The sequence below is a fragment of the Megachile rotundata genome, chromosome 5 (assembly GCF_050947335.1).
Source record: "Megachile rotundata isolate GNS110a chromosome 5, iyMegRotu1, whole genome shotgun sequence".
Lineage (NCBI taxonomy): Eukaryota > Metazoa > Arthropoda > Insecta > Hymenoptera > Megachilidae > Megachile > Megachile rotundata.
In genome coordinates, this window is record NC_134987.1 from 7,877,645 (window position 1) to 8,121,437 (window position 243,793).

General features: G+C 39.5%; 9 protein-coding genes and 4 long non-coding RNA genes across 21 annotated transcripts; 8 read left to right on the forward strand and 5 right to left on the reverse strand.

Moving 5' to 3' along the window:
- Positions 1 to 14,643: 14,643 nt before the first annotated feature.
- LOC143264488 (uncharacterized) lies at positions 14,644 to 17,971 on the reverse strand. 2 transcript variants are annotated; one of them, XR_013038233.1, is made up of 3 exons: positions 17,779 to 17,971; positions 15,628 to 15,946; positions 14,644 to 15,556 (listed from the first exon to the last, which is right to left on the reverse strand). It is a non-coding gene; the product is annotated as an uncharacterized LOC143264488 (long non-coding RNA). The 2 variants fall into 2 exon arrangements; XR_013038234.1 differs by lacking the exon at positions 17,779 to 17,971 and adding an exon at positions 17,290 to 17,410.
- Positions 17,972 to 18,238: 267 nt separating this feature from the next.
- LOC100883407 (UDP-glucosyltransferase 2-like) lies at positions 18,239 to 22,575 on the forward strand. The gene is made up of 5 exons (XM_003705398.2): positions 18,239 to 18,750; positions 19,332 to 19,702; positions 20,006 to 20,225; positions 20,302 to 20,521; positions 21,655 to 22,575. The coding sequence occupies exons 1-5, from the start codon at positions 18,252 to 18,254 to the stop codon at positions 21,947 to 21,949; spliced, it is 1,605 nt and encodes a 534-aa protein (XP_003705446.2). The 5' UTR covers positions 18,239 to 18,251; the 3' UTR covers positions 21,950 to 22,575.
- Positions 22,576 to 24,200: 1,625 nt separating this feature from the next.
- On the forward strand, positions 24,201 to 26,954 carry LOC100875239 (UDP-glycosyltransferase UGT5-like). Its single transcript, XM_003705410.3, has 5 exons — positions 24,201 to 24,933; positions 24,994 to 25,364; positions 25,638 to 25,857; positions 25,932 to 26,151; positions 26,336 to 26,954. Exons 1-5 carry the CDS (start codon positions 24,453 to 24,455, stop codon positions 26,628 to 26,630), a joined length of 1,587 nt encoding a protein of 528 aa, XP_003705458.2. The 5' UTR covers positions 24,201 to 24,452; the 3' UTR covers positions 26,631 to 26,954.
- Positions 26,955 to 28,401: 1,447 nt separating this feature from the next.
- Positions 28,402 to 32,779, forward strand: LOC100875123 (UDP-glycosyltransferase UGT5-like). The gene is made up of 5 exons (XM_003705409.3): positions 28,402 to 29,302; positions 29,712 to 30,082; positions 30,316 to 30,535; positions 30,616 to 30,835; positions 31,931 to 32,779. The coding sequence occupies exons 1-5, from the start codon at positions 28,822 to 28,824 to the stop codon at positions 32,217 to 32,219; spliced, it is 1,581 nt and encodes a 526-aa protein (XP_003705457.2). The 5' UTR covers positions 28,402 to 28,821; the 3' UTR covers positions 32,220 to 32,779.
- Positions 32,780 to 34,094: 1,315 nt separating this feature from the next.
- On the forward strand, positions 34,095 to 34,936 carry LOC143264518 (uncharacterized). The gene is made up of 2 exons (XM_076531993.1): positions 34,095 to 34,488; positions 34,866 to 34,936. Exons 1-2 carry the CDS (start codon positions 34,095 to 34,097, stop codon positions 34,934 to 34,936), a joined length of 465 nt encoding a protein of 154 aa, XP_076388108.1.
- On the forward strand, positions 34,552 to 42,090 carry LOC100874899 (uncharacterized). The gene is made up of 10 exons (XM_076531994.1): positions 34,552 to 35,496; positions 35,899 to 36,266; positions 36,581 to 36,800; positions 36,884 to 37,103; positions 37,764 to 38,055; positions 39,539 to 40,106; positions 40,167 to 40,537; positions 40,814 to 41,033; positions 41,108 to 41,327; positions 41,512 to 42,090. Exons 1-10 carry the CDS (start codon positions 35,025 to 35,027, stop codon positions 41,804 to 41,806), a joined length of 3,246 nt encoding a protein of 1,081 aa, XP_076388109.1. The 5' UTR covers positions 34,552 to 35,024; the 3' UTR covers positions 41,807 to 42,090.
- Positions 42,091 to 49,150: 7,060 nt separating this feature from the next.
- On the reverse strand, positions 49,151 to 60,486 carry LOC100874786 (myrosinase 1). Of its 3 annotated transcripts, none has more exons than XM_012290325.2 (8): positions 60,355 to 60,486; positions 53,924 to 53,977; positions 52,919 to 53,034; positions 52,708 to 52,841; positions 51,280 to 51,956; positions 50,345 to 50,495; positions 49,740 to 49,981; positions 49,151 to 49,364 (listed from the first exon to the last, which is right to left on the reverse strand). In XM_012290325.2, the coding sequence occupies exons 2-8, from the start codon at positions 53,971 to 53,973 to the stop codon at positions 49,244 to 49,246; spliced, it is 1,491 nt and encodes a 496-aa protein (XP_012145715.2). In that variant the 5' UTR covers positions 53,974 to 53,977; positions 60,355 to 60,486; the 3' UTR covers positions 49,151 to 49,243. The 3 variants fall into 3 exon arrangements, with proteins under 3 accessions (XP_012145715.2, XP_076388337.1, XP_012145714.2); XM_076532222.1 differs by having other exon boundaries at positions 53,924 to 54,051; positions 60,355 to 60,457; XM_012290324.2 differs by lacking the exon at positions 60,355 to 60,486 and adding an exon at positions 54,171 to 54,298.
- Positions 60,487 to 69,403: 8,917 nt separating this feature from the next.
- Positions 69,404 to 73,171, forward strand: LOC143264489 (uncharacterized). Its single transcript, XR_013038235.1, has 2 exons — positions 69,404 to 72,511; positions 72,603 to 73,171. It is a non-coding gene; the product is annotated as an uncharacterized LOC143264489 (long non-coding RNA).
- Positions 73,172 to 107,120: 33,949 nt separating this feature from the next.
- Positions 107,121 to 111,037, reverse strand: LOC143264536 (uncharacterized). Its single transcript, XR_013038279.1, has 2 exons — positions 110,603 to 111,037; positions 107,121 to 108,386 (listed from the first exon to the last, which is right to left on the reverse strand). It is a non-coding gene; the product is annotated as an uncharacterized LOC143264536 (long non-coding RNA).
- Positions 111,038 to 111,219: 182 nt separating this feature from the next.
- toy (paired box 6 protein twin of eyeless) lies at positions 111,220 to 166,740 on the forward strand. 2 transcript variants are annotated; one of them, XM_012290318.2, is made up of 10 exons: positions 111,220 to 111,839; positions 123,457 to 123,775; positions 138,003 to 138,255; positions 138,776 to 138,956; positions 144,216 to 144,492; positions 148,593 to 148,757; positions 149,436 to 149,518; positions 154,714 to 154,940; positions 155,691 to 155,947; positions 159,158 to 166,740. In XM_012290318.2, the coding sequence occupies exons 2-10, from the start codon at positions 123,763 to 123,765 to the stop codon at positions 159,244 to 159,246; spliced, it is 1,545 nt and encodes a 514-aa protein (XP_012145708.1). In that variant the 5' UTR covers positions 111,220 to 111,839; positions 123,457 to 123,762; the 3' UTR covers positions 159,247 to 166,740. The 2 variants fall into 2 exon arrangements, with proteins under 2 accessions (XP_012145708.1, XP_076388217.1); XM_076532102.1 differs by having other exon boundaries at positions 149,436 to 149,506.
- LOC100884075 (transmembrane 7 superfamily member 3) lies at positions 166,607 to 171,925 on the reverse strand. 2 transcript variants are annotated; one of them, XM_003705404.3, is made up of 8 exons: positions 171,498 to 171,922; positions 170,468 to 170,791; positions 169,402 to 169,670; positions 169,046 to 169,217; positions 168,823 to 168,966; positions 168,341 to 168,481; positions 167,020 to 167,283; positions 166,607 to 166,822 (listed from the first exon to the last, which is right to left on the reverse strand). In XM_003705404.3, exons 1-8 carry the CDS (start codon positions 171,586 to 171,588, stop codon positions 166,704 to 166,706), a joined length of 1,524 nt encoding a protein of 507 aa, XP_003705452.2. In that variant the 5' UTR covers positions 171,589 to 171,922; the 3' UTR covers positions 166,607 to 166,703. The 2 variants fall into 2 exon arrangements, with proteins under 2 accessions (XP_003705452.2, XP_012145709.2); XM_012290319.2 differs by lacking the exon at positions 168,341 to 168,481 and having other exon boundaries at positions 171,498 to 171,925.
- Positions 171,926 to 172,108: 183 nt separating this feature from the next.
- Positions 172,109 to 241,481, forward strand: LOC100883294 (ankyrin repeat and SAM domain-containing protein 1A). 4 transcript variants are annotated; one of them, XM_012290314.2, is made up of 18 exons: positions 172,109 to 172,803; positions 183,019 to 183,099; positions 183,316 to 183,472; positions 183,996 to 184,141; positions 184,396 to 184,518; positions 191,518 to 191,744; positions 192,606 to 192,822; positions 194,910 to 195,128; positions 195,898 to 196,174; positions 197,786 to 198,469; positions 201,633 to 201,807; positions 228,383 to 228,700; positions 229,214 to 229,341; positions 229,408 to 229,782; positions 233,605 to 233,916; positions 234,847 to 235,005; positions 235,353 to 235,490; positions 236,167 to 241,481. In XM_012290314.2, the coding sequence occupies exons 1-18, from the start codon at positions 172,688 to 172,690 to the stop codon at positions 236,770 to 236,772; spliced, it is 4,458 nt and encodes a 1,485-aa protein (XP_012145704.1). In that variant the 5' UTR covers positions 172,109 to 172,687; the 3' UTR covers positions 236,773 to 241,481. The 4 variants fall into 4 exon arrangements, with proteins under 4 accessions (XP_012145704.1, XP_012145706.1, XP_012145707.1 ...); XM_012290316.2 differs by having other exon boundaries at positions 172,111 to 172,791; XM_012290317.2 differs by lacking the exon at positions 194,910 to 195,128 and having other exon boundaries at positions 172,113 to 172,803.
- Positions 183,738 to 186,404, reverse strand: LOC143264537 (uncharacterized). Its single transcript, XR_013038280.1, has 3 exons — positions 186,052 to 186,404; positions 183,977 to 184,558; positions 183,738 to 183,881 (listed from the first exon to the last, which is right to left on the reverse strand). It is a non-coding gene; the product is annotated as an uncharacterized LOC143264537 (long non-coding RNA).
- Positions 241,482 to 243,793: the final 2,312 nt, after the last annotated feature.

Here is a 243,793-nt window from a genome sequence, read left to right on the forward strand (position 1 = left end):
AGCATCGAACGTTGACGCCGCCATCACGGACGCACCGAAGACCATCTATTATCTGGCATAGGGTGCAATGGCCGCGTTACAATGAATGAGGAGCGATGCGGAGATAATTTGTCAGCTTGAAGATCTAATTTGTAGCCGGAGTGTGTTTATAAGCTGATGCGATGCGCAGATATAGGGTATCTTGTTCAACGCGTTCGCCGCCCCGCTGCACTACCTGATAATCTTGTAACTGTTTCTTTCCTACCATTTGTAATCACCTTGTAATTCCTTTGATGCATAGATAAACGGCTGAATTTATAGTTCGTGATTGTGTACATTAATTATTGTAATTTAACGAGGCTGTCAAGAGTTAATGGGACTGTCAGGAGTAAATGTAGGTTTCCTACGTAAGACGTGGCAACAGGGGAAACAGGACGCTCGACGAGGACGCTTGTCCTTTTTTAGGGTTTCTTAGAATTTGGTGACATAATATAACAGCACAATCGTATAATCATTTCTGTTATAATATATCATTTTTAATTATCTGCACTTTTTCTTCTTAACCGCTTCATTAAATTTAAAACTTTGTTGATTATCACAACGTGCAAATGAATTTAGATTATCAGGCACCTACAACTATATGCAGTTTTATAGAATCATTTATAACCGGATAAGGTCTCCGCGACAGGCTTTTACAAGGATTCATACATCACGTAGATGGTCAAATCATTTCAACAAAGTTCCATTACCTAAAACGCGCGAATTTTCAAAAAGACGATTCCTCAAAATGTGGGACATACACAATTCGTTACTAAAGAATCGCGATATTAGCGGCAATCTCGTCGACGAATTTCCCCGAAATTAATCGACGTGTTTTCTCACGGTGGAACAGACCCCCTCGAGCTGCAATTTTTTTAATTAAATTCGTTACAAGCCCTGCTTTGCCGTGCATGGTAAATTTTTCACCGCGTCACGACAACCATAAATCATTGTCCGGACGCGACGACGTGCGATTGTGAGAGCTTAAAATATGTATCGGGCGGTACGTACACAGGCATCTTAAATTGTTCCATACGCAATGACGTCCCGGCTGAATTCTCTGTCGTGGCGGGCCACCGCGGCTATGATTTATTATCGGAGCGAACGGCGCTTCTCGTAATTTATGCACGCAGACCACCGTTGCCTGCCATTCGCCCGTTCCACAATGCCGGCTGCAATTTCGCCGAACGTCCGATAGATCGCCGGTAAGTCGCAAAACAACCCCCTCGGCCATACCTCTCGGCAAAAGGAGTTATTCGCTTTCGATTCGTGGTTTCGTGCGTCCACACGGAAACGCCATTGTTCCGTTAATTGATTTGCCAATCTGCAAGCTCGCGTTTCAACCATGATTACCTCCTTGTGCAACGATGCTTCGTGGCCCAATCGCAGATCGTACGTTTTTGTTTTTTGTTCCTTGCATTATATGGTACTTTTATGGAGACAATGTGCTGATGAAAATTTGGAAAGGAGATATTTATAAGGTTCTAACATTTGTTTTTGTTGCATTAATGTATTGGCTTAGTCCCCGTCTTTTTCTAATATTATTAAGAAATTTCAGAATTAGAAAAAATGTGAGGATTTAAAGATTTGGGTATTAGAGATCTTGAAAATGTAGCTCGGAGATTTACAAATTAAGGATTTAAGAGAACAAAAATTTAAAACTCTGCAAATATAAAAATGAAAAAAATTGAGAATGTGAGTTGAGATTTTAAGAGTAAAGCCCTCATCAGTCTCTCCCAAACCTCCCCTAACCCCTCGGTAACGTTTCCCTAAAAAACTCCACCGGTCTTCGTTAAGAATTTCAAGCTTCTTGTCCACAACGAAATCCTCTTTCCCAAATTAACTTTTTCACCCCCCTCGGACAACCCTTCGTGGAAGAAGCCATTATCGTCGGGGCTACATCTTCCTTTGCGTCTGAAACTTCCCCTTCTTTACGCCGTTGGTTTTGGCAACAAGCTAGCCGTAAATTTACTGGATAATTCTTCGAGCTCTGCGTTAACCTACATAACACACGATTTATTATGGCTTATAACGACGGCTCGGTTTTCGGCGTCTGCTCCCCGGACCGGCTTCTATGAATTCGCTGCTTGAACGTCCTTTAAGAATCTGTTTGCTTGCCAAATGCGAATTCACGCTGTCTCGCTGGGATTCTTGAAACAGTTGCCCGGAGGGTTTTAAGCGGGATGAGAATATGGGATGGGAAAGCAACGACTTCCGGTGTAATGGAAGGCATTATCCCCGGCGACCAACCATTTCTTATTAACTGCAGTTACGCGTTATGCTTCTTGGACATTTCGTAATTGATATACAGCCTCTGTCATTCTTTACTTTCATAGTGCGCACGGGATTACACTGCGCTTTGTATCCTTATTGCGGAGTCTTGGAAGTAATAACAATTCTGGATATTATTTTGTAATCTGACAAAGCTCTGATGATTTAACAATTTGAAAACTTGTCTCGTGACCATTGTAGTTGTAAGCTGCAAAGTAAAAGCTAGTATTTCGCTACTTTATTTTCGTCGACTGCCTCGGTTAAAAAAATAGTACTTTCGTGCCCGATAATTTCGCATGTCCGTGCGAGAGGGTATATAAAATTCAGTGAACTATCGAGTCCATAAAATTCGACTGGTGGCGAAAATTGTCTCTCTAGCAGTTGACGCTTTAAAGCCGACAACAACTAGCACAACGGAACGTTACACCGGGCAAATATAAATCCGGCAAAATTATCGCGAGCTCGTTGGCGCGTATAAATTCCGCCCGGGCAAATAACAGGAAGCATTAACGGAGGAAATTTATCCACTCATTTACACTCAACGTAACTCATCGACAATTTAAGGGGTCGTTACGGTTGACCTCCCAGAGCCGGTCGACGGTACAAACTAAATGTAGCTTAAACAAACGCGAACATTCGCGATAAAACTTACAAAAGCAGCAAAACTTGTATCCAGCCCCGCGATGGTGGTCGAAAGGTTCGCCATTTTTTTTTTCCTCTCCCTTGGTTCTGTCACCGTTGGGGTATTTATCTCGTTCGCATGGCTCACCGTCAGATGCACACGGGCATAGACAACGCGAGAACGAAGAGAAACGACCGACGACGATATATTTTTGACACCGTCACCGACCCGACGGCCATTTACCTCAGTTGTACCGCGTATCTCGTTTACACCGCGCGAAAAAACCACCGTGTTCCTTTTCGTGAGCCTGTCGTGAAATTTACCGGACAGGATTAATTTGCTCCGTTTTTCGAGGAGTATGACTCGGAATTTTCATAGTGTCAGACTTTATGGAAGGATCGATTGGACAACAGGTTCTTTCGTGGAAAGGTCACTTCAAGGACATTTTAAAGTCAACGCAAGATCATTACAAGGGTTCTTCCAAAATCATTACATCATCAATGTTATCAGAAGGTGACTACCAGAAAAATGAGGTCTTTTGTGAATTTCGAAAATTATGGTTAGGTTAAGTTAGGTTGATCATTTTAATGTCATCAGAAGATGATTTCATGATGACTACAAGAAAAATGAGGTCTTTTGAGAATATCTAAAATTATGGTTTGATTAGGTTAGGTTGATCATTTCAGTTCACATGATCATTTCAATGTCATCAGAAGATTTCATGATCTTTCATGGTCTTTTGAGAATATAAAAAAATTATGAAATTTGTTAATTTGAAAATGTCGAAAATTTATCATATTTATAATTTAATCTTGCAATTAAAAATTTGACGAAAACTTTAATTAAACTCTGTTCACGAGGTACGCAATATAGCTGTTTAATAATTCCCTATATTCGGGCCTGAGAAAGTGGATCAAACCCGCTATAATTACTAGTTTCAACCGTATTTGTATTGCAGTCAATAGAATCGTTAAAGCAACGTTCAATACCAACTTCCGATCAAAAGTTCTTTCAACCAAATGAATAAATAATAGAGGCAAGGTGAAACTTATATTTGATTTTGTTTCGTGCGGTAAGTTGTAAAAGTGTATCGTACTGCGTTCATCGACAGTCGGTGCTAGCCAAGATTCTGCTCAGGTTCGCTTTCCTGATTTGATTTGAAATGCAAACGATGGTAAAACGTTGGGTCTCTCATTAGACTCCGCTGTTTTTTCGCTTCCTGCAACGCTTTGTCTACCACGCACTGGCTACATTTTCAAACAAAAGAGCTTGGAATTTCACTGAACTAATGAAAAGTATCTCGTTAAGTTCGATCGACGAAAATGTGCTCTGTATAACCGGCTAAAATAAATATACGTAAACTAGAAAATTCATGAAAGACGTAACGAGAAGCTCGGCGGGAAATGAAAAGCGAAACAACAGAAGTTTCTGTGTCGAATTTGTTCCATTGCTCCGTTTGATATTTGCATGCATTATAATCCACGTAGAATAAACATAGATATATATGCTGAAATAAATTTGCGGTACGCTGTATAATATCCTGGAATAAATACCGTATCGCGTATGGTTGCATCTACCATTGCCGTCTAATTTTAATGAATTGTTCATCAATTTTAACCGAACGTTAAGTTCGTCGTAAATTTCCCGTATACCACAGTTTATTACCACAATTTGTTTTAACGCGATGAAATGTATTTTAATGTAATTGATTTTTCCGTGAATCCACTGATATTTCTGCCCCGTCGAAAGGGAAAAAAGAGAAACGTTCCATTAACTAATTAATTTCACCTCACAGATATGAAAAAGCTTTTTATTAAACAGTTTCGCGATATGATACGCATTACGAACGTTCCCAAAGATATAGAAAGGAAATTGTTTAAATTTTAATTTTACTTCCGCGTAACGAAAACGTACATTTCATTTACCGCTATCTTTCAAACGTAAAATTTAATCAAATTACAAAGTCAAATATCATTACTTTGATATGTGTATAAATAAGACTAAAAATGTTTAAAAATGTTTAAATATTCCTGCAGGTAGCTCGATTCCTTTGAGATGAATTTACAAGAGTCCATATACTGAGATTAAAAAAATAGCACTTGAAAATTTCAACTACTTATTTGTTTTAACATTATAACAATTATAAGTGCCGTAGAAATCATAGGTTAAGAGGTTAAGTTCAATTTCTACGTTAGAGCCGTTAAACGAAAGATAGTCGTGATCTCACAAATGCCCTTTGATTCCACGGAGATGAGACGACAGCGAAAGATTCCATCAGGCTGACATTATCAAGTATTAAAACAGCCGTTGTCAAAGTACACGGGGTTTAGCCTTAATAGGTGGGTTAATTAACGTCCTCGCGTCACGGACAGTCCGGAATCTTCCCCTCCGGGTGCGGTTCCGCGTAATTCGATTTTACAATGAGTTGAGAACGAAGATTCGTGAACACGTTCCTCATTAGACGATCTCGGCGAACTCCTTTGTGAGATTCTTCTATCCCGACCGTCGGAGAATTCGCGACGGCTACGTCACGGAATTAATTCCTTTTTATATGCACCCACAGGCGTCTCATTTTGTCACGAGCCCCCGGGAATATGACAAATGGATCCCTTGATCGTGCTTTCCGCGTGAATTTCGATGGAGATCCATCCTTCCTCGAGGACGCTCGAACCCGGAAGAGGATGGAGAGCGGAAGACCGTTTTCGTTCTGGTCCGAAATCCTATTTGGATACGATCCCTTTAATCCGGACTCGAAAGGGATTGCGGGGATAATTTTGCCGAATCGATCTTAATCAGCTTTCCCGTCTGCTACAATTCCGACCAGGAATTCGTCGATTCGTCTGGGCCGCGTCAAGTGCTAGACACGCTTCTAATAAAGCGGCTTCCAATTTCATCGCCGGTTTCACGCTCGATCGTTTCATCCACCGCGCGGAACCCTCGTGATTTCGACGCCGATATAAATGAATCCTGTTCAGGAATGGGGTTACCCGGTAAAAAAAGGTTACCCGCTCGATTCTTGATCTCGAAACTTTCTTGATTCCACCGAGGGGAGAAGCCATAACTTAAAAAGGTCGGAGCGCCTGGGGTGCAATAGCGTGGCCGCAATGGGATGGTAATACTACCTGTTACCATCGATCTCCTTCCATACTCTTTCGGACCGTATCAATTCGCTCCGATATTACATTCCTTAACAGTCTACTTACATTTTAACATTTAAATCCTGTACTATAAATTGAGAAAATATCAAGTACTATAGTACTGAAGTACAGTTTTGTACTGTATGTCTGAAAAGTTCCAGAGTTGAAGTGTCTTATGGAGTACGTACAGCAACTATCGTCATCTTGTAACATACTGAATTTGGAAGGTTAATTTTCATGTTCAGTAATCATTCTTGATTTTCAAGTTCACTAGTCTTTAGAAACTTCAGGTATAGATCACAACTGAGAGTAACACAGGATTACATTGTCCCTAATCGCAACGACTCGAAAATTTGAAAATGGAAGTATGGTAGGTCACGTGTGCCACATGACAAAATGATCGTAAGAGTTATCGGTGAAATTTCTCGCTCGTTTTCTCGAAATACGCACGAGTTTCCCGTAATAACCTGTCTGTTTTCCAATAACCTCGGTCAGAATTTACGCCGTTGCGAACGGTCAGAGGAGACTTCTAATACGAACTCAATCCTGCGTTTCCCCGAACCGTCCATTCCGTTCGTTCACGGTGGACGAACTGATCGAGATTAATCGCATTCCGTCGATCGGTCGATGGTCCTGGCCTCCTCTGATCGACGACACCGATTAATGCAGGTCGTCAGATTGTGCTCAGGGTTAAATCGTGATGTCCTCGACGTGAAGCTCGCGAGAAACTCTACGCCAGCTGGTGTGTTTGCGTGCGAGACTCGTGTTCGCTTGTATTCTCATTAACGGCCAGGTGGCTGTTGACGCATCGTTCGCGCGTCATCATCCCTGTCCGCGTTCTAGCTCGTTTCTGGTTTGTCAAATTCCCGCCGAGACAAACCATCTCTTCGTTCATGGAAATGGAAACACCACCACGATTCGGTCAAGGAGGTGAATAATTCATCGAGTTTCCCCACAGAATTTTTACGAAAAACTGCCAGCTTCGCGTTCCTTGTTTTCTTCCTCCTTTTTTTTCGTGCGCCACGAATTCATAGTTCGTTAGCGACTGGTCAAATAGAACGCTGACACGCGGACCGCATGCGCTTCGAGTCGCGTAAATTTTGTAAAACTGCTAGAAGGTGCTGCTATTGTTCTTTTCTGGTTATTTACGGGTCACTGATTAATTTAGACAGTGAGGTGAATGATCTTGGGGTTTGCAAGCAAGTGATTCTTTCACTCGTGATCTTATTTGGATGATGTGTGATCTCGTGTGATATGTGATCTCTATTTGACACGTTAGTTACAAAGTTTGAGTTAATCGTTTTATGAGAAACATTCTGATTTTGCAGAAATTGGCTGAATATCGTTGAAGTAATCAATGAAGTATTTCAGCATTGCAATTGTTCTTCAATTACACACATCAAGTTTTCATGATTCAAATTTTTGTCCCCTCGTCCCAGTATCAACACAATCCACCAACCACAATAAACTCATAAAGCCACATAAAAGATTAAAAAGGACCAACACGATTCAAAGCGGTGTAAAATCTCGAGCTATGCTTTTAAACCGAAATAAATCATCCTATTCGCATTAACCTTCCATTTCATTCGCACGACCGTATCCTGAATTTCCGTGGCGCACGCGAGCACCTACGTGTACCCTCTCCAAAAAAAATGTCGGAAAAACGTTCTCTAATACGTATCGGAAGGATCGTGGATATCCTTATCGGTCGAATGGTGTCGGCGATAAAGCGATTCGCAGTATGGACGGGGCGCTTTAGGTGAAATCAATAGGCTGGTCGCGTGTGTATAAAGGTCGCGAGATAAAAAAAGGAATTTCGAGCACGCTCGTCGAAAAACAGAGGATAATACGAAATAAAAGAAAAATACAATTCCGGCTGTAGCCGGCCGTTATCGAGTTTTCGCGCGTTACCTCTGTGTCGGCCTCCATTTCTGGATGGCCGCTTTTAATCCGTTAAATGTCATTTCCTTGTACGCGTCAGCTACGGACCAATGAGCTTCGCAAGCTACGAATGTCCGCCACTTCTCCTGCCATTCAACGCCGGGAGCGAGGCATCCTCGAGTGCTCTCTTAGCCTATTCCCCTGGGATTTCATGGGGATTCACCTCCCTCTCGTATTCGCGTACACAGCCACGTGTGTTACGTCCAATCGTACCAGGCTCGTTCGTCGATACGACAACGTACACTCATTGGACTAGAATTGCAAGGCTTGTAAAACAAAAAATTTCTCCTACACTTACTACACTGGTTTCTGCTTTTAGCAGCCTTCAAACCAGGACATTCATATTCAAATTTAAAACAGACATTTAAAAACACTAAAATTTGGGACTGGAATATTTACTTCGAATTATTCCAATCCCTAGTTTGTATTAGTATTAACCCTTTGTACTTCTTAATTTCTTTTACCAACTTTTTATTTATTATGAGCAGTAAACAAATGAAAACGCATATATTCAACCAATCTATTTACCTAAATTATTTATAAGACCTAACAGAAATGTCGAATTCGACAAAGTAGTGATGGGTTTGAAAGTTTTGAAATGTTCAAATTTGAAAACTTGAAATATCTAAAGTTATGTGCCTATAAAACTGTGAAGCTTCAATTCGTGCTAAACTTGATTTGCGTAGGAAACTGATATTATGAGCAGTAAGCAAATGAAAATGCATATATTCAACCAATCTATTTACCTAAATTATTTACAAGACCTAACAGAAATGTCGAACTCGACACGGTAGTGATGGGTTTGAAAGTTTTGAAATGTTCAAATTTGAAAATTTGAAATATCTAAATATTTAAAATTTGTATGTACCTATAAAACTGTGAAGCTTCTTGCTAAACTTGATTTGTGTAGGAAACTGATGAAAAGCGTCTGGCGATATTTTCCCTGTGGCACGGGGTGAAACGAGTCACGCACGAAAATTCCAAAGACTATCGCGTTCCTGCAGACAAAGTAGTACGCTCTTCTGGTTCAGGATTCGATAATACACACCTCCTTGCGTATCTCATTAAAGTTCGTGGCGGGGAACAGGCGGAAAGGAATCAGGGCGGGCAACCGTGAAACGCGTCGCTGCTGCTTCGACGACACCGTCTAATCGAATTCTTCCTTTTTCTTTGTACGCTCCTTTCTTCCACTTCCTTCTCTGTTCGTTGTTTCGAAAATTGAACGGGCTAAAGGGAATTCACGATCAAACCGGAGACGTGCCTTCGGAGAAACGGTGACGATTGTGCATGCTTCGTGCTGATACTTTTCCTCCTTGGAGCTTCCAAGAATCCGCTCGAACGGAATGTAGATTCGTTGTGTAGATTTCGCGGAAAGCTTGAGGAAAACTCGAATGATTCCGGACAAAGAGAATAATAGAATTTCCCTGGAAACGCACGGTCTATTAACAGCGGCCATTGTTCTTTTTTGACAGCAACTTGACCTGTTACGGTTCACAGTTTTAACTGTCATTCTACGGAACGTTCGCCTTGCTCCATCGATTCATCAAACAAACAGCTTTAATCAATCTTTCGAATCGATTTCTCCGCCCATGATAATCACTTTAGATTCAATTAACGGACACGGGAATGCGGGCTTCCTGGTGTTATCGACAGCTAAGCGACAACGGAGTAAATAGAAACGAACGTTTAGAAGTTATATTGATATGGACAGGCTGACAACATTGGCAGACATTTTTATCGCGAAACTCGATTAGTCGGTCATTCGCAATAAACATTAACAATTATATAGTCTGTTTGAGAACCTTGAGTTTGGGATTATTTGGGATTATTTAAGGTAAAAAGTGGAATATTTAGAAATGGCTTTTGAAAGCTGTGGAAATGCAAAAATGTAGAAGTATAAAAATGTAGTGATTTAGAAATATAAAAATGTAGAAATATAAAAATGTAAAAATGTAGAAATATAAAAATGTAAAAACCTAGAATTATAAAACTGTAAAAATGTAGAAATGTAAAAATGTAAAAATGTAAAAATGTAAAAATGTAAAAATGTAAAAATGTAAAAATGTAAAAATGTAAAAATGTAAAAATGTAAAAATCTAAAAATTGACAAACCCACAAATCTAAAAGTCCGGAAATCAATCTTTGAAAATTCAAAAAATTTCCAATATCAATTACACGATAAAAATGCAAAATCTTCAGACTTAACATGAACAGTACAATAATTAATGAGCGACTAGAATCAACATTGCAAACGATTTTTATGTAAATATAGAGCTTAGTTATTAATTATATTTCAAATACAATTAGGATATCTTATCTGCTACAATTTAATCCATGCTAATAATTTAAATTAATGATGTTGCATGCACGTGATAAGGTGGCGAATTTGATTACCATTTTCAGCTGTAATTCTGCTAAGTATTAGTTATCGAGGGCAATTAACGTAGCTGACGTTTATGATAATTGACGTACACAGAGTGAAGTACGGCATAAAGAACAAATTGCGTGTCTTCTACAGGGAACGTTTCACGCACACGCTATTCTTATTTTTTAGTTTTATTGTCAGCTTAGGTTGAATATGTAAATATTTAAGTAATTGCAAATAATTTCTTCTGAAACTACTGCTAGTAATCTTCGAATAGAAGTTGCTTGTCATTCGTATCATATATGGATCAATTTTTTATTAAATCATGTCAGCCTATCGTTAACCTTAAGTGACAACTTAATCTACACTTAATTTCCTCGGCAAATAAAATGCTGCACTAACATAGCATAAAGTAACATACTTCTTAAAGTATGTAAATACCTTACTTTATCTTATGAAAAACACGTACAAGTAATGAGAGCAATGACTTTCGTTTTCCTCCTATGAGATACGTTTCTACGAGTCACGTTATTTACATTGAAGGAATCACGTGCGTTGCGTAAGTCTTACGAACGAAACAGTAACAATCTTGGTGTACTTTAGATAATGTGTACAAAGACGTAACATACTGTAACATGATGTAACATATCAGTTACAAATTTGCATGTATATTTCAAAGAAATATATAACTAAAATGTATAACTAAAAGTAATAAATAACAAATGCAAAGGTAACGGCATCACTGAAATATTAGCGAAATTGTGAACAGAATTAATTCTTCTAAAAAAATAAAATGTTATCTCGTTAATGCATTATTCAACCCGTTCAAGGCGATGTTGATTGCATATGTATTAACCGTTATCGCCGCTCATTAATATTTGAATCATAATTCAAGAATAAAAGCAACAATTCTGGATCATCGACGTACGCTATCGAAACGATAACGAACGATACGCGGCGTGAACGACCGGAAATAGATCGGGCGTGCATATTGTGCAAGAAGAAGGATTTCTGTTCGGAAGCGCGGTTTGCATGTTCTCGAAAATGTGAGTGCCAGGCAGTGCCGAGGTCGAAGTACGCTTGAGTCGACAAGGACGAGGCTCTTCTTAATTATACTGGCAAACTCAACGCGAGACACAACATGCGAATCGCGATTACTGTCTCGAATCTGACCGCACGATGAACTTGCAGAAGAGTCTAGTTCGTGACCAGCCTCGAACTGTTCGCGTGTTTCGCTCAAAGGCGAACAATATTTTCTTTAACGACTAAACTGCGTCTACAGCACGTTTGAAGACTATTGGGGTATTTTATGATAAAATTCAATAATATTCTCTTTCATAATCATGGAAGTTTTTTGTTGATAGAGAAATATTGTTGTCGTGGATATTTGGTAGTCTTTCCATTGTGGTGAACACTGGTGACTTTGTCAGATGGGATAAGTAGGGGAGGAGCAACACCACGTGACTTGTAGTTTTGGGATCTGAGGAAATTGGAATATTGTCAGATTTCCAAGTCTTCTAGATTTTCATTTTTTTAATTCTGAGAGTTTTCACATTTGCAACTATTCACATTTCTAAGTTCATATCTCTATAAGTTAATTTTTAATTTCTATGATCCTAAAATTTTTAGGAGTTCAAGTTTTTATGTTCTCAAAAGCTCAAACCTCCAAATATGAATTACACAAGTTCCATTTTCAAGACATCAAGTTTTCAAACTCTCAAATGTTTAAACTATCAAATATCACATTCACAAGTTTCATTTTCAATAGTCCAAGTCTTCAAATTCTCAAATACTCAAACTTCCAAATACCACTTTCACAAATTCCACTCTCAAACGAAAGGTTTTCACATTCTCAAATTCCTGAGTTTTCAAGTTCTCATCTCTTCAAGTCCCACGTCGAAAGGCATCTTGTCGAACGAAGGAGGCGATATAACCAAATTACTTACAATTAAGGATTAAAGTGTGAGCGTCGAAATCGGGTAATACAATGGGCCGACGCACTCAAGTCGAACGAATTCTATAGGTGGATCTCATGGGGTAGCAAACGTCGTCAAAACAATCCTCCGTGAAATCGAAGGAAAGTGTTCTCGCGGTTGGGTAGCTTCTGAACGCGATTTTCCACGGGGTAACATTGCGATCGTGAAAGTCAAGCGTTCCAGGGAGAGGGTTTTAGAGGCAACGGAGCTGCCGAGAAGGCATCCGACGGCATCGTTTCCGGTTGCAGCTGACTGAACGACACCATGGCGTTCGAAGAACGTGTATACGCGTCGCGTGTACGGACACGCTTCACGTAGCCGTGCAATTTCTTCGACGAGATGGAAAAGATCGATGGCACTTTGGCAACCCACCAGACCCTCACGCGACCGTGCAGGAAGAACTCGTTCATCTGTCCTGTATCTCGAATTTTATAGCATGTTTCAAGTATCATAGGACTAACATTCGTTTGTAACATGTACATTTTGAAATTTTTAATTTTTTAAGTTTGGACAATTTCGGGAATTTTCAAATTCTTTGGTCTGCAAGTCTGAAAATATTCAAGTTTATAAGTCTTCAAATTTTTGTATTCTTAAATTCCTATATTATCAAATTTTTAGACGTCGAAATTTCTAAATCACCATGTGCTTAGATCTCCATATTTTCAATCAGTATGTTGCTAGGTCCACATATCCCTTATTCTCCACATACTGTATCCTCATATTTCTAACCTTTTATATTATTAAGCCACGTATCGCTAGATACACATGTCTGTGTATCCACGTATGGTTAGATCCACATATCTGTGTATCCACATATGGCTAGATCCACATAATTCTGCAGACCCCTATACTTCCATAGCCTTAGATCAGCACATGCTCAATCCACATATTCCTAATTGTCCATACCCGTATACCTCCGTAGCCGTAGGTCTACATACATATTCTCAGTCCAGATATGTTTAGTTTTCCACATCTCCAGTTCTCCATGTATTTAGACCCCTACAGTACTAGATCTCCACCTCCCGCTCGTTCTCCCCATCCCCACATGCCCTTATCCACATCCTCTTATCCTTAGTTCATCACATCTAGACTCCTATTCCTAGATCATATTTCTATATCCATAGATATATTTTATCTGTAAACCACACTATCTAAGCAACGATATTGCACAATGTTACGCAGTGATAGATCAGTGCCCCTTTTAAATTCTTGGATATTCGTAGCTCTTGATAAGATACGTCAAGGTTAAGATCATTGATCTCTTAAACAAGAATATTTACTCGTTGTGCTTCCAAAGCACGGCGAATGAAATTGGACTAGCTGTTTCTGCATCAGCCCGTAGATTCGCATCAGCTCACAAAATCCAGCCAGCTGTTTAGCGACGTCGTCGAGCGAAAAGAGACCGCGATCGTATCAGCTCGAATGCATCAGCAAATGTTTGTCTGCAGAGAAATTCGCTGAGTTCGCTCGTTCGTACATAAACACGCTTTCCGCGAGTCACGCTGATTGATGGGTAGTTTCGTATTTAATTTGACCTATTCAAATAGAAACAGGCTGCTTTTTTCTACGATATCGTCCGGTTAACTATGATACCATTTATCGAGCGGTCAATGTATAACACATATGCACACGTACGCAAGAGAATCGAAACGAAGAGATAGCACCGGTGACCCAGAGAAACGAAAACGTCATGCGACTCGTCTTTCGGAAAACAGCACCGCACGGGATTCCATTCTAGAATAATTGAACGGAAAGTTTCGGTGGAATGCGATCGATTCGCTAGACGGTGTAACGCGAACGAAAGCGGAAAATCGACCCGTGAGAGAGATCGATCCCGGTAGAATCCAATTTTGGTGTTCTCGCGTGAAAAGTTGTCGCTCGACGGTCTTTTTTACCAAGTTCCAGGAAATTGAATTCCGCTACCGATGGCTCGTGAAGCGGACAATTATCGGTGATTTAACGGAGGTGGTTAAGGAACGTGACGAAGCTGCTCGCGGAAAATCGTTCCGCTCCGCGTTGCGTTGCGACAACACCGTCCAACTTGATTTCACTTTGCCGATCGAGAAAAGAAACCGAGTTTGCGGCTTCCATGACGGCGAGAGAGGAAAATAGGAAAAAAAATAACCGAAGACGGTTCGACGTCGCTACGCTAACCAACGAGCTCTTACTTTCGAACGAGTTTCATTCGACCCGTTTCGTTCGACCCGTACGTGTATTGCTATTGCTATGCAAATTGACCATGACCCACTCGAGGTGATGCTGGCTCTATCAGAGGCCATTATCACGGTTACCGCATCTGATGGTTTAACGACCATTTGTCCGATGTCTCTACAACTCCGATCTCTTGATAAACTATTCAGTTCAATAAAAAGTTTCTTCGTTTCTTTATTGATTACATATCTACAGTCTTACTGGACAATGTCTTTATTGCCTCTCAATGTACGAGTGGAATCTTCGTTTAATCACTGGTTAGGTTCGCTCTGGAACATAAATTCATAGAAATACTTTCAATGTTTCGTGAATTGACATCATCATCATTTTGTGCAACCTCACATTTTTGAGTTCGTGTCGAAATCATTTATTCTTAACCATTTGTAATAGATAAAAAGTCCATTATACTTGACACTATTTTTGATAAGATCCAGAGATATCTTACGTATATGATATATTTTATCTGCAGATCTTATCTATAGGTGAGACATCTGAAGATCTGAAATGAGGTTACGAAATCATGAATGCACTTAAAAAATAGAAGAAAATTGAGACGTGAATTGAATAAATGTTATGTACGAATAGAAATGATATCTCAATAGGTTATAAAGGGAACTATACGGAAATAGTTCCATTGACATAATTAGGGATTATGTAACCGCGTTGCAAGGTAGTGTGGCTATCGAAAAGTGGCACCCCTTGTACGAAGACGCTAGTAACGCCAATTGTGGCAGCTGTTACAATTTGGAGTACTTGTTGCGTCAAACTAACAAGGAAGTATAAAGCTATTCGGAGTGAAAAATTTTAGGGGAGAGTTAAAATAGTTTATTAGAAGCTATACATCATCATAGAGATGACATTATCAAGGTTACCTATTTATTTTATCGTCTTGTTATAATTTAAATTTAGCCATATTCTTCCTATGAAGTCCATATTTCTTGACTGTACATCCATTTTAACTTCACAATTGAAGTCAATGCTGTGCTTCATGCTATTAACCTTATCACGTAACAATCTACATATGTAGATCGGTTTAGAAAGATGGAATTTTTTAATTACTTGAATCACGTTTCTATCCTGACTTACCTATAACCTCGAAAGGATACATCGAAGATACATTAGAAGAAAAAAGTGTATAATAACCTATAATTCCACGAAGTGAAATATGCCTAGTCATCGATCAGTACATTGTCTCGTGCTTCTTCTCGTTCGACGTGTGTCGACTGAATAAATCCATCATGTAAGTTATGAAACAATTTTTGTCAAGAGCCATTAAGCGTTTCCTGATGTTGCAACGTCACCACACAGAAGTTGCCGGTGTATACAGAGCCGATTTGTGTCATTTCATAATAGATTAGCAAAGGATGCGCCAAGTAGGAAACATTGCATAATGACACGAGCAAACCTAAGAAATCGTGAGTTAGCATTTTCAGTTTGGTTATCGAAATTTTTTATTTAATAGATTAACAAATCTACTTTTTTTGTTGGTTTCATTTTTAAACCTTAATCATAAAGCGTTACGTGATGCAATACGTGTTCTCACTTGATCCTGTCTATTAAAAGCTTTTTTATAACAATGTAGATAACACTTATCGTTAAAGTCGTGAAATGATAATCGGAATTACATTTATATACGCAATCGTTGCAGGTCAAAAATGGGAGATATAGATTCTTCGTTCGTGAGAAAGTTAATCCTGAAACACCTTATTGATATGTGTACTTTGATCATAAATCGACTGGATGAATATAGTTGCAGTTATTTTAATTTATAGTTAGTGTCATGGGTTAAATCACTGGCGCGTTAGGTTACCAGTGCGTTGGAGTACCACGCATTATATCACCAGGCGTTAGATTACCACCCGTTACATTACTACACATTAGATTACCATCTGTTAGATTACCACCCATTAGGCGTTGGATTACCACACGTTAGATCACCACGCGTTGGATTACCACGCGTTAGATTACCACGCGTTGGATTACCACGCGTTGGATTACTACACATTAGATCACCACGCGTTAGATTACCACGCGTTGGATTACCACGCGTTGGATTACCACGCGTTGGATCGCCACGCGTTGGATCACCACGCGTTAGATTACCACGCGTTGGATTACCACACGTTAGATCACCACGCGTTGGATTACCACGCGTTGGATCACCACGCGTTGGATCACCACGCGTTAGATTACCACGCGTTGGATTACCACACGTTGCATTACCACGCGTTGCATTACCATGCGTCAGATTACCACGCGTTGCATTACCACGCGTTGGATTACCACGCGTTGGATCACCACGCGTTGGATCACCACGCGTTAGATCACCACGCGTTAGATTACCACGCGTTGGATTACCACACGTTGCATTACCACGCGTTGCATTACCATGCGTCAGATTACCACGCGTTGCATTACCACGCGTTGGATCACCACGCGTTGGATCACCACGCGTTAGATTACCACGCGTTAGATCACCACGCGTTGGATTACCACGTGTTGGATTACCACCCGTTAGATTACCACCCGTCAGATTACCACCCCTCAGATTACCACCCGTTAGATTACCACGCGTCAGATCACCACGCGTTGTATAGCTACGCATTAGATCACCTATGCATTGTGTTACCACCTGTTAAATTCTCAACGCGTCAAACTACCACTCGTTAAACCTCCAACGCGTTCAATTGTCACGCGTTAGGTCACTATCCACTAAATTACCACGTGTCTACGCGTTAACTTACCTACTCGTTAAGTCGCCTACTCGTTAGATCACCACGCTACAGCTAGTTACATCTTAACGCGCAGTACAATGCCCACTAAATCAACGCATGTTAGATCGCTATTCAACCGATCCTAGCATCTATAGGTACGGCAATGGTCCCCCTAGATGTTTGAACTTGACAGTGTCATTGAAACTATTGCGATGATTCCTCATGTGACATGTGCCACCAGTGGTCTGCTCTGACCTTGATCTATAAAATGTGACTTCCTAATCAGCGCCATCCTAATAATAACTAATAAGAAGATTAGAGCAAACGAATGTATACTAAAGAATTATTCACTGAAGCATCTTGTTCACATAGATATCTGGACATACCATGACAAGTCTGAAAATGTCACAGATACATAAAAAATGATTTCATGTCAATATAATGGCGATGCAAAATGTCACAATGAGATTATTTCCACAACGAGCAAGGTCGAAACTAACGCGCTTCAAATTGTACAACTCACCCCTATTTTTGAATCAAACGAACTGACCACTACCTTTATTTGTCTTATCTCTTTCACCTTATTAAATCATTAATGTTCTACAGGAAGCTTGTGTCTAAAACTATCATCGTCCATTCTCAAACTGAACTAATCCAAATACGTAAACATCCAGTAGCCATAAACATCCGAGCTGAGATAAAACAATTAAGTTACAATACCCCCATTGTTTCATCCAACAAGAAATTTTCAAGATCAGAGGTTACACAAAATCTCATAACCCCCCCCCCCCCCCCCCCGGACAGCCTTATCAAACAAAAATGAAATCACAAAAGATATCAGTTACTGCAGCACACATTGCCAGCCTGAACATAGTTATTCAACAAAGGCAATGATAATTCAAAAACTATACCGTGGCTGATAGCGTGACGTTTCGAAATTCACTTCGCGACATGACATGCAGCTTTCCCATATAATAGATTCCTGACCACGTGTCGATGCAGTTCGTCTCGGTATCAGCAACAATGAAGTTGAACATCGCGTTACTTGTTTTGTGCGCGTTGTGCCTCGAGGAAACTCGTAGCGCGAGAATTCTGGCGATGATCGCGACACCGTCGTACAGTCATCAGATCCCGTACAGAAAATTATGGACGAGTCTGCACGAACGTGGCCACGAAGTCGTCCTCGCTACCACGAATCCTATTCCTAATATCAACTCGACGAGATTTAGGCAGATCGACATAAGTGAAAGTTATGGCAGTTTCCGAGCTACCAGCTTCCTCAAGCTTCGATTCGAAGGGGTATCTTGGTTAAGGTTCGCGCAGGAGAATTTGTTTCCATTGGTCGATGTTTTCACCGAGCATTTACTGAACAACACGGAAATGCGACGACTGTACGCGCCCGATAGCGATGCAAAGTTTGATGTGGTTTTGACAGAGTTTCTCTACATGCCGGCCACATATGCTATAGCGTACAGATTCAAAGCTCCTCTCATAGGTATTCTATTGTCCTCAACCTAGCCTCTAAAATTTAGAGGTTTATGTGATTTTTGGGTGGTCAAGGTTTATGTGACTTTTGGTTGGTCTCAGAATTTGATGACCACATGTGGAGGTTAGGGTGAATAGTTGGGTCAATTGGATTGATTTGTATAATTGGATCATCTGGGCTGGGGGATTTGAATATTTGAGAATTTGAAAATTTTAGCAGCTATTATTATTCTTAGGAGTATGAGAATTTGGGTATTTGTGTATTTGAGAGTTTGAAAATTTTTAGATATTGGGGATCTGAGACATTAAACATTTCGAAATTCAGAAATTTGAGTATTTGGGCAATTTAAGTACTTAGAAACTTAAGTACATGTCAATTTGGGCATTTTTTTATCTGAAACCTTGAGAATTTTTTCATTTGAAACCATGAGAATTTCGAGAATGTCTAAGACATTAGACATCCACAATTTGAAATTTGAGAATTTAGGCAAGTAACTTGCAAGTAAAACAAACGATCTACACGAATCAAATCTACATAAATCTAATCATAATTTACTAATACCTCCAGTAACCGTGTTTCGTATTTCGTAGGATTAAGTTCATTAGGGCTAGTTTCCCTAAATGAGTTCGCACTGGGTGGATTCGTGCTACCTTCACACGAGTACACGTGGGAAATGGAGGCGAATACAGGCACGAACTTATCATTCTGGCAGAGGTTGCGGAATTTCGTGAACTTGTGGAAAATAACATATTTATTGTACCACGATCTATTTCCCCGTCAGCAAAAGATGGCTGAACATTACCTCGGGATGGAATTACCTCCGTTAATCGATATTATGAAGAACGTTAGCCTTCTGTTTGTGAATCAAGCGGAGGCTCTGACGCCGGCTCGTCCGCTGCTGCCGAATATGATCACCTTCACTTCTTTCCATATCGAGAAAAATCCTCCTCCTGTACCGAAGGTATGTTTCTAGATTAGAACTCTTGATATAGAACTCATTAGATATATTCTTAGAATATAATATTCCCGGAATGTAAATTTCTAAGAACTAGTATTTAAAATGGGACAATCTATGAGATCCATGAAATTAGAAATGACAGGGCAATTAGTGATTCAGGGTATTCTTAATGATCGACCCTCCTTATTAAATAAAGCTAGATGCTGACAACGAAGTAAGTAGCTCTAACAATTATACAGATTATCAAAGAGGAAATAAAGTCTCCACTCTGTCGTTCATCAGTTTCAACCCACAATTTTATCACAGGACCTGAAGCGTTTTATGGACGAGTCCAAAGAAGGATTCATCTACATGAGCCTCGGTAGCAACGCCAGAAGCGCGGACATACCAATGCACGTTAAACAAATATTCTTCGACGTATTCTCAAAATTACCCTACAGAATCGTTTGGAAGTACGAAGAAGACTTTCCGGTAAAACTGGACAACGTGTTCACTGCAAAGTGGTTACCTCAGCAGAGTATTCTTGGTACTGCCATTTATGTTTCATTGGACATATCGGAAATAGTAGTGCAATATTGTACGAGATTTCGTTGTATCTGTAGCTCATCCCAACATCAAGCTGTTCATATACCAGGGCGGATTGCAAAGTACGGAAGAGACTGTTAGCTTTACGGTGCCAGTCTTAGGCTTTCCGGTGTTGGCTGATCAAGATTATCAGACGAGTAGAATGGACGTACTCGGTGTTGGAAAGCGCTTGGAAATCACGACTGTCACGAGGGAAGAGTTAGATCATGCTATTAAGGAGATTATTACCAATAAAGAGTGAGTATATATGTAGTTTGAAGATATAGTTCAATTGATAGTATGCTTCATAGTCCAGTATGATCGCTTTATTCTCATGCTTCTTCTTTGCAACCACTTTGCTGATGAGTCTGATGTATGGCAAGTCCTACAAATAGGAACTAATGATTGCTTAAATTAATAATTAATTTTTTAGTACACTACAAACTTTGCATGCATGTTCATTCAAATATCCTCTGCTAGTAAAACTCAGTCTTATGAACTAGTCTATCAATATCTAATTCATCACAATTTAAGTCACCTTATTGATCAGCCACCATCCGTAAATTACCTTAACCACTTACATTTTTGTCACCATACCATTAATATTTTTATCTTTATTTTCGTATTACCTAGTCGAACAACATCGACAAATTTGAACAGTCCAATGAACAACAAAAACAGTTTACCGAAGTTAAATAAATTACAATTTACATCAAGAGCTACTCCCAAATCCTCAAAGGTCCAAGCTGCAAACTCAGCCAATTTTACTGAAAACAGCTCTTACTTCTAATTCTCCTTTCTACAAGAAAACATCTTTAACTCATCTTCTCTTTTTCTACACGAAAGTCTTTTACTTCATCTTCCCTTTCTCTACAAGAAAACATCTTTTACTTTGCCTCCTCCTTTTCTACAAGAAAATAGCTTTCACTTCTAGATCTTCTGTTCGGGAAATGAATTAATCAACTCGCGCGAAGGAAACATATATATTTAACACTGCACAAAATCTATTCTGCTTTCTGCGTTCATCAAGTTGCATTGATAATATTATAATGCGAAATAATTAGAATAAAACGAATTGTTATGCGTCGAATGCAAAGAATGTTAATTCTCTACCTCACAAATTAACCCAAGTCTCTTTTCTTCTTTTTGTGTGTTTTATTGATCTAACTTCTGCTTCTTAAAAATAATTAGGTCTCTCTACTGTCATGTAGATCTGCACGAAATTACATTTACAAAAATTTACATCTCAAGCACAAAATTATTATTATTCATCCAATATTGTGCAATGTGGCCATTGATTTAGATATAGAATGTTATCCATCGTTGCATAATATGGACACTGATTTAGATATAAAATTGTTATCAATCGTTGCTCAATATCACTGTTTCAGGTACAAGGAAAGGATGATCAAACTCAGAGAGCTCATTAGAGATGTTCCATACGATGCAGTAGACAATCTCGTGTGGTGGACCGAATATGTGATTCGTCACAAGGGTGCACCTCATCTTCGTTCAACTCTAACCTCGCAACCTTGGTACCAACGTTACGACCTAGACGTAGTGGTGTTCTTATCAATCGTAGCATTCGTGATCGTATCGACGTTGGTGAACATAATCGCCAGGATAATCGTGCGCATTCACAAGCAACTGTTAAGCTCTACGACACAAAAGAAAAAGATAAGTTAACGATTAGATAATGCATCAAGTATCATACGATTGCGTTTAGTCAGACTAATCGAAACTATTGCGTAAGCTCAATTAATAGAAGTGACAAGTGGACGTAAATATTACATAACTAAAGTAGAAGAATATTTTCACTAAGAATATACTGAAATATTTTTCTGTTGAATTTGTAAAGAGAACCGTAATTGATACATCTATTAGATATAATATTAGATCTAGTTTAAGACTATCAATAGACCAGTATCAATTTTTAATTGATTGCGTTCTGTGATAATGGGAAAATGTACGAGAATGACATATAAATGGAGTGTGTAACTTCACTTCTTTAGCAATAGCGTTAATTAACATCGACTTCCTAGAAACGTTCGTGAGCTTCAACGAGCGTGTATTCTTGCGTGGAGAACGAATACTTATCAATTCCCAGCGATATTGTACGTATTTGTTCCACATACGCCATATCATTGAACTTTCCTCGATTTTATACTTATGGACACTGTAATAAAATCATGTACGCTGTATATGGTATCAGTAACACTAAAGTAATAATAATAAAAATCAAATGTGCCGACGATTCGTTGAACTCGTTCAGTTGTATGAACCATGGAAATAAAGATTTAAGTAAAATTTAATGTTTCTATTTTTATTTATAATAATGTTTATTGATTACTGTTAAATATTTGCTGTTTGTATATTGTTTATTATATGTTTATATATTTGCGATAATAACATAAATATTTGTAACATTTTATAAAAACTTGTATTTCATTTTTAACCGACTTCGAAAAAGGAGGAGGTTACTCAATTCGATCAGTATATTTTTTTCTTTTTTTTTTTTTTTTCTATGTGTGCCCGCCGATTACGCCTAGCTGGATGGACCGATCGGAACGAAACCTTTTGCATCTGGTAGGTTCTGACTCCCCATTGGTACCATTATCAAAAAATTTTTCATTTTTTAATTGCAAAGTATTGTTATTGCAAAAAAACCGGCAACTTTTGAAATAAACTTTTCTCGATTTTAGTGTGCTTTTAATATCTTATCACGGACATGATTCTGAACAATTTTGTTCATATACGCGGAAAGCTTTAGTTTTCGAGATATTAGCGAAAAATTGTTGAAAATTGTTGAAATCAACTTTGGACGATTTTAATGTCCTTTTAATATGTTATCAGGGGCACGATTCTGAACAACTTTTTCCTTATCCGCAATTAAGGGGAAGCTTTAGTTTTCGAGTTATTAGCGAAAACCTATTGTTACTAATATATTGAATTCTGCGTATGCCTTCGTGTCTCTGGTGGTGTATGAGTCAACATGCAGTCGCCGATTTTCTACTGTTTCTACAAACACGTCTTGTCGGCCGAAAATCAGTATACATGTATAATAACTATTGTTATTGCAAAATCCTATTCTTTGGTATTGTTATGTAAGAAATGTTTCACAGTATCCTATACAATTCTCCCCATTCCACTAAAAAGCGTGAAATAAAATAATTTTAAGAAAAAAAATACGCCGACTTCGAAATGCACTAAAAAGTATAAAATAATTTCTATTTCCTAATAAAGTAATTTCTATTTCATTCAATCATACAATTACGTAACAGATATGAATGAAACCTATTTACTCGTTAGGTAGCATGTTAAATGCATTTCAACCTTTTCGGAGGAGGCGCAAAATTAAAAATACCTCAGTATTTTCGCCTCCGAAAAGGTTGAAATGCATTTAATATGCTACCTAACGAGTAAATAGGTTTCATTCATATCTGTTACGTAATTGTATGATTGAATGAAATAGAAATTACTTCATTAGGAAATAGAAATTATTTTATACTTTTTAGAGCATTTCGAAGTCGGCGTATTTTTTTTCTTAAAATTATTTTATCTCTCAACTTTTATTAACCAGTCCACAACTTTCTCTTTAAATTGTTCGACACACCGAGAGTAGAATTTCTCCTTCAGAAGTTTCAACTTCATTTATCGCTGAAATCGAGCGATGGACTGAAAGGTTCATCCAATTACAAACGATTTAACGTTACTCAGAGAAATCCATCAATAAACTGCCACTGAAACATCTTATTATCATGACACCGAAGAAACTGGAACCAATTTGAATTCACAACACTGATGTCATGATGTATACTTAAAGTCACGTGACTGTTAACGACGCGTTTGTATTATGTAAACGAATACTAATTATTGTGTCTGCATAGCACCAACACTAACTTATCATCCGTTTGTTGAAATACCAAGCACAATCACGAAACAGTGCGTCTTCTGGCTTATCGAAGTAAAGTTATAACCGCTTAAGATAACGAGTCCGTGAGTGAAATGTTTCAATAGAATGTGGATGACTAGTCAAGTTTTCACCATTAGTCAGCATTAATAATAAGAGTCTGGGGAACCATAACGTGACTGATAATAATACTTCTTGAAGTTCATATATCAGTAGTCCACTCTAGCAATAGCTTCAAAAGCTTCCACACCAAAGATCGAAACAGTCCGAGTCGAAACCATGAAGCTGAACGCCGCGAGCTTGCTGTTCGCCCTATGCGCCTTGTGCGCCATCGAAAAAACTCGTAGTGCGAAAATTTTAGCGTTGGACCCGTTTCCATCCTTCAGTCATCAGGTCCCGTTTAGAAAGTTAATATTAGGACTGCAAAAACGCGGTCACGAAGTCGTGTACGCTACGACCCATCCCATTCCCAACGTCAACTTAAAGAACTTCACTCAAATCGACTTAAGCCGTACCCCTGCTAAATTTAACACCCTCAACTTCATGCAGTTCCGATTCGACGGAGTGACTTGGATAGAAGTATTGGAAAAACAAGTATTTAGTGCATGTGAAAGCTCCATGGAAAATTTGTTCAACAACCCGAAAATGAAACGACTATACGCAGCTGATAGCGACGCTAAGTTCGACGTGGTTCTAGCGGAGTTTTCTTATATACCGTCCATATATTCGATGGCTCACAGATTCGACGCTCCGCTAATAGGTATTTTTTTGTTATTTTTTCAATAATGATCTTTTCAGACAATTTGTCATTTGATCGTAGGTTTAAGTTCGTTGGGGCTTTTGAACATGTACGAGTACGCCCTTGGCGGATTCGTACTGCCTTCGAACGAGTACTCTGCGGAAATGGGAGCGAGGCCAGGTTCGAATTTACCATTTTGGCAGAGGGTGCGGAATTACATTGTGATGTGGCGAACACTGTACAAAATATTTAATGAGTGGGTTCCACGTCATCAAAAAATGGCCGAGCATTACCTTGGGACGAAATTGCCTCCGCTCATTGACATTGTGAAGAATACTAGCCTCGTGTTTGTCAACGAGCCGGAGCCTTTCACGCCGGCACGCCCTAAACTACCGAATATGATCTCCTTCACGTCTCTCCACGTTGATGAAAATCCTCCACCTGCACCAAAAGTATGTTCCATATTGAACAGGATAAAGCATTCGTGAAATTATAAATAGTATATTTAGTTATGGTGTTGTTATCTCAGTACTGCATTCTACGTGGCTTCAGTGAAAAGAGCTAAACTAGCTAATAATGTTAATACCGATAACGTATCAACAAGATACAACAAGATTTATCCACAAGATTTAGTTTATCTAATCATATACTTACCAGGATGAGGAAAGAGACAAAATATCCTCCATTTTATTGTTTATCATTTTCAATGAAAAATGTTTTCACAGGACCTGCAACGTTTCATGGATGAGGCCAAACAAGGATTCATCTACATGAGCCTCGGCGGCAACGCCAGAAGCGCGGACATACCAATGGATGTTCAACAGATCTTTTTTGACGTATTCTCAAAATTACCCTACAGAGTCGTTTGGAAATACGAAGAAGACTTTCCGGTAAAACTAGACAACGTGTACGCCTCAAAGTGGTTACCTCAGCAGAGTATTCTTGGTACTGCCATTTACGTTTCATTGGACATATCGGAAATAGTAATGCAATATTGTACGAGGTTTCTGTATCTGTAGCTCATTCCAACATCAAGCTGTTCATGTACCAGGGCGGATTGCAAAGTACGGAAGAGGCTATTAGTAATACTGTTCCGGTCATGGGCTTTCCGGTGTTATCTGATCAAGATTATATAACATCCAGAGTGAATGCTTTAGGAATTGGGAAGTGGCTGACAATCACCACTCTCACGAGGGAACAGTTAGATAATACTATTAGAGAAGTTATAACCAACAAGGAGTGAGTATATGCAATATTTTGGAATAGGCCTAATTCGAACTAGTTTTATTATTCATAACTTGAGACGACGAGATTTTGGACTAGGGTTAAGAATATGATGTGAGAGGTAGAGATCTGCAGATCATTTGCATGATTTATACTTATCGTAAACCAAAATTTATAATCCTCTTTGTAATTTGTTAAGGTACAAGCAGAGAATAACGCATCTTAAAGACCTGATTAGAGACACTGCGTACAACGAAGTGGACCGTCTCGTTTGGTGGACAGAGTACGTGATCCGTCACAAGGGTGCACCTCATCTTCGTTCAACTTTAGTTAATCAACCATGGTACCAACGTTACGACATAGATGTCGTTATGTTCTTAGCAATCGTCGCGTTCGTGATCGTATCGACGTTGGTGTATATAATCGCCAGGATAATCGTGCGCGTTCACAGACAACTGTTGAGCCCTACGACACAAAAGAAAAAGATAAATTAACGGTTAGATAATGCGTCAAGTATCATACGATTGCGTTTAATGCGACTATCAAGTTCGGGAGCGTCAACGAGCGTGTAATCTTGCGTGGAGAACGAATATTTATCAATTTGCAGCGATATTGTACGTATTTGTTCCACATACGCCATGTCATTGAACTGTTCCTCGATTTTATATGTACTTATCGACACTGTAATAAAATGATGTACACTGTACACGGTATCAGTAACACTAATGTAATAATAATAAAAAACAAAATGTGTCGACAATTCGTTGAAATCGTTCATTATGTATAAACCATAGAAATAAAAATTTTAGTATAATTTATTTTCTATTTTTATTTATAATGTTTATTAATGTAACAGGACATTAATATTTACTAACATACAAAGCTTATCAATCCCCAGTAAATATATTAATATTAATGTATTGAATTTATTAATATTAAACGAAATTTAGAATGATAATCTTAAACTTCCAGTTCTTGATAACAAAAATATTTGGAATTTTATAAAGTTGCATTAAGAATTAGTTTGGAAAATCATAATATGACGAATCACGTATCGAAGTTTGTGTCTGCATGAGGGTGCACGAGGATGCACCTCATGTTCGTTAAACTATAGCCAATCAACCTTGGTACCGTTACGACATAGATGAAGTAATATTCTTAACAATCGGTGTGTTCGTGACCTTATTGATAATAGTGTACATAATCTCGAAGCTTATCATGTATCATTACAAATTCTCGAGTTCTGCGGAACAAAAGCAAAGCTAATGAATAGACAATGGTAGTTGCGTCATATTTGACGATTGACAAATTAAGTGCGTTGCGTAAGTTCAATTAAAATTGGGCTTCGCTTTAAAGGGTAAAGACTAGTTAGGATGAAATGTTAATTTCGGTCGAGTAGTTGTAAGTGAAATTTATTTTAAAGTTTTATACTTTCACGTCTTACACGCTTCTTACGACACAACTTTTTGACCAGTTTAATATATTTATTAAACGTTATATATCATAACTATAAACTATAGTTATGCTCGTATGATGAAACTTTGTTAGTTTTGGTACTTATCTATATTGCTGTCTGTAAGACTGACAGATCGGCAAGCCTGATTGCGTTCAACTAAGCATTTCAGCATATCTTCACATTTTGTATTGAATGTTTTAAGTTTATACACAACCGTATATGTTTTAATTTAATTTTACAAATAGTTGGACTGATGTGACTCAAAATTGCAATTGCTTCTTTCAATGACAAAATAAAAATTTATTTCAGTAAAACATACGAACGCGTTTCATTTTCTAGTGGCTTTTCAATACTTCAGCTTTAAAGTACTCGGAGGAAATTTGCCGAGAACGATGTCTGTCGATTTGGCTTCTTCACAAACTTCGACTTCAGTTATTCATAGAACGATTGATGGATAGCTTCTGCTAGTTACGAACGATTTAACATTTCTCAGAGAATCTTGACGATTAGCTTTCACTGAATCTTATCATGACATGTACAGAGATTCTACATCAAGACAATAAAGTCGATATAAAATCCCAAAGTCACGACCACACGTTTTCCACGACGCGTTTACATAATACTAACGAATGCTAATTCATTTTCTACTTCAACAAAGTAAACGGCAGAAATATTGAACTTTGTCGCGTATCTTAATCCAACATTCTAATACTCAAGATGATAGAAGGAACAACGCTCCACACAAACATCCTAATTACACCACTGGTAACAAATGAACGACTCGACCATAACCCTGCTTGTAAATCAGCACGAACTATGCACCGTCATAGTGACAAATGCAGAAAGTCTAACCTGAAGGAAAAATTGTCCGTAAATTAAACAACCATCCGAGAAAGTCTAGCGCGCGCGATAAACTTACACAGTTCAGTGCAATGGTTGCAGATTTACTACAAGTTATCATTCGTTCAGAATGTCAAAGGGAATCGCGATACAATAAATATTCCCGTTTATCGAAATAAAATTATAACCGTTCAAGATAACTAATGTAAATGTTGCATGTGAATGACAAGCCAAATTTTCATCGCTAATTTGCATCAGCAAAAACTATAACGTAACTGATAATGTTACGTCTCAATATTCACATTGCGACAACGGTTGATGACGTATAGGATACGGCTTTAATAGTCCACTAACCGAGGAACGCAGCAGTTCATTTCCGAGCCGTAACCATGAAGCTAAGCATCGCGAGCGTGCTCTTCGTTCTCTGTGCGCTGTGCGCCATCGAGAAAACTCGCAGCGCGAAAATTTTGGCGCTGGTCCCGACACCGTCTTACAGTCATCAGATCCCGTTTAGAAAGTTACTATTAGCACTGCACAAACGTGGCCACGAAATCGTGTACGCGACAGCCAATCCCATGTCTGAAGTGAACTTGAAGAACTTTACTCAAATCGACGTAAGTGGCAGCTACGTAAGCATGAAAGCCCTCAACTTCATTAAATACCGCTTTGATGGATCTACTTGGTTGGAGTTCTTGGACAATTATTTGTTTGACCTGAGTGTTACTTTCTCGGAGAACGTGCTGAAAAGCGCGGAGATGCGACGACTCTATGCACCTGACAGTGACGCTAAGTTCGATTTGGTTATGGCTGAGTTTGTGTACGTGCCGGCGATATACTCTATAGCATACAGGTTCAACGCTCCGCTAATAGGTATTACTCTGATTATGTTATTTTCATCATTTGTTATTTTTTGAGGGTTGTGCATTTGGGGGTTGATAGTCATTGATAATGTCCGTAGGCGTCTGGTAGGTTAGATGTTTGTAGAAATTTTCTGTGTTACAATTACTGCTACTTGGTGGTTCAAACATTTAAAGTTCCAAGTCTTTTTAGATAAGATTTAAACTCGGCAATGTAATTTAGGCCAAACGTACTTTAAATTAATTTGGATCACATCATGTAGTAAAGCTAATGTACCTCGTCCTACAAAATCAAAAGGAATGTACTCATAAGTGTTCCTCTACATTAATAACTACCCTTATCCGTATTTTATGAACAACTATAAAGTACAATTCCAACTAGTCAACTAAACGTTTGGTAACAATTTTTCGTATGATTGCAGGTATGTCTTCTTTAGGACTCCTCAACCTACACGAGTACGCCCTCGGTGGATTCGTGCTACCTTCACACGAGTACACGTGGGAAATGGAGGCGAATACAGGAGCGAATTTACCATTTTGGCAAAGGTTGCGAAATTATGTCTTGATGTGGCAAATAATGTATAAAACATTCAATGAATTCGTGCCACGAAACCAAAAACTGGCGGAACGTTACCTTGGGATGCAATTACCTCCGCTGACTGATATTTTGAAGAACGCTAGCCTCGTATTTGTGAACGAGGCCGACGCTTTCACGCCGGGTCGCCCGAAACTGCCGAACATGATCACCTTCACGTCTTTCCACGTTAATGATAATCCGCCGCCTACCCCGAAGGTACAGACTAAGCTACTAGATGTTAAAGGACAATTATATATTATATAAAAGGACATTTAATTATAACGTCCCTATTGCAATGTTATGCAATAGGTAGATGAAATCAAAACAGTTAGGCAGTGGCAGCTGGTAGTTGTGATACGGATTACGAACAAGAGTTTTATCTAATCACACTTATTAGGAAAAATGTCCATTTTATCGTTCATCAGTTTCATCCAAGAATTTTATCGCAGGACCTGCAGCGTTTCATGGACGAGGCCAAACAAGGATTCATCTACATGAGCCTCGGTAGTAACGCCAGAAGCGCGGACATACCAATGCACGTTAAACAAATATTCTTCGACGTATTCTCAAAATTACCCTACAGAATCATCTGGAAGTACGAGGAGGACTTCCCGGTACAACTCGACAACGTGTACGTTGACAAGTGGTTCCCTCAGCAAAGCATACTCGGTAAGGCTCCATTCATGTTTCATCGAATACTTGTAACAGAATTAGTGGCGTTGTATTACACGGGGTTTCGTTGTTTGCAGCTCATCCCAACATCAAGCTGTTCATATACCAGGCAGGATTACAAAGTACCGAAGAGGCTATTAACTTTGCAGTTCCACTCCTAGCCTTCCCGGTGTTGGCTGATCAAGATTATCTATCGGCCAGAGTGGTTGCTACTGGGATTGGAAAGAGCTTGGAAATTACCACTGTTACGAGGGAGCAGCTAGATGGTGCTATTAGGGAAATGATGAACAATAATGAGTGAGTATATGCGAGGTTTAGAAATATTCTTAACACCTTGCACTATGGCTTATTTGTTAGATGCGTCAGTCAAAACTGACTAATTACAGCTATAATACGAGGGTCATTCAATAAGTAAAGAGACAAATGGCTATAACTCAAAAACGGTTTATTTCAATCTTTCAAAATTAAGGCTATTTTTCAACATAATCTCCCCGCACAGTTATGCACTTGTCCCATCTTCCTTGAAGCTTCCCAATTCCCTTGGCGAAGAATTCTTTCGATTTACCCCGAAGCCACTTTTGCACCGCTTCCTTAACTTCATTGTTAGCAAATCTTTTTTCACGTAGGGCGTCTTTGAGTGGTTCAAACAGGTAAAAATCAGATGGGGCGAGGTTGGGACTGTAGGCAGGATGAGGTAAGACCTCCCAACCCAATTCTTGAAGCTTATCACGGGTCAGCTGGACTAAAAATCTAATGACTGAGCGCTGCTCTTCTAAGGTGCAATCTTTTAGTGGACTTGCCATGGTGAATTGAAAATTTTGAGGTTATGTTGACATAAAATGATGAAACAGCTGATCAGAGCATATCCCAAGGTTGCCAACTAACACTCCTGAAAAGATTGTACACATTCATTGAATAGTTTTAAAATTATAGAATTTGTCTCTTTACTTATTGAATGACCCTCGTATTAACACGAACAAAAAAATTTGAAATTTTATGTCAATATGTTATCATGCAATCTTTAACTATGCAAATTATAATTGGACTTGAACTTCAAATTGAAGCGTATTAAAAATTCGAGTAAAATTGATCACGGCCGAAGTACGAGTGCGTCACGAGTCAGACTCGTCAAAGTAGTGCAATGGGTTAATTCGTACTAGCTTTATTATAAATATGACTTGATATGACATTAGGTTTTTGACTGTATTTTGGAATATCATTTGATAGATAGAGATCTGAAAATCTGGCGATATAGGAATTTGTGACTTTGAAACCCAGAAACATCCATGTTTCTCCATATATTTCCATCACTAACCAAAATGTCCACATTATATCTCTTGCATCTCTCTTTGTAATGATTATATATAAATATCTCTTTGTAATTATTCACAGATACAAGAAGAACATAATTCGCCTTCGAGATCTGATTAGAGACACTCCATACAATCATGTGGACCATCTCGTTTGGTGGACGGAGTACGTAATTCGGCACAAGGGTGCACCCCATCTTCGTTCAACTATAGCCAGTCAACCTTGGTACCAACGTTACGACATAGACGTAGTAATGTTCTTAACGATCGTCGCGTTCGTGGTCGTATCAACGTCGCTGATCGTAATGGCGAAGCTTGTCGTATGCTTATACAAATTGACGAACTCTGGACAAAAGCAAAAGATGAGCTAGTACGTCATATCAACTAGTTATACTGTTGCGTATGTGTGCGTTTTGTGAATTGACAAATTAAATGTATAAGTTCAATGAGCGTGTTCAGCGTTAACTGCAATGTTAACGTTAGTCGAAGTTTATTTTAAGGTTTTATACTTTCACGTATAACAAAAGACAGGTTCAACGTATTTGTTGAGGATGCTTCTTTCTTAAAGCGATTACGTATATTCATATAACATTGCGACGTAATACTCTTAAGTTATTATCTACTGATTTTAATGGTCTTGTAGATGAACATCACATAGAACGGATATGATGTATTTTTGTAATACTGATATTTGTGTGGGTAAATAATGAGACTACTCGTGGGGCACGATGGTGTTCGCTAAGCGTTTCAACATATTTTTACGGTTTATGTTCTTCAAAGTTTTATACACGGACTTAAGTCGAATACTTTTTAATTCGATTTTATAAATAATTGATGTTATTAAAAGTTATTTCGTTATTACTTAAAGACGATAGTACAAATGTGCGACAAAAATTATTAGAAAAATAAATATTAATTGCAGTACAAAAGATATGAATGTCTTTTAATTCCCTTTCATTTACATTCGTGTTCAAGAACATTATTTCTATACGTATTTATTTGTACAAGTTATCTAAGATTTAAATTGAGAAGACTTTAAGACTTCTTTTTTTATAAGACTTTATAATCTTAGGTTAATAGGAATAGAAAGAGTTGTGGCATTTTATAAAATGTTGCTCCGTTTCGTTCTATTTACCCGTGGGTTTTTAATACCCAATCCACTACTTCAGCTTTAAACTATTGGAAGGACATTTCCCGAGAGTAATGTCTCTCGATTGGGCTACTTCAGGAGTTTCAACTTCATTTATCCCTGGAATCGAACGATTGATGGAATGGTTCTGCTAGTTATGAACGATTTAACGTTTCTCAGGAAAATTCTTCGATAAATTTCCGGCGGAGGGTCCTGTTATTATGCCTTACTCACAGGCATCTAATCTGAATAAAAACATCGAAGTCACGATGTCGAGTTCAATGACACAGCAACGCATTTTTTGAGAACGTGTTTACACTAAGGGACACCGGATGTTTAGTAGGATACATGCAAGTTTAAAAATTTGGCGAAAATTTTAGAATTTGATTATTTTGCAGATCAGTAGTTTAAAAGTTTGGGAATTTACAAATTTATGGATTTCAAAATTTTGAGAAACTTAAGTTTCAGAATTTGTGAAAGGGAAATTTAAAGATTTGGGCAAACTTGAAAGTCTAAAAGTTTAGAATTCTCAAGGTTCCTCTAATGTCCACTTTACAGAAGTCTCCTGTTCACATATTCTTACATCCACGGTACGAACCTAACCTCATTCGCAATAAACCCTAAAAATCACTCAAAGAAATATGAGACCTAAATCAACACACATTACTTGTTTACATCCTTACAAATAAATACAGACTTCATTGAACGAACTAGAATAAATTTTTTAACTTAAAAAAAATATTTCGTATCTCTAACGACCAACTAATAGCAGCCTTAACGACATCTTCACGCTGCAGATCCTCGAAAGATTAAAGATAATTGCGATACAAGATTTCCCGCCTATCAAAATAAAACAATTACTTAAGATAGCTGCTACTAATCGAGATACTTGCAAGAGCATGAGTCAGCAATAACAGCGACAACACGGGAAAATTGCATACTGATAGCGTCACACATGAAGACCTATTTTACGTAAATAGCCCGTGGTTGTAGATTTTCCTGTTAGTTGTTCTGCAACCGAGTGCCAAAGCGGTTCATCATGAAGTTGAACATCGCGTTGCTCGTTTTGTGCGCGTTGTGCGTCATCGAGGAAACTCGTTGCGCGAAGATCTTAGTGATGGTCCCCATACCGTCTTACAGTCATCAAATCCCGCACAGAAAATTAGTTCTAGAACTGCACAAACGCGGCCACGAAATCGTGTATGTGACGTCTGACCCCGTTCCGGTGAACTCGACGAGGCTCACTCAGATCGACATAAGTGACACTTACGATACCATACAATTCCACAACTTCATGAAACTACGATTCGAGGGGATGTACGGCTTAAAGTTCATGCAGGAATTTATGCCCGGTGTATCCGATTCTTTGTCGGAACAGCTGCTGAACAACACGGAGGTGCGACGATTATACGCGCCAGACAGTGGTGTGAAGTTTGACGTGATTCTGAACGAATTTCTCTTTATGCCGGCTACGTACGCCATGGCTTACAGATTCGACACACCGTATATAGGTACGCCATCAATTTTTAGATTTTCAGCGGTATATCTATGTGATAGATATAGATAGGTATGTCTGTGTATTGGAATTAATTTAGAAATAGTCTTTGAGTTGGGCAACCCAGATGTGTTTACGGTCATGAATCAGTTTTTCCCTTTTATGAGAAGAATGAGTGACTCAGAAAGACGGAGTTTATCAGTTTACCTTAAGCTTGTAAATATATTTAGCTTTCGAGTGTTAACGCATCATTTGCAAATTTTTAATTTTCCATAATTTGAAAAAGACTCCTTACGCCTCAAATGACCCGATAGCACGATTCAGTATAAAATACATTAAATCAATACATTTCATTCTAAGATTAAAGATACCACACATATTAAAACTGTTAAGATTCCAATACTCGAAATAGTTGCGTGGTCACTGTGAATCACAATCAGCTGGAACCACAGCTGATAGCGTGACATCTCGAGAACCATCCCGCGCAAATAACCGGAGTCCCTCACGAGCTCTTAGTTGATCTGAGACCGAGTGACGAAGCGGTTCGAAGCCATGAAGCTGAACGTCGCGATTTTAATTTTGTGCGCGTTGTGCCTCATCGAGGAAACTCGTTCCTCGAAAATCTTGGTGATGGTTCCAATACCGTCCTACAGTCATCAGGTCACGTTTAGAAAATTAGTGACACAGCTACACAAACATGGACACGAAGTTGTTTTCGCTACGGCAAATCCTCTGCCCATAAACTCAACGAGACTCACTCAGATAGACATAAGCAGCGGTTATGGCATCATGCAAGCTAACGAGTTCATGAAGTATCGATTCGAGGGAAATTACGGGTTGAAGTTCATGATGGATTCTTTGCCCGACATGACAGATTCTTTGACGGAACAGTTCTTGAATAATACGGAGTTGAGAAAATTATACGCGCCCGATAGTGGTACTAAGTTTGATGTGGTTCTGACTGAATTTTTGTTTATGCCGGCTACCTATGTCATGGCGTATAGGTTCGACGCTCCACTTATAGGTACTCCAATTTTTATGTCGTTACTTTGTTAAGGTTTGGTTGTGTGATTGATTTGTTATTTCGTGGTTGAACTTCTTAAGAATTTCTAATTTCGAAAGTTTTGAAAGGTAGATCTTTGCATATGTGAAGAGATACCCAGAATAACGGTACTTAATGACATTCAGAATAAGGTGAATGACTTTTAGAAATTTTCGGAATAGTAAAGTGTCGAATTGTGGTCTTTAGAAATTTGAAAACTTAATTTGGAAATTTGAGAATTGTAAAAGGTGGGAATTTAGTAATAAATTTAGTATAATTTACTTTCAAATTATCCCCTATGAGATAATCCCCTGTGTGATTATAGACAATAGACTATGTGTCTAAAAGGTGCCTTTGTAACCTATTTTTATGTAACTTGCTCAGGTATAAGTTCATTAGGAATCCCTTCCCACCTCGAACACGTTCTGGGTGGATTCATGCTGCCTTCTCACGAGTACATGTGGGAGATGACCGAAACTGGTCCAAACTTACCGTTCTGGAAAAGGCTATGGAATTACGTGTCCCTGTGGCGGTACACTCACAAAATACTCAACGAATGTTATACCCGTCAGCATGCAATTGCAGAACGTTACTTCGGGATGCGTCTGCCACCGCTAATTGACATCGTCAAGAACGTTAGCCTTATCTTTGTTAATCAAGCAGACGCTCTGACGCCGGCTCGACCGAAATTGCCAAACATGATCACCTTTACATCGTTCCACGTGAAAGAAAAACCTGATCCCCTGCCGAAGGTAGTTAACAAAAAGTGTTGACCCAAATTTAAGTCGTTATTTGTAAATATTTATGGTTGGTAGACGAATGTGTATTTATGATATATGAAAGTAAATGTAAACAGTTTAATCTGTGCATAGAGTTCATAGATAACATAATTTATTTACATTTTGTCGCCCTCCATGTATCATAAATGTACAAATATCCACAGTCTGATTAACGATATTGATATGGAATCAACAAGTAGCGTATCGTACAATTATCTGAACTAGCGAAAAGTGGATAAAATCTCGCACATTTTATCGCTCGATTTCATTCAAGAATTTTATCACAGGACTTGCAGCGTTTCCTGGATGGAGCAAAGGAGGGATTCATCTACTTCAGTCTTGGTAGCAACGCGAGAAGCTCGGACATGCCGATGGAGATTCAACAGATGTTCTTCGACGTGTTTGTGAAATTACCATACAGAATCGTTTGGAAGTACGAGAAAGAGATTCCGGTGAAACTTGACAATGTGTACGTTGGAAAATGGCTACCTCAGCAGAGTATACTCGGTAAGATTTATACTTGGAAACATTTATGTTTCGTTGGATATTTGCAACAGAATTGTTGTATTGTACGAGGTTTGTATTCACAGCTCACCCCAACATCAAGCTGTTCATATACCAGGCAGGACTGCAGAGTACCGAAGAGGCCATTCACTTTGGGGTTCCACTCGTAGCCATTCCTATTCTTGGTGATCAGGACTATCAGGCTAAAAGAATGGATGCCCTTGGAGTTGGCAAATACTTGGAAATTCTGACGATCACGAAGGATCAGATAGACAGTACTATTAGGGAGGTTATAACCAATAAGCAGTGAGTATATACAAGTTTTATGAAGTACTTTATGTTGAATTTGGGATGGACTTGGTATTTAGAAGTGGGGTGAGGTTAGGGTAAGAGTCTGGAGATCTTATATTTTATAGGAATATTCTATATCCTACATATTCTGCATCCCACATGTAATATGTTCTACACATTCTGTATCCCACTTGTCATATATTCTACACATTCTTTATCCTACATATCCTATATGCTACATATCACATATCCTACGCACCCTATATTCAATTAGAGATCTATATGACACTGTGTATATGTAAATCTAGAGATAGAGAGATCTGAGAATACATAGTCCTGGGAATATAACAATCTGGAAGTATGATCATTTGTGGATATGGATATCTATATGTAAATATGCTGATCCAAGGATCAAGACCATGTATGTGGTGATTTCGAGATATGTGGGAGATTCAAGTATCTAAGCATATGTGACTCTGGTATTATAGAAATATAAGAATATAAGAATTTGATAGTATATACTTATATGTATGAAGTCTACTGATCCAGAAACATATGACAAAACATCCCAACGCAACACCTAATCTTTCTCTGCTATAAACAATAACGTTACCACAATAACCATTACTCCCTTAACTAATTTCTATTAATGATTGCAAACAACTATTATTCCAGATACAAAGAAAAGATGCTTCACCTTCGAGAACTGGTTAACGACAACCCATACGATTTGGTGGACAATCTCGTTTGGTGGACCGAGTTCGTGATTCGACACAAGGGTGCACCTCACCTTCGTTCAACTTTAATTAATCAACCCTGGTACCAACGTTATGACATAGACATAGTAGCATTCTTAGCAATCATCGCGTTCGTGGTAGTATCCATATTAGTGAACATACTCGCCAGGATACTCGTGCACGTTTTCAAATATCTTTCAAGCTCTGTGGGGCAAAAGCAAAAGATAAGTTAACGATTAGATAGCGCTATAAATATCGCACGAGTGCCTTTAACCAACGGACTAATCAAAACTATTGCGTAAGCCTAATCAAGTAAACCTAAGGCAAGTGACAAGCATAAACGTAAATATGACAAGAACAACTAAAATAGAAGAATATTTTAACATTCCCTAACGATATTGTGAAATATTTTGATCTTGAATTCCCAAAGGAGAACTGTGATTGATGTAATTGAAATATTAATTTTATAGTATTAGATATGGTTTAAGGCTATTAACCCTTTGCACTCGAGAGGCGCCTCTTAGGCGCCATTCGCTTTAATACAATAATTTAAAAGAAGCATTATTTAATTAATTTTATAATAGTGCTTATGTGATGTATAAACATAGTGAAATAGACAACAGTGGAAATTATTAGTAGAGAAATAATAACTTCAAAAGAAGTCATTTAACATTTTAATTAATATTTTAAAGTTGCTGTTTGCAAACAGTAAAATTATCTTCGAGTGCAAAGGGTTAATAGATCAGCAATAGCAAATTTTAATCGATTCTGTGTTCCGTGAGAATGGCAGAATGTTACTGTACGAGAAAGACCCGCTAAACTGATCATACAAATGGAGGACGTGTAACTCCACGTTCCTTAGCAATAGCGTTAATTAACACCGATTTCTTAGAAACGTTTCAAGTTCATGAACGTCAGCGTTTATTATTGCGTAGAGAGTACTTATCAATTTGCAGCGATATTGTAAATATTTGATTGAATATGCGCCATGTCGTTGAACTGTCCATTTTTATAATTATCGACTCTAGAATAAAATGATATAGTACTGCCTAAGGTATTAGTAAAACCAAAGTAATAATAATAGAAAGCAGAACTTATCGAAGAAAGGATTTTCGTTTAAATCGTTCAGTTGTATGTAGAAATAAAGTATTGAAATAAAATTTAATGTTTCCATTTTTAATTATTCCTGTTAAATTCAATGTATTTATAATTTATTAATATATTTACGATAATAACACAAATCTTTGAATCTCTGAAGTTTCAACTTCATTTATCGCTGAAATCGAGCGATGGACTAAAAGGTTCATCCAATTACAAACGATTTAACGTTTCTCAGATAAATCCATCGATCAACTGCCACTAAAACATCTTACTATCACGACACCGGCAGAAAATTGAACTAATTCAAATTCACAACATTGAGGTCATGATCTAGTCAGAGTCACGTGACTATTAACGACGCGTTTATGTTACGTAAGCGAATTCTAATTTTGTGTCTACATAGCACCAACACTAAAGTTATCCGGTTGTTGAAGTACCAATCACAATCACCATACAGTGCGTATTCTCGCTTATCGAAGTAAAATTATGGCCGCTTCAGATAACGAGTCCATGAGTGAAATGTTTCAATAGAATGTGGATAACTAGTCAAGTAATCACCATTAGTCAGCATTAATAATAAGAGTCTGGGGAACCATAACGTGACTGATAATATTACGTCTCGAAGTTCATATATCAGCAGTCCGTTCTGTAGTTTTAAAAGCTTACGCACCGCAAATCCCAGCAGTCCGAGTCGAAGCCATGAAGCTGAACGCCGCGAGCGTGCTGTTCGTCCTATGCGCCTTGTGCGCCATCGAAAAAACTCGTAGTGCAAAAATTTTAGCGTTGGTCCCGGTTCCATCCTTCAGTCATCAGGTCCCGTTTAGAAAGTTAATGTTAGAACTGCAGAAACGAGGCCACGAAGTCGTGTATGCTACGACCCATCCCATTCCCAACGTCAACTTAAAGAACTTTACTCAAATCGACTTAAGCAGTATCAATGCTGATTTTAAAACCGTCAACTTCATGCAGTTCCGATTCGACGGATTGACTTGGATAGAAGTATTGGAAAAACGAATACTTAGTGCATGTGAAAGCTTCATGGAGAACGTGTTCAACAACTCGGAAATGAAACGACTGTATGCAGCCGATAGCGACGCTAAGTTCGACGTGGTTCTAGCGGAATTTTCTTATGTACCGTCCATATATTCGATGGCTCACAGATTCGACGCTCCGCTAATAGGTATTTTTTTGTTGTTTTTTCAATAATAATCTTTTCTAACAATTTGCCATTTGATCGTAGGTTTAAGTTCGTTGGGGCTTTTGAACATGTACGAGTACGCCCTTGGCGGATTCGTACTGCCCTCGAACGAGTACACTTGGGAAATGGGAGCGAGGCCGGGTTCGAATTTACCGTTTTGGCAGAGGGTGCAGAATTACATTGTGATGTGGCGAACACTGTACAAAATATTTAATGAGTGGGTTCCACGTCATCAAAAAATGGCCGAGCATTACCTTGGGACGAAATTGCCTCCGCTGATTGACATTGTGAAGAATACTAGCCTCGTGTTTGTCAACGAGCCGGAGCCCTTCATACCGGCTCGCCCAAAACTACCGAACATAATCTCCTTCACGTCTCTCCACGTTGATGAAAATCCTCCACCTGCACCTAAAGTATGTTCCATGTTGAACATAATAAACTATGAGATTCGTAAAGTTATAAATAGTATACTTAGTTATGGTGTTGTTATCTCAGTAATGCATTCAACATGCTTTCAATGAAAAGAGCTAAATAGCACTAGCTATTAATGTTAATACCGGTAACGTATCAACAAGGTACAACAAGATTTATCCACAAGACTTAGTTTATCTAATCATATACTTATCAAGATAAGGGAAAATATCCTCCATTTTATTGTTCATCATTTTCAATCAAAAATTTGTTCACAGGATCTGCAACGTTTCATGGACGAGGCCAAACAAGGATTCGTCTATATGAGCTTCGGCGGTAACGCCAGAAGCGCGGACATGCCAATGAATATTCAACAGATGTTCTTTGACGTGTTCTCAAAATTACCCTACAGAATCATTTGGAAATACGAAGAAGACTTTCCGGTAAAACTAGACAACGTGTACGCCGCAAAGTGGTTACCTCAGCAGAGCATTCTTGGTACTGCCATTTATGTTTCATTGGACATATCGGAAATAGTAGTGCAATATTGTACGAGGTTTCTGTATCTGTAGCTCATCCCAACATCAAGCTGTTCATATACCAGGGCGGATTGCAAAGTACGGAAGAGGCTATTAGTAAGACTGTTCCGGTCATGGGCTTTCCGGTGTTATCTGACCAAGATTATATGACATTCAGAGTGAATGCTTTAGGAATTGGGAAGTGGCTGACAATCACCACTCTCACGAGGGAACAGTTAGATAATACTATTAAAGAAGTTATAACCAACAAGGAGTGAGTATATGCAAGATTTTGGAATAGGCCTAATTCGTACTAGTTTTATTATTCATAACTTGAGACGTCGAGATTTTGGACTAGGGTTAAGAATATGATGTGAGAGGTAGAGATCTGCAGATCTTTTGCATGATTTATACTTATCGTAAACCAAAATTTATAATCCTCTTTGTAATTTGTTAAGGTACAAGCAGAGAATAACGCATCTTCGAGACCTGATTAGAGACACTGCGTACAATGAACTCGATCGCCTCGTTTGGTGGACAGAGTACGTGATTCGACACAAGGGGGCACCTCATCTTCGTTCAACTTTAGCTAATCAACCATGGTGCCAACGTTACGACATAGATGTCGTTATGTTCTTAGCAATCGTCGCGTTCTCGGTGGCATTGCTATCGTTGATCATAATCGTCAAACTTGTTATCTACTTGCGAAGACGAGTGTCGAGTACTGCTAGTCAGAAGAAAAAGAGAAATTGATGATGTAGCTTTAGACGTGTCATGATCATGTTTTGTAATCCGACATGTCAGAAGTATTATGGTAAGGTGTTAAAAAACTTGCAGTTATAGACGGTGTTAATTACTGGTCCTCGTTATGTGGATGATTTATGCGAGTTGCAAAGTATGCGCTAAACTGGTGACACAAGGAACAATGCGATTACACGTGAATGGTCGAGAAAGTTAATTATGAAGCTCGTTAGGAAAAGAGCAAATCATAGTAGAAATTGTTATGAGATTATTAAAAATATTATTAACGTTCTTAACACGTCACAGTAATTTTTAGAAAATTTATATCTGTCAGTTTAGAGTGAATTTTGAACCGAAGGTCGTAATATTTGAACATTTAAGTATACTGATATTTAAATAATATTTAGATCAACGTTTTATTTCAATTTGCAAAACACAACAGGAATTGTCCTTTTTGCGGAAAGCTGTTCTGTTTTTCAGGGAGCTTTCATTAACCAACTGCACCTTCCGCTTTAAACTGTTTGAAAGACATTTCCCGAGAGTAATATCTCTCGATTGTGCTCCTTCAGGAGTTTCAACATCATTTATCGTTGGAATCGAACGATTGACAGAAAGGTTCTGGTACTTATATACGATTTAACGTTCCTCAGGGTAATTCTACCTTAAATAATACATTTCCGCTAAAGCGCCTTATTATGTCCCTTCTACTTTTGATATCCTGAACTTGGCAATCTCAGAGTCTTTCATTCGATTAGAACTTGCGAAACATTCATTTAATACAATTAAGAAAATGAGTCTTTTAAAAGAACAAAATCCAGCTGATTTGATTTAATTTAAATTTATCTGAGTGAAATATGAGACGCTCCAAAATTAAATGATTAACCAAATCTTCTTAATAATCATGTGCGTATCTGACGTACCGTAGAACATTAAGTTCAAACTGTTCCACGTTCAAACATTCACGTTATTGCCTCCAGCCATAGAATCTCCCATCCAGGAACTGATCAAACGTGATCACGAAGCAGTCAAAAATTACCCTCATACATTATCCATCTTATTTTCCGAACTTCGCACAAATTTAAACTCTGAATTCGTCTCTGGAAACGTCGACATGCAATTAATAATCCCCTTACGTGGTAATCCTTGAACATCGCGTGTAGTTTAAGAACTGACAGCGACTCTAACGTTATACGTGACCGCAGGACTAAGCTCGTTAGCATTACCCTCCGTCAAGGATCACGCGCTGGAGAGTTCGTGTTACCCTCTCACGAATCCACGTGGGAAATGGAGGAGAACGTGGGGACCATTCTGGAAGAGACTGCAGAATTTCTTGACGTTGTGATACTCTGTATAACTCAAGTATTGCGGTGTCTTTCCTTGTCAGCAAAAAGTTGCTGAAAAATATCATCTGCTTTCATAAATAAAATTGAGACACACTGAAAAATGCCATGAGCCTTGCTTATATCATATTTTCGATTCGCGTTAAATTTATGGCACGTGGAAATTGGGACGCATTCAATTAGCGGCGGGTAGAATTCTGTGCATGCAGAGTATTTGGCGCGTAGAGTACTCGGTACGTAGAGTACTCGGCGCGTAGAATATTCGACACGTAGAATATTCGACGCGTAGAGTATACGGTGCGCAGAGTAATCGGCGCGTGGAATACTCGGTGCGCAGCGTACTCGGCGCGTAGAATACACGACGCGTAGTGTATATGGTGCGCAGAGTATTTGGCGCGTAGAGACCTCGATGCGCAGAGTAATCGGCGCGTAGAGTAACCATCACGTGGAGTACTCAGTGCGCAGAGTAATCGGCGCGTGGAGTAACCGCCGCGTGGAGTACTCGGTGCGCAAGGTAATCGGCGCGTGGAGTAATCGCCGCGTGGAGTACTCGGTACGTAGAGTAATCGGCGCGTCGAGTAATCAGCGCGTGGAGTATTCGGTGCACAGGGTAATCGGCGCGTGGAGTAATCAGCGCGTGGAGTACTCGGTGTGCAGAATACTCGACGCGTAGAATATTCGGCGCGTAGAATACTCGGTGCGCAGAATATTCAGCGCGTAGAGACCTCGGTGCGCAGAGTAATTGGCGCGTGGAGTAACCACCGCGTGGAGTACTCGGTGCGCAAAGTAATCGGCGCGTGGAGTAACCGCCGCGTGGAGTACTCAGTGGGCAGAGTAATCGGCGCGTGGAGTACTCGGTGCGCAGAATACTCGACGCGTAGAGTATACGGTGCGCAGAATATTCAGCGCGTAGAGACCTCGGTGCGCAGAGTAATCGGCGCGTGGAGTACTCGGTGCGCAGAGTACTCAACGCATAGAATATTCGACGCGTAGAGTATACGATACGCAGAGTATTCGGCGCGTAGAGACCTCGGTGTAGAGTACACGGTGCGTAGAACAAAATGTCTTTGTATCACCTTTAAATTGTATTAATACCTTCATTCTTGTCGTCTCTAAATTGTACCGCTCATAACATCATATTTTGTATCATCTCTAACACTGCCTTTTATCATAATTTGTCATTTCAAATTTATATCATTTTTCAATATCTCCGTTTGTATCTGCCTAGTATAGCTTTTTAATGTCTTAATTAAATAGTTACATTTTATATCACATACATTTTTTTACATCAAGTATCACTTATGAAATAAGCAATTTGAACAGCCCTGCATTATTCTCCTCCACTCGTAATTCATCGAACAGTGTCAACAGAGGTAATTACACGTGCCGAAATTGTGTATAATAAAAGCACGAGCCTAAGGAAGATTCGCAAATCCTGAAGAATCCTCGTCCCAGAGCAAATATTACACGCGTGTAATATATGCAGAGGACCCTGAAATCCGTGCTTCGGAATCCCATGCGAGGGATTAGCCATCCCCGTTCGGAGAACTAAATAAATTCAGAGGACAACGGTCCAGAGAGATGGTGATATGTCCGGTTAATTTTATTACAGAAAGGGGTGAGGAAACAAGTAAACGTTTCAAATGACAAGGCATAGAGAGAAGAATAGTTGAGGCAAATGAACGAACGGGAAGAGAGAATACATTAGGATGGAAGACAGACAGGTGGTATGAATAAAGATTGCTTCGTTGAATATTTTATCTTCGTTACGTCATTTTGAAACGTTTCGTTGCACTTTACAGAGTCTGATACTATAAATTATTGTTGGTTGGATAATAAAATTGTACGTTGTTTATGAATGAGTATGTGATAAAAGATTTGTGTGGGAGAAGGGAGCTTTGAATTCTGATTCGTAAGTTTGACATTTTTTAATCATGCTACTACATCTCATTCATACTTGCATTCTATCGTAATTATGTAACTAAACGCGTGAATGAGTTGTCGACATTCTTATCAACGGAACTCCGTGAATCTTCGTGCAAATACACAAATCTGAGTCAGCGGATTTGCGAATAGCTGCACAGCGGTTTGTTTTCATGTTTTCATTCAAATTACTTCGCAGCTACGCATGAAACTTTATACCCATCGGCGTCAAACGCTGAAACTCTTCAATTGATTAGATTAACTGGAGATAATTCCAAGAATTACAAATCATGCTCTTCCATCGATGCATTATTCATCCGAAGACTGAATCCTCGACTTTAACCAGAAATTCGCAAGAGACTTCGTGTACGAGATATTCTACATATATCGATCAGAAATAATGGTCCTTCATTTTGCAAAACGAAATAGTTGGTATAACTGCGCGCAGGGAAGCGAAAATTCTTGAGATGTCACTGATTTAATTGCAGAAGTTCACAGGGACGAAAACAATAATTGGTGGAAGACTCAATGGAACAATGGCGTCGCAGCTTGCACTTTCTCGTCCTTCGTGCCATTTTCTTTCATCTGCTTTTCTTTTGTTGCCGTTACTCGAGTCGCGTTTCTGACAAACGGCTTTGTGCCCGCTATATCGTGATTCTCGAAGGCGTTTGCCTTTGCCAGATCGGGCCGAAAGAGCTCGAAAAGTGTCCTGGATGAACAAGGGACGTGTTATCAAGCGCAGAAACAAAGAGGCTCCCTCTAGCGTCGGTTCACTCGACAGAAAGCGTTCAACGAAAAAAGAAAGTATCGCTGCTTATCGTTTTCTGATAATACTCTAGCTACTGTCAACAGACTGTCGAACTGCAGCACTATTTTCGATGAGAACGGATGGTTAGAGCAATGAATGCAAGGGTTATTATAAATAATATGTAGTGGATTTCGAATGAGAATTGTATGAGACAAGTTTAATGCGTGACAATATAATACGAGTGGAAGGTGTCGTAAAAGTCATTGAAATTACAAATTCGATGCGCTGCAAACTCTACACTTCGGATATTCTCTGCTACTTCACGCGTTGAATATTCTACGCGCCGAATATTCCACGCATCAAATGTACTACGCACTGAATACTCCACGCATCGAATATTCTACGCGCCGAATACTCCACTGATTGAATATTCTACGCACCGAGGTCTCTACGCGCCGAGTACTCTACGCGCCGAATACTCTACGCGCCGAGTATTCTACGCGCCGAATACTCTACGCGTCGAATATTCTACGCGCCGAATAGTCTACGCGCCGGATACTCCAAGCGCCGAGTACTCCACGCACCGAGGTCTCTACGCGCTGAATACTCTACGCGTCAAATATTCTACGCGCCGAATAGTCCACGCGCTGGATACTCCACGCGCCGAGTACTCCACGCACCGAGTACTCTACGCACCGAGGTCTCTACGCGACGAATACTCTACGCGTCGAATACTCTACGCGTCGAATATTCTACGCACCGAATAGTCCACGCGCCGGATACTCCACGCGCTGAGTACTCCACGCACCGAGGTCTCTACGCGCCGAATACTCTACGCGTCAAATATTCTACGCGCCGAATAGTCCACGCGGCGGATACTCCATGCGCCGAATACTCCACGCGCCGAGTACTCCACGCACCGAGGTCTCTACGCGCTGAATACTCTACGCGTCGAATACTCTACGCGTCGAATATTCTACGCGCCGAATAGTCCACGCGCCGGATACTCCACGCGCCGAGTACTCCACGCACCGAGGTCTCTACGCGCTGAATACTCTACGCGTCGAATATTCTACGCGCCGAATAGTCCACGCGACGGATACTCCATGCGCCGAATACTCCACGCACCGAGTACTCCACGCACCGAGGTCTCTACGCGTCGAATATTCTACGCGCCGAATAGTCCACGCGACGGATACTCCATGCGCCGAATATCTCACGCACCCAGGTCTCTATGCGCCAAATACTCTACGCACCGAGATTTCTACGCGCCTAGTACTCTATGCGCCGAATACTCTGCGCACCAAGGACCCTATGCGCCGACTACTCTGCGCACCGTGTACTCTACATGCGTAGTACGCTATGCGCCACTAATTGGATGCATCGCAATCTCAACGCGCCGCAAACTCAACGCACTAAAAATTCTATGCACTGTACTCTCTGTGCGACCCAAATTCGATGCATTGTAAACTCGACGCACTGTAAATTCAACGCGCCAAGAATTCAACGCGGACGATACAAACCAAGACAAATAAAAATGCAATTCAAGATACAAATCAAAACATTGAAAAAATAAATTCTGAAAAATGAAAGACGAAAAAAAAAATAGTCAGATGATGATATAAATAACAAAAATGTATTCACGGAAACAAGAACAGTTTCACAACACTTAATACATAGGCAGGAAATTCAGCAAGTATGAAATGTTTCGAGCAACATGATCGTTTGAAGCACGCTCGAGCCGCTTTCAAGTCAATTGCCAGCGAACCAGGTACCTTCTGAATTGTTCCCAATTTGCATCGAATTGAACGTTTCTCGGTTATATGGGCAACACGCGTTCACCACCGGTACAGGATAACGCATCAAACGTATCTTCCCTATAAATCATCGTGTCGTCCATTAGGAGAGGCAATTGATCCAACGCGTGTCCGTATTCGATTGTTTCGTCGACGTTTTCGGACCGCCTTCCCTGCCAAGTAACGCGCGTTCGCAGATAATTGCTGGATATTCTGCTTGGTGATTCGAGATCCTCTATTTTCCTTTCCCTTCCGTTTTTTGCTGCCAACCGAGATGAATAGGAAGCTGCACAAACGAGATAAGAACTCGAGCATTTACAACTCGAACCCTTATCTCTATCCCTTCGTACCTGACGCCTTATCTCAACCGCCGACCATTCGATCTTCCAATACGGATGGGGTTAAAACGCGGACAGATATTACTAGGGGTCCGATACTGTGCATGATAGTATACTTAATTTGGTGAATATTTAGAAATTTTTGAATTTGTATGGAGACTATGATTTGTTCTTATGTTTATGAAGAGCAAAATTTGTTATTATGTTTATGAAGACTACTATTTAAAAATTCTTTAGTATTTGTGGATGTAGAATGGTGAGTTTTCAAGCTTTTGAAGTAGCTGACTTCTCAAATATCTAATGCAAGTCTCAAGCTTCTCAATGTTTTAATTTCTCAAATTACTAACTTCACAAGTTATTATCTTCCCAAATTCACACATCCTCAAATCCATTTCTCCCCGAATCCATATCTCCACAAATCCACACCTCCCCAAATCCATATCTCCCAAATTTCCAATCTCCCAAGTTCCATATCTCCCAAGTTCCAAATCTCACAAGTTCCAAATCAACCAAGTTTCCAATCTCCCAAGTTCCATATCTCCCGAGTTCCGAATCTCCCAAGTTCCATATCTCCCAAGTTCCATATCTCCCAAGTTCCAAATCCCCCAAGTTCCGAATCTCACAAATTCCAAATCTCTCAAATTCCAAATCTCCCAAATTCCAAATCTCCCAAGTTTCCATACCTCCCAAGTTCCATATCTCCCAAGTTCCATATCTCCCAAGTTCCGAATCTCCCAAGTTCCAAATCTCCCAAGTTCCATATCTCCCAAGTTTCGAATCTCACAAGTTCCAAATCTCTCAAATTCCAAATCTCCCAAATTCCAAATCTCCCAAGTTTCCATATCTCCCAAGTTCCATATCTCCCAAGTTCCAAATCTCCCAAGTTCCAAATCTCCCAAATCCCTATCTCCCCAAATCCCTATCTCCCCAAATCCCTATCTCCCCAAATCCCTATCTCCCCAAATCCCTATCTCCCCAAATCCATTTCTCCCCAAATTCATATCTCCCCAAATCCATATCTGCCCAAATCCACACCTCCCCAAATCCCCAATCCCTAACACTCCCCATTCCTAAACTCCCAAATCTCTACCTCTCCAAATCCCTAAATCCTCAAAACCCGAATCTTTCCAATCTCCAACCCCTCAAATCCCCAAATACCCAACTATCACCCAACAGTGATTCAAATTGAAATTTATTAGAACCAAAATAAATAACGGACGAAAATACTATTTTATTGAGTGATCAGTACATGCGTATGAAATTTGAAATAAATGATTATTTACAAATTACTGTAGTTCATGTTATTACAACGTGACGTCGAGTTTTCCTTCGCTGATAACTTTCTGCCACCACAGCGCCGACTTCTTCAAAGTTCGCGGCCTGTTCGGATCGTCGAAGTTAACCGACACGATGCCGAAGCGTTCGCTGCAAATTAAAACATGTGTATTTACTATTTACCACGCGCGTTATTTATTTAAAACGATATGCACATACAGATAATTTCTTTGAAAGATAACAAGACGCTTTGAACTTCATTCGTGTTTGTAAAAGCGTACAAACACGCGATTCGAGGTTGTAAAACCGAAGTGAAATATGTTGGAAGCAACTATTTTAGCAACTATTTTTGCGTACAAATTCGAAATTCATGTTCGGTAAATTTTTAGAATATCAAACAACGTAGGCTGCTTTACGATGCATGAAATATTCGATATTCGGTATTCGATCAGTAATAAAATTAACCGTGTAAACTTGAAATATGATTTCGCAATATATTGATCGATAAATTGATTAAATACGTACTGGTATCCTCTGTTCCATTCAAAGTTGTCCATGAAAGACCACGTTATGTATCCTTGCACATTAACTCCGTCGACATACATGGCGAGGAGCATCTGTTTTAAGTACTGGCGATAGTATTCGATCCTGTCATAGTCATCGATCGTTCCATGGTCAGAGAAACCATTCTCGGTGATGTATATAGGTATACTTCCGTAATGTTCCTGCAACTTGCGCAGACTCAGTCCAAATCCTTCAGGCATAACCTGTATTCAAAATAACAATCAAAATTAATGAATTTCATGAATCACTAAACCGTAGTTAAATTGGAAAGGCCGTTTAAATATTGAACTCGATGATTAATGCTTCGTGTAACAAAAGGTAACAGATTTATTGCGTTAAATATTTAATAACAGGAAAGAGAACACAAATTCCGTACATTATTGATATTGTATGAGATAATTTATCCTTTACACATCGAGTTAAATTGGAACTAGATAAAAATTCAATATTTGGCATTGCTTTAATAATACATTATACGTGGAATGTTTGCTGCGAATATAAGTGTTGATCCAGTTTTTTTATTGCGAAAATATGATACGTAATTGGAACCAGAGAAAAGTACTCACTTTCAACCAGGCTGAGGCTGAAGAATTCCAGGATTCATCTACGGAGAAAACAACCATTTGATCGTTGTCTTGTGAGGGGATTTCTCCGAAGGTGCCATTTTCTACCAGTTTTGAGGAGTAGTGGTTCAGAGCCAAGAAATCAGCTGTTCCTCTACAATTCAGAAATTTTGTCATTTAAAAATTGAAAGATTCACGAAGTTACGAATTTAGATATTCAGAGAAAAATGTCATCTGCTTTCATAAATAAAATTAAGAAACACTGAAAACTGCCATGAGTCTTGCTTATTTAGTATTTTCGATTCGCATTAAATTTATGGCACGTTAAGGTTGGGACGCATTTAATAAGCGGCGTATAGAATTCTGTGCTTGCAGAGTATTTGGCGCGTAGAGTACTCGGCGCGTAGCATATACGACGCGTAGAGTATTCGGCGCGTAGAATATTCGACGCGTAGGGTATACAGTGCATAAAGTATTTGGCGCGTAGAGACCTCGGTGCGCAGAGTAATCGATGCGTAGAGTAGTCGGTGCGTAGAGTACTCTGCCCGTAGAATATTCGACGCGTAGAGTACTCGGTGCGTGGAGTACTCTGCGCGTAGAATATTCGACGCGTAGAGTATACGGTGCGCAAAGTATTCGGCGCGTAAGGACCTCGGTGCGCCGAGTAATCGACGCGTAGAGTACTCGCTGCGTGGAGTACTCTGCGCTTAGAATATTCGACGCGTAGAGTACTCGGTGCGTAGAGTACTCGGCGCGTAGAGACCACGGTGCGCAGAGTAATCGGCGCGTAGAGTAGTCGGCGCGTAGAGTACTCGGCGCGTAGAATTACACCTGGATGAGTTACTGGATAGAATTATCACAAACCTAGCTACATTAAGAACACAACATCTCTCAACTATCAAAGATAACAAGAGTTCACTGAAACATAAAATGATTACCGTATATATTCGATCCAATCGGCATCAAACTCAGGCAAACGTGACTTGCTGTATCCCTGTGCGAGACTCTTTTGTTTAATGAACTCCTTCATGACAGCTGGATAGTCCCCCTTTTTCGAAAGCACCGGGTTCAATATCCACCCGCCATTGAACTGGAATGCGATCTCCGCAGCTACTTCGTCGTTAGGCGTTTTCGGTATATAACCCAAAACATTATTCAGTACACCAACTTCACCCCTGTATTGTTTCTTAAATTCTTTTTCGTAGATTCTATAAGTTCTGGCATGTGCCTTCAGCACGTTGTGAACGCAGAGATATTCGCCGATACCATGCAACCTTTTACCGGGAGCATGATACCCATAAGAGTAGCCATTTCTGCAGATCTCCTGCGGCTCGTTTACGGGGATAAACTTCTTCACCTTCGGTGCAAATTCGTTGAAGACCACCCTCGCGTAATCGGCGAACCATTCGACCATCTCGGAGTTTAACCAACCACCTGCGTCTTCTAAAACTTGGGGATGGTCCCAGTGATAGAGCGTGACCATGGGCTCGATACCGTTCGCCAACAGGGCGTCGATCACCTTGTGGTAGTATTCGATGCCATCCTTGCTGATCTTGTTCGAGAAGCCTGTTGGGAGGATTCGGGGCCAGCTCAGGGACATACGGTAGGCCTTGAACTGTTGGATATTTTTAATAGACACATTTTTAATAATTGTGTTGTACAGAGGATTTGTTCAGTTTATTAGCAAAGTGGGGATTGTTATTTCAGAATTTTTAATTGACTGTCAGGATTATTTGGTTCAGACCTATTCAAGTCATCAAGTTTTGTTATAATATTACATATTACAAGTTTGATATTAATCATCCCAAATTATCCACAGCAAGTCCTACTTACATTGACTAACTTTTGCAAGTATATTTTTATCGAATTTTGCACATATTTGGATGCATACTCTCCACAACCTTCAGTCTGGTACGTAAGAGGCTGACCTAAGGGTCTACCTTGATCTTCGGCCACACTACTACCTGACCTATGGACCTCACTTGGTCAGATTAGAAAAATGGATACATAGACAGGCACAACAACTGAGCCAAAGAATAAGAACAATAAATAAACGTTTCGAGTGATCAGTTTGAACATCAGAACGTCATATTGATACTGTTCTATGTGGAGGAGTTGCACAGAATACTCAAGTGTCAGCTCAAGCTCACCTTTAACATTAGCTACGTATTAGCACATACGTTCTAACAAATATCAGTACATATACATTCACTAACCACAACAGTAATCAGAAATTCTTGATAACTTCGACAAAAACTCTCCATGTAAATGATTTCGCTGTACTATCAGAGTTACATAAAAGAGATCATCAGTCATCGAAGCAAATGGAAAAGTTTCTCTAACAGTACGTATCAAAGGATATTTACCCCAAGTTGCTTGAGAATGGCGATGTCTTCGTGGTACTTGTAATAAGAGTTGGCCGCAACATCCCCGGTTTCGTTGTGGTAAACATGGTTACCCTTTGTATGACTGAATCGATCCCAAGTACTTTCGCCTTTGTCTGCGTTTTCAAGGTACAGACTGTTAGAAAGAGGTTTGTCGATCTCGGGGCTGGAAATTTGAATTTGAGAAACCTACCGCTCACGTTCCAGGCTCCTTCTATTTGATATGCCGCTGTCGCAGCTCCCAAGAGAAAGTTTGGGGGGAAATGTAGGTATTTCTCATTCTCCTTCACCAATTCGCCCCTCGCGGAACTAGAAAAGACAATCTTATTGGAACTTGATGTTGAAGCGAGTAACTCTGCTCTTAAATGTCATCGTTCTAGGATGGAACTTGTACATTGTAACGGAATTTGTTTCTATTCGAAATGTAATTTCGTTGTGTAGGAGATAATGTGAAATGGATATTAGATGGAGCTGTTAGTTAGTGGGAGAGGAGTTTGGGAAGCAAAACAATCGGAGTGTGCCAGAGGAATACTGATTAATAATTAATTTTACTAGTGAGGAGTTATTGTTTGAAATGGACAATTTGGAATTTGAGGAATTTGGGGTTCTGGATTTGAGGGTGGAGGGTTTAGACATTTGGGGATTTAGGGTTATAGGAGACTAGAGGTATGGAGGTTTAGGGGTTTGGGGGAATTAGGGGTTTAGAAAGTTGGGGATTTGGGAGTTTGGGAAGTTGGAAATTTGGGAATGTAGAAATTGGGAAACTTGGGAATTGGGAAATGTGAGAATTGAGAATGTGGCAATTGGGGAATGTGGGAATTGGGGAATGTGGGAATTGGGGAATGTGGGAATTGGGGAATGTGGGAATTGGGGAATGTGGGAATTGGGGAATGTGGGAATTGGGGAATGTGGAAATTGTGGAATGTGAGAATTGGAAATGTGGGAATTGGAGAATGTGGAAATTGGGGAATATGGGAATTAAGGAACGTGTAAATTGGGAAATGTGGGAATTGGGAAATGTTGGAATTGGGGAATGTTGGAATTCCAAAATATCAAAACTTAACAATAATGAATTCTCATCAATGAATACACTGATAATTTCACTATTACTAACATTAATTCCATCCATTCATAACAATCAGAATCTCTCAAATCACTTAATCTAAATTAAACAAAAATATCATAAATTACAACTTACATCAAAGCGCAAAGAAGCACACCAGACCCCAACCACAGTGTGTTGAACATGTTTCTGTTTGAGGAACATAAATGGACCAGGCTATCATTCGAGTCATTTATATACTTCACGCTTGCATGTTATCGAATCTGTTTGATAATACAGAGTACAAATTGTTTACATTGTCTTTTTTACGGCACGATATTATCTACAACTGTAAGTAATTAACATTAAAGCAATATTATCAACAACTCTCGATATTATTTACCGATATTATTTTTTTATCGCTCGATCGAATACTTCAGTGGTTCACACCTCCGGACACAATTTTTCCAATCACGTGCAGAGATTTGTACAGTTAAGAGGGATTACCCGCGTGATTTTCTTGATGAGTTTATTAGAAACTGAATCGATTCGTAACGGTATACATCGATTAAACCCGTATGCAACTACTGCAGATTCGAGGAGTTGAAATGAGGAAAATAAACGGGATTAACAGGTTTCTCCCATTTGGAGACCTTGAAATTGTTAAGGAGGATATTTGTGATGGTCAGAAGAATGCTTGGATGCTTGTGTTAGCTGGAATTGGAAATAGAAATTCTATTTTGAGAATGATAGATTTATTTATAGAATAATGTCGAATAGGGGAATTAAATTAAATTGAATACTGGGAATTATGGGGAATTGGAATTGTAAGAATTAGGAAATTTGAGAATTTGGAACAATGAGAATTTGGAAACTTGAGAATTTGGAACTTTGACAATTTGGAAATTTGAGAATTTGAAAATTCGAGAATTTAGAACTTTGAGAATTTGGAAATTTAAGAATTTGGAAATTCGAGAATTTAGAACTTTGAGAATTTGGAACTTTGAGAATTCGGAAATTTGAGAATTTGGCACTATAAGAATTTAAAACTTTGAGAATTCGGAAATTTGAAAATTTGGAACTATGAGAATTTGGAAACTTAAAAATTTGGAAATTTGAAAATTAGAAACTATGACAATTTTATTCTTTGAGAATTAAATCCTTGAAAATTTAAGAAAAATTTTTTACTATTAAAAATTGTTCCCCGAAATATTAAAAAACCGCTAAATTTCTATGAAACACGAAATATCCTAACCTCTACGTCCCCTATTCTACAAAATAAAGGTTCGTGTATATCATGAAGGTAAGAAACGTCCCAATTTCTACCTCGTTACGTGGATGTGAGCAATGTAGAAAATCAGTGACACTAACAGGAAAAGTTTTTGTCTGACGCAGACCATTTTCTCCATTTTGTTTCTCGATATCCTGAGACGAAACATGTTGCACGACCGCCGTATCGCTCGAGGAGACACAGTTTTACGACTGTTTGCGAAGAAACTGGATCAAGGGATATTTTCCGTGATAGATAGGCTACATTATACGAGCGACAGTCGCATCCATGCAAATCAGGACAAATATAATTCCATTATGCAGAACGACGGGGATTTAAAGACTACTTGAAAATGTAAAAATCTTATATAACGCTGTCGACGTTGATTACAGCAATTTTCTCTTTTGGGAATTTGGGGATTTAAGGGTTTACGGTTAGAGTACAGTAATTTTCTCTTTTGGGAATTTGGGGATTTAGGAGTTTACGGTTAGAGGGGTGTAGAGGTATGGGGGTTTAGAGGTTTAGGGACATAGGAGTTTAGGGGTTTTGGGGATTTAGGGTTTAGGAATATGGGAATTTGGGGATTTGGAAATTTAGAACCTTGAGAATTTGGGAACTTGAGAATTTGGGACCTTGAGAATTTTGGGAACTTTAGAATTTGGGAACTTGAGAATTTGGCGATTTAGGAATTTGAGAACTTGAGAATTCTTGAGCTCTAGAATTCGGAAGTTTGGGAATTGGGGAATGTGGGAATTGGGGAATGTGGGAATTGGGGAATGTGGAAATTGGGGAATGTGGGATTTGGGGAATGTGGGAATTGGAGAATGTGGAAATTGGGGAAAGTTGGAATTGAGGATTGTGGGAATTGGGGAATGTGGAAAATGGGGAATGTGGGAATTGGGGAATGTGGGAATTGGGGAATGTGGGAATTGTGGAATGTGAGAATTGGAAATGTGGGAATTGGAGAATGTGGAAATTGGGGAATGTGAGAATTGAGGAATGTGGGAATTGGGGAATGTGGAAATTGGGGAATGTGGGAATTGGGGAATGTGGAAATTGGGGAATGTGGGAAGTGGGGAATGTGGGAATTGGGAAATGTGGGAATTGGGAAATGTGGGAATTGGGGAATGCTGGAATTAGGAAATGTGGGAATTGGGGAAAGTTGAAATTGGGGATTGTGGGAATTAGAAAAATTTAGAATTGGGGAATGTGGAATTTAAGGAATTGAAATATTGGAAGTTTGAGTATTTAGAAATTTAAGAAAAAGATGAATTCTCATCAATGAATAAATTGATAGTTTCACTATGAGTAACTCTCGAATTATCGAAATAGCGTTCGAAATTAAAGTCAAAACATTTCCCCGTCAATTTTTAAATTTACAGTTCAAACAATTTTAATGTTAAAATTATTTCCAAATAAGGAAACGTTAAAAGTTGAAATTCAGTAGAAATCGTACAAAGCCCGAACTACACAAAATGTGAATAAATTAATATTTAAATTTCCACAGTTTCCCGCCAGCTCCTTTCAAAATTAGAAAACTTAAAATCAAATGAAATTTTTTGCCGTCCAACGTGAAATTATAAAAGAATGTAAAGAATACCGAAAATAAAGTGGTGCGTAAAATGAAATTGAAATTCTACTGTTGATTTAAAATTACTAGAGAAAATAAATGGTACCTGAATTTGAAAGTTACATTTTCCACTGTTTCCATCTAGGAAGTAATTTAAAATTGAAACTATAAAAATGAAGCAGTATAATTTATATCGACGTTCGAGGGTTAATTCGATATCTTAATGGGTGCAATTAACAAATTGGTCGCCGGTTTTGCTGTCTCTCTTTCTGTTTTGCTCGAGAGTTTCATCTTTAAAGCTCGCGTTGCCGGATTCTGTACACCAACGTCGTACCTTAGGTCTCCTTAATTGAAATATGATTAAGAAATGTTGCCGCGGCAACCGAGCTTCTCACTTCGCTCATTGTCAGAGGTAATTCGGCTCTTTCTTGCGAGATAATGCGATAAAAAAGTTTCCACTTCTTCGCCGTCGTGTTTCCAGTCAACATCAAGGAAGTTCGGTAAATAGGGTCTCGTTGATTGGCTACCGTCGACATACTGAACTTTTGCGGAGAAAATAAGGACGAAAGTTCTCCATGAATATTTGCTGCGATTCTCGTAACAACAATTTGATAATTGTGAAAAACAGAATCCTTATTTGCTTCAAATTCCTTTGCAAGAAAATTTCCATACGATCTAACATTCGAACGTAAAATTCGAATGTAGCTATTACGAATAACATTTCCTGTTTATTAATTATAGTTCGCCATCATGGCGAACTGGATAATAATAACTAATAATAACTGGAACTTTCCGCTGCGATATCGCCAGGTAATTAACACAATCATTGACGTGTTTGCTCAATTTTGACGAGAGAATGTGTTGACTGTTACATATTGACTGATACGAATAAACTTCCCAATAATCGTAGCAATAATCGTGATCGGACGATTCTCAGTAGAATTTCGGTTGTACTCCAAATGATGCTATATCGACATTCGTGATATCGAGCTTGAATATTCTTAATCAGAGGTCAATTTTTGAGAGCGTACATGGCAATACAATTCGTATCACTTGTTACATTTTTAAAAAACGAATTGAAACAGATACATAATACATTCTTTACTTTCTTTCTTCTTTTTTTCAATCTACATATAATATGATACACATGAACTTTGATAAACGACTGTTTACAAATTTTTAGTATGGAATCAAGGTTTAGTATATCGTATATGTAGACTCTCGGTATATTGCCATATCGCGGTGCCACTTGAAGGAGATACACTTTGTGTGAACTTTCATACGCACTGATTGACGAATGCGATTGAAAATTCATCATTGAGTGCTGACTAAAAATTCTTTCGTAAATTGTCATGTGTTGAGTTGGTGATGGGTTATATGTATGAAGAGTTGTAGTATCAAGAATGAAATATCGACGCGCGGTAATTTCGACGCGTTGTAATTCTGATATGTTGTGATTTCGACGCGCTGTAATTTCGACGCGTTATGATTTCGGCGCGCTGAGATTTCAACGCACTGAATTTTGACGCAGTGTAATTCTGACGCGTTGTGATTTCGGCGCGCTGAGATTTCGACGCGCTGTAATTCTGACACGTTGCAATTTCGACGCGTTGTAGTTCTGATGCGTTGTGATTTCGACGCGCCACAATTCTGACGCGTTGTGATATTGGAGCGCTGTAATTTCGACGCGCTGTAATTCTGACGCGGTGTGATTTCGACGCGCTGAGATTTCAACGCAGTGAGATTTTGACGTGGTGTAATTCTGACGCGATGTGATTTCGGCGCGCTGAAATTTCGACGCACTGTAATTCTGACGCATTGTAATTTCGACGCGTTATAGTTCTCACGCGTTGTGATTTCCACGCGCCATAATTCTGACGCGTTGTGATATTGGAGCGCTGTAATTTCGATGCGCTGTAATTCTTACGCGGTGTGATTTCGACGCGCTGAGATTTCAACGCACTGAGATTTTGACGTGGTGTAATTCTGACGCGTTGTGATTTCGGTGCGCTGAGATTTTGACGCGCTGTAATTCTGACGCGTTGTGATTTCGATGCGCTGTAATTCTGACGCGTTATGATATTGGCGCACTGTAATTTCGACGCGTTGTGATCTCAGCGCGCTATGATTTCAACATATTGTAATTTTGGCGCGCTGTGATTTCGACGCGTTGTGATATTATCTCGCTGTGATTTCATCGCATTGTGATTTCAGGGCACTGTAATTTTAACGCGTTATGATGCTGATACGTTGTGATATTGTTGCGCTGTGATTTTGAGGTGTGGCGATATCGACGAACTGTGACTTCTGCACTCTATAATTCCGACGCGTTGTAATTCCAACGCATCGTATCTTCGATACTTCTACAATCTCCACATCAACGCTATGTATCACCCCACTCAATATCACCTCTTATACACGTAGTCAAACACGTACACAATCAGCAATCCTCCATATCAACTTGTAGATCAATATCCACATATCGGAAGAGGTATATTTCCTTCGAAATTCCACACCATCGCGTTTCCAATTACAATTACAGCCAATTTGCTCGAAGAAAATGGACAATTACATGCACATCGATAACAAGCATTAAAATCACGAGATTTGGATGCATTAACAAGCTACTTGGACTAACGATCGAAGTTGAAGATAGCTTTAAGCTGGGCTTTATTCCCCGATTAGCGCGCACGTGGTTCGCTGTGAAAATTGCCCTTATCGCGGTAAATACGTTTATGCGATCGTCCAATCAAGTGTAACACGAGACCGTTTAATTTATACGTAACACGGTACGTGTTACCGTGATTGTTTGATAAAAAGTCATTGAACGTGGGCGAAATCAGATGGGAGTTCAGAAAAGTCGGTGATTAGTTCTGCATCGTATTTTGTCACTGTAGAGTAAATATGCGTCTCTTAATTTGGGTATTGTATTAAAAATTTGTCGCACAATTTTATATTTTTGTGAAATTTTTCAGTCTTTCGTTGGAAGTCTTTTTAACTGTTTTTTAGAGTAAAAGTTTTAATTAAGAGGAAATGATTTGTGACTTGCTTTTGATTGATAGAATTTATACGATCGTAAATTACAGTCGTTGAATTTCTAACCTATCCGTTAATCCCCACGTATTTTTACAACGATTTGAGCTGGAAATAAATTGATTAATGTTATTTTTTCTCATGAATTTTCTCGTATAGTTCAGTCCGGTCGGTCCTTTTTTTATTTTTAGTCATAGATCTTTGCAATGGATATCTTTGGCCCATATATTCTCTCTTCCTTTTCCGATTATTTATTTCCAGTTTTATCCAGAATTTATCACGAGTTATATTCTACATCGAACGTGTCAGATAATAGCGCACCATTAGAAACGTTCTTACTAGAATTACGATAAAAACTATATTAAATGTTCGTGGACACGAGAGACTGTAAACTAATGATGAATCATGGAGCGATCGTTTGTAAATAATGTACTATTGCACCGATCAAAGTCGATCTTGCTATAATTGCTTTCGGCGGCAACATAACAGGTGTCGTCTTTATATGAAATTTAGTCACTGACCTCTGATAACTCCACGACATCAAAACGTTAATTTAATGAAATAATAATTGTCTAAAGAAAGAAAATTGTGGATATCATAAAATTATACTAGTAGAAAATTGTATATTTTACAAGTGCCTCTATTTTTGTAAGAAGTGAAAAAATTGGTTTAAGAAATATGTTTTTAATCATGCATTTTAAAAATGATTAATACCTGTCTCACTCGAGTAATTGCTGCACCGCTGCAGAACAGAAACTGACCGACCTCTTCTTGACGTGTCACTTATATAACCGAACTTGATTGATAAATATTTCGCTGAATGTTGCCTTCTTTTGTAACAAAGCCATTGTTGGATCAGTGGTCATGAATTATTGAAGAGATTAAATATTCATCGCATTGTTCGCAGCGCGCTGAGTAACTATATCTGTGCTCAATTTCCGCATTTCCCAATTCTAGCATTTCCCAATTCCCACATTCTCCAATTCCCACATTCCCCAATTCCTACATTCCCCAATTCCTACGTTCCCCAGTTCCAGTATTTCCCAATCCCCACCTTCCCCAATCCTACACGTCCCAAGTCTCACATATCCCGAGTCCCACATGTCCCAAATCCCACATATCCCAAATCCCACATATCCCAAATCCCAAATGTCCCAAATCCCAAATGTCCCAAATCCCACATTCTCCAATTCTCACATTCTCCAATTCCCACATCCCCCAATTCCCACATTCCCCAATTCCTACATTCCCCAATTCCCACCTTCCCCAATCTTACACGTCACAAGTCTCACATATCCCGAGTCCCACATGTCCCAAATCCCACATGTCCCAAATCCCAAATGTCCCAAATCCCACATTCTCCAATTCTCACATTCTCCAATTCCCACATCCCCCATTCCCACATTCCCCAATTCCTACATTCCCCAATTCCAGCATTTCCCAATTCCCACCTTCCCCAATCCTACACGTCCCAAGTCTCACATATCCCGAGTCCCACATGTCCCAAATCCCACATATCCCAAATCCCAAATGTCCCAAATCCCACATTCCCTAATTCCAGCATTCCCCAATTTCCACATTCCCCAATTCCCACATTCCCCAATTCCCACATTCCCAAATTAAAAATATTCACCATTCCAAATTCTCAAATTACAAAATTTCTAAATCTACCATAACTAAACCTACATGTGCTGAATCTTGATGTCCAACATATCAGCAGCGATAGATCTCGCCTCCTACTACCTTGCATGAAGAAGTCAATTGGTTAAACGACATTCTCTCCTTCCCTAAGAGTACTTCCATTTGCATTCGTTCTCCAGACACATATTTTTCAATTACGGACATACGATGTACAAAGCGGTTCTCTTTAAGCCGTGCACTATCGTTGATCCTGTTATCCTTATCAAACGTACACAAATAATTATCGTATTCATAAGAAAATTCATGATGAGCGTACACAAGTAACATTTCTTCTCATATGTGTATATCGTGCGGCGATAAATTTATCAGACATTCCATACATCAATAATATGACCTCAAATAAATATACGGATGTTCTACACCATTAGTCATGTTTATTTACATTTATGAACAATGATAATACTGTTTGTTCTTGATTTTTGTTTCTGTAACAAAGATACATTCCGTTCTATTTCCTTTATCTTGAAGTGATATTGGAACCTTCGGTTGTTTATTATATTACAGAGTCCACTTATTGTTTACAAGGTTTAATGGAGTGCAAATATTGAAATCTTGGTATTCGTCGTTTCGAAACTTCGGGATTATTAAATTTTAAGGGTAGGTTATAACATTGATTCCTTGTCTAATTTCCAAATTTACAATTTCTATGCTAACTCTCTACAAACTCTTAAGATTCTAAATTTGAACATTTACAAACTCCAAAATATTTAAATTCACAGGCTCCTGCACCTCTAAATTTGAATATTCTCCATCTCATTAATATCTAAACTGAAGTACAACGACCCCCAAAATTTCCAATTTAGAATATTAACCCACCCCTAAATTTCCAAAATATAGTAGTAGAAAGCAGTAAGCTTTTCGCGTTAATAAATTTCTACTATTCAGGTAAATTTTCCTTATTGAACTCGCCAGTGTACGTATTGAACTTGATTCCATCGTTGAATAAGGTCTATTAACGGCTACACGTGCTTCCTTTGTTCAGCGTGGCTGTCGAGCACAAGGCAACGAATGTCGATGCGATTGTCGCGGATGAGGAGTTGGTTCGTGGAGAAGCTGGGAGGAGAAGGGTGGTCTCGCGACACAATAAACCATTCTACGGAAGGCAAAACACAAACCCCGGCGCCGCTATAACCGAAGCCCAACGTGCTGCTTCATTATGCGGTGCGAGGTGGCAAAGTGCCAAGGCCTTTGATAAAGGGGGTGGCTACGTCCTACCAGATTCTCGATCCGTTCCAACCCCACTGCCTTTTCCGCCCTTTCGTAGTAACAGCACCAGCTCCTGTCCACCCTCTGACGCACATCCTACACTCACACCGTCCCCTTCTAATTTCGACCCCGAGAGAAAAACACTTCCTGATCTACAATCACCTCCCTTCTTTCTCTCGCTCGAATTAACTCCAGCTGCGAATTTACGGAAGTCTTATGATGATTTATTAATCCTCCAAGTTCGAAGTTAACCTCCAAGAAAGTTGTCGAGTAGCGTCATTGAAATTTAATTCGATTCAACTTTATAAAGTCTAATTTAATTCAGTTTCATTTAATTTGATTTCATTCAATTTCATTCAACTTTGCTGTGATGCTGCAAATTGGTACTAAGTAGGAAAATAGACTATTTCTATTTTTTAAGGACTATTTTAGAGGTTTAAAAGATTGAACTAAGATTGAACTAAGAGCTAGTAGATCCGTTTAAAGAAATCCGATATGAAGATTGAGATTCAAGGACCAACCCCTTTTTTGCTGTTCAAATTTTCTCTTTTAAAAACCTGTACTTCTAATAAATATTAAATTCTTACATTTTATATTTAAATTTGATCTACAAACATGCAAGAAGAATTCCTGTTAGAGATACCTGTAATGAAAAGTTACATCACCCCATTTTAGACAGAGACCAAAATAAATTTTGAGTAAATAAAATCCATACAGAAATAGAGCAAAGAATAATTGTTAAGATATCAAATACTGATTAGTATTGAAAGAGTGCTTTCAATGTGCCTTAATGGCAAGAAACAAAATTTTTGAGGTTATGATTTATGATTTTGATATTTCGCTTCTAATTTACCAGTGTCGTTAACGATCTAACAAATTATGCAAGGGAAACGTCTACGATGTTTGGCATCTCTAATTACAGGCTATGGAGCTACCAGAAGCGAACGACAAAGTGGGTGTCTCCTCGAAGATGTCTGAGACACTGCAGAATGCGAGTTCTTCCACCATGAAGTTTGCAGTAACCACGGAGTAGCATATCATCGAAAGTTCAGTGCATGCTGACGCGACAAAAAGTGTTTTATTGCCATGTCGAGGATGTAAATTACTTAGTCCGCGAGCATACAATTAAGTTCAACCGGCTTATGGTCGAAACGAGCTTACACTAATCATTTACGTCGTGTAATTTCCTTTCTTCCCATTCTAATTTCATTCGATAGTTAACATTTTTGAGACAGATCCGAAATTAGGATAACGTAATGTATAAATGCCTGATGGATATGGGAAATAAAACATAATAACTGTAAATCGTGATAACCATGATTTACCGTGGACAGATCTCCCTCGTCGATTTTATTTGAACCGATAGTAAATTCCCAGCAGCACGTAAGCTGCAAATTTCCATGCAATCCACGTTAAATTAAACAACTCTACGTTGCTGGATCGATCGATTCATAAATACTGAAAAGAAATCAGCGCCATTTGTATCGAGCATGTTCGCGTTCAAATTTATACGCTCGTAATTTTGTTTATTGATTTTCACTTTGTCGGGGAATTCGGGATGAAGGACGCCGGAAACCGTGTTTCTTCTAATGTTCGGGCTAAACATGCAAATCTTCTGCATCTGTGGATATGTGATCAATTTCTTACTTTCAAAATTCGAAAGGAAATTTTTGTAAATATCGAAGTTGAAAAATTTCTAAATTTCTAATTATCAAATATCCAAACAAAAAAGTTATTAATTTTGCAAACTTGAAAATTAAAAAATTAGAAAATACGTAATGTCTATATTTCCCAATAAATTTCTAAAATTACAAATTAGAGGAAACGTTCAACAAATTCTCGTAAGCAGAACGAAGATAATTGGCACGTTTCATTTTTGATCATTTCGTCGGACATTAAATAAAATTAGAACGCGGAGAACGCCGTAATTTCACGTAATCACGTAACGGTCTCTAGCAACTATTTTATTTTACAACTCCCGTGAACTTAATTTCAAAACATTACGTACAAAGGTTGTATTAACGTTGCAGAAATTCTTGCCGTACAATTATCAATCAACGTGCTTGCAGCGTAACGAACGCGTCCGATTAAATAGTTTCAGGTTACCCTTCACCTTTCACGGATGAAAGGAGAGTTCAATTGAATGTCGATGAAATTCCTTGGAAGTCCGTGGCCCTCGTTATCGGAGGAAAAGTTTAAAGTCACGAAGTAACGTTGCTCACCCCATCCTGTCGACTCGAATAATCTCGGATCGCCTTGGTTTCCCGTGTTCGTCTATAAACGTTCCCGCTGAAAGCATCGTTTCCGGTATCATATTTTCAGAAAAGGCTTTGCGAACGATCGAATAAACGACTTCTTCGAGCGAAATGCCAAGTGACAAACGCATTCGCGTTATTATTTTATCGACTTTTGTTTGCCTCCCCAGTGGAGACTAGTCGTTCGATTGAGAGGTTTGTTTATCTGATCAGTGGACATTTCGCTCGTAACATTGGATTACGATCGATTATGGAAGAATACAACAGAATTCGATCGATATAAACGATATTAGCCTTCGTATCTGTGACTTACATGTTTTGTAGTGCTTTTTAGTACGTGTTTTGTTGAGAACATTTGTTCCACTCTTGAAAGGTAAAGAGGGGATACAATTATTGAATAAACACTTCACTTCAACTTTTACATTTATTAATGACGATAACAGCTTTCTTAACGTGTGATGATATAGGGTGTGGTGATATAACATGTGGGGAAAACTGACGCGCGACGAAACAGTATGTGATGATATAACATGTAGAAATGTTGACATGTAGATATATTGGTGCGTGGCGATATAACACGTGGAGATATTGACGCATGGCAATATAACGCGTGGCGATATAACACGTGCAAATATAAAGCGTGGCGATATAACACGTGGAAATATTGACACTTAGAGATACTGACACGCGATGATACAACGCGTGAGAAATATTGGTTCGTGGCGGAATAACGAGTGGCGATATAACGCGTGGCAATATAAAGCGTGGCGATATAACACGTGGGAATATTGACGCGTAGAGATATTGACACGCGATGGTACAACGCGTGAGAAATATTGGTTCGAAGCGAAATAACGAGTGGCGATATAACGCGTGGCAATATAAAGCGTGGCGATATAACACGTGGAAATATTGGTATCTAGAAATGTTGACACGTGACAGTAAATGCGTGAGAAATATTGGTTCACGGCGAAATAGCACATGACGATATAACGCGTGGCAATATAGCACGTAGCTATATAACGCATGATAAAGAACATTCAGATGTAGACATTCGGCTATTTAACGCGCACTGATATGAAACATTATCGACGTAATATTTAATGCGTGGCAATATAGCGCGTATAACGCGCAGCAATATAGGCGCACAGCAGGCGAAATTATTTTGTGTACTAAATTACGATCATAATTTCGTATGCAAACGTACAGAAGGATTAACGAAAGGATTAAGGTATACCGTACCATACACAGCCGCTTTTATTGCGACAGTTAACGTATTAATGGCGGCATGCAACATGCGAATATCAAATAAGAGGCGTACATCATAAATCCGTACACATTATTCTGCTAAATTTAACAATACAATGTACCCACATACATAACGATATAAGTATATGACTTAATTAAACGGTTGATAGGTGTAATCTTCATAACCGAAATCGCTTTTCGAAATATTGATCGAGGTTATAAGATCTTGTTGAAATATAACTCTCGTTATAGGAATTGGTAAAGGAAAAATAAGACCACAGATTCAAATATTCTATATCTTTTGAGACTAAATTTCAGAGATAGAATAAAAATTTAGTTCGTTCGAAATAAGCCGTTTTCAAAGGGCATACATCATTCTGATGAATCGGTGATATGCGAACCATGATAAATGTTCGCCAAATTAAACATATATATTGCACATAAGATACAGAATCAAAGGAATGCAGCAACCGAAAGCACATCATTTTTGCGAGGAATTTTTTTCCATCTTTCCGAGTCTACCAAACGGTTTAAATTTACGAACCGCGAAAAATTTTATTTCCGAAAAAGTTGCCCCTTGCCCACATGTTGAAATTGTTCACCTGTTCATCAAATACCGGTATTAGTAATAAAATTTTACGGATGTTAAACACTCGGGAAGTGGTAAAAAATAAACTGCAAAATTCATGATACAAGGTTCCGTTCGTCTACGTAACAAACACGTCCAGGTACTTAATATTATTTCCGGAGGTGTGACCTCTTTTACACGTCAAACAGATCTTTGGATGGAAAAAAATGTTCTTCGTGACCGTTGCTGAAAATTGCTGGCCAGCAGTGTGAAAGTCGTCCCTCGTGATGAAGCGGAAAGCTCTCGGCCGAGCGTTGAAAGCACACGAGGTGGCATGTCGTGTTTCACAGTCTCCCTCGTCGATTCGTCGATCCCTTTCGTACAAAGGGCAACCGGAAGTCCGGGTATCCGCTCACGGAATTACGCTACCTCCGACGAATAAATTCGCGCCAACGCTTCTCTTTTAGACACTTTATTCTCTCTTTTTCAACTCGGATTGCAAATTTTTAATCAGCTTTTATTAAATAAATAGTATGATACGATACGTGATATGTGATATATTAACAATATGGTTATATGTTACGTCATGACATATTATATCATATGTTATATCATGTATTATATCATATGTTATATGTTATAATATTATGTGTAACAATGTATTATAATATGACTGCATATGATATGACATAATATCATAGGATGATCATCACATGTGTGACAATGTATTATAATATGACTGCATATGATATGACATAATACCATAGGATGATCATCACATGTGTGACAATGTATTATAATATGACTATATATGGTATGACATAATAACATAGGATGATCATCACATGTGTGACAATGTATTATAATATTACTGCATATGATATGACATAATACCATAGGATGATCATCACATGTGTGACAATGTATTATAATATGATTATATATGGTATGACATAATAACATAGAGTGATCATCGCATATTATAATATGACTGTATATAACATAATAACATAGAGTGATGTGACGTAATACAGGTATGATATAATATGATAAAGCATGATACAAATAGATATACAATTCAATATGTGACGTAATGTGATAGAATCTGATTACAATTATAGTGTCCCTGCAACAACATAGTTGCTTAATGAATAAGTAGACACTTAATGAATAAGTGTCTACAAAATTATCAAAGATCTGAAACGTATTCATACTTAATAAGCATATCTCAAGATGATTTTAAATACCATAGAGATGAAGTGAAAAAAACATAGAACCCGATGTAAATCACTTTAAAAGAGATAACGAACAATATTTCCATACATTCTGTAACATTTTTTTTTTTGTTCAAAAATGAAAACTCACAGCAGGAAATCGAATCGAATCCTTTATCAGTTTCGATGGTACACCGTAGCCGAGCTAAAGTGACTTTCGGCCGGTGGCTCTCGATGCGAGCCCGAAAGCACTAAAATTTAATATTCCTCGCGTTCCGAGTATCCCCAGATGATAGCGATAACGCATCTAATGCCAACTCTGCCGAATCAGCTATTGAAATTTCAGTTATCACGATATCGCGCGACGATCAGTCCGTGATTATTATCGCTCTAGTTTTATTAGTAATTAAACCGTGCGAAATTGCGTTGGCACAATTTATCTATACGGTTGTCGCGCGGAACACCTAATTGCATGCATTTGACTAAAACTGAAGCAAATTGTGCATCGCTTTAACGCATATCTCTCGGAATAATTTCGAACACTTCGAGATTCGTTTAACTCTGAAAAAATACATGCTACTAGGGTAAGTTTTGGTTCAGGAGGTAAGTTTAGGTTAGGATTAAGTTCGATTAAGTTAGACTATGTTAACTTCTAGGTTAGATTATCTTATAGTTGGATAGAAATCTGTCAGGTTATCTTAGTTTAGGTTATGTCAGAATTACCTCATAATTAGGTAAAACCAGATTAGGTTAGTTTAGCCTTTATTAGGTTAGACTAGGTTACACATAGTAAAGGCTATGTTAAATTAGATTTGCTCAGATTCTGTTACATACTAGCTTAAAATATATTTAAAGTATAAATGATTTAACCCGATTTAAATAATCAAATCACGCCAGAAATTCCCAACTGATTATCAAAAATATTTCGATGTAATCAATACTTATCAATTAATTTTTAAAAAAGTACCGTGAACGTTTACATCGCAAGTATCGCGTTACCTGCCTGAAATATAATATTTAACGATTTTCATTTTCAATCAAGGAGTAATTACTCGACAGACGTTTTCAAGACAATCGAGCGTGAGGCGTTTACGATAATGCACAATGTAATTCTCATTGCATCGTTTGTGAACCATTCACCGAGCATCCGTGGTACGTGCTCGAACAGGAGATGGTATTATTGCCTCCCGCAGGACCTTCCCGGAAATGGGTCAGGAACGCCTGGCTGCTTGTGCTCAAACGCGATAACAGCCACTTAAGCATTGTTCCCTAGCTCGATCGAACATACCTTTCGAATCGTTCTGACAATCTGCACGGTGACATCGATCTTATATCTGACAACTTCTACTTACGCTCTTTATATCTGATCGACGTCAAACATTTATTTTATTTTCGTCTCAATTGCACTTAACCATTCACTCCCTCCTATATAGTCTACTAATTTTACTAATAATAAATTTTAATAACAATAAGAAATGATGCCGCCATTTTCGACACAAATTTAGTATGTACACATACCATTTAAATTTTATAGACTTCCATTTTTTGAAGTATAATTAGTGTAGGTATTTTTAATATGCAGAGGACAAAATTGTATTAATAATTCTTTCAGCTCTCACAAATCCCAAAAAGATAGAACTACCCTCGGTTCTCCGCGGTCGATGCGAATTCGGATAAGGAGGATGTTGCTTGGAAACGAGACCCGTATTCGGACCAAGATTTTTCTGATTTTGGAACGTGATTCGAGTGAAAAAATATCAACGCTTCTGAGCACGTTCTTGTATTACTTCGGGAGAAAAAATTGAAACATTGTTCCCCCATAAACCCAAGATTTGATACAATCTTCGGAGGAATCACGAAATTCAAGTCCTTATGAAGACTTGCTCTGACAATATTGAAGTTATAAAATTGCATCAAATCAAGTCCCATATTTCGTAGCAAAACTTAAAAAAATTTTTACTCTAACATCTTCCAAAGCAAAATTTGAACAATGCAATCTCTTATCATATGTTTAATGTTCACCCGAAATCATTAATATCAATATATCGTTCGAAACCATTAATATCGTATTTCATTGAAAGCCGCTAAGTTTAATGGACTTGTATTGACCGTTAAATTTACCATATTCTCCAATTCCCACATTCCCCAATTTCAACATTCTCCAATTCCTATATTTCCCAATTCCCACGTTCCCCAATTCCCACATTCCCCAATTCCCACATTCCCCAATTCCCACATTCCTCAATTCCCACATTCCCCAATTCCCACATTTCCCAATTCCCACATTTCCCAATTCCCACATTTCCCAATTCCCACATTCCCCAATTCCTATATTTCCCAATTCCCACGTTCCCCAATTCCCACATTCCCCAATTCCTATATTTTCCAATTCCTACATTCCCCAATTCCCACATATCCCAAATCTCACATGTCCCAAATCCCACATATCCCAAATTCTACATGTCCCAAATCCCACATTTCCCAAATCCCACATGTCCCAAATCCCACATGTCCCAAATCCCACATGTCCCACATCCCACATATCCCAAATCCCACATATCCCAAATCCCACATATCCCAAATCCCACATATCCCAAATCTCACATATCCCAAATCCCACATATCCCAAATCCCACATATCCCAAATCCCACATATCCCAAATCCCACATATCCCAAATCCCACATATCCCAAATCCCACATATCTCAAATCCCACATGTCCCAAATCCCACATATCCCAAATCCCACATATCCCAAATCCCACATATCCCAAATCCCACATATCTCAAATCCCACATGTCCCAATTCCCACATTCCCCAAAATGTTTGATTAATATTTGTAGAAAAATTCTAGAATAAATTTCACTGACTTGGAGTGTAATCAATATATTGTTTCCGTAATATGTGCCCTTTATCCGAAATACGTTCGACAATTTTACGTGAGCTATGTAATTTTTCTAGATCCTTTAAAATTCCCATATCCTACCGAAGCATCCTTCGTCGAACGAAGTTATACCGGAAGAGACGCATTGCTATGCATTGTTTGAATTCGATCTACGTTCCTTTGTACCGGCTGCATCGGGATTTATTAAAATGCAGAAAGGAAAGGATTTCGGTGTAAGTACAACGGCGAGCCGAATGGATACGCGAACGCGTTCAAACGTGTTTCCTTCGGGCGCCCATCCGCCCCTTTTTCAAACATTGAACTCGCTCGAAGTTTTCCCGAAGTAAGTGCGCGCTGATGGGAATAAAAGTGGAAAACTCGTCTTCTTTCAAAAGCACGAGAGATTATATAAAGAAAGATGTCGATACTTTATTTTTCTAGCGATATTGCGAACCACCGGGGGCAACAAAGAAGGCGGGCTACCTCTGAACCGAGAATCCTCCGGGATCTTTCTATAGAAACAAAGCGACGATCGATCCTCGAGTCTCGTCGTGAGTTTGCCAATGTGTAACGGGACCAATAAGACGGCAGTTACTGTTGCTTCTGGCCACAGATTAAAACGATACCGCTCTGTTTCTCTGCTTTTCTATCGTTTGCCGCTCCAAACTATCCGCTAACACATGCTTGTAACCGAGCGTCCCTTTATAGCGCCCAACTTTAGTGACACTTGCCCACACCTTGTCGAACGATAAACTCGAGATATTGGAACGATTTTGATGGAAAATGACAACTTTCTAACGTTAATCGTCTACTAAAATTTTATTTGGCACGTTGACCAAAGGTGACGTTTGTGGTCAGATGTGCTACATACGGATTATTGACCCTTTAACCTGTTGGTCCTTTTTTTTAATAATTCAGAAATGGTACAAACCTAATTTTTGTGAAGGAAAAGGTTGTTCAGAACCATGTCAACAACAAGCCTTTAATGGAGGAACACTAGTTGTGAGACGCCCTATATAATTTTTGAGACAGCTACATTCACGGATAGCTGATCATGCAATGTTGAGACACATAAAGAAAATTCAACTATTAAGCACATTTGACGTTTAGTAATCTTTTATTCTGCGGACTGTAATTAAAATTGTACTTGAAATTCAGTACTACGACGGTGAACATATTAATACTGGAAATTTATTTTTGAAGGACACATGTTATTGAGGTGATATCAGGTTAAATCGGGACGTAATGATACGATCGTGTGACGCTAAGGAAAATTATCGAGTTAGATTCTGTCTCTCGATAATGAAGTGTCCTACTTTGTAATGCGATATAATCAGTACCACTCGAAAGGAACATTCTATAAACATGAGTTTTAAATATCTTAAATTCAAGTACCCAAAATGGTAGATAACGAGTTGGAGATTGGGGAATATCGGGCTTGGAAATTCAAGAGTTTGGAATTTAAAAATTTAGAGATTTGGGAATTTTGAAGTCAGTGTATTTGTAAGCTTCTATGTATCTGTAAATCAGTAAATTTATAAATCTGCAAAAATTCTAAATGTGTACATCTGCGATCTGTAACTCTGACCCTGTGAACATATAAATTTCTAAATTTGTAAATTTAGAAATTCCAAAACTTTGACTATATTCTAAAATCTGACAAGTTATAATAAAATGCAGCACTCATGCGTGGCAATAAGCGGTAGCAGCCTGGCGCCGAAACTCGGCCATAAATTTTCGCTTCAAACGGCTGAGAATCGTGTTACATGATTTACGTGACAAACCTTGCTCGGAGGTAACAATTTTTCTGCGTGTACGGTGATACGTATATTTAATCACGTATGGTTGTTACAGTGGTAATTGAAACAATCCCGCTTCCGTTATAGCGTATCCTGTCGTTGGTGGAAGAGGGTTCATTAGCAGAGGACGTATCCACGAATCGATCATGCTCGCTGGGATTCGATTGCGTCGCCTTTGTGCGCGTGGAAACGAAAGCGCGTCCGCGCCACACCGTGCATTCTCGTTCGACCAACGACGGCACCGTGAAATTTGCATTTTGGATTTCAAGAGCGACGATGCAACCAGTCTGCGGGATAGATAATAAGATAAACCAGCGAATAGTTTGCTGATGCATCGCCATTCGAACTGGACCCAATGCTTTCAGCGATCATTTCAACGAAATTCGTACGCGCTCTTTTATTGGCGCGCGCGTTGATTGATTTTTCGAATTTGCCGCGTGCACACACACCGGAAGAGCCACGCGTCCTGCCCGCCGGCAATAAATCTTAATGCAGCATTTGTCGGTATATCGATGAAAAAAAATGGTCATTCGATTCTCTTCGGTGAAAACCTTTTTATCTTGTCGTTTTTTAGGTATTGCAGTTTTGGCGGGAAATTTAAACGGTGCGAAGGGAGACTGATGTTGAAATATTAAATAAATTATTTTTTTGTCTAATTTGTTTGACCGTTATTTTGTAACCTTATATTATGAATTTAGTTTGAGTAAATAATAAGGTGAATATTTTAGACATGATATGTATTACTACAGCAACAACAAGGAGTTAATTTTGTAATGTTTGGAGGATGTTACACGCGGCAGCACAATTTTAGTTATACGAAACCCTGTTCATTTCGCTTAATTGTTTGTCTAAATTTATGACGCACCGTAGGTGAGAGTGTTAACAATGTAGAGCAACAAATGGAGTGGTAAAATTGAAATACGGATTAAGGACGTTTTTAATAATAATTATAATGAGCTGTACTGTAGAGCAACTGCAGTTGCTTAATTATTAATCGCCCATTTACCACGCCACACGTGGAAAGTAACTCTTAACATACGAATGGCCGAATAAATAATTTTTGTGTGAAAAATATATGAACCTAGTCGTTATCCGTTAAGTGCACTTCCTTGTTCTCTTCTTTCTTATCTACATATAAACTCCGAGTATCCTTTCTACCTAACCATGAAAACTGAAAAGATATACGGATAATTTATAACCGTGTAAATTTTCTTGCCGTAAGAACAGTTTAAATTATGAGGCAGAAGAAAAATAATACACCGGCATCCCGTTTACGAAAATGTTTCTCTTGCAGATCTTCATCGTCGAATCACACGATAACGCGATTACACGCGTGTACATAATAAATAAGAAGAAAAGTTCGCAAAGAAACGAAAGCCAAATTGCAGCCGAAAGAATGAGAGGAAAAGGAAGGAACCGAAAGGAGAACACGGGAAGAGAAATGGGTAGTCGATGTTTATTTCATATAACACTCGTACGTGGTCAGACTAGAGCATTACGTGTCACCCCAACTTTTACCTCGGCCCCGAAAAATTGGACGTTTTGCATAAAAAGCACCGCCGGCATTTCCAGCTGAATATTAGCGAGCTGAATTCTTCACGATATACGTGCAAGAAATCCTGACGGATGGAAGGGCGATGCTGGCAATTCGAATACTAAATCATAGCACGTAAGAGGGTGCAAGAAATGGGAACAGTCTTTGCAAGAAACGTGACCTTCAAAATTTCGATATTCAAAGGGATTAGGTGCATTCGAGGATGAATCACTGACCTTGGTTAGGTCGAATTGACTCTCTATGACTTGAAATCATAAATTTAGTTATTTTTATGTTGTGAAGTTGTTGTTGTTATTGTTATTGTTGTGGGCGTCGACTGCTTCGGTCATTGGCCCGTGTTATGAAGTCCTGGATTTTTAAAATTGCTTTCTGTATCTTTATATCGCGAAATCTTAAATTTTCTAAATTCCTGAAGCTCCTTTTCCAAACACCCGAATCCCCAAATTGCTAAATTCCAAATTTCTAAATATTCAACCCTCAAATTCCCAAACACCCAAATCCCCAAATTGCTAAATTCCAAATCTCTAAGTATTCAACCCTCAAATTCCCAAACACCCAAATCCCCAAATTGCTAAATTCCAAATCTCAAAATATTCAGTCCTCACATTCCCAAACACCCAAATTCTCAAATTGATAATTCCAAATCTCAAAATATTCAACCCTCAAATTCCCAAACACCCAAATTCCCAAATTGCTAAATTCCAAATCTCTAAATATTCAGCTCTCACATTCCCAAACACCCAAATCCCCAAATTGCTAAATTCCAAATCTCAAAATATTCAACCCTCAAATTCCCAAACACCCAAATCCCCAAATTGCTAAATTCCAAAACTCCAAATATTCAACCCTCAAATTCCCAAACACCCAAATCCCCAAATTGCTAAATTCCAAATCTCCAAATATTCAACCCTCCAAATCCCCAAACACTCAAATCCCCAAATAGCTAAATTCCAAATCTCCAAATATTCAACCCTCCAAATCCCCAAACACTCAAATACCCAAATAGCTAAATTCAAAATCTCCAAATAATCTTGAAATCTCCAAATAATCTTGAAATCTCCAAAAAATTTCTAATCACCTTACTTCGCAGAAGTCGACTAAAAGATACCCTTCTTTCCACAATAAAAAAACATGAATATGATTCTATCATTTTTCGGGAGCAATAGAATTTCCAGAGTTTATGTATCTAACCCTCCTGACATTTCAATATTCCAAAGAAGCCTCCATGTGTCGCTGTTTACAAGATTCAGTCGTCGAAAACAAGCTTCATATAAAATTCCATACAACTCTCACTCGTCCATCTCCGCGAACATCGAATACAAAATCCGAATACATAAAACACGAAATCTTTCTAATCAAATCCGAAATATTTCTGCGATCTTCGAAAAGGTGCTTCGATCCGTTGCTCTGATCAACTCGAACATTTCAGAGTTTGCATTAACGGCGACGAAAAAGGGAAAAACCTCGATGGAAGCTGTTTGCTTCGCGTTCCATTAATTTCAATCCAACTACGATGAAAATCGATCAGTCGTGGCCGCTGGTGAACAGTTTACCTTCGATCGTTCTGTGTCACGGTTTGTCAAGGACAGCCGTGAAAAAGATTCGTGGCGTTGAATAAACTTGTTTTGATTAGATTAAGCTGAATAAACATGTACGTTATCTTAAATCATATTGTATTTACTGAAATTCACTTTTGTTTTTCCGTGGGTCATATTTTGTAAGGTAACAAATAAAAATTACCAAATTTTATGATACTATTCGAAAAATATAATGTTGTGTTAGTTCAATGTTTTTGAATATAAAATTCCTAAGAATTTATATGTTAAAAACACAGTTTAAAAGTTCGAAAACTTTGAAGACACCATGTACAAAAAATTATAATGGTCTAAAGTTCTACAATTCCAAAGACTTCATATATGAAAGACATAGATTTTCAAAGTATTACAGTAACATCTTAACACCTAACGTCCTAACGTCCTAACGCCCTAGCACCCTAACGTCCTAACGCCCTACAGTTCTAACAACCTAACATCCTACCATCATAACACTCAACCCCTAACGTCCTAACTCCCTAACGTCCTACCATCATAACACCCAACCCCTAATGTCCTAACTCCCTAACGACCTAACTCCCTAACGTCCTAACTCCCTAACGTCCTAACTCCCTAACGACCTAACTCCCTAATGTCCTAACTTCCTAACGGCCTAACTCCCTAACGTCGTAACTCCCTAACGGCCTAACTCCCTAACGTCCTAACTCCCTAACGTCCTAATACCCTAACAATCTAACACCCTAACACCCTAACATCCCAAAATTCCAAAATCCTAAGATCCTAAAACCTCAAAAAGTCCTAAAATTCTGAAATACTAAAACTTGAAATCCCCAACTTCCTAAAATTCCAAAACTCCAAAAACGACAACCCTAAAAAAGTTCTCGAATTCTAAATTCCTAAAGTTCCATATCAGACCACAAATTCCTTAAGTCCATACAATTTTTGTAACCATTTACCCAGCGTCCTAATGCGGTCCCGCGCATAAAACGGTGATGAAACTCGAAGACTTTTCATAAGTTATCGTATTACAAGAAAGGTGGCGATCCAAGGAAGATTTACGTCAATCCGGCACGATGGCAAGGGGACAAGTAATCAAATTTTACCGTAAGATGATGGCAAACACGTCGTGTATTTGTCGAACACTTGACAGAACCTCTCGGGTTCGGTGGTTTTCCGCGGTTGTACGGCCGTGATACGCGAACTGCAAAACCGTTCCTGATTGCGCGGTAAAAAGTGAGTGACAGTAATCGTGGCGCGGCTACGTGAGCCGAGTTTTTCGCTCTTGTTCCCTGTGAAAACATTCCGTGTACTTTCAGCGAACGAACAATTCAATTCGACCGAAAGTGACGCGATAATCGTTCTGTTTCCCGTTAGGCGGACTCGCTAATGGAAAACGAGAGAACCGAATTGCTTAGCTGTCACCTGTCGATCGACATATTTGATTAATAATCCTTCTAACCTTTGGACAATCACAATTTCAATTTACGACGTGTTTTATGCATTTTGCGTTTTTTGATTTTATGAAACTTTTATGTAGAGGTTCATGAATAGGTAGGATGTGGAATTGATGATTGCAGCTGGTTGAAGCTGGGACGAATGACCTTCAACTCTAAGATAATATCTACATATGTAACTTAACGCATTGTTGACCGAGCACGTATGTTTTATGCAGATGTCGTTAATCGATCATGAATGGACTCATGTTTGCACTTAAATCATTTATTGCGATTTTTTAACATCTTGCACTATGATTTATTTGCCAGGTGCGTCAGTCAAAGCTAACTCACAGCTACTGTATTAAAAGAGACAAAAAATTGAAATGTTATGTCACACTCAAAATAATGCAAGATGTTAAAACTCAGAGTAACATAGAATATCACAAAAGCTCTCCTCATAGTGTTCATTCGTATTCACATAATAAATCATTTGTAACTATGCAAAAACACGAAATTAAAGTCGATAGAATTGTTGTTAAATGAACATAATCTGATTCGAGCATCGATCATTAATTATTATACTGTTCAGACAAGGCCGATAAGTCGATCGAAAGTTTCGCGATGGTTCGGCAATTTTGTATCCGAAATGGCTAGTTAATCGCTCATTTTCATAATTTTCATTTGCATTTATATCCCCTTATTATTCGAGACCTGAAGTTTCGGCTTCGTAATGAGATTATTCTGTTCAGCCGGCATGTCAACGCACGCTGCTGCCGTGCACCGACGCGAAATCCTACTGAACTTCCGCTCAAACTTTTACAGTTAATATTCAACGGAAGGAGAAAGTGTGTGCGTGCGAAGGCGAGAGAAAGAGAAACAGACGGGCAACAGAGAAGAACGAGACGAAATAAAAATATTAACAGCTAGAGCAGAGAAAACAATTCCTTCCGTCACACAGTGTCCCTCTTTCACCGTTCTCTTTCGTTTACCTTTGTTTTTACGCCCGATTTCTATGGTCCCGATTTTTTCCTTTCGTACCACAGCTCTTTTATGTTACCGGATTGTAAACGTTTCTTTTCGACTTCGTTTCGCGTTACTGACATTAGCACGCTGGTTCGCTTCCGCCATTTTTGTTTCCTCGAAGTTCTTTGCTTCAAGTTTTCAAATTATCAAATTATTAAATTGTTAAATTGTTAAATTGTTAAATTGTTAAATTGTTAAATTGTTAAATTGTTAAATTGTTAAATTGTTAAATTGTTAAATTGATAAATTGTTAAATTGTTAAATTGTTAAATTGTTAAATTGTTAAATTGTTAAATTGTTAAATTGTTAAATTGTTAAATTGTTAAATTGTTAAATTGTTAAATTGTTAAATTGTTAAATTGTTAAATTGTTAAATTGTTAAATTGTTAAATTGTTAAATTGTTAAATTGTTAAATTGTTAAATTGTTAAATTGTTAAATTGTTAAATTGTTAAATTGTTAAATTGTTAAATTGTTAAATTGTTAAATTGTTAAATTGTTAAATTGTTAAATTGTTAAATTGTTAAATTGTTAAATTGTTAAATTGTTAAATTGTTAAATTGTTAAATTGTTAAATTGTTAAATTGTTAAATTGTTAAATTGTTAAATTGTTAAATTGTTAAATTGTTAAATTGTTAAATTGTTAAATTGTTAAATTGTTAAATTGTTAAATTGTTAAATTGTTAAATTGTTAAATTGTTAAATTGTTAAATTGTTAAATTGTTAAATTGCCAAATTTGTCGAATTGTCAAATTTCTAAAAATCAAGCTCTGCATTTTTAACTGTATAATTGTTTTAATATTACCTACTAGAAATTAAGGAATGTAGGTCATTACCTACACCGCAATTTTCCCTAAAAAAATCTACTGTACATCTTACTATACAAATAATTATTTCGTCCTACCAAATTTGTTCATACGTGTCCTTCTATATAATTCGAAATATTAAAATTTCTGTGAATCGTGCACTGTACATTGTTCCCATTATGCAGAATTTGAGTCTCATGTTGAGAACGCCATTCCATCGATACGTAAGCACTAACACAGAAATAAATTCGTTTCCTGAAAGGAAATCGAATATTATCTGGCAGAACTCACTCTATTCACGCGATGTATGTGTACACATGTACACGAGGAAGTATATAACATTTCCATAAATGGATATGAAACTTCTTTGCATAGCAATTCCTTTATCGGCCATTAAAAGCAACTGTAACAACGTCCAAAGTATCTCGAAAAATCGATCGTTCGATACAAACGTAGATAAATAAGTTTCGAGTGCTTATATAATGATTTGCTATCTGAAAAATGTCGAAAAACCTGGTCCCCTAAATTTTTTAATCTTTAATTTTTTTGCATGTTCTCAAATTTACAAATTCACAGATTTACAAATTCTCAAATCTCTAAATTTCAAAATTTCAAAATTTCCAAGCTCTCAAATTTACAATCTTCCTGCTCCCTAAATCGCCAAATTTATTATTTTCCTAGTCCCTAAATCCCCAAATATCCAATCTTCCTACTTCCCAAATCCCCAAATTTCCAATCTTCCTAGTCCCTAAATCCCCAAATTTCCAATCTTCCTAGTCCCTAAATCCCAAATTTCCAATCTTCCTACTCCCTAAATCCCCAAATTTCCAAGCCCCCAAATTTACAATCCTCCTACTCCCAAAATCCCCAAATTTACTATTTTCCTAGTTCCTAAATCCCCAAATTTCCAAGCCCCCAAATTTCCAATCTTCCTACTCCCTAAATCCCCAAATTTCCAAGCCCCCAAATTTCCAATCTTCCTACTTCCTAAATCCCCAAATTTCCAAGACCCCAAATTTCCAATCTTCCTACTCCCTAAATCCCCAAATTTCCAAGCCCCCAAATTTCCAATCTTCCTACTCCCTAAATCCCCAAATTTCCAAGCCCCCAAATTTCCAATCTTCCTACTCCCTAAATCCCCAAATTTCCAATCTTCCTAGTCCCTAAATCTCCAAATTTCCAATCTCCCTACTCCCTAAATCCCCAAATTTCCAAGCCCCCAAATTTACACTCCTCCTACTCCCAAAGTCCCCAAATTTCTAAGTCCCCAACTCCCGAATTCCTCAATTTCAATTTCTACCAAATCATATATCGATCAAAAAAAAATATCGAATCCCAATTTTCGACTCAAAAAGAATTCGATATTCTTTTTTTAACATACCTAGGAGTAATGATAACCCAAGCACTATTCCACGAAATGAGGAGTTCATCGTTCTACCATACGTGCGGTTAATCAAATGGAAGTCCCCGTATGAAATCGTCGGCGCCGTACAAAGGAAATGGTCATCACTAATTCAGCTGAAAACGATTTGAGTCTTCGACTGAGACTATATTTACGCGAAATACGAAGACACGAATCGATAAAACTCTTCCAAGAACCAACAGAAATTCCTTGACACGCCATGCTTTACCAGCTGAAATATGTATACGACGTAGAACGGTGTCGTTTGGTACCATCTTCTACATGACAGATGAGCTATACTTACAAGACAAGATATAACACTACACAATATGTTAACCGATGTACATGAATTTGCGTAGATGCTGATAAATTTTGAAGTATTGACATTTTCTGAAATATTTTTTGAAATATTGACGTTGTCTGTAGTGTTAAAAAATACTGGTCTTAACAATCGATTTTAACCGTTTTAGCACCGAGCGAAAAACAGGTGTCTATGCGACAATAATCGGCCGAATTTCACCGTTTTACTAGGGTTGGGGAAAATGCTCATAAAAACCAAACCAATAACAATATTTACATGATTCAAAAAGCAGTAGGATGACAAAATAGCGAACAAAACAATGACACTTGTTTTTTCTATATTCATTGAAAATTATATAAATGGCAAAGGGATAAACAATTATTAAAAAAAGTAAAAGTTGAGTTCGTACGTACAAAACATATTTGCACATACAAAAAGTCGTCTTTTCATCATAATTTTATATAGACCATTTATTATAAAATATATACTTTGCATTTCCGATATATTTTGTGACAAGATAAATAATATTACATAACAAAAACAAAAATTAAGTCGAAGATACTTGGTTGACAAAATTATGTTTTCATAAATATATTTGTACTATAATCTTGCATAATACTTCATTATTATTTTTAATTCTCTCGTAATGAAATTAGACCATTTATAACGTATTATAAAATTATTTTGAGATAGAATTCTCCCGCAATGCGAATAGTAAAGCACTACGAGGTGCGAGCCGATATATCGGCTCTGGCACTTCTCGCCAGTGCAACGCGGGCCGATATATCGGCTCTCGGTACGAAAAGGGTTTAATTGTGTGATTTTATAGAAATTTTTGGGAGGTCTGTAAATTATTTTTTTAACAAGTTATATGTTTATGAGAATTCATTATTCGGACAGCATCATAATCGTCTGCCAACTGGTCGTTTTAAATAAATCCTTATATTGGCCCATCATTAATAAAATGCATATTTAGTCAATAATGATTAAGGGAAAATAATGTACATATAAATATTCACATATATAATGTATGTGAAAAATAATTTGATTTTGAGAGCTTCAAAACGGTACTGCAGCTACCATCTGTTTACGACCGGTGGAACTAATATGACAAATAGATCTTTTCGATATTTTTTTAGTTATGATTGCAATAACAAATGATAGTAGTTCAATTAATAAATTTATAATAGCAAAAGTATATTTACTAAATTCGAAAGAAACATATTAAATCTAATATGAAATACAGTTCTGGTTATCTTCCTTCTCTACTTTGAATTTGGTTATCTTCCAAGCTGAGTTTAGTTACCTACTTTTGGTAAACTTCCAAATTGAGTTATATATCTCGCTCCACTAAAGAAAAGCTACCAATAATAGGTAATACTCTTATAGGTAATAGGTAATAGTCTTATGTCATTCCCTATATAATCGACAAGATACTGTATAGTGTGCGAACGGTTTTGAACTAATGATTCACATTTTTTAATCATTTTCATTTGAACAAAATACAGTGTAAGGACCATGACATCAATATTAACAAATATATAATACATATATACCATATTAATCAATAAAATCAATATTAATTGAATTTTTAAAAAAAGTGGTACTAGTGGCGCCATCTCTCCAGCGAACGGGGTGAACTACAAGCTTTTGAAACTCTTGCTTCATTAGTTCCCACCTTCTACCACCAGATGGCGCCACTGGCGAACGAATTATAGAGTGTTTTTCTATATTTAAAATAGTCAAATAATTATAACTTCCAAAAATAACTGATTTATTGAAAATGATTTTGAAATATGTCGTTTTGAATTCAGATTTGATTATAGAATGAATAACGAACGTTTTTCTTTTAGAAATACAATTGAACATAAATAAAATTGAATATCAATTACAAAGAAAATTCTTCTTTATCGACGGCTTAAAAATAGAATTCCTCTTGACCGACGACGACTCTGATGATCACCACAGAATTGTATTAATATTGATTCCTCAGGCTTAGTTAACGACAATATACATCAGATTATATTAAAAACCAATACTAATTAGCTATAGAATAATTTAAAACTAGATAACTGGTCGATAAAGTCAATAACTACAAAAGACGTGTTCGTAATATTTGTATTATCATTTGATGATGGCGAAAGTGGCGCCTCTAACGGTAGGCAACTGAACTAACGAAACTACACTTTCAGAAGCTTGTAGTTCACCCCGTTCGCCGGAGAGATGGCGCAACTAGTACCATTTTTTTTTTTAAATCAATTAAAATTGATTTTATTGGTTTAATTAACTTTAATATGCATCAAATTACATCCAAGAGCAAAAGTAATTAACTTCGGAACATTTTTATACGTATAAGTCATTCACTTTATCAATAAAACAATTTTTGTTTCATTGATTTCGATATTCACTGCCAGATAGCACAAGAGATACTATTTCTTTAGCATCGAATGGTAAAAATTACTTTATTATTTTTCTTGGTATTTCACGGTTTTACACAGAGGTGGTGTGAGAAGTACTATGGGATTCACTTTTGAAAATGTGGAGTAGAATATGAAAAATAAAGTAGAAACAACACTATCATATTTGAAGCTTATTAATTTAATTTTATGTTGATTTGATGTTACATCTCATCATTATGGAAAGCAACTCAAAAAGTTGCCCCAGAAAAATGACACTTGGAGTATCTCCCTTCTCCACACTATTGTAATAAAAAATTCCCAATTTTGACTATGTAACTTTCTTAAAATTAAATTGAAAGTACTCTAACAATTCAAGTTCAATAGTGTTCTCAAATAAACACACTATTTCTTCTCCCATTTTATATTTGTTATATTCTATATTTCTACAAATTGCTATAATTCTACATTTCTAAACATTGTATACATATTTTTCATACATCTAAAATCCGTATCTATACAACTTCCTTCATAAACATCGTCCACTTACATAACTCTCAATTCATTTAAAACGCAAATCGCACTATTTACGCGCTCAACATGAATACAATTTTAAACGAAACTATTCGCACGCAAAGTAACTATACTTGAACCGCACATTAGGGAATCGTGACGAATTGAAACGAGTATGAATGAAAATTTCGACGCCCGTATAATAAAGTGGTCGAGCACTCGAGCTCGGAGGGGTTGGGTCCCGTGCATAATTCGGGACACGTATACTCGTGTAAAACACGAGCGTGAAGAGGAGCCGTGGACACAAGAGAAAAACCGATTACGCAGACGGCAGAGTGTCGATTTCCCCTGAAAATAAGCAGCAAGAAAATGAGCTAGAAGGCGAGAATCGCGCCATCACAGCTGCCCGTGGCGAATCCGTTTTTAGCCCCGCGTTAGGGGTTGCAGAAACCCCCTCGATCCAATGCAGTCCATCATCCTTGTCGACGACTTGTCAACTCCATTATGTTATGAGCAGACATGTGCGAATATTTCGAGAGTTTTCAGCTCCTTCGCTTCCAGACACCGATTCAATTCCCTTCACGAGTATCGTGTTAAAATGAACGACGCTTCTTTTTTCTTTTCTTTTAGGAATGCTGCGACTGAAATTAATTTGGCTGATGGGGTTATTTGTTATTAGGGGTTCATTTTTAATTTTTGTAGTTTCACATTTTTGTATTTGGGAGGGTGGAAATTTAGAAATGTGGGAACTTAGAACTTGTATAGGAATTTAGAGATCAGAGAAGTCTGAGAAACTGAGATTTTTTAATTTCAGAATTTCATAAAAATATGAGAACCTGAGATGTCATAGAAAGATAGAGATTTTAACAAACTCACAACCACAAAACTAAACAAGTCTACATCTTCAAACATTTACACCCCACACTAAATTCCTACACTAAATAACTTCTAAGTTGCTCCAAATATTTGACTACAAAAATCAGAAATGTCGAAGCATATTAATACAGAGAGCCGAACGATTTGCGAAAACGAGAAAAAAAATTGGGCAGAGAGATTTCGGGCGGGACACGAAACCCGATATAGGAAGGGAGCAAATATCATTACATGGCGCGATTCGATTAAAATGTTATTCACGTGCATCTATCCGAGGAGCGCGTAAACCTCGAATATAAGCTGGCCGATAGTAAAGCGGCGTAATGTAATTCAGTCCTGGCTGAAAAGCGACGGGGTGTTCGTACGTACATTACAAAAGGAGAATGGCTGCTGCGGTGGTGGGCCAAAACGTGACGCAGCGTGACTCGTTTACTCGCTACGGTGGCACAATGCGTTCGTCAGTGGCGTAACGCACACATTGTGGCCTGTGTTCGAACCCCTACCTTCGACTACAACGATCGTGTTGTTTATGGATCGAAAAAGATTACTCTTCAACGACTATGACTTTAATTTCTGTATCTGAAACCCTGGGTATTTTTCTTTTTTTGTATTTAATTTTTGTGCAAGAAATATGGAAGCTCTTTTTTACTTAGGATTGAAAAAGCCTATCAAACTTCAACGTTGAAAAACCTTCAACGACTATCATGACTTTGATACTAAACCTATTTAATGTATACTTAATTTGAAATTAAAAATGAAGCTAAAAGATGAAGAAACAAACGACGAAACATGAAGTACACACATTTATAATTTATCTTGATGAAAATCAATTCCGATTTTAAGGAATGTATTTCAACAAAATGAAGCTTGCGATGCAGTCATTTGACCAGTTTGGTAGTTTTAGTATCTGAGACTTACCCCTAGTCATTTTTCTTTTTTCTATTTAATTTTTATGCAAGAAATAAGTAAGCTCTTGTTTTGTACTTCAGTAGTACTAATATAATAGTGGAACAGAACAGAACAGTGAAGCAATAATTAAAACTGCTAAAAACGATAAGAAAATAAATCAGCAAACCAATACAAAATGGCGGAAATAGAATAAAATCAGCTTTAATTTCGATCAAGTAGCTATATCCAAATAACTAATAATAAAAATAAAAATCGATGAACTCCGTTCTAGAAATAAAAGAGATAAGCATTCGTAAGATCGCGTTCCATCGTTGTATGCTGCAATCCAGCGAATCTTTGCATGGTAGCCGAAAGTATAGCAGCAACCGCTACGCGTATTCATAGTTTGATATACAGATTCGAACGCGAACATTAACGCGGCAGACCTCCTTGCTTCCATGAAGCTGATTGATTACGCTCTCCGCTCCATCACCGAGCGCCGATACACACTGGAAGGCTGGTTTTGTACGCGTTCGTGAAAGGGAAGCCGATGGATACCTTTTCAAGCGCGCGAGATGTTGCCAACTTTTACCGTTCGCTCTTACTATTCGTATACACACCTCTTTCTGATCATCCTACTCTCTTGTCTTTGATGTTAAACACGGTCGCCGCTACTCTTTCGCCACAAGCCTCTATTGCGCGGCGCGACTGATCTCCCGCGTTATACGGTAGCATCATCTGTTTATATGGCAGCGAATAGACCGACCGCTTTTGTCAGGTCGGTAGAAAATTTGATGTGATGTAATCGTTTGATCGTTTAAAGAGTGAAGAGGAAGAGAATGTTGGAGGAAGATGGGAGAGGTGAAGGTTCCTCCATCTTGGATTCTGACGGTGGTGGAAATTTTCAATCTTTACATTTTGAGGATTGTCGAATTTCAAGATTTCTGGGTCTTCAAATTCTGGAATTTTTAAATTTCCTAATTTTTTCTATTAAAGCCTTGAATTTTCTAAATTCCCAATTTCCCATGTTTCTAAATTCCCAGATACTAATTTCAAAACCTTAAATTCCCAAATACGTAAATTGCATAATTCTTCAAATTTCCAAATTGGTAGATTCTCAAATTTCTTAATTTTTAAATCCCTAAATTCCCAAATTTCTAAACCTTCAAATTTCTCAATTTCCCAAATTTCTAAACCCTCCTATCTCTGAATACCTGATTCTCTAAATTTCCAAGTATCTTAAACCTCAAATCCCTAGATCCCCGAGATTTCCAAAAGTCTACTCCCCAAATTTCCAAATCCTTGAATTTCCCAAATTCTCAACATCCCAAATTGTTAAATTCCCCAGAGGTCCCTCAGGACACGAACGCTATCGTGCACGCTGTATAAATAAGGGCGACATAACAGACGTCACCGGCAGTACATATTTCATAAGGGTAGGGGTTCGATGGTTACCGAATTTCTGATTATATTAGCGTAACCAGAATCAGTTTTTCGCGATGCTCGTCACCCTTCGGGTTCGAGTTATACGATTACAATTAGCAGCGCCCCTTGCGTATTCCCTGATTACATCAGAAACGAACCTCCGGAGGCCGCACAATTGGGTAGTTATCGATATTGGGGTACGGAGGCTGTTTTGTTCACGGCAAGTTAAACGTTATGACTTTCCTCGTTACGATAACTTACGGTAACCAATGATGCTTTATCCAATACCTAACTTCACCGATGAATAATCTGAATAAGCACTTTTTTAAAGGAGTCTTGAAATGTTCATCAATCATTGAAGTATTTTATGAAGATCATCGGCACAATATTGATTAACAAGTATAAGAACAGTATCAAAACAGACGAATTTGACAAATGTATCATCGAAAGAGAAGAACATCTTTAATTCAGTAACCTCATTTTTAACCTAACCTATATCTAAACAATCTGAATAATCCTCTTCCTATAAGGGTCGCAAAATGTTTATAATTCATTGAAGTATTTTATTAAATATCACAGGTATAATATTGATTAACAAGTAGAAGAACAGTATCAAAACAGAAGAATTTGACAAATGTATCATCGAAAGTGAAGAACATCTCCAATACAGTAACCTCATTTCTAACCTAAACTATATCTAAACAATCTGAATAATCCTCTTTCTATAAGGGTCTCAAAATGTTTATAATTCATTGAAGTATTTTATTAAATATCACAGGTATAATATTGATTAACAAGTATAAGAACAGTATCAAAACAGAAGAATTTGACAAATGTATCAACGAAACAGAAGTACATCTCCAATACAGTAACCTCATTTCTAACCTAACCTATATCTAAACAATCTGAATAATCCTCTTCCTATAAGAGTCTCAAAATGTTTATAATTCATTGAAGTATTTTATTAAATATCACAGGTATAATATTGATTAACAAGTATAAGAACAGTATCAGAACAGAAGGACTTAACAAATGTATCAACGAAACAGAAGTACATCTCCAATACAGTAACCTCATTTCTAACCTAACCTATATCTAAACAATCTGAATAATCCTCTTCCTATAAGAGTCTCAAAATGTTTATAACTCATGGAAGTTTTTTATTAAATATAATAAGGTCAATATTAATTAACATCATCATCACATTTGACATAACATCAAAACAGAATAACATCCCCAATAACCCCCACAAAATAACATCCCCATAAAGCGAAACTTTAACTAGTATTTTTCAATCGTATCGCATAAAAATAACAGAAAAAAGAGCATGCAATAAAATTTGGTAAAAGCATCGTGAAAAATACGAGAACCACAATAATCGTCGGGCTTTTAAAGTTTTCAGGACCCACTTCATAGCAGCTGTGAGTAAACAAGCGGGAAAGAAATACTCCGGAGAATGGTGGTAGCAGAATGGAGCAGATAATTTATGGAGAACCGTAAGGTCGTGGAACAACATTATTTGGCCGCGTGTGCAGCAACATCGTCGTCTTCATTCATGGTATACATCCTCGAGAAGTGTATGTGGCAGCAATTCATCGTGGACTGCACAATTCGTCTCGTTCTATTGAGCCGCCACGAAAAACGGAGTCAATGGGCCGTCGTCCTTGTTCGTTCCGGGTCGGGGCTTATTATTACGGGCTCGAATTATTTCAGGAATAGAGTTGGCTACAGGTGTACCCGTTCATGGATACGATGGGAGGATACATTCATGGTCGTTCTAGCTCATTGAGGAAAACGTAGCCCGGTGACGAATTCGTGGAGCCTCCAGGGAAACGACATAGTTAAAGGAGCGCATTCAGAGATTCTTCGGGGAAAGATCGAAGGGTGAAAAGTGGCCGAATAGGCCAACAGTCGATAATTGTAAAGGTGGCACCCTGTCGGCGGACAAGAAACACATTTGTCAAGGGAGTATCGATGAACACTTCATTTTTGAGATGCAGCACACGCCCAGTTGGATCATGGTTTATTGCATTTTGGTGGCTGTTTGGGGTGATATATAGGATTTTGAGGGAGGGTCACATAAGATTTTTAATCATACTTTAAATTTATTTCTTAATTTATTGAAACATTGAATACACAAGTTTATGAGGTTTTAAATGAACAGGCCAGTAAATTCTCAAATTACCAGTTCCCCAAATTGCCAATTCCTCAAACTCCCGAATCCTTAAGTTCCCAAACCCTTAAATTCCCAAATCCTCAAATTCCTAAATTCTTAAATTCCCAAATCCTCAAATTTCCAGTCCCTCAAATTCCTAAATTCTTAAATTCCCAAATCCTCAAATTCCCAAATCCTCAAATTTCCAAACCCTCAAATTTCCAAATCCTCAAATTTCCAAACCCTCAAATTTCCAAATCCTCAAATTCCTGAATTCTCAAATTCCCAAATCCTCAAATTTCCAAACCCTCAAATTCTCAAATCCTCAAATTCCTAAATCCTCAAGTTCCCAAATCCTCAAATTCCCAAATCCTCAAATTCCCAAATCCTCAAATTTCCAAATCCTCAAATTCCTGAATGCTCAAATTTCCAAACCCTCAAATTCCCAAATCCTCAAATTCCCAAATCCTCAAATTTCCAAACCCTCAAATTTCCAAATCCTCAAATTCCTGAATTCTCAAATTCCTAAATTCTCAAATTTCCAAACCCTCAAATTCCCAAATCCTTAAATTCCCAAACCCTCAAATTCCCAAATCCTCAAATTCCCAAATCCTCAAATTTCCAAACCCTCAAATTCCTAAATCCTCAAATTTCCAAATTCTCAAATTCCCAAATTCCCAAATAGCCCAATCTTCAAATGCGTAAATCCTAACATCCCCAAATCAAATTTCTGAACCTCTCAACCCCCAATTTCCAAATTTCCCAATTTCTAATCCCCCAACTCCCAAATTTCCAAATTTCTAACCCCCAACTCCCTAATCCTCCACCTTACTGTCAAATTTCCAAATTTTTACCCACAAATCAAAGATCATATTACACCCTTGACTGCCCACGTGACATAACGCAACGATGAAGAGCTCATTATGTCTTTAATCATTCCAGTTTCACCGGAGCAAGTCAGCGCACCGGACTGTGATAGTAGACTGTTAACAACGAACGAAGCCTTCAAAGATTTATTTTCGCGTCAAGCGACTTTTCATCGACTCGTAATCTTCTCTTGATAACTAATTACGATGCCAACAGTCTTCAAACCTCGTCGTAATTTTCTTTATTTCCATCGTTTTCTAAAAGTATAAAGATAACTCGGGACTAGCTATCATGATTTTATACTTTGAGATACGTGGAAAGAAGCATTACCTCCTAGAAGGTAAGTTCAGTGTTCCGATAACTGTATGGACGGTTCGATTATCGAAGCAACCGAACAAGATTTCCGCGTGATGCGAGTTCCGCTAAACGACTATCGCGATTGCCGATCGGTCGCGAACAGGACATCAATACTCATTAATGTTTGTCGTATCGGTGTTCCAGGACCATCCTCGACAAAGATTTCAATGACTCGACCGGTAACTATAACGGATGACCGCATGGTGAACGTGCAGGTCTATCGAGGATGACCGTGGTTCGGATCATGTGGTTCACGAATCAAGGTGTAACCGAGAGGAAGGGAGAAATGACCAAAAAATTAGATAGAATGGTTTCAGGTTTTCTACTTTATGAAATCTCAAAGATATTCCAAGTTCAAGAATTTCCAAATTTCCACATTCCTACATCTCCCAATTTCTGCATTCCCCAATTCCATCATTCCCCAATTCCATTATTCACCAATTCCATTATTCACCAATTCCATTATTCCTCAATTCCATCATTCCCCAATTCCCACATTCCCCAATTCCTATATTTCCCCATTCCCACGTTCACCAATTCCCACATTCCCCAATTCCCACATTCCCCAATTCCCACATTCCCCAATTCCCACATTCTCCAATTCTCATATTTCCTCAATTCCCACATTCTCCAATTCCCACATTCCCCAATTCCCACAGTCCCCAATTCCCACATTCCCCAATTCCCACATTCCCTAATTCCTATATTTCCTCAATTCCCACATTCTCCAATTCCCACATTCCCCAATTCCCACATTCCCCAATTCCCACATTCCCTAATTCCCACATTCCCTAATTCCTATATTTCCTCAATTCCCACATTCTCCAATTCCCACATTCCCCAATTCCCACATGCCCCAATTCCCACATTCCCCAATTCCCACATTCCCCCATTCACACATTCCCCAATTCACACATTCCCCAATTCTCACATTCCCCAATTCCCACATTCCCCAATTCCCACATTCCCTAATTCCCACATGCCCTAACTCCCTTATTTCCCAATTCCTACATTCCCTGATTTGAACATTGCCCAATTCCGAAATTCCCAAATTCCCAAGTTCGAACACCACAATCCCCAAACACCATAAATCACAAATCAAGTCCCTTAATTATTCCCTAAGTATCTTTGCCCACTTTCACCAACATTCCAGTTGAACGTGTCAATCCACCCCCTAAATCCGTCTCATCTCTTCCGTGTCTGAAGTTCAGTATTCTCGTCAACGATGCGAAATGATTCTCGTAGCCAGGACAGGGAATAATCGAGTGGTATTTTCGCGCTGTTTGCAAACTGTATCGACGACGGGAGGTCTAAGACCTATCAGCGGCATGCCGATAAAAAGAGCGACGGAGGGTGGCTGGTTGATCGAGGGGATGCTCTATCGCAGCACGCATCCACGCGGGCAATCGAGAGACTCAGCGAGCAAGGGGTGCAATGCCAGCAGCCCTCTCTTGCTCGCGATTTTTCGAACAACGAATCCGCGCGTTTACCGGCGTGAGGGTGCGTGCTTTGAACGACGAGAGGAGCCACGGCGAGAACGCGCGAGATGACGTGCGGCGAACATCAAAGGGCCCGACATCTTTTAAAGACCGCCATCGCCTTACAGTTGCTCCCTCTTTCTCGATCCTTCCTCATCTTTCTTCGCCGTGTATACGAGCTCGCGTTCTTTGTCCGAGTGACTCGCTTCACCGTACCGGCATCGTCAGTCGCTTCGAATCACTTCGGCTACGAATATGCTTCGCTAAAATTCCCATTCGATGATATCGAGAAATTGCGGAAATTTTTCATGACGTCTGTATAGTAGACGCTTGGTATATTGCCGTCTTTGGGTGTAGTACTGGTAATTTATTAGAAGGTACAGAGATAGATAAAATATCAAGAGTTGTATTAAATGTGTCTCCTGTTGTATGAGCATGTGTCTTATCTCCACGCATGATAATTTCACGCGTTCTATCGTCACGCGTTATATTTTCACACGTTCTATTACCACTTGTAATATATCTACCCATTGTATTTCTATCCCTTCCATCAACACACATTACATTTCCTTGCATTGTCAATGCATTATCGAGGATGACAGTAAACAATTATCCGGCCGTTTCACTCGAACAACTGAAAAGGGATGATACTCGTACCGCAAAGAAAAGATCTGTCCTTACCTTTATCCTTCGCCGCTGGTCCGGTGATTTCGGTGAAAATTCCGGGCAACGTTCGAGCTGGCCACCTTTTGTCAGCCGTAGGATCATCTTTCGTGGCGCGTCCTTTAAAATCAGGTCCAGAGAAGGAGCCTTTGGCGTCGTGGCGAGCAACTTGATATTATTTGTCACCCTACGGTCAGGTAGATTAGAGTACGAGTGGAATCGTAGAAAGGGGATTAAGGGTATCCAAATATCCAAGTCCTGGCTAATAATGAGGCTAAGCAACAGCGACGATTGTCGATAAAAGCTGTGGCCCATTTTTCTGTCCCACTGGCACCGTTTATCTGCCACTCTGCCTGTGACAATGGGTCCCCGTTGCTCGGGTCTCATTCTCCACGGATTCATTACACTTAACGAGGGGTTTATTATTTAAAAAGGATTTACGTTCATTCGGAGGAAGATCCTTCCAGGAGGAGGTAACAAACAAGCGATTATCCGTTCGGATCGTGCGGAAACGAAGAGTCGAAGGATACTCTACGTTCACTCCATTCTCTCTCTTCACCTTTACCTGTATCCTTTCTTTGTTCACCCTTATCGGCCGATACGATATCGTGGCGTTTTTATTCTTCGCTCTTTATCCGATCCGCTCCGAAAAACGTTCGGAAGATACGGGCGAACGTTAGAAATCGTTCGTGGTATAGGGTAACGCTCCGTTGACACGATGATGGATCGTCCACCTTGACCGGACAGGTAGACGTACATTCACGGGTACGCGCTGAAAGTGTGTAATCGTGGCGGCACGCAGGTACCTTTACACAAGGGTCAACAACTCCATCAAAACGTGAAAATCATCTGATACGTGTTAGTCGAGTTTGCTCGACCGATCGTTGGCATGCGACGAACGCGTTGGACGAAAAGCAAAACACACTCCGTCCATTGTACCCTCCGAACCTACACGATCGCTTCGAATATTCAAAAATCTTACTACTACTATTTCACCATCAACGTCTACCTTAAATTAAAAATGTATTTTACATCACTACCATCAAGTGTATTTTATTAACCATAAATGCATTGCTTTCAAATTTGGAACAAACAGCAGTGACATTCAACAAACCAATAAAAATGCAAATATAAATGTTAATAATAATATTGACATTTTTTAATAGATATATTAAAATAATTTTTAATAAATACAAACAAAAACATGTGACGAGCAAATTTAACAATATTGAAGAAACAAATGCGATGAGCAAGTGACTGCTCGTGAAGTGCCTCATTGTTTCTGTTCGTTCGTAAAATTGCACAAAGGAAAATATGTGGTGTAGGTGAAGATCCTGTGGTAATGCGAATTAATTCGGTAGCCGCAGCGACGTTATAGGATTCCCACAAACTAGATTCAGGCCAGAAGAAGAAAGGATGAGGGTGAGCGATTACAATGAAGGTCTTTGCACGAGCAGCTAGGAGTTAAGTCGTGGGTAATAATTACCGATCCCTCGTTAGCACTGCCAATAGAGTGCCTCGCCCACCTGCCCACGTTATAATAATATAAGCCGCCTCTTTTGCGGTTCGCAGCCCTCGCACGTGCCATAGTCAGAAGCTCCTTTATTCCTTTTCTGCCCTTCGTTTTTCACCCTTTTGTGAGTGCCTTCGACCGCTGCATCGGTACTCAAGGTTCAGCGTTTCTTCGCTCTTACTTGCTACAATCTAATCGAAACCAATTACAAACGGATCGAAATGCGTCAAATTGACTAACGGTCTTTCTCCTTTACGTGGTCTTGAAAGATCGATCTGAACGGTTTGGATTAAAAAATATTATATAACGTTTCGACACGAAGTGTCACGAAAGAATTTAAACGACGTTTGTTACGAAATTCCTTTTGTAAGTTATCTCGCAATCGTTGTTGGTAATCAACGGAATAAGGTTCTCATTCAATTAATTGCGTTTATTCAGAGACGATCAATCAGCAATTAGCAATCCACTGTCCAGCGCAGGGTGGTCAGACAGTGTGGTCCGAAAGATAAAAACAGAGCGCTTGAGAACACTGTGTGTAATTATAAAGCATGGTAACGAATTACATATTGGTCTTGAACGGAATCTATCATTATCATACGTATCAACAATATTGTTAATTCATCGTGTCCTGTGATTACACGATTTTCTCTGTAACAAGCAGGTGGATATAACTATGGTGTAAAGTATCAAATTTTGGAGGAAAGAGAGTTATGAAAAATTCCTTTATACTCTCAAAAGACTGGGATATAGTAATATAATTATTAGCAGCTACGCTTGTCATCGAACATTAAAACACAAATTTACAAAGATACAACATTACAAATTTACAAATTGTCGAGTGCACTTGCAGTCCACATACCGGTCCCTTACGAGCACAATGTCCCATAAGGACCCATAACGAACCACAGAAATAACTGAAAATCTGATACTCGGTACAACCCCGTAACTCATATCAGCGATCAACAGGCACCCTCTGGGACAACATCGATGGCATCTAATCAGGAAGGACAAGTTGTACATCGCGAAAAAGGACATTCACGAAAGGTAATACAAGATTCTGACTCTAATTATGAATCTTGAGAGCTTGGCCACCCCTGATCGGTACGTTTACGTCGCTCGGGTCTCGTTTTGTTTTTCACTGCCAATTTGCGGCGAGGAAAGAAGGAGAACAGGACGAAGAGACGGACGTCTTAGTGGATGAAGAACAGGAAGAAAAAGGAGATCGCTCTGGTCACACATGACAATGTACGACGAAGGCATGATGGATGAGGGGGCGGCTAGTTTACGTGATCGAGACATGATCGTCGGCAAACGGGGTGGTCTGGTTGTCCATCCGTCCGTTTCTCTTTCTTTCACACGGGGCTGACTCGTCTTCGCGTCTTTTGCCCCGTCTTTCTGCCGCCCCTCGCCTCCCATAACCTCGTCATGCACGTTACACGCACACCGAAGCAACCGAACGCACCCCTGTCACCGGTCTGAGCGATCTCGTTGTCATATTCTACGGACGCGGCTCTGCAACTTCGAGAGAAGCTGCTCCCTTATGAGTCCTGCGTGCCAGTACCTTTTATGCCGCGTTCACACTGTCTATCTTGGGGATTATTGTCCATTATATTGGGGATGCGGTGGTTACTACTAGAGTCATCTCACGTGCGAGTTGTGGTGAGCACTTAATGAGCCCAGTAGAGCTTGTTTTTTTAATTGAGTGCGATAAAGATACATACAGGATTCAAGTTTTTAATTATGGAAATATGAGGATTTGAGAGTTTTGGAATTTTGGAGATTGGGGGTTTGAGAAGGTTAAATTTGAAGATTTGGGGATTCGAGGATAGGGAAATTTGGTGAATTGACGGTTTGGGATTTGGGAATTTAGGTGTCTTTATATGGAGGTTCAGAAATTTGGAGATTTGGATATTTGGGGAATCTCTGGGTTCTTTCTAAAATCCCACGGAAGTTCCCCACGGGTCTTTATATTCCCTACAGCATATTTTCACATTAGACCTAGTATGTCCCTGCTATTAGAGTTTCTTAGTCCCCTTAACATTTATATAAAAAGTAACCCATTCTAACCCAACTCCACAAATTAAACCAACAGTCCAGATGAACCACATTGCACAAGAACCCTCAAATCTCATACGACACGTGTTCCATAAAGAAAGATTCGAATCATCAGGTAAATCCAACATGAATCTCCATCTTGAAGTACATCGACATACTCGAAGTCAAACTCCGCGTTCGCACGATCCGTTTCCCAGACGTTTCCTCTTCTCGGATTTAAATTTGAAAGCCCGGGCCAAACCGTCGCATCTTTACCTACAGATTCCTTTTTCTGTTAGCCTCATTCAATTTCCATACGGCGCAACTCGCAAGCCGACGAAACGCCGCTGAAATTCGTACGAACGTCGAGCGGACAGCGACGGAGGCAGAAGAACGCTCGGCTCACGCTGTGACGTTGCCCGCTCCGGGCACGCTCCGAGATTTGACGAAGGAACGAAGCGGATAGGAGGTCCGCTCGCGGGAGAAACCAGTAGCCCCTCGTCGAAGTATCCCGCTGACCTTTCTTGATTCTCTTCCTTACGGAGGATCAACGTTCAGCGAAGTCCTGACGTAAGGAATGCTTTGCCAGTGCCGAGAGGGCCGAGCTGCTTGTTCGTGCTACCGGACCGAAACGTGAACCTTCGTCCTCCTTTCTTTTCTTCCTTCTATCGCCCTTCACGTCCCGTTCCGTCGTTTCGTTTCTGGTAACGACGTTGATTCCAGATATATCAGTCGGCCCGCGAAAGGCGGCTGGACGTCTAGTTTGAAAAATTCTTAATTAAATTCTCTTGGTTGGACGTCTTGCTGGCAAAGGACGGCGCGATCGGCCCTCTGCTTTGCGTGTGGAATCAGTAATGAGACTATTAGCGGATGTCTCGTTGTTGGGATATTGTGTGCGGCAGGACCGTTTTGTTTTTGATCGGGAGTATTATGTCAGACGCTGGAAATGCGACGGGATTCGGCTGCCCCGGACGTTTCAAACTTTTACCTCACCCTTTGCAAAATGGTTTTTAAGTACCAATCTCGCAAATAAAATTCTGCTGTTGCTTTTAATTAATTTCGGCTGCATTAAGATATTACGTTGGCAAATTGCGATCATGTGTCAAGATTGAAAAAGGGGTGCGACGTGTTTCTATTTACATCATCAAAAAATATGATTTACAAAAAATCCCCTCTGACATTTTTATAGAGAGCACGTTTTTATTAAATACAATAATTGACACAGCAGTGAAACAACAATTGGTACATGTCCACAAAACGTGTATTAATAAAATATCCAAAATTGCAGACAAAAAGAATAAGAATTACCAAACGACGTTCTACTATCGAGACTAGGAGATATCTATGTGAAAAGAGTCTATCGATCCCGACAACGAAGGACATTCGTTTCCATCCTAAATCCAGCGAGATTGAGGGACACGACTCGATAAATGCCGTCGCAGAAATTGATTTAGAAGATTTTCACGGGCTGTTTGCTCGTGGCCTCGTCGACGGAGAAACAGAGAACGCGTATCGTTGTTCCGTGGTCGATCACACGCAGATGACCAATCAGAGGCAAATCGTTTCCCAAGAGCCAGAAAACGAAGAATGGACCACTGTGTTCTCTACACATCCTGCCTTCGAGTGATCGTTCCCTCGATGCCGTCTGTTTTCGAGTTGCGTTTTATGGCACCTCGTACATTCTCGCGGCTTACACCCTTCGATCCGTCTTTTCTGAGGACCAAAAGTATTTCACTCCATTGCGAGTGTCGTTCGATATTTCTGGAGATGTTATTATGGCTTTTATGACTCGTGGTCTCTGATTAAAATTGTTTGTTGGTGTTTGAAGATAATGGGGTTATACACTTTAGTGGGTTGATATGGAAAAAAATTAAGGTCTGATATTTTGACTTTTGTAAATTTTTAGATTTGCAAATGTAAAATTCTAAGTCTCTAAAATTAGAAAGCTGAATAGAGGGAGGGATGCTCCTAAATTTATAATTGTAAATTTCCAAACTATCACATTATCAACCTTCTAAATATGTAATTGTATAATGTACTGTGCTTCTAAATCTTTAAATTCGAAATTAAAAATTTTGAATTTCTATATGACAAATATATCAAAGTGTGTGTCATGTCATAACTTAAAAGCCGACAGAAAAGATCACAGTTTCCCGTATTTGAAAGCAAAGTATGTGTGCACACGTAAGTGTATGTACATATGTATACGGGGGTTGACATATCGCGCAAGTTAAGATAATTGGTCGTACGACGATCAGGACAAATATTATTTCGCAGAAGGGCGTATAGGGATTATATTTGTATGATAATACTTCATGCATCGATGGTCCTCTACAATGCTTTAGGGGAACATTGGTTGGGGGAGCGTTCGTTGATTCGCCTTGCTATTATTCGTTGTAATCGGTGCTTCATAAATATCTGCGAATTGACTTTTCTCTTGTCGAGCGTTTACTTAACACGAGTACCTTATGCGAAATCGCGGTTAATGCCAATCGATCTTAGAACACATTGCTCTTCAATTAAAAGCCCAAGAATATCGATCAGAAAACAAACTTGTTACTTTTCTCTTCGTCAACTTATCGCAGAATCCTTTGCTGTAGATATCATGTTTGTGAATTTATGTTGCACGAGTTGCTGCATTCTTTTTGAAATAAAAAGACAGCAATAAAAATAACAAAAGGTTCTTTATTATTTATATACTAAATATAATATAATAATTATAATTGATATACACTTAGTTGATCAAAATGGTGGCCATGCTGTTCCCACTCTTGTGCCTTACAACAGAAAATATGTTTTTAAATAAGAATTTTTTTAAACTACTATCAGCAACGTTATGTAACGATAATTCTGCGAAAAGCAATCGTATTTAAGAAGGGATAAGAAATTGCTCTGGAAGAAAAGGGCGCGAAAGAGTATCTAGAGGTGAACGCACGCGTCCGGAAAAAATCCGAAGCGACACGTTCGAACGATTCGAAAATTCGGTAGCTTTCCGTAGCTCGAAGATGACACCGTTGTTAGGGACCCTAGGGTGCCTTTGTACCACTGGCCCGCCTCCCCCGCGCGAGAGCCTGTGCTCGAGGGTCGGATAAGAAGAAGAAACAAATCCGCCACCTTTGGATATGAGAAGACGAGCGATGGCCGCTGCGATAACCGACCGGTAAGCCGTCTAGGAATGTGGCCTCCTCGCTCGATCTCCCTTTCTATTTTATTCTGTCTCCGTTTCTCTCTACTCGGGTCTGACACGACATTCGAGAAGCCTTCATCAGGACCCCGATATCGAATGGAGCTCGCTGGCCAACGTTACCTCGTCGACGACGTATCGGATACACCTTTGACTCGACCACGCATAGGGTCCTTCGACTTTTGGGACCTCGAAAGGATTTCTTTTTTTTACCAACTTAAACCGTGAGAATCATATACCGTGACGTCCCTAAATTTCAAAGTTTGGAATTCCAAAGTTACAAGGTTAAGAAATTCTTAAGATCCAAAGTTGAACAATTGTGATGTCTCAAAGTACCAGTCTCAACATCCCGACGTATATCTAAAAGTCTCAAAGTTCTACAGTATGTGTATTGAGATTGTGGTTCCATGATCTCAAAATTCTAAAAGTCCCAAGTGCTGAATTTCCAAAATGCCAATATCCTAAAGTCCCAATACCTCAATGTCCCAATACTGCAAAAACCTAACAAATATCCCACCATCCAATATCCCAAAGTTCCAACATCTGAAAGTTCCAATATGCTAAAGCTGTAATGTCTCAAAGTTCAAATATCCTAAAGTTTCCAATATTCCAAAACCCCAATATCTCAAAGTGTCAATATACCAAAGCCTTAATGTTCCTAAGCCCCAATATCTCAAAGTGCTAGTATCCAAAAGTGACCCTACCCCAAAAGTCCCAAAACTTTTCTTCCAGCACCAGTAATATCCCCTCCCCATAACCCATAAACGCATAAAACGATCCGCCAAAACTCAGCTATCTTTGGATGAGAACTCGCAGTAAGGAGTGCTCTGTACCAAGGGTTGACCCTCTTTGCTTTCACAATTTTAATCCGTGGAAATTGTGTCGGTAAACAGAACGATTGTTCACCCATAGGGGGGAAGAGTCCAACGTTTACGTCACGCCGCTCATTCTGAAAAGTAATCTACACCGCATTGTCGGTCCGCAAAAAGAGAGGACTGGCTGTTCATCCACGGTTCATCCTCGAGGACTTAGCGCGTCGGCTCTTCTCGCCGTTTAACGCGGCTGGCTTAAGTTCGATTCACAGAACGCCCAGCTTGATCTGTCACGGGCATTGAGGATCGCGGTCGGATGATCGCGCGTAAGCACGTTATTCGTAGCGGCTTTTCAGCCGCGCGGTATCGTTGCCTCTTATAGGGGTTGGTCCTAGCCGTTGCACACGAAGAGGGGGTAGTAAGTCCCACCACCGTCGCTACTCGGATTATCTCTGGGCGGTACGGGCACCGGCTCGTTTTTTCTCGATACCTGGCCGAACGGGAGATGCCCGCGTTACCTGGTTCGGTTCCCCGCCGGACGCGACAATGGCTGAAATTTGTCGAGAATAGCCTGTTTCCTTCCTTTTACTTAGACTCTTCTTACTATGGGTACTTTGCAACGAACACCCGAGGATTTTAGAAACGATCGGGCCACACCGAGTTGCGTTACATGCAGTGTCTTTTTGGACTTATTTTGATTTTCGAGGTACTCGATCTTTGGGCTATCTTCCATTTCTGATTAGTTCATTACTTTGTTCAGTTTTTATTAGTTTGTTTCTTCGAGTATGATATTAGGGCACGCACTATTTGACTAGAGTTGTGGTCATCTTATAAGACATATATCGACGCCATTCTTGTCGAATTTCTAACAATATTTTTAAACAAGAGTACTTCTTTTTGGAAACGTAATACTGTTGCACACTTAGCAGAGGCTTAGCAAGTTCTCAGTTTAAGTCAAGTTGAAATTTGAAATATTTAACAAATTGAAGATTAGTTCATATACTATACTTGAGGTTGACTCAGGTCCATTTTATTTTCTACCTCTACTTATCTGATTTTCTCCCATACAAAATTTTAATTACAAGACCCATACATAAATTTTCATTCAAAGAAGAAATTATTCTTGGCTGTCAAATATCAGAACACATTAGGGTTGGATTCATCTTGTTCCAAGGCTTGTATTTTTTCTTGAAGCATTTAGAATTATTTTAAGTACTGCCCAACCGACCGTTACATAATCCGTTCCGCCATCTCCGAATGTCGATTGACACGATAAAACAATGGCGGCGAGTAAAAAGAACACGGCAGCGTAGATATGCACCGGTAGCATCCTCGTTCGATGACGCTGTTGCGGATCGCAGCTGTGTGCATCGGATTCAGGCTACCTAATTTTCGAGAGGGCGGACGGGGGGTCAGAAACCAGCTGGAATCCACGGGATCAGGGGAGTGAGGGCATTCGGATGCGTCGAGCCGTACAACGAGCCGTACCACGGGATAAGGGATGTTCTTCCATTCTATCCTTGTCCCTCCAGCCTCTCTGGACTACCACTTTTTATAGTGCGCCGGTACACGAATATACATATAACTAATACCTACCCTATTGCGAGCACCCCTGGCTCGAAGGGTACGGCGAGACTTAAACACCAGGATACTTACCGCATGTTGCCATAATGAGCGACGGGACTAGGGGCTGAGAGGGGTGGAACTGCACCCCCACCCCGTTGCCTCTTTTCATTGAACGCCGCAAAAGGCGGCCAATGCCTCCAAAGAAAGATTAAAGTGCCGCGATGCTCGGCAGTTTGTTTATCGCTCGTTTTCTTTTTCTACGGACTTCCTCCTTCTTCGAGCGCTGCGGCGCACGCACGTCGAGCCGATCGCGAGGAACCGCGCAGCTACTTTTTCTTGCAACGTGCTTTCGACGCGGGATCTCTTTTTTACCCTCTGCTCTTAACTCGCTTAATACAGAGGGCGTTGATCGAACTTTTTGCTCTTATCGAGGGAAAAGGGTTTTGCCGGCAATTCATTGTAATTCTTGATCGTTTTTTGGTTATAGTTACGATTTCGTTATACTTTAACATTAGCACAATAGAATTGATAAAATGCTGCATTTTATTATTTAATATACTTTTATATATACAATAGGTGTCATATGTGTCATACTATCTTTGTGACATAATATGTTTGCAGTAATTTTTTACCTAACTAAATAGTCAGTTTATGAAGTATTTCAGTATAAGGTCAGGTTCTCTATGAGGATCATGTATCGTTCATAATAATATTCGTTTGAAATTCGACCAATCAGAAATGTGACGCGTTCGACAAAACGATTGCACTGACAAAATGTGCGTCCGCAAAAAGGTCGAGTAACGTATGCACTATCAGCAGGTACTATGTACGTACGGTTAATTTGAACAAACGATGCACTAGCGTAATTATTATCGATATCGTGCTCCCGTGCACGGCCTGCTCGCAAAATGTATTCCTCCTCTGATGCGCATACCAACGTGTACAAGGGTTCAATCGCGGTTTGACGAGGGGTTGGAAAATCGGGCCGAGGGATGCGAAGGGGGATGTTTCAGAGTAGGGCGGACCAGTGAAGGGAAAACATGGTGGCCACTGGTTGCGGCATTCATCAGAGGCGGTACTCTGCGTACCTTTTGAGATCTCCTCTCTCTCCTTTCTTTCTTTCTTTCTTCCCTTTTTTTTCGCCGCATCGCGTCGTTCATGTGTGCGCACGGTACAGAGCGAGGATTGTGAGAAAAAAAAAAGTTTCCATTGAAAATATTCGCAATAAAAGGGACCGCCTTCGTCGGCTCTTTTCACCGACTGTTCCTCGATGCCGGAGAGGGGAAAAAATCGTCCGCTTGTATTTACACCTACTTTCGGCTACTTGGAAACGCATTATCGCGCTCCATTCGGGGCGCACGGTCTACGTGCTTCTCTGAAAAGTTTCACGATTTAACAGATACTCTAGCGTGGGCGCTGCATTGTGTTTGCAATCGCCGCTCAAGATAAGGGATGTTTTATCGTTGTTTCGTTCAGGTATAGGTATACGTTTATTTTGTTAACCCTTGCCTCTTTTTTAAGGGGAACTTTAACGGACATGTAATTTATCAAATTAGTATTATTTGGTTGTAGTAGCTTGTTACTGGAGATCAGAGATTAATTATGGCAACCATGTCTATTCTTTTAACTATTCTCGGAGAATATCCTGTCCTATTATTACAGCTTTTGCATCTCGATCTCTATTAACACGAAGTCGTAGTGGATACGGCTAGTGTGTACTAAGACACGTTTAGTTATTTGGTAATGAAAAACGTATCAAATGCTACATAATTCGTAGCTGACAATTTTGAATGTCACCGTGAGGACAAACATAAATACTTGTTTGGTAGCAGTGATTAATTTAATCAATAATTAATTCAATTACCAATTCCATTCAAAAAATCTTTTTCTATACGTTGATTGTTTCATAAGTTCCTCGACGCTTTCGTTAATTGCTGAAGACTACATTTCAACTTCCGGTCACCGGTGACCTCAATGATCCCCATTTATCATTTCTTCGTTGCTCCTTACTATTCATATCTCTGCAGTTTTGCCATTGTGTTCCCCGCCATTCAGATCCTTTAAACGTAACGCAATCTTCAACCCTTTCAACGTCGCATCTTCCTCGGCAGCAATATCAATTAAAATAAAAAAAAAAGAAAGAAAAAAGGGAAATATAACGAGTTGCCGGCTATACGAATACGATAACACAATCGTGAAAAGAGCATTGAAACGAAGGGGGCGAGTGAACAGGTAAAACGGGAATGGGAAGAGCAGAAATCACGGGGAAATGACTTTTAATTACGGAAGAGAGGGTCGAGGAGGGGCGAGAGCGGAGGGGAAAGAGCGTATTCGGCGCCGGCGAAAGAAAGAAAGAGGAAAAGCAGAGGGTGCGGCATGGATCAGAAGCATGACGGATGTTTTCAATTACATTTACAGCACTCCCTAGCATCGGTGTCTGATTACACCGAGATGTCGGGAGCCTCGGTTGCCGCAAACTGCACTTGCCGTTTTCGATGCCGCGCCGCCTTGTTCGTCCCGTGTTTCATGTTCAACCCTCACCTAACTTACCGCGAATCCTTCGCATCCTAATGTCGTCGTTGCCATCGATTCTCTTCTGGAAACACGCCTTTCAGTAACTCGATACATTATTTACTAGACAAGGAGGAACAGTTCTCTTTGCAGTAAACGGCGAAATTTTAGACTTGGAGAATTTGGATATTTGGAGATTTGAGAATTTGGGAATTGGGGAATGTTGGAGTTTAGGAATGTGGGAATTGGGGAATGTGGGAATTGGGGAATGTGGGAATTGGGGAATGTGGGAATTGGGGAATGTGGGAATTGGGGAATGTGAGAATTGGGGAATGTGGGAAGTAGGGAATGTGGGAATTGGGGAAAGTGGGAATTGGTGAATTTTGGAATTGGGGAATGTGGGAATTAAGGAATGTGGGAATTGGAGAATGTGGAATTGGAGAATGTGGAATTGGGGAATGTAGAATTAGGGAATGTGGAATTGGGAAATTTGGGAATTAAAAAATTAGAATTTCGGAAAAGTTGAACCTCAAGAATTACAAAATCTACTGAACGAAGAATTTGAAAGAAGCTAAATTACGACGCTAACCATCAACAGGATACGTCACGTGACCAAGTGTTGCAAAGATCATGTAACCTGAATATTCCTGGCAATTTTCAGTCTGCACAGTATCGAGTTTTTCAATAAACGCGATTCAGCTGGCCCCGGTATTATATCCGGGAATCGGATGGTCGGAGCCTGGAAATGGACAATCCATTGTTTACGCGGATAATCTTATTAACGGTACGTTAATCTCCGTGTCCAGCGGCGTTCAAACAGCCGTGTCGCAGTTCGTTAACTTAATGGTTATTATTAGAATGAAACGCGGCTCGCGAGCAATCCGGATAAGCCGAAAGGCAATAAAGAGGGAATTGTAAATGCTTCGGTTGAAAATGTTGCCAACAATACGAGCGACAACGGGTGGGCCCGTTCTCTTCCATTCGCGTTAATCGTTCAAATAATAACCGGTGAATATGAAATTCGTCTAGTCGGAAACGTTGATACGCGGCATCGTTTTATTCGCGATTACGCGACCGTGTAACAGATCCGTGGAAAAAAATATCTTTTCGACTCTCGTTTCGAATACCGCGGGCTCGTTCTTTCTAATTATTAGCCTACGACTCGTTGCGCCTCGATTATTCCGTTCTTTATGGAACGATGGGAATTATCAGTACATGCGGCAGTTAGGCTACGTTAAACGATTGTCTTCTAAATGCATGAACGGGCCTTTTTTGACTTTATGTTTGCTACTTTAACTGATGTGATTCGTGGAAAAATTGTTGGTTCGCAGAAATAAACATTAAGGGTTAAAATATTATTTTAATAAATATTTTTTAGTTCTATATATTTTGTTAAAATTACATTCAAATAATAAGTGTTATAGTTAAATGATGGAATTGTTCAGTACATAAATATAATTCGACTGTGCTAATTTAGGTCTTCCGCTAAAGTTGGTATATTGTTCAAAATTCGAACGTGTATAACCTAACCTAATTTCAAACAAGAGTAATTAGACTTAAGGCAGAACTACACGTTATTTACATATACTTCATACATGAAATGCCACGTAATGGCAGCAATTAAAGAAAGATTTAATATTAAAACTCCCGCAAGCATTTGGTCTCTGAACCTCCATCTTGAATACAGTCTCAAAGACTCTATGTCTGCATCATCCTATAAAGCATTCCCAGCATGTACCAAAGTAAAAAGTACATTTAAGAAATTCCGGTTAAAAGTAAATTTTGCACGTAATATGCATAGAATATCTAGCATTAAGGACACTATCCATAGAATAGAAATGAACGCGATAGAACGGTTTTCTGAACTGTCAACGAAGCCGGCAGACATGTGGCACTTTTACGATAAAATCGTCGAACGCGATCGATGTTCGACATTTGTGATTCGCGAGGATCAGTCGACGTTCGAATGGTCGTGCAACGAACACATGCCACTCGTCGGTTTCGACTTCAACTTGATAAATCCAATTGTACGCGGTGGATAAGCTGAAAGGTACACGAGGGCCGTGACGAAAGGACCGCTCTGAAATTCTGACAACGATATGACTGCTACGCGTTTTACGGAAGCTATCCTACCGATTTGTTACCCTGTTTCGAGCAAAACCCACTTCTCAGATATAATAGAATTATTCCATTAATTCTCTAAACTGTGTTTATGCGATATGCCTTTATGGTCCTTTAACTGCTTCTGTATTATACATTTTTTATTCGTTCATATATTTTTTTTTATTTATCATTACTGTTAGAGACTTTTCTTTCGATTACTATTACAGATGTTTAGTATTTAGTTAGAATTATAAGTATGTACTTAGCATGTGAGATCATGTGAGGCACTTTCAAACACGCGATATCGAGTGAAGGAACATTTATTGCTAACAGCACTGACGTTCATCAGATTCAACATTGACCACAAAGCAATATGTACAAAATTCTAAGTCAAAGAAAGGTCCACATATGAAGCAGTTCATAATATTTACCGTCGAGTTTCACTATAGTAATTTTCCAAAAGATTTCCATGGTCCAAGCATTCACATTTAGAATTGTCAAGATTAACTCCCTCCTTGAACCCTTTGAATCCTTTGACCACTGTTAGTGACAAAACATATTTTGTTAAAGTATTTTGCTCGCATGATCGGTATTCTCGTAAACAAGAAAACAAGATTTACTCAAGAAAGTTATAGAATGATGTTTCTTGAAATAACTGAATCCCCGTAATGAATTAGGTACTCTCTCGCGAAATTTGTTGGTACTCGTAGGTAAAAGGATCTCAAACAGCAGTTAATTTGCAAGTTTTACGAACAGCACGTAAGTTCGACTGATCTCAAGATCTGGTTACGTTTGACTTTTAATAGAGAGCTACATCGTAAAGTGGGCGCTCAGTTGTGGGATCAACGACCGAAATAAATGAGAAGTGTCACTCAAACGTCGGCACATAATTACACAGGTATATCTATCCGGTACTCACCCGCCCGTTCTACTATAATCTGGTTTTCTGGTAATCGTCCGACTATCTCTTTCACTTTTCCTTCTTTCCCTCGTTTTCTTTCAGATTTTCCGTCCCTTAAAAGCTTCCGTCAAAAGCGAACTCCAGACGAAACATTTTACTTGCTTGAAAATGTTCCCGTTCGCATAAACTCGCGTCAAAGATTTACGAGGAAAATTGTGTGAAGCAAAGTGAAGTTTTTCATTCGTCTCTTATATTCAGGGTAGAAATAATTATATAAACGTGACTCAGGAGTACTTTTTCAAATGTGGAGGTATCTTTATTCATTTTATTCGGAATCGCAGACTTGCGGGTCATTAGCGATTTTTACATTGGTTGTATCATAACTGGATTATTATAGGGTATTTCACAATAATAATACGCTGATATAAACAGTAGATGTTAATAAATATTTGTGAATATTTTCATTTATTCTCTGTGATTTGATTCATAATTGGTATTCGGGTACTGTTACATTGTACATTTTCGTTTTTGAACAATTTTTTATATTTTTTTTTTATTAAATAAATGAGATAAGAGTGCGAATTATCGCTTACAACAGATCAGAATTTCAATACATTCTATTACATATTATTTTAGATATAATCGATAATATTACAAGTATGATAACATTATGTATAACATCAATACTCATGTAGATTAATAGCATATGTCACGGTTACTGTTTGAATGCTGTCGCTGTTAAGTGGGCGACAACCCTTATTTGTAAAGCAAACTTCATTTTATAGCCCGGAGGCAATCTAGCATTTCGATAACCATAACAGTCAACATAAATCCAGATAAATCAATTATCTCTCTATTGGAAAAGTGCATTTGTAAATTTTTAGATATGTAGATATTCACATATGTAGATTTATAGGTTTATAGAGTTGTACATTTCACAATTTGTGAATTTAAAAATCTTTGAGTTTTTCATTAAAAAATATGAAAGTTAAAATTTTAAAATTTATGAATTCGATGTTCATACTTTATAATATATCTAAAAATTTGAAGACGTGAAAACTTCTAAACTTGAGAAGTCCCAAACGTTCCTAAATAACAACCCTATTTACCGAACGCAAACGATATACAACTCGATCAAAGAACGCAAAATGTGACGCCAAATTTTCGAGTCACCAAAGGTTTGGAAGTAGCTCATCTTCCAGAAACCTCGAAAATCCAGCTTTCGCCGGATATGCTGATATGACGGAACTTTCGTTGAATGGCCCGTAGCACACGTCGATGCTCCGAGCTGATCGATTCTCGTACCCCGCCACCAATTACCCACGGATCGTTGATTAATTGCACACTCGGTCGAGTACACGTATTTAGCGATGTCGGTAGCGAGATCGGTCGTCCTTGGCGGTGAGTCTTCGATGTTCTTCCCTCGGGAAGTTCGGGTGTCGTGTGACCATTCACGTGTAGCGAAACCAGCCGTGCGCAGGTTGCTGGCTTTTTAACTAAACTACGCCGTTTGAAGGAAAAAAGAACAGGACGTCGCGACGCCGTAGCCGCGTCACGCTGTTTAAGGGGAAAAAAAGGGGGTGTAAATACCAACGAAGTGGTAACTGCTTCTCGCGAATATACTGCTCTGCCGTTTGTCTGGAAATTATGCGATACACCCTTTTCTGGAATTTTCTTCCCTACCTTTTTAAATAGCACACTTACGATCTTCCTCGTATACTAAGAATAATTTATAATCTTAACAGGAACAAGATACCGCTGCTTTTTATAATATTTTTATCTAATATTAATATTCAATGCACTTATTTATGTTTAATATTTTTGTGATGTTTCATACATTTATTTGGTACCATTGTTTTAACCATTTCTGTCTCACCTGTTGTTATATTAACAAACTCATATTGTACATAGAAAGAAGATAAAAATTAGAATTAAATTAAAAGAACAAGAGAAGTGGTAGCAAAGTATAATATCAGTTAAACATCTGTATCAGTAATCGACACTGTAATCAACGTAATTTAATGCATCAATAATTGACAAGTAATGATTCACGAATTTGTCGGATAAAGAACATTTTAATTCCTCAATGTAAAAGTCAAGTCGCCGTCGGTAAGCGTACAATTACGAATATTCGATCAACAGGCAAACGAAGAAAAAAAATGGAGATTGTTCGTTACAAACGGCAATTAATATTAAATCGGCTATACGGTCGGGTTTCGTCGTCGTTGAATAAAGCGTGAACGTTAAAAGGTAACAATCGGCAGAAAAATCGGGCCGCGTACGTGTATTCCGCGCTCTAAAATAATTAACAACCGTGGAGTCGGGTTTTTTTTCGCGTCGCGAGTCTCGCAGAATGAAAGGAACAATCGCAGGAAAATTTATAGCCGAAATAACGCGCGTGACAGTTTGTCGAGATCCATTATTATGGCCGTGTATCGATGCTCCGTGAATTACCGACCGACGTCGGTAAAATGCTTCTTTTTTCCCCCTGTTTTCTGGGGAAACGCGTGCTCCTCAATTGGCGCTTTGGCAACAGCTTCAAACGGGAATTAAATGCACAGGTAATTGGAACATAATTGGAGCCACCTGTTTCGTGTAACGATACAAAACATTGTCTTCGCGATACGTTCGTTCCCGGAGGAATTAGAACAATTATGAGTGCACTTCTTGAAATCCTCTCTTATTCAAAGGGAGGAATAATAAAAAATAATTTATTGTCTGTATTGAATTCTTGAGTAAAGTGGACAAAAGTATTACTTCTTTATGGTGAATGTATCCTGTTAATTATATGTTTATTTATCTTTTTGATCAGTTAAAGGGTTGATTCTTCATCCATGTTTCATCTCGCGGTGACGCTCCTCTGATTTTAAAGTACAAATTCAGGAATAAGTTCAACTTTGAGTTCTTATCGATTAACACGTTTACTGCCAGGCTGGATTTGTCTAAAATCCCAAGTGCAATTTTAATAATTAATTGCTCAAATTGTAATCAACTGTGTGCATCGTATTGTATTGCCTTGTACTGCTCAGAAATATTGACGATCTTAAAAGTGACAATAATTACAAGACCCATGACTCAACTCGTTGCACATACACTTCATTCCACGAGTAAGAATTTTGCAACCCTGTTGAGTATAAAGAATAAAGTTGCCTAATTAACAACACCTGAGTATGCTGTGTACACTAAGAATCTCATACGACACACTGGGAGTGTGGCTCCAATGACTTCAATCAACTGTCACGTTCAAACTATTTATGTTACATCCCATTACTGAAAATTCATTAGGAATTCCAAGATAAGAGTCAAAAGTATTTTTCTTAAAATTACAACTTGACAAAACGACTCGTAGACTAGTAGAGAAAATTGTCTTGGAGTGTCACCCTCGATGTACAGTAAAAATACGAATATGTATCCGTTTAAGCGGCATTAAGTGACAGCCTGAAGCAATATTCATCGCGCACGTCGAACATTTTCCAGCCTGACATCGAGATCATAGATGGTCCGAAGAGGTCGCGTAACAGAATCCCGATGTCGTCCATGTGCAGCACCGAAGACAAGGCAGGAACGCGTAGAAAACAACGAGGGGTGGTTCGAAGGCCGATAGAAAAGGGACAGGGCAAGAAGCAAGGGTAGAAAAAGGGAGCGTGATAAAGAGGCGAAACGCGACACACGTTCCATGCAAAAATCTCTTGCACACACTATCGCGCGCACTGACACGACACACGCACGCAGCCACAAACACACACGCCCATACGCAGAGATCGTCGACTTACCTCTTGGCGCAGAAGTTCGAGCGTCGAGTCGAAGGCAGAGAGAAAAGAGGCAGTCGGATGACGACGGCCGCGACGGCGTTGCGTGCGAGAGTGGCGTCGCGACGCCGGGCGTCGGCGTGCGTCGGCTGCGCCGCCACGGTGCCGCGCCGCCAAGACAATGGCGTCCTACAGTGCGGTCCAACGACAAAGGGTGCCGCCTTCCATAAGCGCCGCCCATTTTGAGCGTCGCATCGCTCGACGGCGCGAAACGCCGGCTCTGAAAACCGACGCTCTTCTCCTCTCACGGATTTCCTCCCCACCTTTCTCGCATGTTCGGTGTACAGCAAAGCGAGGCGTCCCCGTCGGGGTGCCGTTTGGCTCCACCCAGACGCAGCGTACGCGAAACGGGACGCTCGGCGTTCTCGAGCCACCTCAGCTTCGGCGACTTTGCCCGGAGGCAAGGCAACCTCGACAGGCTATCCCCGAGCTGGCTAAACGGAGGGAGAGAAAAAGGGAGAAAGAGAGAGCGAGAGAGAGAGAAGGGGCGAGAAAGAAAACCGATAGAGGGAGAGATTGTACGAGAGAACGTAGGCAGCAAGGGGTGGGGGTGCCGAAATCGTGCGGCAGGGATCTTCGCATGAAGGAAGGCAGACTCTGGTGGTCAATCGGGCGCCGCGCACCGCAGCAGTGACGCGTCACTGCACCCCTGTTTTCGAGTTGCACGTGTTTCTTTTCCTCTTCACCGACGATCACGTTCGAATTGTCCTCTCCCGGTTTTTCCCTTGGTCAGCTTGGCCCGCGACACCACGCACCATTGATAATAACAGCCGACCGGACATCCCCGAACGAATAACCGTGCTTTGCTCTGTCGATGGTCAGGAGAAACGGCATCCCGCTCGACGGCGTCGTTTCTTCGAGCTCCGCCAGATAATCTTGTGAACGGAGCGAATCGTTAACTGGTGCCGATTTACCGAGAGGTGCCCTACGCGTTCAGAGCCACCTTCGCCGACGCTCTCACCTGTGCTGGATTCCCGTTTGCGACCACCGCGATTAAACACTGTGCGTTCTCAGTGATCAGTGCGAGCATCTCGATCCGTTTTGCTTTTCGGAGCCGTGGCGAAACACCGGCCGCTCGTTAAACATCGCCGGTCGAGCCACGTTTCAAAAGTGCTGTGAACTTGCCGCGGAGACACGTAGCTGCGGATTGTGCTTTTAGCTGGTGACCGGATCCGGCCTGACCACGGCCATTCTCGACACGGTATGTTTATTACTTTTTGCTATTTCGTCGATCGATCAACGAAGTGTCAATCGTGGGAACAAAGTTTGCCGACGATGAGATTCGTTATATCTTTCAGAGATAACTCGGACGATGTTGGTGGTTCTCGAGTATTTTTATGCCTTCAAGTCGTATTTTATTGATGACTTTTTGTTGATAGCAGATAATTGTGTTTGAGGACTTTTACGGTGTACGTAAATTTCAGAATTTAATATGTCAGGTGTTGGGTTTGAGGTTTACGAATGTTCAAAAACTGCTAAATTAAGATTACGTTCATTGGGTCTTCTGTTAGTGTTGCTTCAAACTTTTTATTTGTTTCAACCCTTCGTTTCAAATCTACTGCACAAAATAATATTCTATGGAATTTTTATATTTTGTATTTACTCAGACAGAAACTCTTGTTTTCCGATACATTTCATTATCAGTATACTTCTGTAATTACAAGTTCACGATGCATTGCAAAATAGCAATATTACTTGATTTTCCTCGGAAGAAATTTTGTAAACAAAAAAATTTTGCGCATAATTATATTCTACCGTCATCGCTTGTAAAAGCTCACAAAATATTTATCTTAATAAATTTAATGAAATGCAAGGAAAAATTATTTGGAATGCATTCATTTGACACTGCACACATTAAAATAGTAGTACACTAAAACTATGAACTGTTAAACTATTTAGAGAACAAACATAAAATGGCTGGTGTAAAAAGTTAAATGTAAAATTTCTAAAGTATGGTTACGTAAATTGTCAAAGTTTTGAAACGTTCTTATATTCGGAAATTACATTCTGAGAGTAAGAGTCGATGTATAATAATGAGAATTTTCTAAATTACTCGTCTTATCTCGTTGTGGAATTTCAAGCGTTAATTGAGTATAAAAATTGCCGCGAAAAATAGGATTTGAGGTTTGCCGCGTGACCGATGCCGGCGGGGTAGTTCTGTCATAAGGTTTCGCACTTGCACAAATATTATCACATAAAGCTGCATCTCCATCGAATTATACGGTTTCTTATCATTTTATCTTGTCAAATTATAAACTACTACTGTGTATCTGAGTACGTAGAATTAACGTTCTGAAATTGCTCCGGTTACCGACGGATCATTTACGACTATTACAGAACAGTCACCAATATTTATAATCAGAGAATTCCATATTGAGGTAACTAAAAATAACTGTCCGTCTCAACTATGGTAATTTTTATGAATCTAACAAAATTTTTCGGAATAAAAATTTGATATGGTTGCTATCAATGAATTCAGTGCATTCCCTGATATTTTTGAAATAGTGGAAATATTTTTTTCGGTAAAATTCGCGGACGTGTAATCGTGTAAAATCGTAATAAACCGAAATAGACGTAAATTGCGTTCGCCACAATAGTGCTGTTAACGCTATAGTGGTTCATTGTGATCAAGAGTAAAAGCTGTCAACTGAAAGTGAATTGCATCGGATTTATTTTGTGGAGGGGCGTGATTAAATAACGCTGCTACAACGCTTTGTTATTTACCGACGAAATCTGTCGAGAATCCCAATTACTTTGTAAACGGTAGAGGAAACGAGGGTTATTTACGGTAATTCGTTGAAGATGAAATTGGATTATAAAATTCAGATCGAGATCAGGTTACATTTTTTATTCGAAACATTTGATACCGAACTGGTTAAAATATTCGCATACATCATTTTACAAAATACTTAACATAATACAAATTAACGAGTTAAAGTACCGAAGTTACATGAGTTAAAATTAATTCAAAATACTGATCAAATAAAATATATATTCGAATAGTCTCTTATTGCAGTTCTTATAATTTTTATTCCGTGAAATGAAAATAAAAATTTTAATACTAGATAACAGTTTCAGATTTTTAAAATGTCACAAAAGGGTGTAATTAAATTTTGCTGCCAATGTTAAAAGTGCTTTGATTCTCATTCAAAAGTTATAGGTACGTTTGCTAAATTTTCAGTGAATTATAATTGGAAGTATTAGAGATAATTAAGATTTGAAGAATCATATCTATGTATAAAGATTTGCGAATTACCAAGTTGCCAGTGGGATTAATAAAATTCAAATTAACGTTCGCGCGAATATTGGTCGATGATCTAGGCGCGATTTTCCCGGTTCGGCCCGCCATATTTGAAAGAACAACGCATAGTTAAGTAACTTTTGGAACGTTAAAACCCGTTTCCCGTGTGGCCCGTCGTTTCGCGCTGATCGAGCTTTCCGTCGGCGGTATTTTCATCTCATTATACTTTCAAACTTTCGGAACCACGCGTATTATTTCGAACGGGGGAATAAAACAAAATTTTCCCCTTTATGAATAATTTATACCATTCGCCGCACGAATTAGGAATCGGCCGGGCCAACAATGGCGCAGACACGGCAGAACACACCTGTCCGCCTTTATTATTTTTACACGAATCCGAAAAAAAAACCGGAGGAGGAAAGAAAGAAGCATCGCGCGCGCTCATTGAAAGTGATACAATCTCGGAAAATAACAGATGTCCCCTCGTTGCTCTCGAGTGCTCGACAAAGAAAGCTTTCGCGTACCTCGGAGATTTCATGGAAAGCCCTTTGTTGTACTTGAAGCGCTCGAGGGTGAAGAGACAACCAACCGGCCTTTCTCGCAGAAAGATTCACCGGTCACAAATTATTTACTAATTCCGTTCACCTCTCCGCGATGAATCGCGGCCCAGGATTTCGCGCGACGACGAAAAAAAGAAGCGGCCGATTTAAACGAATTAATGGTCGGGCGGAGGGAAGGCAATATATCACGCGCGTCCGACTGAATGACGCGTGACGAATTAGGCACGATTTCATCGGTTCGGACGCGTACGGGAAGTCTCAACAAAGTCACGGCCCGAAATCGTGCTCCGAGTTTCTTCCTTTTCGGGGCTTTAGAAAATACGGTAGGACCTCGGTTATTCCAACTAATTGGCTACATGATAGCGGGTGATGCAACTTCACCACCTAACTTTTAGTATCGATCGTGTGAGCACAATGTTTATCGAAATTGGTTTATTCTGGGATGCTGGGAATTTCTTCTCGATTTTAGGGGTTTATTCACAAATTTGCAAATGCGTACTGTAAACTCAGATTTTCAAATTCTATCATTTTTAAATTTCTAAATTGACAAGATCATCCATAAATTTATAAATTGACAAGATCCAAAGCTCTACATTTTTTAACTCTAAGATCACCAAATCTATAATTTCCCAAATTAAAAAATTTCTATATCTGCAGAATTCCAAAGTTCCAAAACCTTCAAGTATCTTCAACTTCCCTGTTTCCAAAACTCCAACTTTTCAAGTTTAAAAATCTCCAAAATTATAGTACCTCAGAAGTTCCAGAGTTCCGAAACTTCCAAATCCCTAAATCCCAAATTTGTCATACTTCCAAACCCTACAACCTCAGTATTCTAAATTTCTAAATTTGAAAATTTGAAAGTATGAAGATTTCTAAACTAAAACCATGAGTAACACATACAGCAATTAATTGTAGATTATCTAAAATTAAATACGACAATTTCTAAATTGAAACCATCAGCAATTAATTGCTGAATTTTTAGAATGAGTATCGTGTTTGAAAACAGTGCCGGTGTTAATAAAGTACTTAGATCAAGATTCTCCTTAATGAGAAAATATCAAAAACTAAGTAACATGTTGTTGCGTGAGCTTCGATTAAAGATCATTTTCATTAGCATTACAAATGTGTTTTCCGTCGTGTTTTTACATCGTGTGACGACGTGTCATCTCAAAGGTGTTCACTATATGGGACGTATCCTGCTTGAAAAATCTTGTACGTGTGTAATTTACAACCCTTTATGCATACGTGTAATTTCGAAGTATGAGATTTCCGTGTTCGATTCAAACTACTTTTTCTCACCTATTCGCTGTAAACCATTATGACTTATCTTGTGCTAAATTATTGCACAAGAGCTGTTTTCCTGCAATTTAAGTTCGTAAACGGTGTTTGATGATTAATTAATGAAGATTACGTTGACTGTTACGAACATCCGTAGTTAATTATTGAGGAATATCTAAGTCTGCAAACAAGAGCAGTAATCTCTTACTATAGACTTCTTCTGTACAGAAAACTGTGAACAACGTTAATAACATAAATTCGTACATTAATATTCAAATCTGAAATTATGAACAATTATCCTCGTGTCTGACACACGTCTGTTTCTACTTGCGTCAAACTTCGACAAAACTTCTAAAAATTTTCACAAATATACTTCTTAGAAATTTCAAAACTTGACGAAAATTTGATTTTAAAAATTAACAAAACTTGTTGCAATGAATTGTAACAAGTACCCCCAATTAATAGACAAAGTTTGTATTTAACGTAGTCGATGGAAAGTTGTCAGGCATTAGGTTAACGCAGAAAAATTCACAAGTTGTTTAACGATGTTCGTTAATGAGGCCGCGAAATCGCAAGATTTTCCACGAAAGCGTTTTCATTAAGAGGAAAAGTGCTTCCGCGTCTCTGATTGCAAATCGAGCGTCAAGGATGTCGTTAACGCATGGGCCAACCCCTCCGTCGCTTTGAAACTGTGTTTTTCGGTCTAACCAAGAACGAGAACGTCGTCACATAATTTTTTCCGCTTTTTTTTCCTCATGGAACATACGTATCTCGCGCAGTCGGCGAAATTAAGTAATTTAACCCTTTGAACAGTGGGAGCGTACATTTACGTGTTTCATTAACCAGCTTGCCGTGATACAAACGTACGTGCACGTTTTTTGCTTTCAAGAAATTTCTACTTCGAATGGTAGTTTCGTCAAATTTTTTATGATAACGTTGTTCTGACATTTCTAGATATCCATAGATTTATAGGTTCAAACTTTTAGAGGTTTATTTTTTGTTAAGGGTAGATTTTTGCTTAGTTAAATTTTCCTTGGGTCTAAATTTTTCGTATACATCAATTTTGTTGGGGGTTTAAATTCTTCACAAACATTAATTTTTTCTATGTCTAAATTTTCGGTAGACGTCAATTTTGTGTAGGTGTATTTTCTCTAGATGTAGAACTTTCTCAGGTGTATATCTTTTCAAGGTCTAAATTTTCCCTGGATACATATTTAAATTTACATTTTAGTTTGATCCAGATTTTCTCTAGGTTTAAATTTTTCTTAGGTCTAATCTTACAAAGTATACATTTCTTCTAATACAATTACAGAATCACCCACAAAATTAATATTATATCCTCAAAAAATATTACTACAAACAATATACCTAAACGTCCTGTTCCATAAAAAAAATCTACCACTTCATGAAATTCCAGGTGAGGGAAAAATTCCGTATTTTCTCAAAACAGCAAACGAAATTACTTGTAATCCGATGTAAAAAAGGGGAGCGCAAATATAGGGAAGCAAAGTCACTCCAGATGGTCGGTTAGCAGTACGAAAACTCAGTGCTCAAAGGGTTAATGTGCCATGGCTTCTTCTAAGCACGCGTCGGCACCGGAGAACGAAGAAGCTGAGTAATTGGTAAACTTTGCACGGTCTTGTTTAATTTCTACGAGAGTTTAAACTTTCCTGTGTTCCGCAGAACTCGTCTCGCCGTATAATGCATTTATATTGGTGTCGATTGATTTTCTTCGGGTATTGTGCTCCGAAATTGAGGCTGACCTCTGTGATATATTAATCCATTCATCGATTTTCCTGTTTCATTGTTTACCTAAGAAATTTCATTTCGTAACAAAGTTAATTGTAATAGCAAAAAGCTGTCTTGGTAGCTTAAGTTATCTTGGAATTTTTGTCGGAGAAAGATTTAAATATTTGATGAGGGATTGTACATTATGGTGGACGTAGAAAATTTTTTTAGGTGTTTTCTTTAGTAGTAGTTTATATTAGTAGAGAAGTTAGGACGTAGATTTAATTTGCTGGAGTTATTTTGTTGTAATAATAATAACTCATATATGTAATATGAGTGTAGAAGCATACATATAAAATATAGTAAGGCTATTAATTTCTGAAAAATTGTCGATTACGTGTACAGTTTGAAGAGTGAAATATTTTGTGCTCCACAAACTTATCCATATTAGAATAATTAATAATTTGTATAAAAATAACCAGACCATGTTCCTAAAAGAATATGGCAGCTATAAGAGGCAATGTGAATATAATGTCAACTACTGATATCGTCATAGCATTCCATTCATTCTCCACCGCAATAATCACGTTTCTGAGCTACTCGCGAGGTAAATGGCCTGAAGTTTTTATACGACATCACAATACGGTCGCGTGATCGTTAGGGTAGCAACGTATAATCGGTCGACAGGGATACAACTTGCACATTCTGATCGAGACCGATCGTCTATAGGAATTCAGTGACCCTCCTCGTCGAGATGCTTCTACGAGAATGAAAGGAGCTAACGATCTACGAAGCGAACCGAATGATAATTAACACTCGTCGTAACTGCCGCGTGATTAACCGTGATGAACGAAAACGACGCTGGAATGCGCGTAGGTGAGCGTCGCCGTAAACTCGCCTTCAATGGTATCTCGATCGCTAAACACCATATGACTGCCGGTGTGAACATCACTCCTGACCACAAAGTATCATGGCTACAAGAATTGAATTACATGGTCGATAGGTAAACGCTTCTTACCATCGATGGCAGAAAATGATCTCCTGATCGATGTTTCGAATGTGGGTCGATATGTTGGATATTTCAGAAAATTATCGATAATTTGTCAGCACATATTTTACTTAATTTTTGAATACCTTTTTTACTTAATTTTTGAATACCTTTTTTACTTAATTTTTGAATGCATATTTTGCTTAATTGCTGAATACCTTTTTAATTTGTGAATACCTGACGAGATGGTTAAATTTGAAATGATTGCTGATCACGTTCATTTCTATACAGATATGTGATACAAAAAATGTCACTTCGAATGTAATATTACAGAGATGAAATTTTAAATTACTTCGTGACGAATGCAATATTACGGAGGTGGACCTTGGGGGTGGTTTTAAATTGAGATGTATATTAATATTGAAAATTTTATTTGAAACGTGTATGGATTATGAGTATCGAGATTACTCGAACATAAAGAGTTTTTCGTGGAATTGCACTGTTAATCATAATTATCGTCTGCTTTCCGCGTTTGTCCTTAAAATTGTATAGATCGATTTTGCTATATTTTTGAAATGAACTTAGTACATATCAATTACTGAATTTTAGAGCAACAGAAGAAAGCAGAAAAGGAATCACATTAACAGTAGTTATAAACTAGCCTAACTGAAAAGTTGAAGAGGGATGATTATAAGGGATGATATTAAGAAGGGCCTACATGTAGACAGATTATAAACTATAGTTATATTCATACTTATTTACTTTTCAAATGACAAATATTAAAACACCAAAAGAAGTTAAAGAAGCAAATTTTTCTTTAAACACCCTCCGTAAGAATTTTTTAAATAATTTCGCCAACAAAGATGGAAATAAAAATGGGTGAAAATAGCAATCGAAGGAAAAAAAGTTTGATTTTCGTTCGGCATCACCGAACATAATTTGGAATAGAGAGGCATATCGGCGAACGAGCGATAAATTTATACGGGGGCGTATAATCAAGCACGGAAAAATGGAATAATTTACCGTCGACACGGCTATGTTTATTATTCCCGCCGCAGTGTTATTTATTTTCTGGCTGTATTTTGAAATTTGCTTTTGGCGAACCAGTTTCGACGATGCCAATATTTGCCCCGTTTCGCACGCGATATAATCCCCTGAATTATGTTCTTTGAAGCGGCCGCCGTTTGTACGCGTGGAAGGGCGCGCGAAAGAGCGTGCAGAAGTACAGAAATCAATCGAGTTTCCATGATTTACCGTCGGCTTATGAAATCGGTTGCAACAATATCGAGAGTCATTTTGACACAGGCGGTTTTCGACGTTTTACGCGGAAACATTGATCTGCCTTTACGCGCCAACCCGTCGGACAACCAGATATCCGACACTGTTTTTCTTTTGTATTTCGTATGTTGCAATTATTAATTTCGTTTTCTTTGCGCTTCCTGTCGAACGTTGTCACCCTTCAGAATTTATATCTCGAAGAATTAAAAATTAAAGTTATGACAATTTTACGAGACATGACATTTTTTGCAATTTTTTGTATTGACTATTGGACAGTTATTTATTCCTGATTTTGATACTTTGCTTTTATACAATTATTTAACCTTTCATGTAAATTTATTTGACTGTCATGTCACCAATATGGTGCTCGATTTTACACATACTTCCCTTAACCTCATTGGAAATTTCCTTATTTTTTACCTTTTGAATTTTATTAATATACATCTAGCATTTAGGTCTAAAATTTTTGCAAAGTCATACATTTTACAAATTCCACTCCATTTTCGCTTGGAAAGTAAACACAATGACCACTGTTTTAGCGTTTAATAAAATGATCACTGAAAAACAATCTGTATCAATATTTATGTTGACCCATTATATTTTAAATGCCAGAACCATGTAACAAAATTGTTACAGCAAACCTTTTCACGTTTTATTTTTACTCTCATCTGCTAAATATACTTGCTATTTCATGAAGGATGATCTGACGTGTTCTAAATTTACTTCAACGACTAATTATAATTAGAATGATCAATCCCGAATTAATTACATAAATTTTTGTTTAGTTGTACGAAAAGATTGTCATAATTCTGAACACGTACATCTTCATCTTTCAAAACTCTCTAAAACATTGTAAAATTTATAATCTGCATATAACCTTGCATCTTATATTGCATATAACAGATTACAAACATAACCTATAAATTAATGATACGCAATATTTCTAATTAATTAATGCAAGCACCTAGCAACGAGAAAGTACGAAATCGTATAAGCATTTTGTAACAACCATAATCTTTCGTTCGACTAACAACCACCATTGTTCTTCCATGAAGCGTCGTAACGCTAAAGAAATTATTTTAGCTTTTCATCCGCGGTGTCGACACGCTCGCGTTTGCATTCTAACTGAACATTCTTAATGATCAGACTGTTCAGAGCGTTAAGAGCTTGTGTATAGTTCGTAGAATGCTTCTTCTGTAATCCCTTCCGAGCGGTAAATTACGAAAGCTCGTTTGAAATCAAGTCTCGGGGGAGAAAAATTACTCGAACGTAATATTTTCCATCCGCCTTTAATTCATCGCGAAATTCTCGCGTCTCAACGTCTTGCCGGGTGAAAACTTCAAGCCGAAATTAAGTAAGCGTGCACCCTTCTTAAATACTCGAAACAAATTCTGTCAATTTGCGTTACGTTGAGAATATCAGGGTGTGGATAGAGGTGTTGGAAAATTCGCAAATTTTGGGATTTGGAAATTTAAAAATTTGGAAGTGTAGGAAATCGATAAGTTGGAAATTTGGGAATTTAGGAATTTGAGAAGTTGGAATTTTGGGAATTTAGGGGCGCTTGAAAATTTGAAAATTTGGGGATTTAGGGGCGCTTGAAAATTCGGAAATTTGGGGATTTGGAAATTTAGAAATTTGAAAGTGTAGGAATTCGATAAGTTGGAAATTTAGGAATTTGAGAAGTTGGAATTTTGGGAATTTAGAGGCGCTTGAAAATTCGAAAATTTGAGAATTCGGAAATTTAGAAATTTGGAAGTGTAGGAATTCGATAAGTTGGGAATTTGGTAATTTGAAAAGTTGGAATTTTGGGAATTTAGGGGCGCTTGAAAATTTGAAAATTTGGGGATATTGGGGCGCTTGAAAATTCGAAAATTTGGGGATTTGGAAATTTAGAAATTTGGAAGTTTGGGAATTCGATAAGTTGGGAATTTGAGATCTTGAGAAGTTGGAATTTTGTGAACTTAGGGCGTTTGAAAATTCGAAAATTTGGGGATTTAGGGGCGCTCGAAAATTCGGAAATTTGGGGATTTGGAAATCTAGAAATTTGGAAGTTTGGGAATTCGATAAGTTGGGAATTTGGAATCTTGAGAAGTTGGAGTTTTGGGAACTTAGGGGCGCTTGAAAATTCGGAAATTTAGAAATTTGGAAACTTAGGAATTCGAAGATTTGGGAACTCGGGATCTTGAGAAGTTGAAATTGTAGGAACTTATGAGCGCTTGAAAATTCGGATATTCGAAGATTTGAAAATTTGGAACTTGGAATTTTGAAAATTCGCAAAAGTAGAAATTTGGAAATTTAGGAATTTGAAAACCTGGAAATTTGGGGACGCGTGCAAATTCCGCGATGGAAACCCGATTTGTAAAATTAGAAGTATTCCAAAAGTCCCGAAATTTGTTAACTATAAAGCATCCTTCATAAAAATCCGAAAGAAATTTGGTGGCGAATATAATGTGGATAATATAAGCGATAAAAGTGAACAACACGTTTTGTGTGTGATAGAAGACACATATAAGAGAAGCAATGTATTCGCTTTGAAACGGAAGCAAAAGCACGTGGTTCGTTTGGCATGAATAAACACCCCAGCCGTTGCCGTGGAACTAAGCAAGCTTTCGCTTGTAAATCTTATGCATTAGCCTTGCGTCCTTGTGACTTGCTGCTGTCATTGTTATGTTGTAATGTATTGCATTGTGATTGCGTTGCAATCATAATTTCCTTATGCTCTATGGCTCTCATCGTTGACAGCGCTTCATGCATAATATTACCTTATTGTGCTGATCTACCGGCAACTTGCTAGTAAGCTAATTAACCAGAGTGAAAGATCTTTCCTAGTGAACTCCTTTAGTAAATGATACGACCTCGATTATTTCAAATTTTCTCATTTACTCGAGGATTTGTTTCAATTAGAAGCATAGATACAATCATTATTCCTTTTTTGAAAATTAATATATATACAAATAATAAGTAGACAAAAATTGTTATAAGAATTATTAAGAAACGAAATATAGTTGGTTCACTTTCAGAATTTAATTTTGTATTGAAAATATTCACAAAGAGCTTGCATAGGCACTTTCTTGGAATCTTGAACTTTAAATTGATATATCATAAGTGTAGTTTTGTGAAGATTTTATGTTATCAAAATCATGTCAACTTTTATATGTTTCCAAGTACATCATTGTTTGCTGTAACCGCCATTTTCTATAAGACATATTTATACAAATTTAGTAATCGACAAGTTTATTAAACCTCCAGCTTCAAATTAACATACTATGCTACTAACATAAATGTTATTTTGAAATATAATTTTTTTAAGAAGTACTGTCAGACTCTATATGTCTCGAAAGCCTCGACCGTTTTTCATAACTGATCATCAGCCATTTTGATCACATTCATAAAGAGTATACAAGCGTATTCATCTTCACATATTATCTTCACAAAGACTTTGCGACTGTCAATTCCATCAAACGTTCTCCAAATCGATAACTATTTTCAAGCCTTATTCATTAACGCCTGTCAAAATCTACCGCTCGTCAGTGACACCAGCCCTAAATAGATTCCTCAGCGTATAAATCGATACGTCACTAACACAATCGTTACGAATTACATAGAAAATGTTGGCTATCGGCAGCAATTGGATATTAGAGTCGGTATGTGGGTGGATTTTGAAAGGAGACATATAGCGGAATTTGTTGCGGACGATTAATGGAAGGAAGCGAGGTAACGGTCGATCGCGTTGTTCGGTTTTCAGCACTGTGTTAGCGTGGCCGGAGGTGGCGGCGGTGGCGGAGGCGGAGGCAGCGGCGGCGGAGGAGGTGGCGGTGGAAGCGGTGGCACGGTCGGCGGCGGTCGGCTGAACCTGCACCTTCGTCCTTGCGGAGGCGGCGGTGGCGGCGGCAGCATCGCCGGAAGTGACAGCGCTTCGGATTACCCGCCAAGTGCTGCGGCTGCGAGGAGCAGGGAGGCGGCGGCGGCGGCGCTGCACGCGGCAAGAACCCTGTTGGGCGCGGGGGTGGCCAACCCTTGCTCGCCCACCCCCGAACCGCCCTTCTGGAAGATGCCACATAAAGGTTGGTCGAACTTGTTTGTTTACCTTCGCCCCTCATCTTTCTTAATCCTCCTTGCTGTAACCGTAACGTGGAAGGTAAATGTACGAGATCCATGTTATGAGTTATGACAATTAGTGATCAATTAAATGGTATAAACAAAGATATCTGTTGGGCAAAATCTTGGTAAGGTTCAATCGTTAAATCATAGGGTATAAGTACTTTATGAAGAGTGGATCTAGGTTGTTCTGGGATTAGGACGGAAATTTTGAACTCTTTGGGTTCAGGTCTCCTTGTGATACGGATATTTAAAAATTTAGGGGTTTGAACATTTTTGAAGCATTTGAGAACGTGGAAGTATGGGAGTGTGGGGATTTAGGAATTTAGGAACATGAAGATATGTGGAATTTGAGAACTTGAAGATTGAACAATGTGTAGGTTTGGAAATGTAGAAATGTAGGAATCTGGAAATTGGGGAATGTGTAGATTTGAGGATTTAGAAGTTGGGAAATGTGTAAATTTGAAAATGTGAAAATTGGAGAACTTGTAGTAATATGGCAATTTGAAAATTTGGAACTGTAGTCACTTTGGAATTCACAAACTTGAAAATATAGTAATTTGTGAATTTGAGTCTAAGAATGTACAAATATGGAATTTTTGGTAATCAACTAGAGTTTGGCAATATGACTAGAGTCAGCACTACTATCAGTACACGAAAATTAAAAATCATATTTAACTCATACAAACTATTTTCCTATTCAAAAAACCTTGAAATCTCCCAAAATAAATATTTATACGTAACTGGTATCCCATCTCCTACACCGCCATTTTTCCTAAAGAACCATAAACGTTTCCCAATGTGAATGATTTTACTAATCAAACAATTAATTCTTAATATTACTTTTTTTATTAATTTATTACGTTGTAAAGAGATTAAAACATGAAATCACTGTGTGTAGATTATTTTTATCTCGCTACGCTGTTTTTTGTGTCAGTATAAGATTTATATGCACATCCTATCGACCGGTTTTTGTTCGAACGCCACTCTCGCGAATAGATTATTCTAGTACTAGTTCACTTATCGCTTACGAAGCGGTTTCAAAGGAGTACAGCCGTTGTGTTGTATCGAGCATAGCAGTTTTATCGTTTTTTTTTTCCTTGGCGTTTTATCACGTGTACCGTTGACACGTATATAGGCCTCGTGTCGTGTAAACAAATTTAACTCGTGGAAATAGTAACTCGATCTAATCCGCTTTTACCTTATTCGCATAAAGAAACACTCGTATGCTATCGAACGACAATTATTATTATCGTGTTGCTATTGTATTTCTTTCTACTCTCGTTTCTTTGTTAGGAGAGTTTTATTTTTATTGGAAGTAGGTAAATTTAATATGTGGGGTGTTATGAGGGTTATGGGGCGGCGTTGCAGATTTATGATAAGTAATAGATTCCCAAATTCCTAAATTCCAAGATTTTCAAATTCCAAGATTCCCAAATTCCAAGATTTCCAAATTCCAAGATTCCCAAATTCTAAGACTTCCCAATTTCAAGATAACCAAACTCCAAGATCCCCCAATTCCAAGATCCCCAAATTCCAAGATCCTCTAATTCCAAGATCCTCTAATTCCAAGATTCCCAAATTCCAAGATTCCCCAATTCCAAGATTCCCAAACTCCAAGATCCCCAATTCCAAGATTCCCCAATTCCAAGCTTCATAAATTCCAAGATTCCCAAACTCCAAGATCCCCCAATTCCAAGATCCTCTAATTCCAAGATTCCCAAATTCCAAGATCATCTAATTCCAAGATTTCCAAATTCCACGATTCCCAAATTCCAAAATTCCCAAATTCCACGATTCCCAAATTCCAAGATGCCCCAATTCCAAAATTCCCAAATTCCTAGATCCCCGAATCCTCAAATTCCCAAATTCCTAAATACCCAAATTCCTAGATCTCGGAATCCTCAGATTAACATACTATCTCCCCAAGTCTCAACATCCCCCACTCTCCAAATTTCCAAATTCTCACACCCCAAATCTCCAGATCCCTAAATCTGCACTCACCCATATTTCTAAACCCCCAACATTCCTATACTTCCAACCCCTTCCAAATCCCTACATTCCTCTACCTCTTCACCCGCACCTATTTCCACCTAATCTATACAATTTCTTGTGTATCCCAAAAAACAAATATTCACTTCACACCCAGTTATAGAACATACCAGTTATAATGTAAAAAAGATCGAAAGCAAATGGTGATAATAAATCTTTCGCAGACTGTCCTCTCGAGGACAGGTTGTTCGTGAAAGACAAAATGGAATTGAATCTTTAATCGTGAGGCTCCGGGCACCGAAGGATGCCCGATTATCTGTCATTCAGATACCGTATCTGCTCGATCCGGCTTTTATATCTCGTCGACTGTGCTAATAGAAGGCCGTTACAATATGGTCGATCGTCGGTCGCCTTTCGTATTGTCACCAATCGTTAACGTCAACTTTGTGGACAGTGTGCCGTGAAATCCGAGCCCCATGGATTTTTTTTTCATCGATATGTTCAGAACCGACGATGCGTCCTATCCCGGGATGGATTTCGAGTTGTCTCTAAATCGGACGGAAAGGGTACGAAAGTTCCGTGAATTGACCTGAAGCTGACCTCCATATTTTGTTTAATACAAAACTGTTTCGTTTCAATTTTTTAGGATAATAATTTTTCAAATTTTTAATTCTGTTGAATTCTTGTTGCAATTATGATGGAAACTTCTTGTGTTGGAAGTAATATGGGGGTGGTATTTTTATTCTAATCTTGTCAACCCTCGACAAAATAATATTCTGAAATCGATCATGTTGACTAAAATTGCAAATCAATCAGATTATATAAAAAATATTGATAACATCATGAGGTATATTTTGAATAAATTTTAAAATTTAAATTCCAACCCCAGCAACGTTATTTTACTACACAAGTCCACAGAAGTTTCCATACTTGTAATGACTCAACACAATACGTCAAACACTATCGAGCAGCCGAACGGTTACCGAACAGATTGTAACACCTTTGCACGTCGAAAAAGTGCAATAAGGGTGTTGGTAAGATGGAGTATTCGTGGCTGTAACAGTGTATCCTTTCTAAACGCGTCTCAATTTACATCTTGTTACCTTTCCGTTAGCGTGCTGCTCCGCTAGGATCATAGGTGGTTCGGATCACACCGCAGCCTTCGGCTAAATTTGTGACCTTCGCAATGAGTTATACGAGGGGCGAGCAAATACGTGTACGCTTATGGGCTTAGGTGGGGCTCGCGGTTACCCCCGGGGTTAGCCTGTAACCCGACACGCCTTTCCTTGGCTTCTGTCGAGCCAACAGCCCCTTCAACGAAGACTCGACGGCGAAGGGTGGCGCCTTTTACCGAAAAAGCCTCCGACGATTCGGTGCTACCCCGAACTATACAACACTCGGCACAATCGGGTGTATTGCTTCGGGTCAGACCTGGATCAGGCGTTGGATTTAATAAGCGGGATCACCTACACCGCCAATTTGTCTCTCCTTTGTGCCGGTTTATCGTTGCGTCCCTCTAAATCGTTACGCTACTAAATTCCTTCGTTTCCTCCATGCATTTTCTTCTCTTTCTACCTTACGAATTTTCGCCGTTTATTTCTTTCGTATACAATGTTTTAATATTTCTTTCGTGTACGTTTTATTACTTTTTTTGTGTACGTTTTATTATTTCTTTCATATACGTTTCGTGTGATAGTTCAAGTTTAAACCTATATGAACACTACCGTCTATAAGTATCCGGACACTTGATTTCGTTACATAAAACACAGTTGAACTTTGTACGAAAGGTATTTAGGATTATCATATCATTTGTAATAATTATTATTATCTTTTTTGAGGCGTCATAACATAATAGAATTAATTTTTAAGTACAAATTATACAATGAGAGTGTGAAAGTAAAATTCATGTCCAGAAATACAAAGCCTAAATTTGTGAATCCAATGAAACGCTTTCGATTCTAAAAAAAATTTTAATTTCTACTGTGTTTCATTTCTATGGTGCAGAACGTATTCAGAGGGTTTTTCGATATGTTTCAAGTGTTTTTAAACTGTTGATAGATGTTTAGGTTCACTCAATGGAGATAAGAATGAAGGTAACGCAATGCACTCGACAGTTTCAGTTTAGTTCGTCTGTAGCTTCTTTTCCATCGAGATATGAGTTCCAAACGAGATTTATTAATCGAAAAACGTTCCAGTATTCTGACCTTCGCAGAAAAAAAAATCGATTTTAGTTACTGTTGTAGATACTTGAATAACTTTCATGCAACGCGAATGCATATTTCGCTTGTATCCGGATACATATGGACGGTAGTGTACATCGATTCAAATATTTCGGATAAAAATGTATCAATGTACGATGTTAAAAAGATTGCGCAGACATTTCAAACTGCGATATTTTTTACAAAAACTAGCAAGGTTTCATATTCTGGGATTTCGATGCCCCGCGTGATGGCTTGTCCTCGCAACGAACGAGTTTGAAGGGAAACAGTAAACCGGCGAAAATTCCATTTTGTTCTAACCTCGGTCAGAGCTTGAATTTTTGAAATCTAATTCCAGATTTGTAATTAGCGATCAGAAAACGTGGAGATGCAAATTTTCATCGAAATTCGCTGGCTGAGCAAAATTGCTGCACTCAAAGGGTGAGCTAATCAGTGGCTCTAAGACATCTGTGAAAAATATGTACATAAAATATAATTCATAAAATAAATAATATGATTTATATATCGCCATATAACATACGCAAAAATTGCAAAACAATTATTATACAGCAAAATGACAATTACTACATAATTTTTCAATAACAAGTTCTGAATAGACAAAGATGTCTACGATTGTTCGAAGTCTGCACCCTTCTGTCCAACAATGTCGGTTAAAATAGTTAAGTCAGCAGGTTTATCCCGTTGTATAAAAGGGGCGTGTATGTTTATCCGAAGTTCGGTTGGATCGTATTACGGTTGCACGCACGATCGTAATGCCCGTGTTTCGGGCATAGCCCCTCGTGGCTGCAGTTGCGAGTAGAAAATACCCTTGCGGCATAGGGTGCTTTTCTCTTTCTTCACAGAGTTTTCTCCGGTTCGGTTTGACCCCCTCCCTTCTCGTTTGCCTTCCTGCTCCACTGTCTGCCCCATAAAAGCCCCGTAGCCATTCGAATCAAACGGCCGATTCACGAGAGCACTTTATATCGTGCTAGGCTACAAGATTTGTTAATGGTTATGGGTGAGCTCGTGCCGGTCCGCTCGCGTGCCAACTGAAGCTGCGGAGATTACCTGCGCCGGCTTTCAAGGGGTAATAAATGTCGAGGGTGCGGGATTATCCGCGGCTAGGCAATAGGATATCGTTCGTAATACATCTCGAGATTTTCCGTTCGTTTCATAATTTATCCCGTTGCGCGATGAAACGAACGGCGTAGTTAATTTTCTTACTTTATAGTGTCGAGTCACACTCGCGATAGAACTTGCCGCTCCAACTTAGATTGTAGTGGAGATGTCATTATCGATTTTCGATATGTTAACCCCTTAAGTTGGAACGATGTCGGAGACGAAAAAGAGAACCACATGTGCGACGTACAATCTGTACTCGTGTACTACGTTACTTGTTTACGGTCATCTTCACCCTATTTTGTGTCTAGTATCGTTAAATACTTTTACCTCAAGGATGATTTTTTGAAGTCAGAAAAAGATAGGACTTTTTCACGTAATTATGTTTCTCTTTTAATATGCATGTGTTCATATTTAATATACATGTGTAATATACATACATGTGTCCTTTTTAGTCAAAACTGAACATATGTATGTGGATACATATCATTAAGATGTACATATGTAGATAAATATTTTTGTAGAGTTTAATTCCTTACGACATAACAAGTTATACATGCTATTATCATACTATATATACTCTCCAATTTTTTTCAACCAATGAGAATTTTTAAAACTCACTTAAAAATTTTATTAATTTTTTCATGAATGAAGGTCGTTCCCAGCGTTAGAATGATAAAAATCCTCAGATGTAAAATGATTGATTAAAACAAATAAAGTGAGTAATTAAAAAAAATTGTTTGAAGACGTAGTATGAGTAGTTTGCGGTGAAGTGAAGTAGACGTGAAGATGTGAGAAGTTTTGGGAAAAAGAGAGGGTAGAAGTAAGGAATGCCGTGGGACTTGAAATTGCCTTGTGCACGTTTAAATACCAATTACGTAACCAGCTGTGACTTCGCAATTATAATTAAGGAACGCGCGAAGTGTAATCACCCGACAACTAACTTCGATGTACAGTGGTCCCGTGGTTTCCACGGTGAAAAGCGACGAAGACACGCGATGCCTTGCGGCTTTAATAATAAGAGGCGCGGTAACGAGTATATACGCCGTTAGTATGGCGTTGCTTCCGCTAATTCAACGCCGCTTCTTAACACTGGCCGTAATGAATTCGTCAGAGGAAGAAACGAGGAGGCGAGAAACAGAGAGAGAAAGGGAGACAGACTTAGCAGCAAGGGTGCAAAAGGATGAGAGGTGGATAGAGAATCTCGCTCTTGCCACGATTCAACTCATTACAGAATGTATGCTCCGCACGCCATCTTTGATGTCGCGTTCACAGATGAAACTCTTGCTTCCTGGGTGGCGTGAATTTAGTTCGCCGGTGAATCTCGTCCTTCTCTCCTTTTCAACCCTCTCCAACGACGTGATAATAACGTTTAACGAGAGTTACCTCTCCACCAAGAGAATAAATAAAACGTGCCGCGAATTTTCCCTCGCTCGTATCGCGAATGAAAGGAAAATATTTTCTGCGAGCATATTATTCACGCGCGACTCTTCGCTTAATAGGATTCCGCTTGTTACGTCTTTGAACGCTATCGAGGCACGGAACGATTATTTCCAAACCGTGGGACAATTTCGAGCACCTTATGAAGAAAAATTGTGGTTAATGCGGATTGATACGTGTTGCAAGTTTGTTAGATGTATCTCGCGATAATGGGGAGAATTCAAGAGAGGGTAGAGGGTTACAGAACATTTGAGTACATAGATTTGGAAATTTAAATGTCAAACTTTGAACATTTAAATGCTTTAAATTTTTTAATTTAGAAAATATCAAACAAGAATAATTTCTTGCAAAATTTTATAAACATTCCATACACGTGCAACGAGGAATTTTCAGCGATTTACGAGATGCAGTTAGTCTCGCTAGTTTCCTCCGTCGGCTAAAATTGCAACCGAAATAAAGAACACCGTAAACGGAACGTGGATATCATGGACGAAGCTTCAAGTACTATGCATCCAGAAGAAAATCCACCGTACAGTTATAGCAGGTTGCGCTGTAATATATGCATAGGAGTATGCATAGTTACATCCTGTAATCATTTGTTGCTACTGTAAATAGCAATTTTATTCAAAATAATAAAAAGGTACACGTTTCTGTAAGATTGGGGTAAATATATACTCATGTTGTGTAACCCTTATGTTCATTTTGGTAATTGTGGATGTAGAATAATTAAGAAGTAACGTTAATAAATTAGTAGTTTATCGAGTACAATAGTACTGCATAGAGTAGTATTTTACAAGGTACTAGTATTATACAGGGTGTTTCACAGCTAGCGTTACTCCCAAAAAGGGGTTGCTGGCATGATTTTGAAGTACCGTCCCCTTTACAAAAATTGAGTAAAGACACCACTACAGAATTTTCAATTTGAAAGTTATAGTTATTATTTTGACACTCCTCCACGACAGATACCAATTGCCTATTAATTGCAGCAATCCAGTAACTTAGCCTGTAACCTGAAACGTTTTATTCTGTAATGATGAATTGGGTATGTGATTCCCCTCAAGTTCACTAGCTATAAACTAATATGATTTGTATCGAAACAACCGGTAAAGGGAAGAAAAGATCGGGTATTAATCGACAAGGAATGTATTTATATGCCTTAAATAGCAGACAAGTATTTCCGCGCTTAAAGAGAACGAAATGGCAGAATTTTCCCGCTCTTGCCCCTCTTGTCTACGGCGTAGCGTTAAGAACGGGTAGGTTCAGGGGTTGTTTGGCGAGGGAGGCTGGTCGCGAGGGGCGGCAGGGGTCTCGCAGGCGACGCGGGCTCTGAACGAGGGTGGCAGGGGTTGTGTCGGCAGAGGGGTGGCGGAAGAGGAGGAAGGGTGCCGCGACGACGTCGTCGTCGTCGTCGTCGTCGTCGTGCGACGGCAGGATGGGATTTAATCTGTGTCCCGTTTCACGCTCAGCCAAGTGGAACCTTTTTGCCTCACTTTGCGGCATGACTCGCTTTTGCGCTGGTCGTCGCGTAGATTAACGCGAAATTATATATAAAGAATGTGTGCGGACGGCGTGGCGTGTGCACGGGTCGTCGGTGTCGCCACGGACGATTCGCTCTCCTCGTTCACAGAAACAGGGAGAGAGACGCGTTAGAGGAACAAAGAAAGGCTTATACTTTGTGCGTTACACTGGGCGTCTTTTTCTCCGTGCACCTCGTGTCCAAGTCACACTCTCTTTATAATGAATTAAACCCTTGAAAAACTAGACCAAGTACTTGCTTCGTCCCACAAAGGGAAGACGAGTTTTGTTTTCAGGGATTTCAATGCTTGTGTGATGGCTTATGTAACAAACGAGATTTAAGAGAAAATGGTATATTGAGGGAGGAAACGTGGGAGAACCTTTTTTAGCAGAATGGGAATTAAGACCTATACGAATGTAGAGACATAGCAATCGAGGGATGTAATCTAGGGATATGTGAGAGTAGAAGTCCAAAGATGTGGAGGTACAGGGAGGTGGAAATCTGGATGATCTACATGTGAGGATGTAGGTATCACATATCTCATGTAGAGGTACAAGAATTTAGGGATGTAGGAGTTAGAATATGTAGAAACCTAGGAATCTAGAAATGTACCATCGTAGAAATCCAGGCTTATAGAGATATACAAGAGACGTAGAGATATATGGTCATAGAAATCTGGAGATATAAAGACTTAGAATATACAAATCTTGAGATATAAAAATTTAGGAAATGTGAAAATTTAGATAATTGAAAAATTAAAATCTGAAAATCTAAAAATCTAAAAATCTAAAAATCTAAAAATCTAAAAGTCTAAAAATCTAAAAATCTAAAAATCTAAAAATCTAAAAATCTAAAAATCTAAAAATCTAAAAATCTAAAAATCTGAAAATCTGAAAAAGTAAAAAACTTGACAATTTAAAAATATGAAACACAATAATAGTACCGTGTAGCAGAGATCTGTGTTTTAATGTTCCAGCAGAGTGTCTCTTTGTCCGACACCATTCCTTCTATTCGAAAGCTATTATTTCCTTTTGAAACGATCAGAATTAAATCTAATTATTATAACGTTTCAATCAACGATCTGCGCATTCATACAATATGACAATCAGAATTGCAGGATAAAGGTCGACGTTATTGCAAACATCTAACCGGAAGCGGGTAATTTTACTTCCCTGTTTCATGCGCCATTTAGACTATATTTAGGAAATAAATATAAAATTATAACTACGAACAGATGGAGTTTGCGAGACAAAGGACGATATTATTGGAAACGGGTATTCTTGGACTTCGGTTTCCTACGCCATTTCAATCTTGTTATTATATGTATTAAGAACTTGTAGTAGTGTCTGGAAATTGATTGTGACGTATAATTACGTCGTTAAATTTGTCTTTGGCTTTCGTTCTACGAGGTCTTGCCTTTCGTAACTTGACAAATTGATATTCTCATGTTTTTACATTTTTAAAGGTGTGTATTTGTGAACTCTCGAGTTGTCATGTTCTCTAATTCTCAAATTCCTAATGCTTCAAATTTCCAATTCTCCAAATTCCTATCTCTCTAAATTCCCAACTCTCCAAATTTCCATCTCTTCAAATTCCCAACTCTCAAAATTCCCCGCTCTCCAAATTTCCATCTCTCTAAATTCCCAACTCTCCAAATTTCCAACTCTACAAATTTCCATCTCTTCAAATTTCCAACTCTCCAAATTTCCATCTCTTCAAATTCCCAATTCACCAAATTCCTAACTCTCCAAATTCCCATCTTTCCAAATTCCCATCACCCCAAATTCCCATCATCCCAAATTCCCAACTCTTCAAATTCCCAACCCTCCAAATTCCCAACCCTTCAAATTCCCAACTCTTCAAATTCCCAACCCTCCAAATTCCCAACTCTCCAAATTCCCCACTCTCCAAATTTCCATCTCTCTAAATTCCCAACTCTCCAAATTCCCAACCCTCCAAATTCCCAACTCTCCAAATTTCCCTCTCTAAATTCCCAACTCTCCAAATTTCCAACTCTCCAAATTTCCATCTCTTCAAATTCCCAACTCACCAAATTCCTAACTCTCCAAATTCCCATCTCTCCAAATTCCCATCACCCCAAATTCCCAACTCTTCAAATTCCCAACCCTCTAAATTCCCAACTCTCCAAATTCCCAACCCTCCAAATTCCCAACTCTCCAAATTTCCATCTCTTCAAATTCCCAACTCACCAAATTCCTAACTCTCCAAATTCCCATCTCTCCAAATTCCCATCACCCCAAATTCCCAACTCTTCAAATTCCCAACCCTCCAAATTCCCATCTCTCCAAATTCCCACCTCTCCTAATTCCCAAATCCCCAAATTCCCACTTTCAAAACATTACTAAACCCACTTACTGTCCACCCCACGCAAATATCCCAGTTACACTATTTCAGCGTACCAACTCTACTTAGAGTGTTTTCGATTAAAAGTTAATTCATCGTAAACGTACGAGAAGCGTTGAATACGTAGATCTCGTGACCAGTAGCACTCTACGTTACAGAGCAAAATCTGTTCTCTGCGAGATAATCTTTGGTTCGGTGAAAGGATGTACTATGTAATTTTAGATCGTCGGTAGCCGACACGAGTGTTCCAGCCAACTTTATCTTCAAAGATGGCGCGTAATACGTTCAAAGCCGTCCCGTGATTCGTCACGGGCCCTTGAATGCATCGGAAACATACCTCCGTGTCTCGTTCGTACATTTACATACGCGTTTATTGAACTGGCCCTGTGCGATGAATATTCATAGGGTGTCCGCGGAGTGGATTTTTCGAAGGGTAGCCGTCGTTTTAATCGGATCAAGGAAAATGTCTTAACGTTGCGCCGTTTTCGTCTTTTTCGTATGCATAATCGAACGGACTTTTACTTTCGCTTGACAATCACCGGTTCCTCGGAAATTAACGCTGCTCGCTAACCTCACTTTAATGCAAAAATCTTGTTTAAATGATTTTTACTCTTTTTTACTATTCGCACGCTTGAATTAACGCAATAAATTGCGGCGAATGTCGCTTTCGAAGGATATTGTTTAACCGTGTCTTTGCGATTTTGTGGCACGAGTGTAACCTGAGAGATAAGAAAAAAAATAAAACTATGGAACAAAATTTTACAGTTCAAAAATGTTGATAGCTTCTGAAAATATTTTTGATCAAATATAATTCATGAAATCAAAATTTCAGTATGAATGGACAGTAAAAATGAATACAGGTGATTATTAATAGAGTACAAATGCAATTTCAAACCGACTTGAAGAACCTTTCGGGTTTTTTAAATTCGCAATTTGGAGCACTTTATTTGCAAACATTACAGACGATGTTTGCGCCCGTAAAACGTAGTAAATACGCGAGACTGCAACATTCTTGCTTACGTAAAAAATCAATAAACTTCTGTAGAAAATGCAAGGAGAAAAGCGGTTTATGCGCGAGACTATAGAGCGAGGCTCTCGTCAATTTGTCAAGCGTGTCGTTTGAGGAACGTAAAAAGGTAACGTTAACCAACGACGCTTTGGCTGAAATTCCGTCCTCGAATAACAGAACACACCCACCGACAAAGGATCAACTGTTCCAGCAGGTACGAAGAAACAACTGTACGAACATGCAAAGTGGGCCTTTTAATGTTTTGTCGCAGCTCATTCTAAATTTACGTGTTGACGCCGACAGCGTGCAAAGAATAAGGGTGAAACGAAACGCGTGGCTACTGGCTGTGTGTTCCGCGCACAGCTGCCCACGGAGAAGGCTGCACGCGCTAAATGCATCTTGCAATTAACGAATTTAATTAATCTGCCGCTTTTACGCCGCGTAAAACGACAAGAAATAGTTGGAAACGCAATTTGAATGGTCTGGCCTGTACGGCCGCGCATGAAACCACTTTGTGCGTTACGTACCACCACGGGTTTTCATCAGCCTTTACCGGCGTCACCAGAGGGCCGAGATTCCACGCGTTTCGTGCTTATTTCACGCTCAAAGGGGATGCACGTTTCCGCGTCTGCGACTGTCTGTCGCGCTTTCTTGCATCCGTCGCTCGGACACCCTTGCGACCCGCACAAACATCCAGAATTTCACTATTTCCATTTTTAAATCTCTGTAATTTTGCACTTCATCTTATTTATTAATTCCCTGTTGAAGATTATTGTGCGATTCTTTGAAATATAGAGAATTTTTGGGGATGAATTTTAGATTTGTTCACTGTTAGTTTTGTTCACTTTTTTTTATGATTTTGTTATTGTAAAATTGTCTTTGTAATTATCTTTTGTTATTTCCAACATTTCTCGACAACTACAATTTTCAAGTTTTTGAAACCTAGGGTCTAAATCCTGAAATTCTGCATTTTCGAAATTTTCCAACTCCCAAATTTCCCAAATCCCACATGTCTCAAATCCCACACGTCCCAAATCTCACACGTCCCAAATCTCATATGTTTCGAATCCTACATGTGTCAAATCCCACATATCCCAAATTCCACATGTCCCAAATTCCACATGTCCCGAATTCCACATGTCCCGAATCCCACATGTGTCAAATCCCACATATCCCAAATCCCACATGTCCCAAGTCCCACATATCCCAAATTCCACATGTCCCAAATTCCACATGTCCCGAATTCCACATGTCCCGAATCCCACATGTGTCAAATCCCACATGTCCCAAATTCCAAATGTTCCGAATCCCACATGTGTCAAATCCCATATATCCCAAATCCCACATATCCCAAATCCCACATATCCCAAATTCCACATGTCCCAAATTCCACATGTTCCGAATTCCACATGTTCCGAATTCCACATGTTCCGAATTCCACATGTGTCAAATCCCACATATCCCAAATCCCACATGTCCCAAGTCCCACATATCCCAAATTCCACATGTCCCAAATTCCACATGTCCCGAATTCCACATGTCCCGAATCCCACATGTCCCAAATTCCAAATGTTCCGAATCCCACATGTGTCAAATCCCACATATCCCAAATCCCACATATCCCAAATCCCACATATTCCAAATCCCACATATCCCAAATTCCACATGTCCCAAATTCCACATGTTCCGAATTCCACATGTGTCAAATCCCACATGTCCCGAATCCCACATATCCCAAATTCTAAATGTCCCGAATCCCACATGTGTCAAATCCCACATATCCCAAATCCCACACGTCCCAAATCTCACACGACCCATATCTCACATGTCCCGAATCCCACATGTGTCAAATCCCACATGTCCCAAATCCTACACATCCCAAATCTCGCTTGTCCCAAATTCCACATATCCCAAATCCCAAATATCCCAAATCCCACATATCCGAAATTCCACATGTCCCAAATCCCACATGTTCCAAATTCCAAATCTCTCAAATCCCAAATTCACCAATTCCCAAATGTCCCAACTCCCAAAATTCCCAATAACCATATCCCCAAATTTCCACCTCTGCAATTCCTCAAACTTCCAAATCCTAAGTCTCCCAATATCCAAACTAGAACTACGCCTAAGAAACCTTGAAGATCTTACATTCCCTACACATCTTAATACATCACCACTCAACAACGTAACAGTCCTCCTCCTAATTATAACTCCATCAAAATCTACCCTATTCTATCTACCCTAAAGTAGACTATCTGGCCTAGACTAGCTTATCTAATCTAAACCTATAACCAAATCTTAAACCGATAAATTTCGTGAAACTGCAATCGAGAAGCATAAATCAGTAACTAGAATATACAATTTAATCTGCATCGATGCTATTCAGTAGTTTGAATAGAAGCCACGTGTCCCTGTAGCGAGAACGACGATGTATCCGAACTGTAATTAGACTAATAAGAACATCGCGTGGACACGTACACGCATGGCCGCTGTTTGGCCAACCAGACACCCTGGCTAAGTGACAGAATACACGTTGCGCGCGTTTTGATTCACAGAGGAGGACTTGATGCACGGGGGTGGTGCGGGTATTGGCGGGGGTTCTATGGTCGGACAGAACTCAATATTTGGGTGCTCGGCTGCAGGACACAGCGGGGTTAACCAGCTTGGCGGTGTTTACGTCAATGGCCGACCATTGCCAGACTCTACGAGGCAGAAGATCGTCGAATTGGCCCACAGTGGTGCTAGACCATGCGACATCTCGCGAATTCTGCAAGTCAGCAATGGATGCGTTTCCAAGATACTTGGCAGGTTGGTCTTTCTTGTATTTTCATTCTTATATTTCTCAGATTTCCTAATTCTTCTTCTTCTTAGATCTATAAGACTTCATTACTTTTTTAGATTCATAGAATTTATTAATTTTCTTAAACTTGTAGATTTTGTTATTTTGCTTAGATTCGCTGATTTCTTTATTTTTCTTAGATTCATAATATTTCCTCATTTTTCTTAAATCCGTGGATTTTGTTATTTTTTTTGGATTCATGATATTTCCTCATTTTTCTTAGTTCCACGAAATTTCATTATTTCTTTTTTATATCTATGAGATTATTTTTCTTGGGTTCATAAGATTTTGCTATTTTTCTTAAATCCAGAGATTTCATTGTTTCTCTTAGATTCGTAAGATTTCATTATCGTTTTGGATTCATGAGATTTCATTATTTTTCTGAAATCGATAAGTCTTTATTATTTTTATAGATGCTATTTTTCTTAAATTCATGAGAAATCAGTTTCTTGGAGCCACGTTTTTGATTGAATGCTATTTCTTTTGCAGGTACTACGAAACTGGTTCGATCAAGCCCCGTGCAATTGGAGGTAGCAAACCGCGCGTAGCAACCACGCCGGTCGTTAATAAGATCGCCGATTACAAACGAGAATGTCCGTCGATTTTTGCTTGGGAGATTCGGGATCGACTTCTGCAAGAGGGTGTCTGCAATAACGACAACATTCCTAGTGTGAGTACCAGTGTAATTATTTGCAAATTTTAAGATCAAACAGACTTCAAGAGATATGCAGAGTGTGACAAATAAAATGTATACACACTTTACTATATTATACAGAATGATTGGAATATATTGTTTAACATAAAAATTGTTTCATTAAAAAAAATACTAAGAGGTTATACACTCTACAATTTTACACACGAAGCAACATAGGTCAAATTATCTATTTTATAGTTACAAATGTCCAAAGTAATCACAGACGTTAAAGTCATCTACTTTTTTCATTATTTTTGTTTCATATTAATATTCATGTGGCGCACCATTTTCAAATTACAAATATTGCAAACGACCATCATCAACATCAAAGTCTCCTATTCTTGCTATCATTTTCCCGTTTGACATTAATATTCAACACCGGCTATTATCAACATTTCAGTATTGTCGCAAAACACCGAAGACCCCGAAGTATTGAAAGCATATATTCGTTCGATATCGAAACCACATTCGCAAGGCAGAAATTACCGGGCATTAATCAATCTGAAAAAATTCTGTGCCATTAACCGAAGTCAAAGATATTCAAACTCGGTGAAAAGCTCGCAAGAACGAATTCCAATCGTTCCAGGAGCGCAATTAGCAAATGACCCCGTTCACCCCACGCTTAACCGACAAAAGAAAAGCGCAATGACTCCGCAGGAGACGAATCCCGTGTCGGCGACGCGTTCCAGTCCGGGGGGTTGCTCGATCGGGATGCTCATTCGCTAGACACGTACCCGCTTTGTATGTGGCGGTGGTTTATCAGGGTGCGCACCCTGACGGTCGGTACTTACCCGTCGGATCTGGCCACTCGACCCTAATCAAAGTCTCGTCAATACGATCGCTTGGGAGGGGTAATCGGTCCATTACGCGGACCTCGGCATTGTCCACCCTCGCTTCGCTGATCGCCCTTCTGCGATCTCAAAGAATCCTCTCTTCTGCCGAGCGAACGTCCGTCTTCCAAACATCCTTTCCACCCTCCTGGGTATCGATATTCGACCCCTCTGGTGCCTTCGATCAGACTATTTCCCTAGAACTTGACCGCACGTTCAACTTTTAACACAGGCTCTTCACATATTTCAAGATGTCTCCCATTGTGTTAACAACGAATTTTCTAATACTCAAAGTTACGTCTAAGGTGGTAGAGTCCTAGGTCTGAGACACTAGAGTTAACTTCTTCAAGTTCTCGAACTTTTAACACAGGGTGTACTTCAGATATTTCAAGGTGTCTCCCATTGTGTTAGCAGTAGATGTCTAACACTAAAATCATTCTTAACAAGTTACACCTGAGGTGATAGAGTCCTAGGTCCGAGATAGTACAGCTACCTCTAACTTCGAGTTCCTGTGTTCAACAGAACATGCTTAACTTTTAACACAGGGTATACTTCAGATATTTCAAGGTGTCTCCCATTGTGTTAGCAGTAGATGTCTAACACTAAAAACATTCTTAACAAGTTACACCTGAGGTGATAGAGTCCTAGGTCTGAGATAGTACAGCTACCTCTAACTTCGAGTTCCTGTGTTCAACAGAACACAGGGTATACTTCAGATATTTCAAGAGGTCTCCCACTATATTAGCAATGGATGTCTAATACTAAAAACCTTCCTAACAAGTTACATCTAAGCTACAGTCCTACATCTAAGATAGTAGAGCTATCTAGCTTCTTCCACATTCCTCTGTACAACGGAATACTACCCCACGGATGTCTGAAAGGGGATAGCACGCGTACGAGTCGTTATCCGTCGGCTGGTACTCGCTTTTGCCCGGTTACGTAGTCGATGTTCGGAACAGAGGAACGACGGTACCGGTGAGGGTGATCAATCAGTATGTCTGTGTGCACGCGAACGAACGCGACCCTCTGTCGATAGTTATCCTACGTCGTTCGTAAAGAAACATCGAGCTCGTTCCGATGGCACGGTACGTTTCAGCTTTTAACTCGGAGTCTTTATAATGATCAGCGTGGGCAGGCTTGTAAGCGTAGCCGGGACATCAGAGAGGATCGCGATAGAATTGTCCGGTGCTTGTGGAATTGATAGAGATACGTTCTGGGTTGTCGATTGTGTGGCGGTCTTTTGAAATCGGTACCATCAAAATGGGCGTCTGTTTGCTACCCGGGATTGTGCTTGCGAAGAATTACCAATGGTTATAGTAGTTTATCGTCTAGGTATTCTTACTCCCTTCGTGATCGAATAAACTTGACAAGTTCATTCTTGTTGGTCTTTAGAATTATTTTCTTTTTTGGGAATTATTTCTTCTTTGGTAGACCTATTTCCTGTTTTTTATTTTAATATCAATACGTTAGTAGTAGCATACGAAGACTTACACTTGTACAAAGTACACTTGAGTAGAGCAAATGAAGGGTGGTTGCTTTCAGTCATGAGACAATCTTGAGGTGTATCTAACACCCATAAATTTCTACGTTGTTAAGTTACTATGTCCTCATAATTCTACATCCACATAGTCTTATCCTAAATTTCTAGATTCCCAAATATTTAGATCATCACATTTGTCATCAAATTTCTAAACCACAAAGCAACCATAGGAACAAATTAAACTGAAATATTTAACAAGCTTATCAATATGTCCTGAAATAAAAATAGCCCACATTTAGCCTACTTCCCCTATTTCCCTGAACCTCAGCGTTCTAAAATCGGAACGTGAGCAAAGTACAAAGAGACGTAGAAAGAAGGGTGTTACCGAATGGCTGTTTCGTAATCTTGGATTTATTCGATGACGACAATTGTCTGGACAATGACAACGACGTTAACGGTAATGATAGCAATGACGATGATGGTAGGTGGTGGTACTGGCGTTGGCTGTTGCGGTGGGTACATATCGTGCGGCAATGGGGTGCGACGGGGTTAGTCGCCGACGAGCGGATGGAAGCGGGTAGAATCAGGGTGAATGGGATCAGTTAAGCGTGTTGCACAATTATTCGTGTCCGGTCGCGCGTGTAATGGTCTGCATCGGTGCTGCGGCTGTTGTGCGGCGGGAGCCGAGTGGAGCGGAGCGTAGAGCGGCTTGCTTGGTTTGATGATGGAAAGCCTAGGCTACAGCTAGCGTAGCTGGCTACCTAGCTACCTAGCTACGCTGCTACGTGCATTTAGTCTGCAAATGTCCTTTTCGTTCTCCCGCAGCCATTATTCCGCGGGATTGAGGCGAATCTTGCGATACGAACTTTCCATCCCCGAGCCACCCAACCCCCTTCTCGCAACTCCCGTCCGATTGATTCCGGTTAAGGAACGTGGTGGCTTGGTCTGCCGCGAAATCGCTTTTCGTTTGTTTGGAACTGCTTCGCGCTGCTTTTCAATAGCTCGCGCAATTTCCTGAGATCATGGAACCGCATTGGAAAGCGACGTGCGTCCATCGCCGGAGATTCGCCTACTGGAAAACAGTTCGTTGCGATACGTAATTCATTACACGTCACTAATTTATCATGTCTTTTAGAAAATGCCACATTTAATGTGAAAGATTTTTGAAACACCAAATCGAAATTCGAGTTGCATATTCAAGAGGGAATTTGTCTCCTCTACGAGAAATATGACGATCGAGGGTGAAGTAATTTTCTGCTCGTTGGTTTTGAAGGATTTTTAAGCATTTGCAGATTTGGAGATGGATTAAATATTTACAATGATTAGAATTTGTAGGACAAGGTATTTGAAGAGAAAATTTGATTTTCGAAAATTCTTATTGATTGTTTAAGCAGGAGTACTTGATTGCGTTCGATTTTCGCGTCGATTACTCGCGACAAACAAAGCTGACACGCAAAACGTTGGCAGTCGTAGAGATTCTGTTGCCATTAAACAGAAGCACATAAAGGGTGTTTCGCTTATAATAAAGCGTTACTGGAGCTATAGCTATAGAAACCGGTACTCGACTCGATCGATCCCATCGTGTCGCAAACAAAAAGCGCGATTGAATTTATCGGCTTTCATTCGACGTAATAACGCGGGCCCCACTTGACCCAGCCTGGAGCGTACGCAGCACTCGAACCAACAACGTCGTTGGCACCCGACGGCATACAACCATTATTCCTAAGGTCTTAAGTCGAGCCACGCGAGAAGGATCGGCTTTGCACTCGTCGTACCTCTCTCGTCGAACCTTTCAACGAGAAGCCCGTAATTAAGAAGCTTCGCTCGATATCCTCGATCCGCAGGGATCCATGGGAGCAGTGCAGTTCGGGTTATGTTCGACTTGCCGGTGCACCGTCGACAAGTCGATGTTGGGGGTTGAAGAAGAGAGAGAGAAGAGAGAGGGTGGTTATAGGGTGGTGGTGCAGCGTAGAACAGCGAGACTATTATGTACGAGTCGAGAGCACAAGGCTCGCTCCCGTGGCTCGTTATAACTTTAGAGTTAGCCAGTGGTTCGGTCGCGGTACAAGGTGAAGAAGACTGTGCTACCGTTGGTTAGGGGAGCGAAGAGCCATGGAAACCGTTTTATGTAATAATAATTGGATGGCGGTGTCCTTTCATCTGGGTAGTCTCTCCCTCAACTTGAAGGTCGCTAAAGAGAAAGAGAAAGGAAGAAATCCCGATGGCGGGGGTGGCGAGCGAGAGACAACCGATGTAACTATGGAAATGATTGTCGCGCCACGAGCAAAGAAGTCGGCCGAAACTTTTCAAAGTGCCGTCTCCTTCCTTGCGATCCACCGTTTTTCTTCGTCATTCCGCCTTTAATTAAGCGCGAACGACGTTCGAAATTCATGGTAATCGATTAAGCGATTCTTCTCTACCTCTGCTTTCCTTGTATTATCTTCAAAGTTCCTGTTCTCCTTAATACACATATGAACTCTTATTACAGAAGTTGTAATATAATTTTGAAATCCCGTAAAAATTTCCAAACAAACTTCTTTCCTAGGTACTCCAATTTTTAAGTTCACAAATCCTCATAAAAGTTTAAAAATCCTAAAATCTCTAAGAAATCCTCAAATACCTAGACAAACCCTAAATCCTCATATTCCAGAATCGTCAAATCTCTATATCTTTTTGTCTCAACACCAAACTGTAAAATCCTTCAAAGTCAACGAGAGAGATTTACTTCTCGTAATTGTCATATTTTTCTTAAGAAAGGCAGATCTTCATTGTGCGTTTCAAATTGACCAATGTAAGCAGAATGACTCGGCGCAGTCGATTCTTCAAAATTTGTCGTCGGTCGAAAAGTATGTTCAAAGCGAGACGCCGGTATAGCATCATGGTGACTTGTGCAGCTCTGTGACGGAGATTGTTCGTGATCCGTAGGTGTCGTCCATCAACAGGGTGCTGAGGAACCTGGCCTCGCAGAAGGAGCAACAGGCGGCAGCGGTACAAGCGCATCAGGGTGCCGAGAGTGTCTACGATAAGCTTCGGATGTTCAATGGCCAGGCTGCAGGTTGGCCCCCGGCATGGTATTCGGCTACACCCTCTCATCATCCTCTGGCCACGGGAATTCCAACGGCAGCAACCCCCGGCTCTGGACAGTCCTTGCTACCGGGCAGCCAACTTCACGGCCGCGACGATTCCCTGCTCAAACGAAGCGGTAAGCACTGATACAAGGTTTCTACTAATGTACAAGGCATTTCGATCCACTCGAACATTTTTAAAGAGGCGATACATGAAATGTGTCAGAAGAAAGTTACACGATTTCGGAAAGAAACTTGTGTGGTAAAGGTAGCTTCTAAGTGGACGTGTAGGAAAATCATTTTTGCTACTGATTTGGTATATAGTTTTTGATTCTTGGTTTGGTACTATGTAGCTTTAAAACATCGTACCATGACAGTATGGAGTCAATTATGACAAAAGATAGCACGGTGACAATTCTGATATCAACATACAGGGAGTTTTCAACAAATATTGGATTTTTGATAAGGTTCTTAGAAAACAGTCTTCAGCCAACAGTTTTCAGCTCCTTTAACCTCGATGTAAAGCGATTTTTCAACGGTCAAATGGTTTTGACAAATCAATTGACATGTATGTGACCTATCACATTAACAGTCTTGCGTCGAGTATATGCAAGAAGAGTAGATTTTTCTGAGAGGTCAAGATCACACAGCGAGAAACAATTGCCCCATTTAGAGTACCTTCTGTTATCGACAATCTTCTGAACGATTTCAATAGTTATGTGATCAAAACTTGTTTTACGGTAAAACGAACAATTCGAATGAATTTACAATTACCTTTGAAACTTTGTTAATTACGAAGTCTAATGGACGCTAATCACGTAAGACGTTTGCCATTTACGTGTCCTTTGTTACATCCATTTTATACTAAATGGGAAGACAATTGTATAAATACTGGTGGCTCAATCGTTACAACATACATCTTACACGAAATAATTAACTTCGTCCATCGATAATAATTATATAAAGAGGGGAATCGTTGATGGAAATAGGTATTTTTAGTTTCTTAGAAATTATTGAATGCGAAGATAAGATTAGTTGCTTTGTAAGGACAGTTATAATGTAACGGTCATGTAACGTATTAATATACGGTCGTTGGTAATTATAGGGCGAGAAATTGAGAGGAGCATTATTAATTTTATAGAAATCCTTAGAAACGAAAATAACGTTAATATTTGCTTTCGTAAGGAGTCAGTTATAAATAACGTTCGGTGTAGTGTTGAAGAAGGTCCTATTTGAAGCTAATAAATGAAATTAGCATTGAGTTGTCATAAATGGATCATCATGTAATGTATTAATAATAATACTATCAAACTATGTACGCTATTCACATCTTCTATTTGAAAAGTGTGCTCAAAAATAGAACATTCCTTCGTAGCTGCATGTCCTCCATGTTGTCATCACTCGACTCTACTAATCAGTCTCTAACAGCATAATTAAATTATACCAAAATGTGTTTAAATACGTTACACCGAATGTTTCAATAGACCGCCGTAGGTAAACGGAATTATTGTCGATGTTCAAAGTGTACGTGCTTCTGGGTATTCTTCTTCTTCCTTTCACGCGTTCGAGAAGCTATAGAATCGAACAAACGTTCGCAGGAATTCGGTCTCAATAGTTGATCCACTTCTTCTCGAGCGTTGGCAGATCCACAATGGTCGAAGGAAGGTAAAAGTCAAGGGAGCACCCTCGAGGGTATTATAATCTGGTGGTACGCGCGCGACACCCTCGCCTTTCTCGTTTTTACGAGTCTTCCACGAACGAACCCTGGCATTGTACGAAGCTATAATTCCACGATACCTCGCGCATCGGTCGTTGCCAGTTTCGACTTTCGAAGAAAGGCATACCTGGTGTCGTTGAATCGAAACGTCTCTCCTAATAGGATCACCGTAATCGGACCCTGCGGTTCGGATCGCGCCCGAAATTGTTCCACCGACGACAATTCCGAGTGTAACCGCGCCCAATAAGCAGATTACAGAAATTATGAACGGTAGATTATTTTCGTCAACGACCAACAGCTCTCCAATTCGAGCGGACACCGGTAGACGGTATCACGGACATAAGTAGTCCAAACCTCAACGGGGCATTTGTCTCAGGGTAAATTTCGTGTCGCTTTACACTGATTTTAGTTTTACTTTCAACTGCATTATAGATATTAAATACATTGATCATCGCATAATATTGATCGTTAAAATTTTTATCGTTGCATATAAAATATGTGATTATTAATTGTTACCAATGGATATTCATTTGGAAGAAATTCTTTTATCTACGGTGGTAAATGCTTTTACTCTTCTTGTCAGAGCATGTAACTAATTGATAAGTTGCGAATTGAATTCGAAATGAACCGCATTGCACCGAATCCAACCGCATCCAGTTGAATCCCGTCGAGTAGTATCGAGCTTAATCGCATCAAGTCGAATCATGTCGAATTGAATCGTGTCGCGTCGAATCGCGTCAAATTAGGGAAATTCGTTATCGATGTCGCTTTCCCATCCAGCTATCCGTACATAATAGTGCCCGTGACCTCTTCTTCGGGCATTTGACCTGCCCATCAAATGGGGACACTATTTCTGTAATCCGCATAAAAAGTTGACCGATCTCAAAATTAATAAATTAGCTTAACAATAGTGAACGAAAACCGTAGAAAATCTATGAAACAAAATCTCGTGCGCGTCTAATTGCGACTAGGATCCGATATCCGATCGAAGAGCGTATATCTCGTTTGAAGCCCGTGTACGCGGCGATGCGTCGTCACCTAGAAAATTAAAGCCAACGATCCAGGCTGCGAAACGGACTCTATCCCGAAATCGTCGGTCGTTACGCGGCCAGGAGGGGTGTCAGCGAGAACAGAAAAGGGAATATTCCGTGAGGGTGCGGAGGGGGTGGTCGGTTTCGCTCGAGGGACGAAGAGGTTGCGGGTAGTGTATGTTTGAGGGTGACGGTATTTCGAATCGGCAGAAGGGTACGCGAGAGGCAGTGGGTGGTGGAAAGTGAGTAGGGTGAGAGATTTCGTAGGGGCGAGCGAGGGGGCGGGGAGGGGTTGCGATGCGCGGGAGATGAGCGAACGAGAAAGCGAGCAGCTGACGAGCGGACGATATATAGGTACAGCTAGAAATACATATATACCGCGTAAGGGCAAATATATAGGTAGACGTGGAGCACGGAGGGACGGACACGGGGGCAGAGGGAAAGGGAAATGGCAGGAAGGTATCGGGAGGGATGGAAAGAGGGCGAGGGTTCGGTGCGCAGAGGCGGAAAGTAATCGCGGCTCACCGGGAGCCGACGACGGCTCCGCTTCGCGAGTGTGTGCGTACGCAACCAACACCGGCTGCTATCGGGCGAAGACTGCGCGGATGCCTAGTCCTCGGCTGTCTAGGAATTCCGAGGACATTAGTTGCGCTGCGAAATCGCGGCAACTGGATACCACGGGACCCCAGCTACCCTTAATTGGATCGCTCTCCTCGAGCCAAGCGGCGGAAAGTTCGAATGGCAACGGTCGGGTCGTCGAATCGCCCTCTTCCGAATTTTCTCCGCTTCCTCGCGGACCTCCGAAGCTCCTACGCTCGCTAAATTAGCTGCGCGTTCCACGGTTAACGAGAGAATAAGCCCAAGCTTGTTCCTTCGACGCCGATTACGATGTTCCATGGGAATTCGCGCAAACTTTGGCTCGTCTTAACTTCGGGAACGGTGCCTTTGCTTTCTTGCACGGGGTACAACTTGTGACTTTGGGTAGGCATGTTTGGATTGCTCGAACAGAGTCGAATCGTTACTGCGGTCCCGTTCAATCGGTGCTCGTATGTAGAGTAAACGGAATGGAGGATGACAGGATAAAATTTCCTGGTTACGTCTCTCGACGGTTTTACTCATAAGAACTGCGTATTAAACTTCCCCGAACATGTTAGCAGTACCGAACCTAATCTTCTTGTGTAACAAGCTTTTATTCAGAGTTGGAAAGATTGCACATGAGTCTGACTCTTTATTTACATATTTGTTGCATCAACTGCGTGATTGGTCTAAGCAATTAATAGTATTCATTGAATCGTATAACTATAGAGGAAAAGCTGATACTTCTTTCCAGTTCTGATCAATATGTATTTACATATATAGAAACGATCGGAGGATCACACATTAGCCTGTGACTCAATGATTAACAGTACTTATGATGTAACTCGATATTACAGTTGAAGACAATGATGGTAATTTGTTTGACGTTGTTTTCGTTCATATATGCTTTCAGACACCGGCTCTCTGTTGTCGCATCAGCAGGAAACAACGTCGGACGGCAATTCCGAGCACAATTCATCCGGCGACGAGGATTCGCAGGTTCGACTGAGGTTAAAGCGGAAGCTGCAACGTAATCGAACATCGTTCTCCAACGAACAGATCGACAGCCTGGAGAAAGGTTAGTATTGCACCCCTTTTTGATACAGTTTCAAAAGTTACGCTGAAAGTTTCAAGAATCACGATGATAGTTGTATATTTGCAAAAGGAGTAAGGTTGTAAAACCAGCATATTTGGTTATTACGGTAAAAAAGAACGAATCAAATTGAGTTTAATTATATTTAGAGTAAACTCCTTAATTCTTAAAGCTTGTAGCGTGACATCTGTTTCCTAACATTTTACTCCGTGCTCATTCGTTCGGCATCATTTTACGACATTTTTCACGATTCATGAAACGACAAGGGAAAAATGCGCGCATCTTCAGCTTTTTTCCGATCGAGCGCACATAATTCCAATACGTGTGCAACGTATTCAGACGAACGAAATAAATTGCTGCTTTTCCTCGAAATATCGGTCTCTCCCGGAAGCACGAGCGGCCGGTAGAACTGCTTTAATTGGATCCGCGACCATTCAAGTCGGCCGACGTTCGAGTATCGTTGATAATTATCCTTTTAATCTGGTCCCGCGGTGAATCGAAATTATGCGCGATTAATACAGAATTATATACGAGCGTGTATTACCGACGCGTTACCCGCACATGTACATAAACGTAGGTGTATCCGGAGCGCGAAACACACCAGGCGACCCACCGGAGGCACGTTTAATAACGAGCACTTGTTGCAAACGGGTTTCGTTTTAGAATTCGAGCGGACACATTACCCGGACGTGTTTGCACGGGAGCGTCTCGCCGAGAAGATTGGATTGCCTGAGGCACGTATCCAGGTGAGTGTGAATGTGCGAATGCGGCGTGTGCCTCCTCTTTCTCGTTCGCTCCACCCACCTTTTCTCTCTCCTCTTTCCCTTTTTCCTTCTCTGCTCGATGTCTCTCCCTTGTTCTCTTCGCTCGTTTTTTTTCTGCCCCTTGCTTCGGCTCCTTCTATCCTAGCCCTCTCTTCCGCTTTCGACGTCTTCTCCCGTGGCTGGCTGCTCCTGAAGAGGGCGGCTGGTAAGTGCGACGACGCCCTTTCGGTTAAACGCTTTAAACGCGTGACCACGGTACGTGGGGACGTTAAACACCTTCGACGACTGGAAATCCGTGAGCACGGACCACCTCGGGGATTTTATCTTCCCACTGGTCTTCCCGCTTTCCTTTTCTCTTGGCCTCTTTTACGTCTTCGCGCGACACCCGCTACTTCGCTTTTCGAGATTCCCTAGCTACGGTCAAACATTCTTTCGATCTTCTTCCAAGCTTTGCACGATGGTTCCTTCAATTTTTCTCGTGACGTCCATTACTTCGGATTTCGCGTGTTAAAATCGGAGATGGTCAAGTTTTGAAGCAGGATTCTCCAGGTTTGGCAAGCTATTTCCACTCTCCGTGTTACTTGTCTAAGTAGGTCTGATCTACTCATGACTTGCCTTCTGTATTCTCTGTAGTGTACTTAATGCGACCGCGTCATCAGAGACCGTTTAGTTTACGCAAGTATCGAGAGACAAGTGTAGCGAACAAGTAACCAGAACTGCCCAAGTACACAAAGACTGAAGAAGACAGCGAAGCAGTCTATCCGCTTCTAGATTACATGCTTGGCCACTTAAGGATTTACACTATACTGTGATAGGCAAATGGCCAGGTAATCCAAGGGGATGACGATCCACATCTTACAAACTATCCGATTTATTTGTGACTCTATTTACTTGTCTGTTGCACTTATCTAGTGCAAAGGTATTTTTAATGAAGTGGTCCATGTAACCTAGAAGTGAAGAGATAATCTGCTAGATGCGAACAAGTAGTACAAGATTCTAAAAGGCAGGCCTAGCAGACAACCTTCCACACTCTGACTGTTTACCTCACACTACTTGTCTGGTCTAAACGACTCCTAAAGACGCGTTTACATTAAGGCACGTTTACATTAAGACACGTTTACGCTATGGTAGCGCAGCAGGCAAGTTGCCAGGCCCACCCAAGCAAGTAACCCAGGCGCATGGAAGATGGCCTGTTAGGTTTGGCAAAGACTATCATCTTCGTTGTCGAGATACTTGGCTGACCACATGTCTGTGGTAACGTGTGTTAAGGATTACCAGGGATAGCCAGGCTAACTTCGGACAGGGAGATCATGGTCAAGTATGGAGGCAACGCTGCGGATACAACGTTGGTATGGCCAGTGGTAGCGAAGTGTATCGCAATTAATTAATATAACATCGATGGTTGTTCGAGCCATGGGGTGACGTGTACGAGCTAATATGTACGCAGCCTTATCGAACATTGTTTGGCCGCGCCGTGCCGTTGGCTCGGCCTGTGTTCGACCCTCTTGCTATCCGACCGCCCTCCCTCACCTGGCTCACCCCGGGATATAGGGGGTGGTGAAGTGGCCGGCGGGCTTTCGCGTCGATGGTAGTAACCGGGCGCTGAGCGTTATGTGGACGTACAAACAGTGCAAGACCATGTTGACGCATGTTTTCAAGCCTCGTTGGCTGGTATTGATCTTGCTAAGTGCAGGAAACCGGGAGTGCCGGTGCGAGAGGCAAAGGCAGAGAGAGAAGGAGGATCAGCGAGCGAAAAAGGGGGAGAGACAGGGAGTAAGAGAAAGGGACAGTGAGCGAGAGAGACTGCGAGATAAACGGAAAGAGAGAAGGAGAAGGAAAACAGGGGGGGAGGGAGTAGAAAGGAATCGTTCCACCACCGGACTCGAGCGTCGTCGTCGGACAAACGAACAAACGGAGGAGGAAGGAGAACGAACAGACGAGTAGCTGAAGCTATGGGGTAAAACAAAGCTTGGCGTGGTAGGACATGGCATGGTATGGCGTGGCACGGACTCTCGCCGACACGGCACGCCAGGGAACGTTACGAAACGCCACATCGCGCCGTGGTATATCCCGAGCCAGTTGTGAGGGATCCAGCAGACGGCCTAAGAGGGTTCGAACGCAACCATGGCAACGTCGAGTCCCCAGGGAGGTTGCCCTCTGATTGGTTGTTCCTCGCTTTTCCACCTATACCTTGAATACTCGCACGAGTTTCGCCATGCCGCGCAATACTGCCGTTGCCCGATTATCATCTATGGCGTTGGACAGATCATCCATGTGCGCCATGGCCAACTATCCGCGATCCCTCAAAGATCACTCGTTCTGCTATCAAATCTCAGCCTGTCTTCGAAAACTTTCGCTATCCATTTTCTATTTTAACATGGTAGAACGACGAACAATTGGTTCCCTCGAATTTAATCATTTGTATCATTCTGCCTCACATGTATCATCTCTAAATTTGGACATATGCAAATTTGCTCCAAACCACTTCGTGCCTGTAATAACAATTTTCTCAAGTAGTTCAAATTTATCACAACTTGCTTCCCGTTTCTCTTGAAAATATATGCCAAACAAGAACAAGAAAATAACTTGAAACAAAACCGCTGTAACTTCGAAATCCAAAAAGTGTTTCACAAAGTATCGAGGTAAAAAGAACGCACGAAAACTTTGAGGACTTTCAACGATCTACTTGGAGCGTCGAAAAATATCCCGCAAATAAGGGAAGTAACAAGAATCGATGGGAGAAGAAAGTAGATGAGCGAAGCATCGAGACGGTGGGTTTCGTGGTAGAATCTCCTTAAAATTCGCGTGAGACGCCATCTTCTAAACATTGCCAATCAAAGCAGAAGGTACGCGTTCGCCGTGAAGGACGGGAACGGTGGTGAACCGGGTTCGTGGAATTCCGAATGGATCGATTCAAACGAGTTTTCGGGACGTGGTAGGACGAGTTTACGAGGAACGACGGTATTGGGCGAAAGGAGCCTCGCTGCCGGCGAATGGTGGAATATTTGCCGGTGGGGTGCTAGAACACGATTTGCTACGTCGCTGGCAGGATGAAATTTATTTTATTTGTTTTTCTTCGTGATTCAATTGAAGGCCGCCGGGTGTGCACTGTTCAAGATCAAGTTTCGCCACGGACTAAATAATCCTGAATTTTCTTCGGCGACCACGGTGGTCCCGTGTGATCATTCTTTACCTTCAAACAAATTGAAAACTTTCGTCCTTGAATATTGAACCCGAGAATTCGTTAGATCTATCCCGTTCTACTTCGCACGTACACTTTTTGAATATTACTATTTTTATTGTTTGTGGTATAATTTAATCTGGAACGGTTAAATCCTATGTATACGTTGTGATCAAGGTTGAAAATGATGGACATATTCGCTTTGTGGAGATCCTTGAATTTTTTTCGAATTTCTTGAAACGTTTTGAGACACTTATATTACCTATACAATTCTTGTTAACTGACGATTATAAATGAGTCAGTTCCAACTATCAGTTACGACGTATAAATAGCAGAGGAAAATACATGTCATCATGTGATGAAACATAATGTTCGAGGCATAATGTCAATTAAGCAATGTCAAAGTGTAAAGAAAAATCAGAAAGGTATCATCGCTGACAGATTTCCTCAAAGATTTCTCACGCGAGTTCCGAAGATGGTCATAATAACCTGTAACCTGGAACATCGTATCGGAGCTTAAGTTCTTTGTCGCGCTTTCACGGATTTCCTGATTTCCAAGATACCTCGTCGCTATAAGAGGATTCTCTCCCTTCGATTTGTCGATTTCCCCCGCTCCCGAATCGCTCGTGGCATAAACACGCTTCAGATTACATCGTAATTTTTCCCTCTGATGCGTTCCGTCATTCTTCGCTCCCTCCAAATTTATCCCGCAATCGAATTTTGCCGAATATCCATTCCACCACCCCCTCCCGAAAAAAATACAAGAGCAAAAAGAAAAACGGAAACAGCCAAGCTGTTTCATAATTCAACAAATCGATTGCTCGGCTCATTTGCACGAAGAAGAAAAAAACAAACTGCAACGAGCACATTTTGATTTACAACCGGTGCTTTATTAATAGCCGACAATCGCTACGTCGGCTATTTCGCTCGCGAAAAGCGCTCAACGTTTTCACGGTAATGAGAATAACGATATAAAAATTCGATGGCCAACAATGAGCGCAACTTTCTCAATTACCATACGCCGGCGAGGACGCTAACAATGCGCGAGTGGAACGCAGCCAACGGCATTATTCCCCTCGATTCTGCCGCTAATTTGTATGCATTCGGTCGAGTTATTGATGAAACGAAAAACATAATCAGAAAAAGCCAGGGAACAAAAGCTGAGCGAAAAAGGGAACAACGGTTTACCTGGCGATTATCGGATGTTGTCAAGATGTACCTTGTATTTCGAACCAATTCAAAAACGTTTTAAACCTTTAACTACAATTTTTTCCGAGGGTAATTTTGGGATTTTGGATGTTCAAGTTTTCGATGTTGGGTGAGGAGTTTGTCATTTGAGAATTTGGAAATTAGCTTGTACGAATGGACCCCTTTCCTGGTATCACTTTTTCCTTTCCAAACAATGGCGTGTTCGTTGACGGGATTTCTCTATAGAAGCTTACTATTCTCCATAGCGTAGAACTATTCTCGACGCCCGAAAACGAGCGTTTGCCGAAAAAATATAGGAAAAACAAAACGAGATGCAGCGTCGGTGAAAAAGAGAGAAAGAAACGGTGTGGAGTGCAGCGGGAGTAACTCAATTTCCCGTCCGACAACTGCTCAATCGCAATTAACAAACTGCAGGAGAGTCTCGTGCAAACTCGCCTGTGGGCCCCGGTTTTTCTAGGAGGTAGAAAAAAGTATCTAGATTTCGCGTTGCAGCTAGGTGGTCGAGAATAGAAAAGAGAGAGGGGTGGTAGAAAAAGCGGAGAGCAAAGGAGAAAAGAGGCGAAGGGAAAGGACGGTGGAGCAGAAAGGGTGGAGGAGGATAGAATGGTAGTAAAAATGGATGATTGGAGGAGGAGAGAATGAAAGAAAGGTGCGGGAGTAGGCGACAAGTGTGAAAGTAGAATGAGCGCGCGAGAGTGCGAGGATGGATAGGTGCGGATAATGCGAATACATCGCGCGGAGTGACGCCCTTATCGTGACAAAAGCACCGTCATTGCGTCGGTTGCAGGTGTGGTTCAGTAATCGCAGGGCGAAGTGGCGTCGAGAGGAGAAATTACGGAACCAAAGGAGAGCAGCCGTCGATCAGGTAGTCGGCGGCGGTAGCAGCGGTGGAAGCAGCAGCACCGCACCCCCGGCTGCAACCCCTGCCACCCCACGGTTACCCTTAAATGCCGGATTCAACGCCATGTACTCGTCGATACCGCAGCCGATCGCTACGATGCCTGACACTTACAGGTAATTATTCTTTCGACGCTTCATTTTCTTCAACCCCTACTTCAACAGATTTAAATCCTTCAGGATTATCAAAATTCACAATTCTTCTTCTTATACAAGTATTAAAAACAAAATTGCTTTCTGTATGAAATTTAATTTATAAAACGAGTTTTTGACCACGTGACACTGTCAAGCGACATGTGGTTCAGATTATATTAAGAATTTTTTTAATAAAAATCATAAAATGGCATACTGCTGTAACCTCTTCGTATTTATCGGGATTCAGTATTTATAGGATTTAGTGATTGGATTAGAATGTTACTTGAAATTGTAGAGATTTGCAGATAAGAAGTATAATCTAAATTCTCGAAACAATTTCTGTTACGTACCTTCGTGACTTATATGACGTTCGAATATAGTTTGTACAGCCATGAACCCTTGACAAGATATAAAATTCCTGAAATTATTAAATAATTATATCAAATGACTTGCAAAGTCGTACTGCGAAAGGAAATACGTTCCCCAAAAAAATATATCTACATAAAATCCCTTTACCGATCGAGAGGTCGTACGTCAGAGTCGTAATAGATCGCGAGCGTAAGAGATCGTTATCTACGTAGAAGCCGTTCTTCCTGGAAGAGGGCAGAAAAAGCTCGTCTAGCAAAGCTCGCGAGATCGTTTGACGGAAGTCGTTTCGAGATCCCATGGAATCGCGGAGATTGGCCTCCTCCGGTTAGCATTTTCCTCTGACGCGGATCCGTTTTCTCGCAGCTCGATGTCAAGCAGCTTGGGCGGGTCAATGGGTGGAAGCTGTCTTCAGCAACGCGCCGAGGGATATCCAGCGTATGTGTTCCACGAGCCTCTTCACTCGTTGACGCAGTCTTACTCCCATGCACACAGCACTGCTGCGCACTCGCAACCCCATCGCGGTATACCGACCTCTCATGGTGGAACCCCCACTACACCCGGAGGACAGCCTGCAGGACCAGGTGGTGCACCCTACCAGCCGACGACCTCGACCGCTACTGGTGAGTTTCCGCTTAAGGATTGTTTGTTTGTTCTTGCTGAATCTTCAAGGCCGTCTACCGGTACCCGCTTCGTCGCCACCTCTGCTTACGCGTTAATCAAGGTCGCTTGCAACCTTGTCTGCGCGCCCTTTTCGAAACTACTGCGTGCTGTTGATTTCTCCTTACTGGCTCTTCATTACGCGTGATTAATTACACAAGGTGCTTCGCTTTTATCCAAGGTATCGGTCGACTTTATAAGATCCCAAAATTTACTTATTTGATTCTGCATTACTGGATAAAGTGATCATCAAGGTGAAATTCGAATGACAGATTCACTTTATCAGCGATGCTCTGTATTTATGAACGACAATTTGAACAACTTTGGCAGACATGACTGATGAATCAAACACACCTGTAGCATTTTTATTATAAGCTTATAATAAAACATTTATGACCCTGTGTCTATATAACATGTTCCTTAATCATAGAATATGCTGGCATCAATTATCGATGCAAAAGTGAAACAGCCTGTGTATCAATTTGAAATTCAGAGGGTTCTAATCTTACTTTTTAGAAAGACGTGCATATACGTCATCAAACATAGATCCATCTGAGTTTACGCATACATGCAATATCAAAATCGAATAATCTTTCAAATTCTGCTTTGCTACGAATTTCTTTGCTAACGTTTACCTTAAAATTATCGAACTTCGCCACAACGTACTCGACATGCAAGTACTGTAAACAATGATTCTTAGTCGGTGAAAAGCTTCGAGAGCGATGCTTCACTTTCGAGCCCCAGGAAGATAAAGTCGCGAAACGGTAACGTGAAACGCGACGAAAGGAGCAGAAAATTTCGATTCGTATCGCGTGCTCGCGCCACTCGACGCGTGTCGAGTTTGCGGAACACAGACTTCCCGTTGAAACATACTCATTCTGTACCATTGAAACTGTCGCTTGATTACACACACTCGAGAATTCCGAGCGCGCAACCGTGAACAGACGATGAAAAAAAAGGAAGAGGAGCACGCGCGTCATTGCGAGAAACTAGTTACCGTGCAGCAAACGACACGAGTGGAAAATTCGTTTAGTTGACGCAAGGAAGTTTGTTCCGTCCGGAGATACGATTGAAGCGTACGATTGACGCGGAAAAACAGAAAATAAATTTTCACACGTTCATGTTTATAACAACTGTGCGCTTGTTTCTTCTTTTCGCCGATATTTGTCTCGTACGAATATGCGCGTACCTCGTTTGAGCATCAGTTTGCCGCCGATTTGAACAATTGAGACAATTTAACAAAATTTTATGCTTTGGTATTTTGACATAAATTACAGATATAACACATTAGTATATTAACAAATGTAGTATATTGGTACATTAATAGATGTAATATATTAGTATCAAAAATGTATTTCACGTGGTACTCGATTTGCCAGTGGTAGTCGTAACAGGGTCGATCACAGGGGGATGCTGCGGTCGCAAAGCGCCAGTCTGTACAAAAGCTCTATAAAAAGGAAAAAGTACCCGTAACTACGTTTCCGTTTGACCCTGCACAACTCCGAAACTTGGTGCTACAAATGTTCGCGTCGGTCCTTTACTACAGGTTTCCACCCCGTAACCAAGGTTAACCAGATTTGGAAGCTGGCTGTGATACTCGCGAAATTGTTCGTTCCTCTTTATCGGCGTTGCCTGCACAATATACACCTCGAGGATTGCTTAGTAACCTCTTTACACGAAATCTACGTAGCGGCACTCTCGAGGGATGTTATCCAAGGGTTTCGCGGTACGAGATGGTCGAGACGCGGTGCACAGGCACGTGGGTCGTTTGTCCACGGAATTGTAAAAGGATTTTAAAACAAATCTCGTGTGGCGCCAGCAGGCTGAATCGAAGAATGGATTGTTCGGTGGTTACCCGCCCCCTCTCGACCGCGTAGCTGCTGAATTTTCCATTTTCTCGATTCTCACTTTCTCCGACCACCCCCTACAGTCGGCTCTTTCTTGCTCGCGTTTCTTTCCGCGTCGACTTTCCGTTCTCCTTCTCCGGCAGCCCTCTTCTTTCTCGTTTAACGAAAATTGTGGAGACCGGAGCCTCCTCCTTTCGGCAGCCTCTCCTCCTTCGTCCAGCTTTCGATCTTTCTCCTTCTTTGTCGGATCGGTTCGCACGGTCTCTGTCGTGGCGGCTCTTCCTCTCTTCAGGGTATACAGGAGGGTGAACAGAGGATGTGGATGGGTTGGGTCTCGCCTCGGCTGGGCGAGCGCTCAATAACGTGCGAACCCAAAGGGGAGGAAATACGGGGGTGCGCGGCGTATCTACAGGAATGGAGTGGAACGCCGTAGAATGGTGGAATACTGCGGAACACGCGCGGCATTCCTCTTGTCTTTCTCTCTCTTTCTTTCACCCTGCCATAACCGGTTGCCTTCTTTCCGCTTTTCCCTTCGCTCTCATCCGCTCCGCTCAGCCCTGTTCCTCGTTCTCGCTTCTTACGTGCGGAACGAACCGCAACTTATCCATCATAATCGTTTTACGTGCATGAGCGCCGGGAACTTTCACCGTGTTCCTCTCGTTACCGTCGCCGTCTTCGTCGCTGTCCCGTCTGCTCATTGCCCTTATAGTGACGTATCGTTTTCGAGGTATGCGCGCTTCATCTGTCCGATTATAGCGACCTGTATCGACGAGCTAACACGGCTTGTCGGTTTCGTTGACTCGGTAATTTGTCCAACGATCTGCTGTGGGATCTGACCCGTTGAGTGGATGTCCAAGAACCTCCATTCTTCTTATCTTTTTGTAATTTCAAGATGTAGTTTGTACAATCTTTGTTGCGTGACGAATGAAATACTTGTAATGACTAATAAAAGTTTCAGTCGCATATGTTTAGATCTTTGATTACTTATTTATGTGTTGAGTGGTACATAGCCTTGTTTCATGCAATACTGCTGGTGTTGTTCGTTTTAAGGGAGATTCATAACAAGCATTCTTTCTACTCGATATTACACCTTGCAAAGGTCTATCACTTTGTGGTTGAGTTAAAAGTATTGACTACCACTCTTTTCGTGACAATTATAGTCTTTGTACTATTGCATGGATAAATTGCATAAATCTGTCTAACCATGTCTAATCTGTCTAAAATGTCCAAAAATCGGTCCAGCACAGAACTTGTTAATAATAAGCCAAAATATTAAATAAAATGCATGATCATGAAATAAAGAGAAACTCATCAAATATGTTTCAGGTGTGATATCAGCTGGCGTCTCGGTGCCGGTACAGATCCCCTCTCAAACCCCAGATTTGACCGGTAACTATTGGCCGAGGCTTCAGTGATCCCAGCTCTTCGGGTTCCCGCCCGCGAGCTTGCTCGTCGGGCAGGAGAGCCCGCCACCACCGACAGCCACCCCTGGTGCAGTGCCACGACCGCTCCTGGCGTCCCTAGGGCTACCAACGCAGCCAACACCGCACCAACCATCGAACACACCGGCTACCACTCCTGTGCACACCTCCGACACTAGTGAGTGAACCACCGATCAATCTCTCTGAACGCTCTCTTTTTCTCAATTAACGAAGATGATGGTTCTCGCGCGCGCGGTTACTCGACGACGCCGACGACGATCTCTGTTCGTCGCCGTACGACGAATCGCTGACCTCGATCACTGCGTTTCACCGCGAACTATGCGACAACGAAGACACGCGTCCGATGCTGAATTTAGGAATCACGAGATCAACGTATTATAACGATTAACCCACGAATGATGGAAGAGGATCTATCGTGACACTGTTATGCAAATTTTTATGTTTTAATTCGAGATGAGCAATTATGCTTAAGGGATTGTATTTGTAGACACCCGTAGATAGCTAATTTTTGAATTTGGAAATGTGGAAGCTTGACATTTCTTAAATTTCCAAAATCCCAAATACCAAATTCTTAAATTTCACAATCCTCAAATCTCCAAGTTCCTAAATTCCCATTTCTCCAAACACCCAAACTTCCAAATTCCTAAATTTCAAAATCTATAATTCCTCAAATTTTCAAATCTCTAAATACCTAAATTTCGAAACTCTCAAACTCCCATAAAACCAAAGAATCGAGTAAGTAAATTTTCTATTTTGAATGATGCTTCGAGTCAAAAAAGATTCCCTTCTGCCATTCGAGGGTTAATAATACGGGCGAAATAAAATCAGTTGTGTCGTTTGTTCGGTGATTCGGTTAGAACGTGATTTGTTAATTTAATACACGTTCTCTAACGAAGGTTTTTGAACAACGTTGAAAATTATTAGGTTGCTTGTAATTTTCTTTTTAGGTCAAAGAGAAACGAAACTTTTAATTTGTATCGTTGGCTTGCTAGAATCATGACCCAGTTGAGGAAAGTAAATTTTGATTTTTAATTACACGGCTATTTAATGCCGGAAGTATTAGTTTTTTCTTCTTTAAAAGGTAACTAATAGTTTTCAATTTTTAGTAGAATACTTGAAAAATATTTATCGATCAAGACAAATTTCTTATTAAAAATGTTTCCGTCTACAAGTTCTCGATAACGAAAAGATTAAACGGATGAAGTTCAGAAACCTGTTAAAGGAACGATGCAACAGGAGTTTAAAAATAAAAGAAACAAAAGAGGAAAGAAGCGTTAACGAGCTTGCTTTAATTCGATTAATTACTCCCTGGAAGTTCGCCAAATCTCACGAAACGAACTGACACTGCTGATCGCTACTTTCGCTGACCAAAAAACAACGGCACACCTGCGCTCAGAGTTTACGATTATCGATACGACAAAATAAACTCAATTGCAAACCTTCAATTTTTCTTAATATTGGTGCTCTTCACGATAATCGTAAATTCTTACGTTCAGTGTGTCAACATTCGGGAAAACATCTGTTTCGCGAATCTCAACGAATCTTCGACACATTTCAAATCATTGACCCGGGTCACACAGGGTATATCATCCATCTCACGACAGTGTACAAATATCATCCGAACCGTTCGTTAAACGATCCAACTTTATGTAAAATATACGACTAATAAAGTAATATTGATTTGCATGTTTTATAAGATGAAGATGAAGGGTGGAAATAAGTAAGACTGCAAGAGAACTGAATTCAGAACAGTTCCTTTCACTTAACAGAAATAATCAACAGTATTATTAACTGTATACCACTTCTTTACACGTGTAATGAAATTAGACTTCAACGCATCCTTTTATAAAATATATTTTGTTACAAAAAAATATCACTTCTTTAAAATGCATCACTTTTTACACAAAAGGTGTCCTATTTCCTATTAAACAGAACTCGTGAAAAATTTGTGTAATAAAAAAATTCTTTTTAGAACACTTGAGTCCAGTCTGCACTCATCGTATCATCATACAGCAACGAAAATAATAAACGATGAATATTTTTTCTGTTCGAGGCTTGTTTTCGTTCTCGAATCGGCAATTTGTAACGCTTTATCGAGCTCCTGCGTGCCTCCCCGTACGCATGACAGCCGTGAATCGCGTGGAAATTTCGAGGGATTCGAAGACAGGGTAGGCGGGTTCCCGCTGCAAATATTCTCGCGAGATTTTGGGGTGGCTCGAGCTAGAGGCAAGCCTTTGTGAGAGAGGGGAGCGCGGGGATTGATAGCTGCCACGAGGGTGGCTTTTTTCGCTGGCCGGCCATCACGCTTGCTCGCAGATATGGCGTCGGTCGACAACCTCCTTCGAATTCGAAACTTCGCGTTCCTCGGTTACCTCGACTTCTCCGGACTTTTGTTTCCTCCGTTTCGAACTCGGAAATTATTGTACGGGTCAATAATCTGTCTCCGACTGAACGATTTTATGAATAAAGTTTTCTAACAAGACAGCAAATTTATTCTCACAACGTTCTTAGGAAACTTAAAAATTATGATATTGAACTTTGTGTCTGCTGTCATAAGATATGATTGTGGAAATATAATTTTGCGTAGAAACTGTTGCTGCAACTAATCGAGTCATGTTTATTTAAATAACTGGTCTTTAAGGAGCGGAGGAAACGTATAAAACGTTGCGACAACAGAAGATATGGCGATACAAGATTTTCTGTCATGACAGTAAACGTCGCGGTTTTACGTCACGTGTCCAATGAAAGAAGTGTTGTGACATTTAAATCTTAAAATGCTACGTCAATAAGTCTCTTAAGGTTATTAAATATTTCCAACATACCTACTCTGCTCGGAACTTAAGTTCTTCATATTGTACGCAACAGTAAATCATAAAACGAGAGTGCAGTTTTTAATCACTACAGTAATATGTATATTCCTATTTTTCTGTAAAAATCTTAAAAATGATGAAACTTATTTACATTGAACTATTTATCTCCACCCGTTCAAAGATTAAAAATTTGTATCCAGTAATCAATTTTTAACGAAACAAAAATAATGCGTTACTCGGTTGGATCGTTTCGCGAACGGTGTTGAAGGGGATGACGGATCCTCGCGTAATCCCATTAAAAGTCGATCTTCTTTCTCGCAGACTTGACGAACGGTTCAAAGACACCGTAGCTCTTTAGGGAAGCGTGTTTTTCCCAAGTTTCACCTCGGCTTTTTATCGGCCAGTCTGATAAGCACACTCGCACGTTGTATATTTTCCCCGGCACACGGACGATCCTCGATTCAACCCGCGCGAATCTAGATTAAGACAATCCAATACGTAGCTGATAACGAAAGAACTCTCGCGTCGATCGTCGTTGACGAGAAATTTGCGTGGAACGCGAGATTTGCGTGAAACGTTAAAAATTAAAAGCGTCAGACGGAGTCTCAAGAAACGACGTAGTCGTTCATCGAAATCGAGAAACAGTTTCAGTGTATCGCGAGAATTTTTACCAAGAATGGTAACGGAGGCTGTCTTCTGCGTACGAACAGCCTCGTGGCTCGCGAACCACGTTTCATCGATCCTTTGTATAAAGACCATTGTAAAATAGCATTTGTTACTCTTCTTAGCCTGTACTGTACATTAGAAAAAATATCGTCGACACGCTGTGTATATACGTGTAGGTAATAAGCGAAGACGGTTATTTCGGCACCGTACGATCGTATCATTTCGTAGAGATCGTACATTTGCAAACTCTCTTTGCCTGTATATTCGATGTTCTCCCTTGAACAACGTATTTGCGAACAACTTTCATACGTCGTTTAACACTTTGACTGTTATCGGTACCGCTTTGATACTCGTATTCTGTACAAAAATTAGTTACTTAATCGATATTGTATTATTAACCTACGGTTTATAAAGGCATGAATGTAACCGTTTAAATTATTACATTTGAACGTTTGAAAATTTGAAAGTTTCAATAAAGTTTCTTGAACAATACCATCTTTTTTCATGAACGATTTTTTTTTTTGGAAATATGTGTGATTATACAGTTATGGGATTTAGCAGTCAATGTATTAAACGCGCGAATTTGTACATTTATTCGCTCGTTCTTTCCGCACGGAGTCACTGTATGCCGGAAATATGTTTCACGCTTCGCGCGCAGTCTTGAAACGAATTTTCGAACGACCTCTAACAACGAACAAATTCGAAATCTACGAATTTTGAAAACAAACTGGAGTTGAGGTAAATTTGTGATACCGAGTCTCGAGATCGATTCACGCTATTTAAAAATACCCTCACCTTTTTTAAGTGTTTGTCTCAAATTATTTTCAATTCTCAAAAAATCTATTCGGTAGCAAATAAAACAGTGCCTTAACTGGACTGTACTGATCTGACATGCAACTCGTTACAATGCCACGAATGAAACTGCAGAAAATGAAAAAAATGCATAGACTACAGAGAAACAAACAATTCTATGCGAAAGTAGCAATGTAACAAAAATGTACTGTGTTTAAAAACAAGAACTCGTTATTACAAAACATCTTTTTGCGGTGTGAATCGAGTCTCGCATAGTCAGTGGAACATTAACCGAGTGTTCAGCTCCGAATTTTTCCCGAAATTGAATTTCCACGACACGCAAGCACATTCGCACACACACAAAAACACTGAGTATCGCGAAAGTGGGAAAAAACTACGGTACAGGGTAATTTGATATATATATGCACTACCTCAGACAAGGCTTTTACGCGATATAAAATTTCTAATTAATCGCATTAGCGTTAAAGGGAAGGAGAAAAACGGAGGTGACGGAAGGACGCAAGCGCGACCGCGAAAACCACTCGAGATTTTCGTCGGTCGAGTTGCATGTAATACACATACAGACACACATATACACGACACAACGTAAAATACACCGTCGGGTCGACTCGTCCGTTTGACGCAGTTCTTCGCGCGATAACGACCCCTGTATGAAAAGCGACGCGTGGTTCTCCCTCTGTTTTTCCCTCGGTTGTTTCGTTTGACTACTCGCGCGCGACTCGTGCCCGCTGTTGTAGTCGATTAAACTCGGTCGCTGATTCGTACCTGATTCGAGAAACACGGCGTTTAAATCGGTGACTCCGATCCATTGGATCTCCCATTCCTCTGTAGCAGCCTGTCGATCCGTCAGCCACCAGCTTTGTCGTCCCAGGACTCTTTGGACGCGTACAGACACGTGTTACCTTACATTCTAACATGTGTACATACGATGTAACATAAATCTCTTCCAACTGTTCAGGAACGGGATGTTAACTGAGTTAAACTTTTCAAATATGTTCGAAGTCTGGGACAGAAACTTATTATTTACCTGCATGTCCAATCAAGTGACATGTTTTTAATGTATTTATGGTCATACTTCAGACATTTTATTTGCGAAATTTTGTTTGGGTTTAACGAATGTTTAATGTAAATAATGGTTTTAGACCACGAGTGTATGATCGAATGGAAGAACGCACAAGTATATTAAAAGAGTAACATCCAAAAAATAGTACAAAATTTCGAAAAAGAATGATAACGAATTTAAAACGAAATTTGTGATGGCAAGTGTCTGTACGCATGCTTAGAGCACGCTTCTCTCCTAGTTACACCATGCATACACATCCCACGAGACATTCATCAGCAGCCATACGTATATGAGTGTTACAGACAGCCAAGCAACCGTTTAATTAGATTCCGCGATTCGATCGCCGGTACATAGTTCGGAATGAGTTTTCGCGAATCCGTGACCCGTCGCGTCAGGGTCACGAAGTGTAGATAACGAACTGTAACGATTTGTCCGCAATCGATAGGGTAATTACGAACGATTGCGAAGTGTCGTCTCTTCCGTTGACAAGACACGGATGAAAGAGCGATGCTCGCCTCTTTCGCGAAGCGTTGTCCCGTAGGATGACAGCGTTTCCTTGCGACGTCGACACCCGACAGCTGGTGTACCAATTCGTCTGAACGTTTTCTACTACGAACGGGACGATTGTACTGTACATTAGTAAATTTATATTTTTGGATGAACACGGGAAAAAAACAATGCAACCACATGGACGAACGAACCGCAATTAGAAGAAGAAATCTTTCGCGGATCCATGCGAGTACGCGCTTGCCGCCATTTTAGCTCTCCATCGTCGAGAGAGCCGCGACTTCGAAGTCGTACACTTCGTTCGAATCCGCATAATGTGCCATTTCCGCGTTAACACCATCGTCGAAACACAAAACAAGTACTCCATCGAGGCTCGCTTCGATATTTAGTTCCTAAACATGTCCGGATTTTTGTAAACGATCGTTGTTTTAATGTCGAACTTTACGCACAATTCGTCTTTGGATTCGTCCAAGTATCATTTCATTGCGATTCGTATGAGATTATTAAGCGATTATGACGAAGCGTCGTCTTGAACTGCTCGATTGCATAACGGTGACCTTATTTTTGGGGAAAATTTATTGCGTCGCTCGTCAAAAGTTTCTCTGACCCCAAAAGGAAGAGAGATATTTGATGAACGATATGGTTATTAGAAGAAAAAGAGAAAATAAAGTCATCGATATAGACAGCGATATATCGAGGTTGCGATGCTTCGAACGAAATGGATCTGAAACAGTGATGGACGAAGAGCGGTGCACCGACGGACGGTGTGCATTTGTGATTTCAAAAATTTCTAAATTTCCAAATTCTTGACATCCTCGATCCCAAATTTTGTACATTTAAAGATCTGAAAATTAGACTCTTCAGTATTATTTTTTTCGTGCACCTCTGTGAATACTTTGACCGACACCTGATCTTTCCATCACTGGCTAAAGAATAGATATTTTAAAGTTTGTTTTGATATACTTAAATGATTTTCCATTTCGTTGGTTGTAAGAAATTGCCCAGCAATGTTCTGACACGCTCGATATTTTATACCACCGATTTTGTTTCGCAGATCGACCCGTGACGCGGAAGTGGTCACGCAAGTTTTCTTATTATCTGTAATAATAATACTAATAACGAATACAGTGTATGAGTATTAACAAATTTATTAATGAAAATAATATATTATTGCGATAGTAATCTACGTAAGTGTTGTGAATAATGAAGATAATATTGTTGCTGTGATTACCTTTAAGATTGTAAGTAGTAGGATATAGAACCACTGTTAGGTGTCACTGTCTCGATTCAATAAATGTTATTTCATTTTAATGACAACGCAAGACATCTGGATTCGTTTATAATAAAAACTCCCTAACAATTCCTCCACTTAACCGTATTATATTACGTAACTTAATCGTACAAATTTATTTTAAGTCACAAAGGCCAGTGATTGTTTGAGGTAAAAACAGGGTAAATCAAAAGGGTGTCATCATTAACACGAAACTATTATGTCTTTATTATTTATTATTCAACTTTGGTATTACGCATAACGAATAAATGATCTCTTATACAAATTTGACATCGGAGCATTATAATAAAGGTGTAACTTCGGTTGGTCTAGAAAAAGGCACGCGTAATGTAGGGCTCCAAAAGATGCTTATAAATCGCCACGACGCTAATAACACCCAGAATACAATCAACGTTATATCTGGAAATAAAATAATATTTTAAAAACCGAATGTAGTTCTAAAGTTATTTCAGTATTCAACAACTCTTCGCAACTTCTTTTTTTCTAATATTTTGTACATGATTTGACTAGTAATTTAGTTATTTTTTTGTCAATACTTGGATTTCAGGTAAAAAATATACTAATATTTGATATGTACTGATGAAATTAAATGGTACCTTTGTATTGAATTGGAGGCTGGATAATGGCATATTTAAAGTCTGTAACGGTGCATCTCCTTACAAAATTGAAGATGATGTATTTCAAGGTTGATTCAGCGTAATAATCGAACGGTACGATCAACATATAAGATCCAATTACAGCACAGGTAACGTGACCAACAGTGAAAAAAAATAGTAATTTCTTGGTTATACAAACAACAACGATCGCAGTCACGAACAGAAACCAAAACATCCAATCGGAATGTAAGAGTACAAGGGATTCTGAAAAAGTTTAAAAAAATGTCATGATATTTACATTACATATTTGACGATCAATAAATTGAGTCGTTAAAAAAAAAAAAACAATTTTGACCACAAACCCCGCGTCAGACCAGTGATGGACAGATAAATCGCCCGCCGCAGAGCTCGCGGACATCAGATTGCACAATGTTTACATCGACAGGGTGTCGGAGATGCACTGATATTTCAAACTGAGAAATTTAGAAATATCAACTTTCAATTTTGCGAATTTGCCCAATTGTAATTTGGACATTAAAAATTTGAGTTTTCGTCCTGAGAAGTTAACTATCCATCAGTGTTGTACATCCGTGTATCGCGGTAGCCCATCACTGGTACAGAGGACCCTTACCGTACCCTGTTGAGCGCACCAGGTTACATAAACCACAAGAACGTAATGAAACTATGCCAAAGACGCGGTGGCAGCGAGTAGAGGGTGACCAAGTCGATCATCTGTCGACAGGGTAGATCGGACCGATACTCTGTGCAGTTACGTATGCACAGACCGTGTAATCTAAATAGGTCCCGAAGCTAAATAAATACGGGGACACAATTAGGTAAATGTGAATCTTCCAAGCTGGTTAGATCGCTTCGTGGGAGTTGATGCAGGGGTTGGGGTCGGAGCCAGTGTGCACGCGACGACTTTCCTTTCGTGTGAGTGACGTGTACGTGTGAGGGTGGATATGGTGAGAAAGGTAGGAGGCAACGCGAATGCCCGCTGCTGTTCTCTGCTGCATGGGGGGATTCGGCAAGCGAAGTTTCCACATGAGCGAACAACATTGATAAAAGCTACAAGGGGACTCTCTGACCGTGCTTCATCCCTTCGCCAAACTCGAACTAACTTCGGGGGCGGTGGGCTCTGTCTCCCTTTTTCTTTTCGCGTTACTCCTCTCCGCTTTTAAGCCGGCTTTCATTATTTTCCTATAATTTACTACAACCCCTCTCCGTGATCTTTCCTCGGCCACGCATACAGAATTGCTTTATTTCGCGTTTGCCGCCACTTTTTCTCGCGCGTTCGCCGCAAATAGTCATACGGATGTACCTGGGAAAGTGAAGTAGGCGAAACACGCGATAAAAAATCCTAACGACATTGGGACGAACAGATTGAAGACCATGAATTTTTGGCAGATTCCAAATAGCACTGCTATGCACAAGCCTAACACCCAAGCGAGTGTAAGGCTTTCTGAAACAAACGATACATGTATTCCAAAAATGAACTTATCACCTCTACTTTAACATATCAGATTGCTTTGCAACTAATGAATCTAAACGTATCTATTATCAAGCTTCTTTAATCGCACACTTAAGTAATTCAAAGGTAGCACCGATTAAAGAGCTATTATACGGCTTTCATTTAACTAGATTACCGCGAATCACCATCGACGATCGGAGCAACAAGTTTAGTCAAATAATTAAATATACTACAAAAATTTCACACCGTTCAGTCAATGAAACGTTAAATATAACACAAAATTATCGTTCCTTGATGTGTCAATAAGAAAAGTAATGAGAATGTTTGCTTACGTTCAGTGACGACATAAGAAATTACGGCTGCCGTGAAAAATACTGGTACCGCTACATCAAGTTTTATACACTTGCTTCCCAAGAAAACCGAGGCTAGCCCTACGAAGAAGCAGCAGGCCACCATGAATTTTGAATACGTATTATCTGAAAGAAAGAATGATTAACGATTCTTTTTTCATTCGGTTTAACGATCGTTACAGTACTTATATAACATAAAACGTACCTAGAACTTGGCACGAGGTCGGGAATTCTGCAGGATCGCAGGCGTACGAAAAAGCTGGAACGTAAGCGGCAGACTGAGTACCATAAGTGGCCACGGTGACGTAAACTGAGCCAGTTCCAATGTATGCGTTGAAAATTCGTCTCAACGGTTTAAAAAGATCTGGAGTTGAGATCTATTGTGAAATATTGTTTATTGTATAATATTGGATCAATGCAGTCAAACATTTTCTCAAGGTACACTACAGTCTCAACATGTTCGTTCATAATGTTAATAATTTAAAAACCGATGTAATTTACTCTGAGATTCATTGCTGTTTCTCCTTGCAATTTTCAATAAAAGAAAAAGCTTAAGTATACCTTCTGCCCATTCTCGATGATATCGTTTACCGTCAACATGTTCGTGATGTACGCGAAATAAGTTTTAGAGGATAGGTCCTGTTGAGGCAAATATACTTGATACATATCGTGTGTGACTGGATTTTTGTCACACATCGATACCGCAGTCTTGTTTAAAGGTACAGAGGCTGGTTGCACATCGACTGTTATCATGCCGTCCCTGGTAAGTACCTTTGCATATGGCGCAATTTCGGTATCGAACTCCATGTTGCATCCACCCGGTATGGGTGCTAGGATGAGAATAATGAACTAATGGACGAGGTTGGTTTGTTTTTTATGCTATGAAATTTATTATCGTAGTCGTTTTTACACGAGTCTTCTATTAACATTGTATATAGCGGTTCAAAAATAATTTTATGAACGTATTTCGACGAAAAATGCTCCACGCAGTCCAAGGATTGTACTTGAATGCAAAGTTAAATGTTTGTGTGAACGATTGTATCCTCGGGACAAATGTAGTATTTTTAAGACCGCGAAAATTATCAAATTTTTACTAAATTACAACAAATTTTTAATGCGACCGTCTTCAATATAATTGTAAACTATTGGTCCATTCTATCGGCGGTGGAATTGGGTGAAACGCGGAATGGGTCTGTTTCTCTCATTATAATAAATAACCTTATTATTTATTCAGAATATTAAAAAAAAAGTATTAAGTTACCAAATTGAAAATTAATAAGGTCAGTTGCATAATTGTACAAAAAAAGTATGTTCAATAATAATATAAAGCTATAACAACAATAATTCTTATTTTCTCTGTCTTGCAAAAAGAAATTAATTGACATGAAAAGTACATATAAAATATAGATAATTTTCAAGAAAAATTTTATTAAAGAAATCATCATCCACTTTCCATGCGATCAGATTTGTTTCAACTATACACAATAAATGGCAAAATTTTACTTCTACTCTTGTATTCACTAATTATATTTAATGTATAACATGACAGAAAGATTCACAAAATTACAAAGGGGAACTTATATATAAGGCATAATTTATGTAAAAAAACAATATCAATAACACTCACCTTTATCGTTGTAATTCATAATAACAAGTAGGGCCTTCGCGGAATAGACTCCATCATTTTTTAAGTACAATGATGTTATATTATTAAGATTAGGTTTGACGTAAAGGCCAATGTTTGTTCCAAATACTCTTTTTGCATAATATTTATCATAAGACAATGCAACAGGGTGCAAGTGTGAATGAATTTGAACAATATAAAATGCAACATTGGATGAAATGTCTGTTATATTCAAGGTAAGATGACTAAAAGATGTAATAGATATTTGTTTGATATATGGTGTAATGTCATTAAGAGTATTTAAATTCACTTGTATTATATCGCGATCTGCAAAATGCATCATACATTACTTTTCCACATAAATAATCTTTGCAATGATACATTCGATAACAGTGTCTATCATATCTACAATACTACTGTTAAATTACTTCTCAACTACTGTTTAAATACAGAATAACTTCAATATTCATATAAAAATATATAAAGACAAACTTGTTGAAAACTGATTTTCATTTGTTAAAGCATTAAGAGCTACATGTGTGATAATTCGATAATACAACTCTATGTTACATATCTTAAAATAAGTAAAAGTAAAATCTACAATTCTTTTTATACAATGCATAAACAAATGACATTAAAAAATTTTGACAGTGTACATTTTTTAACATACTGACACTTAGAAGCAAGTTATCTTCTTCTACGCTAAATAACATTTAAGATCGATGTGTTAATATAATATTGATACAAAGTAAATGAAACACCTCAATTATATAACGTAGGTAGAAATTAAATATTTTTCTTGTACTATATTTATCTGCATTTTTGTATAGTTCATCCTCTTGATAAACAAAAACAACAGTGTCACAATCTAATTTACTTCAAACAAATATTAAATAAATGCTATAAATTTATTTTAATTTATTTGCTTAATGCTAGACTTTAACTGCGTTTAAAAATCAACTGGTACAGATAATATAACAGGGAAGAAATTCTTGTCAGGAACAGTTATACGACTTTGAGGTTATGTGCTTACCATTAAAAACTTCAAAGTTTTCTTTATCAGCTTGGCAACTAGCAAGTAGTAATAAAAAAATTAGTTTTCCTCTGACAAAGTTGCGTCTCATATTGATCAGAACTATAAACCGAATGACACTTTTCCGATTAAATGATCTGAAAGCCGGGTCGGCAAGAAACTACGTAAAATAATTACGACGCAACAGCTGAAGATTAACGGTTGGCGACATGCATGAGCACTCTATACTTGTGTTCGATTTTATTTTCCTCCCCTGTCACATTGTCGCACAGTGAAACAAAAACAGTCACACAATCAAATATCGGATTTCGTGACCTTGCCGATTGAAAAAGTATTCATTTCTTTCAAGAGTGAGTTAACTATAGTTCAATATGGAAACACCGGTTTTGAAGTGAATCTTGCACAGCCGCGATTCGGCGCGGGAGAACTACCGACTATCAGATTTGAACGTCATGAAGGGTGTCAACAAATTGTCAAATTTTCAAGTTTATAAATTTCAAAATATCTAAATTTGAAATCTCGAAATTTTCAAATATTTAGAGTATTAAATTTCTTAATTTTCCCAAATCTCAAAGTTCCTAAAATTATTTATTTCTCAAATTTTCGAATTTCAAAATTTATAAATATGCTTGCAAAGTCCTCAACTTCATAAAATTCCTAAATTTTCAAGTTTCACAATATTCGGATCCTCATATCGTCAAATTTCGTATTACATAGATCACCCTATATAAGTTCCATTTAAGTCTCTTCGTTCCTCAAAAATCTGTCTTATTGGAAAAGCGTGGTAATGAAAAAAATTAACGAAATACTAACGTTGCAATCAAAATCACCGCGTACGTATACGCTGTCCTTATACAAACATTAAAAAGCAAGTATAAATTGTATGTATGCATACATGTGTTACACAGATATCTGATATATTGACCACCGCTTCATTAAACGATAAGTATTATACTTTAACACTTAATTCGTATAAATATTTTCATAAAAATATTCGTAAGAGAAGGTGATTCGTTTTGTCCCACTGTGTGTCGTGTTTAGCGCGCGTTTCGCGAAACGATCACGAGGTGGCGGCGCAGTCGGGCCAAGATGGCCACGCTGGATCAATGAAACGCGAGTAATCATAGTAAAAACAGAAATTGACAAGTGTGCAAGTGAACACCAGACTTTGATTACGGTGTAAATGGACCATGGGGAAGGATCAGGAGCTGCTAGAGGCAGCGAGAAGCGGAAATGTCACTGTGGTCGAGAAGATTTTGGGTCAACGAGCGAAGAGGAGTGGTCCACTGGCAAGGTGGGTGTCACCGTAAGCAGACTTTGCTTTTCCCCGTTTCTTTTCCCTTTCTCGCATTCTATTTCGCGCTCGTCCCAACAGCCACGATTTCGTAAGCGTCGTCGAGTACCGATTGTTCGAGAAACAAGCTCGTTGTCTGTCAATTTGACGGATGATTCAGTTACATACGTGTACACGTTCGTTCTCGAATCGCGCGAGTGCAGCGATTTCTGTTTCGATGATAAAAGTGTTTATACGGTATTGACTGCCGTTCAGATCGGTCCCTTTCATCTCGTTTCCAACAGCTTCCGTGTTGCCTTGATTAACGGACTACGGATAACCGTGTTTTAAGCATAAACCAAATCGAACGAGTCATTACGCGTACCGGTACCTGCGTTAAATTACCTACGCTCGATTGATCGCTACATTTTTGCAATTAAGTCTGACAGTTTGCCAGTGAGGCACTGGATGCCTGTACGATGTTTGTACCGTTTTAATAGCACGTATCGTTACATTGGATAGTTTTCATTATTAATTAAGCGAAAGAACGGTGCTTCGACTGTTGTGATAAATCACCCTGTATTATTATATTCTTCAGTGTTAAATTTTAACGCGTTCCGTGTACTATGCTTTTACCTCTCAATTAATAACAAACACTCCGTTACCCAAAATTCTTCGATCCCAATATTTCAGAGCTGCAAATCTGATTTCAAAATTTTATCATTTAAAGGTTTATTTATTAAAGCCGAGTAAGCTGAGCGACCCAAAAATCTATCTGACACTTTATGGATCAATGATACACTATAATATTATAATTTCTACGCGAAAATACAGGACGCTTGCGGATCGTAATTTTCCGAGCGTAATCAGTTTTGCTCTGAATATCTATGGTGAACAACGCGCCCGTACATGTGTACGCGCATTATTGTCGAACGATTATTCATGATTTTACCGTGACCATGAATCACCCTGCATACGATACATGACGAAGATGCGTTGATACGGACACGCAGCGATCCCACTATCAATTATTGAAATTTCTGCTGAACGTTTCAGCGGGACACGCGTAACTCCTGTGTTCCGTTGACCGTTGTAGTCGTCGTGTTTTTCATGTCTCTTTGAAGACGCGTTTTAACGTGCCAGGCCTTTAATTGAATTCCCCGTGATAACCAATGAAAAATGATGGCCGGAAAATGGGTCTCTGTCGTCTCTGGTTACTTCTCGCGACTTATCGAGTCGTGAACACTTCTATCTTCTATTTATGGAAGCAGATAAAGAGGTTTATTCGGTGGGTAGCTATTTATTTTCAAGGGTCAACGATAAACCCCGCTTGGACGTGATAAATCGAAGACGGTTGCAACCGAGTGATTATTTTTTATTTTGTACATAAGGAAGTTTACGCATTTTAATTGTGGACGTTGTAACGTTGATTACAACAGTGTTCTACTACTTCTATTTTAATATTTTATATTTTTTTACTGCTATGTTAACGTTCTTTGATTTAACTATTTTCTTGTAGCTTGCTTTATTAATCAGGTCTATAGAGAAGTTTGATTGAGCGCGGGTTCAGTTTTCATAACAATGAGTCGTATGAATTGTTATTGCGTTACAGTATACAAGTATAATGTCGAGTAATACATGTAGATACAAGAAGTATCAGTTGGTACAGCATGGCGATATCAACGTGCACATTAATAATTAATACTCACACTCAATTAGTAATATGTGTCGCATACATACCAAGGTTACAGACGATGCGTGTCGTGTATTCAATTAAAATGTTAATGTTCGAAAGCTTATTTTTCGAGATTATGTGAATCAGCTGAATTAATCGAGTAAAAATAAAATTTACAACAAGCATTTTAAACCGATCTCTATATTAACGAGAACAGAGACTTCCGTGTTTCAGCGGAACGTAAAAACAGGCTTAATAACTGAGTCATTTTTCCGAGTTAGCGTAGTTCTAAAAAGCGTCATTTGCATGTACACACGCGCAGCTTCAATTCTGCGTAACTTGTGTGGAGAAGATAATTGGATGATAGAGTAAGTCGACGGAATCAGTGACGCGTTCGATTCTATTCAGATTCGAACCCGCGTCTCGACTCCGATCCGAATCGATAGCGGATTGATCGAAACGGTCGATGGTCTGCTGCCTTCTTTATTGACCCAGTCCCGCGAACTTGTCGACAAAGATGACTTTGTCGTCGCTTCTCGCGTTGCCATTAATTAAGTCACGCTGGGTCGGCTCGGAATGGGACCAGAAACTGACGCTTGTTTTCGAGAGGGTTTGACGCTTGTGTACGCGTGCATCGAGTGCATTCACGCATTTTAACACTGATTATCGCGAGCAAAAAGTGTTGAATAGGAAGAGAAAGGGTTCCAGGTACAGGATGCCACAAAAGTTTGTGCAGAACTTTCGCGTCTTACATGTGATTTCTTGTGATGTTCATAGAGAGTTGAACATTATGTTTATTATGTACTTGTTATAATATGTTTAGGGAATGAACATAGTAATAATCATAGAATAAACATTTAGAAAATAAATACGATTCATTATATTTATTCCAGAATGCATATGTGTATATTTTTATATTCGTCTCTAAAAATTACAGAGTACCAAAATCCCAATATTTTTACATTTTAACCAAAGTCCCAAAATTCCATTATCAGCCTTCCTCTAGTTTGAATATATCAAGAGTATGTACTACTTTCGAATTTATCGCGTTTAAATATTTAACACGATCCATGGAAAAGTTCGGAACGGGTGCACTTTGGAAACTCTATATTAAGGATACAAATCGATTAATTAGTTAAATAGAGCATAGAAGAGACCAAAGGTGAGTCGGCATTGTAACCGAAAACGAAGCTGGCGGGTGATCCTAAATGTATCACGAAAAAGCTCCTCTTCTAACAAATTGCCTCTTTTACTCGTCACCGAGCGTGCAACTTGTCCATAACTACAAAGCACGCCCGCGGCAACTTTCAACCGAAGCTCTTTGCTCTCTTCTGTTCTCCTGCTCGTCTCTCGCTGCCAGATCGGGTCTTTTCGTCCTCTTTCCAACGGCATCGTCGCGCTTTCTCGCTCTGCACCGCCGGGAGATCACAGGAAAGCAATATAAAACGGCGGATACCGGCTAGAGACAAGAAATATTTTGCGATGCTAATCACGAGCTGCATGCTCGCCACTTTCCGTGTACCATTGCCCGCGAATGCGTTTATCCTTTGTTTGCGCGACGTGTTGACTTTGGGTCGGGCAATAATTTTAATCACGAGCCCGCGGGGATCACGAGAAAGGGCTCCGCTCATCTGAAAACGTCGCCTCTGGCGATTCAACCTTCCGTCAACCAGAAATTTTAACGTCATCGGCTCGCTATCATAACTTCGTCCTCGCTCTTTGATGTCGCGTGGGCCCGTCCTGGAATCCTACGGAAACAGGAAAATTCATTTTTAATTTAAACTCTTCGATTCGGTGAATTTCATGGTCCACTCTGCTGCAATTATTATTCTTTCTGCTATCTGTTTCTGTGCTTTTGTTCTGTCATTTATTTAGATACATTCTGCTTAATTCTTTACCCTCGTTGTATTCCACATTATCTTTCTTTTTGGAGTGAAAATACGGTTCCTTGATGCAAGCAATTTCTGCTTCTTATAGTATATATGTGTTTAGAAACATGTACGACATTCGTACTGCAAGGATTAACAGAGCGTCTGCTATTAGGGATGTCTCCTTAATGATTCACAGAAGCAAACATGAATGAACCAAGTGAACTTGAGATTGTTCGTATAAGTTGATTTTTATTTCTCTTATCTGAGAAAGCATAATCAACTTTGCGTACAGTATTCTTGATCTATAAAAAAAATAAATATCTGTCATTATTTATATTGAAAAGTTATGCAGATCAAAAGACGCGCGTCCGCGTTGATCAGCAAGTGGCGCCAAGGTCCAGAGGCGCGTAATTCAAATTGAAGAAAGATACCGTTTTTCCGCCCTTTGAATTTCTCCGTTGCCCAAATGGCATCGAATTTGAGCATCCTTCCCTCCACCGCGATTCTATTACACTCGACCGATATCATTGTAATGTTTTGTTCGTTCTCCGCTGTTCCGGAAGAAGGAATCGATGCGTTAAACGATCAACGAGGGGATAATTAGCCGACAAGCAAGGCATTCTACCACGACGAGGTTCGCGTTCAATGAGTTCGTTTCTATATGGATCGATGAACGATCCTCCCTTCGAGCACCGCCCTTTTTTCTCGAGGGGGCGCGAAACTGCATAAAGTGCAACTATAAGAGAGTCTCCGCTTTTCTCTCTCACCTTTTTTTTCGAACTGACACTTGGAGTGTTTGCGAGCCTGGTGTTTTTCACGAGATCAGCACGTATCGTGCCCTCTCTGCGCCGCCGGAGGAATTTATCGATTGATGCCCTAACATCCCTCGCGTGCGTGCACCCCTCGTTGCTTTTGGTCCCTGTCTGTCTCTTTCATTGTATTCTTTTCTTTTTGTCGCGTACATAGTACTCTTTCTTTCCATTTACTCTTGTTTTTCTTTCTGTTCTCACGAATACCGTATCTTATGTACCGTCTGGGGGTGAAAATTGTTATGATATCGATTTCCGCCCTTCGACTCACGAGGAAACCCTCGCAAATTCCTTCACGTAAAACCTCCGAATTTACGGATTTATAAATTCTTACTTAAGTTTTCAACTTTTCTTGAACTGTCAACTTCCTAACTTCTTATATTCAAAGAACTGCATAATTGATTTAGACAGAATTTTTTATTTTGCCTTTTGAGCTCATTACAACTCCTGCATACACTTCACCACCCCCTGAATCTTCTCTCTCCTAAATTTCTGTTCTGCAACCCTCTTAGTTGTTATTTTCGCTCTATTAAGATAAAAAATTGTCTCGAGTTTTCACTGTACGTTTTCATGTGTTAGTCTACTATTTCCTTGCTTTTCCTGCTAGCTTCCTTTTGCCTTTTCAATTTGTACTCGTCTGTTTTTCTCTTCCCTTTTTCACCTCCCTCACGTTCGATCCGTGACTGTTTCACTTTCTGTCTCCTTCTTCGAGCCACCCTCGAACTTCCTAGTTTTCCACCGTCATCCACCCCCTGGCATAAGGGTGCATTCGCACTAAACACTCGCGTTCGTGGAATCGGAAGGGGCTGGATAGAAGTTCTCTTACCCTCGGCATTTTATTGCGCCTCTGATCGTCGAGTACCCTGGAAAACCGCGTAATTCAATGACGAGAGGGGGTCTCTCCTGTAAATTTCATTTTAAACGCTACTGTTATTGTTTATCGACCTTCCCTGATTCTTAACGATAAGTACTTTTAATAAAATCGGCATTCTAAATTCTCTAAAAGGATAATAGTTTTTTAAACTTCAATTACTGTTTTAATGTTCAACATCGTTAGATAAAGTACCATTAATAAATGTATTACAGTTTATTCATTTTTTTTATAGAATGCTAGTCGACATTATATGAATAAAAAGTTTTGTCGTATAAGTTTACTATGCACATATTAGAAATTCAAAGGAGTTGTCGATGGCAAAGTTAAACGTTCTCCACCGCGCGTTCTCCGTATCGCATGTTAGCGAACAAAAACAGCCCGCACAATTATCCTCGTCCAGTGACCGGGCATTTTTGCCGTTGATCGTTCGGTATTCTTGATTAAAACCAGCAAGAAATCGCCATTATGGATGCCTGACAGACGGTGTTCGTGCTTCCGTTCGCCACCCCTCGGTGTTCGGCCACCTATCCGTATCTTCCGTGTCCCCTCGTCGTCCAATTCGTAATGTCCGTAGACGTCGAGGGCACTGGGCGATGTCCTTTTTGCAGACAATCTTCGGGCTTTAATTAAGGAACTTGGGCAAGCGGATAAACTCGATGAATGGGCCAAGCGAGTTGGGGGCGCGACAGACGGAGAAAGACGGAGCAGAAGCTGCTAAAGCAGACAGGGCGCGAAGGGGCGAAAGGAGTCCGAAAGAAAGGAAGAATCAAACTTTCTCGACTTGTTTAGCGCAGGGACACGTGGAAAGAAAGTGCTCGTTTAAACTATTTTCGCGTGTTCACTTCGTTCTTTTCCACAAGATTTTAGAGGTACATAAATATACTGTAAAATGATTCATCGTGTAAAACATATTTAATACTAAAAATTAGGGATGTTGCATAAAATTAAAATCTTTTAAAATTCTAAGTTTGAAATTTTCAATTTTTAATAGATTTGCAGAAATTTGAAATGTAATTTTCCTGAATAAACACTCACGGGTATACTGGGTTCCCGTGACACCGCCGTTTTCTCTAGAGAAAACCGCTCCATATCTCGTAATAACCCAACTAGCGTACACGAACAAACACGTAGACTATTTATAAACAAATTATAAGTAAATACACTCGTGACGAAGATGCAGAAAAAAATGATAGATAATTCTACAAATTTCGACGAGAAAATAGCGTTGCTTGAAACGTTCAATCAACTGATTGTGTAATTCGCAAAGATACCACTCCATGAATGTGTTATAACGTTAAACAATGATCGCTAACACTTTTCAGTGAATGGTATTTACCAATACTGGGCGTTCATCGGAAATTGTTCTATGCAAACAAATATTTGGAAAGGCCGGTGTTTGTCAAAACAATACATCATCGATATACGCGTGTTTACAACCACGGTAAAAATTGTACGGCATAAATGCGCAAAAAATATGCAACGGTGACGACAATTTAACCGTACACCGCGTAAAGGCAATTGCATCGAACAATGAAACAAATATAGCTGGAAAATACTGTATCTCTTGGGTTGAATATATGGAAACAGTTTTGTCAGTCCTCGACTGACACTCGATGATTTTGTTACATTCCTCTTTGAAATGCTCTAAATGAGTGGAAAATATAAAACACTTCATTTTTGAAGTAGGTTCTATGAAGGTACACTTTTGAACTTTTATAAGCAGTGCTGATAAGAGACAATAATACGTTTTTTATTGAAAAAATTATTACAGAAATGATTTAATGAATTATATAATAGACAATGATATAACTGAGATGGAATAATAAATTGTGATTATGAAAGTAGATAAATAGTTTCAATAATTTTTGCAAAAAAATGCTTTTAACTGTGACAAATTATAAGAATGTTAAAGTGAATGCAATTCAAACAAAATGGAAAGTCACCACACGTAAAGATGCATCACGTGCCTCTATCTTCTGCAATGACACACCACATGTCTTCTGAAGAAGCATATACCGACAGTCGATAGTAAAAAAACTATCAGAAGAGTTATATAAAAGTGTTATAACAGAAAGTGGTGATAATCCCAATAATAAGATACTCGAAAGCCAATGAAACGTTTCTACGAAGTGCTTCGAAGTTAACGTTTGAAGATCGAGAAACAGCAGACGGTAAGAACGATTAAAACGAGGAGGTCGAGTTGAAGATCTCGAAAGGAGCATTCGCGTGAGAATGGAGCCAGACAAAGGTTCGAACCAGATCCAAGTCATTATTGTCATCGTTTACCTCGCTTCCGAACAATTTCGTTCTCGTTCCCAGACGAGGCCCGTGGCGAGTAGAAAACTGCTGGATTTACCTCGTTAACGGGACGCGTTCTGAATCGGCGCTTAACGTCGGTGCCGGCATCAAAGCATCGCATTCAGTTTACCCAAAACAATTATGAGAACCGAAGGCCTTTCTCCGCGCAACGGGGCAGATCAAAGAACCTTCCTGGTCGTCGTCGACGTGGTCGTCATTAAGCGACGACGTCATTAAGCTTTCAGATACCGGCACTTAAAATCATCGGCTAGCGGTAACGGCACGCGTGCATTCGCTTATGTACGCGAGCGTGTACCCGGGATCGTTCAAGACCCTATAGCGCCCTCCAATCTCCTTTCTAATCCATTGTAACTAAGATCAAAAACGAGAGAAACTGTCGATTTCACGAAAGCAAACCCGCCACCCGTCGAGTATATACGAACGAGTCACAACGACCTCGAGTGGCGGGGTGGCCGGGTCTGGCAAGCGAGGGGCAGCAAGAAAAAGAAACGAACACTCGAGGGTTCCGCGGAGTGCTCGCAACGCTCGGAACTTCGAGGAGCTTTCGGCCAGGGCAAGAATAGAAAAGAGCTAACGCGAACAGCACGAGAGCAGGCGTTGAATTTCCTCTTCCCGTTTCCTTCCCTTTTGCAACCTGCTCTCACTATCTTTAGCTGCTATTCTGCTCCACTTCGGATTTACATATCTCCGTATTCTCAGAATCCCATATACTTTTATATCCCATATTCTATTCGGTTTCTTACAGTCTTATAGCTCTGTAAATCTTCATCTCTAGATTCACAGATTTCTAGACTCTCCTTAGGTCTTCATATCCGTAGATATTCCTATATTTACATATACACCTATGTACTCAAATCTCTACATCCTCATATCCTCCTATTTTTGGATCTCCAAATATTTCTATACCCACAAATATCCATACCTTCCATATATCAATGTCCATATCCTCATATCTTCCAGTCCTCATATTCATCCATCCTTATGTAAGAAACTAGTCCATTCTCGCCTATCAAACAACAAGTAGAATCGAATATCAACCATTAACCACTGTAACGTACAATAAAGGCGTCAATATCAATAAAGAGTAGTTTTGTTTCTAATATCGATGCGAGAGTTTCGTCGTGTGACAGTTCGAAGAACGAGGGTAAACATTCATATTTTTACGAGTCGATCTTCATATCGGAATCGTACGAGAACTAAGTAAATACCGTACCTTCCTGCTCACCGTTATGATGTGTATTAATCGAGCAAGATAAATATTGTGCTCCCTTATGTTGTTTCCCCTGTTCATCGAGCGGCGAAAATAACGTGTTTTTGCAACTTCTGCAAAACAACCTGCACGGTTGCTTTCAACGTTGCTACATTGCGCTTTAATTGTAGTTTATTTCCATCGGTTTTTCTTCCCTTCGATAACGCGATTGATTCGTTAGGGCGCGAATATGTGATTACCAGCGGTTTAATTCCCTGCTTCATACGCCTCTTCAATTGCTGTGTCATTCGTACAATTTGCTTCTATTTCATTTAATTTGTTTCATAATTGTGGTGTTATTCCGCTATTAAATTTGTTATAGGTACTTTGTGTAGGTACTTTGGTTCAATATCTATCGGAATCCCGTGCCAAAAAGTAATGCAAGTATAGTTTGAAATTGGAATTTGGAGAAAAGGACCCAATATATCACTGTACCCTCCAAGTACAACCCTGAAAAATTGATTGTTTTTAATCGAAATAAAAAATCTCCCTTAATCTTCAACATTGGTTCAGCAGGTGTTTTGACGCATCTCGATCGCCAAGTTTGTTAAAATCGATTCTATCTGATCGGGACCATTCGACTGATCGAGTGTGGTTGAGAGGCTTAACTCGAAGCCACGCTAATCGAATCCACTTAAGAAGAGTGGAATGGCGAGAAATCGTTTCAACGTCCTGGCAGTTGTTCGATCGAGCTCGAGGATCAATTCAATCAAGAAAAGAAGAAGTCGAAGGTGTCGCGAACCTCCCAAAGGGGATGAACTTTGGGGGCACGTTTACATTGTGTTTGAAGCAGGGACAGACGAGCGTTTATCTCGCCACAAACGCAACAAAGGCACGTAATGAGAACATGTGTTGGATGCAGGAAGCTTCATTAGCGAACCTGTTCCTGTCCGCGGGGTCCATTGTGTGACCTAACTGTCTCTGCCGATACCGTGATGCGTCGCGTTGCGTTCTGTTCCGCGTGATTCTTTGCCTCTGAGCTTATATTGCCGCCGGGTATTAGTTACCGGCAGTAAACATGAATTCCTAATTGCGGAAATGGCCGCGCTGGTGACCTGGCAATCAGAATGCTTCGAACGTCGCGCAGAATAATGTGTGTGCATCGGGGGACGCTTTGACTGACCGCCAATTCTAGACTGACTTTAATACCAATCATCCCTTTTGCATCTTTTACTTGTGTGCCACAATACATATATTACATATGAAAAGTTACATATCTCTACACATACGTACATTTTTATCTTATCTTCTAGAGCCTCTTATCTTCCTATCTTACCAAAAATGAAATATGCACCATAACTAAAAATATGTAATATACAGTATTATATGCAAACATACAAAAATATTCCCTACATTGTTCAGAAAAAATTTAATCACATGCTAGCATAACCGTGTTTTGTTAATCTGACCACATTAAAGTTATTGAATTTTAAAGATTTGTTCTTTTACAGTTTACGGCGGGGTCCGGGGGCTAACGTGCAGGACGCCAGTGGATATTCAGCCCTTCATCATGCAGCTTTGAACGGTCACAAGTACGTTTGAAACAATATTTCTTCGTTCTTTTGACAAAGCCATGTTTCATCGTTATTTCCATACCATCGTGTCCCATATCGTCGTTGTGTGGAAATCTGATCGATAACGACGAAACTTTCTTAACTCGAGTTTCTCATTAATATTCCTTTCGATCGACGATTAATCGATGTCGCGCACATTCTGACGATAATTTGGGGAAACGCTTTTATCCTCAGGGAGGTGGTAAAGTTATTGCTCCAATATGAGGCTTCCACTAACGTCGTCGACGCTAAAGGCTCTTCGCCGCTTCATTTGGCAGCTTGGGCGGGCGACGCTGAAATCGTGCGGTTAATTCTTACCCAAGGACCTTCGGTACCTAAAGTGAATCTTACGGTCAGTAAACTTGTACCTCTTTATATTTTTTTTTATACTTTGTTTAGAAAAAAGAAGTTGCGCGATAACGTTCACCTTACTGTCAAATTGATCCTTCGTTGCAGTGATCTTTTGTTCAGTAAAGTACGAAGTTTACTCAGCATGAAGTTCATCAACATTTTTATTTTATATATAATACTTGTTTTGCAAAAATATTATTGCTGACTAGATGACTAGATTAATTTTGTCATCAGGACATACTATCACTTCACTAAGCTTTCTGCAATGTTCAGAACAAGACGTCGATTATGTCCTACGAAAAGTTTCAGGGAGTGTACGTCCAAATTAGGAAGCTTAGAATGTTCAAATTTTCAAAGTCAGAAATTCAGAAGTTCACGAATGTAGAAACTTTCGAAAAGTCAACCTGCAACTATGTTATAGTTTGTAAGATTTGAACTAGTATCGCGCTCTAATGTACTCCAATATAAAGTAATCAAAACGAAGTATCTGTTAAACTCGAAATACCGGGTTCGTGTGATCGCAGACGAAGGACAACGAAACAGCGTTGCACTGTGCAGCACAGTATGGGCACACGGAAGTGGTGGCACAGCTGTTGCAGTACGGATGTGACCCCAGCATCCGCAACAGCCGGGGAGAGTCTGCGCTCGATCTCGCTGCGCAATATGGCAGGTAAATTCCACCGACGATTTTTCCCTTTTCCACGCTATTTTTTGTTACCTTTGTTTGCACTCTGCTTAACGCATAATAATCTCGCGGCTGTTTGGCCCGACGAGTATGTACGCAATTTGAAATTCGAACGGCTTCAGACTTGTGCCGACCGCGGCCACTGAAACCGTTCGTATAATCGCCCGTACACATTGAATAATCGATGAGCCTGCTAATTGGCTTTGTGCTCCTTCTGTAAAATTAATTGTCTTTTATAGATTGGAAACCGTGCAATTACTCGTTAGTATGTATCCAGAGCTGATCGTGCCCTTGCGGAACTCTTCCTCGTCCGTCATTTTTCCTCACACTCCGCTGCATTTGGCTTCAAGAAATGGTCACAGGTAAGTCTCTATTTTTAGGTTTTTCTTGCGTTTGAATTAGCTGCAAATTATTTTATTTATATATATTTAGGGTGTATGTGGAGTATATTTAAGGTGTACGTATGGAACTATTTTAGGTATAAGAGCTATTTTGTTTGGGGTTGTTCAAAGGACTGATGACTTTCGAGACAGTTATACTGTCAATTTCAATTTGTAGATCATGTAGATTATCGTTTATATTCAAAAGAAATAAATTTTCATGTTATCTAATTACCAAGTTATCAAGTTATCAAAGCAATGTATAAGAACATATTTACAAATGTAGAGATTTGTTAATTTGAAAACTTACCATCTACTGTATCATCAAACTGCAAAGTTCGAAAACTTTTATATTTGCACTAGAACTTTAGAAATGTTCAGTACTGTACAAAGGTTAGAACATTTTTGGAATTTCTTAGAAGTTCACAAAATTAAAGGTAAAGAGTATTGTAACATTTCAGTAGTAGATTACGCCAATCATGATGAAAAGGTGCACTGATAGTGTTCTGTCGATACGTCGTTCGTAAATCGAGCATGAAAAACGCGATTGTTGAAAATTCCGTTGGACATATTCGTTCTCAAGTTGCGATTCGTATTATGACGCGTCCAATAACCAGCCACTGTCGTTCAGCAGTTCCACGCTCTCTTTATTTAATCAAGCCCGATGCGATGCAACGCGATGATCGTCGCACGGCGTTTGATCAACACGCGAGGGTGGCGGCTCGCGCGTTTACCGCCGGTGTCCATGAAATCTATTTTATATTGCATTGCAGATCAGGATCGTTGCTGGATTATTCATGACTCGTGGAACCGTAGCGAACTCGTGTACACACTTGGACTTAGCGAACTGGTACACGCGTCGCACGATTAATTTGTGTTTGACATTTCGGGATTGAAACATTACGTTTGCAAATAACATCCCAACTCTTTGATATATTAATTTTCAAACAGTTACCGTTGTCAAACGAACTTGATTACATAATTGGAAGGATCAAGTTTATTCAACCGCGATCAGAAACACGGGCAAAATGTGACGATACATCGTGTGATTGACAAGGAATTATTTAATCGTGTTCAGTTTAATGATCGATGCTCCTGTTGCGAAATTTTCGTTTACAAATGTTAGAGTGAAATGCTTCTGGCAGAAAGTTGATGCAAGTATTAATTATGACGGATTAGAAAAATTTGCTACGAGTTATGGTGATGTGGATGTAGATCATTATTAAAAAACATAATGGTCATAGATCATTAATGGGACTTAAAGTCATGAAGAGGCTGTTGATGTTTATATAATTATAATACTATAGAAAGAATGTCATATTTATGGAACATGTGTGAATGTGTGATATGAACAACCCAAAGGAAGTTGCAGAAAATTGTTTACCCTAATTCAGAAATATGAGTATGAAAGTAATATGTATTAGTTTATCAAAATTGGTACTGTTTGAAAAATGAAGCGTTGAATTACACTCTGCGATTAAGTCAGTCAAGATTAAGTACATAAATCCAACTCACCCTGACCTTGACTAAGCACAAAGATGAGTGTTTGGAACTGAGGAAGCAGGTCAACTTGTTTTTCCACCTGACTGCATGTATGCAGTTCTCGTTAAAATGCATTCTAATACGACATGTACGTTTCAATCGATCGTCGTTGCATTTGGAGAATCTCGTCAGTTTCTATGTCAAATGTAAATAAAATCCTTTCTGTGATGGTATCCTGTGAACCAAGATCCTTTTCATCTAAGGATCCTTCCCTTAGTAACGTAAACTCACGAGATGTTTTACAGAAGATGCGAAGGTTTCTTGAAGTCATCGCGTGAGAATGGGTAAATTTTTCTCCGCGTAAGAGTTCACGCTAATTACCGAGTAATGCGGCTCGCGCATTGTATTCAGGCATAACAATGGACCCGTTTCAGCTAACCATAACGATGTCGAGCCATTTGCAGCGTTACCCATTAGAGCCAATCAGAGAGCACCGCGTTGCGTAATCCCGTCGAATACGATATGTACGTCCTCCAGCTGGTAACTGGGAACCGTCGCAACCCTCTCCTGGTTACACGTTCTATAACCATCATCCTGCTGCCTACCGATTGCCCTCTCGTTCCTCTTCGGGCTACGTGAATGCGTTCGATCGCCGATAGCTCTTGTCCATCCGTGCGAGCATTGCTGGCTGCCTCTCGATTACGGGGATCGTATTAATCATTACCTTCGAAACGTATCGCTCGATGTTCATCGCTGAATCTCCGAATCACGATTGCTCTAGCTGAACACCGTGCTGGGACGTTTGACCCTTTCGTTACAGAGGATGCCTATGGTTTCCCATGCTTCGGAGCCTCGTACGCGTTAGTCCTATTGCTTGCTATGTGTAATTCGGATTAATTATGGACGGTGATTCAGATTTTGATTATTTAGAGATTGTTGGTATTAGAAATGTGGGGATGAGGGTGTGAAGGGGAGAACTAGGAATGTGGACTTGCTGAGATATGTGGACTTGCTGAGATATGTGGACTTGCTGAGATATTGGGATATGGGGATGTAGACCTAGGGATATGGGGAGAACAAGGGTATAGGGGTATAGAGGTGCAAGGATACAGGAGTGTAGGCATGTAGAGATATGGGTATATAGGGTATAGGCACATAGGGGTACAAGAATATAGGAATATAGGGACATAGGGGTATAGTCATGTAGGGGTATAGTCATATAGGAATATAATGATACAGGAATATAGGCATATGGACATTTAGGGGTATAAGACTATAGGACTATAAGGGTACATGGCTATAATAATATTGATGATATAGAAGATTTAATAATATACACATAAATGTAGAGATAAGATAAGAAAGATAGAATATAATTAATATAATATTATAAGATAGGGTTGTACAAACATGGAGACCATCGACCTCCAAAGTCCTCGAATTTCACAATTTCTGAATTTTTTAAGTTACCAAACCCAAAGTTGGTTAGGTTAGGTTGGTTAGTTCCCCAGATTTCATCTTGAAACGTCAGTTAAATCGTCCAGTCTTCAATTACATAGCCGTACAGTAACACCACTGAAACAATGTTATAGCTTAATATTTTTGATCCGCTCCGAACATTTTCGATAAATCCCGCGTTTTAAAAGTATGAACGACGTGTCAATGAATGAGATGGTAAAATAGGTAAATAAAAGTGTGAAACGGTGTAACAGAGCGAAAGGTTATTTCGCAACGCGAAAGAATGCGTTATAAACAAAAATTGGCAGGCAAATATCGTAAAAAGGCTCGCTGCGTTCGATCGATTTACTAGTATTTGCACAAATAATTGGCGATTGTTACATCGCGCGGCAAAAATGTTCAGTTAAATAAACGATATTGTAAGCACGGACGTTCGTTATTCGATTAATCGTACCGTTCAATCGGATGATGCAAGATTAACCGGATAATCGGTTACACCGGTGCTGTGCAATTAAATAACGAAAATGAATGTCGGCCTGGATTCGATACAATTCTTTGGACGAATATTTGTATCTGTTCCATGGATCTTTCTTTTCAAACAGATTTTGCTGAATTTTCTGTTCTATGTTTAACAGTCACATTTTCCTACTACTGTAAAAATATAACATGTGTGATACGGTACCACACTTTAAGGTACATTTAACAAAACAGAAACTACAACAAAAATTTACTGTTAATATAATATTATTATGTAACATATGGGGCTTGAAATTAAATCATCACAATTAATACGCAATATAATGCCGACAGATTATCGAGTCAAATTATACATGTTTATATTCGTCGAACTTTAATAAATTCTATAAAAAAGAAAGTAAGTGTTTGTACAAAAGGTAGCTAAGTCAAAATTTTGTACCAATCTTTATAAAAAGCAAGTGTTCTGAAAGTAGTAAATAACCGATGGCGTTCGCAATCGTAAACCGAATTTCTTGCACGTCCATTGTGCCGTCAACGAGAAAACAAAAAACCGTCAAAATCGTTCAGTCATTCGCGAGAGCGAAAGAACCAACAGTGTTCGTTTCCACGAGTCCGTTGGAACGGGAATTGTATTTAACGCTTTGCTCGACCAATTCATTCTCATTTAACATCGCGGCGTCACGTCCATAATCCGGCTGGTAAGCCTTTAAAATAATCGACGTTGTTGGGACGAGTGGACGGCAGGAGAGGACAGAGGGTGAACATGGCTCGATCGAAAATCGTTCAGCGATCGTGAATCGCCGCGAAACGGCAGTCACATTGTAATCGGGTATAACGTCGGTTTTTCTATGCAGCCTCGCAGCCGGTAATCGCTTTATCTGCCGCTCGCTGCTTATAATGCGATCGCGTCGCGATACACTGCCCGATGAATGCATTTTCTGTCGTTGCTGACGCTTCGACCCGCTCCATCCCCTGTATTCGGTTTTCATTCCTAGTCGATCGAGGTCATCCTAACTCCGCTGATAACAGTTGCATCCAGTGACAATACCCTCCCGGTATATGGCCACCTTATACATACAATGATATCGAGTTGACGGTATACCGCAAAATCACTTTTATCCTAGTACTCTTTGTAGATTAATCAACGTGAGAAAATTCTTACATTGTGATCTGAATATGAAGTTACTTATTATGAGGCAAGTACTGAGAGCACATTAAGCAGTTTGCTCTACGTCTGCACCTATCACATCCAAATTTATAAATTTTCGAAAATGAAATTATTTTTGTGTCACAAGAATGAAGTACATATACATATAAGTATGTTTGACTCAAAATTTAATATGAAATATTACAACATGCTATGAACATGAAGGATGTATAACATTATTATTATTGGACCTAGTAATTTTTACTGAATTGACTGTTCTTTTATTTTATATCCAAATCTCCATATCCCCCAAACTGTTAACTTAGCAATTTCCCAAATTTTTCGAAAGGGGCCTCAAAATATTTGAAGTGTCGAGATTTCCCAGGTAAAGCACTGACAGATGTCGATTTCAGAAGCAAAACACGGTACTGGTTTTATCGAGCGAATTTTGATCGAAAAGCATGGTTCGCGTGAATCGTGTCTCTGAAGTTGATATAGCAACAGCAGGGATGCGGTGCTTTGAGTACGCTTGTATATACACACGCGTGTGCTCGCGGTTCTCGCGTGTTCCACGCTTGTGTACACTGGATATATTTGCCAGCACGGGGACGAGCGTTCTCCATTCGTCGCGAATCCTGGCGAACTAGCTTTGCTTGTTTTCGTTGACACGCTGACTACCCCCCGGTGGTCACCAGTGACCGGTTTCATGGATTTGATTGAATCAAGTAATTACAATACAGGAAAATACATTACGTACTTTACCGAACAACCAGATGATTGTTATTGAAACCTTTTCGTTGCGATAATTGAACCACTGATGTTTACGCCGTTTCTAATATATCGAAATCTGCAAACTTTGATAGACTGCACAAATTTAAGTCCATCAATTACATGATGTTTACTTTCCCTTGATATGTCGTATACGTCCTATATCATGTTGCATATTGATATATCATGTACTTAAGACACGAACGGAGAGATGACCCACTTGCTTTCGATGTTGTAAAGGAGATTCAATGTAATTTTTTATAATAAAGATCAAGTTCGAAGGGATACGTCAAAGATGCAATAGATGTTATTGAACAGTAGCATATAATCAATAAACAAAAAAATGAGGAAATCTACAAACTTATAAGTTTGATATTACCAAAAGAATATTATGAATTTTAGAATTTATAAATTTGCAAAATAAAAATTTTACAATTCTAAAAAGAACCTAAAAGTTCAGATTCCGCACCCTGAAGCTATAAGCAACCGCAGAGTTTGCCTCTAGTTAATTCAGTGCAGTCCCATACGACTTGTACCGATGAAATTCGGGCAATTCGACGTACCCTCATCCCGTTGATTAGATTGCAAAATCTCCGTCGTCCTTTATGGACAATCTCCACGGTCAAACATCGGCCGGTTGTCCGCGTGTGTGTACGAGCATTTTGAGTGTTTGGACAGGCGCGAAACTATGGTGCCTATGGCGATGCGCGATCGTGTACGGTCGTTTTCGATGTTGGCTGGTCACGGTCCCGAGTGTACACACGTATCCATCCACGTCGAAACGCAACTGGATTCGCTTGTGTACCGATGCACACTGAGATGATTGCGTTCACGCACGCGTTTCACGCGCTCGCCACGGTATTTGGTGGATCCGTTGAATGCGTGGGCGGTCAGATAGAGAGGGAGGTGCGCACAAAGAGACGGACAGAGAATGACAGAAGGGACGAAGGGAACGGTGGAACGGGGCTGGAGTAATGTCTATTATCGGATTCAATATCGGTGCTCTTGGTAAGCCAGTATACAAATACCCCTATGGCAGGGTAATAACAACATAGGTGCACGTGAATCCGATTCCCAGCCACGAATCCTATATGCGACGGATGGCTGCGGTCAGTGCAGTTGCTGCTGCTGCACGCCAACCCGACAGATACAAAACGAAATCTGGGTTTTGTGTGCTGTTCGACGTGCACGCCCGAAATGGGAAATGCGTGCACGCGGGACCACTTTCGGCCAGAGCCACGATCATCCGCGAACCGTTTCTCGATGGCTTTCGTTACCGCCCTGCCCATGGAAATTTCACCTACGAAAGGAAATCGAGTAATGCTTATTTATGTCCTATTTATTACCTCCTACTTCGTTCACCAAATATTCTTTCTCAATATACATGCAAAATCTATTATGAGATAAGTATCTTTTGTATCAGTGGTCACTTACAAGATGGATATTATAGCTCCTAGGTTATATAAGTCAGTCCTACAACGTGCACGTAGAAAGAAGTTGAACTCAAGAAGACAAGTCTAATAGGTCTAATAACCCCCATCCTAATAGTCAGACAATAAATCTATATTGTAGCCACTTCTTTTTTATCGTATTTAATGTTTGGATGTTATTGTGCCAGAGAATCGAGTACATTTGTGCGTTTGTTGCAGAGCTGTCGTGGAGGTTTTGTTAGCAGCAGGCGTGGACGTGAACACGAGGACGTCCGCCGGTACCGCGATGCACGAGGCAGCTCTTTGCGGCAAAATGGAGGTGGTGCGAGCACTCCTGGATCGTGGGGTCGATTTGGGTATCAGAGACTCGCGACAGAACACGGTGCTCGATCTTCTAGGACAGTTCCCGCCGCACGTCACTCAGGACATTACCGCGGTGATAAAAAGTGCGTGTCGTTCACGTCGCCAATCTCGTGTCTCGGTAACGCGTAAACGAGCCGTGCAATTAACCAGGCGAAAAACCGACGCGTTTCATTACCGTCAATCGTTCTGTACAAGTAGGTGACGATACCTTGTGTTCCACGCTACTTTCGATCCAATTTTCGCCTCGTTAAATGTCTTTAACGAATTTGCATGATCGCTTTCCGACACGATAAAACTTAACGCTATGGTACGTGACGACGCGTGAAATTTTATTGGTATATTTGTCCAATATACGTGTCACGTGTTCCTTCATTTTTATCTCCTTCATCGCGGGTTTCATATTGTTCGTGTGTTGAACCAAATTAATTTCATATATGCTGATTTATTATGTAAAATAAATACTTGTTTTTAAACATTTTTAAACGAAACAAAGCTTATAAGATTATAGGGTTGAAATTTCTGTACTGGTTGCAAAATATTTCACAAGTCACGAAAATGTCAGTTAAGTACTGACAGTAAACACACGATGATATCCTAACTTCACTGTTGTAATTTAATTTTTGTCTGAAACATAGTTGTGATTAAAAATAATTGACAAGATATGCTAAAATTTGTTACGCAGAAAATTTACAAATAACTGTAGCAGATCCATCAATTATCCATTCATATTTATCGACATTCTCATGTAACCACTCTATAAATACAAAACTTGTTAAAAGCTGGTACAAGCTGTTTGCTAACAAGTTTATATATTTGTTTAAAAGTTCATTTATTTGCATTCTTCAATTAAGAACACGTTTCCCGTGCATCGATCATGTTACACGAGGGTCTATCTGAAACTCACTGATAGTAAATTATAATCGCAAACAACGTATATTGAACAGGGCATAGGTCTTCCTCTGGGGTGGAGAGCGACGCCGACAGTGAAAACTTGCCACCTATTCCGGTGCAGGGAGGCGATTCATTGGGCAGCCCTTACGAAAACGTTCGCCCGGGGGATGATCTCTCTCCGGCGGAAGGGACGTCGCCCACTCAATGGCAGTTCTATCATAAGCCTCGAGACGACGATCGCCGTGTTTCCGGCACTTCCGTTATGTCTTTGTGAGTATCGTTTTTTACCCCCTTTTCACTTTGCCGCGTGTCCGCCTTGCTTGCAGTTCTTCTTTCAAACGCTGCTCGTAAATTCTTTTACAATGTTGTGCATTGCTTTCAGCAGTCAAATTCTTCTTTTGTATAATTTATATTGATTCTGATATGTCAAACTCGCGAATGTGCGATTTTATCTTGGAATGGTTTATCTTGAATTTTAGCATAATGTTAGGTACCCAATAAAGTTATTTCTAGCTTTTTTAAGTATTAAACCACAAAGAGAAAACAAAGGACAACCAAAAGAATACGCAATAAATATTACACTATAATTTATAAGTTCGATCAGTTGTGGATCAAAATATTTCACTCTTGATGCAAAGAGAGCTTTATCGGTTACCTGATATTATTACGATATGCACCTCACAACAGAACCATCGTTAGGACATCTTGAATAAGTTACATGGAAGTGACCCGACATTCAACGCGTTAATAAGGAGGATACGGGTCACGGAAAGTCTCCCAGGTTCGATCGCGACAATCCGCAAGCTCCTCGACAAGATACACGCATCGATAGACGGGGCCATTCGCGTTTCTCATTCCGTACAGTGCATCGCGAAAGAGGAAGAAGAAAGAGCAACAATCGGGCTCAGCCAGCTAGCTGTTCCCGTATTTATGTTCATCCCGGCGTCATCTTCGCCGGGGAGAAAAGAATATCGCGTGGGTGCATCGGATAAGAGCGGAGGCCGGTAATATTTTCTAGAAAGAGCAGATACGTATAGACGGCCGCGTATAAACCCGTGGCGGCTTTAATATAGGAGATGTTGGGGTAAACAAAAGCGTAGACGTGGACCGGGGCACACGGAGAGTGAATGAGCGAGTGTTGGCGAGCGCGAGTGCCCTCGGCTGATGATGGTTAACGGTAGCGTTAGTACCGATGCCGGTTGCACCAGGACGGGGCTGGCCAGAGGAGAAGGTAGAGGAGGTGGTGGCGTAGGAGGGAAGCTTCTCGACCGTGGACCGAAAAGGGAAGCTGAAAGTGGAGGTGGAGGAGGTGGCGCGGCCGCGTGTAGCCCCAGCGCGTTAAGCACCGCTTGGCTTGGTTTAATTTTCCTGATGTAGGCAGGCGATGGTGGGTCCGACCGCCTCGTTCACCCCTGGGTCACCCCCTCGTATCACCCCATTGGTACATTCTCTCTCTCTCGTTTTCTCTCTCGCCCTCTCTTACGGTTTCTTTGTGTGCGCGCGTGTGTCGGTGTTACCGCTAGCAGCTAAACGCGACTGGTTGGCTCGGACAGACAGAGAAAGAGTAGCTCGGCCGAGTAAGAGACTGACAGAGGGAAAAAGGTAGATGTCGAAAGAAAGACAGAGGCAGCGAGAGAGAGATATAGAAACGAACCGAGAGAGAGTGGTAGTAGCCTCTCCTCGCCTCCACCGTCAATGTTTGACGTCGGTAGCCGTAGCTCGGCCGCCTCGAGATGAATCCATCACGTTAAACAATGTAAATGTTAGCCCGTCTCAGCATAAAACTAATAACCATTGCTCTCTCCCTCGTCCTACAGGCATGGCCTCCAGCCGCGGTTCGCTGGCTCCTCATTCACCTCTGCGCCCGCTTGTTTCTGCTCCCGTCTGCTCCTTCGGTCTTCTCTCTTTCTGTTTTCCTCGTACGCCTCCGGGACCTCGGTCTACGTGACCTCGTTAAAAAGTCGCCGCTTGTCGTGCAGGACATCTCCGGCTAAACTTACGTATTGTCAAGAGGAACGACGGATGCTCGAGTACCATTCTTTGCCCCGTTGTCCGACCGATGAGCGCGCTCGCTGTTTCTTCCCTCGAGAATCCGCGTTTCTTAAGTACCGCTTAAGGTATTTCGTTGAAATAAATCATCTACGGAGAGATGCACGGAGGTTTTCAAAAGACGACAACTTCGAGTGCTTTGTCGTCGACGTTAGCGATAATTAAGAGACCAGGACGTTTCGCTGGTGGGCAGATTGTTCGCGCTGTGCTGGCTTCGCTGATGAATACCGGCTGTTTCGATATGCTTTCGATATGCCTGACAAGTTGGATACGGTGTCTGACGGTAGATGCCGTATTACAAATTTCAGTGAAGACGATCAGAACGGGGGACCAGTGAACGGAGTACGGAGGACCCTCCAGCTGACAGAGGACTCCGACCCCAGTTCCGTCTTCGACAGCGTCTTTATGTCCATGTCCGACACTCTCAACTCTATAAATACTCTCGAAAGTTCCGATCAAACTCCTGACGACAAACCACAAAACACTACCACCGACAGAATACCATTAGCACAACGCGACACCACACGGTAATCACATGCAACCATTCCCCGATACCTATGGTAGCGCTTTCGACTCTTGCGGTAACAAGTCACCTTTCTTAACTCTTGTGTCAACACTCGGAATTACCCACGTTGTTTGACCAACTTGGGCTACTCAGGTACTCGTACGACCAATTCGTTCTCGCTTTCTTCACTGTGCTTAACCTGTTTGAAGTTTGTCTTTCATGCTTTTGCTATAAGAATATCTTTAAAAACGAATGATCAATTAACAGCTGTAATGAATCTGTAAATAGTTACTCGGACATGCGAATGTTGACATAAGGGTTAATTTAACGAATGCAGTGTTAACTCTCCATTGCATGTGTTTTTAATTCTACACAAACATTTTTGAATTTTCATAAGAACAATATACCAATAAGAATTTTAACAAACAAGAATTTTTGTAAGGCAGAAAAAGTTATCTACAAATTCAATAACAACGAAATATGTAGTTTGAACAAGAGTTCCAGGGTGCATTATATTATGTAGCATTAACAGCGTAATGCAACAGAGGGTTAATATATTAATATTAAGTTGTATATTGAACAAAGCTTTATCTAATGATTGTTGAGGTTTCAATTAAATCGAACAGCGTTTATCGTTCAAAGTGCTACTGAAAGTGACGCAATAATTAAACATAGTGGCTGTAGAGAAAAGCGAGAAAAGAAAAAGAAAAGCTGTAGCAAAGAGGAAAGCATTAGCAATTCCAAGTTAATCGTGAATTGGTCCCGTTGAGACGTTCAGTTTGGTTGCACAGGGGTTCCGACAGCGGATTGTACCAAACGCCACCGGTACCCCGAGGAACAATGGAGGGTAGCTTCGTGTCGGAGGATCTGTCCTTGACATTACCCACGGGATACGGGGGTGGCAGGGAGTCGGACCAATTGAGCGTTTCCTCGTCCTCGAGCGTCGGTGGACCGAGCCCTCGGGACCGGCGTTGTTTGCCCAACGATTCCAGCGCCGCCGGGATTTACTTGCCAATGGCACCCTTGTCCAGTTCTCTTCATAGCCCTGCCTCCAACAGTAAAGTCTCGGTAAGAACGAGTACCTTTATCGCCGACAAGTCACCCACTCTCGCTGACTTTGCGAGGGATTGTTATCGATGATGGGATCAAAGTAGCTCTATCTTTCAAAGTGTTCATAAAAAAGAAGCAATATCAGCAGTGGAACATTGGTCCCAAACTTTTAGTACCGTGCTAAAACAATTTTCCATTTTCTAAATCCCTAAATTTTCGTATTTTATCTGTCATAACATGTTGCCACCATTAACAAAGCATCTATCTCACTTATCTCAAATCTTAATTACATTAGTGCGTTCTGAATTACAAAAAATTGCGTTCGTTCAAAGAGAAATTTTGTTAAATAATTCATGAACAAATAAACACACGATATTTAATTCATTTGATTCGAGAATTCTCAGTCGCGCAAAAATCAGAAAATAAGAGGTTAAAGAACTAGTTTTTCATTGTAGAACGTCGTCGGTGAGATTTATTTGGCGAATTGTTTTTCCTCGTGCTTTTTGTCTCTATATTTCCCTTCGCTGCTGTTGTAGACTGGTTCTTTTTTAGCGCGAAGAATCGTTCCGTATAACGTGGCAATGAATCATCTCTGCGCCTTACAGTTCGTTAACGTGGACAAATTGATCGCGGGTTAATTGGCTCGACAGCTCGACGTCGGCTGCATTTTTCCTTCGAACGAGATGGCTTCTACGGAAACTACCGCGATATCGTCGGACATTAATTTCTAAAGATAACTAGAGATCGTACAATGCCATTTGTTGTACATTAATTTACTCCCCATGTAAATCGTTCTATTAACTTTTTCGTCATAAGCTATCAAAAGTATCACTCTCATTAATTAACAGCTGCATGACTGTTTCAATTCTGTAAAAAGATACGTTCTTGAACTTTTATAAACAGCAAGATCTCAGAAGAAATAATCGGTGTTTCAATCGGAAAAAGTCCTTTTCCAACGCTAAAATTGGTCGTTTTGTACGATCCTCCTTTGTTCATTCTTCATCAAAGAAATTGAACCTGAATTCATATTCTTTCTGCTTTGAATAACCGTCACGGATGATTCGCCGAAAAAAGTTACTTTCATCCGCGTATCTAACTTGAGCAACGAATAGACCAGAGTAGGTCTGTTCGTAGCAATATAGCACTGACAAGTGTGAATTTATATTCTATAATCTGTGTTGTCACATTAGTCATTTTGGAAGAAATGAGAACAATGTTTTGCGGTGAATGATCCAAAGTGAAAACATGTAAATTCGGCTAGTCTATATTTATCAGTGCTGTCTCACTCCGAATGAATCACCTATTCAATTAATCAGAAATAGGCAACAGCCTCTTCACATTTTGGATGAAACGTAGATGAAAACAGTTTATTCCGTGAATCATGCGCGGTGATCCAAAGGGAAAGATGAACATTCGGCCGATCTATATTTGCTACTGCCGTTTCGCTCCGAATCTCCGCAATCCGTCAAAAGTAGAGATTAGTTCTGTCCACTAGTCACCTTGAACGAAACGAGACCAGTGTTCCTCGATGAATCATTCGCGATAGTCATCCAAAATGTGGAGCTAATTCCTCTCGATCGTGTCACCTTTCACCGAACGTAATACCCACAAAATTGGGCATGGTTTCAGCCAACGCCTCCGAAAAAGCCACCCAGACGCAACCTGTCCGTCTCTCCGACGCACCTGCAGACCCAGATGTCGTTGTCGGCCGATTGCACGCTGGGTCCAAGCAACTACGAATACTTGTTCATGGCTCGAAGCGGGGCACGCAGCCACATCGATCTGGAGCAGCTGCAAAAGCGTCGGGAACAATTACGTCACGTGACGAGAAGCGTGGACCAATACGTGGAGATGAAATCGCGTGTGCCGGACGGCGAAGAGAGACGAGAGACGAACGTAGAGCCTGTCGCGATCACGTCCATCTACGAGAACAGACCGATCAAAACGTTGAATCCTCGACGGAAGTTACGCAGGCACGCGTTCGAGAATTACGAGGCGGAGAGCAGCCCGTGCGCGGACAAGTCGCCCTGCAGCGAGACGGATCTGTTTGCTCAGGAACAAACGTTCGTGTCGAACGCCTTCCTCACGCTCAAGTCTTCCCAGGAGAGTCTGCTGGACGAGAAACGGGACACCGTTGACGAGCAATCGGTCCCCGAGGGACGCGAGGCGACCGACAAGCGCCTGAAACGAGTACAAATGATGTTACCCACCAGTCCCACACATTACGCCCAACCACCGACGCCAGATCATCCTCCGCCGTCCGCGATGCAGGCGGAAAAGTCTATTCACGAACGGATTCGTCCGTTGAGTCAGGTAAGTCCAGCTTCGTTGTGATGTCGAATCTACTTGAGAATTTTGGATAAGCTTGAAATAAGAACGCGATAAGGTTGCATACTGTGCAGAGATCGAATGAGACCGAGATGGATTGGTCACTGTAGAACACAACTGCATCAAGGTTCATTTGTATCATTCTCTGTCTCCTCTTCTGATCTCTGCACAGAAGACTTGGTTGGTTATAGAAGGTATAAGACGTAACAAGACCCAAACCGATCCCACGATTCGCCGTGATGATCCGAGGATAGCAGTCCAATCGTATCCAGAGACTCGATCACCATAAGAAGTCCTAAAGGCGTTCGCGATTCGTCGCACGTTACTCGCCGAGGCGTAAGTTCGCGGGCGTTCAATCTTGCACCCTCGGCTGCGTCTCGGAAGCACGACGCGTGCGTGTTGCGTCATGGGCCAAGACGTCAGACGGTAGCTAACGCGTCGGCTCGTGAAAGTATTGGTCCAGACTGTTGGTATTAAGAGGCGCATAGCGCCAAGAATGGTTTATCGTTGATGGAGATCGACGAAGCGAGTTACGCTCGTGACCATGTCGTGCTTCTGGCGGAAGAATCGCGCGGCGAGAGTCTCGCAAAGGACTCGATCGAGGCCGGTAGCTCGAGCCGAAAGCTTGGACAGTAGATAAGCAGTCGACAGGAGGATGTCTTAGCGGGTTACGTTTAATATACAAGCCGTGTTTGATCTGTGATGCGATTTGCAAGGAGGTCGAGCCGGCTGCAAGCCTGTATCGCTCGTTTCCCGCCGTTTGCTGCGTCATCCTGTGATCGTTCTGCTGTGAGACCGACTCGGCTCGCTTCTCATCCGTTGCCGAATAGATATCCATAACATATACACCGCTCGCTACCTTCTATTCCTCCCTAACCCTCTTCTACCCTCCCGCTACTTCCTTTCCGTTTGGCTCTGTAATACGCGTTCCCAATCCGTGTCTTTCAGCGGTTATACACGCTCCACGGAATATCGTACAGCGAGTATGTATATCATTCAGCGGGAACGACGACAAGACGCTTTTGGTACACGCGTGCGTGTGTTCGCGAAAGCAGGGTTTCCTTCGCCGTGTGGATAGAGTAGTTAGTGCCTGCAGATTCACGGATGCCGGATACGACGTTCGAGCTCCGCTTTTTGGCAGACATCTACCAGAGACCTCTGTGTATCGTAGCGAGCCGTTCGCGGTTCGGAGCACACGAATCGACGAAGAAGGATGAAACGAAATGGATATGCTCGTTCGAAACCGGAAGGAACTTGTAAGGAAGATGTTGCTACACGTGTTTTCGGCTAATTGAGAAAGCTACGTGCAATTCCGTTGGACCGGATGACCGTGCACGGGTGCAGAAGTGGCAATCTAGCCGGGTAGTAATTGGCATGTGGCACGGGGTCGCGACCGGGGGATAACGAGTGAAACCCGATTTCGATTGACGCTTGGAAATCTCGTCAACGGCCACGGGACACGAGAGTACCCGTGTTTCGGCACAATTTGCCAGTCTGGAATGTTCGACAATTGCAGATACTTCTGATCTGCTTCGTAGCATATAGGAATGATCGATTTGATGTTGCGATTCGGTATTATTTATTTATTGAAATGCCTCGGGTTCATAATTTGAAAACTATGACTAAGTTGCTTACTCAATATGTACTTTTGACATAATGTTATAACTAACATTACAATAAATTCAACGACCCACATTATAACCTTGAAATGACCTTGAATTTGGAAGCACTATATAAATTTTTTCTAAAGAAAGTAAAAGAACATGAACATGTGTCAACGTTGATCCCAGCCGAAATAGAACTTGATTGCTTGTGCACGCAATGATTAACATATCAATGAGAGGTACCCTCGAGGACTTTAACGAAACTTCATTTATTTTATTGTGACATATGTAACGAGAAAAATAAGAGAAAAAGCGATGATACCCCGACGACTCGAAAAATATTCGACGGCATCTGCAAGAAAGATGTAACATTCGAGGTATAATAAAATAAGCGCGCAGTTGAAAAAGAAGTTGGAAGTAAAAATTGCAGAACGTTGAATCGGTCGAGGAAGCGTGTTGAGGTGTTCACAGGGTCGGTCGACAAACGAAACGAGGCGTCGTTTCAGCGATCGTTGAAGCTGGCATCGGTGCGCAAATCGCGAAAGACGAAGCTGCCAGATGCGATTCGACGACGGATTCAAGCGGGTATCGTGCCTTCTAGCAAAGGCGAGGAGGAACATGGAAAAGAGGAAGCGTGGCAGCGAGAAGCCGTGAGAGGAAGGACGCGGAGGAAGGTGGTACCGGCTCACGGATGGTTGCTTCACACCCGTCAACTTCCGCGGATCCAGCAGAGCGGCAGAATGCAAGACGCCGACACCCTTTGAATAATGAAGCCCTCGGCTTCTATGCCTGTCTGACTTCTCCTCGTGAACGCTCCTTCTCTTTGCCTTGTCTTGCTTTTACCTTGCCTTCACCTGCCTTCGCTTCGCCTCCTTCTTGCCTCGTCTTACGCGCCGACAGAGAGATCTACGAATTTCTAGAGACGCTTTCCGGCTATACGCCAGACAAGATGCGAGGAACCGCGTCCGTCTCTCGAGTCTCTGGCGTCAAATTTTAATTGCGTTACGACGATCTGCACCGTCACCGAATCTTCTCCTTCCGTTTAAATGTCGCCAGTCTACGCGTAAACGCGTATCGGTGACATGCACCGCGCACATTCTCCAACAGAATCAGCTCTCTCAGCCGTTGCTGAAATCGTGGACCGTCCTTTTAAGGGTCTGTTTCTCTTCAAAGGGCGTCAAGTATCGTTTGCAAGCTTAGGACGGTTTTAATCCTGGTCGTATATGTCTTAGGTACCTTTGATCTTGGGTATATTTTTAAAATCTTGGTATCTAAATTTGTAGGTTGTAGAATTTTAGAATCACATACACGTTAGCATTCTTGCTTGATTTTTTATAGAGATGAGGCTTTTGAACTTTCCACCGTTCGATATGGTTGTCCCTTTTGATCAATTCGGAGCACCAAAAGCTTTGCAATCTTTAGACCGTAATTATTAAACAATAGAGAAAATAAGAGAGTACAATGCAGCCAATCGCGACAGACAATGCAGTTCATCAAGAACGAGCTTTTAGGAAAAAAATATACCGGGATTTACGTGCCGGCAGGTATACAAACGAAGGTCCCGCGACATGGAAACGGAAACCGACGAGGATTTATTGCAGTTTCCGGCCGGTGGTTCCCTGGACGCGTCCAGCGGATCGTTATCGAGCGTGTCTCTGTCCGACAAGAGCATGTCGACGGACAACGTCGAGGAATACTTCGGGGATGTGCCGTTCGCAGGTAAACAGCAACGCACGCTTGGCTGCACCGCATGACGCTTCTTTCTGCCCACGTGTACATGCATAATCGTTGTGTTACGTCTTTGTTTCTTCTTATTTTCGTCGTGTGCCTGACGGCGACGATCGTTTATCCCCGGGGGAACGGATTAACGTTGGTTTATATCATTCGCGCGGACACGAAATAATTACGAGACGATTTCGTTCAGGCAATTAAAGTAACATTTTATGTTCATCGGACATATGTTAAATATCACGAGGTACGAGAGACAAAAGGTCACATATTTGATACAATCTAATAAGTACATATGAGTATCCGAAAATCTTAATTATTTTCGGAATGGATGTTGTCGAAAATCATCAAATATGAATGTACTTATTCTTTGGATTTATCTAGAAGTTGGTTAAAATCAATAAGTCCATAACTGTGACCTCGGTAGATCATTTTCGAACGATCTAATCTACGTAACTTTATTATCAAATAAAAATAATAAGAACCGTAGTAAATTTTTAAGAACAGTATTGAACACTGTTTAGCACACGAGCACCACAATAATGATAAAAGTACAATTGGCGTTGTTATTTTACTAACAACCTGACATGATATTACAAAATGAAATATATGGGTCACGACCCATAACTTTGCCTGAACATAACCGTTCCGTACTTATTAAAAAATAACATGAATATCCGAAGAATGAAAGTCATCATTCTTTCTAACACCTTATCGAAATGTATACAGGAAATCGTTTCGGATTCGAAAGCAAACTGAGGTTGAATGTGCATGATTTTTTGTACATAACGTACAATGTAACGCGTCGATAAGGTGTTATTTATGGGTGCTGTCACGCACAGATCGTAGTCTACGAATGAGACCCCATGGGTGCCCCACTAATGCCGTTTGCGTTAGGGAGATGCGTAAAAGGCCCCATTCGCGACGAATGTTGCTAATAAAAAAAAAATTGTCGTTCAATGGCGACAGCTTCCTTCTGCGAATCATTGTTTTTATTTTTATTATGTACTTATGCTCCTGTGGGAACTATGGCAACAGGAATGAGCTGATTTTTGCGACGGTCGGACACTTTTTGAAAAGCGTTCAAAATTTTCTCCTTCGGTTTCCCGCCATTTAATTAGCATAAATGGGTTTTCGCAGTACTCCATATATTTTAATTTCATATCTCACAAAATTCTATTTTATCGAAATTTATTTAGTTTTGAATTAAAGCACGTACAGTGTTGCGTGCGCGTAACATCGAACGCGAAAGGGTTAAAAGGAATAAAAAGAAGTAAATCCGGAGAAAAGCGGATACCCGATTCACGAGTATCCTATTCATTTTTCCGTCGAGGACGAAACGCGTGGAACGAAGAAAACCGCCTCGTCGACACGTTGATGATAAAATCCGTCGACGTCGGATTTCAATCTTTGCGCACGCGAAACGAAAGACGTGCGGTGCAAGCGGAATCCTGTTTGCGGAAAGAACTAACGATCGCCGCTCGTTACACCGTTCTGTTCCATGTTAAACACCGTTTATCGCCGACGTGGTCGCACGCGCTATTTTCGCGGATCGAAATAACACCGGAAGCTGTCGTCTTTTAGATCGCCATACGCTCCATAGGGGTGAAATCGGCGCAGTCGGTAGCATAGAGCTAGATACTTTGCCAATATATTAAGATTAGAGTTCGAATGGTTCCTTAGGTTATTGATAACCTATACAGAGTGGGTTTGAAGATGGCTTTCGTAGAGTAAGCAAAATGGAGGAAAAATATTTGACGATTAAAAACATTTGGTGGATGGAATTTTATTTGCAATCTTGTTAGCATTTTATTACTTTCAGCAGAGTATTAATATTTCAATGAGCAAATGTCTAATAACTGAAACTTTAGTACTTAATTTTTTATGTATTTTATTACACAGTATTGAAAATGGGTTTCTATAAAGATGGCAAAAGTCTCACAAGTTGAAATAATATTAGAAGTTTTATTGTACCTTCTACACTTATGTCTAGTTAGCACTAATGGCAAGGATCTTAGAAAGGCCAGGAGCCTTGAGAAATCTAGAAGTCCTAAGGAATCTCGATTCTAGGTAATTTATCAACTGCAAAATAAATAACATTGCACGACAGATATTTCTTTTTCAACAAACTCGTTTTTACACTTTTAAAAATTATAATATTTTTTTCTCCATTTTACTTCCATTATGGAGATCATCTTGGTCAGATGTACTCTGTATAGTTAACTGTGATGTACATATCATACGTATACAGGCTGTTGGAGGAAACAATTGAAAATTAAGTAATGTATGAGGTTAAACAAAATGTAGTATGTTGTTGTTATAATATCATAAAACTTTGTCAGAACTATTATCAGAACTACTTTGTCAGAAGAGAATATGATTTTCTAACTATTTTATAATATTCTGGATTTATTTTCATGTGTTATATTTTACATAATACTTCCATGATATATTTTTTATTTGTACAAGGTTCATTTTATCTAAGTAATGTTATGTGTATAATATAAAATATTTTGTTAAAATTTGTTCATACATGAAAATGATCAATATTTACCTAAAAAAAAAAAACAATAAAAAATTAACTGTTTGAATGATACATATTTTAGAATTAGAAGAAAACGAACTCATCTCTAATGTTACTAGACAATATTAAACATGTAATTCTATTTAAACTTCCAGTTTAATTTTCAGCTTCAAACTCCAAAAAATCAAAGGTAACAATTACCCCTTTTTTACTTTTTTGAAAAGCTTCTCCCTCTATCAACACCCTGTATACGTACCCCGTGCGTATAACTGCATAAAAGTTAATCGAAGATTATATCAAATGTTTTATCGATTGTTTATTTTCTTTTTGAATAGAGTATACGCTATATTTTCTACACGATTACCAGCTATATCGGTGATTTCGTTGTGTAAATACACTGTCCCACTTAAACGAGTCTCGATGTACTGTAAGATATAATTTTTAACCGTTCAAGTATAAACGTTCGTTATATCGTATATATTCTTTACGTAGTTTGTCGATATTTCCCTCTAATTATGTATCATGTATCTTGAAAGATGTAAAACTAGTGTCGAGTGTACAATAACGGTCAAGATATTGTATAGTAAATGATCCTGAAGAGGTTATTCGAGAATAGTTCTAGCTTATCGTCGTTGTAGATCGCAAAGAAAGCTATACCTGAGCGAAAGTATTCGACGAATGGTTATTGTAACAGTGAGTGCAATTTATTGCTTTTATCAGAAAATCGTGGATAGATTTCTTTCTTTTAACATTCGCTACTTCATATAATACTTTCGAGTATTATTCAAGTATTATATACATTCTCAACAGTATTTATAATCTTTAATTACCTGTACTTTATGGTGCAATTTTACTTTCTAAGTCCATATTTTTGATCAACATTCAGAATTTAATTTAATAAACACGTATATTATAGAGATGTTAGATATAAAACATAATTTTACCACGTTTGAATTTTCAACGATTCGACTGCAGATAATACATGTTGCAGTATTTTTGGTTAAGAATATCCACGATATTTTAGATTAAGCACTTAGTAGATTAAGCATTTTGATTTGTTACGTTCTCCATTCCTCCCCGATGTATACATAGTTTATTTTGTGATTGATTTTTATATTTTATTTTATGTTAAACGCTTCGTCTGGTTATTGTAATCGCTCGACGAGCCATACGTATTAAAAGAGTATATATAGTTAGTTAGATGGTACAGTTAGACGTTAAAAGTTAACTGCGATTATATCGTATGCGTTATATATCGTTGGTGTGCTAATAAACGTTATTTGCTGCTATGTATGCGATGTCTTGAATTATTTTGTCGCTTTCGTTCGTCCAAGCTTTCTTTCTCCTTTAAAAAGACATTTTCTGTATATTTTTTTATTTATTTGCGTCGATAAACTCGCTTTTCCGATTCGCCACAGTTTTTATCGCGGAAATACTCCGTTCTTAACGTTAATTAGATCTTGCTATTGTTCCGCGAAACAGCGTCGCAATTAAACATTCCGTTTGAGAACTTTCCGAAGATAATTGTTGTTCTCTTTGACGAAAAGGAAAGGCGAAATTTCCCAATTATCTCCTGATTTCGAGAGACGAATAGCGACTAGTTTTGTCTGCAAATTTCCACACTTGTGTAACGAATTTTTGCAGTATGTTTCTGTAAGATATTGTTAATACGCGTTTGAGTGAAATTGCATGCGAGTGACGCAAACTGTCGACCAGTTTACTGCGGTATCCTTGATTTTTTTATCCACGTACCGTTAAGAATAGTTCTCTAAACAAAAAGAAAATGGATTAACGCGATCATCGGCCGATCACGATTAACTGCATTTCTCGAACGCACGGTAAGTTATCATTTGTATATATATACACGATTATTTCATTTTGATTACATTGCAAACGCTTCGATTTCTCATGTTCACACTCACACCTTTCGTTGTCATTGTATATATCCTGTACATACTGCAACAAATTCACTTCGAGATCACCTCGATTGCAAAGATTAATGCTAACGAGTTTGGGAACGTTGGATCCGTGCAGCAAAATGGTTTATCGGCTGCACTTGTCTGCATGCATGCCCGTTAATGCAGTTTTTATCACCGATTCTGTAATATGCGACGATAATTGTTGCATCCGGCGCGCAATTTTGGATTATCTATATCGTTTTCCGTCACACTCAAGTGCGAATGAAGTACTTTCATATAATACACATTTAAAAATATTTAATTTATTCATTGTGATTTATTCATTACAGTCATTGTGTATATTTAACACTTTTCACTATGTCGATTGAATATGTATATCATTTATACATATTGTGTTTATACATCATTTATACTTACTACGTGTAGGACAAACAAAAATGTATTTGTCACATACTACACCCTATTGCAATACATTTTATTGAGGACCCTTTTCTTGTGCAAAAGGTTATAAGTAAGTTAGGTCTCATTCGTAATCAATTAAATGGGTGAAAATTATGAAATTGAAGGACAAGAAAAATTTTTGCAAAAGCATTTTTGAAGTGTAATATAAATTTTGTACGATGGGAAATGATTGTACAAAATGGTACAAAATAGTGCAAGCTGAAACAGAATAATACAAAATGATACGAAGCAAGACAAAATAGTATGAAATAGTACAAAATGTTACAAAATAGCAACAGATAGTACAAGCTGGTCTAAAATAGTACAAAATGGAACAAAATAATATAAAAAAGTCTAAAATAATACTAAGTAGTCAGCACCAATAAAAAACACAATAAAAGCTTGCTACAAATATTAATAGCCATTGATATCACTTTTAAGTACAAAATGGTACAAGCTGGTACAAAATAGTACAAAATAGAACAAAATAGTCCAAAATAGCTCAAAATAATACAAACTAGTCAGAACTAATAAAAAAAAATAATAAAAGCTTGCTAAAAATATTAATAGCCATTTATATCACTTTTTAGTACAAAATAGTACAAGCTGGTACAAAATAGTACAAGATAGAACAAAATAGTCCAAGATAGCTCAAAATAATACAAACTAGTCAGAACCAATAAAAAAACATAATAAAAGCTTGCTAAAAATATTAATAGCCATTTATATCACCTTTTAGTACAAAATAGTACAAGCTGGTACAAAATAGTACAAGATAGAACAAAATAGTCCAAAATAGCTCAAAATAATACAAACTAGTCAGAACCAATAAAAAAACATAATAAAAGCTTGCTAAAAATATTAATAGCCATTTATATCACCTTTTAGTACAAAATAGTACAAGCTGGTAAAAAATAGTACAAAATAGAACAAAATAGTCCAAAATAGCTCAAAATAATACAAACTAGTCAGAACTAATAAAAAAAAAATAATAAACGCTTGCTAAAAATATTAATAGTCATTGATATCACTTTTTAGTACAAAATAGTACAAGCTGGTACAAAATAGAACAAAATAGAACAAAATAGTCCAAAATTATACAAACTAGTCAGAACCAATAAAAAAATATAATAAAAGCTTGCTAAAAATATTAATAACCATTGATATCACTTTTAAATACCAAATAGTACAAGCTAATATTAATAATATGAAACAGAACAAAATAGCCCAAAATAACCCAAAATAATAAAAAGTAAAACAAATTAACACAAAACAACCCGAATACAAAATAGTATGAACCCCTAAAAATAACAAAATCCCGCTAAAAATGTAAATAACCATCGTTATTTTTTCGAAAGATAATTTCAATTACAGTTATTAGAATCAACGATGCATTTTTAGGTTGTGTAGTCCGTGAACGACGAGTACACAACGCGGATGGAAATAATTAAGCGGCTAATAATATAAAAGGACGCGTGTCGTTGGTTGAATCTCACCTTGCTCCACTTTTCACTCGCTCGGAAAGCCAGCCGTGCAATTATTGCAGCATTGTGCTAGCGAGCGTGAACCCGCGGAACCGCGTTACGCAACTACGGAAGAGATCTGTTGAAACGTTCCGACGATTTCTTCCTTTTACATCGATACAACGTTTCGATGTAAGCTCTTTCAACACTCGCAATTTTAACGTGTTCATTGATCTCTTGTTTATCTGGGACGTGGAAATTTTTCATTGATAGCGGTCGATATTTGTGTTTATGTGATATTGCATTTTTTTATTTATTGTGTCGTGTAAATAGATGTATAGGTTTGTGTTATAGGGTTGTAGATGTGGTAACCATTCATGGTTGTAGATGTGGGGAAATTTGGGAGAGTGGAGCACTGCGAAATAGTGCGAGGTGAAGGGTGCAATAAGGGGAGGAGGTTCTACGTTATATTGCATCGCGTTGTATGGGAGCAGTTGTACTAATGGGGTTGTAATGGGGGTTTAGAATTTGAGAACTGGGGAATTTTGGGATTCGGACTTTGAGAATTGGGGAGTGTAGAAATTTGGAAATTTTGGAATTCGGAAATTTGGGAAATCGGGGAATTTAGGAATTTGGAAATTTTGGAATTCGGAAATTTGGGAAATCGGGGAATTTTGGAATTCGGAATTTTCGGAATTGGTGAATTTTTGAATTCGGAAATTTGGGAATTGGGGAATTTTGGAATTCGGAGCTCTGAGAATTGGCGAGTGTAGAAATTTGGAAATTTTGGTATTCGGAAATTTGGGAATTGGTGAATTTTGGAATTCGGAGCTTTGAGAATTGGGGAGTGTGGAAATTTGGAAATTTGAGAATTCGGAAATTTGGGAATTGGTGAATTTTGGAATTCGGAGCTTTGAAAATTGGGGAGTGTGGAAATTTGGAAATTTTGGAATTCGGAAATTTGGGAATTGGTGAATTTTGGAATTCGGAGCTTTGAGAATTGGGGAGTGTGGAAATTTGGAAATTTGAGAATTCGGAAATTTGGGAATTGGTGAATTTTGGAATTCGGAGCTTTGAAAATTGGGGAGTGTGGAAATTTGGAAATTTTGGAATTCGGAAATTTGGGAATTGGTGAATTTTGGAATTCGGAGCTTTGAGAATTGGGGAGTGTGGAAATTTGGAAATTTGAGAATTCGGAAATTTGGGAATTGGTGAATTTTGGAATTCGGAGCTTTGAAAATTGAGGAGTGTGGAAATTTGGAAATTTTGGAATTCGGAAATTTGGGAATTGGTGAATTTTGGAATTCGGAGCTTTGAGAATTGGGGAGTGTGGAAATTTGGAAATTTGAGAATTCGGAAATTTGGGAATTGGTGAATTTTGGAATTCGGAGCTTTGAGAATTGGGAAGTGTGGAAATTTGGAAATTTTAGAATTCGGAGCTTTGAGAATTGGGGAATGTAGAAATTTGGAAATTTGAAAATTAGGGAATTTTGGAATTCGGAAATTTGAGAATTAGGAAAATTTGGAATTCGGAGCTTTCAGAATTTGAGAATTTTGGAATTCAGAAACTTGAAAATTAGAGAACTTTGGAATTCGAAATTTCGAGAATTGGGGAATGTAAAAATTTGTAAATTTGAGAATTAGGAAATTTTGAAATTTAAAAATTTGAAAGTTCCACGTGTACTGTACACAACACTACCGGTTTTGTGCATCAGCGTGATATCTGTGCGGATAACAGCGCGTCTCGTTAAATCAACAGTGTTATCGAGTTGGTCGTAAGTTACGCTCGTTTTTACTGATAAACGAGCATCTACGCTCTGGAAAGCCTTGCTTGCTTGTCGTAGGTTGTGAATTTTCGATAATACGACCCGCCACCTTTATCTGAGCTGCCTCACAGAATCTCTAGAGAATTTTCGTTGTTCTGTTCGAACTTCCAATCTTGTGAAAACGAGCGGTGGATAGGGAACATCTTTATGAGAATTGTCAATGTCGTAACGAGCTTCAAAATCTGATAAAAATTTATTCGTAATCTTTGGATATATAAAAATTAAATATAGAATTTAACGTAAAGGTTATCGATTTAAATAGTTTATCGACTTTGAAGCTGATAGTGGATGAAATTAAAAATTGACAAAATTGTTAATTTGAAGCTAACAGTAAATTAAATTGTTAAGTGTGGAAATATAAAATTTGCTCGTTTAGCTTCGACCATGACGAATAATTTGATATTTTCGAATTTGGAGATTTGAGAATTGAAGAATTTTGGAATTCGGAAATTTGAGAATTGGGGAATTTTGAAATTCGGAAATTTGGGAATTGGGGAATTGGGGAATTGGGGAATTTTGGAATTTGGAAATTTGAGAATTAGTGAATTTTGGAATTCGGAGCTTTGAGAATTAGGAAAATTTGGCATTTGGAAATTTGAGAATTAGGAAAATTTGGAATTCGGAGCTTTGAGAATTGGGGAATTTTGGAATTCGGAAATTTGAGAATTAGGAAAATTTGGAATTCGGAAATTTGAGAATTAAGGAAATTTGGAATTCAGAAATTTGAAAATTAGGGAATTTTGGAATTCGAAATATTGAGAATTGGGGAATGTTGAAATTTGGAAATTTTGGAATTCGGTACTTTGAGAATTGGGGAATGTAGAAATTTGGAAATTTTGGAATTCGAATATTTCAGAATTGGGGAATGTAGAAATTTGGAAATTTTGGAATTCGAATATTTCAGAATTGGGGAATGTAAAAATATAGAAATTTGAGAATTACGAATATGAATTGCTGTCAAAGTATCACACTAACAATACTTACTAAACAACATCATTTCTCTCTAAACAACTGCTAATTAATTAGCAGCCGCACAGTGTAATTTAAAATTAAAATGTTCCACATACTCCAAATTGAATATAGCAGACACACGTTTCAGAATAAGACTGTCACAGTAGAAAGCAAACCGTACAAGCAGGGAGCAGCATAGTGTTTCGTCTGACAAATGATACGCTGTATCTTATCACTGTTTATCTGTTCGAGCGCTCGACGATCTCTCCATCTTCAAATAAATCAGAATTCAGTCTCCGTTTCATCATCTGGAAAAAACCAGCCAGGAAGTAATTCTTCCTGTGCAGTCTTAGATTTCTTGAAATTGTTTTCGTGACCGAAGAGAATTTCATTAGATTCGTCAGGGCTCCTCGAATATTTCAAGTAAGAAGTCTATCATAATCACAGTTTCTAGTATTACTATGTCTGCGAGTTGCACTGAAATTTAATAATAAATTCAATGCAAAATATTTTTTAATTAAATACTCTGATATTTTTAAAAAATTCCAGTGTTAACAATTTCATTCATGAAAATTTCAATTATGAAATTCAGAATGTAGTTGAAATCCGAGTGCAATGAAATTATGTTTAATCAGATTGAATTATTTTGTTAATGAAAAAGTATAACTTTTGACTGATTTATTTATAAGTAACTGTGCTGTTAATATATAACTAAAGATTTATAATTGTACGTAAAGTTACACAATGTTTCCATATTTGATCATTTGCTTACCCCGATTTAAATTTATATTCTTGGTCAGACTAAATTACCATTGACGTTTACAAAGTGCTAAGAATTCAGCTTTCGAAGGGGCATATATCTGAGTCCACTTAGTGGAAACAAAATAACTTCGGTCCAATGATGCTAAATTTAGACTCTGAAGTCCACTGTGTATTATCTGTTAAGCAACCTGGTGATTCATATCAAACAGGCATCGACAATGCTTTCGAAATCGGGGGTTGATCCGAAAGACACTCGCAATTTCTGTCATAAATTTTATGATAGCGGGTTCAATAATCAGGTTCATACAAAATATTATTGTGCTAACAAATTTTTAATAGCACTAGTTATTCTTGTACTGTAAGATTAGTTACAATAGTAGTCATTCATGTACTACAAAATTTGTTAATAACAATAGTTGTTGACGTACTAAAAAATTGCTAATAGATATAATTATTTATATATTCCAAGATTGTAATTATAATTATTTACTCATAGCTCCATACTTTACTGTCATCCATAAAAACAAAACAGTTATAGTATAAAGTTATAGTACAAATCATAGTTTAAATAATTTCATTAAAAAATAATTATTTAAGTATAGAAGCCTTGAAGCACTCAACCCCCAAAAAAATTGAAAAAACAAATTACAAAACGAAGAGTTCCATCAACTTTCAGGGTAAATTTCAAGATTAGATAACTGTCGAAGAACGATCATCCCTCTTTCCGTCGAAAACGAATCTCCGCAAACGACACGGTACGGGAAAAACGAGGAAAATATAATTCTTTTCATTGTACAATCAGAATTCCAGGTCGCATTTAGAAGCTCAAAGTTGCAAGTCAAAGGGAATCGCAATTTAACGTCGATTTCGAGCATGAATTTCCGCGTTCTTCCGTTCAAGAACAAAGAGGCGTGCACTTTCCGTCACGGTCATAAACGAGGCACAATGAGAAGTTAACCAGCCCCGCTGCAAATAAATTCCGGTTCCCTTTCGTTGTTCGACCGAGCTTATGTTTCTCTCTGAACACGACTGTTCGATGTACACGTTCTGTTGCTTCTCAGTCAATGTTCGACTTATGCTAACCCTTGTTAACACTAGCGTTTGTGATGACTTTATTTACTATTTTTGTTTTGGAGATTATTTTTGTAGATTTTGTTAAATTAGTCTTTTGTCAAGGATATAATAAATGCAGTACTCGTTATAGTGACTCATTTTCAAATTTGGGAATTTAGAAAATTTATACATGGTATGTTTGAGAGAATATTTTAAATGTAGAGATTGAGACCTAACATCTTCACAAACATTGACAATGAATGTCTATTTTTTTTTAGTTCAACAAGGGTTACATTTGAGTATATTATTAATGTTTTTGGTATTTGTTTATTTCAATCGCAACAGTTTAAAATAACTAAAATATAATTATATCAAGTATCTACATTTTTTTTCCTAACCTCAAAAAAAGTTTCCCTGAAGAGGTCTTAAAAAACTAATTCTTTCTACAGTATATCTACATTATCTTTACACTATGATACGAAATTAATAATGTTTAAACAACTACATTCTATACTTTTAAGTTTTCATGTTTGTCAGTAAGTTGACAAACGTGATCCACATTATCTTCCGCCATCTTACTGTACCACATGAAAGATAAAAAACATAAAATGAAAGATAAAAACCTCAAAATGGAGTACAAGATCTTCATACCCATCCAGATATTTTAAATTAAAAAAAAGAGACTAACATATTTTCATCTAAAATTCCGAGATCGAAGAGGTCGATTTCCGTTCCCAACTGGAGTTTTTTTAATTAACCGACAAACATCGTTACGAAATTAATTGTAAGCAGCCGCGATAATATCCCAGTGTTCCCAAGCGAGTTGTAATCGCGAGGCAGCCCACTTATCGCCTCAATTACAGGAATGCTCGAATTATCTATGAGCTGGTGTTTCGACGAACGCGAGAAAAAGTCGAGGGAAACGGTCGTTGAAAGAACATCGCGACAGTTTAACGTGACTCATGTTCCGTGGCTTATGCATTCCTCTTCGATGTCATAATCTCGTCGCTTCTTCCAGTCGCGGGAAAATGTTCGTTCTCGTTTTACGCGTGTTTGTTTCCTCCGTTCCGTTCCATTACTCTAGTCTCGATTTTATATAGAGAAAAACCCTATCTTTCTAGTTCACTCGCTGCAAGCGCAAGTTTTTGTTCGTTGAAAAGTGGAACGTGGAGTGACAGGTGACACGATATCTATTGCGACGATTAGAGTTTTATAGGATGACTGCCTTGGGGTCATTGCTGACCGGTATGTTTACACTTTTACTGTGGACTTCATACGGTTCTTACTAGGTTGTGAAAAATAAGGGAAATAATAAATAAATTTTACGAATTTTGTTGATTCGATATTGGAATAGAAATTGGGGGAAGAATGGGGGTGCGGAGGAATTTGGGATATTTGGAGAATTTTGGAGATTGGACTTGGGATGATTTAGGGTTTTGGTAAGGAAGGTATTTGGAAGGTTGAGGAGTTTAAGAAATTGGGAGGGTTTCGAGTATAAATTTTTGAAAATTGGAGATTGGGGATTTGGAGATTTGGAGAAATCGAAGTTTGAAGCTTCAGAGATTTGGGGAATTTGGGATTTGGAAATTTAGAGATTTGGAGAACTCGGGATTTGGAAATTTAGAGATTTGGGGAAGTCGAAGTTTGAAGCTTCAGAGATTTGGGGAATTAGGAATTTGGAAATTTAGAAATTTGGAGAACTCGGGGTTTGGAAATTTAGAGATTTGGGGAAGTCGAAGTTTGAAACTTCAGAGATTTGGGGAATTTGGGATTTGGAAATTTAGAGATTTGGAGAACTCGGGATTTGGAAATTTAGAGATTTGGAGAAGTTAAAGTTTGAAGCTTCAGAGATTTGGAAATTTAGAGACTTGAGGAGTTTGCAAGGTGTACATTTAGAGATTCGTGAATTTGAAATTATGTCATTTAGAGACTTGTACATCTTATGATCTGGCAAACATTACCTTTGAGGATTTAGAAGTTTAAAAAATTTGGGACTTGAAACCATGAAGATTGTGCCAATTTAAAATTTGAAAATACACACATATGTACAAATAAATATTCCAAACTATACCCTGCAGTAACACAATAAAATTTGCAAATCCTTCAACCCTCTTACATTCAAGTTCCTCTCCAGAGACATCGATGCCCGCAGCAATCTCAATTTCACAAAGTACCAATCGAGATCACGAAATAATCTGAAACAAAGCAAATAGATAATTCCTCGGCTTCACGCCCGCACTTATTTTTACGAACTGCTACAATTACTGGTTGTTGTTCACTTGCGTCTGTTGATCTTGAACGGAAGCAACGGAGCTTTCGTCGTGTTCACTCGCGCGCGTCTTGCATTTTAATGGATCACGTACCGTTTCCTTCGCTGCAGAATGGATTAGTCATGACCTCCAAGAAGTTTCCCAGAACACCAGACTAACGAACTTGCCGACAGCTCTGCAACGATTGTGACGTGTGCGAGGAGTCATACACTCTGTAGAATCTGTTTACCGCGTTGTCCGGCGTCACTCGATGAGTAGCACTGACCTGTTCGATCCATTAATATGATAATCAAAATTTAACTTTATTACAACTATGATATTTATTCGTGACGATATATATTTGAATTGATGATCAAATCTGGACACCACATTTTTAATTGCATACTTTTTTTACAACTTTTTGCTTTAAACGCTTGGCTAGCTATTTTGGTTAGATACTCTTCTTCTTCGTGAGATACGTTTTATTTCCATCATCTATTGGTTAGATTTCAATTTTTAATTTAGGTATAGTAATTTATTTATTTATCTTAATTTTTTTGTGGAGAAAGCAGCAAGGTTAAGTTTGTTCAGTAGCAGTCAATTTTGGTGTCTACTTCAAAGCTTCATATTTTTGTTTCTTCAGCAACAGACAATTTTTATGTCAACTTGATTTCTTCATTTTGTTGTTCATTCAACGGCAGACATTTTTAGTATCAACGTCAGGTCTTCATATTGTTGTTTGTTCAATAGCAAACAATTTTCATGTGAACTTGAATTCTTCATTTTATTGTTTGTTCAACAACAGACAATTTTAGTATCAACTTATTTCTTGATATAGCTGTTTGTTTAATAGCAGACATTTTCGGTGTTGGCTTGAATTCTTCATTTTATTGTTTGTTCAACAACAGACGATTTTAGTATCAACTTAATTTCTTCATGTAGCTGTCCGTTCAACAGCAGACATTTTTGGCGTTGACTTTAATTCTTCATTTTATTGTTTGTTCAACAACAGACGATTTTAGTATCAACTTATTTCTTGATATAAGTGTTTGTTTAATAGCAGATATTTTTGGAGTTGACTTGAATTCTTCATTTTATTGTTTATTCAATAACAGACATTTTTGGTATTAACTTTGAATCTTGATATAGCTGTCCGTTCAACAGCAGACATTTTCACTATTAACACGAAGTCTTCATATTGTCCGTTCAACAGCAGTCACTTTTGGTGTCAACCTGAACTCTTCATACTATTTGTTCTGCACAAGATACTTATACACAGCACGCAATTCGTGAACAAAAACGCGACTTTCAGGAAAGCGAGTCTTCTGCTCATTAACATCACAATGGTCGTGTCTGGTCAGTTGGAACGAACCTTCGCCATATGCAAGCGCGATCCACGTAAGCGTGGATTCATTGTCCTCTCCGCTGCCATTCAATTCTTCTTCAGGGTCGTTTGCGTGTTTTCAGGTACCTGAAACTTTCTTGCCTCCGAAACTTAAATGCAGCACATATTTTTTTCACATTAAAATTACATGGTAGAACTGTTCTTTATGAAAATATACACTTGAGTATCAACTGCTTCAATAGATAATTTTGGGACTTGACATGGATACATAGGGATTTAGGGATTTGGGTATTTCAGGAGTTGTAAATTTAGAAGTTTGGAGATGTAAGAAACAGACAAGCATTTTAAATTTTACGAAGTAGTTCAAGAATATAATTTTTGATATAAAGAATCAATTTTTAATATGAAGAATCAAGTTTTGATATTCAGTTTGCAACTGAAGAATTTCAACGTTGATATTAGAACTTTGTGAACTTGAAAATGCAACCTCTTCATTTAGATATTAACAAATTGTACCTACTGTTCGATCATCTAAAATTTGTCTCTTCATCGACTCAACTCCTCAAAAGTCTAAAAATGTCAAAATTTATCAATCGTACAATCGAAGTACAAAAACGTGAATGCAAATAAGAAAGCCTAAAGGAGAAGCAGGTTGAAGACCGTCCTCACAAATGTTCTAAATAGTTCTCTCTATCCCAGCCTAGAAGGGAACATAATTCGGTCTGGGGTCCCAGCAAGCTAGTCCCATCTCTGGGGTCATCTTTCCGTGCTCGCAACATGCTGGTCGTATACGAGTCGGGCGACTTTCTACGTCTCTCTGTTCCTCTTTTCCTCCGGTTTGTTGGCCTCTTTCGTTCTCATTGTCCGATGGTAGTGCGGGTGGCGAGGACCGGGTTCCGTCCTCCTCTCCCTCGGTGTCTGTTCCTCCTACTCCTCTTACATTGCCACCACCACCACCAACTAACTCCTCGTGGACCTAACTCGTTCGAATTAGTCGTCTCGTTAAGCAGCCTCGTGGCACGTCGACGAACGAGTCCATCGCGTTACTCGGATGACCGCGTAAGCTCGCCAGGCGTTTACCCAACGATAAGAACCTAACGCACGCGGGTCAAACGCTCGTTGACTGCCCGATCGGTTACTTGTGTTACTTTCTTTCGATCTCGTAGACCCACGACGAGAATCCACGTTTGAAATTCTACCCGAGATTCCTTGCTTTATCGAAGCCTTCGGACCGGTTCCACGCTCCTGCCACGCTCTCCTTCAATTACGATCCTCGGGTCGAATTCGAGTTGCGAGGTCGATAAAAGGTTACGAAAGTATTCGAGTGTCGGGTTATTTTGTGCTGGACGTGCATCTTGATTCGATCTTTGTGCTTCCAGCGTTCAGAAGGTGTTCAAACGCTGATACTTCAATATAGTCAAATTAATATTATTGATGCGAAGGTAATAATCGATGTACCAACTCTTCACAGCTTACGTCAAATTTTTACTCAAGTTTTTCGAATTGAAATGTTGAGTTTGTAACGCAAAGGCGATCAAAATATGCTACCGAGGCATATGTGATAGGTCTGGTAGCTCTTATGATGTCATACATGTGTACGCGGTAGCGTTGATATCATGTCACATGAAATCAGAGAATTGTACATTATACGTTTAGGAATTGTGAGGTATAGTCGAATAGAATCTACGTCGTTTGAGTCGACCACAAAATGACTAACTCCACAATTGAAATTTTTGTAATATTTGTAACATTTTGTTGTACTTGAATTTTATTACTGGTAAAATACTTGAAAGTACTTTTGTTTTATGGAGGTTAATTTGGAAAATGAATGGTTCGTGTGTTACAAATGATAGCACGCAATTTCACGTGACTTAATAACGTGTTATTACGTTAATCATTTCTTATTCTGATTATTATCATCCTTTTTCAGTAATTTTATGGATGAGTTGAGTCAGCAGTTTTTAAATGAACCGAGTTAATTAGTATCGGTATGTGATTCTTCAATATGTATTAGAAAGAAGAACGTACAGATTCCAAAACACATTAGATTGAAAGAATAGAATGCAACGAATAAACAGATCAATTGCAGAATTAATGGATTGTCATTGATCGATCAAGTTTATTTATCAGTTTGCTAATAGGTAATAAAACACAAGCTCTTCACGAGAACATTTGTATCGAACGCAAGATCAAGTTATCGCTTCAATTCGAACAACTGATAATCTTGATGAGATTGCGAGTACTAATTTCGAGAACCGTGGTGGGGATCTCCGTTTGACGTGTTCATGACATCATTTGGGTCTTTTCAAACTTTATTATTTTGTTACAAGATGTCTTCTTCAATTGCTATATTTCTACGTTTTCCAAATTTACCAAACAAAAAAAATTCTTAAAGTCTTCAAGTCCCCATATATAAAAAATTCCTCAAGTCCCTAAACGCACCAAAAATTCCAAAAATGTCCAAATCCTCAATGTTCTTTCCCAACTCAACTCCAAAATCTCTAAACTTCCAAACGCGTGAATTAGAAATATTTAACCGAGTAATTCCTCGACTCTTCAAAGAGCTTCCCATCTATCAATGACGTAATTCGTTGCATATGTTACAAGGGTCTCTCGAGACCCATGTACCATGTAAGCTGTGAAGAATCGTTGGGTGTTAAGAAAAATTGGGCGGAAATTGGTGAAAAGTCGATCGGTTGACTCACGCACAGGTAGTTCGGTGGAGGAAACGTTGGGTCACGTGTTCCGTGGTCGAAGGAGGATCGATCGTAGCGAGGTATCGAGCGTCAGTGCGCGGCTGAACGAGGATCGATCGAGGCAGGTGGATCATCGCGTGGCTCGTGCGGGTCAGGGCGTGTCGTTCGCGTTCAACAAACCGATACAATCCGCTTTCCGTGACTGCAAACGTCAAGGAAACACAGTGCAGAAGGAATTACGGTGTTCACGGTACACCGACAACTCGTGCTCTACGCTCCCGACAATCCGATATCGAACGATTCGAATCTTACGATCGAACGTCAAGATTATTGAACGGTTCAAGTGAAGTGTCTTATCATTGTTTATTTATTCCGATTTGATGCGTAACGCGTGTTTGTTGACTCGTGCAAGTTTAGAACAGAAGATCGAGGAACAGAGGATAACTCATGGCGATCTGAAACGTACGTAACGATTTGAATATTCACATGTTTCTCAAAGTAGGGAGGTTTTTTTAAGTAGGACATGTTTAATATCTTATATGATTCTTGACGTGACGTTGACTGTGTTGGTACACTTGATTAATGATCACGACTGTGAAAATTCACAAAATGAATTTTGCCAAAGAGTATTTAATAGCTTTTGTCGTATTATTACCCTGTTCAAATCTGTTAAAAAACATGAAAGTGAAACCTTAATTTATAATCTAAAAAATCACTTATAGTCAGTGACAAATAATGTTTGAAGCTAGCACATCGATCTGCTTTCTGCTACATTACTGTGTTCACGTTTAAAATCATTTATTAGAGCCAGTGACAAATAACACTTGTCTTTACTGTAATTTCGAGAGCCACCTTGAAAGAAGAAAGTTGTGGCGAAGTGACTAATTTGATAGTTTAAAGTTAAAATAGAAGACGAGAAGAAAATATTTAGCAAAATGCAGGAACGTGAAATAACGGCTCGCTAACCGGTGCACTTGACGCGAGCGGGTAGCGGGTTTCGGCGGGCGAAATCGTGTGCAGCGAGGCGGTTGCGGGCCAGCTGCAGGAATTTTTACAAAAATGACACGCGTGTTCGCGCAGAGGCGAGGTGGTCGCTTTTCCAAAAGTCAGCGAACCGACGATGGTTCGCTGGTGTAACGACCAAACACATGTGGCCCATTGTTCGTAGTTAGCGAACACGGGAACGAGGGAGGTCAGAGGCGTGCAACGTGTCCTGTCGCCAGGAAAAAGGACTGGCTGGCTAGTCGCGAGCGGAAAAGAGAGGAAAAATTACATGGGACAAGGCGTTCGCAATGCGGGGAACGTTGGTTGCGCTCCTCTTAACGCGTCACTCGAACGTGTACACTCGTCGACAAATCTTCTTTCCTATTGGAACGAATCAGGAACTTCACACTTTTCAAGTCCAAACATTTAACAATTTTGAAATTTGTTAATTTAAAAATGTCACATGAAAATTTCATTAGTTTGAAAAGACATAGATCTTGGAATTTATAAATGTGGATATGGAGATGCAGACATTGTGGAACTTGAGATTTGAGTATGTGGATATGGTAGTCTAAAGATTGGAGAACTTGGAATTTCAAAATGAGTGAATTTACGTATACAATAATTTGAGAATATAGAAACTACAAAACAAGTAAATTTACCTATTAACGAACTATAAATTGAATTCTCAATTTGAATAATTTGAACTCTCTGAAACTTGAAAATTCTTCAAAACTTGAAAACTCAGAATAATTCAGATTCTGAAAATATTCCAAAAATCTCAAAATTGTGGAATTATCAGTTGCCCGAAAAAGAGGAACGAACGCTTGGTCCCCCTCCATACTCGTCCTTAGGCAAAGGCCTACGTTGCAGCGGAGTGTACGCGCGAGTGCATTAGTGCCACGTGCATTCTCCGAGGGAATCCTGCGTGTTCGAAGTTCCTGGCGTGCCTGGCAAAAACCGCGATGCGCGTGTACTTGTTGCTCGTCGCGTGGCTTGGTGTACAGTAATAGTTTGTCCGCTCGTTGCGTCACCTTCGAGGACGCGAGACGAGAATCGGTTTCCCGGTTGTGCTCAAGTTTATGCGATTTTCGAACTGATAAAGGTAAAAAATTATTTTCGACAGTAACTATTTTTGAATGTCTCGTTAACTTTCATGAGTTCAATGTAACTTTATTTTTATTGACTTGGAGTTAATTGGAGAAAAGTGTTTTGATGTTAAAAAATGAAGTCTGGTTGAAATCTATGTAATATCACTATCGATATGTATTATAATACATATGTTATATCATATCACAGTAGTTATTGATTTGATAAGATTTTATTTCCATTTGCAATGGAATAAAATTTAAAATGTAATAAATTTTTCAAAGTCGTTGTCCAGAAATTTTACAGAGTTTCATTCAATGTCATTTCATTGTTGCACTCGTGAGAATTGTATTTTTTTACAAGACAAGTGCAACGAAAGGTTGAGTTACCTCTTAACGTAACGAAGGGTAATATTTTTGAGATGAAAATTACATAAAGGAACAAGCGTACTGTTTCGCGCTTTGTACCATAATCTCAAGACACTCTCCATGCAAATTTATGAAATTTACTTAAAGAAAGAGCAACTTTTTTCTGTCCGCCGCGTTCTTTCGTCGAAACGCATTCCTTCAGAGAAAACATCGACGAAGAAAGTTAGAGATATTTTCCCCTCGGTGAATTACGCACAAACATCGCGCACATATGTACTTAGTGCGTCAATCTCGATAAGAACTGCATGAAAATGCAGAATTTCATAGCGCACGACACTGCGGCTCTAACGATCGTTCGATCAATTGATTCATAATGATAGTTGAATCGACGCCTATTAAACGTGCATTGTGGGCTCATCTTCCTCGTAGAAATCGTGTTGCCTGAAAATTATTTCTGGCTCGCAATTCTGGTATTTTTAGGGTCGATTCTAAGTTTGGCCACGGCACAGGTCTTGTCCCGCATGTGTTATGTTATAATCCAGCCACGAAATATAGCGAGCATCTGGATAAATATACAATTCGATTTTCACGACCGTGCGAACGAATAACAATCAACTTTCGATCGTGCTCCTTTTTCGATTCTTCCGAAGAAAGAGTTCTTCCAAACTTGAACTCTTTGTTCGATCATCTATTTAACGAATACCTTTTTTCTCGGTGAAAGCAATTCACCACGAATAAAGTGTACCTGACAAATGAAAATCAACGAGAGTCTTATCATGCAGGTCTGATTATGTTTGCCTGCTGTGTTGCATTTATTTGAGATTCGTTTAATGGATTTGGACGATAAAACTCCACTGGACATAACATAATAATCTAAACTTTATATACGTTATTTGTTATCCAATCGAAAACTGTGAAATAATAAAAAATTTTCAGGAATAAGTACATACTTTATGAGATCTTATTTTAACTTTCTTTTTATAATTTTAAAGTATAATAATATAAATTAGAATAACTTCAGAAATTATATTAATTCTTCCTGTATATCATTCTTGTTTATATAGAAACTAGAATGTAACTTTTTTCAATATCTAGTGTACCAAACGGTCTAATGTGACTCTGAGTACAACCTACATCAACGTATGTGTTACATAACCTCTCATATTTTTCTTATACCCCAAAATCTTATAGGAAACTAAAAGCTTCTCCCCGTAACTTTACCGATAATTAACACAGTAGTTTAAATCTTCGAATATTAGAATTTTTATGAAACTAGTGTTCAGTGCTAAACGAAATGTTTTCGTCCAGCGTCGCTCGAAAATGACAAACGCAAACAGCGATAGGCGAAGCAGGTTATTCAAGGTTTCGTTGAAATCGGCTATTCCGTCCGCGTATTCCTTCCATCGCTATTTCCTCGGACGACGGCCTTCGTCGAAGCGATTTCTCGCGATTATGCTTTTGAATGCCGGCAGTATTTAATTATGCGAACGTTCAACCAATTCGCAAAGAGGTCGAAGAGCACGTTGCTCGCATTACCGTGTAAATGGCCGTGAATTCACGGAACGTTAATGCTCTTGCTCGATGAATGCTTTTCATTCTATGAAAGCGATTGTTTCGCGATAGCTTTCCGTAGTATGCTGGAAAAAATTTTGTTTAGAAATTTATATATTCTTCGAGTGCTTTTCCCACAAGATATTTTCGATGCTGTGATTGTTGAGAAGCATTTTTGAAACTGGGTTTATTCAGAAACGTTGAACGCTGCAATTAGTGGTGTTATGAGTCAGCTGTCATTAGCGTATCCAAATATGCGATGTACAGTTATTTTTAGAAATTGAGTCGAGTTCCTTTATTTGGCGATTATTGGTTTTATACTGGGTAGTCAATTTCTTGACATTTTTATATTTCTGAATTTTTCAATATTTCTAAACTTGCAAGTTGTCAAATTTAATTTCCGTCTTCAAGTTCCCAAGTATTCTTAGTACAAATTCAACATTCTGAATTTAAAAATTTTCGGATGTTGGAATTTTCACATAATAGATATTTCTATTTACACCTCGTCACAGAGTCTTAGTCATTGTATACAAAATATTTTAGAATGTTTGATGAATCGAAGTGGTAGCTGATCTCAATATTTATGAAGCTCACATAACCTAATCAAACACATACAATAGTTACGTATTTGCAAAATAATTGTAACAAGACGATTATATTACATGTCATTTTAAATCCTACAATCCATCACTTATATTTTTGGATATATCAATAAGTCCCACAATAAAGAAAATAATATAAAGTATACTACTTAATGATATGTAACATTTAAAACAAAAATTATATTATTTTCAACGTGCATAAAAATTAATTTTGCATCGAGAAGAATCGAGACCGAAAGCGTATTAAGCACAATTCGTGTCTTTTCCTACTTAGTCATTAGCAAATTATCCATTTCCATGATGATTGAGGGTCATTACATCACCCGTAAATTGGCGGGAGCATCGCGGGCACCGATTGGACGACGCCCGTCCTCGTAATTCGCCCAAGAACGAGTAGCACCTACGATCAATTGAATTTAATTGGCGACTCGCGACGAATTCGAGCCAACGGTTCGCGATAATATTCGAAACTCGTGATTTCCTTCGTTTCTTATTATTATTCTATTGGCGGGGCTCGATTGTCGCCGCATGAAAGAGCATCCGTTGCCTAACGAGTTGAATAAGCCGCTGGAGCAACGATTGAATGACAAATGCCGACTAATTTGTGGGTCGACGATCATTGAACAGAGATTTAAGTTTTATTTGCCGGTTGTACAGCTGGATTCTTCTCGGAAGCTGTTTCGTTCTTTTAAACCATATTTTTTACGATATCTGAGGAAATGTGTACACATATTTTTCATATTTCCGTCTTTGAAATAACAGGAGTATTTTTAACGTTAACGTCAGGTACCAGGATAAATTCTCTTAAATTTATATATCTCTAAATTATTTTTACTTTGTATGTGCCTTATTATACAGGGTTCTTGTTGTGAATAAAAGTTTTAGATTTTGGTTTATTTTTAACAATAAAAATGTTGAATTTTAATATGCAAGTTGAAGCAAAATTTTTAAGCAGTAAATATATGTTGACCTTAATTTCTAAATTCACGGTCGAATTCATTTATTGCCCTATTATGTGGTAACCTCCAAGAGAATAGAATATTCGAAAGATATCATGAATTACATTTTAATAGTTTCTTTGGGAAGTTGATCATAGTGATGTGACAAAATTAAGCAAACTGTTTGGTAAACTCTTCGATTCTTCAATTAAAGAAATTCTTTAATTCGTCGAACTTCAGTAAACATCCGAAGGAAATGTTAAATCGTGTACTCAAGTTTCCGACCCGATAAACTAAAAAGAAGTAGAAAATGCACATCTTGCTACTCGACGTCTGTCGAAGCTTTCAGGCCATATTTCTCGTCGAAATCGATTCAAAGACTTGTATCGACGATGCAACGCTGAACGCAGATCGGATCGTAACGCAAATAGCATTCACCGTTTCCACACGGTTGCCATCGAGCACCATAGTTTCATTCCAAAAGTAGTACGACGCAAAAACATTAGAAACGAAAGTAAAGGGAAGAAAACGAAAAACCGGCGAACACGTAGCAGTGTAGAAAAAAACGAAGGAGAAGAAGAAGAACCGAAGGAAACGTTAGTTTCTCACAGAGTGACGCGGCATCGCGTCGAGAGCATGCAAACTCCGGCGATGAAATAAAGGAGAAAGAAAAAGGCGCATAATGTCGCAGCTCTTCCCAATTACTGCGATTAAACGGATTCCCTCGTGAGGGAAACTATTACGCCGTGAAAGCCAGCGGTCGCTCGTGCAACGACGAAGAGAATGGCAACGAGAGTGGAGCTTTCGCAGGGAAAGCTGGAGGATGGACGGAAGCGGAGACACGAAGGGTTGAAAAATAAAAATAAATCAAAAAAAGAAACGGAGGATAGAAGCTCGGAGGTGAAGGAGATGCAGATAGAAGATGGTAACGGGAGAAAAGGACGACCACGACGAGGATTTATGTAATTTGTGTATATGACTTGAATAACTGCCTACATAATATAACGCTGGTGGTTGGAGTGCGCGCGAGCAGGCGACGCCCTTCATCATGGAGCTTTAATTAAAATTACGTACGTTTGCTGCTTGTAACGTGCGCGTACCAGCCCCTCTCTCTCTCCCCCTTTTTCGTGCAACCTCTCTCAGCCTCTTCCCTCCTCTGTTTAATATTTTTATGAGCTTTTCACGAGCCGAGGATGTACGTACACGCTCGCCAACACGCTCCTCGAGTGTACCTGCGCGGAGAGGATACACACAGCATCTTTGAAAGGCGTTCATAGCCGCTGCTTAAAGTGGTACTTTTTTTTTCTTTCCGTTTTTCTTTTGCCTTCACCCTCGACGAACCGGCTGCACCCCGTCTTCTCGGCCGAGGACCGTACCCGGGTCTCGTACGCGAATTCTCATTTGTGAAATTCGTATGAAAGAATCTCCATGGTGAACGCGACCACGCGGCCATTTGCAACGCGGCGATTGTGCACGGCCGCTGAAAACGACGCGCGATTGTCTTTGGTGTACGACGAAACACACCCTTCAGACGGGGCTGAAAAACACCCCGCCGCCCCGGCCGCGTGAAAAGGGCGAAGAACGAGGAGAACGTGGCGACGAATAGGGGAATTATTTGCACCTGTCGAAGCGTGACCGTGTGAGCGTTTAAGTGCTCGAAAGGTATCGCGAACGACGCCGTATCCACGTTTACACGTTCCGTTTAATGGTATTGGCTGTGGCCGACCGTCTGCCATTGGGAGATTTAATATCGTTACGAGTTTTTGCCGGGTAGCTTCGATTTTTTGCTTGTAATACCCCGGATGAAAGCAACGTTGCTCTTTTTTTTCACCAACATACTGAATACCCCGCGTACAGACGTATCGCGATACTCCTCTCGCAAATAATCCGTTTAAAATAACGCTTTTCTAGTGATTAATTCACTTTTTCCTTTTTTCAACCTGCCACGCCGTTCATTTCAATTATACATTTAAGGTATGCGAGCTGAAAATCAACAGAACCTAGGTTTTTACTTTGTAACCGGAGGATCACGTAGCTTTCATGCTACCTTCTGTGCTGTTTTTTTCTTCCAAGCAATCCATTTGGGATGGTGCTTTTTAGTGATTAATTCGCAGTTTTCTGTTTTAATCCTACTATCGTATTCATCTCGATTATACGATCTGCGAATCAGAAATTTCCGAAAGTTTAATTATACATACAACCAGAATAATGGAGATCTGAGGACATAGGGATCTGAGAATACATCTGGAGATGTAGACATCTGGGTAATAATTTAAAGATATAAAGATCTTGATGACCAAAGATCAACGTATTAATAACATTCTACTTTCAAGTTTAATAAAATAAAAATGAGAAAAAAATTAGAATGCAATAATAATAAATTATGTCTTCGCTACGTTACCTATCATAAGTCAAAATAAGCAGATGCACTAACGCTATCCTATCTCTTTGCTAGCGTACAATATACCACCGGATACACATTTTTATCGAATTGATTGCGGCAGGAAACAGGGATATCGTAATAGTCTTTGGCGATGCAAATTCGTTTGCTCCAGCGCCCATGACGTTGTGCACAGCCCTGTTTGTTCACTCTCGTCGATCACGGGCAAATGTAACGTTCGCAACAAGTGCACGCGCAAATGATTTTTTTTATGCTACTTTGACCCTCAAACGTTTATCCGTGTTCTTTATTTACATGGAACCTGAAATTTATTTGCCAGCGGTCGTTATACCGCGACTGCGATTCAGAGTACACAACCGGATGCGTTTTGAATATCCAACGCATGGCCACCATACGTAGTTCCGTCTCTTTTTTCCGTTCCGTTTTTATTTGCGAAATCATGTTCGCCAGATCGACGCGAAATATCTCTATCGGCAACCGATCGCGTCGATGGGCCGCGACCGATGTAATTTACGCCGAGGACCACGTTAATTGTCGAACGACACCGTTGTCGAGAGTCGGTCTTGATTATCTTCCGGGAACTAATCTCGCGAAGGCATCGAACAATGACGAATCTGCGATGAATATTCAACGTATCCGTGAAATCCGTTCGTATGTGCAGCATATCCATTATGGATATCCGACGCTTGATCCCAGACACCCTCGCGGCTTGTTTCTGCTTAAACCCATTCGGAATTGCTAGCTGGCCGAGTTTCGAGAACGCTACATTTGCTGGATGTACGATTGGCGGGAACACGTTCATAAGTCGAATATAGTTCGGATATAGCATGATCGTAAAACCCTTCGATAATGCATCTGGACCTCAACAGCTGGTAGCTTGTGTTATAGTAATGTAGTATAGTAGTATTATAGTAATACGGCCGACAAATTCAGTAGCATTAATTCGATGCAAGCGGAAATGAATAAGTTAACCGAAGATAGGTAATGAAAGCATTACATACAAAATCTTGTATCATTTTGTAAAGAATAATTTATGTGAAGAATTCTGATGAACATGGCTCAAACTAGCTTAGCGATTTTTAACCTGTTTTATCAAAAACTACTGACATCTTACTTTTGATGTTACATTCCAGTTACCATCAAACATATTCATAATTTTGTTCGTATGATATACAATGGCTACACTTGAAATTTATAAACAGTTCAAATATAACATTTATTATGAATAATATACTTCGGTACAAAATTATTGTATGAGACACATTTATAAGAATTTACCCACACTATCCAGTTGAGTCGCGCGACAAAATGGCCGACACATTCGTGCAAGAAAATGAAACTGAAAACTATGTGTTCTTAGGTGACGCTATGAAATATTTGTATGAAATTATGTTTATTCGACAGGTCTGTTAAAAGGATCCGTGACAGCCGAACGACCACGTACGCTACGTCGGTTGCGAAACGTTTACGGGCCATCCGCATGCGGAATGGGATCCGGCGGCGAGGGTGGAGGCGGAGAACGAATCGAAGACGGTGAAGTCCCGTTCCGGTTGTCGGATCGTGACCGTGAAAGAGACGAGAAATCCCTTAGCATAATGAGTCCCTTCGACGAGCAGGAAGAATGGGCCAAGATCTCCGAGATCATGGCGTCCTTCGGAACAGGACTAGTCAGGGAATCCGTCTTCGTCACTGAACTCGAGAAAGAGTTCCAGACGAGATTAGGTACGTTGAACCTTCCGCTTCATACGTGCTAGCTTTCCCTCGTTAATCAGTCACTCAACTTTTCTTCGAATTAGGTAACACATTCACGCAATAGTCTGAAGATCGTAGGAAAGTGATTACTTGCATTCAATTATTTCACATATACTTCCATCTAGTTTGAACATCGAAGTTTTTACGTAACGTTTATAGCGTTAAATGTCAAGAATTTTTTAAGGTGTTTACACCGCTGTATGTAGAAAAGACTAATATGTTCATAGGTGATTTTTTTATGGTTAACAAAAGAAATGATTTATACTCATTTTAAATATGTAGTAATTGTATGAACAAATTGTAAAAGAATTTATAATGTACAAGAAGTAGCAATATGTAAAGTAGTACATCCACATATGTAAATATTCGTGTATGTAAATCTCCTTGAACAGTTTAAACGGCTGTCAAAGTCTTTATGAAAATGAACAAACGCAGCAGAATAAAATCGAATGAAATTAGCAGTCCCATCTGATTTGCACGCAGGTCTGAGTTCAGACACCAGCAGCAGCCCCATTGTTTCAACTTCCGTTGGTCAGTGGCTGTCAACGTTGGGCCTGGCCGACTACGAGACTCTGTTCATAAATTACGGTTTCGACGATCTCGACTTCATAGTGAGTATCCTCGAAGTCTGTTCTTCGACCATCAACGACAAATCAATTGAACCGTATCGTTTGCAGAACGGAGTTCTGGACGAAGCCGACTTGAACGACATGGGGATCACCAGCGACCAAGAGCGAGCCGTGATAATGGATGCCGTTGATTTGCTGAACAAACGCGTGGATAAACGTTCAGGGAACAGTCAATCGGTGGACGAATGGTTGAAGACTATTCACCTGGAAAATTACGCCGAAACGTTTAAGAAACATTTGTACACGGACATGGATCGAGTGAGAAGAGTGTGGGAGGTCGAATTGGCTGCAGTGTTGGAGATCCAAAAGCCAGCGCACCGTAAGAGGATCCTGGCGTCGGTCAGCGGATCTAGTGCGCGTGCGCAGAATCGAAATTCTGCTGGCCCTAACCTGGAGGACCTCAATAAGGATCTGAACACCTTGGTAAGTGAAATCGTACGCTAACAGAGAATACGAATCGTCTGATATGCGTCGCGCGAAGCTCGTTATTGCGCGACGTTCGCGTAGCGTTTTGAATCGTAATCGCCTGCAGAAATTTCGAAGTATGCGGCTGTCATTTGCATGTTGGCATGGTCGATCAGTTTTATCGGTGCTATGTGGAGTTTACAGTGCCTTTGTTAGACTTTTTGTTGGTACTGTAAGTGGATTTTTATATTTTTCAATTTTGTAGTTTACAAATTTTTAGATCCTTAAATTTCTCAATTTCTCAAAGTCTCAAATACCTCATTTCTAGATGCACAATTTCCCAAGTCTGCGAATTCTAAAAATTTCCAAAATCCTAAACTCGAAAGCTATTGAAATCTCCATTACTCAAATCACCAATCATCCCTAAATCTCAAATCACCAATTTTCACATCTCCAAATCTCAAACTCCAAATTCTCAAATTTTGAATTCTGAAATACCACATTCTCACATCCCCAATTCTCACATCCCTAAATCTCAAATCCCAAATTCTCAAATTTTGAATTCTGAAATACCCCAATTCTCAAATCCCCAATTCTCGCATTCCCAAATCTCACATCCCCAAATTTCACATCCCCAGACCTCAAATCTCAAATTCTCAAATTTCCCTCCTCCAGACCAAACTCCTCTCCAAATTCCAACCCCCCTAAAATTCTCAAGTTCCCAAACCCAGAGCCGCTAAACCAAAAACCATGTCCACCTCTCCAACCAAAGCTCGAGACATAAAAACTCAGAAAAACCTATCCGCATTTACCGTAGCGCAGAAAGTCCGCGGACCGTAAACGGTTAACGAAGTTGTCGCACTGATCGGACCATGTAACGCAGTTATTTCGCCGATTGTTCCGACATGTTCATATTTTAAGGGTTGAGGGGCGGAGCAACGAAAATACAGAGAGGAAAGGGTTTGAAGCTGTTAAGAATCGTTCGACTACCGATTCGACAACGGGGTGTCTGACAAGAAGCAAGCACTTGGTGGTAGAAGAGGGTGAAACGAGGCTCGAGGGGTGGCTGCGACGCCGACTCGCGCTCGATCGCTTCCGACGGCTTTCAGCCGATCGCGTCATAATGTAAATATCGTGGCTAATTGGAGAGGCGTTATTGTAACCGGCGCGCATCAGCTACCTGTCCGCTCGGCGCGTATCGCACCGAGCTGAGCGGAGCGGAGCCGCGTCGGCGACACTCGAGCAAGCTTTCAGCCTGCTCGCTCGAGCGGACGCTAATAGTTTTTGTTCGGTCGCCTCGAGCGCGATACGTGGATCCGTTAACGAGCTACCCCGTTGCCTCCTGTCTCTCCCGTCTTTTTGGCCCTACCTCCCTCTTAATTAGCTAATTAAATTCGATTAATGCCACCCGCTCGACGCGTACACGCCTAAATTGCTCTCTTTGCTTCTCCGTTTCTCTGGTCCTTACGTCCATTCTTTTCTCCTAATTGAATTTCATCAGTCTTCCTACTGTACGCGGATCAACTCTTCCGACCACGATTCAGGATTATCCGTTAAATTGATTCTTATCATTATTTCCGATGATTCTACTAAGAGGTCATACTCTTCAGACGGTGTTGAGACAAGATTGAAATGAACATATTCTTTATGTTTCACCGTTTCTGATTGTGCTAATTATGATCAGTACTAAACTCGTTGCTAAGAGGTTAAACTCATACTCTTCAGACAGCAGTATTCAGACAAAATTAATATGTTACATATACTTTATATTCAACCATTCTTGACTGTGCTAATTATGATCAGTATCAAACTCGTTACTAAGAGGTTAATCTCATACTCTCCAGACAGCAGTATTCAGACAAAGTTGATATGTTACATATACTTTATATTCAACCATTCTTGACAGTGTTAATTATGATCAGTATTAAACTCGTTACTAAGAGGTTAAACTCATACTTTTCAGACAGCAATATTCAGACAAAGTTGATATGTTACATATACTTTATATTAAACTGTTCTTGACTGTGCTAATTATGATCAGTATTAAACTCGTTGCTAAGAGGTTAACCTCATACTCTTCAGACAGCAGTATTCAAACGAAGCTGATATGTTACATATACTTTGTATTCAATCGTTCTTGACTGTGCTAATTATGATCAGTATTAAACTCGTTGCTAAGAGGTTCACCTCATACTCTTCAGACAGCAGTATTCAGACAAAGTTGATATGTTACATATACTTTATATTCAACCATTCTTGACTGTGCTAATTATGATCAGTATTAAATTCGTTGCTAAGAGGTTAACCTCATACTCTCCAGACAGCAGTATTGAGATAAACTTGATATGTTACATATACTTCATATTCAACCATTCTTGATTGCACTAATTAAGATCAGTGCTAAACTCATTACTCCATCGTGATAGAAATATGAGTCAGTATCATTTGAACCGTAATGTCTGATATTCTAGATTAAGGGGTTTAAATCACACTGTGTACACCTAAGTTGTCAGGCGGAATCCTCATTTTATTTTCGACTGCCAACTAGCCAGACCTAAGTTCTATCCAACCCACGGTATAACAATATAACTTCACAATGAAACGGTAAAATAATATAACAAAAAGAGTACACACTCCTTTCCAGAATATTGAAACCTAGCCTGGTAACGGATTACCGACATAACACCGTTATAGCGTCTTTCGCATAGTTCGCACAGTTACGTTGTTTCGGAATACTTCTGTTCGATAACTCGATGTATCAGGGAGGATATTTTTTTTGGACGAGCTTTTTTTCGCGACTCGTCGTTGGCCGGGACCATGGCACTGACGCAAATTATACAGGCAAGCCAGATGTAACAAACGATTCGCGGGGATGTAATCCGAACGGCGAACGATACGCTCGCGTGGTTTAAATCCGGTTTGATCGTAATTCCCGGAGCGCGAGCGGCGCGAAACGATCACGCGTTTCTACCGGAGAGATTGCAAAAAGTCTCCTTTTTGTGGGGCGGGGCTGCCGGCAATTTGAATCGTGACGCTTTTACGAGTGTAATTGCACGTTGTGTAACGTCGACTCGGTTTTCGAGGCTGGCTTTGTGAACGCGAAAATTCCGTGCAGCTTGTTCCTCTTCCCTTTTCCTCTCTTTATTTTCGGATCGCTTAAAGTATTAAATCGTTATCGGTAGAAACTTGTTGCAAAATACATGGTTCAGAGGAAAACCGTGTTAGATAGAACCGGTTGTCATTTCGTCGATAAAACTTTCAATCTTGTCGATTCAATTTAAATATTTGTTTCCTTTGATGCAGATTGAAATTCTCAGCTCTTCAAGAATTGCTCTTTCCAATCGCGAAAGATGTACATTTTATAAATGATATTTGTACAGTCGTTATCTTCATGTTATTCAAACGCAAACTCTGTTAAAAACATATTTGTCAAGAAAAATTAAACGTACAATCTGTCGATAGGTTAAGAGAGTAATATTGACACGATTATAAATGCTGAACTCGATGAGCAGTACAATGCAAGTTACCTCGTTAAATTTCTGTTTGCTCAAATCACAATAATTATAGACTACATATCTTACATAATGTACAGTGTACATCATTTTCAAGAAACCTGTACAGTTATAGACAACAATCCTTCAATACCGTCTCAAGTATCTCGTTTAAAACACCCCCACAAAAAGTCTCCTCCAATAGTGACGCTACAGTTCAATATTCCACAGAAACTTGATAAGCGTAAGAGCCTGTACTGATTAACAAATACGAAGTAGAAAAGACGAGACGCAGTAAAGTTTCTGAACGAGACACCGGTCTGCTGAAGCTCGCATCTCGTTTCCGCAGAAGACGAGTATACAGCAGTTGAAGGAGGAGATACGGGAAAAACTACCGGAAACAACGACGGAGGGTAATGGCGGTGCGCCGATAGCCGGAACGAATTCGACTACCACCGGTACGTTAAGGCACCGTAAAAACAGGCCAGCCCCGCAGCCTCCCCAACGACCCAGTTCGCATAATGGGGCGATCCCGGCACCGGAACAACTCGAGATCAGGGCACCGTCGGAGTTGTTGCTCGGTGTGCCATCAACCCTCAAGACGCAATGGAGGCACCAGCCAAAAGCTCTAGTCACCGGCTGCGTCACCTACGTTGCCAACGTAAGTCTAATTGCTTTCCTCTTCCTATCATCGACGTTTTCCAAACTGTACTTGCTATTTCGCGTAGACTGACTCTTGCGCTCGAATCACGTATCTTCTACGTTCATTGAATACATTAGAGAAATTACGTGTGGAGCATGTGGATCGGTTTTACCGCTCGAAAATATTTAGGTTTCTTCTTTTTCGGTGGCTGCTGAACTCGATGCAATCGTGGTTGCAATTTCAGCGATTTTATGTAACGGGGTTTCGAAGTTTTTATTATGATAAAGATGATAATATATAACTGTTTAATCCTTCACAATGACACCATGTTGTTAGCAAGTGTTATAATCAAGAACTAGCCTAGTAGGTAATTGTACTCCGTAATTCAGTCCTCTGTCATGCTTTATGAAACGCGGTTCTTAAATAATGAGTGCGTCCTGTGATGTCAGCCAGATAGTCGTGACAATGCCTCAAGGTGAAGGCCTATTACCATAATGATCACGTGGGTGTAGCTAATAACACATTTCATTCGGAGCATTACTTTTCACGGTGTTTTGTCTGAAACTCTCTTAGCCAGAATTTAAGAGCTTGATATCATACTGTTTCTTTATTGCAATCGTTTTGTTAAAAGCACGGAGTGTTACAAATTTATAATTCAATTTGATAGCAAACAAAATTTGAATAGTCTCTAATAATCAAATAATCGGTAGTAATAATTATATGATTACATATCTCAATAATTAAAAGATTACCTATTTGAAAGTTTGCATTGAATATTTGTTTAGGTCACGATGTTTAAAGTTTCAATCAACGCTCTCATCAAAGTTACATGTGTATGCTTCATGTATCAAATTGAACAGATTAATACGAAATAAGACTGTTAATTTGATAGTTCTACCAATGACGTATCTGGAGACAAAGTGTTCCTTTTGTTTAAAAATCACGTAGTATCTGGGCTCCACCGTCGTGAAGGAGTTGCGTGGCACCGAGTCGACCAAGAAGTCCATACAGAAGCTGAAGAAAACGTGCCGTGAACCGAGAGTCACTCCCGATATCTCCCTGGCGATTTCTTATCGCGGTGTTCGTTTTCTCAACACGGTGACTAACGTAAGAGATTTTTCTAGTCATTGTTATCAAAGCATGCATAATCATCCAAGCAACGTTAGTCTTTTCAAATAATCCTATTACGAATACAAAAATTGACTACGAATTTGAATAAGTTCTAATCTCGTATAAATTTAATGGAGGAAAGAACGCGTAAGCGAATTTGATTGGCAGCCTAATACGTGGCTCGCGGAAATAATTAGCGTGATACGGTATAATGAGGTAGATGCAGAGGAAGCTGAATTTCCCTGTGTTTATGGAATTTGAGTTACGTTGCGAAGGATTAACGTTGGACCTTAATACGCTTATCCTGTTTGCCTATGTACATTTCGGATGATGCGAATCGATAGGAGCCGATTTGCGAGCACGAAATTCGCAACATTCACTGCGCCTGCCAGGATGCCGACGATCTAACCCATTTCGCGTACATCACCAAGGATCATGCCAGTCGTACGCATTTCTGCCACGTCTTTTGCGTACCAACTATGGTGAGTACATTCCTTCAATAATTTTCATAATTACGAATCAACATCGTAATTTACTCGAGTATTTACTCATTAAACTGTAAATTACATTAAGTTCCGCGGTTCATCAGAATGCGATCAATCTTCCTGAATTATCTAACTACAGAATATATGATATCGGAGATTGAAATTGTGCAAAGATAAAACTCCTTGTATATCCATAATTCAAATAATGCTTGAACAACCATAATTCAAATAATTCTTGAACAACCATAACTCAAATAATTCTTGAACAACCATAATTCAAATAATTCTTGAACAACCATAATTCAAATAATCCTTGAACAACCATAATTCAAATAATCCTTGAACAACCATAATTCAAATAATACTTGAACATCCATAATTCAAATAATCCTTGAACAACCATAATTCAAATAATACTTGAACAACCATAATTCAAATAATACTTGAACATCCATAATTCAAATAATCCTTGAACAACCATAATTCAAATAATTCTTGAACAACCATAACTAAAATAATCCATGAACAACCATAATTCAAATAATTCTTAAACAACCATAATTCAAATAATCCTTGAACAACCATAATTCTAATCCATGATCAACTGTGTTAACCAACTCGATTTCCTCACCGAACTTCGAGAAGTCTACGAAGCAAGGTTTGCTTGTTCCAGGACCAAGCGACCGAGGTGATTCTAACTCTAGGCCAGGCCTTCGAGGTAGCCTATCAAATGGCGCTGAGGGACAAGCTAGGTAGTCACACGGTCCGTTCCCAGTCCGCCAACCAGTTGACGACGTTGTCCAAGTCTCCAGCGCCCGTCAAGATGTCCATCTCACCGGATGCGGCTCCAGACGCCAACCGGGAGCACGATCAGCCTTCCGTGCAAATCACAAACGCGAACTGTTCCAATCCAAAGCTAAAACCACGGTCCAAGTCGTCCATTCCCAATCCGATCGTCCAATCCGTGGTCCCCAGTCTCGGCCATGACATGAACTCGAATTCGAGTTCCGGATCAAGTACCACCGCGAATTGCACCTCGAGTTCGAATCCCGCCACCAGTCCCAGCACGAATTCCGTCAGTAGCTCGAACTCGAACACCAGCACCAACCAGACAGCTAAGCCTCTGGTGACCCACGGCAGATCCCATTCGGTGAACGATATCAAAATAAACGGGAACCAGCTGAAACTGGCGCCGACGCCGGTCGACGATATCGGGATAGGCGTGAAGGACATGAAGCCCGGTTCCAGAGCCCCGATCGCCCTGTCCGAGGAGCTTTAGAGTCCGGGGTTCTGGTCCGATATCTGTTCCGGAATTTGGGATTTGCTGGATTGCAGGAACCCTTGAAGATTCCTTTCTCACGTCGCGAGACGCGATCGTTCTCGACGGATGATCGATAGGTAGACGATCGTTGTTCGAACGAGCTCGTGACGGGATGACCGTCGTTCGGAAGGGCCCGATGCAAATCGTTAACGCGATCAGTCGGTTTCTCAAGCGACGCTGTAGAGTCGAACACGAGTTGAACTCGAATTTGGATCTTGGTCCTCGGTCAGGATTAATCACTGTTACGCGACACGGGTGCCCGTGTTTTTTTTATCTTTCGAACTTTTCTAGTAGCCTTACACGTTTTTACGATTACTTTTCGCTCGCCCGGTGTGAACCGCCGGTGAAGAAGCCAGTTCGGGTAAGTAAGCGAATTTCGAATTTCTTTGCCAAACTCTGCGCCTCCGGAACCGCGTTGCGACCCTGAAACGGGATGACACTGTGATTTTCTACGTCGAGGGCATTAGAGGACCGAGAAGACTCTGGAGGGCAACCGTGTGCTCATCTTTTACACATTTCGCGCGGCTCGTGCAACGAGATTAAATGTCGGAAGGGGCGAACCAGGAAATGTTGCAAACGAGGCGCTACTCTCGCCAACAGTATTATTCGAGTAACATAGTGTTCTTCGGCATGAAGTATGTAGATATTTTCTAGGTATAGCGCACGTCGTTTTGTCGGCACGGATGGCTAACATCGACGTATAAATTAAGAAACGAAGATAAATTAATCGAAGACCTTCGTGCACAAAAGGCATTTACGAAACACGCATATACATTCCCGTGGCAGGAAGAAAAGATGCAGGCGAGTTTCACGAATTCGCGAATGCTCAATTTTCATCCCGTGCAATCAATCGATAACGACCGATGAGACTGAACGAATTTTCTCTTCGATCCGTGGATTTCCGCATCAGGTTTCGTCCACGGGTCGCTACCGTTTCTGTCGACGTTCTCATCATCCAAGACTGACAGTCCTTATCTCCTTTTGTATTTCACGTTTAAGCGTTTGCGCGCACGCACGTATTATAGTCAAACAAGAAAAAAAGACAAAAAAAAAATTGAACAATTAACAGACGGGAAGAAGCTCCATGCAATTAGCGTGTTCGTGAGGCGCGCTAATTCGACGAACCTCGCGATTAGGAAACGAAGTTACATTGCGAAACGGTACCAAATACCTATCTAACATATATTTTGAATGTTTCACGGAGTTATCGCGATTCGATACCCCGAGTCGCCCGATCGAGGTAGTTCTCGAAGAGCACAGCTTCGAGCTGTAGCCACTGCATCGTTGAACAACGTAGCTCTTTCGTGGAGCAGGCCTAACGATCGTCTAGTAACTAGATTCTAATTATTAACGAATCTTTAGGATAGGGAGCCCCGTTCACCACGTTTCTTTCGAACGACGAAGAAGAGAGAGTTCACATCGGAGCCTCGTACACGAGCGTAGATTGTGAATACGAACACGATAGTCGAAACCAAAGATTGCACTATGTATGTATATTATAAGCAGAGCAGAGAGAAGATTCAGGTGGATCCACCATGGTGATACGGGGAAGAGGGAGAATGGAACACGAGAAACTGCCAAACAACACACCACCATTAACCCGTGGCTATACGCACACTTTGTATTTATCACGTTTACAATAGTACATAGTTCTATAGGTATACACTATTGCGGGAGTATGTTAAGGTGTAAAGAAGGCGAACGAGGTCCACCGAGGACGAGAGGACAATGCGATTTCACCGCGGTGTGTAATCGAATACAGTCGCGCGCATGGATGACGTTCAGGATTTGGAGAAATTTGGGGAAATTACCTTTGAAGCTCGTTTTGGTCCTTTATCAAAAGGGTGGTTATACTCAACTTTAATCAAGGTTTTGTGAGATGTAATTCAAATCAGAAGAGCTTTTTGTTAAAATTCAAACATAATTTAACGCTAATCTAGATCGTTAACTTAGGACTCAAATTCAAATTACACTTTTTGTGTTTAAATTTCAAATCCATCATATGTCTGAATTTAACTCAAACATAACTCAACCTCTTATCTACGCTTAAAATACCATGAAACTCGTAATAAATTAAGAATTGAGATCAAACTAGACGCAAGGTAATTTTTCCCCAAGCTAAACCTCAAGAAAGAACATCTTTGCACGTGACTGTACTTTCCTCGCATTTTCGTATACTCGCGTAGCGCAGCTATATTAGAAATCGTAGTTCGAAGTAGAGAGCATGCTTCCTCGATGTGTGTCGGCAAAATACAAGCCGTGGAAATTAAAGGAGGTGGTTCGCAAAAAGTATGATCGAAGGGGGACACGTGTAACCGATTAGAAAAGGTCACACGTGCCGTGAAGCCTTCAATGGCCGCGTTGTTCGATAGAAATCGATAGACGAGTCGATAGTACACGATCAAACGGGATCTTTTTTCGAGAGGGAAAAATGTTTCGACAGGAAACTATCGATTCGAAAGAGCATCAACGAAGGGGTTTGTTAGAGTGCCGGGGACAAATCGTGATTGATCGCTAGTCCACGAAAACGTAGTACTACGAGTGCAATATTAGCAAACGTTTATTCGACCCGTAATTTATAATTGCATAGATCTTGTTCGACCAATCTCTTAGAACGTAGTACTACGTGTTTCGAACGTCATTAGGGACGATAGAAAATGTTAACCGAACGGTTTAGACTCGTAAGGGTTTTCTTTATTTTTTAATGGAAACACGGGCTGATTCGTGCGGATGAAATGATGCACCCGCGAATGCTCAAATTCTCGATACGCCATCGATCGACCGATAATCGGGTATTTTATTACGTGTTCTCCCGTATACAAAGTACAGAAGACCGCGAAAAAAGTGCTAGGCAGACGTTTGGTTCGCATGGATCATTCGGTATATTTTTCCGATTTATCGATTAAAAATTCGTTGCTCGCTCGAGCACGCGACTCGCGACTCGGAACAACAAGCATTTCGTCCATCAACGAACAATAGAGTTGCAGCCGATGCAATCTCGAATGTGCCAACAATGGAGCCCCGTTTTATACTCTACGATACACTCGTTCGATCCGATTTCAGGATCCGCAGGTTAGCTCGTCGAAGCATTAATCCGACTATAGATGTACATACATCGAAACCTACATGCAACTATTTGGTAGCTATACATATTGTTTCTGACGTATTGTAAATTGTCCTCTTTACGCGTGTATTACACGAACAATTTATTTATTTCATTTCTGCGGAAACACGCAGAACCGCCGCGCTATCCTCCAGCGAAATATCTCTCTATATATGGTAGACTCGTTATATTGCCCATGGGTGGTGCAATTTTGGATGGAACAGAAAGATTTTGGTTTTGCAGGTGGTTTCCGTGGTCAATGGCGGTATTAATTCAAGATTATTGATATAATTGTCTGTAAATATCGATAATTTATTGTTTCAATGTATTCGAATGAATTGTCAGTTCTTTTATTTCCTAATTCTCAATTTCTCCATTTTCCAATTTCCAATTTTTCCAATTTCCAATTTTTCCAATTTCCAAATTTTCCAATTGCCAAGTTTTCCAATTTCCAAATTTTCCAATTTCCAAGTTTTCCAATTTCCTATTTTTCCATTTTCCAAGTTTTCCCATTTTTCCCATTTCCAAGTTTTCCAATTTTCAAGTTTTCCAATTTCCAAATGTTCCAATTTCCCATTTTTCCAATTTCCAATTTTTCTAATTTCCAAATTTTCCAATTTCCAAGTTTTCCAATTTCCTATTTTTCCAATTTCCAATTTTTCCAATTTCCTATTTTTCCCATTTCCAAATTTTCTATTTTCTAAATCACCCAATTACCAAGTCCCCAATTTCTAAATTTTCCACTTCCACATGTTCCAATTTCTAAAAATCTCAACTTCCCAAGTCCCAAATTTCCAATCTTCCAACTCCACAATTTTCCGATTCTTCACTTTCCCAATTTCTGATTCCCCCAATTTCCACCCTTTCAACTCCAAGATTTCCGATATGTCGACAAGTATCAATAATCTATCAATAATCAGTATATCTCCATATATCATTTACGGCGATGTAATGGCAATATACCACATACTTGTACATTGCCATACAACGCTTAAAAATGGCCATATACCGCGTGGCCATATAACGGAAACCTAGCAATATAACGCACATGATTCATTAAAGACAGCAGAGAAAGCACCAGATAGTGGCAATATATTGAGAGTCTACGCATAGAGCGTTAAGTAATTTATATAAATATTACGAAGGAAACGAATAAACGTTAGTACGTTAGGCGACAGTGGTATCGCGATGGTTTGTCGCGCGAGGCGAAACTCATTCACGGACCAAGAAACGACAAAGAAAGAAACTAGAAGAAAGAAGACCACGAATGTGTAATTAGCGTTCCGGAAAAAGAAGAAGAAAAGAAGAACGTGTTCGTCGAATTTATGTTCGACACGATCAAGTTCCTCGCTAGAGAGGTGACAACGATTAACGAATCGTCGATATATCGAATACAAGTTTCGAGAGTAGATGTACATAGGTGTACGGTAATATATGTAGAGTGTTCTACGGCGATCACCGTGAATCAGTTCAGTGCAACGATACCAAAGATACAGTCGAAGCAACTTCCTAATTGTACATTAGACGGCTATGTGTGATTAAACTGATATGCTGATTACATCAATGTGGATTTTCTGTTGTTGAATTTTATGAATCACCCTTGGGATCCTTCGAGCGAATGCCTTCTTTTCAGGCTTTGTACACTGTTCGAGGTTGCTGGATATTTGTACAGCGATTCGAGTTCCTTTTCATATGCATATTATACTGTTTGATATTAATATTAAGTTTACTATATAAATTAATATTAAGTTGGTGTAACTTAATATTATGATATTATGAACTTAAGTTTATGATACATAACATAAATTATTTAGATTGATAAGTTGTGATTTTCCTTGAATATATCGATATGCATCGTCGTTTTAGCAGTTTTGCAATTATTATACAGTAGATTAAGGATCATATAAGTTTTCCATTTTCTTCAGCTTTGTCGTTAGTATTAATACAGTATTGGGGTTGAGATTTCTCTTTGACCTCTCATTTTATAATTAATTCAAATGCTGGTTGCTGATACCTGAGAAGGTTAATGTGTTCATGACTTTTACATAATATATACTCGAAGCACGGCTAGAATAACTATACTCTTATGATGGTTTATAATACATATCATTACCACACGTCTTAGTCAATATTAAATAGGGGCTGTGTGGCATTCCATAAATTTCATCGAATATATTAAACAAAATATTTATAGTAACATGATGCTTCACATGATGGTCACATGACAAGCACCATATGAATCATCTCACATGAGTTTCCATCTATTCGCATATTTATGCTTCTTGAAATCTTTGATTTGATGTGGTTAACAACACATTCATTTCACATGTTGGAATATAAGACCATCTTCATCGAATACCATTTTTCTAATTTTTGTTAATACGTCTTCCAAACAAGAACGTGTTCACGATAACACCACATACTCGTGCTATTATTTTATTGTAAGAACTAATATCACAACGAAGCGTTTAACATCGATTTTTAATAGCACATTTCATGTTTGCCTTACAACAAAATTTTGTTAAGAAAAATTACATTCGAGTAATGTATCTGTTATGAAGAATTGTAATCTGCATTCCAAAATCTCGAACAGTATACAAAGCACTCCACACTCGTGACATTTTCAAAAACATTTCTAAGATGATATAGATAATACGATAGGTCATCGAAATTTTTCCTAAATCCGTAATATACACATTTCTCGTTCACCTGGCACGATTCTCGGCGGATTCAGTGAAATCGCGTTCGTTCTGATTACGCGGCCGTTTCGCCGGGAAACGCGATGTCATTAACGCGACGCTTATCTCAAATCGCATCAATTTGCGAGCTGAATTCGCGTGATCGTTTCGTCGCTTCCGCTCAGAGGCTTTCGACGTACGTATGGAAACGCATCGTGAGAAAAACGCGTGTCTCGTTAGCGTCCTCGCAACGCTCGACATTAATTATGCCGAGCATCGTCGCCGTATCGCGAAATTACGCTCACCATATTATTCGATTAGTTCGTAGACACGATTCGTCGGTTTAACTAGCAATCTCGTGCTTCTCTTCTTTACCAATTTCTGTCACGCTAATTTCCTGAACTAATGCTGAACAACGCACTGAAATGTCATATAGTTTATGACAGGAAAAGGCTAGTTTTACGTTCAGTATTGCTGGCAATATCAATTAACCTTCGCACAAGTCACTGTTTCAATGGCCGATCCTGTCGTAAACTTGGGTGAGAAATACTTTTTGAGAAAACTGCGATTACAGTCAATAAACTTTGAACGAAGGGTAGGGTAAGTGCCATCATGAGGATCTGTAAGGATCCTTATCTCTGAGGATCCCTAAAAATATTTAAAATATTAAAAACTGTGAATTAATGTATGAGTTGTGACCCTTGTACAAGCAACCATTTTGAAGACTCGGAAATGGCACTTACTCTCTTTTACTTCAAACTCTTCGAAGTTTCTAACTCTTTCAAAGCTGTGTCTGAAACTATTTTTAAGCTGAAGAAGTGAACTGATTCCGGTGGAAGCATTTTCTATCTTTCGCAAGATTCTTGTACAAGATTTCCATCGTGTAACATTTCCGTAAAGAAAATATTCAACTTCGAAGATCAACGCATCAATAAGCCTCTGTTAGTCTAATATCTCACTACTTCATATTGTACTCAGAGTTTCTTTCGTTTTCGTTCCTTGAACCTCTAATGACTTGTGACTAAATGTATGCAATGGTGATTTTTAAATTTGAAACTTATGGTGATCGAATTCATCTGTATAAATTACGATTTTACATAGAAATATACATACAACTACAGGATTATCAGATCGACTATTTGAATGAAGTCCACTAAAATTTGCAACATTAATAACTAAATTAAAATTTACAAATTGT

Bases quoted from the DNA above. Each gene is read 5' to 3' on its own strand.
- toy (XM_012290318.2), top strand. The intron at 138,957-144,215 runs GTGAGTACCAGT...CGTGATCCGTAG, and splicing joins ATAACGACAACATTCCTAGT to GTGTCGTCCATCAACAGGGT. The intron at 149,519-154,713 runs GTGAGTGTGAAT...CGTCGGTTGCAG, and splicing joins TGCCTGAGGCACGTATCCAG to GTGTGGTTCAGTAATCGCAG.
- LOC100874899 (XM_076531994.1), top strand. From the start codon at position 35,025: ATGAAGCTGAACGTCGCGATTTTAATTTTGTGCGCGTTGTGCCTCATC. The intron at 37,104-37,763 runs GTGAGTATATAC...CTATTATTCCAG, and splicing joins GAGGTTATAACCAATAAGCA to ATACAAAGAAAAGATGCTTC. The intron at 40,107-40,166 runs GTATTTTTTTGT...ATTTGATCGTAG, and splicing joins ATTCGACGCTCCGCTAATAG to GTTTAAGTTCGTTGGGGCTT.
- LOC100883407 (XM_003705398.2), top strand. From the start codon at position 18,252: ATGCAGTTCGTCTCGGTATCAGCAACAATGAAGTTGAACATCGCGTTA. The intron at 18,751-19,331 runs GTATTCTATTGT...CGTATTTCGTAG, and splicing joins ATTCAAAGCTCCTCTCATAG to GATTAAGTTCATTAGGGCTA. The intron at 19,703-20,005 runs GTATGTTTCTAG...ATTTTATCACAG, and splicing joins ATCCTCCTCCTGTACCGAAG to GACCTGAAGCGTTTTATGGA.
- LOC100874786 (XM_012290325.2), bottom strand. From the start codon at position 53,973: ATGTTCAACACACTGTGGTTGGGGTCTGGTGTGCTTCTTTGCGCTTTG. The intron at 52,842-52,918 runs GTAGGTTTCTCA...TTGAAAACGCAG, and splicing joins AGGAGCCTGGAACGTGAGCG to ACAAAGGCGAAAGTACTTGG. The intron at 51,957-52,707 runs GTAAATATCCTT...AATATCCAACAG, and splicing joins CCATTCTCAAGCAACTTGGG to TTCAAGGCCTACCGTATGTC.
- LOC100883294 (XM_012290314.2), top strand. From the start codon at position 172,688: ATGGGGAAGGATCAGGAGCTGCTAGAGGCAGCGAGAAGCGGAAATGTC. The intron at 184,519-191,517 runs GTAAGTCTCTAT...CGTTTGTTGCAG, and splicing joins GCTTCAAGAAATGGTCACAG to AGCTGTCGTGGAGGTTTTGT. The intron at 196,175-197,785 runs GTAAGAACGAGT...GCATGGTTTCAG, and splicing joins CCTCCAACAGTAAAGTCTCG to CCAACGCCTCCGAAAAAGCC.
- LOC100875239 (XM_003705410.3), top strand. From the start codon at position 24,453: ATGAAGCTGAACGCCGCGAGCTTGCTGTTCGCCCTATGCGCCTTGTGC. The intron at 25,365-25,637 runs GTATGTTCCATA...ATGTTTTCACAG, and splicing joins ATCCTCCACCTGCACCAAAA to GACCTGCAACGTTTCATGGA. The intron at 25,858-25,931 runs GTACTGCCATTT...CTGTATCTGTAG, and splicing joins ACCTCAGCAGAGTATTCTTG to CTCATTCCAACATCAAGCTG.
- LOC100884075 (XM_003705404.3), bottom strand. From the start codon at position 171,588: ATGAGACGCAACTTTGTCAGAGGAAAACTAATTTTTTTATTACTACTT. The intron at 169,218-169,401 runs GTATACTTAAGC...ATTTCACAATAG, and splicing joins TCATCGAGAATGGGCAGAAG to ATCTCAACTCCAGATCTTTT. The intron at 168,967-169,045 runs GTACGTTTTATG...TCTTTCTTTCAG, and splicing joins GACCTCGTGCCAAGTTCTAG to ATAATACGTATTCAAAATTC.
- LOC100875123 (XM_003705409.3), top strand. From the start codon at position 28,822: ATGAAGCTAAGCATCGCGAGCGTGCTCTTCGTTCTCTGTGCGCTGTGC. The intron at 30,536-30,615 runs GTAAGGCTCCAT...CGTTGTTTGCAG, and splicing joins CCCTCAGCAAAGCATACTCG to CTCATCCCAACATCAAGCTG. The intron at 30,836-31,930 runs GTGAGTATATGC...AATTATTCACAG, and splicing joins GAAATGATGAACAATAATGA to ATACAAGAAGAACATAATTC.
- LOC143264518 (XM_076531993.1), top strand. From the start codon at position 34,095: ATGGTCCCCATACCGTCTTACAGTCATCAAATCCCGCACAGAAAATTA. The intron at 34,489-34,865 runs GTACGCCATCAA...AAAACTGTTAAG, and splicing joins ATTCGACACACCGTATATAG to ATTCCAATACTCGAAATAGT.